At 36.7% G+C, this 288,358-nt stretch overlaps 2 protein-coding genes and 3 long non-coding RNA genes across 6 annotated transcripts; 3 read left to right on the top strand and 2 right to left on the bottom strand.

The window, feature by feature from the left end:
- Window positions 1–12,457: 12,457 nt before the first annotated feature.
- Window positions 12,458–45,280, top strand: LOC143690244 (uncharacterized). Of its 2 annotated transcripts, none has more exons than XR_013179056.1 (3): window positions 12,458–12,547; window positions 19,834–20,062; window positions 44,945–45,280. It is a non-coding gene; the product is annotated as an uncharacterized LOC143690244 (long non-coding RNA). The 2 variants fall into 2 exon arrangements; XR_013179057.1 differs by lacking the exon at window positions 12,458–12,547 and adding an exon at window positions 16,264–16,403.
- On the bottom strand, window positions 13,357–16,133 carry LOC143690243 (uncharacterized). The gene is made up of 2 exons (XR_013179055.1): window positions 16,052–16,133; window positions 13,357–13,512 (listed from the first exon to the last, which is right to left on the bottom strand). It is a non-coding gene; the product is annotated as an uncharacterized LOC143690243 (long non-coding RNA).
- Window positions 45,281–102,825: 57,545 nt separating the features above from the next.
- METTL25 (methyltransferase like 25) lies at window positions 102,826–237,745 on the bottom strand. The gene is made up of 12 exons (XM_077111528.1): window positions 237,433–237,745; window positions 211,519–211,683; window positions 205,445–205,551; window positions 194,072–194,659; window positions 190,631–190,778; window positions 158,124–158,218; window positions 148,141–148,170; window positions 142,247–142,320; window positions 126,250–126,343; window positions 107,854–107,928; window positions 107,231–107,302; window positions 102,826–103,110 (listed from the first exon to the last, which is right to left on the bottom strand). The coding sequence occupies exons 1-12, from the start codon at window positions 237,680–237,682 to the stop codon at window positions 103,018–103,020; spliced, it is 1,791 nt and encodes a 596-aa protein (XP_076967643.1). The 5' UTR covers window positions 237,683–237,745; the 3' UTR covers window positions 102,826–103,017.
- On the top strand, window positions 181,967–220,873 carry LOC143642758 (uncharacterized). The gene is made up of 3 exons (XR_013155848.1): window positions 181,967–182,515; window positions 208,145–208,194; window positions 220,723–220,873. It is a non-coding gene; the product is annotated as an uncharacterized LOC143642758 (long non-coding RNA).
- CCDC59 (coiled-coil domain containing 59) lies at window positions 237,468–245,013 on the top strand. The gene is made up of 4 exons (XM_077111529.1): window positions 237,468–238,014; window positions 238,955–239,264; window positions 241,556–241,655; window positions 243,087–245,013. Exons 1-4 carry the CDS (start codon window positions 237,807–237,809, stop codon window positions 243,246–243,248), a joined length of 780 nt encoding a protein of 259 aa, XP_076967644.1. The 5' UTR covers window positions 237,468–237,806; the 3' UTR covers window positions 243,249–245,013.
- The last annotated feature ends 43,345 nt before the right edge of the window (window positions 245,014–288,358 follow it).

Raw genomic sequence — 288,358 nt, 5'->3', positions numbered from 1 at the left:
TTATAAATGATGGACTGTAGTTGATAGTACATGTGTAAAAATGTTCTTTCATGAATTATAACTAATGTACCACACTAATACAGAGTGTTAATAATAGGGTACTATGTGGAAAAAATATATAGCTAATGCAAACTATGAACTATAGCTAATAATGCAATTTTAATATCCTTTCACTAATTGTAACAGGGGTACCCTACTATTTCAAAGTGTCAACAATAGGGGTATATGGGAATGCTGCAATTTTTACATGATTTTTCTGTAAACCTACAACTTTGCAAATTAAAAAAAATAATAGAAAAAAGAATACTGAAAACATAAAATTTGCAGACAGAATTAGACACTAAAAGGGAATATATTTTATTATGGATATATATATTAATTTATAATACCACACAGATTGTTAAAAATATCCTCCTTACAGTATTAACAGACTTAAAATTTTTAAATGTAATTGCATTATTTCAACAGAAGGCATAATCTGAATTTAGTACCATGAATGATATAACTGATATTATGTGGTATTTTCTACTTAATAAGTTACAAGTCACCTAATGAATGTAAAACAGGGAGAGAAGACAAAAAGATTAATGGGACTCCTAAATCATGGCTTAGACAGGGGCATTATTTAACTGGTTACAATTCTGTCAAATAAAAGATTGCCCCAGCAATTATAAAAATCAACAAATTATTTAGAAATTATTAGTTATATGACAAGTGATTTGTGTTATGGGTTATTGTATTTATCACTTCATAATATTTATTTAAAGAATACAATGTAATTTAAAATATTGATTTACTTATTAATTTACACTACAATAGAAATTGTTAAATATTTTGAACATCATCCCTGTCCCTTTAGGGGACATTTATTTTCTTTATCTACAAATCATTTATCTTATTTTTTTAAGAGGCTCAGAACTTGGGTAGAGAAAGAGGGTACTTTCATTTTTCCATATTCCAGCCATTAGGTAGCAGAAAGGCAAAAGGATATACCCCAAATATTATAGCCTCCAATGTCTGGGCAGCCCATCTACTCTCCCACTCACCTTTGGTCAGTCACATGGGAGAAATACAGTCAGAGGGAGTCAAAGCAAGAAACCCAAAGTGGGAAGAGAGAGAAATGGTCTGGCCTTACCCCAGAAGAGTAAATTCTCACTGTGTGATCTCTCTGTAAAAGGAGAGGGACTCCTACAAAATAGAATGCTGAGACACTGAGTCTAGCTCCATGGTCTAATGAAATTTTTTTGAACCTGGCTCTATTAGTGTTCTATTGTTGCTGTAACAAATTACCACAAACTTAGCAGCTTAAAATGGCACTCACTTTTTAGCTCACTTTTCTGTAGGTCATAAATCAGGGTGGACCTATTCAAGTTCTCCCCTCAAGAACAAAACCAAGGTGTGGGCTCCACCCAGCGGTGGAGCACTTAAGTGGTGGCTCAGGGAGAAGAATTGAGTCCAGCCTCTTACAGATTGTTGGCAGAATTCAGTTGCCTGTGGTTGTAGGACTGAGGTCCCCATTTCTTTGCTGGCATCAGCTGGAGGACACACACTGCCAGTCTGGACTAAAAGGGACAGATTGAAGGAGGTCTCAAAGGAAGATCCATGGAAGTTAATGTCTAAAGCTAAGAAATCTTGGGCCAGTAGAGCAGATACCTCATGCACATGGAAAGGATGACTTTGCCCAGGAAGCAGAGGATGGGCCTTCTGCTTCAATATTCAGGAGTGTTTTGGTGCTGCAGGCCATGGAGAGGGTTGAGCACTGGGGATTGACAGGAGCCAGGCTGCCACCCCATTGTTCTGGGGGTGGTGGTGGTGGTTGAGCATGTGCCCTGGAGATGGTGGAGATCCTGGGTGCTATCACAAGGCTTGGAGATGGTGGAGGTGAGAGAAAGGTGGTCCCCTCACACCCTCCAATGTTACAACTCTCACCCCAGGCTTTGGAGAGACAGGGATGCCCTTAGAGAGGAGGGGATTACCAGAGGATGAAACATTATTCTATAAATAAATCCCAGATTTTGAAATCTAATGGAGTTTGCCCTACAGATTTTGGGAACTCTTTTGGTCTGGTGAGCCCTGTTTACCTTTTAGTTTCTCCCTATGGTAATGGAAACATGTATCCTATGATGGTCCCTCCTTTGTATATTGGCAGCAGATTATTTGTTCTGGGTTTCACAGGACCATAGCCCAAAGAAAATTTTACCTTAAGATAGACCATGCCTGCAACTGACTTTGATGAGATTTTGTACAGTGTCTGACTTTGTATTGCATTTGTATTGTTACTGAAATCATTCAAGTGTTTTGTGGCATTATGATGGAATGAATGTATTTTGTATATGGAAGGAATATGTCTTTTTGGGGTCTAGATGGCAGGATGTGTTGGTTTGAGGTTGTTAGTTCCTCTAGAAAAGTCATGCCCCTTTCCTAATCCAAACTTGTGGGTCCAGACCTATTGTTCAGGGTGGAATCTTTTATTAGATTTTTTTTCCAGGCTGACCCACTGAGTTCTGGGTGTGGTTTGATTAGATTGTTTCCATGCAGATGTGACACACCCAAAATTGGATGTGACATTTTGACTAGATGGAGATGTAACTCTGCCCATTCCAGGCAGGTTTTGATTATGGAATCATTTAAAGGGGAAACATTTTTGAGAAACCTCAGATGCAGACACTTGGAGAACAGTTTCTTGAGAGCTGATACAGACAGAGACATTTGGAGATGTAGAAAGAAAATGCCCTTGGGGAAGCTGTTTGAAACCAGAAGCCAAAGGACCAGCAGAAGCCAGCAACATGCCTTTTCAGCTGGCAGAGTTGTTTTGGACCCATCAAGGATTTTCTTGAGTCAAGGTATCTTTCACTGGATATCTTAGTTTGGACATTTTTGTGGCCTTAGAACTGTGAACTTGTAACTTAATACATTCTCTTTTTAAAAGCCATCCCATTTCTGGCATATTTCATTCTGGCAGCATTTAACAAACTAACACACATATCTGTCAGTCCTGACTTATCTGCTCTGGGGCAAAACTCTGGGTTTCATCTTTTAGTTTAGCATCTCATGGAAAGGCACATGGCAATGTCTAATGGGCTCTAATTCCTGTCTAGTTTCTGTCAGCTCTCTCAACTTCTGGTATCTCCTGGGGCTTCTGCATTTCCAAAACATCTGTGTTTAAGCTTTCTCCATATTGTTTCCCTGTGTTGGCTCTTTTAAGGACTCCAGTAAACTAATCATGACCCACCTTGGATGGGTGGAGTCATATCTCCATCTAATCAAAAGGTCACACCCACAGTTGGTTGTGCACATCTCCATGGAAACAACCTAATGAAAAGGTCCCATCCTACAATATTGAATCAGGATTAGAAGAACAAGCCTTTTCTGGAGCATATAGCAGTTTCAAACCGGCACGGAGTTGACTGATTTATTCTAATAAAGATGCTGACCTATCTCAGGTAATTCAAGGATATGGATAGAGTGTTGGGCTTCAGGGACAACTGAAACCAGGCATATGTACACTATCAAGATCACTGTTAAACATTTTCCATACCATTGCTCACAGCTCTATTTCCTATATCTCTTATCTCATCCTATTATGCCTTTGTTTCATTATTCCTTCTCTCTTTCTTTCTACTAGTCAGTTATCTCTGTGTTTTAGCCATGTGGCAGAAAATATGGACACTGAAAAGTCATAAGATTCATAATTTATGACCAAGGCACTCAAAGATAGTAGTATCATAGCAGTTCCTATGATGTCCATGGGGATGGATTTAGATAAGAGATAATAAGCAGAACAATAGTGCTGGGTAGAGAACCCTAAGATTGTCCACTGTATTACCATAGTAACAGACCCTGTTCAGGGCTCACCCTTGAAATAGCTTCCCAGGCAGATGCTCAGTGTATCTCCACTCAGTCTATCTCTTGGTATCTTTCTAGTCCACTCTTTATTCTGACTTCTAGCCACCACTGTCAATGCAGGTCAAAGTCATTTTGCAAGAATCATATGATTAGATTGGTGTCTTCCTCTGAAAGCAGGACTGTGACCACATTTTAGGGCAGAAGCATCCTTTCATCCTTCTTTCAGGGTTGGTACCACAGAAAGATTCTTTTTGAAGGTAAGTTAAACTCTCCCTAGCCCGAGGACATTCAGATGATCTATTTCAAAACTCTTATAACTTCAGTCAATTTGTTGAAAAATGGATTCTACAAAATATGAAGGGTTCTTTTTCAAAATCATTTCAATGACTAGGGATACTCCTGAGCTTTATTCCCAACCAAGATGACAGAAAAATGCTTACTGTACAGAATGGTGCAACTAAAGTCCCTCTACAAAAGTGATGTATTATTCCAATTACATGACAAAGCTGGCCATGCCTTCTTTGCTTGGCCAGCAAACACTGCAGGGGCGCCATGTTGGATTCTGTCAAATAAGATTGAAATTAGAGTTCCCACAATCCCAAAACTGTTTTTGAAAATTTATATATCAGCTGAATCTTCTAGAAATCAATTTGTGTGTAATGACACAAAATACATCTTGGTTTTATCATAAAACTATTTATCTGTCGCAGTTTTGTTTGTAAAGCACATCTGTAACTGAAACACTTGCTAACCAATTCATAAAAGTTCCTGTTCAAAAGCTAAGGCATTTTCCAATTTTTGGATTCCAACATTTCTGTATAAACTTGACTTTCAAATCATGGAAACCACGAGCAAATTGAAGAATAAAATCATGTCATGATGCAGAATGAAATTTTCATTTTAATTTCCAAAATAGAACTCTTGCCATCCCCTTTTATGTGGGCCTTCATCATAACTAATATCTATTTTATTTGCTCTCTGATACTTAGGTGACTAGATCAGTGCTCTTTCAACTACTCCATTCCCATTGCTTTAGCACAGTTAATTCATCTTTAAGAATGGAGTCCTCATTGTTGAGAGGACAGTGATCTCTTCCAGGGCTGATATTCTAATGTGCATATATAAAACCTTAACACTTAATGTGTTGTCTGACGTATACCTTAAGACCAATGAACCCTGGGTGAATACATGCATTAATGAATGACAAATACCCTCTTGAGATCATTGTTTACTTCAATTGTAACGTATTTGTAATCCTTGAAAATAATAATAATAATAATTATATATTATTATGATAATATAATATAAAATACTAAAAAAGTTTTCCTCAAATGAAGAAAGAGAAAATAGAAATATGGAATACTGAATTTGGTGTCATTTGCAGTGTCATTTAATGTGTGCTTCTTTATATACTTCCTATAAAACTGGTTGTTAGACCTAAAGGCTCAAGAGGAATTCAGGTTTAAAAAATCTGGTTTTCTTTTTGCAATAATATTTCATTGATGGTTCTATGTTATTCCTATTGCATCATTTAAAAAGGGGCATTAGGTCTGGTTGCTCCACTTTTAGAGATGTGAAAACTAATCAGTGGGTTCAAGGAATGTCCGTTTAATCCATTTATTATAAAGTTCTCTATCATCCTTTAACCTAATGGTTTTAGCAGTCACTGATAATCTTTCACCAGATATATTATTTCACTAAAGTTTGGAAAATGTTGACTTTCCTAAGATTATTATTCTTTCTGAATGTATCTGTTCTACTGTAAAGATATTTTCCATATGAACTACTTATTACCTTGAAATATAGTTTTTATGGGAAAGGCAAACTAAACACTTTATTTCATTTATTTACCAATTTTCAGAATAATAAACTGCTACCCTAATAAATTACAAGTTGCATTTATTTTACTATCAATGAAGAATTCATAGATTTTTACACATTTGGCCTGTTTGTTTGTTTTTTTTTAACTTGTACACAAATATTTATAGTAGCCTTATTTATAATAGCCAAAAAGTGAAAACAACCCAAATGTATGCCAACTGATGGTTGGATAAATAAAATATGTTATATTCACATAATGGAATATTTGGCAATAAAAAAAATGAAGTGTGATACATGCTACACCAAAGATGAACTTTTTTTTTTCTATGCTATATGGTGGGGCGGGGGGGGTGTGTGTGTCACATTTCATTCTTTTTTTTTTTTAACATTTGTTCCCTCTATAATTTATTTTTTTCCATATGCTCTACTCGTCTGTTGACAAGGTAGATAAAAGGAGCATCCGACACAAGGTTTTCACAATCACACAGTCACATTGTGAAAGCTATATCATTATTCAATCATCATCAAGAAACATGGCTACTGGAACACAGCTCTACCTTTTCAGGCAGTTCCCTCCAGCTTCTCCACTACATCTTGAATAACAAGGTGATATCTACTTAACGCGTAAGAATGACCTCGAAGATAACCTCTCGACTCTGGAATCTCTCAGCTATTGACACTTTGTCTCATTTCACTCTTCCCCATTTTAGTCAAGAAGGTTTTCTCAATCCCTTGATGCTGAGTCTTAGCTCATTCTAGGATTTCTGTCCCACGTTGCCAGGAAGGTCCACACCCCTGTTTTATACAGTGCAGTCATAATCCTTTTTGGTACTCATTTTTTCCACTTTAGGCCAGTGAGAATGCTTTCAAGTTGGCTCCTGAAAACTTTTGATATGACCCCAGTAGTCTTGGATATCTCTTTGCTTTTAGTGCATATTTTCTATCCTAAATATGGAATGAGTTAGCTCTCTGAGGATCTCTGGATCCTTCTAGTAAGATATCACATTCAGAGACCACTGTCTGTGCAGTAGGATTGCTCATTGATAGTATGCTGCCATCGTTTCTAGGCCTTTTCAGTAGCAAAAGTTAGGAAATAAGTTGTGTGGGGTTTTTTGTTGTTACTTTCAGCAAAGGTAAAATAAATAAACTATGCTGTTATAACCAATTTAAACAAAAATTACATGATTTTCTTTTTTTTATGAGTTGCTAAAGGATTTCATAAGATTATAAACACTGTAGCTTTGTAACCTTAAAAGAAGAAAAGAAGGAGAGAAGAAAGTGAGTGAGCAAAAGAATGAAAGAAAGAAGGTAAGAAAGATGGAGAGGAAGGAAGGAAGGAAGGGAGGGAGGGAAGGAGGGAGGGGGAGGGATGATTTTCTTAATTTAATTGATTTTGTAATTACTCTGTCTTAAGCTTTACAAATCTTGGTTCCTAAATACATAAGTGCAATTGTTTATTTGCTTTATCCTCCAACATAAAATTAGCAGTTTCAATACAAAATTATCAACATTATTATGAAAAATCTAAATAACAATGCACTGCAATGTCTTTTATGATTCTCTTTTGTCCTTTGTATGAATCACACTAAGAATGTAAAGTCATATTACTGTGTTTTAAAGTTACTCAAAATAATTCTTCTCAATGTTCTATTCACTTCACATATTTTCATCACCAATATTTCAAATCTCTATTTTGAAGGTGAGGATATGAGTGTCTCTAACTTTTCTTCCATCTCTTCAAATTGCTATCTTAGACTTATTTCTAAAGGTTATAATTTCACTAGTAATGAGTAATCTGAGAAGGAAATCTAGAAAAAATTCCATTTACTATAGCAACCAAAAGAATCAAATATCTAGGAATAAATTTAAGTAAGAAATAAATTTAACCAAGGATTTGAAGGATTTATACTTGGAAAATTACAAACATTGTTAAAAGAAATCAAAGCTCTAAATAGAATGACATGCTGTGTTCATGGATTGGAAGCTTGAATATTATTAAGATATCAATTCCAATAAAAGGAATCTAGATTCAATGCAACCTCAATCAAAATTCCAATCGATTTCTTTGCAGAGATGGAAAAGCCAATCATCATATTTATAAGGAAGGTAAGAGACTTCCCTATAAATATTTCAAAACCATGTTGAAAATGAAGAACAAAGATGGAAGACTCACATCCTTGATTTTAAAACTTATTACAAAGCTATAGTAATCAAAACAGCACGGTACTGGCACCACGGCAAATGTATAGACAAATGGAACTAAATTAAAAGTTCAAAAATAAACCTGCACATCTATGGTCAATTGATTTTTGACAAGAGTGCCAAGTACACTCAGTGGAGAAAGAATAGTCTCTTCAATAAATGGTTCTGGGAAAACTTGATATCCATATGCAAAAGATAGAAGATGGAGCCCTTCCTCACACCACATACAAAAATTAAGCCAAAATAGATCAAAGACCAAAATATAAGAACCAAAATTCCTGGAAGGAAACATATGGAAGCATCTATAAGACTTCATATTAGGCAATAAGTTTCTTAGACAATACACCAAAAGTGCAAGGAACAAAAGAAAAAAATAGATAGCTGGGACTTCATTAAATTGTATTTGCTAAGGGTTTGATATATAGAATTTATAAAGAAATCCTAAAACATGACAATAAGAAGAAAATAACCCAATTAAAAAATGGGCAAAAGACTTGAATAGACGTTTCTCAAAAGAAAATATACAAGATGACCATAAAGTATATGAAATGATGCTCAACATCATTAGCCATTGGGGGAATGCAAGTCAAAACCACAATGAGATACCATGTCACACCAACTAGAATGACTATCATTAAAGAAATGAAAAATAACAGGTGTTGCAGATGATTTGGAGAAATAGGAATACTTTTCACTGTTGGTGGAAATGTAAAATAGTGAAGTCACTGTAGAAAACACTTTGGTATGTCCTCAGGAAGTTAAGTATAGAGTTATTCTTATGACCTGGTTATCCCACCTTTAGGTATTATTTTGGTTTGCTAATGCTGCCAGAATGCAATATACCAGGAATGGGTTGGCTTTTACAAAAGGAATTTATTTTATTACAAATTTACAATGTCCAAATTAAAGCATCCAGAGGAAGACACCTTGACTTTGAAGAAAGGCTGATCATATCTGGGGTTTCTCTGTCACATGGGAAGGCATACGGCAACATCTGCAGTCCTTCTCTCCTGGCTTCTGGGTTCAAATGCTCTCTCAGCTCCTTTTGCATCTCCAGATGTCTGCTCTCAGTGTCAGCTCTCCAAGCATCTCCAAGGATCTGTATCTCAGCTTCCTTCAAAATGTTTTTCTTTTATTAAGCCTACCTTGAATGGGCAGGGTCACTTGCATGGAAACAACCTAATCGAAAGGTCCCACCCAGTAATAAGTCTGCCTCCACAAGACTGGTATATAACAGCTTCAATCCAGCACAGGTATATAAGTGCTGGATAAGTGATAGCAGGGATTTGAACATGTATTTTCTTTTTTTTAAAGTTGTTGTTTTATTTATTTTTCTTCTGCCATTTTTTAAAATTTTTAACTTTTTTTTATTGTAAAGTATAACATATATACAAAGCAAAGAAATAAGAAAGCAATAGTTTCCAAAGCACTCTTCAACAAGTAGTTACAGGACAGATCCCAGAGTTTGTCATGGGCTACCATACAATCCTCTCCTATTTTTCCTTCTAGCTGTTCCAGAATATAGGAGGCTAAGGGGCTTAAATATTTTTTATCATCACAATTGACCTTTTTTCCTTCTATTTTTGTGAAAAATAACATACACACAAAAAGCTATAAATTTCAAAGCACAGCACCATAATTAGTTGTAGAACATATTTCAGTTTGACATGGGTTACAATTCCACAATTTTAGCTTTTTTTCACAATCACATAGTCACATTGCAAAAGCTATATCATTATAGATTCATCTTCTAGAAACATGGTTACTGGAAAACAGCTCTACAGTTTCAGGGACTTTCCTCTATCCTCTCTAATACATCTTAAATTAAGAAGGGGATATTTATAAAATGCGTAAGAATAACCTCCAGTATAACCTCTCGACTCTGTTTGAAGTCTCTCAGCCACTGACACTCTATTTTGTCTCATTTCTCTTTTTCCCCTTTCAGTCAAGAAGGTTTTCTCAATCCCTTGATGCTGAGGCCCAGCTCATTCTAGGATTTCTGTCCCACGTTGCCAGGGAGGTTTACACTCTGGGAGTCATGTCCCACATAGAGAGAGGGAGGGCAGTAAGTTTGCTTGCCGTGTTGGCTGAGAGAGAGACAGGCCACATCTGAGCAACAAAAGAGGTTCTCTGGGGTGACTCTTAGGCCTAATTAAGTAGGTGTGGTCTATCCTTTGTGTGGGTAAGTTTCATATGAACCAACCCCAAGATTGAGGACTCAGCCTATTGATTTGGTTGCCCCCACTCTTTGTGAGCATATCAGGAATTCTTCATGTGGGGAAGCTGAATTTTCCCCCTGTCTACCCATTCCCCCAAGGGGACTTTGCAAATACTGCTTTATTTACTGTTCAAATCACTCTGGGATTTATCAGGTGATCACTCTGAACAAACCTACAAAATCTCATGCCCTATTTAAGGTTCCATATATTTTCACACTGATGTTCATAGCAGTAGTATTCATATTTTCCAAAAGATGGAATCAACCCAATTTCCATCAACCTATGAATGGATACACAAAATGTGGTGGATATATATATATTGTAATATTATTCAGCCATAAAAAGTAATGAGGTTCTGATGCATGTGATAACATGCGTAAACCCTAAAGACACATGTTGAGTGAAATAAGCCAGACCCAAAAGGACAAATATTATATGTTTTCACTGATATGAAATAATTAGTATAAGGAAATTCATAGAACCAGAAACTATAATATAGTTTATCAGGAGCTGGGGTGAGGGTAGGAAATGAGGAGCTGTATTTAATTGGCATAGAATTTCTGTTTGGGATGATGGAAAGTTTTATTAATAGATGGTGGTAACAGTAGGACCACATTGTGCATATAATTAACACGACTGAATTATATACTTAATGTGATTAAAAGAGGGAAATTTTAGGTTGTATATATGTAACCAGAACAAAATTTTTAAAAAGAACCATAGAGCTGTACAACACTAAGAGTGAATTCTACTGTAAATTATGGACTGCAGGTAACAATACAATTATAATAATATTGCTTCATCAATTGTAACAAAGGTACACACTAATGCAATGTTAAAAATAGGTAAAACTCTGTGTGTGTATATGGAGTGGTTTATGTGAACTCTACATTTTCTGCATGAGTTTTCTATAAACCTATAGCTACTCTAATAAAAAATAAATTCAAAAACACAAATACATGCATGTAGGCTAAAGCAAAAATAATGTTCTTCATTCATCCATTAATTCAAGAAATATTTCTTTGTGATAAGCCCTATAAATGCATGGCATTCCGAAATAAAGTGCATGTTCTTATTTTCAAAGGGCTCATTTTAATCAGGAGTGCATGTATTTTCTGAACAAATACTCTGGTAATTTCTCAGTCACGATATACTTTTCTGGTGCTGTAATTTTTGTCAGAACTGTCCTCAGAGCCTCCGCTATCATTTGTAGAAGCTGCATAACCTGAAGGCTGGCCTTTGAAACTGCCAGAAGAGTCACAATATCCTTTTCTTTATCTAACTGGTTATTTAAAACTTCTCTCTCTGCCATGGCTGAGAAATGGCTGTTCATAACAAAGGCTGGAAAAGATGCCAAAGGTAAAATAACCTTTTTCTCTTGATCTTTTTTTTCAAGTTACTAAGCTGCTGCATCCATTATCTCAGTGCTTCTAACCACCCAGGGAGGAAGCAGAGCGCGTGTCACTCCTTCACTGAGCGTGTGAAGAAACAGAAGCCCAGGGAGATAAACTATCTGGCTCAAGGGTTATAAATGCAAAATTAGGTCAAAAATCCCAATTGCATCTTCTGGACCATTTTTCCAGTGACATTTTAATACAGCTAGAAGGACCAGTTGAGAGACAGAAAAAGCAATGTAATAATCTCACTTTGCCTTCTGTTTTTAGCTCTACCTATGGAGTCAGCTGTGCCCTGTGTTCAGAGAACAATTTTGAACCTCAGAATTGTAAGGAGAATGAAGCAACTAGGTTCAGGGAGCAGGAATGAGGTGGCAGCAGGGATCCAGGCAGCTCAGTCTTCTTACTGCTGCTGCTCTAATATCTTTCTATCCCAATTTATTAGTGCCTGAGTCCTTTCTCTTGGGTCCCACTCTCTCTATGTCTAGCTGTCCAGCTCTATCTATCTGCATCCCTGACATTTGCTTCCATGTCACTTAATTGCTGTTCATTTAGATGTTCACTGACTGTTACCGCCACTCTGCCTGACGAACAGTAGGTACTTAATAAAAATGTGTTAGACCAGTATATGAATGAATAGATGTATGCCCCTAATCTGGAATTTTCTTCTGTCTTGTTTATAAAACTTCACTTATGCCATTTTCTTCATCTCTTAATGGCTTCCTTAATTTATTATCTCATATACTGATGTGTGTATATTCCTAGAAGTATAATAGTAGGTAGGGGTTTTTGGTTGTAAGCAAAGGAAATTATACCTGCTGTGCTAAAGAATAAATAAAAATATTTTAATGAAATAGATAAATTTGTGTGAATAACATAATGATTCCAGAAATGAAGGAAGAGTAAAAGAATCAGGTTCACTAGGAGCAGGAAGGAGGTGGTCCCTGGAATCCAAGTAACTGAATTTAACTGACAGCCTTGTCCGCGTGCCGCTGCTGTGGTAATTCAGCTCCATTTAGTTCTCAGTCCTTGGGTTGGTATGTCCAGGATGCAAAGTCCCAGAGAGTAAGTGTGATTCATCTAGCATTTGATCATACACTGTGGCCCTATCTGGAAGAATACCTTGGACAAAAGTCCCCTGAGATAGCAGACAATTCTTTTTCCCCAAAGAATTCACACCACTGTGACCAAATAAGGGGAAATGGATTGTAATCATCCACTTCACAGAGTATACTTTGCAAGAGCAATGACCTGAAATTAGGAAACCTAAGTTCAGATTTCAACATTTCTACCATTCAGCTGTGTGAATGCAGCATGTTATTTCATTTGCTGGAGTTCAACTTCATTTACAGAATAAGGAGCTTGGGTTAGAAAATACCTAATGCGTTTGTTCCTTGTTTGCCCTAAAACTGTGTTTGTCTAATTTCAGGAGGTTATCCCTGGGTGAATAAGTCCAAGCTATCAAGTTTATTTGTTATTGGTCTTATAGACTGTGATGATTTCCCCTGCTTCTATTCAGATGCATCTTTGATTACCTACCCGTTCTTGTGCCATACACCCTCTCATCCCTGGCTCACCATTCTATGCTGACCCCAATATACCTCCTTAGTCATGGATTTCCTGTGTTCAGTTCATTCTATTCTGGCATATAGTATTATATATCTCCTCAATACTGTCTGAAGACTGATTTCCTAATTTCTTTTTCACCAACAAACAATACAGAAGCTATTTGCTTATTTTTTCCTCTAGAACTTAATCAAATTGACAGCAATGTTTTCAAGCTTATTTTTCCCACCGTTAATTAAACTCTTTAAAAACTCTTTTCATTGAATAAAAAGTTGAGACACCCTTTTTCTCATCCTCTTTGCACCTGGTTCATCTTGATACCAACAGTAATTTATTCTTTAATGCATTCAACATTTATGTGGGCTGAGGTTGAATTGGTTGTATGGATTGCCACTGAGCAAAATATATTCTTACTCCTTTATCTTCATATACTATTCATTTTGTCGTGGGCACTGACTCGGTCTCTGTTACAAAAGAAAAGATATGGAAGGTAATATCCTTACCCTGTAAGATCTTACACCTTAAGATTTTCTAGAAGAAATGAAACTTAAAGCTCCCTAAAGTACAAAGCTAAATATTATGAATATCTGAGACAGTAGCAACGTAGTGCTGCCAAGTATAAAGAGAGAAATGATTGCTACTCAGGTTTATGGGATAAGGGAGCATTTGAACTGAGATCCAAGTAAAGAGAGAACTGATTTGTTTACTTCCACTCTTGCATCCCAATAATTTATTCCCCAAAGAGGAATGTCTACCAACATGTTAATCAAATAACCTGTTAATGATTCTTTTGCATATGATATTCTGATGAATTCTCAAAGTGCTTGGAATAAAATCCCCATCTTTACAGTGGCTTACAAGACCTACTTCACCTGGTTTTTTCATCTATCATTCTTATCTCAAATATTATTTTCCAGCCAAGCTGACCTTGTAAGCCTTGTATACAGCAAAAGACATTGGCTAAAGGACATTTGTCCTTGCTGTTTTTTGCCCAGATCTCTCTGTCCCAGATATTTATATGACCAGCATCTTTGTGTGTGTGATTTAGTTCTCACCCTAAATATCACAGTTTCAGTAAGCCTTCCATGACCCCAATCTGAATTAATGCAACTCCAATTCTATTACATCACTGCTTCTTTCAAACTATGTGAAAGTTTTTCCCTTATTTATTTGTTCACCTTTAAAATTTTTGCCTTCCCCAAACCAGAATTTTATTAGCAGCCTTTAATATGTGGGAGCATAATTCTTAGTAATGTTTAACTTTACCTAATCCTGAATTTATTAATCTTAGGACTTGATTACACAATTGTTTAAAAATTCCTCCAAATAATCCTCTACGTAATTTAATAAATCAAAATTTGTGAATTTAGCAAAGTAAATTATTCCAAATATGTAAATATTGTTTGTTAAAAAAACACTTCTAAGCACTTTACATTTTAGGTTATTAACAACATTTTAAATCCTTTTAAAACAATAAACAATGCAATAATTAGGGCTATAATAATCTTTATCAGATCTTTATAATATATATATATCACTTTAGACTAACCAGGTTTTGGAATATGGGATATGAAGAGTTTAATTCTTGGTTGGGACATGCCCCTGATGGAGCCATCTAAGGTAATTCTGGGCTGCTGATTATGAGTAAATTTCTTTATATAGTAAAATTCTACTCATTACATCATGTGACTTTTGTTTGCCTCTTTATAAAAGTTTAATTTTTCAAGACTTGATAGCTTTCTGAGAAATGAGATGTTCTTTAAAACTTTACTCTACTCATTGTCCTGTCATTTTGATGTATTAATGTGGTTTACTAGGACTCATTAAAATCTTATGTACTAATCTTATTAGTATTTTATTATAATTAGTTGGACCATCAAGAATTGTCAACTGCTAGGAGACGAAAGACTGTGTCTACATAGTTAACTCTACTCTTTTGTACATTTGATGAATTCATCATTTTAGGACACACTGTTGAACCTTCCTTTTACTTAGTTATTGGGTTGACTACTGAAGCTGAATTAACTGTAGATACCTTTTAATCTGATTAATTATATGTGTTGATTTCTTTTCTTGCTACTAATCTACTTTTGCTAAGATAATTTGGCTTTCTTATTATGTATTCTGCACTGATCAAAGAAAGTACATACCTAAACTTTATAAATATATATTTAATTAACATTTTATGTATGGGCACTTTCTCATATATTAAAGAAATAAAATATTAAACATATTCTATTGTATTCACTTTTTGTGTGTATTGTAATATCTTTGCATAACTAAATGTACACTTTTCTTATTTGAGCATTATTAGGAACTTACAGACATTCTTACACTCAACCTATTTAGTTAACTATTGTAATTATTATAGTCAATCTTATTTTAATGCTCAAAATGTATACATTCGGCCAATAAGGGCCCTGTAACTTGTCTAAGTTCATATCATCACTTCTGTTAACATTTTAAAAAGCCTCCTTGAGACTTAGCAACAACCCGTCTGGAATTTCTATTTCCTCATCTATAAAATAAGAAGCAAGAAATAGATGCTCCGGGTCCATACTGTCTTTTTTTCCCCTGCCCTATATTTTGGAATCATCTACCTTTCCAGGAGTACTGATTGTATGTGTGTATGTCTGTGTATGTGTATGTAGCATGAAGACCAAAATCTGGATGTCAGGTGATTATAATGAGAGTTAGGCTACTAGTAATAATTACAAAGTTGGAATTTATACATTTTGAAGTTCAAGAACTTAACACTGATTTTGCATTGAACGTGTCACATAGCTGCACCTTTATTATTTTATGGTTTGTGGTAGTGACCCTCCTATTTCCGACTACATCGGCAATGTGAGGTGCAAAAGGACAAAGGCCTTGCAATATGTAATATAATAAAATATATAGGAACTAGGATAGCAAAGCCTAAAACACATGGACAATATCTACCAGTAAAATAAACCTAGGTTAACTGTAAACCCTCAAATATGGAAAGAGAGTTCAAATTACCACTAAGAAGAAGAATCTCATGGTGTCAGCAATGATGTGAGAGAGCAGGAAGTCAAAGGTCCTGATGGCCATGAGAGCTGACGAATGCCCAAATCACCCACAGGCACTCACTGGTCATAGTATCAGGGCATTGTGAGGTTAGCAGATGGGGGTATGTGTGTATGGGGAAGCTTTGCAAAATTCCCAGAAAGAGCTAAGGGATCATGGTAAGCATGATGGTCAGGAGACGTCTGAGCTTTCTGAACTACCAATACTAACCAGCTAAAGTTCTCTTTCCAGGATCAAATTCTGCTCTGTGTAAAAAGTACTGTGAATAGAACTCCATTAGGAACAAAGGAAAGAAAAGGCTTGGGTAAATATTTGGGAAAATGAACCACAGTTAGCAGGTCTCAGGAAAATATCTGCTTTTGTTTTTTTAATGCTTTTTGAAAATAATAGAAGGAGAGTTAGAAACATGAAACTAGGAAAACTGTCTTGATTTGCCCTCCCTTTATAATACAGGCAAAATCATAACATATTCAAATAATAAACAAAAATTATGATCAAATTTGATGAAATTTATAATAATAATAATAATAAAGAGAAGAACAACATTCTTATAGTCAATGAAGTCATGCCAGAAAGAAATCTGCATAGAAATAGATGAAATCTGCAACCATATTTTCAAAGTTAGATATAAGGACTTAAGAAAATGTTAGTAGCTATGAAACAACATAAATCACAATTGTAAAATTCAGAAATGAGATCATTGTGGAAATGGATAGCAAGATCTGAAATTTGCGCTCATAAGACATAGAAAATGATGAATAAGACAAAAAGTCATTTCAGAATTAAAAAATAAATCAGGAAGAACCCAAGAGGGACTCAATAAGCAGATAATTTTTTTAAGAGAAATAAAAAGTAAAAAGCAGAAAGTATTAAAGAGTATTTGAGAGACAATGATAGTTAAATCTAACAGCAAAGTAAACCCAACATACACATAAAAAGGGATCCTTAAGACAAAAACTAAAGAAATAGGTGAAAACAAATACAAGAAAATGAAAATCAAGACAACGTCTCAGAAATAAAAGATGGCCATATTGAAAGGAAACACTATTCCAGCTTATAAAATAGCTAGTGCCTTTCTGAGCTTGTTCCTTTCTTGTAATATGTTGCTCAATGTAGTCAATGGCAACTGATTCGTGCTGCTAACATTGTCTTTCAACCCCTCTCCCAAGGGCTTCACTTCTAATAGGTAAATTATCTGCCTCCTAATTTTTTGCCTGTGACAAGTTTATCATATTTTTGGTTCAGCATGACATAGAAATTTTTTTTTCCACTGACTACCACCAATCCCTAACGCCAAATGCCATATTTTTGTTATTGTAGAACTGTAATTCTGGTACCAATCCTGCGTTAGTCAAGATAGATTGGGTCATGCTGTGGTAACACACACTCCCATAATTTCAGTGATTTAATAAGGCTTATTTCTCATACTATGTCCTTTTACAAGTTGGCCGGAGGCTCTGCTTCATGGTTTTCTTATTCGCAGACCCAGACCACCCTCCGGATCATTGTCAGTAGCCAAGAAAAAGGGAAAGTGATAGAGAACCTTGGATCAGTAATTAACTGTCAACCAAGAAGTCACCCATGTCCTTTCTGATAACTCATTCATAACAACTAGAAACATGGCCCTGCCTAAGCACAAAGGGATCAGGAAAGTATTTGCATCCTGAGTCTGAAAGGCAGATGAACAGAAGTAATTAACAAACAGCATTAATTTTCAACACAAATGAGAACAATTGTTATTTTTTTTTTAACATGGCCAGGCACTAGGAAACGAACCCAGGTCTCCGGCATGGTGGTGAGAACTCTACCACTGAGCCGCCATCGCACCACCCAACAATTGCTATTTTACACCTAACAATATACTTTAGAATTTTTCCTATCAGCACATATTTATATTACTTTTCATAGCTACATACTAATCCATTGTACGGCTAGGCCTTAATTTATTTAGCCTTTTTGCCACTAAAAGAATATTTAGGTTGTTTTGGTATAAATATTACTCTATTGAATATTTTTTGTGCATAAATATCTTTCCATATATGGCAGTGTATCTTTAATATACGGGAAAGAAAAAAGCTGCCCTTGACACCTGGAAACTGGCCTGACTCTTAAGAGCAGGCCTCAGTGTTGGTCAAACATGGCCTGACACTCAGAGCTAGGTCACGTTGTTCTCCTGGGGGATATAAGCAATGTGGCAGAGCACCAACATCAGACAGGGTCTCTTGGTTCATGATAAAATGAGATAAAGGAAGACAACCTCATAATTTTGTCAAATCAGAGACAAAAACAAAGGCACTGAACAAACCACACAATACTAAGCATGCTTTCTTCCCCTTATTAGAGCCAACTGATCTAACTCTTTCTAGAGTGTTAGTTCATTCAGGTCTGCCCTCCCCATAGATAAGATTAATAGAAATACACAATCAGAATAATTTCTGGCTCTTAATAAAATAATAACTCAATCCAGAGCAAAGCCCTGCTTCCTTGCACCTTCCCCCAAATCATCCGAAATCCAGTTCTATAATAAGGTGTTAGAAAAGGCACCTTCCTGACATATTTCTTTCACAGTTCTCCAAGGTATGCATTCTTTGTTGCTGTAATAAGTAATAATTCCAATTAGTTCAAGTACAGTTGTGTCTTGATGGTCTTAGGCTGGAAGGCTTTGGCACATGCAATCCTTGAAATCAAATTACTTGGACAGAAGATTGTATAGTTTAATTTTGTGAGATTTGCTGATTGTCTTTCAAAGAAATTTCACCAATTTATACTCCCAACAGTGTTGAATGAGAATATTTGTTACCCCATACTTTTGCCACACTCCATAACATCAAACTTTTTATCTTTGTTAATCTTATGTATGAAAAATATCACCCACTTCTTTTGATTTGCATTTCTTTAACTATAATGGAAATTAAGCCTTTTAAAATATTTTAAGCCATTTTTCTTCATAACTTTTGTGGTTTCCTATTGGGTTTGTTTATGTTTCTTTTTTATTTATGAGAGCTCTTTAAACATTAAGCTTATTATTTCCTTGTGTGTCATATCTGTTGCAAATATGTTACCAGTTTGTTATCTGTTTACATTTAATAAGATTATGTTATTGTAGAAATGTGGAATTTTAAGGTCTATGTAGTCAAATTTATCCCAGTACTCCTTTCTGATTTGTGGCCTTTACATTTTGACTAGAAAGGTTTTACTCACTTTAAGATCATAAAAATAAAAATTCTCCCATGTTTTCCTTTACTTTTACAATGGATATTTTCTGTTCCTATACTTGATATGCCTGTAGCACTTGCCCTTATTGCCCACACCTTCTTCATAGAAATTTTCACATTTATTGGCACCATATTTTCTTTGTTTTTCCCTACCAACTTGGTGTCTTCTTTTTATTTTTCAGTTTCTTAGTAGTTTTCCCCTACTTTGGTAGATATCTATTGCTTATAGCTCTGAGTTCATTTCCCCTTTTTTTTATGGCAGTGAAACCTAAAGAATTTGTTGTGAACTTACCCTCTCCTAGTCTCAGCTATGTTTCATTTGGTGGCATTGTTGCAGGGAATCTCTGAATGGCTTAAGTTAAATGGTGATTTCATTTCCTGGCCATACTAGTCCAAGATAGAGTCTATAAACACTTTGGAGCTAGTGAGATCCAAGGAGACACTTTATGTGCTCTGTTTGGAAAGAGAGATTTACTCTCTCTTCTGCAGGAGTAAAGAACTCCTTTCTTCCCTTAGTAGGTATAGTTTAGAGATATGAAGTCTGGAACCACAGCAACCATTTTTCAACTATAATAGACAAACTTATCTACTGAATACTATGCCTGAGTATTTTTGACTGAGCATAAAGAAAACTCCTTGGAAGGCTGAGAAAAGGAATGGAGAGAAATGATGTTGACATCTCTTGAACTGCCAGATACAGCCCTGCCTGAACTCAGACCTCCATCTGGACTTTCTACTTACATAAACAGTAAGTACTCCCTTCTTTTAAAAAGCCAATTTGAGTAGAATTTTTTGTCACTTGCAACCAAAAGATTCCTGACATTCTTTTTTCTATCCATTATCTGTTCATGTTCCTAACAGTTCAGACTTCTAATTTCATTTCACTCCAAGTTAGATGCACATCTGGTTGACTATGGGCAGGTTCTGGTTCATGACTACTTTCTTTTTGGTCTACACAGAATAGACCTACAGAATGTAATTTTCCCTTTAATTAGAATTCATTACCAATATTTAAAATTGGAAAAAAGTTCTCATAACCATGCGGATTTAAGAGAAGGTTTTATAACACTAGATCTACAATTCCAACAATTGGCTAGAACTCAACAGCAACTGCTCTATGTAAATGAGTAGTATTGGCTCCAGCTTTCCACAGTTCCCACACTTCTACTAACTACTGTGTTAGTCAGGGTTCTCTAGGGAAACAACCAACAGGAGATATCTTTAAATAGTATGAGATTTTATAAAAGTGTCTCACATAACTGTGCACACGCACAAGTCCAAATTCCGTAGGGCAGGCTGCAGGCTTGCACTCCAATGAAGATCTTCAATGAAATCTTCAGGAAAGGCTGGCTAGCTGAAGCAGAAATGAAAGTTCTCTTTTCTGACTGCTGAAACTATCACCTTAAAAGCCATCAACTGATTAGATTAAGCATCCCTCATTGTGAGAGACAGTCCCCTTAACCGATTGCAGGTGTAATCATCTGCAGATGCAATCAACATACTGATGATTCAAGTCCACAAAATGTCCTTGCAGCAACAGATAGGCCAGTGCTTGCTTGACTAGCAACGGGTCACCTCACCTGGCCAAGCTGACACATGAACCTAACCATCACAATTACCTTACACCAGGCATGCTTTCCTTGATTATTTGCCTGTCTGGTTTCCCTAGGCTTTTGTGATCCCTCGTCTTTTTTGGTGAGCATGGTAGAAAGGCTGATGGGAGGGGGAGAGGGTCCAGATTTGTTTCAATGTGGAACATGAGATGATGACCCCTAGAGGATATTTTAGTGCTTCAGACTAATTTCTATCTTTTCAAAGTATTCAGTGAATTGCTGTTCCTACAGGGAGTCCTGCATTTAAAAAAAATCAGGGCGTTGAAAATCAAAGTTTTAAAAAAATTGAGAAGTTATTATGTTTCCAACAACTGTAAAATGCAAAGGCAATTAAAATAAGAAGCATAAAGTTATTTTCTTCTGCTTAATTTGATACCTTATATATGCATAAAACCCATCTCATGATTGAATGAAACTTTAATGAATGTGCTAATGGTGGCATAACGCTTAAACTTAAGAAGATCTAAAAATATCACACCATTCTTATCACCAACATGTTCTACTTTATACAAATCCAGCTTGACTGAGTTTAAATGACACTTAGTGGCACACTTTGTAAAAGCTATACTAACAAGCAAATGTATCTGCAAGATGTTATCAGCCCCTCCATGCAAGAGAATGAAATCAGTCCTTGGCCAGTAACATAACTGGGGGTATTGTTTCCCTCGTCAAGTCAAAGGGAACAGGGATATTTTCTAAGAGAGCCCAAATTCTTTCCTGCCAATGACGAGGCACTCTGACTCCTGGTGGATTATAGCAAGCAGCTGTTACAGTGAAATTATACAGATAAGAGCTTTCTTTTTTAAAATAAAAATCTGTTACTCTTAAAACTTTGTTTTTGCATGATACAGGACTTTGAATAGTATGTAGTCTTGGTTTTCTTTATAACCGTACTCTAATATTATCACATATAAAAATGTACTTTGCTAAATACTGCATAAATATTTTATTAATGTCATTTATGTATTATTTTCTTTGAAGAAAGATGTGTTTATTTCTTTCTTTGTATTAAGATTCAAGTTAAAGACCTATAAATTTTGTGATGGTTTGGAGGCTGTATGTACTCCAGAAAAGATCATGTCCTTTTAATCCCTTCCTGTGGGTGTAAACCTATTGTGGGTGGGACCTTTTGATTAGGTTATTTCAGTCGAGATGTGGATGAGTGTTAATCCTCTATATGGAGTCCTTTATAAGAGGATAAATGACAGAAAACACAGAAAAAAAAAGCCCCAGAGAAGTTCAGAGAGAGGGTGTTCTAGTTTGCTATCTGCCGAAATGCAATATACCAGAAACAGAATGGCTTTTAAAAAGGGGAATTTAATGAGTTGCTAGTTTACAGTTCCAAGGCTGAGAAAATGTCCCAATTAAAACAAGTCTATAGAAATGTCCAATCAAAGGCACCCATGGAAAGGTACCTTGGTTCAAGAAGGCTGATGAAGTTCAGGGTTTCTCTCTTAAGTGAGAAGGCACATGGCGAATACAGTCAGAGCTTCTCTCTCAGCTGGAAGGGGACATGGTGAGCACGGTCAGGGTTTGTCTCTCATCTGAAGGGTACATAATGAACATGGCATCATCTGCTAGCTTTCTCTCCTGGCTTCTGGTTTCATGAAGCTCCCTGGGAGGCGTTTTTCTTCTTCAACTGCAAAGGTCGCTGGCTCATGGACTCTCTGCTTTGTGGAGCTGCAGCATTCTCTGTTCTCTCTCTGAATCTCCCATTCTCCAAAATGTTTCCTCTTTTATAGGACTCCAGTAAAGCAATCAAGACCCACCCAAATGGGTGGAGACATGTCATTTCCTAATCCAGTTTAACAACTACTCTTGACTAAATCACATCATCCAGGGAGATGATCTGATTACAGTTTCAAACATAGAGTATTGAATAGGGATTATTTTACCTTTATGAAATGGGATTTTGATCAAAACATGGCTTTTCTAGGGGGAATATATCCTTTCAAACAAGCACAGAAGGACACAGAAGCTGAGAGAAACAGAAGCTAGAAGACAGAAACATGCAGAAGCTTGGATAAGAAGCCACTGAAGCCAGAAGATGGAAGGAAGCAATAAAACCTGGGAGAGAAGGATCAGCAGAGGTTGCCATGTACCTTGTTACCTGAGAGAGGAGGCTGAGCTCTCTGGTAGCTGATCTTCACAGAAGGTATTGGCCTATTGATAGCTTAATTTGGACATATTCATGGCCCTAGAACTATAAAATTGTAAGCTAATAAATCCCCATTGTGAAAAGCCACCCTGTTTCTGATTTATTGCATCTTGTCAGTTTTAGCAAACCAAAACAATATTTTCCGTGTAAAAAATCGAATCCTATCATTGGTGAGTTGGGAATTGATGAAAAGGAAAAGAGAAATCAAAGTCTACCAAACCACGGGAAAAGCTGCTGAGTGTTTATAATGTGTCAAGCATAGTACTAAAAACTCTATACCTTTCTCATGGAGTCTTCATAACATATCTTCACAAAACGCATTTTAATTGCTCAAGATGTCCAGAAGGGTTTGAAATGTTCTTCTCTTATAGGGGCAAGTGGTTTCTCTCACAGGGCTCCAGGCCCAAACATCAATAGGAAGATACAAAGAATGTTCAAGTAGGAGGTACATTTACTCACTAGATTAAATAGCATCCAGTAACATGTGACTTTCTCTAGTATTTTCCTTTAGTTTCTCCTTTTGTCAAGTGTTATGTAAATACTTAAACCCAGATGAACCTTCCTAATCTATATACTGCCTTTGTGCAAATTAGATAAAGGCTCCTCTGGGCAGGCTGGGCACGGGCAGGGAGCAGGAGCTGCATTTCAGTTCACTATGTCAGGAGGCCTCATGTGGAACACAAAATGTAACACCATTTCTTATGTCTGTGGCTGAGGAAAATTAAATGAAAAGTGAAAATAATCCAACAAAGTCAGAGCAGCAGCCTCCAGCATCATTGTGCTAGTGGCATAAATATCTGTTCCGGCCCTCAAAAAGAAGCTGAACCACAGGATCAGCCTGTGAGGTCCAGTGACCCCTCTTCAGGTAGAGATTATTTTTCGTTTGATAGATTTGTAAATTCCAAATTTACTTTTTTTCTGATTTTAATATTTTTATTGTAAAAACTTAACATACAAGCACTCTTGACATACAGACACTCCATACATGGTGTACAATCAGGAGCTCACAATGTTACACATGGTTGTGTATCGTTTTTTTAAACATTTGCATCACGCCAGCAAAAGAAAGAAAAAAGAAAATAGAAAAAACTCATACATACCATAACCCTTATCCCTCCCTCTCATTGACCACTAGTATTTCAATCTACTCAACTTATTCTAACCTTTGTTCCCCCTATTATTTATTTTTTACCCATAAATAAGAAATGGATAATTTTTTTTTTTTTTTTTTTTTTTTTTTTGCATGGGCAGACACCAGGAATCAAACAAACCTGAGTCTCTGGTATGGCAGGCAAGTACTCTGTCTGCTGAGCCACCATGGCCCACCCGATCCATATTTTTTACTCATCTGTCTATACCATAGATAAAAGGAATATCAGACACAAGGCTTCATAATCGCACAGTCACATTGTAAAAACTATATCATTATAAAATTATCTTCAAGAAACAAACCTCCTGGAACACAGCTGTACAGTTTCAGGTACCCCTCTAGCCACTCCAATATACACAAACTAAAAAAGGATATCTATATAATGCATAAGAATAACCTCCAGGATAACAACTCTGTTCAAAATCTCTCACCCATTGAAACTTTATTTTGTCTCATTTCTCTCTTCTCCCTTTTGATTGAGAAGGTTTCCTCAATCCCTTGATGCTGGGTCTCAGTGCATCCCAGGATTTCTGTCCCATGTTGCTGGGGAGATTTACACCCCTGGGAGTCATGTCCCACGTAGGGGCCGAGGGAGTGCAGTGAGTTCACTTGACATTTCAGCATAGAGAGAGAGAGAGACCACATTTGAACAACCAAAGAGATTCTCTGGGAGTGACTCTTAGGCGGCCGTTTCTTTTATACTCATTTGTTAAATCCTATCTTTTCTGTCATACTCCTCCTTCTCTTTAAATGACATATATATATATATATATATATGCGCGCAATGAATTTCAAAATATATCACAACAAGTAGTTGTAGAATAGATTTTAGAGTTAGGTATAGGTTACAATCCCATGATTTTAGATTTTTATTTCTAGCTACACTAAGGTACTGGAGACTAAATGAAATATCAGTTTAATGATTTAGCACACATATTCATTTGTTAAACCTGATCTTCTCTGTATAATTCTACCATCACCTTTGATCTTTCTCCCACTCCTTAAGGGTATTTGGGCTATGCCCATTCTAACTTTTTCATGTTGGAAGGGACTGCCAATAATATGAGAAGGGGGGATGGAACTAGTTGATGTTCTGGAGAGGCTGGCTTCTCTAGGTTTCAGGACTTATCTCTTCCAGGAACGCATCTGAATGTTGTACGTTTCTGGAAAGTTACCCTAGTGCATGGAACCTTTGTAAAATCTTATGTATAGCCCTAAATATTCTTTAGGATTGGCAGGAATAGTTTTTATTGGGGTTTGGCAAGTTATAGGTGGTGATATCTAACTAAAGCATATATAAGAGTGACCTCTAGTGTAGCCTCTCGAATCTATTTGAACCCTCTCAGCCACTGATACACTATTTGTTACACCTCTTTTCCTTCTCTTAGTCATGATGGCATTGTTGATCCCACAGTTCCAGAGCCAGGCTCATCCCTAGGAGTCATTTCCCATGCCACCAGGGAGACTTTTACCCCATGGAGGTCAAGTCCCACACAGGGGTGGAGGGCAATGGTTTCACTTGCAGAGTTGGGCTTAGAGAGAGAGAGTAACAAAAGAGATCCTCCAGAGGTGACTCTTAGGCATACATATAGGTAGGCTAAGCTTCTCTGCCACATACATAAGCTTCACAAGAGCAAACCTGAAGATTCAGTGTTTGGCCAATTGTTTTGAACGTCCCTATTTGACACAGTATTAGAGGTTTCCCTGGTAGTAAAGTTTAAATAGTTCCTTGTTTTTTCTCTTATTTCCTCAAGGGAATTTGCTAATACTTTACTTTTCAACTTTTTAAATCATATAATATAGCATATAAAGTAAAGAGAAAAAAGCAGTAGTTTTAAAAGCACTCTTCAACAAATAGTTACAGGACAGATCCCAGAGTTTGTCATGGGCTACCAGAAAAATAGATTACTCATTCGGGTAAACAACTCATTTAGATAAAAGTTTAGCTGTCAAGTCTCCTTTAAAACCCTCACCTTGCTGTGTCCACCAGTTTTAAACAGTTACGTCACAAACTTTGTCCAATCCCAATAAATTTCCTACCAGGAAAGACTATGTTAAGCTACTTGAGCTCAGACCCCAAATCCTATAACTATGTTTTTCTGACCCCTTCCACACCCTTTAAGATGGTACTAAGACTATGTCAAGATGATGTTCACCCTTACTGCAGTAAGTCTACTAATTTTAGGTTTGCCTGGTCAACAAGTTTTTATGGAAGTCTTTCTTGGGAATCAATAATCAACATCTTAAGAAAGGGAATGATCATAACTACTTCCAGGTTGATTATAAAGACTAGAATATGTATACATAAAAGTGAAGAGTAGAATGTCTGATACATGCTAGGGACTCCTTAAATGGTAGTCATTAGTATTTGTAGGAGATTAAATTTTGTACCCCAGTTAAAACCTGTTCTTAATCTTAATTCACATGCCTGTGGGTATGAACCCATTGAAAATAAGACTTGACAAAGATGTTATTTTTAGTTAAGATTTGACCAACTGAGTTAGGGTAAGTCTTAATCCATATTACTGGAGACCTTATTAAAAGAACCTGGAAGTCACAGAAGCCAGAAAGAAGAAGGTATTGCCATGTGATGGGGGGTTGGGATACAAGCCAAGGAGCCCCAAGAATTGGCAGCAGCCAGTGCCAGAGTGCCACAGACGAGGAGAAATCAAGCCTTGCCAACCTCTTGATTTTGGACTTCTTCTAGCCTCAAAAACGTGAACCAGTAAATTCCTGCTGTTTAAACCAACCCATTGTGTGGTATCTATCATAGCAGACTGACAAACTAAGGCATTATTATAGGTAAGTTTCAAAAAGATCGTATTTAAAAAAATCTGAGACTAACGAAGGAATCTCTCCCAAATATAAGGATTGTATTTCTGAAAATCTCTATGGTAGAATCAAGGGGATTAGGACCTTAAAACACTAATAAAAGAAAAGTGGAATTTTGAGAGATTGCATGAGAATATATGAAGGTCTTTAAATATGCTTATTTATAGTTACCAAAATAAAATAATGATAAGATATAATACATACACTAAATTGAGCGTAACACTTGAATTTGCAGGTTCTATATACAATTCATTTCTAATTACTACTCCCAGCTGCCTAGAAGAAAAAACAGATTTTCTTTATCACAGTTTCAAGGAGGTAATATTTACTATATGTAGTTGAATGTAGCATGCATTATACTAATATTCATATCTCATTGAACATCTAAATATGGTAAGCACTTTACATATTGTCTCTAATTCTTCCTAGAAATCATATGAGAAAGTTTTATAAATCACATTTTAAAGGTTAAAAGGCTAAGTGCTTTTCCCAGTACCATAAACAAGTAAGTAGATTACCTAGGATTTGAACTCTTATCTGTCTAGCTTCATAAATCATACCTTTTCTACTATGCTTAGCCTCTTTTCAGTGTTAAGAAATATGAACAAATTATATATATTCCCCAATAACCACCCCCCCCCCCAACTTCCATTCCAACATCTCCTATGGCTGGGTATTTATCCAAATGTTCAACATCTTCCTACCTTTTTAAACGTTTAAGAAAAAATACCTAACTTTTACCCCTTAGATGAGGACTTGGAGTAGCAGTAATAAATACATCTTTGCAGGTAAGGAACATGTATTCATGTAGTAAAATTTAAGGGGCATATATTTCAGTGTTCTCTGTAAACAACAGAAATCACCTCTTGATAATTTGCAAAAAGAAATTTCTTCAAAAGGTATTAGGTAGCTCATAGGATTAAAGATGAAGCCGAAGAATCAAGTATTAAAATTCCCTGAGCAGAGAGGACCACTGGCCTGGTTTGAATTATATCTCCATACCTTGATAACCCTAACCAGACTTCATGACAAGGAGTGGCAATTCCCTAAAGAAAAAACAACATGTTGCTCTAAAAAGAAAGGGGGTATATATGCTTAAGAAAAGAAATTCCAAATAAAGATATTTCCACACCAAAGGGAAATTGTGGCTGGGGAGGTACACATACATAGGTAAGTATAATAGGGACATTTAAAAAAAGCCCTCACTTTTATGCACACACAACAAAATGAAAAGAAGAATTAACAATCTTCAGTTGATCAATGGAGGAACCTAGTTAGATAAATGAAATGCTGACTCATTAAAATATAACAAAAACTTGAACTGGTTCATCTAATTTTTCCTCTCTTCTTTAAGATATAAAATAGCATCATCGATAATAGTAAGAAAATGGAGATAGCTTCACATGTCCCTTAATAAATATACAATCTACAGAAAACCAAGGTGCTTGTTATGAAAATGCAACTTTACAATATAACTGCCTGTTCTCATTTCCACCTGGATTATCTCCCCTAAACTCGCCATGTTGGATTTATTACAAACATGTCCCAATTTCAACACCTTCCTAAGTCAAACTCCTTTGAGATATGACTTTCTAGTTCCTTCCATTAAAATTTGAAGTCTGTTTACTCAGCCTTCATCTCTGGGATAGCCTTGTGTGCTGATCTGAACCAGAAAATGCCATGTTCTTTTAGTCCATTCTTGCGAGGGCAGACCTATTGTGGTCAGGACCTATGATTAAGTGGTTTCAATTGAGACACGACCCACCGAATTCAAGGTGTGTCTTAATCCTCTACTGAAGTCTTTTATGAGGATAAAAGACAGAAAAAGCAGAGTGAGCTTAGAGAGAGAAACCCTAGAGAGAGGACTCATGGAGGGAGAAAAGTCATGGGAGCAAGCAAGGAAATGAAAAGAGCCAGAACCTGAAACAAAACTCAGGAGGGATGGATCGGCAGACACCAGTCATGTGCCTTCCCATGTGACAGAGGAACCCCAGATGCCATCAGCCTATTTTGAGAGAAAGTATCATCCTGTTGATGACTTAGTTGAGACATTTTCATGGCCTTAGAACTGTAAATTTATAAACTTATAAATCCCTATTGTAAAAGCCAGTCCATTTTTGGTATGTTGTTTTCTGGCCGCTTTAGCAAAGTGAAACATCTTGTGACTAACTAGTTAAAGAAATGAAGCATATAGAATGGTCGCCTTCTGTGCTGGAGACCCAGGTTCAATTCCTGGACCATGCACTGCCCTCCTCAAAAAAAATGAAGCATAAGTGAGAGAGTTCCAGTTTATGAGTCTAGTCCTTAAGGGGCCCTGTGCACTTCTCTTGCTCTCCTGGGTACCTGCCACTACCATCAGAAAAAGTCCAGTTGGCCTGTTAGAGGGAAGTGAGAGAAACTTGCAGGTGAGCAGAGTTGTCTCTACTGAGACCATCCTAGAACAGTCAGCCACCAGCTGGCCTTCAAACCCGGTTGAGATTAGCTGAGGCAGGTCAGCAGGACAAACCAATTAACCAATATACTCATAAGTAAAAGTCAATGTCTATTGTTGTATATTCCACTGAGGTGTTGTGGCTATTTTTATACAGCATTTTTGTGGCAATGGGTAACTGATTTGACCTCCTGCTGTATTAAAGCAGTGAAAGTAAGGAATCAGAAGCCTACTCTGGTTCTTGCCCACATATTTCCCATACATTTACTCTTGCCAATTGCTATACATAAATAAGTAATGTGAATTGAATTATATCTCACCATCAGTTTTCATTAAACATTCAGAGGAATACAAGTAAGCCAGAGTACGTGAATTTTGTGATACCAACTTGTGCTGGCTTGAAAGGATTTATGTACCCTAGAAAAGCCATGTTTTAACCCTAATCAATTTTGTGGGAGCAGCCATTTCTTTTAATACCTGTTCAATAAAGTAGGTTGGAAACTTCATTAGGTTATCTTCATGGAGCTATGACTTGCCCACTTGTGGGTGTTAACCTTTCATTAGAGGGAGATGTGATGCCACCCATTCCAGGTGGGTCTTGATTAGTTTGGTACTACCCTTTAAAAGAGGAAGCATTTTTGGAGAAAGCAGCAGAACAATGAGAGAGCCACGAGAGCCACAGAGCCAGCACAGCCAGCGCAGCCAGAGACCTTTGGAGATGAAGAAGGGAAATGCCCCTGGGGTTGCTTCATGAAACAAACACCCAGGAAAGGAAGCTAACAGACTCTGCCATGTTTGCCCTGTGCCCTTCCAGTTGAGAGAGAAACCCAGAACGTCATGGGCCTTCTTGAACCAAGGTAGCTTTCCCTGGATGCCTTAGATTGGACATTTCTATAGCTTTGCTTTAGTTGGGACATTTTCACAGCCTTGGAACTGTAAACTTGCAACTTATTAAATTTCCTATTTTAAAAGCCATTCCATTTCTGGTATATCGCATCCCACCAGCTAGCAAATTAGAACAACAACTTTCCTATAAAACATGCAACCATAGCCTGAATTCACTTCATGACTGTCATCCTTCCTATTCACTTTGTATTTCCTAGAACCAGACACAGTGTCTAATTAAAAAAAAAAAGCTCATTAGTAATTACTTAAAAAAAATGTAACTATGAGCAAATTTTTTTTAAAGAGACTCATTAAGAAAAAAAGACTTGTGTATATGTTAAGTATAAAACTGTTCCTTTCTAACCCAGATAAGCACGTCAAAAGTATTTCTTCAAACTGGGAATTGCTTTTCCTGAAAATCAAGCAACCATATGAAGTATATAAGTTGGAATCAGGGGTGAAAATCAACATCTCAAATTTTTGAAGTGCTATTTATTAATATATACTGCATGCTAATAATACACAAGTGTATTTTATGCTTCATATTTATAGATCCTGAACTCACCTTTTTTATGGATCTTCATTTGCAGAAGCTACTCAGAGCTTCTTTCTATGATAGTATCAAATTGCATCCTCACCTATAGCTCTTTACTTTTTAAATTTGGTTCTCGTGGCTATTTCTGTCATGGCTCTCTTGTTGTTCTCCTACTTTCTACAAAAATGCTCCCTCTTTTAAAGGATTACAGTAAACGAATCAAGACCCACCTGGAATGGGTGGAGTCACATCTCCCTCTAATGAATGCTTTAGTTTCCTAGGCTGTTTTAAAGCAGATTCCATGAAATCGATTGGCTTAAACAATGGGAATTTATCAGCTAACAGTTTGAGAAAATGCCCAAATCAAGGCATTATCAAGGCAATGCTTTCTCCCCAAAGATTGGCTGCCTGTGATCCTTGGCTTCTCTGACACAAGGCAAGGCACATGGTGATAGCTGCTGGGCTCGCCCAGGTTTCATTGATTTCAGCTTATTGCTTCCATGAATTTCTTTCTTTGTCTTGCTTCTGTTTATAAGGGAATTCAGTAAAAGGATTAAAATCAATTCTGAACGAAGTGGGTCACACCTTAACTGAAGTAGGCTCATCAAATGGTCCCATTTACAGTGGGTTTACACCCACAGGAATGCACTAAATTAGGAACATGTTTTTCTGCGGGTATGTACAACTTCAAACCACCACATCGAAAATTTTGAGTTTCTTCCTTTCCCAAATTGCTTTTCCTTACACCAGTCTTTTCTGTAAAGCCTCCAAGGGAATTTAAAAAAATTATTGTGGTAAGCTTATACTCTATAACCCTTTTTTCCTCATTTGTCCCAATAAGATCTTTTTGAGATTTTCTCCTCCCTTGTTAGATCTTGACTAGAATCATGTATTGCATTTAACCCTTATTGTCTTTTTAGTTGTTCTTTCTCTCTTTTTTATTTGCTGGAACATAAGCACAACATAAGCTTTTCCATTTCAGCCACTCCTGAGCATACATTCGGTGGTATTAATCATATTCACAATGTTGAAGCCCCCTCATCATCTTCTATTACTCAAACTTTCCCCTCCACCAAACAGAAACACTAAACCCATTATGCGTTAACCCCCCAGTCTCCGTACCCTGCACTCCTTGCAGCCTGTATTCTAATTTCTGTCTCTAGGAATTTTCATTTCTCCAATATTTTCTTTGTAGTTCCCATGGCACTTAAATTTTATTAACATTCCTTTCTACCATGAAATATAATATATACAAAAAGACAATAAATTTCCAAGTACATTTTAACAAGAAGTTATAGAACAGATTTTAAAGTTTGATATGGGTTTCAGTTCCACCATTTTTCATTTTTTCTTCTAGCTGCTCTAAGACACTGGAGACCAAGAGAAACATCAATATAATGATTCAGTAGTCATAATCATGTTAAATTCTATCTTCTCTTTTTATTTCTTTTTTTTGTGTGAGAAATTACATATATACAAAAAAGCAATAAACTTCAAAGCACATCACAATAATTAATTGTAGAACAGATTTCAAAGTTTGGTATGGGCTACAGTCCCATAATTTCAGGTTTTTACTTCTAGCTGTTCTAAGGTACTGGAGACTAAAATAAATATCAATATAAGGACCCAGGAGTCATACTCATTTGATAAAACCTACTTTCTCTGTATAAATCCACCATCATCTTTTATCTTTTCCCCACTCTTTAGGGGCATTTGGGCTTTGCCCATTCTAACTTCCTCATGCTGGAAGGGGCTGTCAATAATATGGGATAGGAGGATGGAGCTAGTTGATGTTCTGGACAGGCTGGCCTCTATGCATTTCAGAACTTATCTGGTCCAGGGACCCATCTGGAGGTTGTAGTTTTCTGGAAAGTTACCCTAGTGCATGGAATCTTTGTAGAATCTTATATAATGCTCTAGATAGTCTTTAGGATTGGCAGGAATGGTTTTGGTTGGGGTTTAGCAAGTTATGATAGGTAGCAATGTCTAACTGAAGCAAGCATAAGAGTTACCTCCAGAGTCACCTCTTGACTCTACTTGAACTCTCTCAGTCACTGACACTTTATTTGTTATACTTCTTTCCCCCCTTTTGGTTAGAATGGCATTGTTGATCCCATGGTGCCAGGGCCAGGCTCATCCTTGGGAGTCATCTCCCATGCTACCAGAGAGACTTTCACCTCTGGATGTCATGCTCCACATAGGGGGAAGGGCAATGGCTTCACTTGCAGAGTTGGGTCTAAAGAGAGAAAGGCCACATTGAGCAACAAAAGATGTCCTCTAGACACGACTCTTAAGCATATCTATAGGTAGGCTAAGCTTCTCTGATACATCCATAAGCTTCAAAAGAACAAGCCTGAAGATCAAGAGCTTGGCCTATTGATTTGGGTGACCCTAATATTTGACACAATATCTGGGGTTTTCCTGGTGGTAAAGTTTAACAATTCCATGTATTTTCTCCCATCCTTCAAGGGACTTTGCCAATACTTTAATTATCTGCTTAATATGCTCAAGGATGTATATTAAGGCCCTCACTCTTATTCTGGGCTCCCTGTGTTTGGATTGTTTAAATGGGCTATACAGATAGGTTCAGTTAGATTCTGTGCTACAGAAAATTTAGGTTTTGGACAAAATAGACCTCTCTCCCTTTAGTCTCAAAGAATAGGCAAAGTTCTAAAACACAGACAATGTTTTTGTTATCCCTGTGTTCTTAATTATCTTTATCCAGACCTGATTGGCTTTATTCTTATCTTTAAATACCAGGCTATACATAAATAAAACAGCCTCTCAAAATCCAGGAATAACAATTACTGCTGTGAACTAGATGTGACTGCAGTAAGAGCTTACATTCTAGGCCCCAGTTTTCTTATAAATGCTTTCTAAATGAGCTCATACAATATTTGGTATTTTGTTTCTGGCCTATTTTGCCTCATCAAATGTCCCACAGGCTCATTCACAATGTTGCATGCCTCACAATTGCATTCCTTTTTGTAGCAGCACAATGGTCGATCATATACCCTATTGTTCACCAATCTGCTCCTCAGTCAGTGCATCATTAAACCACCTCCATCTACTGGGTCTCATGCACAACGTCCAAAGTCCAAATGTCCATCAACACTTTCAATTGTAGGTAATTTCATTGTTCCCAAGAGAAAGATAACCAATAAACACACCCTCACCAAATAGAAAATCCAAACCTCCCCCTAACTCTTGTCCCTCCGCCCCATTATGTACCCCTGGTATCGCTTCAGTACTGTTGATGTTTTCCTGTTAAACATAGCCCATAGCATGCAATAGCAGTTTTCTCCCTATACCCTGAAATTATACATTCTTTGTACAAGTTTCATACCTTTGCAGTAGTTCATGCAAGAACTTATTTATATTGTAGTGTTAATTGGTGGTATACATGAGTCTGTATAATACCTTACAATCGTGATCACCTTCAATATGGTAATATTACTTATAGACCCACTAGTGAATCACCTATACTTCTATCTACTCCCTAACAATTAAGTTCAACCTTATTACCTAACCGTTCACCTATCTCAGGCTTCTGTATTCTCTAAATCCTCTATATGCTGTATTATAAGCCTCTGATTTTACCTTTACCTGGTTATGAAAGTGGAATCATACAGTATCTATCCTTTTGTGTCTGGCTGATTTCACTCAGCATTATGTCTTCAAGGCTCATCCATCTTGTCTTGGGTTTCAAGATGTCATTTAATCTTACTGTTACATAATCTTCCATCATATGTACATACCACATTTTGTTAATCCACTCATCTGTTGACAGGCACTTGGATTGTTTCCATCTTTTGGTGATTGTGAGTAATGTTGCTATGAACTTTGGTTTGCAAATCTCTGTTTCTGTCACTGCTTTCAGCTCTTCTGAGTATATATCAAGTAGTGGTATCACTGGGTCATAGGGTAACTTGAAATTTAGTTTTCTAAGGTACGCCCATACTGTCTTCATAGAGGCTGTGCCATTATACATTCCCACCAGCAGTGCACAATTGTCCCAATTTTTCCACAATCTCTCCAACATTTGTAGTTTCCTGTTTGTTTAAAAGCAACCATTCTTATAGGTGTGAAATGGTATCTTATTGTAGTCTTGATCTGCATTTCCATGGCACTTAAATTTAACATCCCAAATCTATAACAACCTCATTTGCTTAGATACCAACCTAACTTCAATAATAGACACAAACTATTGTCTTATAGCTCTGTCTCCCCACCTTTAAGTCGTTCTTGTCACAAATTACACATTTATACATTATAAGTCCCAAACTACTCATTTATCATTTCATTTTATACCTTGGCCTTTTAGGCCCTGTGGGAACTAAAAAAGTGAAGTCACAAATCAAGAATACAATAATACTGGCATTTATATTAACTCTTCTCATTACTATTACCAGAGATCTTTATTTCTTCATGCATCTTCGATCTCTTGTCTATTGTTCTTTCTTTTCAACCTGCAAAATTCTCTTTAGCATCTCTTGTTGTGGTGAAGTACTCCCTCAGCTTTTATTTATTCTACGAATGTCCCTCTCCCTCATTTTTTTTTTTTTTTTTTTTTTTTTTTTAAAGGAAAGACAGAGAGAAGGAAGGAAGGATAGAAGGAAGGAAGGAAGGAAGAAAGGGAAACATCTTTAAACATTTTCTTGTTTTATTGTATTTTGTTTTTCCGTTTTTTGTTACATGGGCTGGGGCCGGGAATCGAACCGAGGTCCTCCGGCATAGCAGGCAAGCACTTTGCCCGCTGAGCCACCGCGGCCCGCCCTCCCTCATTTTTGACACACAATTTTTCTACAGAGAATGTGTTGGAAATTTTTAACTTTCATTATTTAAATATATCCTTCCACTGTCTTTTTGCCTGTATGGTTTCTGATGAGAAATTGGTTAATCTTATTGAGGCTTTCAAGGACATGACATGTTGATTTTCTCCTGCGGCTTTCAACAGAATTCTGTCTTTACTCTTGGCATTTGACAGTTTGATTATAATATTCCATAGCATGGATCTATTTGGGTTTATCCTGTTTGGAATTTGTTGAGTGTCTAGGATTTATATATTCATGTCTTCTGCTAAATTTGGGAAGTTATCAGTCATTATTTCTTTGAATATTATTTCTGGAACTCTCTCAATGCATGTATTGTTATGCTTGATGGTGTCCCACAGGTTGCTTTGGCTCAGTTCACTTTTTTTCATACTGTCTACCTTCTCCTCAGACGAGATGATTTAATTGTCTTGTCTTAAAGTTTATTGCTTCTTTCTTCTACCAGCTCAACACTGCTTTTTGAACCCCTCTAAAGAATTTTTAACTTCCATTACTGTGCTCTTTAGCTATTTGGTACCCTTTCATAATTTCCATTTCTCTTGATATTCTCTTTGTAGTTATATATTGTTTTCCTTATTTCCTTTCGTTCTCTGTCCATGTTTTCTGTTAGTTATCTAAGCACAATTTAGGACCATTTTTAAAAAGTCTTTGATATGTGCCAGGTCTTTTTCTCCTCATTTATGGTTTCTCTGATATATTAAGTTTCTCCTTTATGCCATCATTTCCTATTTCCTTGTGTGCCTTGTAATCTTTTGTTGAAACCTGGAATTTTGATATTTTAAGGTATCATCATTGGAATTTAGACCTAAGGCCTTTGTTCCTTAAGTTTGTACCCAGCTGGTGTTATGACAGAGCTGTCTTTGAATGTCAGGAGCTAACCAAAAAAAAAAAAAAAAGAAGAAAACACGTTTCCCATTCTCTTCAGGTTGACGTTTGTGAGTATGTACTCCTTCAGGATTTACCCATACAATGAGTTTAGAGAATAACTAAAGACCAAAACATAGAGGCCACCCTGATCCTTTCTGTGCATATATCTTGTACTGGGTATGCACCTGTGGCCCTAGGAATTCCCCTGTTTACATAGAGAGGAATGTTCTCTCTTCCCAAGGAAACAGTTTCCTCATGCTCCCAGGCACTGCACTGTATTTTCTATGGCCAGCAAAATCTTGTCGGGGTAGCCATGCCTTGACCGCTATCCCATGGTGTTGGGTGAGCTGTCTTCTGCACACAGGGCACCGTAGATGGTGTCCTGGTTCAGTGCCTCAGGCCATCCCAGGAGGGACTGGGCCAGGCATCCATGCTCCCAGTATGTGCCCAGGGTTACTCTTCTCTGTCTAGAACCAGAACCAAGGATCTGCCCTGGAGTTGTGGGCTGGTTTCACACTGAATTTTGTTAATTCACATTTTGATAATAGAGTTATTTTTTCCCCTCTTATATGGTTCAGAGCAGGCAGAGTAGTTGCAAAATACATCTTTTCCCTAAAACGGTAAAGAAATAAGGGACTATGCCAGGTGGGGTATGAGGATAAAAGGCTGTGAGATTGAAATATAACATATAAGTGTCTTCTGGCTTAAGAGAGAATAATGTGATCTTCTAAGGACACATTGGTATTTGTCGTTTAAGATATAAATCCGCCTCATGAATGCCCAAATGGAATTTTGGGAGTGCGATGATAATGAAAAAGTGATATGCCCATTTCATGTTGAAAAGGAGTTTTTGGATTGCTTAAGACTTGCTTTGAGACACTTGCTATTGAAAAGACTAGAATTATGGGATGGTAAAGAATATTTTTAGAGAAGGCCCAAAACAGGAAAAGGACAAAAGAACGTAATATCTACGTTCATTCAGAGAAAGTAGAATCTGGAGAAGAGATTGAGAGCTGGACATAAAAGCTGAGATCCAAAACAGGAAACAAAGAGAAAAGATTTCTTTCAATGTCTGAACCATGGGATAGTGGCAAAGATGGTGAAGTTTGTGGATAAGTTTTAGAGGCAGAGAAGGGAAGAGAGTTAAAGTTATGTTTATAACCTTATCTGGACATGACCAGGCTCCTGCAACCCCCACAGGCAGGCTAATTAGACTTTACCTGGATCCAGAACAAGAATTAGAAGGTGAATGGACTATCCAAAATCTTGTAACTGCACTTGCAGACTAAGGGGGTGGGAGTGGGGTGGAAGTGGTGCAGATACATAGATTGTGAAATGATTTAATTATACATAAAGAAACATGACATCAGCCAGCCTTTGGTCTTGAGCAACCCTCTGGATGTAGTTTTATCCCTTATAAAGTGAAAATGTTTCACAAGCTCTTCCCTTAGTTTCCAGCTCTTAGATTTTAGGGATCTGACAATCGTGCAAAAATCTGGCTGCATTTAATCTACAGACAAGTGTTTCTCAAGATGGTAGGGGTACATTTGGCCCCCAGGGATATTTGGCAGTATCTGGAGATATTTTTAACTGTCACAACTGGGGATGCTGCTAAATATTCTACAATGAACATGACAGCCTCCACAATAAATGATTATCCAGTACAAAATGTCAGTAGTGCTGAGGGTATAAAACTCTGCTGTATGTCAAAATTCCTTTGCATCAAATTCTTGTTTACTCATCATGCTAAGTGAAAGAAGCCTGTCACAAAAGACCGCATATAGCATGATTCCATTTATATGAAATGCCCAGAATAGACAAATTTATACAGACAGAAAATAGATTGGTTTTGTCTGTGACTGGGGATTGGGGAAAATAAGGAGTGACTGCTAATATGTATGGGCTTCTTTTGGCGGTGTTGAAATGTTCTAAAATTAATTGTGATGATGGTTGCAGAAGTCTGTGCATATACATACACTGTGTAATTGTATCCTTTAAATGATTGAATTGTTTGGTGTTATGAGAAAGAAAAAATATCTTATTTACTGATCAGTTCTACAACTCTTCCAAGTAGAAAATATGGGTACAAGCAGGTATTACAGAAAATAGGCAAACCCTGGGACTAGAGATTTCTGAAAGAGGAAACCTTAACCTTGAAACCATCCACTAATGAAGGAAGAGTGTCATGAAGATACTTATCATAGAACAGCAATGGAAAAATAGTTGTTGTGCTTTAATTCTCTAATGAAGGCCTATTAAGCAATGGAAGTAGATATGGGGAGTCAGGAGACATGAATTCCAGTGTGTTTGGACTTACTTGGTTATTAACCAGTTATAATTGAAACAAGTTATCCAGTCACTGCAATTAGGTCATCAATAATACAGAATTAATATCTGTTTGGCCTTCCATTAGAGTTTTTATGAAAATCAAATGAATGGGGATTTGAAAGTGATTTTAAGAAGTTAAAAGTACTATAGAAATATAGAATGTCATTCATTTTTATGTTCTGACACTATTTAAAGCATTTTCTCTACCTAAATCTTCTGTATAATAAATTGAACTCAATAAAAATTTGAGTTCCAATTAAGGGAAAGTGTAGTATTAGACACTATGCAAACTGTAGATGAAAAACAAGTTTCCTTTCACTAGGGGTTGATTATCTAGTTTATGAGGTGTATCAGTTAGTTATCCATTACTGTAATAATGCTGCATAACAAACAATTACAAAAACTTCACTGCAATAAAACAGTAAGCATTTATTGTCCATGCATTGAAGATCAGGTGGGGTTAGCCTGATGGTTCTGCCTTGATTTCATTCACTCTTATATCTAGGTGTTGGCTGTTAACTAATCTAGGATGTCTTGATTGTGACAACTGTCTCTGCTTCATCCTTCTATAAGCAAGCCTTATGCATATTCTTACGGTGATGATAAAGTGCAGGAGACAAGTCAAATCCAACTGTACAAATGTTTTTCAAGTTTCTGCTTACATTTTGCTGCTAACATACCACTGGTCAAGCAAGTAACATAGCTGATCCTAGAGTCAAAGAGTGGGACACACCAATTTATCCTCAGAGAGTGGACACTGCAAAGTCACATGGAAAAGGCTGTGCATACAGCAAGTAGTAAACAGTTGGGGAAATGGCATAATCTATTCTAGGGAACAAATGTGAACACTGGATTATGAGATATCACATCCAGACTTGGTGGAGAGGATTATGCATCATCCAGTGTTGAATGGAGTTACTGGGTGTAATTGTGTTGATTCCCTTGTAGAGGTAATGAGTTTCTTAAATGCAAGAAGGACATACTCAAATGTTTAGTGGTCAAAGGAGGAGCAGTGGAAAAGACAGCTAACTGTGCATCAAAGTCTGGCTTCCTTTTCTCTCTGAATCTATGTGGTGTTACATGACTAGCTTTCAACAATGTAATATGAAGGGATAAAAATGAGTTCATTATTTCAAGGAGGTGGTTAAGAAGTAGGTGTGCCTCCCCCAATCTTTCTTTCACCTTCTGCTACATAGAGACAAAGGACTTCAAAGACAGGAGTTGGCAGAGAGCTGGGTCCCTGGATCTCCCTTTAGAGGAGAGTCACTCACCAACCACCACCACCAGCAGAGAGTATTACATGAGTTGAAATCAGTTTCTACCGTGTGAAGCCAATCAAAATTTTAGACTTATTTGTCACATCAGCTAGCACTATCCCAACCAGTAAAGATAATTTTAGTAATACTCATCAATTTGAAAAAAAAAGCAAACTAAGAATTAAAAATGGTCTTAGAAGTTTCATACAACTCCCTCAAACTTGGCAATTTAAATCTCTAATATAGTCTCACCAAGTGATTCTCCAATCATTCGACTACTTCCACTGATGGCAAACTCACGAACTTATGAAGCAATCTACATCTGTTTATGAGAATTTAATTTATTGGAAATGTCTTCCCTGGTGTGACTTGCATATCCCTATCTGTCTACCCATTTGACTGTTAGAATCACCAAGAAGAAGCTTATTTCCCCTTTTAAAGGGCAGATATTTTATTATTTGAAGACACCTATAAATTTTATTTTCATTCTTTTTTTTTCTTCTCAGTTCAATCAGTCTTTAAACAAAATAAATTAAGATATGAACTTTCACTGGGAAACCCAGCAGTAATTATTATAAGTTATAGCTTCAATGTGCTTTGCAAACTGTAATAACCATAAGGCCCTCTAACACTACTACGGGTCAACTTTTACTGTGTAGTTGAAAAAACTAATATGTTAAAAAAAAATAAAATGTACTATACAAAATGAAAGACATAGAACAAGTCAGGGTAAAGACAAACATTTAAGATTTTAAGAGTCTGAAATCCATCATGGTAGAGACTACAAGAGACTACAAAGCCATTTTACAAATTTAAGGATTTTAATATGTTGGGATAGTAACATATTTTCTTCCCAATGCTTGGACAGAAAGGATTCATATTAAGTCAACTAGAAGAATTTTTATGTAACTTCTAAGAAATTCTGTTTTTTGAAATTCTATAACACCAACATCTTGAGTTCATTATTTTTATTTATATTTTTTCTTTGACTTGAATATTAGTTTAATAATACAAAACTTCCAAGATGAAAGCTTCGTACTGAAAATTTCTGACCTCTTTATGTATTTTCACTAACCAACAAATGTTCAGGATTTTTTTCCACCTCTGAAGTGCTAGAATGAGGTAGATGGTGACCTCTACTGGTCATCAAATAATGTAGTTGACTTCACCTTGACAATTTTGGGCAAACAACAGCTGCTTCTCTATATTGCACAGAGTGAATTTATCCGGATGAATTAAAAAATAAATGTTAAAGAAAAATAACAGATTCCTGCTGGTTTTTAATACAGTTTTGAGTCCTATATTTAATAATTTCTTTAGTTCAAGAAATGTGTTTTAGGTTTTACCTCCCATCTGTGTTTTATTTATTTTCTGAGACTAAAAGCATAGTTGCTATAGGGAGTCAGTAGAATGCATATTGCAGATTTCAAAAGCAATGCTTGATAGGCTTTTACTTGTTACAAAAATAATGCAAGCTTGTTGTTAAAAAAGATTAACTGTGAAAGTCTATATGTCAGCATTGCCCCTAGTCCCACTTTTCAGCATTCAGATTAATTTACCATCAAAAAATGAATTTTGGTGTGTGGATCACCTAGTTTGGGTTTTTTGTCTTAGTTTAGATGATAGAATTCAACGTATTGGCTATTAGAGTAATAGGGAAAAGAGGCAAAAAGAAATACTTTCCTAACATGCCATTAAAGAATATATTGCTCAAGAAAATTGCCTGCTGGTGTCCAGAAGGAAGACAACCAGTTCTTTCTCTTAATGCTAATATTAATTTGTAAACAGATGGGGAAAAGAGCGAAGTGTGCTGGAATGTAGGGATCCCAAATCTAAGTTTTCAACATTTAGTACAAGGTAAGAGTCCAATATTCAGACTCATCTTTCATACTCAACCAGCATCGTAAAATTGTTTTCTCTTTCTTAATAAGCCAAATCCCATTACATATACGCAACATCAAAAATCACTGAATACAAGGATTCTTAAGTCTCTATGTATCGGCTATTTATTACCAGACATTTATCATAAGACAATGCCAAAAAATAAAAGGAATCTTACTAGATTCCTGGAGTTTTTGGTTTGATTTAACCTATAAAAAAGTATCTGAAAAATTTCTTATTCTGGATGAAAAATGGAAACCTGCTATTAACATAATTCTATGCAAGTAAATTAGAAGTTTTACTCAAGTTTGAAGATATGTAAATAGCTATGAAGCAAATTATTCAAGGATGGGGTTAAATCCTAGCTATATCAAGTTCTTGAAAACTGGAAGGAAAAAATAAATTATACTGCAAGGAATTTATTAAATGGCTGGAGAATAAAATACCATTCTCCAATAAATGTAAATAGTCACTAGAAATTTTAATTATTTTATTCTAATGACAAGTATTTGCTATCTAGTTGGATGTTGGAAGTTTTAAAATTAGATTGCAATGATTGCTTAGAGTATAGAACAAGCTCATGTTTACGAAGTGAATCAGGCTAGTGGTCTGTAGTTGAAGGACTATGGACCAACTCTGGTTTGCCACAATATTTTCACTGGTTCATGGTTAAATGAGAACAATAAGGTAAAAGGAGATGATTTTTCATGAAGCAAAGAACATTCAATTTAAGAATTGAACTTTCTTCTGGAAACATTTGTGCTGCTAATGATCTTTTAAATGAAATGATAGTAATAATGGAATAAAACAAAATTTAATAAAATTAATGAAATTAAATTAAAATGGTCTTATTTGGCAAAATAAAAAGTTGGCAATGCTAAGGTTTCCCTCTCCCAATGGTTTTGAAAGTTTGCATGTCTTTGGAATCCCAAGGCCTGCAGTTTCTGTTTATTCACTACTCTGCTTTCTTAATTCTTTCAAGACAGTCATCTCACCCTAACATCTCAGGGATGAAATTTCTGAACCGCGCTTCCTTGGGCCAGAGTGAGTGCAGCACATACCAAATTCTCTATTTGACAGGTCCTAAGTAACAAGTAATTTACCATAATTCCAAAATAGTCCTAGAAGCTCTGCATTTTGTGGAAGGGATTTTTTCCCTTATGTTTTTCAAGAAACCCTTGTGAAATCCAAGTGTATATCAGAGAGATTTATCTTTCAGAATTGGGAAGATATGTTTTGCCAGTCATAAATGAACTGTAATCCCCAAAGACTCAAGTTTAATTCAAAAATATTCTCTCCAGAGCTGCTAAATTTGGCAACCCACACTCTCTCCTCCATATGCTATCCTTAGAGGACTCTGCACACGTTGTCCATAATGGTTTCTGCTTAGGATGTCTGGAAAAGTAGATATTATGGTCACAGAAGGGCCATTAAAGGGAATTTGAAAGCAGATCCATTAAGTTGAAACATTCAATTGTAAGAGTCTTCAAGTTGGATGGACTTTACTAATTGATATTCAAGGAAAAACTCCATCTGCCTGCTGCTTATATCATAATCTCTAAATACTCATGATTATATCATGTACCAACCTGGGTTGGTATTCTCCCCAGAAAGGCAAATCTTACCAGAATGCAGTATGCATAAAAAGTGCAGCAGATAAATAATGAATTGTCACTCAATGAGGACCTCATTTTCATTCTTTTCTGTTACTCAGTCCCTTCACTGTTTCAAATAGACATCTTTCCCCCATTAATTACATCAGCTCTATTTTGTTATGTCTTGTTGGAAAAGAGGAAAGAAAGTTTCCATTATTTCTCTTCTAGACTGTGGAATGCAGCAGCTGTTGTGTTTTGCAAACATTGATTCCTATCTTAGAATCTCTGGTCAGTTTTCTAGTAGATTTAAAAATACTTTTCTCCATTGCTGTGCTAGTTTTTCCCTGAGTATGTGAGTTGTGCTTCTTTTCTCTCTCTGCTCATCTTTTGTGGTCTTACCCTTTTTACCCCACCTGTCTCTCATTTTCAAGCCTAATAGTTCTCAAGAGCAACAAAAATATCCCAAAGGCTTTGCAGCTTGGCCCTGTCTCAGCAATACAAAGTTAGTTTTGTGAGGTCTTTTTTTTTTTTTATTCTAAATTTGCTTTCCTTCTGCTTAAATGATTTTCAGGAAGCAATCTTCCCTCTGCCGTGTTTGCTGGCTGTTCTATTGTCAGGCAGCACCTATGCAGACCTTGTTTTTGTGGTATTGGCTAAAGATGAACGTGCAGTTTTATCCAGTGTAGCTGCCCTACATGGCTGGCAGTCTTAGGAAAAAGCATACTCATAAGATTCCTATAATCTGGACAGTGCTTTGGGAGTTCTAAAATTTCTTACCCATTCATCATCTCATCTGACACTCACAAAGACCCTGCAAAGCAAACAGGCTAGCAGTTATAATTCCCATTTTACAGACAAGGAAAATATGGCCCTATAAGGAACTATATGACTGGCCTAGCGAACTCTGAGGACTAGTAAAGAGTGGACAGGAACCAGAAGGCCAGGCTCTGTTTTCAGCATTTCCCCCCCAGTGTTTTTCTTGGGTCTCTTTTTCTTCATTTGTGAAATGGAAACAATACTTATCTAGAGTCGTTATTGATAGCTAGATAAATAAAAAGTGCTCAATATACTCCTATAGCTGTTTTTATACATTTCCTGTAGCTGGAAAATGCTTAGTATAGTCTTCAGAAGTTAAAAAAAAAACCCTGTTTGGTATAATCACTTCACTCAAGTGGTCTTGAATTACTTTAACTATAAAAAGCCCTTGTTGAAATGGTTTGCCATTGGTCTAATCTCAATAAAAAGAAGGCTTACTCTCTTTTCCCAGAAACCCTCCCTTGTTCTGCTTGCTGGAATGAAGCATCACATTATCAGCACCTTCCTCCTCTTGAAGGCCAAGATCCAATGCCTGAATAGTCAACAAAGAAAGAACTCAACCAGATAACAGGGTATGCTGGCCAAGCAAAATGAAGCAAGCGGCTGTTACTCAATTTCAGTGACTCCTGTGACTTTTACCTATTTTTAATTTTTTTTCCTGCTTTCTTCTGGACCTTTGCCATTTCTTTGTCTGTTTGGAGTAATAAAAGCCCAAACCATCCTTCTCACTCCGAACTGATCTTGGAAACCTTTTCTTCTGGTTCCTTGATGATGCATTTTCAATAAACTCCCCTTCTCACAAAAATCAAGAGTCTTGTTTCTCTGTTTGACACAGGATCAAGCGGGCCTCACTAGGACCATGTTTTCTGTTGGTGGCATTATGATGAAATAATAAAATAATTTGAGTAAACAATTTGAATAGCTCCTGGTTCTGCATATCTGCTTAAGAAATGTTTCATGATTCTTTGTCATATAAATAAAGATACAGTGGTAGAATATCATACAAATGGAGCTGCTATTTTTCTGCACATACAAGGATATAACAGTCTACAAATGAGAGCTTCTCAGTAGCCACTGACTAAAATATAGTGATTGCAAATCCACGCTTGGCTCTAGCTGTGCAGTAGCAACAACCCATCTCTTTCTACTGATGTGTGAATATGAAACATACAGCCTGCATCTTCCATACAATGAACTCAACCAATCCAAACATGGCATTTATTCATGTCTTACAGTTTAACAAGGCATATGATCATGATCTGGGCAAATCACTTAATCTTTCTGTGCCTCAGTTTTCCAAGCTGTAAAACATGGTTATTAAGACCTATTAAATAAATTTGTGGAGAGAACTAAACGATTATAATAGGGATGCTTAATTGGAATTTTCGATGGAGGCACAAAGATATCATTGATAACAGAACTCCAAAATGCAAATTTACAAAGAAATTACTCAGGAGTATTTGTCCTCATGAGCTCCTTAATTAGAGGTCCGTTGGCCGGAAGAAATACATAAAAGGTCCGAAGAGTGGGGATTTGTCAAGACACTTTCCTAGTGAGAGTTGCACTTTGACCTGCCGACCCCCCCCCCCCCCGCCCCCGCACGGACAGTGAGATAGGGTGTGGTAGAGATGCCCCACCAAGCTAGGTCAGATGAGAGGCACTTTACTGGGACCTCTCACACAGCCTGATAGGTGTTCCTGGGCCCCCGCCTCATGCCTGAGAACGTGAAAGCACTCCATGGTGGTACAGAAAGGTAGCTGCCCCTGGGAAGTAACTACACCTGCCCTGGTCGCGTGAACCCTGTGGACCAGACATACTAACTGGCCGTGATGTCAACCTGGGTTTGTTTTTAACGGAATGCTATTCAAATTGTTGTTGGAGATTCCCAGGAGGAAGTCCCCAGTGATCAAAAGTTGTCCATGAGTGAACTCGTCGGCGTAGATCAACTGCCCATGCCAGGGCACTTGCAGCCAGCTTGCAAAAATGCCTGTTGGTGAAAATTTTTCCTCTGTCTCCTCCCTCTCCATCCATGAGCCTCCCTCACCCTGCTCTCCCAATGCAAACAGCCTAACAGAAGCAGGCTCCTGACATCTGGGATGCTGAGACAGGGGAGCTTTGGCTTTCAATTAAGTTCAGAATTTTTATTATAATGCAACAATGTGTGCTTTTATTTATAAATTCAGGTTGTGTTTGTGGTTTAAAGGATGTAGGATTATTTGTGTGCAGCTAGTGAAGTCATAGGCTGGCCCAAGACTCATCCAAACAGGGAAAGGAATAGCCCCACTGAGCAGGGCTAAAGGGAGAGGGCGAGACAAAAATAAAGTTATTTTGTAATTATATCCCATGGCTTCTGACTGAGATCAATTAAGTACAGAACCTTGACTACAGTATGTTCTCAAAAACTATTAGTTTTTTTTTCCCCTTTTCTTCACTCTGCAGGCATAGTTTACCTGTGAATTTAAAAACTTGAATTATAAAAAAAAATTAAAACGTTTTGCGTTTAAAATCTCTCACCCAGTATTGGATAATTAGATAGTCATCAAGTTTCTGCTTGATTACTTCCCTTAATAAAGAACTCATTACCTTATGAAACTGAGTATTGGAAAGCTACAGTTGTTAGAAAGTTCTTTCTTATACCAAAACTAATTTCTTCTTCATAGAATTTCTGTACATTCGTACATACTTTATCCCCTCATGAAATCAGATCACATTCAGTTGAAATTTTATGGTTTTAAGTTTTTTTTCTCTTCCAAATAACATTAGAAGACAGTCAAATTTTCCCCTAATCTCTGTTTTCACCTAAACGCTTCTTTTTCCTTCAACCACTTTTCATAAAATGCAGCCCACTTATCATCTTCATCTCCTTCCTCTGCAGGTTTTCTGGTTTGTCATTTCCTCCTTCCCCTGAGGTGAGCACCTGGTCCAGGTGTAACGCAGATAGCAGAGCTCATTTAGCAGAGATGGAGCATGCTATTAGGCATGTAGTCAGTTCAAACACCTGAAGTTTTTTACAGGTGATGCCCGCAAATCTGATCTTCCCTATTCTGTACTTGTACAGTTGGTTACTAATAAGCTGAAGAAAATTTTACCTTTGTTAGGTTTCATTTTATTGGTTTTACTCTTATGTGCCAGGTTTTCACAAGTATTTGGAGCCCATCTTTGGACTCAAAAAGATTGATATATTTTTTTCTCTCTCACAGCTTTTGTTATTTGAAGTCTGTAAGTATCTTTTGAAATCCTCACTTAAATCGCTGAAAAAAAGAACTAAACAAGACAATTATTCTTCAGTGAACATCCTTGGATATGTAAATCCTTGTGCACATTGAGTGAATTTCACCAGGATATTTACCCCAGAATGAAATTACTGGGTGACAAATTATGTGCAATTTTGCTTTTTATTAGATTCTGATAAATTGCACATTCTTTAGATAAGCAATATGCCAAAAATCTGGTTGGTATGTGTGTAAAATGAACCAGGGCATGCACACAACCATGGGACCCAGTGTCTAGAGCTGGGGAGCAAGCTGCAGGGGCCAGGTCCCATGGCAGCAGATCAGTGTGTCCTCACCGGACTGGTTTGGAGCATGATTTTGGCTCTGGTCTGAGGTTTAAAATAAGGTCAGAATTATTTTCTATTGTTCTCTTAGGGGTAAGCACAACTTCTTTCTTATGGTATTTCAATTCTCATTTTCATTACCCTCACCAACACCCCACCCTGCCCCTGGTTTCAGAGCAAGATCACATCTCTGGTAATGCATTTTCAGAGATGATTGGGCACTTGTGACAACTGAATGAATGACTGCTGTACCAAATGAGATTCACTCAGTTCTGCAAACTCCATGTTCCTGCTTCTCAAGGAAATTCAACAAGATAGCACTTTTGAAAAACAAAGTTTGAAAGCCTTTTTTGCCAGCTATATATATTTTCCTTCCCTTCTGTCTTGTTTTGCTCTTAGTTTTATTTAGATTTTGTTTCTACACAAAAGAGAAATACACAAATAAGATATTATGGCCAGTACTAAAATGAACAAATTTAACAGCGATCAATACTTGGAGAGGAGAAACCTGCAAATGCATGAAAAATAGCCTATGGTTCTTTTCCTGTTGGAACTGAATGCAGCATCCAAGGCATATATATGATAACTTGGAAAAACGAAGTAACAATGCCTTTTTGCTTGTCTGCAGGCTTTAAGCTCCATTCTGAGATCTTTAACTTGCTTTGAATATTTGTGCTGTAATCCATTATTTGCAGATCTTATAATTTGCTTTTCAAAGAATAATTATACTTTTTTTTTACTTATTCATTCTTAGTGGGATGAATTATGTCATTTTTAGTACACAGTTGCATTTTAGAATGAGTATTTCTTTTAACTTTTTTAAATGGTATAATATAACATATATATGAAGCAAAGAATGAAAAAAGCAAAGTCTACAAAGGACTCTTCAACAAATAGTTACAGGACAGATCCCAGAGTATGTCATGGGCTACATACCATCCTCTCAGATTTTTCCTTCTAGTTGCTCCAGAATATAGAAGGCTAGGAGGAATACATTTTTTTTATCATCACAATCAACTTTTTTCTTCTTTTTTTTGTGGGAAAAAAAACATGTTAAAAAAGCAATAAATTTCAAAGCACATTGCAGCAATTTGTTGTAGAACAGATTTCAGAGTTTGGTATGGGTTACAATTCTACAATTTTAGGTTTTTACTTCTAGGTACTCTAAGATACTGGAGACTGAAAGAAATATCAATATAATGACTCAGCTATCATACTCATCTCTTAAACCCTACATTCTTTGTATAACTCCACTATCACCTATGATCTTTCACCCACTTTTTAGGGATATTTGGGCTATGCCCATTCTAACATTTTCATGTTGGAAGGGGCTGTCAATAATATGGGATAGGGAGATGGAATTAGCTGATTTTCTGGAGAGGCTGGGTCCTCTAAGTTTCAGGACTTATCTGGTCCAGGGATGCATTTGGAGGTTGTCGGTTTCTAGAAAGTTGCTCTAGTGCATGAAACCCTTATGGAATCTTATATATTGCCCTAGGCATTCTTTAGGATTGACTGGAATGGTCCTGATTGGGGTTTGGCAAGTTATGATAGGTAGTAAGGTCTAACTGAAGCTTGCATAAGAGCAAACTCGAGAGTAGCCTCTTGAGTCTATTTGAACTCTATCTGCCACTGATACTTTATTAGTTACACTTCTTTTCCCCCTTTTGGTCAGGACGGAATTATTGATTCTGCAGTGGCAGGGCCAGACTCATCTCTGGGAGTCACCTCCTATGCTGCCAGGGAGACTGTCACCCCTGGATATCATATCCCATGTGGTGGTTGGGGGGTGGGTAGCAATGATTTCACTTGCAGAGTTGGGATTACAGAGCATGAGGTCACATCTGAGCAACAAAAGAGGTCCTCCAGAAGTAACTCTTAGGCGCACCTATAGGTAGGCTAAGCTTCTCCATTACCTACATAAGCTTCATAAGAGTAAACCTCAAGATCAAGGGCTTGGCCTATTGATTTGGGTGTCCCTAAAGTGTGACACAGTATCAGGGGATTCCCTGATGGTAAAGTTTAATAGTTCCATATTTTTCTTCCATCCCTCAAGGGACTTTGCCAATACTTTTTGATTATCTGCTTAATATACTCTAAGATGTATCCAGGCATTGCATTAAGCTATAGAGGATTAAAGGACCTCTTTCTTACTCTGGGCTCCCTGTGTCTCAATTGTTCAAATGAGCAATACAGATAGGTTGTTAGATTATGTGCTATGGAAAATTTAGGTTCCAGACCAAATAAACCTTTCTTTGGTCTCAAAGAGTGTGTGTGGTTCTAAAATATATACAATGTCTTTCTTACCCCTGTGTTCTGAATTTAGAATAAGTATTTTACATAAACATCAGAAAAGTGGTGAAATTAAGAGTCTTGCATCAGTTTCCAATAACTTCCACCTGAAAAGACTGAATCTCTGAAATAGGTTAACAAATAAAAAAGAAAATTATCTCAGATGAAAGCCCCGGAGAAGGGTATCTAAACAGAATATAATGAGAATTCCTCTGATGTCAGTAGTTTTTACAAGCTCCCGGGTCATTCTGGTGTGCAACCACAGTTGAGAATCAGTGGCTACTAGAACATTTGTGGCTCTGTGGTTGACATACATTGGTTTTCCCTGCCTGAAATTCCTTCCCTTCTCTTCTGGTGATGGCCTCCTGGTTTCTTTTTAGAGAGTGTTTCAATTTGCTAAAGTTGCTGGAATACAATATAACAGAAATAGGTTGGCTTTTACAATCGGGGTTTATTGTTAACAAATTTACATTTCTATGGCCATGAAAATGTCCAAATTAAGACATCAGGAGGAAGATACCTTCTCTGAGGAAAGGCTGCTGGCATCTGGGGTTCCTCTGTCACATGGGAAGTCACATGGCTGGCATATACTGGTCTTTCGCTCCTGGTTCCATTGCTTTTGGCTCCTGGTTCCAGTGGCCTCTCTGAGTGTCCTTGGGTCCTCTTTTAGCATCTCTGGGGAGTTTCTCTCTAAACTTTTTCTCTCTTGTTATTTTTACCTTTTAACCTCTCATAAAGGGCTCTAGTAAAGGGTTAAAATGCACCTCAAATTGAGTGGTTCACAATTGAAACAACCTAACCAAAAAGTCCCACCCACAATATTTTAATTAATATTAAAATTTAATTAATATTTAATCCAATGCATTTACAATGAATGGATTAAAAGAACATGGTCTTTTCTGGGGTACCTAGCTCCAAACTATGGTTGCTTTCAGGTTCTGGCTCTTTCAGCTTCTGTGGGTCCTAGCTTGCATCTCCTGGGGCCTTTCTCTCTGTGTTCTCTGGGTGTTTCTCTCTCTCTGGGCTTTTATTTTCTTGTATCCCTCATAAAGAACTTCAGTAAAAAGGATTAAGACCCACGTTAAATTGGGTGGATCACATCTCAATTGAAATAACCTGATCAAAAAGTCCCACTCACAATAGGTCATCACCCACAAGAATGGATTAAAAAGAACATGACCTTTTCTGGGGTACATTTGAGCTTCAAACCAGCACAGGGAGCCACCCCCCACCTATATTTAACTTATGGTTCGAAGGGGCTGAATCAAGGCCGCTGGCTCCAGGGATAGATAAGTGACCCGAGTTTAGCCAATTATTACATTCGTCACTCCGGCTGTAGTGATTAGCTCAGGGATAGTTATCTGACCCAAGTTAAGCCAGTAAAGCTTAATGCCAGCCCTGTTATTAACACAAAAATAAAAAAATGTAAAGAGTAGATTTAATTAATTTAGGTCAAAATGAAGCATATTCTCTTTTGTAAACTGGTACTTATTATACTTACCTATCACAAATTGTTTCTTGCTCTGTGAAGTGCATGAAGATGTCTCCAAACCCATTTGTCAACCTTATATAGTTTTTCAAAGAGTGGTCCCAGGAGCCATGTATGTTGAGATCTTGTGGGTGTTCGCAGGACAGTTTCTGTGGCCCTATCATGTACAGATTCTGCTTCAGTGGGTTTGGAATGGGGCTCAGGTAGCTGTACTTTTTTCAACCCCAAATTCCCTAGTTGGTTCTGATATGCTCTAAAGTCGAAGAATCACTGTCTGGTGAAATATACTTTCATTTTCATGTCTGTTCCTGTCCTTCAGTAGTTCTTATAAACTTTCAGCATAGATGAGAATGCATATAAGTAACTGCATAATGATATTTAAAGACTCATCAGATTTCAATGTGGCATTTTATCTGAAATAAATATTGTATCCAGTCACCAAGTCACCAACAAGAAAGGAAATTATAGAATTTTCTGAATAAACAAACATGCAAGTGTGTTAAATATATCTAAATACCCTGCGTGGGCATAAGAATATATGAAAACACACATTTGTTAAACAAATTAGCCTCTGAAAAATTTCCTTATTATACAAAAGTATTTTAAGGCACTCAAAATTGTGTTTTGATTCATAATTCTGTCCCCAAATTTTTGTGTGTCTTTAGAGAAAGTAATTTAAATTCTTAAGACCTTAGTTTCTCATTTGCAAAATGGGGATAATAATGAGTTTTTTAAATACTGAACCCAGTACTTGGCATATGTGGCATGGCCAAGTTATGCTTATGTCCTTCTGTGCCAATTTGAAAGGATTATGAACCCTAGAAAAGTCATGCTTTAATCCTGACCCATTTTGTGGAGGCAGCTGTTTCTTTTAATCCCTATTAAGCACTGTAGGTCAAGAACTTGATTAGATTATCTCCACAGAGACATGACATACCCAATTGTGAGTATTTATCTTTGATTAGAGGTAGATGTAACTCTACCCTTTCCAGGTGGGTCTTGATTAGTTTACTGGAACCCTTTAAATGAGGAAACATTTTGGAAAAATATTGGCAGCCATGAGAACCACAAGAGCCCAGGCAGCCAGAGACCTTTGGAGATGAAGAAGGAAAATGCCCTTGGGGAAGCTTCATGAAACAAGAAGTCTGGAGAAGGCTAGCAGACATCGTTATGTTCACCATGTGCCTTTCCAGTTGAAAGAGAAACCCTGAATGTCATCAGCCTTCTTGAACCAAGTTATATTTTACTGGATGCCTTAGATTAGACATTTCTATATCCTTGCTTTAATTTGGATAATTACATGGCTTTAGAACTGTATACTTGCAACTTAATAAATTCTCCTTTTTAAAAGGCATTCTGTTTCTGGCATATCACACTCTGGTAGCCAGAAAACTAGAAAACTTTCCTTTTCAAATACTGCAGTATATATAATAGGAATAAATCATAGTAGGTATATTAGTTTGGTAAAGCTGCTGGAATGCAAAATACCAGAAATGGAACAGCTTTTATAAGGGAATTTATTACATTGCAAGTTTTCAGTTCTAAGGCCAGAAAAATGTCTAAACTAAGACATGTAGGAAAAGATACTTTCACTCAAGAATGTCTGATGTCTGTCACATAGGAAGGTATGTAGCTGGCATCTGCTGGTCCATGTTCTGATTCCACTGCTTCCAGCTTCTGATACCAGTGGTTTCCTCTTTAAGTGTCCATGGGCCTTCACTTAGCTCCTCCAGGACACAGCTCTGAGTTCTGGCTTCTTAACATCTCATGGGAAGGCACATGGCAATGTCTGCTGGGCTCTGCCCATGTCTAGTCCTCTATTTTCTCTGTCAGCACTCCAAGCATCTCCAAGCATCCATGTCTCTGTCAGCTCTGAAGCAACTGTTCTCCAAGTGTCTGCATCTGAGTTTTCTCCAAAATGTTTCCCCTTTTAAAGGACTCTAGTAAACTAATCAACACCCAACTTGAATGGGTGGAGTTACATGTCCATCTAATCAAAAGCCACACCCACAATTGGGTGTGTCACATGTCCATGGGAACAATCCAATCAGATTTTCCCACCTTAACCAATAGGTCTCGACCCCCAAAATTGGATCAGGATTAAAGCATGGCTTTTCTGGGGTACACAATGGCTTGAAACTGGCACAGTGGGTTTTATTTAAAGTATCTTAGAGTATAGCTTTGGACACTAAACATTTATATGAAATCAAGCATTATCCTGTCCAGAAGTATTATTTATTCTTGGGAGGTGGAAAGAACATTGGAATAGGAGTCAAGAGAGCTAGATTTTAGTTCTATTTTTCATAGTAAATGGCTGTATAACCATAGGCAAGTTACTTACATTTTCTGGGTCTTTGTTTTTTCATTAGCAGAGTGAAATAAATTGGATGTCACAGATTTACAGCCCCTGGAAAAGATGTTTTTACAGGCCTGCTTAGTTCACTAGAATAATGTTTAAAAATTGAATTTGAATATGCTTATTTGGGGCATGGGCTACTCACACGACATAGAACCCATTGCTTTCTGTTGCGTACAATCTTCCTGCTACATGCATTTGTGATTCCTGCTGGCATGAACTAGATCAGGGGTCAACCAAATTAGCTCCTCCGTGTGTTTTTTTTAAGGTGCACAACCTAAGAATGGATTTTACAGTTTCAAAATTCAAATGAATAATATTTAAATTTTTGAATTATATTTGAATATAATTAAATGAGTAATATTTCAAGATGTGAAAATTACATGAAATTTAAATTTTAATGTCCATAAATAAAGTGTCACTGGAACACAGCCATGATTATTCATTACATATTGTCTATCTATGGCTGATTTTGTGCTGCAACAGTAAAGTTGAGTAGTAGCAACAGGGACCATATGGCCACAAAGCCAAAATATTTACAGTATTTATAAAACTTTGTCAACTCCTGGACAGATGATCTAGAGGGTCTTTGTCTTCACGGAATATATTTTATTCACCAAGTTATTTGCCTCCTTCAATATGCAAATACACTGCCAAATCCTATAGCTGGGGCAGACCTCAGTAACTTACAAATTAAGAGGCAAAGTGTTTTGGTTTGCTAAAGCTGCCAGAACATAATATACCAGTAATGAGCTGGCTTTTAACAGTGAGAATTTATTAGCTTACAGATTTACAGTTCTAAGGCCATGAAAATCTCCCAATTTAGGCATCAATAGGACAATACCTTCTCAGAAGACCAGTTACCAGCAAGTTTGGGCTCCTCTGACAGATGGCAAGGCCCATGATGAAGTCTGCTGGTCCTTCTCTCCCAGGTTTTGTTGTCTCAGCTTCTGCTTCTCCTTCTGTGACTTTTCCTTTAAACTTCTCTGGGCATTACTCTGAATTTCATTTCTTAATTTTATCTCAAACTTCTGTATGTGTTTTAACCTCTTACAAAGGATTCCAGTAAGGGGATTAAGAACCACCTTGAATGAGGTGAGTCACATCTCAATTGAAGGCGCCTAATCAAAAGGTCCCATCTATAATAGATCTGCACCCACAGGAGTGGACTAAAAGAACACTGCCCTTTTTGGGGTATATGATAGCTTCAAACCACCAAACAAAGTAAGCAACATACAATAATTCATCCATTAGCACAACCAGAAATTTAATAACAAATTCAATAGCTAACACTTACATGGTGCATTATATGTGTCAGGCACTCTTTTCAGTGCTTTCTACACATTAGCTCATGCAGTCCTCACAACAACTCTAGGATGTAGATTAGATGTTTATCCTCCCTTTACAATTGAGGAAACTAAAGGATAGAGAGTTTATGCAACTTGCCTAAGGTAATACAAGTAGTAGAGTGGGAATTTGAACTGATACAGTCAAGCCACAGACTCTGTGCTTGAAACCATTAAGTAATGTCAACAAGCAATGAGGTAAAAGTAATTTGAAGCTAAAAAAATCACTATATCTGAATATACCTTAATAATGGGCAAAATGTTTGAGGGGAATGTAGGGACATTACAGAGGAAACTGTGTATCTATGAGGGGGAATATATGGGAACTTCTGTACTTCCTGTGCAAGTTTCCTGTAAACCTAAAACTGCTCTAAAAAAATAAAGTCTATTTAGTAACAAATGGACACAAATGCTGAATCATTAAATTGATACCTCTTTTCGTCCCCAGTATCTTAGAGAAGCTAGAAGTAAGAGCCTAAAATTATGGAATTGTAACCCATACCAAACTCTGAAATATGTTCTACATCTAATGGTGGTTCTGTGTGTTAAAATTTATTGCTTTTTTGTATATATGTTATTTGTCACAAAAAAAGGAATGAAAAAAGTTGATTGGATGCTAAAAAAATACTTAAGGCTTCTTGCCTCCTATATTCTGGAACAGCTAGGAGGAAAATTCTGAGAGGACCGTATGGTAGCCCATGACATACTCTGGGATCTGTCCTGTAACTACTTGTTGAAGAGTGCTTTGAAAACCATTGTTTTTTTATTTCTTTGCTTCATATATATATATATATATATATATATATATATATATATATATATATATATATATATATATAATACTATACAATAAAAAAGTTAAAAGAAAAAGAAAAAAAAGACTATTCAAAATGCAAAAAAGAAAGAAAGAAATAGGCTCGTAGATGATAAGGACCGAAAACTACAGCAGCACTATAGTTGAACACTATGTTATCTCAGTTCCAATCTGAAAGTCAGGGCAGTGGGACACTATCCTCTGAAGAACATCAGGGTAACTTATTACAAGGTGAAATAGCTTCAGGATCAGTCCGTAGCATGAGTGAGTGAAGGAGATGAGTGTAAGTTGCATTGAGCCTTCTCAGAGCACAGTCTCTTTTCCTACTTTGGATAGCATCAAGGAAACAGTTCAGCTTCTTTACCATTAGAAAGTGGCTGCATAAGGAGTGATAATAACTGGTGGTTGCAGGGTTAGGAAACCATCAGGTGTGGTAGGGAATGCATATAACTGGAGTGGGCATGGCTCATCTAAAAAGGGTCTGCTATTCATCTTCAGTTTATTATTATTGACATGTAGAAATGAGGGCAATTTGGATATTTACAGTGCAATCTCCTTCGATTTAAATTTCAGTAATTAATTCAAATATTAAAAAGAAACAAACTCACTGTCTGTACCCAAACAAAATAAGACTACAGGCCACGAGTTTGTGACCCATGCTTTGGCAATTTTCTCTTTAGGATAAATCTTCTTAATTCCAAACCTTTCCATATGGATTTCTGTGCCCAGACCTTTAATCAGACCCAAGGCTGCCCTCTTGAATTGGTGCCAGGCTCTACAGTCATATTTAGTTGCCAAGAGTTGCAAAGGTACTTTGAGGAGTTGGAGTCCTACCTGGCACAGAGTCGTGCTATGATCAAGCCTAATGTTCTCCTTATGTACGCCATAAGAAATGTCTGCTTTATATTAGCAAATAATCTTTACAGAGTCCAGTAGCATTGATAAGTGCTTTCCCTTAACTGAAAAGTCTATTTTTCAAAGCTTTCCCTGGTATATCTTGATGGTTTTAATGGACCCATAATCCACTCCCTTATTTAATCTTCACTCACATAATGCTTATTTCATTAAATATAATGCCTCATGCATATTGACTAATTGCCCCAGAATAAAATACTTTTTTTAAAATTTGAAAGTGCTTTGAAGCAGAGGGCAAAACTAGGGAAAGAACAAAACAGGAAAATGCTAGTTGTTTAGTTGAAGTGGAAAAAGTAATGTTTGGATTACTATAAACTCAAGAGATAAATTGTTGTAATAAAAAACTAAAAAAACATTCGTCACTCTGACAAACTGAAATTCTATTTAAAATGTTCACACATTTTACTAAAAATCTACCTAAAGAAATTTCAGAACCTATAGGAAATGATTTTTTTAATAAAATAGTATTTAAAAATATTTTCCATGAGAATGTATTCAGAGACACAGTGCTTTAAATGGAATTTCAAAATCAATCAAAATTTACTGCTCTAATTTGACATTTATGGGTTCTGGTTAGAGTTTGTGGACTCTACACAAAGTAAACATTATTTCAAATATTTTCAGTTATTCTAATATGTAGTGTCATAAATAAGGGACAAATGTTCAGAGGACTGTGTAAGAGTATGGAGTGTGAAAAATATGGCTTCTCAAAAGCAGTTCTCAAAGAAATCTTGTTTCAGTAAATGCTGATGTAGATGCAGAAAGCAGGAAAACAAACTAAGGAAATGCACAATTTTACAAAACATAAATTTTTTAAAAAATCACAATATGCTAAATACAATGCAGTATCCTGAATTGGATCCTGGAGCATAAAAAGGATATTAGTGCAAAAACCACTGAAATCCAAATAAAATCCTTAGCGGAATTAATAGTAATGTACCAATGTGGGTTTCTTAGTTTGGACAAATTTAACATTACAGGAATCTGGGCCAGGGATACATGCAAACTAAATCTTTGCAACTTTTCAGTAAATCTAAAATTATTCCAAACCACAGTTTCATTTGAAACTACACAAAGAATTTTTTTTAAGAGTATTAATCTTTGCCCTTAAACCACCCAGCCAAATAGGATAGGCTGATAAAATGCACATGCAATTAAGTGTCATTTGTGTATGCATGTGTGTGGTATAAATTTATGTAAGGTGGATATATGTGTAGATGTGAATATAGTTAATATATTTAGATCCTTACTTCATTTGACAACCCTGCTGCTCAGCATTTAAAAGGACAGACATGAGGGTGAGAAATGAGTTCCTGAATACTCCATTTACAAAATTGCATCTATATAGTTCTGTTCTAAACAGGATTGCCTAAACAATGATAATAAGTAGTTGCATGTATACCTATTTTTTATTTTTAGAATTCCTTTCTTTATAGCTTAAAAAAAAAGATCAGATGCGAGTGGACAACTTCCAACTGTGTTCTTGTGATGGTGGTTGTTTTTTCTTTAACAGTTTTATGCCTCTTTGAGATGTACATATAATGTCACATGGTAGAGTATCTTCAAATATATACCAATGTAAATAATTATAGACCAATGTAAATAATTACAGTTTTTTCCCCAAACTTAGATTAATTTCTATACCTTCAACAGAGAGATTGCATTGTGATGCCTTCCTTTTGCAATATAGAACAGAAGTACAGAAGAGGTAGAGTGGACATAGGCCAGTATGTGAAAGTTATGTTAATAGGTTCCCTTTCTGGCAGGATGTAGTAGGTCATGGCCAGCCAAATTTTCACTGCAACAACTAGAACTAGGCAAGTAAACTACAGGAAAGCATATTTTACAATGGTGGAAACGTTGAAATGCAAGTAGTCACTGGATTTGTACCAATCGACATTTTAATATGGTGAGAATCCTTAAGAATCTGGATTAGTATACAGGGATCCATGCAGAAACTAGGATGGAGTGAATCCTGACAGCCTGATACTCCTACTCTATCACCCCACTGATACGAATAGCAGATTTGTTCCTTTTCCACCTCTACACCAGTACCAATTCCTATATCAATGTTTCTAGCAAATGAAATCCTCAGAAAAGTACCTCCAAATTCAGTGGTGATGGTGTTGTTTGAGCAAGGCAGAGCCAAGCTCATTAGTGTAGTCCAAAAGGAATCCCAGGTTGGGGAAGCACAGGAAGAACTTATCTACAGACTTACCATGAGAAGGTTAGAAGTTCCATGTGTCACCCAGAGAACATAAACCAGTTATCACATCCCCATGGCTCCTCACCCAGACAATATCAAGACCTGATTCCTGATTCCTTCAACCTTATGAATTAAATGGGGGTATAATTTTTTTCTCCCAATAATGATTGTTCTATTTTGATAGCTGCTGGAATGCAATACACCAGAAACAGAACGGCTTTTAAAAGGGGATTTATTAATTTGCAACTCCACAGTTCTAAGGCCATGAAAATGTCCCAGCTAAAGCAAGGCCAGAGAAATGTCCAATCTAAGGCATCTAGGCAAAGACAGCTTGGCTCACGAAAGCCAATGACATTCAGGGTTTCTCTGTCAACTGGAAAGGCACACCGTGAACATGGCAGCATCTGCTAGCTTTCTCTCCCGGCTTCTTATTTCATGAAGCTCCCCCAGGTATATTCCTTCCTCCTCTCCAAATGTCTCTGGTTGTGTGGTCTCTGTGGCTCTTTCCAAAATGGTTCCTTCTTAAAGGGCTCTGGTAAGCAACCCCACCTTGAATGGGTGGAAACACACCTCACGAGTCACATCTCCATGGATAATTTAAAAACTCCCACCCAGCAATACTGAATGAAGATTAAAGGACATGACTTTTCTGGAGTCCACAAATTCAAACTAGCACAATGATGAACTAAGGACAAGTGCTTAGAAGGAGTCAGAATCTTTAATTTATACAAAATCTCCTGTTTTAGTTTCCTAGGCTGCTCAAATAAATACCAAGAAATGGGTCAGGCTAATTGATGGGAATTTATTCACTTATGGGTAGTGGCTGGGAAAGGTACAAATCAAGGCATCATTGAGGTGGTGTTCTCTTCCCAAAGACTGTAGCATTCTGGAGCTGGCTGCTGGTGATCTTTGGTCCTTAGTGTGTCACATGGCAAGGCACATGGTGGCCTCTCCAGCTCTCTCTGTTCTCTTCTGAGTGCATTACATTTTAGACTCTTGTTTCAGTACCTTTTTCTTTGTGTGTCTGAATATCACTGTGCTTATAAAGGACTCCAGAAATAGGACTAAAGCCCATTTGACTGAGGTGGGCCACACTTTAATCAAAGAAACTTCATCTAAAGGTTCTACTTACAATTGGTTCATACCCACAGAAATACACTTAAGAACATGTTTGTTTGTTTTTTTTTCTGGGATACACGGAAATTCAAACCACCACAGCTACTAAAGAATAACAGCAGTAGCACTGTGCTACAAATTGTGCAAAGGTATTAGAAAGAAAATCTATGCTGCAGCTACTTACTCGGAAGTGGAATCTTTTCTTGATGGATCTAGTCATTAATTTATTTTTTAAAACTCCACTATTCTTGACATTATTTCAACATGTATTGTTCTGAGAAGCCATGAAAGGAATGGCAAATCCTAATTTCTTGAGACACTTAATTTGTCACCATAAAAGAATAATGTAAATCTGAGTCAGCAGAAGGAGAGGCCTGTTATTTCCGGTGAAATTGAAGAATTAAAACTGAATGTCATGACTTGGGGAAATATTTTATTCCCTTTATTTCATCCTTATCACAATGCAAAATCAACCATATTTAACAATTTGGGGTTGATTTATTTCAACAAAGCAGACATATTGCACATGATTTAAAATCTAGACCAGTTCGGTTTTAATTTGGTCTGTCATTCAGTGTACAATGGCCACCGTTCACACAAATCTCACTTTCTCATGCTCAGTAATAAAATATTTGGATTTATAAAAAGTTCCCAATGCCACCAACTAAACAAGATGGCATTTAAATGAACTGCAACGTGAAGTAAAGGCCTCAGAAAATCAAATAATATAATCTTGTGGAAGACTGACAGTATATAGAAAGATTGTATAATATATATTTTAATTTTGTCTTGCTTTGCTGATTACATTCTTATAAATGAAAAGAAGCCAGGCACTCTAAAAGTTTGTCAGAAAAAGTAGGCTAGTTTTATATGCCTCACGGTATTTTCTTTAATGAGGTTTTCCATTTAAGTTTTGATAAAAGCAATTATATAGGAAATTGGAGTCATTGTAGAAGTTCATTTGCGGTGAGTTTTTCTGGTTACAAGGAAATAGTTATTTACTTCCATCCTTATGAAAGATCTCAGGTAGAAGATAGTAAAGAAAACCCCAAAGTCATCAAATTTTTTTGACTCATAATTTTTATTATTAGATGTCTATTATTTCTCACAAAATAGGTGGGTGGTATATTAGAATTTCATGTTTGACCATAAATCCATTTAAATATTTTATAAATTCATTAGCTTTTACAGTGCTTTTTTCACATGGGTCAGCTAGAAAATCTACAAAAAAGATTTCATTTTTAGAAAATTAACATTAGTTGCAGATAATTTTTAGAATCAAGGTAAAGATAAGCACAAACATATATTTCCCCATTTAAGAACATTGTTCATATATGTCTCATTGTAATCAGCATTTCTAGGCTCTGATATAGAAAATAAACCTAAATTTTGCATTAGGTTTGCACATGCAAATGCATATGCAATTTTTTAATATACATTTTTAGTTACAGATAGATTCCAGTTAGATAGACCTGAGTCCTAATCTTCACTTTATCAGTTATTAACTATGACAATAACTATGAAATAATTGTGACAAGTTATTTAGCCTCTATCTACATCTCAGTTTACTAAAAAAAGGAGAACGGAATAACAAAAAGTGTATGAAGAATTCAGCCTCAGCTCTCATCTGCTTGCAGTTGATGATGTGGGTTAGTAGTAGTGGCAGTGGTGATGGTAGAGTTAGCAGGTAACACTGGAGCTGTCAGAGGTAGAGGTAAACAAAGGGCATTTCAGGCTTGAATCACAGCATGAGATGGGTAGGAACTGGCTGTGACCATGGAGAGGAAAGGTGCCTAGTTTTCCCAAAGTGTATGGTATGTGCTGCAAGTTCTGAAGCCAAGAGAAGTTGGAGACCATTAGAGAAGTACAAATCCCAAAGAAGTGATTGACTGTAGGTACAGCTATGAATTGTATTAGGTACTATTTTGTACTGTTTCCTGTCCCCACTTCTTGCTTCATTTGTTTTCTTTTCCTTGACCTTCAAAAAAAAAGTGTAAGTTTACATCATAGGAGAGAAATATCTTCTTTAAGTGCTGCTTCTTTCTTGGGTTGCCATCCTATAGATGGTGTTTATAAGTTAATGATTTTTGTCCTTATTGATTGTGAAAGCTCTGAAATTAGGGAGTTCCCACAGTGAAATGCAGGGTCTTGTGAATGGAAAACCCTAAACAAAATGTTTACTAATTGGACTGCTAGTCTTCTAGATAGATTAGATTCCCCCGTTACTTCCTTTCATAACACTCTGTACATTTTCTTCATTGCATTTGTCAGATTATAATACTTGATTAATTATTGTAATGTAATTATTGAAATATCTTTCCTGTTAGGTTCTGAACTCTGTGAAGTCTGGGACTATGTTTTCTTGCTCACTGGGCTACACTTGATATTTAGCCCAGTACCTAAAACATAGATGTGCTCAGTTAGGATGTACTTAATGGACTGTGATCCAGACCAGGGGTGGGTAATCTATGGCTCAAATCCAGTCAGCCACCTACTTTTATGATGCTTCAATTAAGAATGATTTTTTCATTTTAAAATGGATCTATTTTAAATGGTTACATAAGTACTTAAAAATCAGCCTCAATTTTGCCTGTAGGCGCATAAGTTCTAAAATAATTACTATCCAGTTTTCTGATCACAATCTAGATCAGGGCTAGCCAAGAGAATTATTACAATGATGGGATTTTTTTTATCTGTTTTGTCCAATAGGATAGCCACAAACCGCATGTGGCTATTGAGCACATGAAATTTGTCTAGTGTGATAGATAAACTGAATTCTAAATTTTCTTTAATTTGAATAATTCCATTTGGCTAGTAGATATTAATTACACAGCACCAGATCTAGACACACAAAGGAATATGCATCATGTAACCACTGTACGCAGTTAACTGGAGATCAACTACATCCAAGAAAGAAAAAAAAAAAGAAAACTATGTGCTAATTTTGAAGTTCATTGGCCTTTCTAGAAAAATATATAATAAACAAACTAAATTTTCAGCAACTGGTTTATTAAAAGAACTAATGTTATGACAATACTTTCAAAAGGCCTAATATTTTCAAAAGACCTAATGATAAAACTTAATTTGTTTAATTTGATAGTTATATAGGGAATTATTTAAAAGAAGCAGTGGTTCTTAATTCTATGAATTGTAGATTGGAAAATAAACTAGAAAATAAACTATTTTTGGATAAGGCAGATAATGTTCTATTAAAAATAAAATTTAAAATCGCCTTTATGAAGATTTTAAATCTTTTCTTTGCATTATTGAACAAAATATCACTTATTTGCAAAAAATTCTTGAGCTATATAGCGTTCTATTAAAGCAAATGTTCTATCCTGCTGTAGGAAAACATTATAAACGAATCAAAACAGCAATATAATCTGGTAGCATCCTCAAATACTTAGCATTAAAGCGGATATTAAAGTGAACTGAGAAGTAAAGATTCAAATTTTAAAGTGAAGTTTACAACACCCACATTCACAGATGATTTCAAATCTTTAAGTTGAGAGGGACTAAAAGGAATTCTGAAGTATGTGCTATTTGGTATTAAATTGTTTGGTGCTATTTCTTATAACACTTAGAGTAAGTGAAACATTTTTAAAATTGTAGTTCATTTCCTTTTCTTGCTCACTTTGTTTCTGACATGTCTATGTATGAAATAATATCTCCCTGAGTAAAACTACTTTGGCTGCACTCTTTTATTTCAAATGATTTTATCATTAGGGAAAAATTTAAAATCAGGGTGGACAAATACTCCCTTAATGCTTTTCCTGGCTAGCAAGTGATTTTTCAAACCAATCCAACTTCCAACTAGCATGCAAACTCAGAAAGATGCTGAGCCAATGTATCTGTTCCTATCCTCTCTGTATTTAGAGCATGCAATAATCTTTTTTTGGAGGGGTGGGTACTGTGATTGAATTCTCTGAAAGGACGATTTTGCTCCAGTACAAAATATCACTTACAATTTCTCTCTGATAAAACCTTAAGATTTTTCTAAAAGTCATGTTTATTGACATATAATTTCTAAACCATAATATTCTGTCTTTTTAATACAGTTCAATGATTTTGACACATATACTAGTTGTATATCCACCACAATCAAGACATATAACATTTTCATCATCCCTCATGCTCTTCACTCATAATCCTCAGGGAATCAGTGATCTGTTTTCTTTCTCTGCAGTTTTGATTTTTCCAGAATGTCATACAAATAGAATGATATAGTATATAGTCTATTGTGTCTGGTTTATTTCACTTAGCCATTTAGTGAAATGATTTTGAGATTCATTCATCTTGATGCGAGTATCAGTAGTTCATTCCTTTTTATTGCTGAGAAGTATTCCATTATATGAATATATCACAATATGCTTAACCACTTTCCTGTTGATGGAATTTTGGCTATTATAGATAAAGCAACAAGTAATATTTGCTGTTTGGACATACGTTTTCATTTCTTTTTGATAAATATCTATGAATGGAATTATTGGCTCATATGGTGAGTATATGTTTAACTTCATAACAATTTGCCAAGTTGTTTTCCAAAGTGGTTGTATTATTTACATTCCCATAAGTAATGCATGAGAGCTCCAGTTGCTCTCAACATATCCTCTCAAGGGTTGTTATTATCAGTCTTTTAAATTTTAGCCATTCTAATCCGTGTGTAGTAGTATCTCCTTGTGCTTTTAATTTACATTTCCTTGATGACTAATGATGTTGAACATCTTTACATGTGATTGTCTTCATTGTTGAAATGTCTGTTCAAATCTTTTGCCTTTCTTTTTACTAAGTTCTTGTCTTCTTTTTATTTATATATTGTGTATACAAGTTATTTAATGAATACATACTTTGCAAATACAGCCTATCAGTCTATGATGTCTTGGTCTCCCTAAGCTGCTACCACAAGTGCCACACAATGTGTTGGTTGGCTTAAGCAACAGGAATTTATTGGTTTAGGATTGAGGCTAGAAGAGTCCCAAATCAAGATTTTAAGCAAGGCTTTCTTTCTCCCCAAAGACTGTGGCATTCTGTTCCTGACTTGCTGGTAATACTTGCAGTTTCCTGGCTTGCCTCCTGTTATATGGCAGTGTCCTCTCCTTTCTTTTCTGGGTTCTGCTGACATCTTGCTTCTTGCTCCTACCTGTGACTTTTTTTTTTTAATGTTGTATGGTGTGCTCACATTTCATTCCATTTCCATGTGAGTATCCCGTTATTGCAGCACCATTTATTGAATTTTTGTTTGTGTGTTTTGTTGGCTTGTTTGTTGGCTGGCTGGGAAGTGCATGGGCCAGGAATCGAACCCAGTCTCCCACATGGTAGGCAAGAATCCTACCACTGAACTACCCTCACACCCCCAATATGTGACTTTTGTTTTTAGAAAGCCTCCAGATTAAGGTCCATCTCAGTCCAATTGGCTATAATTTGAGTAAAAAGAGCATCTTCAAAAGGTCCTATTTACAATAGGTTCACATCAACAGGAATGTGGATTAAGATTAAGAAGGTATATTTTTTCTGGGGTATATAAGTCACTCTATCACATATGGCTTGCCTTTTCATTTTCCTAACAATATCTTTGGAAGAGCAGGCATTTCTAATTTTGAAATTCAATCCATCAATTTTTTTTTTGCCTATCATCCATGCTTTCTTGTGTCCAAAGAAATCTTTCCTATCCAAACATCACAAAGATTTTTCCCCTGTATTTTCTATTGGAAGTTTTTAGTTTTCACTTTTACATTTAGGTATAAAATCTATTTCAAGTTATTTTCATATAAAGTTTGGTTGGGTGATTGAGTTTCTTTATTTTTCCTACTTTTTTTTGTGCATGTGAATATCCAACTGTTCGCTGAATTTGTTGAAATAATATTCTTTCCTCATTTAATTGCTTTGGCACCCTTGTCAAAAATCAACTGACTAAATATATGTAGATATGTTGGTTTCAAGCTGTATGTACCCCCCAAAAAACATGTTTTTATATCTAATTCAAATAAAATTTTCTGTTTTGAGAGGCAAATGCTCTTTTTCTCAGCTCCTATTTTCCCAGAAGCTGGAAGAAGGTGCAGAGTCCTTGGCCAAAGGAGCTTCTCCTTCCAGGGGCCCATCCCTGTTTTCTGTGCTTTTGCTCAGCCCACCTCAGCCCCCAGGTCTCCTCACTCCTGGATTGGAGGGTGATGCATGGGTGTGCATGCAGCCAATGGTGCAAATGGTAGGGACACCTGGGTACAGACTCACCGCAGTAAATTCTTCTTCAGCTCCTTTGCTGATGTGGACAGGTCCAGCCAGCGAGCTCCTCTCACACCCTTGATAAAGTGAGTTGTTTATTACCTCCTCAACAGAGATCAGTACTCAGTGACATTCCTATATAAACTGTCCCCAAAGCATTTCCTCAAGCCAAGCAGCAGCAGCAGCTAATTAGGGAATAATGGACTCTTTAGCATTGTTATCAGCCTTGACAGAGCCTTGCCTGCTGCCTCTCTGCCAGGGTACTCAGGACTGATGCTCTGGGAAGGGCTCCATTTTCACTTTATCAGTACCTAAATGAGGCAAATTCTATCCTCACATTATGCAGTCTTCTCACTAAAATAGGTATGTGAATAAAAAAATCTTTATTTCCAAGGATTTTTTTGTGTAATTTAAGAAATTGTGTCCTTTCAGTCACTCATCCTTACAGGAAACAGGCTGCCTATCTTTGAGGGGTTTCTGCTTAAATTGCTGTGGCTCTATTACCCTTTCAGAGGAAGAGGGAAGCGCACTTCCCTTCTTGCCCTCTGTAAGAAGTTGTTTGTTTTTGGACTTTGGGTTGGCATTTTTAATGATGGCTATAAAATTGCATGACCTCACCTGATTTTTATTCTTTTCTCTTTGAGTTTGGGCTAGTTTTATTTTTCCCCCCATGGAGGATCAGTGTATCCATTTCCTTCCTTCTTTCCAAAGCATGTTCTGAATGTTTTCACTGCTAGGCAAAGGACAAACATAAAAATGATACATTTTCTTCCCTTCCAGGATGAATAGGGATAGACATAAGTTTTAAAACTAAGTACAGAGAGTAATATCAATGTTCTCATAGTCATCTGTACACGGGAAAGTTAGGACATAAAAAAAATGACAGTAATATAAATTTGGCAACAGTATCATAAATATGGAAGGACAACATAGGAAAGTGCTGACAGGAAGAGAAAGGGAAGTTAGCCTTTCTGGAAGTGGGAAAAGGACGAGCTAAGTGCAGATGGAGACAACAACTGGAGATGTGAGAGTCAGAAAGTCTGGATAGTTTGAAACCTGAGGTTATATGGGGTGTAGCAAAAGATTACGATGAAGAAGCAACCAGGAGAAGAGTCATATGAGATCTGAATGCAATGCTGAAAGAGTCTGGACTTCTGTGACAACATGGGAAGGCCATAGACGGGGAGGAGACTGAAGCCAGGGAAACCAGGAGGGCAATCATGAGGAACTGAATTTAGGCACTAGCAGTGAGTTTGGAGAGGAGAGGAAAGGGAAGAGAATTTAACTGTCCAAATGGGTCTGAAGAAGAGAAGTCTAGAAGTTTCATTTACTGAAAAGGAGTACTTGAGGAAAAACAGGTTTGAAAGGAAAGTTCAGTTTTAAACATATTGATTTTTGAGGGGCTAGAGGAAATTTCACCAGGCAGATAGATAGAGTTCAGGAGAGAGCTCTAGCCAGGAAATTAAGATTTGGGCATCATTAGCATACAGGCAGTTACTGGAGCCATGGCTGTGCCCCTTGAGAAAGTGTAAACATTGAAAAAGGCCTAAGGACAGAGCCCTTGATGGAGAAGAGTAATATTTAAAGGACAAAGAGAGAGAGTCTGAAGAAAGGTTGGCAGGGAACTGATAGTGGGAGGAGAAAAACAAATAGAACCATGACTCTTCTGCTTCCTCAATAGAGTCTCCCTCACCTTCTCTTAGAGAAAAGGGGGCTATTGAAGGAAAACATGGAGATGCAACAGAAAAGTTGTCTGTAGTTGACGTGGCAGTTGGGAGGTTAGTGCCCCCTGCATGTCTGTATATTGAATGGGCTTTCTGTTCCTCTCTGTGTCTGCTTCATCTCTTCTCTCTCACTATCTCTTTCTCTGCCTATTCACGGTTGCTGACTCCTCATAACTTTAGCATCACATGGTTAAACATTTTCTCTCTAATTTCTACATACCCTGAACTTTCAATTCCCATTTCTCTGTATTTTCTACTTCAGATTCCTGAGACAGAGACTTTGACTAGGTCTAACACTTCTTTTTGAGACATGTTACGTCAAGGACCTAAGTTGCCTTGAGCTAATGCTCACTCCTACTCATATCACCTGTGGTTCTGCGAATCTTGGGTATAAAACACCCCTTTGACAGGAGATATGGGCAAGGGGAACAAAAAGTGTGGTCAGGTTTAATGGCTGATAACTGTAGTTTAAGAAAGTTTATTAAGAAAGTTTAAGGAAGAGATTCCTTAACAATGCCAGACACTGCAGTATGGTCAAGAAAGTGTCCTCTGATTTTGACAATATGGATGCCAGCTGGGTTTCTTGCAAGTTGCTGGGATGGTGGGAGAGAACATCATTGCTATGATTTGGCAGTGAATGAGAGATGGAAGTAGAGACATAAAATTGTGGTTATCTTCAATTGGCATCTTTACCATGAACTTTATAGTATAAAGGAAAGGAGGAACGGGGTAGGAGGTGATAAAGGAGGACACAAAGTCTGGTAATTGCCTTGATTTTCTGCTAAAACATGTTTTTTTATTTTAGATGTTTGAGCTTGTTCTGTAGTGGAGAGGAGGGTCTGGGCTTATGAGACAGATGACAGAAATAGCCTTAGAAAAAGTAGGAGGGTCTCTTTAAATGAGACTGTGGGGAAGGAGGGAAGGAGAAGTAGATGTGAGTACTTTGTAGGAAAGATAAGAGGTTGGCAAAGGGCACTGAAGTCAACAATGTAAAGTCTTCCCCTCCTTCATCCTCTTCCTTTCTCTTCCTATTCTAGGTTTCCTGCTGATCCTGAGTTCACACCAAAGTGATCTCATAGGAAAGTCAAATGCACATTAACTGTCCTAGTCTTTTTAATCTGAGCAGGTTTTATCCTGTCAGTGCAGCTCACCAGGTAAAGCTAGGCTTCTGGCAGACTCACCTCACAGCATAACCATCCATGATGTTGACCTATGCACAGAGTTTTTAGCCAGATTTGTATTCTGAGGCAGTCGACCAGCTTGTAGACTGCCCTCAACTAGATATGGTTGTGGTATCATGAGTGACTTAAAAGAGACATCAAAAACCATCTACTCTAATTCAATCTTTTTATAAATAGGGAAACTGAGATCTGGAGAGGTGAAGTAACTTGTCCAGAGTCACATATTTTGTGTCAAAACCAGGGATAGAACACAAGCTTCTCAACTCTAGTTTTGATGTTGTTATTTTTTAAGTATAGTAATTTCTCCCACTTTCTTAATCTCCTGCTACCAAAAACAAATAATTATACCAAAAGACCTGCCTCTGAGTTAGACCAACAAGCCAGTGTGCTAATCTAACCCAAGCTCCATTCTACCTGTAGCCGTCCTAGCTATAGCCACCATGGTATAAAACCTTTCATAAATGGGTAATCAGCATATAGGCTCCAAAGCAATTCTTATCTAACATAGATCTTTATACACTTTAATGTTTTTTAAATCAAATATCATAAGTAATTGCTACCATTTTGTAGGTATGGAGTTCTTCTCTGTTCCTAGGTGGAAAAAAATCAGAGCACTGGTCTTGGAGTCAGAAAGCATGAGTCGCCTTGGACAAATCGCGTACAATTCTTTGAATGCCACTGTAGAGTGAGAATATTTTATTTACAATGTTATACGTATATCAAAATGCCACTGATACTTAGAGAAAGGAAAAAATAAGCCTACCAGGATCAATCAGGGGAGGTTTCTCAGAGAAAGTGACATTTGAGGTGGGTCTTAAAACACGAGTAGCGCTCACCAGGTAAGAAGGGAAAGAAAAGAGCCTGACTTGGTCTAACCATGCAACATCTATTATCTTGGCTAGGTGATTATAATGCCCTCTATCACAGAGATAAAAAGCAGCTGTCAGAGGTCTTTCAGGACCTCTATTTGAATCACCAGAAACTTTAAAGTGCCATACCTCTGTCTTGTCATCGTTCTTAAATGGATAAAAGTCTTGATTAAATAACATACATATACCCCCCCCCGAGTAAACCCTTGGCCCTTTGTTGTTTTTGAATTTTCAGCTTCAGTAAATGGCAGCACTGCACAGCTCACCATCCAATTTGTAAACTTGAGTGGGCTATCATAGACTTCACTCTCTCCCTCACCTACAACATCCAACTGGTAACCAAATCATAATAATTTTACCTCTTTGACTACATTCATTATTTTTTTCTTCTTCATTTCTATATCCTCTGCCTCATTTTTGGCATTATCACTTCTCATTTAGAGTTCTGAAAAAAGGATCCTAACTGCTGTTCCAGTCTCCAGCTTGGTTTTACTCCAATCCATCCTGTACCCTGAAATCAGACTTTTTTTCTAAAATAGAAATATAATCACATCATCCTCTCTCTTAAACCCTCTCAAAGGATCCTAATTTCTAAGACAATATGTAACTCTAGCATGGCATTCAAAGTCCTCTCTTCTAATCCATGGCATTCTAGGACTCTATCAGCCTCTCTGGTTTTATCCCCAAATAACCACATTGATCTCCTTTCAGGCCCCTATTGGTGTCATGCTTTTGTAAGGAATAGTTGCTGCTAATCCTACTTGAGAGATTACTATATTCAAGGATCTGTATTAATTAATATATTCCTTCTTATAACCCTATATGATCGGTTACTGTTTGACCCACGGTTGAAAGATAGGGAAACTGATGTATAAGTAAACTGATGAAGGTTGCACAGCTAGTAAGGAAAAAAGTGGGATTTGAATTTTATCAAGTACCTTCAGAGTCCATACTCTTAACCACTGTCTCTTCTTCTGGAAGGCCCTTGTTTCTTCACTTAGTTTACCTTATACTTACTCCTCTTCTACTTGATCTAGCTTTTACTTCCAGTACGACTCCGAAAAATCTCTCACAAACTATATCAACGATGAACTCCAAAGGAACATTTTCAGTTTTCTTCTTACGTGATCTCTCAAAGGCATTTGGTCATTGGTTACTCTATAGGTATTGAAACATTTCCTTCCTTGGTTCAGGTGATGATATCCTTTTGGTCCTTATGCTTTATCTCTGGAAGTTCTTTCTTAGTCTCTGTTGTTCATCCTTCTCCACCCACCCGTCATATTGATGTGATTGAAAGTCAGTCCTAGTTCCTCCATTCTTCTCTCCCCATGCTTTTCCTTCTGAGGGATTCAATTCCCATCTAAGTGTTGATACCTTTTAAATTTGTATCTCCAACCTAGACCTCTCCTTTGTGCCACAGAGCCTTATGATCAGTGCCCCTTTTACATCACTTGAATACCTCTAAACTCAATATATCCAAACGAAATTTGCATTTTTCCTCCCAAATATTGTCCTTTGTGTACCGTGGCACCACCTCCCATCTAGTCAACCAATCTAGAAACTGTTAGAGCTTGTTGACCAAATACCACCAGGAACAGCCATGCAATCCAAGTTAGATTTGTTAGCTTATGCAGGAGGGGAGGAGAATGCACTCCAGAAGAACCATGGATTATTGCAGAAGCTTCCTATAGGATTTGAACTTGTATTGGATAATCATAGGGTGGAATTAAATGGGGGGTAGTTCTGGATTGGTTGCTATTAAGAAATTGGGGCAAGTAAATGACTTGTCTTGATTTTTATCCAGGAGGCAGGGGGATAAAACATGTCTAGAGTTACTGCTAAAGAAGTAACAATCTCTCATTTTAGTCAGGAAGATTGGCCTTGTTTGTCTTGCTCCAGACATTACTGAGTGGCACTGTAAGAATATTGTCTATAACTGCTATTGGTTTTGACTGTTAGTATATTCAACTTTAAATTGGGTAATTTTTGGAAAAGTGGTTTTAATTTTCAACTTTAATTTTCCAATGTAAAAAAATAAATGAATACCTATCATTACTTTAGCCAGGACATTCAAAGTCAAATTATTTATGATTCTAGCTGTTCATATATTTTCCTCATTTTCATGAGTAACATTTCAGATTTATGTCTAAGAAATGCCGAATATTATTCTACCCATTTGCAAAAACAGTTCCATTTGATTGGCAGGTTATGAGAGTGTCCCCTTAGGACCTACCCATTTAGAGATAGAACATTTAAAACAAAACATCATCAGTTGCTTGAAGTCTGTAGTGTTACATTTCCACTATATCTTGCTTTTCTCAAGAGGAAACTGAAAAAGTGGAAGAAAGCCTACCAGTCAAAGGAGATGCTCAATTAATAAAGGGATAAAGTAAGTATCTGTAATGGTTAAGTGGATAGACTCTGGAATCAGATGCCTAGATTTGGATCTTGACTTTACCATTTAATAATTTTCTCTACCTATTCCCACTTAGCTCAACTTCTCTATATCTCAATTTCTGTGTCAGTTAAGTGGAAGAAATAAGATAATTCCTTCCTTTTAGGATTCTTGTGAGGATTAAATAAGTTAATAAATATTAAGTACTTAGAACAGTATCTAGCACAGAGTAGGTACACTATAAATAGTTGGCATTATTATTATAATCCATCATGTCATATGGAATTTTAGAAACCTTTTAAAAATTGAGTAGCTGCCAAGGATACTCTGAATGAATAGTATATACATATAAAAGAAATATAAAATTGTCACCTCTAAAATTTTTTTTAATAGTTCTGGCTACTCAAGAAGACTTCTTTAGAGAGAATAGCTCAGATGCCAGCACATTTGAGAATAGTGAGTCTGAGATTGTGTTAACATATTGGAATCTTCCATGAAGACTGGGATGGTGAAACAGTAACTTGAATTAAACTTTCAAAACTGTCAAAGAAATTGATGATACATCTTTGCATGCCAGGAAGGAGCTTTTTGCAACATCATTGGAGTAAATAAAGAGGCTAATAAAAATGGAACTTCTGGGGGGATTCCATGAAATCTAAAAATGAAGTGTCTCCATTCTTCTCTTCCTGACAAGCTGGCCATTTTGATAATTTAACTACTAACTAATACATGTAAAGGAAGAAATTTTTGTTTGTTTGACATCTGTTAAACTGGGCTTCTGCATGTGTCCATATTTTTACTTAAACTATTTACTTTTAGCATTTACTAAATTAGAAGTTTTTTGGAAGGGAAGAGATAATGGTATACAATACAGATTAAATTATAGGCTATTTTGTTTAATCATTGGGGTGCATAGAAAATACCATGTATATATTTGATGACTGGTCATTTGTGCATTTATTTTGGTATATTTTTATTAAGTTTACTGACACATTTCTGCAGAAGACTTTAGTTATTTGAATTATTTTTGTCAAGTCATAGGTAGATTGTTTGCCAATGGTTCCTGTATTTTACATACTTATATCCAGGTAGGAGAATATTCAATATTTGCAGTTCATTGCCCAGACATTGACTGATTCTGTGTTTAAAAACCCATGATTTTCCAATCTGTCAGCTTTTATGAGAAAACAACTAAATTCAAGGTTCCCATACATTTGTTTAAAACTGGGAAATTTGGCCTGGAAGTTTCCAAGAGGCTGGAGAAAATTAGAGTTTCAAAGTATAAAGTATCAAATACATTTATTAAAATTATCAGCTGTTAGCAACCTGAGAATATATACTTAGAGAGTAAATAATTACAGAAAAAAAAAAACGCCTTATGCTCAAAGGCATTCACAGAGAGATGCCTGAGGTAAGATATCTGAAGCAACCTAAGAATCTAACAACAAAAGAGAGGTAACCAATATATCTCATTATGACAAACTTTTATAAAGTCAATAAAAATGATCATCATGAAGGCAGTGCAGAATCATGGAGAAATATTTATTATATAACATTAATTAAAAGAGGCTGAATTTAAAACAGTATCTCACTGTAAAGCAAATATAAACAATGAATACATTTGGATCAAGTTATCCAGTTGGTGGTGGGAATATAAGTAATTATTTTTTTTTCATTTTTAAAAACAAAAACAGAAAAAATAAAGTTTTAAATGGCATGACCATGTTATTCAAGAGCCGATTTCCTTGCACATTTTTCATAGATTTATAAAAATGACAGCTTGTATTTAAGGCAATTTGAGCTTTATCCCAGGAACCTGATTGTGTTTGCCTCAACAGATACATTGTATCTTGATTTTCTTAATAAATTCTGTGCAATCTCCAGTGCCAACTGGTTTGCTATCTTTATTAACATGAAAATATCCTAAGGGCAGAAAGAAAGCATAATTAGAAATAAATAGGAAAAGCACAGCATATGGTATGGAGAGGTCATCAAAAGATATGAAGGTCTTTTGAAAAGTTACATTTTTAAAAATTTCCACCACTTTCTTAGAAGTTAGGTTTTTATGGTAAATATGTAGATAATACAGAATATTGTCATATTCTTGAGTTTTACTTTAAAAATGAACATTTCACTTTATAGTTAAAGGACACAGTTATAATCAACTGTGAGGAATGTAGTAAAACATAGTTCAAAATCAAAATTTATTAACAAACCATCTTGGAGTTAAGCCTGTTGAAGGATATCAGCAAAGGTTGAGGGGTTTAATCTTAAAGACAGACGTCTTGAGCATGAATCAAGACGTGGGTCCATTTAGGGCAAGGCTGTAGGTGCTTTGGGGATCTGTGTGATTCAACCTTGGAATGCAGTAGACCCTACAGAGCTTGGCAGGGTCTCCTGTGTTCTTAGGCATAAAACAATTTCAGAGGAACCACTTCAAGCACTTGGGGATCTAGGTAAGCCCTTGGGGGGATCTTCTAAAAATGCTAATTCTAACTGACTATGTCTGGGGTAGGGCCCGAGAATCTGCAATTGTTACAAGCCTCCAAGTTGTGCTGATGTTGCCGGTTCCTACACAGCACTTTTTAAAAAATTAATCTCTATTTAGGTATAGGTATACCATAAATTTGCCATTTTAATCATTTTTAAGTGTACAATTCAGTGGCATTAATTAATGTTGTGTTACCATCACCTCCATCCATCAGCAAAACTTTTTAATCTTCCCCAACAGAAATTCTGGACTCATTAAGCAATAACTCCCCATTTCCCCTCCCCCAGTGCCAGATAACCTCCAATCTACTTTCTGCTTGGATTGTATTTTTGAGTAGTAAGACTAACTAAGCTCATTTTACTGAGGAAGGAAGTGGTGTAGGGAGTTCCCTGCTAAGTCTTTTTTGCCATCTTATTTCTATAACTGGAGACTAAGCTTTGAACAGGGAAGCATGCCACTGGTGTGGACATCAATGAAAAGCGACATGCTGTACATTGGAAAATTTTCTTACAATTTTACTTATCACTTTAATGTTCAGAAATATCAGTATTGATGACCAAGAAATACACCCTAAAACTCTAATATAGAAGACTTAGGCATTGATATGCCCACCAGCTTTTTGGAATACTATTGCCTTAATATAACAATGTTTGGGCATCTTTTAGCCAGCTGTTTTTGAAAATATACTTTGGTATTTTCAGATTTCATTTATAAATAAATCTCTTTATGAATCCTCTGTGATTCTTTTGATGGCCTTTCCATTTATGATATGCAAAATGCCAAAGGATTTAGTATTTAATATTTAGCAATTATGTTAAGGTTTATTTTCATTAATTATCATAAGATTTATTTTAAAATTAAAGTTAGTAACTTACATAGGAACCTTGGTTTCCACCGACCTTCCTAAACGCATATATAATTCCACAAGGCAACTATGATCAGTGGCTGAGTCAGTGGCTGAGTAAAATGGCTTTATTTACATGACTAAACAAAACTCCAGGAGATTTAGTTCAAATTCTCATAATAAAAAAAGTTAAGGAGATTTTAGTTGAATTTATCCTTGTTTCATTAATCTTAAAGGTAGAAGCAGTTCTATTCACAGCAACAATTTTAATGAAATCCTTTCTCCTCCAAGCACATTACCAATAATCTCATTAACAAAACTGGATGTTACAATGGAACTAAAATAAAATATGAAATAGAAGGATTTAAAACCTGTTTATCCTCAAGATATACAACAGTATTTGTGATTGTGAGAAAACTTATATAAGAAAATAACTTACCTTGAGAAAACTTTCAGTTCTTATACTCTAACCATTGACTCTTAAAACCTTTTAAATCATGTTTTAGTACAGTATAACCTGCTTTTATGGAATGCTTTCTAGAACTCCCTAAACTTAGTGAAAGCTGGTAATGTGAATTCAAATGTAGACTATTAAAGGTATCGTTTGCATATGTAGAAAGATAAGTTCAACATTATATACATGAAAAGTGAACCCTCCTTTGCCTTCAATATTTTTTAGTTCTGTCCTTTTAGTGCAAAAAGCACTAATACTTTATCTTCCATTATGATTTAAAAATGTGTCCCTAATGCCTTTATTCCCAAGTTTATCTGAACAAGTTACATTGTCTACTAAAAGAACAAATATTCTGAAACCACCAGAACACTAGAAATGTAGTTTGTTATACTCAAATGGTATCTGGAGTTGTTTAATTTTTCCCTTGAAACATGTTTTTTGAGCACACGTTACTTGATGGAAAATCACCACCCAGATCAAGTCTTTTTCTTAAAAAAATTGCAGTAATATTAGAAGACTGTGGATCCTTCTCCAAAGGGCAGCTAACTCGGAATATGTGTGCATTTAGCTCAACACGATTAGCTGATGCACACCAAATCACATGTGGACCAAGCAGAAACATGGTGACTTTTAGGTTACAATTTACATAACCACACAATTTTTTCCCTAAAATTTGTATTTAATTATAACTGCCTTAGTACAACTTAAAAGCTTTCTCTTCCGTGAGACTTGATACATGCTTTTTTTATTCTGTGCTGAAATGTGTTAACTCTCTTATGCTGGATTGTACACTGGAAAATTCTAATAAAAACAGTAAAATTTAAAGAAAGGTTATCCACTGACAGAACATCTGCAAACTTAATGAGGCAATACATTGAGATAAATATATCAACTAATAAATTCCCATACATGCAGCCAGTAGCATCACTGGCCAAATGTAAATCATCTGTGGAGGTTTGGGGAGCGTCAATTCCTTTGGTCACAGGTTAACCAGAGCACACATTTTATACAGCAGAATAAATGCTAAACAGTCCTCTATGAAAATAAGTCATTCTACTGAATATATACAAAAACAATCAAAAAGAAAGTATAATTACTCCAGAGAATGTGACAGATGTGAACAGTTCTAGATAATGATAAAGAACTGATAAAGGACTATGTGTTTATGTAAAGGCTTTCTTTTTCTCCTCCTACATGTCATTATCTAAGTCTAAACTCTTCCATATCCTATCAAATGGGTTTCAATGACTATATTATAAGGTCTGGAAGATCAGGAACTATCATGGCTTTAAAACTCTTTCTCCAACCTTCAGTGTCTAGTGGAGTCTTAGTTATGTAGTAGTTAATGAAAAGATAATTGTTATCAATTATATGCAACACCCACAGAGTACTTTTATTGAGATGTAAGGAATTAATGTAGGGATTAATCTACATTATATAACAATGTAGGGATTCATTTTAACAGATATATAATTATTTTCTTTTTCTTCCTGAGGCAGTTTTGCATTTCTTTGAGAAATATATCCATTTCATTCAAATTTATTGGCATTAAGTTGTTCATAATTTATTAGTCTTCTACTTTTTGAAGGAACTAGAGTAATGTTTCCTTTTCTGATCTTGATAATAGTTATTTGAAAGATCATTTCTTCTTTCTTTTAAAATGATCAGTCTTGCTAGAATTGCATAATTTTATTAGCATTATCCAAGAACCGATTTTTGCATATGATAATCATCAATGTGTGTTTGTTATTTCTTGTCCTGACTACTAACCTTTTGATTTTCAATCTACTTTCTTTTATAACGGATATTTTCAAAGCTATGTATTTTCCTAATAACGTGATTTTAACTCACACACAGGTTTTGATGTGTAATATTTTCAATTACACATCAATTGAATATTATTCAATTTACAATATTTTCTGACTTCTACTGAGATTTCTTCTTTGACCTGTTATTTAGATATTTAATTCTTAAACTCAAAGTATGTGGAGATTTTCTACTTATCATTAAAACAACTTTTTTTTAGCTAAAATACATGAGGTCAGACTATACTCTTTATTTCAATTCTTTGAATTTTGTTGAAATTTGCTTTAAAAGCCCAACACATGGTCAATCTTGCAAAAGATCCATATGGGCTTGAAAAGATTATGTACTCTGCAGGGGCTGGGTATAATTAGTTTAATTTATATTATTGTTTAAATCTACTTTTACCAATTTTGTTCTTAGCTTTCACCATCAGATACTACGTGATCATGAAAAGTCTCCTATCCTGGTTATATATTTATCTATTTTTCCTGGTAATTATGTTAAGGAAAGTTTGATCATTATGAAGAATTTCTCTTATCTTAAAGAATACTTTTGCATGATACTAATTAAAAAATAATTCATGTCTATTTTTCCTGGTATTGATACAGTTATACTAACCTTGTTTTGATGAGTATTGGCAAATACATCTTTTTCCTTCCTATTACTTTCCAACACTTTATATTTTAGATGTATCTCTTCTGAAAAGCATTTATTGGATTTTATTTTTCTAATAAGCCAATCTTCATTTTTTAATTGAAGCATTTAATCCATTTAAATATAATGGAATTACTAATATTTCTGGATTTAAGTTGACTAACCTATTATTTGCTTTCTATATGTCTTACCTGTTCTCTATTTCCTTTTCTCTCTTTTATGCCTTTTTTGAGAGAAAGAGAATCAGTATCACCCTTAGACTTTGGAAATCAGGGCTCCTGTTCTGGGTCCTGCAACTCAGGAGTCCCCATGTCTCAAGGCACCCTGCCATCTGTAATGTTTTTAAAGTCCCTCTCTGGTACCAGGGACCATGTGTGCTGACTGTACTCTCCAGGTAGGGCAGCCCAAGACCAGACATCTAGTTGAGCCCACACATGGTGTAGATGATAGAAGAATGGCCCAAAGGGGAGGGTCACTCTCCTACCATCAATTTCATATGTGGTCTCAACCAGATGTCACAAAGAATTATGAGACTCATTCCTATATGGTCAACTTGGGACCCATGGCTGGGCCATAATTCCAGGAGGACAACCAAGTAGGCAGATTGCTCTTGCTGGCTGGTTCTATATATTTTCCCAGGAGGCACTGAAAGATTGGGCTCCCCGGATGGTGCTGACAGGCTAATTTTGGGAGAGTCACATTGTTTATATAGACAGGAGTCCTGCAAACACAGTTACCCAAGACTCTGCCTACTCTAGGTGTGGCAGTGGTAAAGACCTTCTTAGAACACTTCAATTCCATTTACTACCTTGTCCTGTGTGTGCCTGGTAGTTGATTATTTTAATTCTATATATTCTAACATATACATTATTGCTTTTTTAAAACATTTTTTTGTGAAAGATAACATATATACAATTAATTAAATTCATTAATTAAAATACATTAATTCATGTAAAATTCTTGGAACAGTATTTAAGCAAAAGTCAATGTTTTCTAATATATGAACACAGACATCCATCAGACGCTGCGTTATTCATTGAGAAACCTTCACACACATACACTCCATACATGGTACACAATCAATGGCTCATATTATCATCACATAGCTGTATATTCATCACCATGATCATTTTTAGAACATTTGAATCACCCCAGAAAAAGAAATAAAAAAAGGAAAAAGAAAACTCACAAATCCTATACCCCATACCCTTCCTTCTCCTTGATGGCCAGTATTTTTCCCATTTTTTACTCCTTATCACCCCCCATTATTTATTATCCTTATTTTTTTTACTCATCTGTCCATACCATGGATAAAAGGAGCATCAGACAAAAGGTTTTCACAATCACACAGTCACATTGTATAACCGATATAATTATATAATTGCTTTCAGGAATTAAGGCTACTAAGATGACAGTATAGTGAGGTATGGAAGTTAATTCATCCTCCAGAATAGCTAGTAAATAGCCATGAATAGTACAGAACAACTGCTGGGGAAAAATCAGTGACTGGACACATAGCATACACAAGTTTGGAATGGGTGAAATGGCTGAGAACCCACACAGAACGATAAGTCCCCCAAGCCTCAAAGGCCAGCACTCCTCCCCCGTAAGCACACCAGGCTGAGTCCCAATGGGGAAAGGAAACTTTAGTAGCAAGGGCTTAGTTCACTCAAACTCCAATTGTGGACTTAATTAACAGATTATGACTGCTGAAAACAGACCCCCAGCACAAATAAATCTGGATTAGGCACTAAAGGAACTAGGAGATTTCATCCCAGCAGAGAGAGGGTAGGCTGATGGTAAACAAAGAGGCTTTCTGAGTTGGACAACACAAAATACTGGAAAAGGACTGGATCCCAAGAAAAGTGGGCCCATAGAGCCTGGAGATACATATCTTACTCGGGGTCTGGCTCTGAAAAGCATTTTTTTTTTTTTACTTCTACACAGCTCCTTAGATACAACTGCAAGCATTTCCAGGTTCCAGCACTGCCCCAGGCAAGGATGGAACTAAGGATGTCTGAGAGACAAAGTAACTAGTCAGGTGAAAGGGAATAATTCCCTAAAGGGCATATTCTCCCCAAGACAAGTGGGCATGACCCAATTCAAGTGAAATCCCTCCTTGAAGGAATTCAAGTCCCAGTGGCTAGAAAACAGAAGCAATCAAAGCCCACCTACTACCTCACCTCTGTCTCAACCACACTACTGGTAGGGACACTCTGCTGAAATTAAAGGCACTGCATCACTTTAAGCTGGTGGGAAGCTACAGACAGACATGTGCCATATGCCAGGCAGATTAGGAAATGCAGAATCTAGAGGTATCATAAGAAAGTTTGACAATCTACTGGGTCTCACTTTCAGGGAAAACTGATGCTGAATACTCTTTCCTTCTGAGTCATGGGCCTGACTGGTCTGGGAAAATCTGACTGGGGTTTATAATACCCAAAGAGACTCACCTCAAAAAAAGGCTCCATATAAGCAGTGCAAGAAACAGAAAAACAAGAACTGAAAAATTCTGATCAGTTAAACAGAAACAATGCTAGAGGTCTAGAATAAGTTGAACTGAATGTCAAAGAACAGATAGAGAACAAAGCCATCCAGCAAGAAAACCCTTGGAAAAAGAGTGAAAACATCATCCAGAATAAACTAATTAAGGAAATCAAATGCCTAGATGCCAACTGTTATTGTTTGCTAGCTGCCAGAATGCAACACACCAGAGACAGATAGTAAAAGGGGATTTATTTTATTAGTTCTTCAGAGGAAAGGCAGCTAACTTTCAACTGAGGTTCTTTCTTACATGGGAAGGCAAAGGGTGATCTCTGCTGGCCTTCTCTCCAGGCCTCTGGGTTCCAACAACTTTCCCTGGGTGATTTCTTTCTGCATCTCCAAAGGCCTGGGCTGAGCTGTGAGTTCTGAGATGAGGTATGCTGAGCAGCTTGTGCTGTGCTACCTTGAGTCTCTCATTTAAGCACCAGCCAATTAAATCAAACATCATTCATTGCAGCAGGCATACCTCCTAGCCAACTGCAGACATAATCAGCAACAGATGAGGTTCACATGCCATTGGCTCATGTCTACAGCAATAGAACTAGGCACCTTCACCTAGCCAAGCTGATACCTGAATCTAAATACCACACCAGCCAAAAATAATAAGTCATGCTAGGAAAATAGAAGATATGCCCCAGTCAAAGGAACAAACTAACAGTTCAAATGAGATACAGGAGTTGAAACAACTAATTCAGGATATTTGAACAGACATGCAAGATCTAGAAAAAATCAAATCAATGAGTTATGGGAGGATATAAAAAAGACATTGGGCAAACATAAAGGAGAACCTGAAGGTTTGAAAAAGAATTTCAGGACTTATGGGAATGAAAGGCACAATAGAAGAGATGAAAAAAAAAATAATGGAAACCTACAACAATAGATTTGAAGAGGCACAAGAAAGGACTAGTGAGATAGAGGGCTGGACATCTAAAATCCAACATACAAAAGAAAATATAGGGAAAAAATGGAAAAATATGAACAGGGTCTCAGGGAATTGAATGACAACACAAAGCACATGAATATATGTATTGCGGGTATTCCAGAAGGAGAAAGGAAAAGGAGAAGAAAGACTAATGGAGGAAATAATCACTGAAAATTTCCCATCTCTTATGAAAGACATAAAATTACACATCCAAGAAGTGTAGCATACCCCAAACAGAATAGATCCAAACAGGGATACACCAAGACACTTACTAGTTGGAGTGTCAAATGCCAAAGACAAAGAGAGAATTTTGAAAGCAGTAAGAGAAAGGAAATCCATCAATACAAGGGAAACATGATAAAAATATGTGTGGATTTCTCAGCAGAACCCATGGAGGCAAGAAGGTAGTGTATAATATATATAAGATCCTAAAAGAGAAAAACTGCCAACCATGAATTCTATATCCAGAAAAACTGCCCTTCAGAAATGAGGGGGAGATTAAAATATCTTCAGACAAACAATCACTGAGAGAATTTGAGACTAAGAGACAAGCTCTACAAGATATACTAAAGGGAGCACCACAGGCAGAAAGGAAAAGCCAGAAGAGAGGGATCTGTAGAAGAGTGTAGAAATGAAGATAATCAGTAAAGGCAGAAAGAGCAAAACAATTAGATAAGATATATAAAATCCAAAGGACAAAATGTCAGAAGTACTGCCTTTACAGTAATAATATTAAATATTAATGGATTAAACTCCCCAATCAAAAGTCATAGATGGGTAGAATGGATTAAAAAACAGGACCCATCTATATGCTGCTAACAGGAGACTCAATTTAGACCTAAGGACAAAAATAGGTTGAAAGTGAAAAAAAGTTGCAAAAAAGATATTTCACACAAACAATAACAAAAAAAGAGAGCAGGAATAGCTATACTAATATCCAATAAATTAGACTTCAAATGTAAAACAATTAAAAGAGACAAAGAAGGACACTATGTATTAATAAAAGGAACAAGTGATCAAGAAGACAGCAATCATAAATATTTATGCACCATGCCAGAGTGGTCCAAAACACATAAGGCAAACACTGACAACACTGAAGGGAGAAGAGGACATATGTACCATAATAATTGGAGACTTCAACATCTAGACAGAGGATCAATAAGGAAACAGAGATCTTGAATAGTATGATAACCTAGACTTAACAGAGATTTATAGAACACTACACCTCACAACAGCAGGATACACATTTTCCTCAAGTGCTCATGGATTTTTCAAAGATAGAACATATGCTGGGTCACAAAGTAAGTCTCAATAAATTTAAAAGGATTGAAATCATACAAAACACTTTCTCAAATGAAGTTGGAAATCAGTAACAGGCAGAGGAATGGAAAATTCACAAATATATGGAGGCTAAACAACACACTCTTAAACAACCAATGGGTCAAAGAAGAATTTACAAGAACAATCAATAAATATCTTGAGGCAAATGAAAATGAAAACACAACATATAAAAATTTATTGGATGCAGTAAAGGCAGTTGTCTTAAATGCCTATATTTAAAAAGAAGAAAGAGCAAAAATGGAGAGATTAAATGTTCACTTGGAAGAACTAGAGATAGAACAGCAAACCAACCCTAAAGCAGACAAAGATAAGAAAAATTGGAGAGTAGAAATAATGAAATTTAGAATATGAAAACGATCGAGAAAATCAATCAAACCAGAAATTGGTTCTTTGAGAAAATCAATAAAGTCAATGGACCCTTAGCTAGGCTGACAATAAAAAAATAAAATAAAAGGAGAGGAGGTAATGAGAGACTACCATAAGCAACTATATGTTAATAAACTAGACAATGTATATGAAATGGACAACTTTCTAGAAAGGCATGGACAACAAACATTGACTTGAGAAGAAATAGATGACCTCAACAAACCAATCACAAGTTAAGAGATTGAATTAGTCATAAAGAAGCTTCCAGCAAAGAAATATGTAGGACCAAATGGTTTCACAGGTGAATTCTACCAAGCATTCAAGAAAGAATTAGTACCAATCCTGCTTAAATTCTTTTTTTTTTTTTTTTTACAAAGAACCTAAGTTATGGATTTATTAAGGCTTTGCACATTCAAATTCGTTGTGACACTTAGGTTTAATAAACAAGTTTATTTGTAAATTTAGCCAACACACATAATTGACCTATAAACTTCAATAGAATAAGATAAATTTTAAAACCACTTTGAAGGCCATTTCTATAAAAGTAATTTTCCCAGGACGGTATACTAGATGTAACCTAACCTGACATCTTAATTTGCAAAAGTTCAATAAGCTGGAGCTGTTTGCCCTTCTCCCACAGCAAGTTTACTCTAAGGGCTACTATAATACAAACAACACAAGGAAAAGAACTTCAGTACTGTTTCCTCTTGGTAGAGGTAAAAAACTCAACCTAGTTATGAGACCAACCACGACACAATGAAAAGCTTTTGTTCATTGAAAAGCTAACTAGTTCAGATTTTTAGTAACAGATGATGCTGGTGTGAAAAACTTGTCTCAAGTCTTTACAAATACATTACTCATTAGTGTCTGCATTATCAGCAAGAGGGTTAGTTAACATGTGGTAGAATGAAGAATTTTGCAAGGTATAATGTGGCATAGGATTTCCTACTATGAAATCAAGTGCAGTTCAGTTAGGAGAAAACCAACTGGACCCTAAAATTACATACATCTTAATAACAGGACTCCCCACCACATGTGAATGTAAAACATTTAATTTTAAAATGCTGAAAGCTACAATATAAAAAATAGTTATTATAAACGCACATAGTGTATTCTATAGTAGCCAGATTTACTCTTTTTTTTTTTTTTTAAGAAAACTGTAAGTTACACTGTGGTTAAGACTTGTATCTTCACCTTTGAAAAAGCCCACATTCTATCATAGTAATGTATGGTCAGACCTAACAGGCCCAATTGTTAAACACTTGGATCAATTCATAACCAGTTTTATTGCAAAAGGACCCTGTACACATTTAGTACCTTAACAGTTACCCAACAAGTCATGCATCATGAGAAGCAAGAAACATCACACACCCCTTCTGTATATTAGCAACTTGTCACTCCTGAGCAACAACTCCCACATCACTGAGGTCTGTGGACAGTCACTGTGCATTCATCTTGAGTGAAAGACAGAATGACTTAAGTACAAATGCAACATATTATAAATAATTTCTTACAAAAAAAGTCACAAATTAAACCAAAGTACTTTACAGAATTTACATCAAAACCCTATATAAACTGCTTTCCCTTAAACGCTCTCTACCCGTATCAGGTGAGCCAACTGGATGTCTTTGGGCATGATGAGACTCTCTCGGTGTGGATGGCAAACAGACTGGTATCTCCAAATAAACCCAACAACCTCTTGAAGTGTGCCAATGGCCACGCTCTGAAACCTCAAGATAGTTTTGAAATCATGAGCGATTTTCCTCACCAAACCCTGGAAAGGCAGCTTGTAGATCAGAAGCTCAGTCAACTTCTGGTAACAATGAATCTGTCAAAGTGCAACACTTCTGGGCCTGTAATGATGTTTTTTTAATACCCTGGTAGAGGGGGCACTTTTCTCAGCAGCCCTGGTGGCCAGCTGTTTGAGGGGGGCTTTCCCACAGTGGATTTATGAACAATCTGCTTGGATAAGGCCATTTTCCTCTACCCAAAGCCAAGGTCTGAGACCAATTCTTTCACCAATGTGTGCTTCAGCTACTCCAACAAAGAACTGAAGCCAACAAACAAAGCTAATCCAATGAGTGACCAAACTTATCTGCGTCCCTGCTCAGACTCTTCAAGAAAATTGAAGAGGGATAAAAGCTACATAACTCATTCTATGAGACCAGCATTATCCTAATACCAAATCCAGATAAAGGTACTACAAGAAAGGAAAATTAGAGACCATTCTATTTAATGAATATAGATGCCAAAATTCTTAAGAAAATACTCACAAATCAAATCCAGCAGCATTAAAAGAATTATACACCATGGCCAAGTGGGATTTATTCCAGGTATGCAAGGATGGTTCAACACCAAGAAAATCAATTAATGCAATATACCATATCAATAAGTCAATGCATAAGAACCATATGAACATCTTAATTGGTGCAGAAAAGACATTTGACAAAATTCAACATCCTGTCCTTGATGAAAATACTTTAAAGCATAGGAATAGAAGGGAACTTCCTCAACATGATAAAGGGAATATATGAAAAACCCACAGCTAACATCATCATCAATGGGGAAAGACTGAAAGCTTTCCCTCTAAGATTGGGAACAAAACAAGGTTGCTCACTGTAACCACTGTTATTCAACATTGTGCTGGAAGTTTTAGCTAGAACAGCTCGAGAAGAAAAAGACTAAAAAGCATCCAAATTGGAAAGGAAGAAGTAAAACTCTCACTATTTGCAGATGACATGATATTATATGCCGAAAATCCTGAAAAATCCACAGCAAAACTACTAAAGCTAATAAATGAGTATAGCAAAGTGGCAGAGTAAAAGATCAACACCTCATAATCAGTAGTGTTTCTATTCACTAGTGACAAGTCATCTGAGGAGGAAATCAAGAAAAAAAATTCCATTTACAATTGCAACCAAAAGAATAAAATATTTAGGAATAAATACAAAACATCTATACACAGAAAACTACAAAAATCTCCTAAAAAAGATCACAGAAGACCTAAATAAATGAAAGGGTATACTGTGTTCATGGATTGGAAGAGTAAATATAGTTAAAAAAAAAAAAGCCATGTCCTTTAATCTTCATTTAATATTACTGGGTGGGATCTTTCTGATTGCTTCCATGGAGATGTGAACTACCCAATTGTGGGTGGTAACTTTTGATGGGATGGTTTCCATGGAGATGTGTTTCCACCCATACAACATCAGATTGCTTACTGCAGTTCTTTAAGAGGGAACCATTTTGTAAAAAGCTGAGAGCCACCAGAACCACAGGGTCAACAGAATGGACAGAGCTCAGGGGAAGCCACTGAAGAAGCCTCGAGAGAAAGCTAGCGGATATCGCCATGTCCCTTTCCAGCTGAGAGAGAAACCCGGAACTTCATCGGCCCTTTTATTTGTAATTAAGGTATCTTTCTGTTGATGCCTTAATTTGAACATTTTCACAGTCTTAGAACTGTAAACTTGTAACTTAATAAATTCCCCTTTTAAAAGCCATTCTAGTTCTGGTATATTACAATCCAGCAGCTTACTAACTAGAACAGACTTGTATGTATGTGGAGATTTTTCAAGAAAAATATTTTTTAAAAAATTAAAAATGGAAAAGAATAAAGGCTACTGAAACACAGCCCAACGGTTTCAGGTCTTTCCTCTAGCCACTCCAATACACCATAAACTAAAAAGGAATATATAATGTGTATGAATAACCTCCAGGATAACCTCTTGATTATGTTTGAAATCTCTCAGCCACTGAGACTTTATTTTCTGTCATTTCTCTTTTCCCCCTTTTGGTCAAAAAGGCTTTCTCAATTCAATGATGCCTGTTCCTGGCTCATCCCAGGAGTGCTGTCCCATGTTGCTAGGGAGATTTACATCCCTGGGAGGCCTGTCCCATGTTGGGGGGAAGGCAGCGAGTTCACCGGGTGAGCTGGCTTAGAGAGAGGCCAAAATCTGATTAAAAGAGTTTCTCTGGAGGCAACTCTTAGGCCCAATTATAAGTAGGCTTAAGTTCTCCTTTGCAGGAATAAATTTCATAGGGGTACACCCCGAGATTGGGGGCTCAGCCTATTGATTTGGTTGTCCCCACTGCTTGAAAATATCAGGGATTCCCCAAATGGGGAAGTTGAATATTTCTCCTTTCTCCCCAGTCTCCCCAGGGGACTTTACAAATACTTTTTTATTCTCTGACAAAATTACTCTGGGATATATAGGGGTATCACATAATTTAACTTGTATGGTCAGTTTAGTTGAACACCATAAGTACGTGGAATCTTGAATAGGGCATCAGATCTTGTTGGATTGTACAGGTTAGTATGAATTCCCCCAGATTTTGAACGGATATTCCAAAAATCCATTTGTAAGTTATTTCATTAGAATTTAGAGCTCCCTTTTTTCCTCTACAAAGTCAATATTATAGCTAAGTTCCAATTTCTGTCACTCAAGGAAATTTAACACACATAGCTATTACTTTCATATTGCCCATTAAATATCAGGAATTCAGTATTTTACATTGAGAACTGCAACCATCTGCACCAACATGACAGAACTACTGGGTCTAAGTACTGACACCACCTGTGTCAACATGATTTATTTGTTACAGGAGAACTTTGCCCAGGAAAGATAATTCTTATATGCTAATTTATCTCAGACAAACAATCTGTTCATCTTGGCAAAGAACCCACTTATCAAGTAACAATTTACTTAGGAAGACATGCTTCAAGATGTGCATTGAACTCCACCTTTTGAGAATTCTCAATACTGTCAAGATACTGTCCTGTGTTACTGCAGTAAGTTCTAATAAGCTTAGTTTTGCTCTATTAACAAGTTGTCTAGTTGTAGCTTGGGGAGTTCAATATATATTAACTCATTTAATCCTCATAACCTTATGCAGTAACCTCTGTTCTTATGTCCTTTTTATAGAGATGAAAACTGAAGCACATGGAACAGGCGACTTTCTGAAGGATGCAAGAATCTAATCGCTGTGGTAATATTACTGAGTCTATCTTCCTCGTAAGTCAATAGATCTGAAGTAAAACTCTGAAGATTCTTAAGTTCTTCTCAGCCCTGAGCCCCAATCCTGGAGGCTGAGAACAAGGAGGGTAGGGGTTCAGGGAAGGCTCTGTATGACCAACTTATAGCAGTTTCCACAACAGTGGCCTGGGAGGGTCTCACTGAAGATAAGAGACCATACTCAAAACTTTTTTTTTTAGATTTTAAATTTCAAATTTTATCATAGCAGGGTCTTGAGTTCTGTTTTTACTTTTTAATATTAATTTTTTTTTAGATTTTAGAACAGTTTTAGATTTACAGAACTATTGCAAAAATATTACGAAGTTCTCCATATTCCATAGCCAGTTTCTGCTATTAATACCTTACATCTTACATTAGTATAATACATTGGTCACAATTAATTAAGCAATATTGACACATTATTATTAACTAAAGTCCACACTTTATACATATTTCTTCAGTTTTCTATTCCAAGATAAGTAAGGATTACATTTAGTCATACTTTTTCTCTGTTCTAGTTTGCTAGCTGCTGGAATGCGATATACCAGAAACCAAATGGCTTTTAAAAAGGGGAACTTATTAAGTTTCAAGTTTACAGTTCTAAGCCTATGAAAATACACAAATTAAAGCAATGGTATAGAAATGTCCAATCTAAGGCATCCAGGGAAAGATACCTTGGTTCAAGAAGGCCGACGATGTTCAGGGTTTCTCTCAACTGGAAAGGTGCATGGCGAACATGGTGTCTGTTAGCTTTCTCTCTAGGCTTCTTGCTCCCCCGGAGGTTTCATTTCCAAAGGTCTCCAGCTGCATGGGCTCTGTGGCTCCTTGGCTCTGTCCAAAATGTTTCCTCTTTTAAAGGATTCCAGTAAACTAATCAAGACCCACCTGGAATGGGTGGAGTCACATCTCCCTCTAATCAAAGGTTAATACCCACAATTGAGTGTGTCACGGCTCCATGGAGATAATCTAATCAAGTTCCCAAACCTACAGTGCTGAATAGGGATTAAAAGAAACAGCTGTCTCCACAAGATGGGTCAGGATTAAAACATGGCTTTTCCAGGTTACATAATCCTTTCAAACTGGCATAGATTCTTAGACTTCTTTTGATTGTGACTGTTTCTCAGACTTTCCTTGCTCTTGATGATCTTTGTAGTTTTGAGGAGAACTGAGACCATGCTTTTCTTTTTTTTTTTCTTCGCATGGGCAGGCACCAGAAATTGAAGCCAGGTCTCCGGCATGGCAAGTGAGAACTCTGCCTGCTAAATCACTGTAGCTTATCCTGAGATCACATGTTTTTATTCTATTGTTATCAATTTAAGATTCAGCAATTTTTCTCTGTTTTAGCACAAGAAAGTGGGATGATACTAACACATCTCACACAAAAAAATTCACAATTTAGTTTAAATATACTTTTACCTTTGATTTCATTAGTATGTGAATCTTTTAAAATGACTGATGAATAAGAAAATTTGTATTTTTAATTAGCTACTACATTATTTGCTTATCCTATTAACTGTATGATTCACTTTGACTCAGGTGCTTTAGTGACTTCAGTGGCAGATGATTACCTTTAGAATTAAAGTTTTAAATCCCAATGACACAGAAAAATCTAATATGATCTAGAGCCTTGACTTTCAAGCTTCATCCAGTGGGAAGAAATGGATTTTGAAATCAGGCTAAAAAAAAAAAAAGAATTTTAGCCTTGCCATTTAATGGTTGTGTGACCTTGGGTAAGATGTTTTACCTGAGTCTTATTTTCTGAATAATATAGTGCCATTCTCTCAGATTGTTATGAGGACCTTATAAATGATTAGCCTGGAATATAGTAAGTACTCAATAAACACCAGCTGTGATTAACATTAAGGCTTATCATTCTATGATCACCTTCATTAAAGCCCAATGAAACAATTTACATGTCCCAGAACATGCCCAACCTTTGGACATAGCTAGAATGTCCTCCTCCTTGCTCCCAGGTTAACTCCTACTGCTTAAAGAGTCTACTACAGGGTCACCACTTTTTAGAAATACTTCTTTATTAGCTAAGACTCATGTGCTCTTTCTTGTGAATTCATTGAATCTCTGTTATAGGACTTATCAGCTCATGTTGTAATTATCAATTTTAATATTTGATTTCCTTACTGGACTGTGAGCCCTTTGAGGAGAGGGACTAATCTTACTTGCTTCCATATTCCCAGTGCTTAACATAATCTTTGGCACAGGTAGGTTTTAATAAATGTTTATAAAATGAATACCAAATGAGGCAATATAAGGGTAGCTCAGTGTTAGAATTCTCACCCACAATGCAGAAAACCTGGGTTTGATTCCTGGAGGTTGCACTTGCCAAAAAAGAAAAAAAAAACAACCAAATGAAACTCAGTTTTACAGATGAGGCTCTGAGATGTTGAGGGGCTTCCTTTAGCTCACCCAGAAAATAGAATTGGTGCTCACGTCAATTCACCACATTCTTTAGCTAAAATGTAAACTAGTTCTCAAACAGCAGTTTTTTATGACATGGGAGTCTACAAACATTACAATAGGGATACATTTATATAAATCTGAAGTCCTGCTAAAATACTCTACTTCTTTGTTTTTTGCTGAAATGCTATCTTGTCAGTGTGATCATACAGTTTGTCTCATGCTGACTAGAAGCTTGAGTCATGCATTTGTTTATGATTAATAAAATGCAAAACATTAATTGATAAATGCAATTTCTGAAACTCTTTTAAAATTGGGGAGGAGACTATAGTTTCCATGGGGATAAAACAATTGTTAATTTTACCTCTCTGTACTAAACAGTGCTTTACACATATGTTCTAGTTTGCTAGCTGCCAGAATGCGATATACAAGAAACAGAATGGCTTTTAAAAAGGGGAATTAAATAAGTTACAAGTTTACAGTTCTAAGGCCATGAGAACATCCTAATTAATGCAAGTCTATTAAAAAGTCCAATCAAAGGCAAACAGGGAAAGCTACCTTGGTTTAAAAAGGCCAACGATGTTCAGCGTATCTCACTCAGCTGAAAGGGCAAACATGGGGTGTCTGCTAGCTTTCTCTTCAATTTTCTTGTTTCAGGAGGATCCCCAGGAGGTGTTGTCCTTCTTCATCTTCAGAGGTCGCTGGATGGTGAACTCTCTGCTTCTTGTGGCTATGTTGTTCTGAAGCTTTTTCCAAAATGTTTCCTCTTTTAAAAGATTTCAGTTAAGTAACCAAGACGCACCTGGAATGGGTGGACGTGTTTCCACCTAATCAAGTTTAATACCCGCACGTGATTGAGTCACATCTCCATGGAGCTAGTCATTAAAGTTTCCAATATATAGTACTGAATAGGGATTAGAAGAAATGGCTGTCTTTACAAAATGGAATTAGGCTTAAAAGATAGCATCTCTAGGGTACATAAATTCTTTCAAACCAGCACAACATGTAAAGTTTGCTTTTTCTTTATCACAATGAGAAATTAATGTTATATAAATAGTTGGGCACCAGGGAAGGCAATTAAAATTTTACATGGAAAGTAAAATTATGAAAGGAAAGAAAGTAGACTGGAGTGGTTTCCTGCTCCTTCTGAGGTAGCTATTCATACAGTAAACAGTATGAGGAAATGAAAAACAGCATACTTAATACAAAAGGACAATTTAGCAAGATGTAATGCAATAGCTAAAATGGAACCAGAGGAGGATTCTCAGGTAATCAATATGAATATGAGAAATTAACGTGTAGTGTGTCGTTCTTTTCTTTCTTTTTAATATTTTTATTATTAGCAATGAACAAACATAAACATTCTTGACATACAAATATTCTTGACATACAAACATTCTTGACTTGGTTACAATCAATGGCTCATAATATTGTCACATAGTTGTGTATTCATCCCACCATGATAATTTTTTTAACATTTCCATCTCTTCAGCAAAAGAAAGAAAAAAGAAAATACTCATCCATACCATACCCCTTACCCCTCCCTCTCATTCACCAGTATTTCAATCTACTCAATTTATTTTAACCTTTATTCCTCTTATTGTTTGTTTATTTCTTATCCATATTTTTTATTCATCTGTCTCTACCATAGAGAAAAGGAGCCTCAGATACAAGGTTTTCACAATCGCACACTGTGAAAGCTATATCATTATACAATCATTTTCAACAAACATGGCTACTGGAACACAGCTCTACAGTTTCAGGCACTTCCCTCTAGCCACTCTAATACACCATAAACTACAAAGGGGATATTTATATAATGCATAAGAATAACCTCCAGGATAAACTCTTGACTCTGTTTGAAATCTCTTAGCCACTGACAATTTATTTTGTCTCATTTCTCTTCCCCCTTTCAGTCGAGGTTTTCTCAATTCCTTGATGCTGAATCCCAGCTCATTCTAGGATTTCTGTCTATGTTGCCAGGGAGATTTACACTCTGAGAGTCATGCCCCTCATAGAGAGGGGGAAGGCAGTGAGTTCTCTTGCCACTTTGAGAGAGAGAGAGGCCACATCTGAGCAACAAAAGAGGTTCTCTGGGGGTGACTCTTAGGCCTAATTTTAAGTAGGCTTAGCCTATCCTTTGCAGGGATAAGTTTCATAGGGATAAATCCCATGATTGGCCTATTGATTTGGTTGCTCACACTGCTTGCGAGAATATCAGGAATTCTCCAAATGGGGAAGTTGAATTTTTCCTCCTTTCTCCCCATTTCCCCTTGGGGACTTTGCAAGTACTTCTTTATTCACTGTTCAAATCACTCTGGGATTTATCAGGGCATCAAACTAACTTGGACAAACCTACAAAATCTCATGCCCTAGTCAAAGTTCTATGTACTTATGGTGTTGAATTATACTGTCCATATATGTTAAATTAGGAAATGCACTAGTCAAAATACAAATTTTGTACCGAATAAACATTTCTTGCTTTTGTCTCATACAGAAGTTGAAGTTTTAAAATATGAGTGATCATCTATTTTCAACACCCCGCAATACTGACATTCCTTTGTTCTTCCTCATGCAAAAACATATTTTAATTTTTACATTTAGTTACTATCATTGTACACTCTAGGCATTCCTAGATTATACCATCTCAGTCTTTATCGTCTATCTTTCCCTCTGTTTTCATATGTGCCCCAGCCCTCCTTCTTCCATCATTCTCATATTCAGCTTCATTCAGTATACTTACATTATTGTGCTGCAATCAGGTAGTATTGTGCTATCCATTTCTGAATTTTTACCATCATTCCTGTTGAATAGTCTGTATCCCTTCAGCTCCAATTGCCCGATCTCTACCCCATTTCTAACTCCAGATAACCTCTGTTCTTAACTAAAATTCTCAAAGTTCACTCATTAATGTTAGTTCATACAGTGAGACCATACAGTATTTGTCCTTTTGTTTCTGCCTAATTTCACTCAGCATAACATCCTTAAGGTCCATCCATGTTGTTACATGCTTCATGACTTTATTCTGTCTTATAGCTGTGTAATATTCCTTTGTATGTATATACACAGCTTGTTTAGCCACTCATCTGTTGATGGACATTTGGGCTGTTTCCATCTCTTGGCAATTGTAAATAATGCTGCTATAAACAGTGGTGTAAAAATGTCGATTTGTGTCCTTGCCCTCATGTCCTCTGAATAGATACCTAGTAATGGGATTGTTGGATCATATGGCAATTCTATACTTAGCTTCCAAACTATATACCAAACTGCCTTCCACAGTGGTTGTACCATTTTACATTCCCACCAAAAGTGTGACTCTTTCTCCACATCCTCTCCAGCACTTTTTTTTTTTAAATAATGGCCATTCTAGTGGGTGTGAGATGGTATCTCATTGTGGTTTCGATTTGCATTTCCCTAATAACCAGGGAAGTTGGGCATCTTTTCATGTGCCTTTTAGCCATTTGTATTTCCTCTTCTGAGAAGTGCCTGTTCATGCTTTTTGCCCATTTTAAAAATGGGTTCTTGTCTTTTTGTGGTTGATTTGAACAATCACTTTAATATTCTGGATACTAGACCCTTATCTGATACATCATTTCAAATATTATCTCCCATCAGGTAGCTGCCTTTTTACTTTCTTGACAGAGTTCTTTGATGCACAAAAGTGTTTAATTATAAGGAGATTCTATTTATCTATTTCTTTCTTTAAAGCTCGTGCTTTGGGTGTAAGATCTAAGAGAATGCCTCCTATTACAAGTTTTGTAAGGTATTTCCCTACATTTTTTTTTCTAAAAGTTTTATCATTTTAGCTCTAATGTTAGGTCTTTGATCCATTTTGAGTTAATTTTTGTATAAGGTGTGAGATATGGATCCCCTTTCACAATCTTGCATATGGAAATCTAGTTGTCCAAGCATCATTTTTTGAAGAGACTATTCTGTTCCAGGTGAGTTGGCTTGACTGCCTTATCAAAGATCAATTGTCCATAGATGAGAGGGTCTAGATCTGAACACTCATTCAATTCCATTGGTCAGTATATATATCTTTATGCCAGTACCATGCTGTTCTGACCACTATAGCTTTGTATTATGCCTTAAAGCCAGGTAGTGTGAGATGTCTGACTTCATTTTGTTTCCTCAAGATATATTTAGGTATTCGGGGCATCCTGCCCTTCCAAATAAATTTGGTTATTTGTTTTCTATTTCTGCAGAGTAAGTTTTTGGGATTTTAATTGGCATTGCATTGATTCTATAAATCAATTTAGGTAGAATTGACATCTTAACTATATTTAGTCTCCTAATTCATGAATATGGTGTGCCGTTTCATTTATTAAGGTCTTCTGTGATTTCTTTAAGCAGTTTCTTGTAGTTTTTTTCATTTAGGACCTTTGTATCCTTAGCTAAATTTATTCCTAAATATTTTATTCTTTTGGTTGCAATTGTAAATGGCATTTTTTTCTTGATTTCCCCCTCAGATTGCCCATTACTACTGTATAGAAACACTACAAATTTTTGAGTGTTGATCTTGTAACCCATCACTTTGCTGTACTCATTTATTAGCTCTAGTAGTTTTACTGTGAATTTTTCCAGGTTTTTGACATATAGTATCATATCTCTGCAAATATGCAGAGATATGATACTATAAAAAAAAAGTGAGATATTTACTTTTTTCTTTCCAATTTTGATGCCTTGTATTTCTTTTTCTTGTCTAATTGCTCTGGCTAGAACTTCCGACACAATGTTCAATAACAATGGTGACAGTGGACATCTTTGTCTTGTTTCTGATCTTAGGGGGAAACCTTTCAGTCTTTTCCTGTTGAGGATGATGTTAGCTGTGGGTATTTCATATATTCCCTTTATCATGTTGAGGAAGATCCCTTCTATTCCTATTCTTTGATATGTTTTCATCAAGAAAGAATGTTGAATTTTTGTCAAATGCTTTTTTTTCTGCATCAATCTTACATTAATTGATTTTCTTATGTTGAATCATCCTTGCATACTTGGAATAAATCCCACTTGTTCATGCTGTATAATTCTTTTAATCTGCTGCTGGATTCGCTTTGCAAGAATTTTTTGAGGATTTTTGCACCTATATTCATTAAAGAGATTGGACTGTAATTTTCTTTTCTTGTAGTATCTTTGTCTGGCTTTGGAATGAGGGTGATGTTGGCTTCATAGAATAAGTTAGGTAGCGTTCCCTCCTCTTCAAGTTTTTTGAAGAGTTTGAGCAGTATTGGCACTAATTCTTTCTTGAATGCTTGGTAGAATTCACATGTGAAGTCATCTGATCCTGGATTTTTCTTTTTTGGGAGCTTCTTGATGAATGATTCAATTTCTTTACTTTTGATTGGTTTGCTGAAATTGTCTATTTCTTTTTGAGTCAATGTTGGCTGTTCATGCCTTTCTAGGAAGTTGTCCATTTCATCTACATTGTCTAGTTTAATAGCATAAAGTTGTTCATAGTATCCTCTCATTTCCTCCTTTATTTCTGCAGGATCAGTGGTTATGTCTCCTCTTTCACTTCTGATTTTATTTATTTGCATCCTCTCTATTTTTCTTTTTGTCAACCTTGCTAAGGTTCCATCAATTTTACTGATTTTCTGAAAGAATCAACTTCTGGTTTTGTTGATCTTCTTGATTGTTTTCATGTTCTCAATTTCATTTATTTCTGCTCTAATCTTCATTTGTTCTTTCCTTTTGCTTGCTTTGGGGTTAGTTTAATGTTTTTTTCTTGAGTTCTTCCAAGTGAACATTTTATCCCTCGATTTTTGCTCTTTCTTCTTTCTTTTTTTTTTACATGGGCAGGCACCGGGAATCAAACCCAGGTCCTCTGGCATGGCAGGCAAGCATTCTTGCCTGCTGAGCCACCGTGGCCTGCCCATCTTCTTTCTTGATACAGGCATTTAAGGCAATAAATTTCCCTCTTAGCACTGCCTTTGCTGCATCCTATTTATTTATTTATTTATTTATTTATTTAGGCATGGGCAAGCTCTGGTTATCTAAGCTGGGTCTCTGGCATGATAAGCAAGAATTCTGCCACTGAGCCACCATTGCACCACCCAGTATCCCACAAATTTTTTATACGTTGTGTTTTCATTTTCATTTGCATTGAGATACTCACTGACTTCTCTTGTAATTTCTTCCTTGACCCACTGGTTGTTTAAGCATATGTTGTTTAGCCTCCACATATTTGTGAATTTTCTGGCCCTCTGCCTGTTATTGATTTCCAACTTCATTCCTTTATAATCTGAGAAAGTGTTTTGTATGATTTTAATCTTTTAAAATTTATTGAGATTTGTGACCCAGCATATGGTCTATCCTTGAGAATGATCCATATGCATTTGAGAAAAAGTTGTATCCTGCTGTTGTGGGGTGTAACATTCTATAAATATCTGTTAAATCTATTTCCTTTATCATATTATTCAAATTCTCTGTTTCTTTATTGATCCTCAGTCTAGATGGTCTATCCATTGACGAGATCAGGGAACTGAAGTCTCCAACTATTATGACAGATGTGTCTGTTTCTCCTTTCAGTGTTTGCCTCATGTATTTTGGAGCACTCTGGCTTGGTGCATAAATATTTATGATTTTTATGTCTTCTTGTTGAATTTTTCCTTTTATTAATACATAGTGTCCTTCTTTGTCTCTTTTAATTGTTTATATTTGAAGTCTAATTTGTCAGATATGAATATGGCTACTTCTGCTCTTCTGTGATTGTTGTTTGCATGAAATATCTTTTCCCAATGTTTCACCTTCAACCTGTGTTTGTCCTTGGGTCTAGAATGCATCTCCTGTATACAGCTTACAATAGGGTCCTGCTTTTTAATCCATTCTGCCAGTCTATGTATTTTGATTGGGGAGTTTAAGCCATTAACATTTAGTGTTATTACTGTAAGGGCAGTACTTTCTTCTACCATTTTGTCTTTTGGATTTTATATCATATCTAATATTTTTTCTCTTTTTATCTTAGATGATAGTCTTCATTTCTGCACTCTTCTCCGCATCTCTCTCTCCTGTCCTCTGGTGCTCCGTTTAGTAGTTCTTGCAGAGCCAGTCGCTTGGTCACAAATTCTCTCAGTGATTTTTTGTCTGAAAATGTTTTCATTTCCCCCTCATTTTTGAAGGACAATTTTGCTGGATATAGACTTCTTGGTTGGCAGTTTTCTCTTTTAGATTCTTAAATATGTTATACCATTGTCTTCTTGCCTCCATGGTTTCTGTGGAGAAATCTACACATAATCTTATTGGGCTTCCCTTGTATGTGGTGGACTGCTTTCCTGTTGCTGTTTTCAAAATCCTCTCTTTCTCTTTGACATCTGATATTCTGAGTAGTAAGTGCCTTGAAGTATGTCTATTTGGATCTATTGTGTTTGGGGTATGCTGTAGTTCTTGGATCTGTAATTTTATGTCTTTCATAAGAGATGGGAAATTTTCAGTGATAATTTCCTCCATTAGTCTGTCTCCTCCTTTTTTTCTTATCTTCTCTTTCTGGCACATCCACAATGTATATATTCATGTGCTTCATGTTGTCATTCAATTCCCTGAGTCCCTGCTCATATTTTTCCATTCTTTCCTATTTTCTTTTGCTTATCAGATTTCAGATGTTCCATTCTCCAGCTCACTAGTCCTTTCTTCTGCCTCTTCAAATCTGTTGTAGGTTTCCATTGCTTTTTTCCATCTCTTCTACTGTGCCTTTAATTCCCATAAGTTCTGTGATTTGTTTTTTTAGACTTTTGATTTCTTCTTTTTGTTTGCTCATTGCTTTCTTTATATCCTCCCTCAACTTGATTTGATTTTTGATGAGATTTTCCATGTTTGTTCAAACATCCTGAATTAGTGTTTCAACTGCTATATCTTATGTGAATTGTTGGTTTGTTCCTTTAACTGGGCCACATCTTCAATTTTCCTAGTATGACTTGTTATTTTTTGCTGATGTCTAGGCAGTTGATTTCCTTAATTAGTTTATTCTGGAGATTCTTTTCACTCTTTTACCTAGGATTTTCTTGCTGGATGGCTTTGTTCTCTATCTGTTCTTTGACATTCAGTTCAGCTTATTCTAGACCTCTAGCATAGGTTTTTTTAATGGATCAGAATTTTTCAGTTCTTGTTTTGTTTCTTGCTCTGCCTATATGGGGCCTTATTTATTTATTTTTTCTTAGGAGGGTCTGCTTAGATATTACAGACCTCATCAGATTTTCCCAGATCAGACTGGCCTCCTCTCAGGGGGAAAGAGATGCCTGCATCAATTTTCCCTGAGGGTGAGACCCTGCAGGTTGACAGACTTTTCTATGATACCTTTAGACTCTGTTTTTCCTAACCTGCCCAGTATGTGGTGCTTGTCTGCTTGCAGCTTCCCACCAGCATAAACTGATATGGTAACTTTTTAACTTCAGCAGACTCTCCCTGCTGGGGGCATGGTCGAGACAAAGAAGAGGTTGTAGGCTGGCTTTAATTGCTTTGGTTTTCCAGTCCCTGGGGTCTGAACTCTGCAAGAGAGTTTCCACCTGAGTTGGGCCCCACCCCTCTCCTGGAGAAGGTACAGTCTCCAGGGAAATAATTCCTTTCACCTGATCAGTCTCTTTGTCTCCCAGACAAGCTTAATTCCACCCTTGCCTTGGGTAGTTGGAGCCTGAGAAGCCTTGCAGTTTTATCTAATGAGATGTTAAGTAGTAGAAACAAAGCAAAAAAAAAAAAAAAAGAACTTTTCAGAGCAGGACCCCCATTCCTCCAGGTTTGTTAATCAAGAGCTTAAGTTAGTATGTTGCTGTATGTATCTCCAGGTTCAGGTTCTATGTGCCCCCCCCACACCTTTTAGGGACCAGCTCTTTTCAATTAGTTTGTGCTGTATGATCAAAAAAAAAACCTTTTTTTTTTTTCCAGTCACCCCTGCCTCCCTCTGTGCTGAGGGCAAAAATTTCTAGTATCTTTAGCTCTTATTCGAGGTTTATCTGAGCTGTAGGCCTATTTTCAGTAATTAGTTAATTAATTCTGCAGGAGCTTGGTTGAGCTAAGCCCCTGTTGCTAGTAAAGTCTCTTTCCTTTCCCCTTTGGGAACCAGTCCATGGGAGAGGGGACCGCTTGGGGGACTTACTGTGTAGGGTCTCAGCTTGTCCAGACTGGTGTACATTGAATGTCCAGTCACTGATTGGCCCCAGCAGTTGTTCTGTACTGTTCCTGGCTATTTATTACTTGCTCTGGAGGACGACCTTTCTTTTTGTTTTTAATCACTGTTACTGGCTGCTAAAACCATTAAGAGAAAAGTTGATGGGTAACTTTACACTGTATAAATTAAGGTCACAATATCTGAAACCACTGATTCATCTTGTTATCACCAAATGTAGTGATATGCCTTGTGTGATGCAGCAGGTCACACATAACACTAAGTATGAAGTAATTTTGCCAAAGGTCAAACAAATGCACAACAACTCAAATATAATAAAGCTTCTAGAGCTAATTATTAGTTTACAGGAAATATTTGGGATAGACAGATGTATTAAATGGCACGCTGATAGCACAATTACATAAATCTGGAATTGAAAATTTTGTAGGATAAGTGACCTGGTTTCTTAAAAAAATTTTTACATGAAATAAAAGGGGGGGATTGTTTTATATTAAAATAAACTAAAGAGATAAATCAGCCAAATATAAATATGTGAACCCTTGCCTGGATTCTGAATTGACAAACAGATATAGAAGACTTTGAGTCAATCATGGAAATTTGAATGAGGACAAGTAATAGATATTACAACAGAAAAATTCTGAACTTTTATATACCAAAGTATTTACATGAAATGATAAATTGTCTGGAACTTGCTTTATAGTACTCCAACATAGGTGGGTGTGGGTGGAGAGTGTGCATTTGTGTGCCCATGTATGTACACAAGATTGGTAAAATGCTAATAATTGAAGCTTGTGATAAATACATGGGGATTCATTATACTCTACTGTCCATTTCTGGATATGTGTTAAATTTTCCAGTAAAAAGTTTTAAAAATGGCTTATATTTCCAGTATTGCACTAGCTATAAAAAGTACCTGATCATTTACATATAGAATGGCAGTAAGCTCAATATCATAACCCAAAGCAATATGATTATTCTTCTCATTTGTGGATAGACTCCAAATTTGCAAAGCAATTATGCTTTCTGCTTGGGAGAATTTTATGTAGTTTTTCTAGCTGAGAATCAAAGAGGCTTTATTCCAGCTGTCCAACCCTTCTGTGTGCATAAGAAACCCCAAGCTTTCTGCTATTGAATCACACTAGGAAGAGTGTTGGCCTTCTCCCATTCACTCTAGATTTACTCAGATTTTTTTTTTTTACACAGCTCAAGGTAATTCCATTAAATGCCAACTCATTATTTTAGTAAAAACAGCCACAAGAATCCTTAACGTGAATATCTCACTTATAAGATGCACATTCCTGAAGTCTCCCTCCAAAGCAGAAGAATTCTTAAAGGCCATAGAATATTCTATGTAACTTAGCTTGTGACAGAGTGCAAAATGTGCTTTCTATTAGTCACTTTTTATCTGGCCTGGTTCTTGAGCATTGCTTCTCTTTGTGGATTTTTCCCAGTTGGTAACATAAAATCCTTCCAAAATGTGGAGGAAAATGCAAATGACCTTCCATCTACACCTACATCTTTTCATTTGTTTTTAAGTCATCAAAAGTCAAAATGTGATGTAGCGGGTGGGCCGCGGTGGCTCAGCGGGCAAAGTGCTTGCCTGCTATGCCGGAGGACCTCGGTTCGATTCCCGGCCCCAGCCCATGTAACAAAAACGGAGAAACAGAATACAATAAAACAAGAAAATGTTTAAAAATGTTTCCCTTTCTTCCTTCCTTCCTTCCTTCTATCCTTCCTTCCTTCTCTCTGTCTTTAAAAAAAAAAAAAAAAAAAAAAATGTGATGTAGCATATAGCTAATATTGAACTAGAAACAAGACACATTATAATGCCCTACTGACATACTAACTCAGGAAAGCAGACCAACTCTTTTATACAATTTTTTTATTGGTTCTCATTTTATTAATGTATGCTTTGACAATGGAAAAATGGACTGGCATTTTGTTGTTAGCCATTATTTTATTATTTAAAATATATATAATTTTCAAATAGTTACATAATGAAATTGATGCTTAGAAAAGAGGTATTACCAACAGATTCCACCTATTGATGGGATACATCCAATAACTTGCTTCAAGTTGAAATCATTGCTGCTTTTTTAGAGCAATAATAGCATAACATCTGGGAGATTTCACAGGGTCAAACAACTTCACAAGTGCAGACCATGCAATGTCTTCCTGAAAATGATAAATTATTTAGATATATAAGAGTTTGTTAAAGAAAAAAGGAGAGGTGAAAGAGTCAGACTATATATTGTAATATACAGGCATACCTCAGAGATATTGCAGGTTTGGTTCCAAACTATAGCAATATAGTGAAAATTACAAATAAAGTCACATGAAGTTTTAAATTTCCCTGTGCATATAAAAGTTGTTTATACTGTACTGTAGTCGATTAACTATGTAATAGCATTATGTCTAAAAAAAAAACTATGTCTATACCTTATTTACAAAATTCTTTATTACTAAAAAATGCTAACCATCATCTGAGCTTCCAGCGAGCTGTAATCTTTTTGCTACCTTAATGTTAATGGCTACTGACTGATCAGGGTGTTGGTTGGTGAAGGCTGAAGTGGCTATGGCAATTTCCTAAAATAAGTTTACCATATCAATTGATTCTTCCTTTCATGAAAGATTTCTCTGTAGTATGTGATGCTGTTTAATAGCATTTCACCACAGTAGAAGGTCATTCAAAATGGAGTCAATTATTTCAAAGCTGGCTGCTACTGTATCAACTAATTTTATGTACTACTCTAACTCCTTTGCTATCATTTCAACAACGTTCACCCAGCATCTTCACCAGGAGACGATTCCAACTCAAGAAACCACTTTTTTTTTACTGATTTCATAAGAGCAACTCTCATTTATTGAAGTTTTACATGAAATTGCAGTAATTTAGTCATGTCTCCAGGCTCCACTTCTAATTCTAGTTCTCTTGCTATTTTCACAACATTTGCAACTACTTCCTCCAATGAAGTTTTGAGCCATTCAAAGTCATCCATGAGGACTGGAACTAATTTCTTCTGAACTCCTATTACTGTTGATATTTTGACTTCCTCTCATGACTCATGAGTGTTCTTAATGGCATCTAGAATGGTGAATCCTTTCCAGAAGGTCCTAAACTTACTTTGCCCAGACCTATCAGTGGAATCACTACCTATGGCAGCTATAGCCTTAAAACATGTATTTCTTCAATAAGACTTACAGTTAAAATTACTCCTTGATCCATGAGCTGCAGAATGGATGTTATGTTAGCAGGCATGAAAACAACATTCATCTCATATATCTCCATCAGAGCTCTTGGGTGAACAGGTGCATTGTCAATGAGCAGTAATATTTTGAAAGGATTCTTTTTTTCTGATCAATAGATCTCAGCAGTGGGCTTCAAATATTCAGTACGCCATGCTGTAAACAGCTGTACTATCATGCAGGCTTCACTGTTCCATATAAAGAACACAGCCAGAGTAGTTTAGCATAATTCTTAAGAGCCCTCGGATTTTCAAAATGGTAAATGAGCAATGGCTTCAACTTGAAATCACCAATGGCATTCACCTCTAAAAAGAGAGTCAGCCTATTCTTTAAAACTTTGAAGCAAGGCACTGACATCTCCTTTCTAGGCATGAAAGTTCTAGATGGCATCTTCTTCCAACATAAGGCTGTTGCACCTATAGAGAAAATCTGTTGTGTAGTGTAGCTACCTTCATCAATTATCTTAGCTTAATCTTCTGGATAGCTTGCTGCTTCACCTTATAGTTTTATGTTTTGGGGCCAGCTTGTTTCCTTAAACTTCATGAACCAACTTCTGCTGGCTTTAGACTTTTCTTTTGTAATTTCCTCATGTCTCTCAGCCTTCATGCAATTGAAGAGAGTTAGGACATTTCTCTGGATTAGGTTTAGGCTTGAGGGAATGTTATGGCTGGTTTGATCTTCTATTCAGACCACTAAAACTTTCTCCATATTAGCAATGGGGATGTTTTGCTTTCTTTTCATTTATGTGTTCACTGGAGCAGCACTTTTAATTTCCTTCAAGAACTTTTTCCCTCGCATTCACAACTTGCTTAACTGGCACAAGAGGCCTAGCTTTCATGCCATCTGGACTTCTGATATACCTTCCTCACTAAGCTTCATCATTTCTAGCTTTTGATTTAAAGTGAGATATGTGTAACTCTTCCTTTCACATAAACACTTGGAGGCGATTGTAGGGTTATTAATTGGCCTAATTTCAATACTGTTGAATTTTAGGGAATAGGGAGGCCCAGGGAGAGAGAGAGAGGCAGGAGAAGAGCTGGTTGGTAGAGCAGTCAGTACACACACAACTTTTACCGATTAAATTTGTTGTCTTATATGGGCATGGTGGCACCCCAAAACAATTACAACAATAACATCAAAGATCACAGACCACCATAGCTGATACAATAATGAAAAAGTTTGAAATACTGTGAGAATTAACAAAACGTGACCCAGAGACATGAAGTGAGCACAGACTGTTGGAAAAATGGTGCCGAAAGACTTGCTTGATACAGGGTTGCCACAGACCTTCAATATGTGAAAAAACGGAATATTTGTGAAGTGCAATAAAGCGAAGCGCAATAAAATGAGGTATGCCTGTAAACTACAGAAATAACAAACCGTGTAAAACTATTCTTTCTGGAATAAAATGAACTTTTACTGCAAAAATGAAAAAGCTAAAAGTTATTTACACATTTCTTAGATCTTTCTACCTGATATTTCCCTTCATCAAATGACATGGGGAGGGGTTTCTTTCAGAAGTTATCAAAGGAAAGACAGATGGTGGAATGGGCATTCTCAAATACTGCTAGAGGATATATAAATTAGTATAACCATTATGGAAATATATCTCAAAACTGTTGATAAAGGGGTATATCCTTTATTTAGCAGTTTCACCTTCAGGAATTCATGCTGAGGAAATAAAGATGTATACAAAGAGTGAACTACAGTGAGGTTATTCATTCCTTTGATTGTGAAAAACTAAAAATGGCCAACAACAATTGGGTATCAGTTAAACAATTATATGATGGACATTATTTATTTTCTGCAGCATATTTAATGAGATGGGAAAATTCTAAAATATATCCCATAAAACAAATAACTTGGATGTAAATTGCTTTTATATATTAGAAAGAAGCACTAAAAGTACACAAAAAATTGAGTAGTTAATACTGAAAGGTGGGATTGTGGTTACTTTTAATTTTCTTCTTTTATACTTTTTCTTTACTTTGGAAATTTTCTACTATAAATATGTATTATTTATAATAATAAACATTTTAAATTCTAAAATTAACATTTAAATGATTATCATCACTTCATTACCAATCTATTAATTTTCTTGCATACCATTTCCTGTCAATTGTACTTAGGTCAATAATCTGAGTTGAAAAGGAAAACAAGTATCCCTTTGGTAAAACCGGCCTGATTCTGTCACCTACCAACTAGGGAATCAAAGCTCTTCAATAATGTTGAGTAAGTTGGCAGCTAGGGAAAATAAACAACTATTAAAACATTAAAAAATTTCCTTTCATGAAAATACCAATTATAATAGAAGCAAACATTTATTATAATCTATTTGTTGGATTATAAATAAAATAAACTTGATAAATTATAAGTAAAATAAAATTGATAAATTGAAGGATTTATAGCAGATACTTAAGGCTGTACCCACTAATGTGTTTAATTTTAAAAGGTCATAAAACTTGATCTTGACCACAGCTCAGAGGAGAAAATGTGAAAAATATTTTCCCTAAAGATAACAAAAAAGACAATATTTTTGTCATTTAAACAAAGATAAAATAACTAATGTTTATTGTGAAAAAACAAGCAATCTTCATTGGTCAGAAAGAAGTTTCTATACTGCAGTGTGCACATGTCTAAAGATCTGAAAGTGAATTCTAAGGCAAAGTCCTACAAAATGAAGTATATATATATATATATATATATATATACATCTTTTATATTGAATCTTTATTAATTTTAGCTGTACACTATCTCATCACATATGGCATTTTGTATTTGCTATCTGCTGAAGAGTAATTATCACGCAAGTAAAAGAATAAACTATTTTAGCAGCTTTGCTGAAAACCTATTTTAGCAGCTTTGCTGAAAACATCTGCTATACATATGTTTACGTATTTAAAAAGAGATGGAGTGAATACTTAGACTGAAAATATAATAAGAAAAATTATCTTTCTACTTTTGTGTGAAAGAAAATTAGAGATAAATGAATCAATATTTCTGGATTTAAAAAATATTTGTTATACATTTTAATAATAAAATCATTTACCTGTTCTTTCAGGTAGCAAAGTCGATCCAGAAGAATCAATGCCTCTATACAAGGAGCTAGAACAACTTTCAACTAAAAGAAAGAATAAGATGGGATAGCAGCCACTTAAAAAAACAGATTATTTCCTTAACACTCATATTTTAAAAAAATGTATCTAGAAAACTTTATATAGGTGTAAATCTCCAGTAATCAGTGTACATTTTCAGAAAATGAATACTGCAGAGATCCAAATGTTTTTTTAAAAATAGGAATGTCCTTTAAATTACTTTGAAGTTTAATCTAACAAGCAATTATACATGTGATAGAAAGGTTTTAAATGGGCACCAGGAATGAAATTCATTAAAAGGAGTGCTTGTGAAATAACTGCATCGAGACCACTGTGTTCAAAGAACTCCGAAACTTCTTGCAGGGCACTTATAACACACTTTAAGAGAAATCTACCATGTCTGCTCTTTATTACATTAGTGACACCTAATATAGTTCTAAAATAGGAAATGATCCAAATAGGTTTTTACATTAAGGGAATAACAACATAGATTGATTGGCCCCATAATACAATTTAATAGAGTCATATTCAAGTCTAGCAAAATATCCAATTTAATATGTTTAATTCTGAGATTTACCATATTAAAAGCTTCCAGCTCATTCATTCTAGGCTTGTATTTCTCATAGTAGTCCATTATAATTTTTTCTGGCATCTTCAAGACAAAAAACAACAATAATAAATTCAATAGTTAAAAATAAGCATATTTTCTTAATCAATATTCTTAAAGTAAAATAGACATTAAAACAATTTAAAATAATCTCAGGTGTCTGAAGAGTTCTAAGGATATTCATGAAGCAAGTCAAATAACTGAATTCTTTTACGTAAATCTTCTGCAATGATAAAGGTTTTTCAAAATATAAATAACATGACTAGCAACATCCTATTAATCATATTTCAATACATAGTGATAAAACATTTACTTTCACTTGCTACTATTCTTGGGGCATATAATAGGATAACTACTGAATAAAATTAAAATCTAAAACTATATATCCGACAGAATAATTTAAGGGGAACATAACACAATAATGACATATGATCATTTTTAAGGTAATGTCCTTTTCCACCCATTTAACAAATTTACCAAAAAGCACTTTGTGATGTTTTCCTAAAACATATGTTGTCCATTGCATGCTGGACCCTTGTGGTTAGCAAGTGATTTTCTAGTGTACTTACGTGTTTCTGCTCCTGTAAATTGAGCTTTATACTTATTGAGTGAATTGTGTTTGTTTCTAAACTTACATCAGTTAAATTATTGTAATGATAAAATAAATATTATATAATCAATGAAATATGAATGCAAAAGGAAAAGCTGTTGTCATAAATTGAACGCCTTTGTCAAAGGTGTGGTAAAGAAAAGTAGCCAGAAGAAATTGCTGTCAAATTACATGTGGTCACATGGTAGCATTCCATACATACTGTTTTACTTTTTCTGTTTTTAAACTTAAATAAGATTTAAAAATTCATAGTGTACATTTGGTCACAATTTTTATTAGCTTGGAGCTAAAATTTTTGTGGTTAATGTTTTTTTGGAATGTGTTCAATTCTTTCTTTTTTTTCTCCCCTTTAGTACTGAATTATGCAGATTACCCTTTTCCCTTTTAAAAAAAAAATGTTCAACTTTGAGTTGAATGAACGCCCCTGGACCAAATTCTTGCAGTAGAGTGTATTAGGCGGGTTCCAAGCCTGCACTTCAAGTCAACAAAAATTCTCATCATTCAAACTGTGTGTTCATGCGTGAATTACAGCCTTTAGGTTTTACTTCTCTCCTGATATCAGAGATCAGTAGCTGTAACACAACTCACAACTCAATTTTTTCTCCATCCTGCCTCACCAGCATACTGCTTCCTACAAACATGGTTTTTCAATGTGATTCTTTGTGTTCTTTAATATTCTCTGTTTCTTTGTGACAAACTGGGAAGCACAATCCTGGACATCAGTTGTATTTGTTCCAGATCAGGAATGGCTGACTTTGATTTTGCTCCTCAGGATATGTTACTTTACAGAAGTGTGTTCTGTTGATTTTGTCTGAGAGTTGTAACACTGGAAATTTTCTCTTTGCATCTTCTAGCATCCCACTTTAACCTTCATTATATTTCATAATACACATGGTTAGCATTTGAAATGTTCTCTGATTTTATCAAAGAGAAAGTCTGTGCTTCTGTTCTCATTCTAATTATTGCTTTTGTGTGACTTTGGAGAGACAAAAGTGAGATCATCTTTTTTCTCCTAGTTAAAAAAATGGAAGTCTACTGATAAACTTTAAGTGAACCTAAGCTGGAAACTGTGGACTGTGCATTGTGGGTATGCTAGATGCGCTAATACCAAGTTAGGACTCCAAATAGTGAAATGGTGTGCGAACAGGTTTGCATAAACAGTGGTCTGGCTCTTATACCAAAAATTTGATGAATAAAAGTATATGTATGGTTTTAAGTGAAAATTCAATGTTTAATGTATGATTCCATGCTTTAATCAACTTTTTAAATCAAATACTCACTTACCATTCTCATCAGATTAGATCACAGAGCTTAGATGAAAATTTTAAAAGCACTGATTCATTTTTTTTTTGTATGCTGTGTGGCGTGGTCACATTTCATTCTTTTTTCCATGTGAGTATCCTATTATTGCCGCACCATTTGTTGAATTTTTTTTTTTTTTTTTTTTTTTTGCGGGGGTGGGGGAGTGCATGGACTGGATATCACACCCGGGTCTCCGACATGGCAGGCCAGAATTCTACCACTGAACTACCCTTCACCCCCTATGCCATTTAATTTTAACATCAATCTGAAGATACTTATACTCATGATTTCATGTTATAGATGAAGTTATTACATACTAAAACCAGTGAGAGCCTAGGCAGGCCAACTTGAGAAAAAGGAAGGTATCAAAACAGAGGCACTGCCCAGTCCAGATTATACTTAAGCAAGAAAATAAATAGAAACTTACAAGTTGAAAATGCACACTGAATGGTATCTGGGAGTATCTTTTCAGGTGCTCTTTAGCCATTTGTATTTTCTCTTTGGAAAAATGTCTATTCAACTCTTTTGGATTGCTAAAGTTTTTATAATTGAGTTGTAGGATTTCTTTATATATTCTGGATATTAAACCTTTATCAAATATATGGTTTCCAAACATTTTCTCCCATTGAGTAGACTACCTTTTCACTTTCTTTACAGTCCCGTGAAGCACAAAAGTATTCAATTTTGAGGACGTCCCATTTGTCCATATGTTCTTTGATTGTTCATGTTTTGGGTGTAAACTCTAAGAAACTATCACCTACCACAAGATCTTCAAGATCTTCCCTACATTTTCTACCAGTAGATTTTCTACCTGAATGTTATATTTAGGTTTTTGATCCATTTTGAGTAAATTTTTGTATATGGTGTGAGATAGGGGTTCTCTTACATTCTTTTGAGTATGAATATCCAGTTCTCCCAGCAGCATTTGTTGAAGAGATTATTCTGTCCCATTTGAGTGGATTTGGCAGCCTTGTCAAAAGTAAATTGACCAGAGATGTGAGGGTTTCTGAACTCTTAATTTGACCCCATTGGTCAATATATCTATTTTTATGTCACTGTAGCTTTGTAATATGCATTAAAATCAGGAAGTATGAGTCCTCCCACTTCATTCTTCTTTTTTGAGATATTTTTGGCAATGCAGGGCCCTGTACCCTTCCATGTAAATTTGATAATTGGCTTTTTCATTTCTGCAAAGTCGGCCACTGAAATTTTTTTGTGTGTGTGTGAGTGTGGGGATTTCTTCTTTTTTTTTTTATTAATTAACGGAAAAAAAGAAATTAACCCAACATTTAGAAATCATACCATTCTACATATGCAATCAGTAATTCTTAACATCATCACATAGATGCATGATCATCGTTTCTTAGTACATTTGCATCGGTTTAGAAGAACTAGCAACACAACAGAAAAAGATATAGAATGTTAATATAGAGAAAAGAAATAAAAGTAATAATAATAGTAAAAAAAAAAAACAAAAAAAACACCTATAGCTCAGATGCAGCTTCATTCAGTGTTTTAACATGATTACTTTACAATTAGGTATTATTGTGCTGTCCATTTTTGAGTTTTTGTATCTAGTCCTGTTGCACAGTCTGTATCCCTTCAGCTCCAATTACCCATTATCTTACCCTGTTTCTAAATCCTGCTGGACTCTGTTACCAATGACATATTCCAAGTTTATTCTCGAATGTCCGTTCACATCAGTGGGACCATACAGTATTTGTCCTTTAGTTTTTGGCTAGACTCACTCAGGATAATGTTCTCTAGGTCCATCCATGTTATTACATGCTTCATAAGTTTATCCTGTCTTAAAGCTGCATAGTATTCCATCGTATGTATATACCACAGTTCGTTTAGCCACTCGTCTGTTGATGGAGATTTTGGCTGTTTCTATCTCTTTGCAATTGTAAATAATGCTGCTATAAACATTGGTGTGCAAATGTCCGTTTGTGTCTTTGCCCTTGAGTCCTTTGAGTAGATACCTAGCAATGGTATTGCTGGGTCATATGGCAATATTCTCTATTTTGAGGAACCGCCAAACTGCCTTCCACAGTGGTTGCACCATTTGACATTCCCACCAACAGTGGATAAGTGTGCCTCTTTCTCCGCATCCTCTCCAGCACTTGTCATTTTCTGTTTTGTTGATAATGGCCATTCTGGTGGGTGTGAGATGATATCTCATTGTGGTTTTGATTTGCATTTCTCTAATGGCCAGGGACATTGAGCATCTCTTCATGTGCCTCTTGGCCATCCGTATTTCCTCTTCTGGTAGGTGTCTGTTCAAGTCTTTTTCCCATTTTGTAATAGGATTGGCTGTCTTTTTGTTGTTGAGTTGAACAATCTCTTTATAAATTCTGGATACTAGACCTTTATCTGATATGTCATTTCCAAATATTATCTCCCATTGTGTAGGCTGTCTTTCTACTTTCTTGATGAAGTTCTTTGATGCACAAAAGTGTTTAATTTTGAGGAGCTCCAATTTATTTATTTCCTTCTTCAGTGCTCTTGCTTTAGGTTTAAGGTCCATAAAACCACCTCCAATTGTAAGTTTCATAAGATATCTCCCTACATTTTCCTCTAACTGTTTTATGGTCTTCGACCCAATGTTTAGATCTTTGATCCATTTTGAGTTAACTTTTGTATAGGGTGTGAGAGATGGGTCTTCTTTCATTCTTTTGCATATGGATATCCAGTTCTCTAGGCACCATTTATTGAAGAGACTGTTCTGTCCCAGGTGAGTTGGCTTGACTGCCTTATCAAAGATCAACTGTCCATAGATGAGAGGGTCTATATCTGAGCACTCTATTCAATTCCATTGGTCGATATATCTATCTTTATGCCAATACCATGCTGTTTTGACCACTGTGGCTTCATAATATGCCTTAAAGTCAGGTAGCGCGAGACCTCCAGCTTCGTTTTTTTTCCTCAAGATGTTTTTAGCAATTCGGGGCACCCTGCCCTTCCAGATAAATTTGCTTATTGGTTTTTCTATTTCTGAAAAATAAGTTGTTGGGATTTTGATTGGTATTGCATTGAATCTGTAAATCAATTTAGGTAGGATTGACATCTTAACTATATTTAGTCTTCCAATCCATGAACACGGTAAGCCCTTCCATCTATTTAGGTCTTCTGTGATATCTTTTACCAGTTTTTTATAGTTCTCTTTATATAGGTTTTTTGTCTCTTTAGTTAAATTTATTCGTAGGTATTTTATTCTTTAATTGCAATTGTAAATGGGATTCGTTTCTTGATTTCCCCCTCCGCTTGTTCATTACTAGTGTATAGAAACACTACAGATTTTTGAATGCTGATCTTGTAACCTGCTACTTTGCTGTACTCATTTATTAGCTCTAGTAGTTTTGTTGTGGATTTTTCCGGGTTTTCGACGTATAGTATCATATCGTCTGCAAACAGTGATAGTTTTACTTCTTCGTTTCCAATTTTGATGCCTTGTATTTCTTTTTCTTGTCTAATTGCTCTGGCTAGAACCTCCAACACAATGTTGAATAATAGTGGTGATAGTGGACATCCTTGTCTTGTTCCTGATCTTAGGGGGAAAGTTTTCAATTTTTCCCCATTGAGGATGATATTAGCTGTGGGTTTTTCATATATTCCCTCTATCATTTTAAGGAAGTTCCCTTGTATTCCTATCTTTTGAGGTGTTTTCAACAGGAAAGGATGTTGAATCTTGTCAAATGCCTTCTCTGCATCAATTGAGATGATCATGTGATTTTTCTGCTTTGATTTGTTGATATGGTGTATTACATTAATTGATTTTCTTATGTTGAACCATCCTTGCATACCTGGGATGAATCCTACTTGGTCATGATGTATAATTCTTTTAATGTGTTGTTGGATACCATTTGCTAGAATTTTATTGAGGATTTTTGCATCTATATTCATTAGAGAGATTGGTCTGTAGTTTTCTTTTTTTGTAATATCTTTGCCTGGTTTTGGTATGAGGGTGATGTTGGATTCATAGACTGAATTAGGTAGTTTTCCCTCCACTTCAATTTTTTTTGAAGAGTTTGAGGAGAGTTGGTACTAATTCTTTCTGGAATGTTTGATAGAATTCACATGTGAAGCCGTCAGGTCTTGGACTTTTCTTTTTAGGAAGCTTTTGAATGACTAATTCAATTTCTTTACTTGTGATTGTTTTATTGAGGTCATCTATTTCTTCTTGAGTCAAAGTTGGTTGTTCATGTCTTTCCAGGAACCCATCCATTTCATCTATATTGTCGTATTTATTAGCGTAAAGTTGTTCATAGTATCCTGTTATTACCTCCTTTATTTCTGTGAGGTCAGTAGTTATGTCTCCTCTTCCATTTCTGATCTTATTTATTTGCATCCTTTCTCTTCTTCTTTTTGTCAATCTTGCTAAGGGCCCATCAATCTTATTGATTTTCTCATAGAACCAACTTCTGCTCTTATTGATCTTCTCTATTGTTTTCAATTTCATTTATTTCTGCTCTGATCTTTGTTATTTCTTTCCTTTTGCTTGCTTTGGGCTTAGTTTGCTGTTCTTTCTCCAGTTCTTCCAAGTGGACAGTTAATTCCTGCATTTTTGCCTTTTCTTCTTTTCTGATATAGGCATTTAGGGCAATAAATTTTCCTCTTAGCACTGCCTTTGCTGCGTCACATAAGTTTTGATATGTTGTGTTTTCATTTTCATTCACCTTGAGGTATTTACTAATTTCTCTTGCAATTTCTTCTTTGACCCACTTGTTGTTTAAGAGTGTGTTGTTGAGCCTCCATGTATTTGAATTTTCTGGCACTCCGCCTATTTTTGATTTCCAACTTCATTCCTTTATGATCCGAGAAAGTGCTGTGTATGATTTCAATCTTTTTAAATTTTTAAGACTTGCTTTGTGACTCAGCATATGGTCTATCTTTGAGAATGATCCATGAGCACTTGAGAAAAAGGTGTATCCTGCTGTTGTGAGATGTAATGTCCTATAAATGTCTCTTAAGTCTAGCTCATTTATAGTAATATTCAGATTCCCTATTTCTTTATTGATCCTCTGTCTAGATGTTCTGTCCATTGATTAGAGTGGTGAATTGAAGTCTCCAACTATTATGGTATATGAGTCTATTTCCCTTTTCAGTGTTTGCAGTGTATTCCTCACATATTTTGGGGCATTCTGGTTCGGTGGGTAAATATTTATGATTGTTATGTCTTCTTGTTTAAATGTTCCTTTTATTAGTATATAGTGTCCTTCTTTGTCTCTTTTAACTGTTTTACATTTGAAGTCTAATTTGTTGGATATTAGTATAGCCACTCCTGCTCTTTTCTGGTTGTTATTTGCATGAAATATCTTTTCCCAACCTTTCACTTTCAACCTATGTTTATCTTTGGGTCTAAGATGTGTTTCCTGTAGACAGCATATAGAAGGATCCTGTTTTTTAATCCATTCTGCCAGTCTATGTCTTTTGATTGGGGAATTCAGTCCTTTAACATTTAGTGTTATTACTGTTTGGGTAATACTTTCCTCTACCATTTTGCCTTTTGTATTATATATATCATATCTGATTTTCCTTCTTTCTACACTCTTCTCCACACCTCTCTCTTCTGTCTTTTCATATCTGACTCTAGTGCTTCCTTTAGTATTTCTTGCAGAGCTGGTCTCTTGGTCAGAAATTCTCTCAGTGACTTTTTGTCTGAGAATGTTTTAATTTCTCCCTCATTTTTGAAGGACAATTTTGCTGGATATAGGAGTCTTGATTGGCAGTTTTTCTCTTTTAGTAATTTAAATATATCATCCCACTGTCTTCTAGCTTCCATGGTTTCTGCTGAGAAATCTACGCATAGTCTTATTGGGTTTCCCTTGTATGTGATGGATTGTTTTTCTCTTGCTGCTTTCAAGATCCTCTCTTTCTCTTTGACCTCTGACATTCTAACTAGTAATTGTCTTGGAGAACGCCTATTTGGGTCTAATCTCTTTGGGGTGTGCTGCACTTCTTGGATCTGTAATTGTAGTTCTTTCATAAGAGTTGGGAAATTTTCAGTGATAATTTCTTCCATTAGTTTTTCTCCTCCTTTTCCCTTCTCTTCTCCTCCTGGGACACCCACAACACGTATATTTGTGCGGTTCATATTGTCCTTGAGTTCCCTGATACCCTGTTCAAATTTTTCCATTCTTTTCCTGATAGTTTCTGTTTCTTTTTGGAATTCAGTTGTTCCATCCTCCAAATCACTAATTCTATCTTCTGTCTCTTTAAATCTATCATTGTAGGTATCCATTGTTTTTTCCATCTTTTCTACTTTATCCTTCACTTCCATAAGTTCTGTGATTTGTTTTTTCAGTTTTTCTATTTCTTCTTTTTGTTCAGCCCATGTCTTCTTCATGTCCTCCCTCAATTTATCGATTTCGTTTTTGAAGAGGTTTTCCATTTCTGTTAGTATATTCAGCATTAGTTGTCTCAGCTCCTGTATCTCATTTGAACTATTGGTTTGTTCCTTTGATTGGGCCATATTTTCAATTTTCTGAGCGTGATCCCTTATCTTCTGCTGGCGTCTGGGCATTTAGTCAGATTTCCCTGGGTGTTGGACCCAACAGGTTGAAAGATTTTTCTGTGAAATCTCTGGGTTCTGTTTTTCTTATCCTGCCCAGTAGGTGGCGCTCGTGGCACACGTTTGTGTGCGGGTCTCACCAGTAAAAGGTGCTGTGGATCCTTTAACTTTGGAAAACTCTCGCCGTGGGGGCGGTTCACCAGCCGAAGCAGCTTGGAAGAGTGCCAGCCGGCCCAGGGGTCCGAACGTGAGGAGGGTCGCCGGCTACCACAGCCCGGGAGAGCGCCCGTCCGAATTTCCTAGTCGGACCGGGGCGCCAAGCGTGGCGGAAGGGCGCCAGCTGCTGCAGCCTGGGAGAGTGCACCGTTCCCAGCCGGACCGGGGAGTCACGTGTTTGGAAGGGACCCCCCCGGTCACCGTTCTCCGCAGTCTGGGGATTTCCGATCCAATTCTCTCAGTTGGTCCGGGGGACCTCGCGTGGTGGGGGCGCCAGCTGCCGCGGCTTGAGGGGACCGCCTGCCCAATTCTGCTAGCTGGCCCGGGAAGAAGGAAGGGAGGGACTCTGGCCGCTTGCCACCCCGCCCGGGAAAGTCCGCGCCCCTCGGCGATCTCACTGGAGCTGGTTCTCCCAGCCAGTCAGCCATTCCAGGATGGGGTACGCTGTCTTTTTTATCTTTGTCGTGGCTCCAGGACCTGCTCTGCACCGTTTCTACTCCCCTAGTAGCTGTTCTGGAGGAGGAAAGGTGAGGATGGCAAGGCTGTCGAGGACGGTGGCAGAGGAGCCGGTGAAGGCGGAAGAGGGCATGGTGGTGGTTGGGGAGCCGCTGGAGTAGGAGGAGAAAGAGAAGGATAAGATGGTGGATGGAGCGTTGCTGGAGCAGAAGGGGAAAGAGAAGGGCAAGATGGCGGCGGGAGCGCCGCCGGCGGAGAAAGAGGAAGAGGAAGGCTAGATGGCGGCAGGAGCGCTGGCGGAGAAGGGGAAAGAGGAGGGCCAGATAGCGGTGGGAGCACCTCTGGTGGAGAAACGGGAAGAGGAGGGCTGGATGGTGGCGGGAGCGCCGCCGGCAGAGAAGGGGGAAGAGGAGGGCTAGATGGCGGCAGGAGCACCACCAGAGAAAGAGGAAGAGGAGGGCTGGATGGCGGCGGGAGCGCCGGCGGAGAAAGAGGGAGAGGAGGGCTAGATGGGTCGGGAGCGCCGGCGGAGAAAGAGGGAGAGGAGGGCTGGATGGCGGCGGGAGCGCCGCTGGCAGAGAAGGGGGAAGAGGAGGGCTAGATGGCGGCGGGAGCGCTGGCGGAGAAAAAGGGCGAGGAGGGTTGGATGGTGGCAGGAGGCGGGCAACTGATTTTTAAGAAGCTGCCACTTGTTGCCTTTGAGTTGGCCACTGAAATTTTGATTGGGATTGGATTGAATCTATAAATCAATTTGGATAGAACTGAAATCTTAACAATATTTATTCTTCCAACCCATGAAATGGAATGCCCTTCCATTTATGGAAGTCTTCTTTGATTTCTATTCCTAGATATCCGATTCTTTTAGTTGCTATTGAATATGGAATTTTTTTCTTGTTTTCTCCTCATCCTCAGGTTTCCCATTACTAGCATATAGAAACACTACTGATTTTTGCATGTTGATCTTGCTGTACTCATTTATTAGCTCTAATTACTTTGTGGTAGGTTTTTCAGGACTTTTTATATGTAAGATCATGTCAGCTGCAAATAGTGAAAGTTCTTCCTTTCTGATTGTGATGTCTTTACTTTCTTTTTGTTGCCTAACTGCTCTAGTTAGAAATTCTAGCACAATGCCGAATAACAGTGGTGACAGAGGACATCCTTGTCTTGTTCCAGATTTTAAATGGAAGGTTTTCGGTCTTTCCCCATTGAGTACAATGTTAGCTGTGGGTTTATCAAATATGTCCTTTATCATGTTGAGGAAATTTTCCTCTATAACTATTTTTCAAAGTTTTTTTAGTCAAGAATGGATGTACCCAGTGCCTACCCATGCAAAAAAAAAAAAAAAAAGGACATTATATTTTGTTAAATGCCTTTTCAGTGTCAATTAAGATGATCATGTGGTTTTTCCCCTTCAGTTTGTTAGTGTGGTATATTACATTGGTTTTCTTATGTTGAACCACCCTTGTGTACCTGTAATAAAACTCACTAGATCGTGGTGTATTATTTCTTTTAATGTGCTGTTGGATTCAATCTGCAAGTATTTTGTTGAGGATTTTTGCATCTACATTCATGAAAATATTGTTGTGTAATTTTTTTTCTCATAGTATCTTTATCTGTTTTTGGTATTAGAATGATATTGGCATCAATGAATGAGTTAGGTAATGTGTTTCCTTCACTTCAATTTTTTTGAAGAGTTTGAGCAGTACTGGTATTAATTCCTCTTGGAATGACTGGTAGAATTCCCCTGTGAAACCATCTTGCCCTGGGCTTTCTTTGTTGGGAGTTTTTTGATGATTGATTCAATCTCTCACTCATAATTGGTCAGGTGAGGTCATCTGGTTCTTGTAGACTTAGTGAAGGTTTTTTGTGAGTTTCTAGGAATTTATCCATTTCATCTAAGTTGTCCAATTTATCAGCATACAGTTGTTTATAATATGCTCTTATGATCTTAATTTTTGTGGAGTGAATAGTAATACACTCCCATTTCTGATTTTATTTATTTGTATTTCTCTCTTTTTTCTTTGCCAGGGTTTGTCAATTTTATTGATTTTTTTAAAGAACCAATTTTTTGTTTTGTTGATTCTCTATTTTTTTTAATTCTTAATTTCATTTATTTCTGTTCGAATCTTTATTTCCTTCCACTTGCTTTGGGATTAGTTTGATGTTCTTTTTTTTTTTTCCACTAGGTGTGTAGTTACATCTTTGATTTTAGTTCTTCTTTCTTTTTAATGTAAGTGTTAAGTGCTATAAATTTCCCTCAGCACTGACTTTGCTGCATCTTAAAATTTCTGAAATGTATTCTCATTTACATTTGTCATGGGATATTTACTGATTTCTCTTGCAGTTTCTTCTTTGACCCACTGATTGTTTAAGTAAGTGTGTTGTTTAACCTCCATGTACTTATAAATATTCCAGTTCTCTGCCTATTATTCATTTCCACCTTCATTCCATTATGTTCAGAGAAAGTGGCTTGCATACTTTCAAACTTTTTAAATTTATTGAGACTTATTTTGTGATTCAACCACCCATCTATCTATCTTCTGAACATTTTAAATCAGACTGCACACACCACACTCTTCAACACAATACTTCCCTGTAAATTTCCTACAAAAAAAGGATATTCATTTATGTTATCACATTAAGTAAAATTATCAAATTCAATAAATTTAACATTGATGTAAAATAGTCTATTTTCCATTTTTTCTTATGTACCAAAATGACCTTTTGAGCTTTTTCTCCTCCATTCTTAGGTCCCATCAAGTATCATGTATTGCATTTAACTGACATTATCTCTTTAGTTTCTCTTTTTAAATCATGGAAACATATACAACATAACTATTCCCATCCAACCCTCTCACAGGCTTACCATTCAATGGGATTAATCACATTCAGTATGTTGCAGTCCTTCACCACCATCCATTAGAACTCTTTTTTCACCCCAAACAGAAACCCTATACTCATCTTGCATTAACTTCCCATTGCACTTAAACTTAACATCCTAAATCTATAACATTCTCATTTGCTTTGTTGCTAACTTAACTTCAATAGTATACGCACACTAAGTTCTTATACCCCTCCAACCTCTAATCGTTATGTAGCTCTTATAACAGATTACATGTTTATATATTATGAGTACCTCAAATCTTATAAGTAGTAAAAAGTAGAGTTACAAACCCAAAATTTACAATAGTATTAGAGTTTATATTTACTCATGCATTTTCTTTACTGGAGATCTTTATTCCTTCATGTGGCTTCAATTTATTGTCTATTGTTATTCCTTCCAAACTGCAGAACTCCCTTTAAAGCATTTATTGCAGGGTCAGTCTAATGGTGATGAGTCCTTCAGCTTTTGTTTATCTGGAAACATCTTAATTTCTCCCTCATTTTTGAAAGACAGTTTTGCTGGTTATAGAATTCTTGGTTGGGAATTTTTTGCTTTTTTTTTTTTTTTTAGCAATTTAAGCAATTGCTTTCTTTGTTTCTGATGATAAATCAAAATTTAATCTTATTGAGGATCCTTTGAATGTGACATTGCTTCCCTCTTGTGGCTTTCAGAAGTCTATCTTTGGCATTCACTAGTTTGAATATAACAGGGTACAGTGTGGGTCTATCTTGGTTTATCCTGTTTAGGGTTCATTGAGCATCGTGGATATGTATTTTCAGGTCTTTTGTTAAATTTGGGAAGTTTTCAGCCATTATTTCTTTGAGTATTCTCTCTGCTTCTTTCTCTCTTTCTACTCCTTCTGTGATTCCCACAATTCACATATTGGTATTCCTAATGGTGTCCCACAGGTTTCTTAGACTCTGTTCACTTTCTTTCATTCTTCTTTGTTTTTGCCCCTCAGACATGATTTCAATTGCCATATTTTTCAGTTCACTGATTCTTTTTTCTACCAGCTCCAATCTGCCGTTAAACTCCTCTAAGAAATTTTAAATTTCTGTTACTGTGAACTTCAGTTATATTTGTTCCTTCTCATAATTTCCATCTCTTTATTGACATTTCTCTTTGTGTTCCTCTATCATTTTCTTTATTTTCTTTAGTTCTTTGTCCATGTTTTCCTTTAGGTCTTTGTGCATATTTAGAACCATTTATTTTAAAGTCTTTGTCTGGAATGTCCCAAGTCTGATCCTCTTCATTGATAGTTTCTAATGTATCTTCTTCTCTGCCTGCACATTGCTTTCTGCCTCTTTGTATGTTCTATAATCTTTTAACCTGGACATTTTGATATTTTAATGTGTTACTTCTGGAATTTAGACTCTGAAGCATCTATTCCTTAAGCCTGCATCCAGCTAATGTTATGACAGAGTTTTCCTTGAATGCCAGAACCTAACAAAGAAACAAAGAAGATGCAGCAAAAGAAAACAACTTTCCTATTGCATTATTTGGGTTTGTTCTCCACAAAAACAGATGTTAAGATTTATTAAAGGAATTGATTCCCTCAACTATGAGGATGGGGAAATCTGAAATTCATAGGGAAGGCCAAGTTGAGAACTCTGATGAAGGTTTCTGTTAAGTTTTGCAGGAGAAGCTGGCTGACTAAAGTAAAGATGGGAAGTCTTCCTTTTGACTGCTGAAATAATCAAGACTTCAGTTAATAGCATCAGACTTCTCTCATTGTTAGATGCAATCTCCTCTATATCTCCTTAGTTGATAATAGATGCAATTAGCCATAGATGCAATCAACTTATAGATGACTTAAACTCATGAATTTTCCTCACAGTAACAATCAGGTCAGTGCTTGCTTGACCAAATAACTGGACACCTAGCCAAGGTGACACATGAACTTAATTATCACACCAGTCTTTGCAGATTGATGTATGTGAGTGATCTCCCACAGAGCTTAGCCATACAGAGTTTAGAGAATAGCTCCAGGCCAAAGTGAAAGGGTTTCCCTGGTCTTTTCGATGTATGTGTCTTGTCTTGGGTGTGCATTTCTGGCCCTAGGAATTTGTGTGTTTCCCTAGGAAATAGTTTCCTCTTGGTCTAGGGCACTACACTGTATGTCTTACAACCCAAAACCTTTCCCTCTAGGCAGTCATCTGACTGTTTTTCCACAGCCTTCTGTAGGAGATCTTTGCGTGCTGCTTACTAAACGCAGGGTAAATTCTTGGACAGTGAATCTCTCAGCAACTACCAAAAAGACTGAGCTTGACATCCTTCCTCCTGGTATATGCATGAGTGCTACTCTGTTCCATCTGGAACTGGGACCAGGTGTAAGCTGTCTGTGGGTTGAGTCAAATGAGCTGGCGAGGGTAACATAAGATCCTATGACATTTAGGTAGTGATTTTCTTGACTCAGCACTTGTCCTGTTACTGCAGTTCTTTTGCTGGCTTCTGGAGCTTTGAAAAATATGTTTCTGCCAGTTCTTACTGGTTGCTCAAAGCTTCTGTAGGAGTACAGGGCCCTGAAGCTTCTCTCTCTACCACCTTGATGGGACAGACCAGCACTTTTCTTTTTAAACTCTTCAGGTGATTACGATAAGCAGCCAAGTTTAAGGATTCATTCATTGCCCACTCTTAACTATCAAATTTAAATATTTGGTGGGAATAAAACTTTCCTCAATGCTACACACTGAAAAAGAACACAATACTCTAGAATTCTAGTTTTGTTCTTTCTTCAACCAAAAAAAAAAAAAAAACCTGTTGAGAAAGAAAACAACTAAAATTCAATTGTATTATAACTATTTTCTTATTCCAAAAAGTTTTATTATTTTCTGCTTTTCCCTAAAGTAACCTCATCACCTCAGCTACCTTCCTTGTATATCAAATCCCCATTTGTTTTGTCTTCATGTTACTTCTCAATATCTGAAATTACCTCCTTCATTTAATTATTTGTATATGTGTACTCCCCTCTGGAATATAAGCTCTTTTTATTTTCCTCTTCTTATGAGAGGAAACACTTCAATCCATTCTTTGTCTAGAAAGCAACAGATGTTAAAATCCTATGGATGTGAGTGTGTGTGCCTATGTGAATTTAGTATATGCATGGTGGGAAAAGACAGAAAAGCAGAAAATTAATATCAATTGACAAAGGAAAATAATATGCTGTGGATCATGAGGAAATCCTGAAATCTTAAAGAGGATTTTGGAGGTTTTCTAAAATTTGGTGAGATGACAAGGTGGGGGATTGTAGTTAAAGCCAAAGGACACCTGATCTTTTTAAAAAGCTTTTTAGGTCTAGGCAAAGCTCATTACTTAGCTTTTGTTTTATATTATACATTTTAAAGTTTTATTTTAATGTTTTACAAAAAAGTAATTGAACTTTATGAGACTTTTACTAACAGTTCATTCTAAGAAATCCACCTATTAGAAACAGTACACTTGGTGATACATGGTAGTTAATATGTTGTTTTCAGTGGTATGGAGTCAGGCTTAATTACATTGTAGAATAAACAGACCTATATTTTATGCAGGGTTGAAACAATATCAGTCTTATGGGGTTAGAGCTGCACAAGATGAAAGATCAAGAAGACCATTTTGAATTAAAAAATTTTAAAAATATAAGAAACTACAGAATACTGTAATCACCACTCCCTCTTTCATCTTTCCATGTTTCTTGGTATATCATGTAAAACAGCATTTTTTCAAAAATATGGGGTTTTATAATGGGAATGTTAGATGATTGCAAATGTAACCACTAAGATGGCAAACTCTCAAAGACAGTGGTTCTCAACCGGTGGGGGTGATTATTGCCTTCCTCCCCATGATATTTGGCAATGGAGACTTTTTGAAAATTGTTATGACTGGGGGCTACTACTGACATCTAGTGGATAGAAGCCAATGATGGTGCTAAACATACTACAATGCAAAAAAAAAAATTATTCAAATGTCAACACTGCCAAATTTGAGAAACACTGCTATAAGATACTTTACTGCTATGAGGTTACTTTAGGGAAAAGCAGAAAGTAATAAAACTTTTTGGAATAAGAAAATAGTTGTAATAAAATTGAATTTTAGTTGTTTTCTTTCTCATCAGGTTTTTTTTTTTTTGGGTTGAAGAAAGAGAATAAAACTAGAATTCTAGAGTACTGTGTTCTTTTTCAGTGTGTATCATTGAGGAAAGTCTTTCACAATTGACTATAGGATATATTCCCCTAGATTAATCTTTCAAGTTGTGGATGACCCACTAACATACCTAATACATGCAGCTGTGATTTCCTTTAGAATGATGATTTGTCTGGGAAGTTTCTTTGTTTAGTTCCACATTTAAAAGTGATTTCTTGGGACTAAGAACTTATTCAGAACATGTTAGGATACTTTCTAGGAAGTTCACTTGTGTATGGTTTTTTGAATATGAACAAATGCACTTTAAAATAGCAGAAACAAATCAATGCATTCATCACAAATCCAATTATATATAAAAGTTTGGTACAAAATGATTACGAATTTACTCAAAGATCTTCTAAGTATTTTGTTATATTTAATATTTTACTTAGAATGGTTTTATACTTTTCAGTAGATAAATTTCGGTAGCTTAATTTCATTTAAAACATAAAACTATACAAATCTCTTTTCATTGTACTTTTGACAAAAAGTTTCATTTTAGTACTGATACTTCATGATATAGGAGTAAAAGTAAAATAACAGGTTATTTATTTGTATTGGTCCTGAAACTTAACTCTGATTTTAAAAGCTTTTCCTAATACCAACCCTTCTGCATAAAAGTTACTACTGCCTAAATGCTTCTTGCTTAACAGTAAAACAAAAAACATATACTTCAATTTATTTTCTTCCTTTTACCAGTTCATCCTTTTAAGCACCTTACATTCTTCTTCATTCTCCTTTTCCCATCTTTTCCAGCTTGGGTTCCCTATTTCTCTTTTTTTCCTAACATATTCTTTTCTGCATATATATATATATTTTTTTTGTTTGTTTGTTTGTTTGTTTTTTGTTTTTTGTTTTTCCATGGGCAGGCATCGGGAATCAAACCTGGGTCTCCTGTATGGCAGGCCAGAACTCTGCCTGCTGAGTCACCATGGCCTGCCATCTACATATTTGCTTTCAATAAGTTTAAAAAGTATATCAGAAAATAAGTGGAACACATTGTCTTTACAACTAATAAAGGTAATCATTTTATTTAAGACTTTCCTTTCACATGATACTTTTCTACATTAGTCTTTTCTTTTGTTTAAATTTCACTTCTCAGTAGAGAGGTAGTGAAGAATTAAGGTTCTGATGTTAGTTGAATCTATGTTCAATTACAGTTGTACTACTTGCTAACTCTGGGAAAATGACTACCTTTTCTGAATCCCTCTCTCTTGATCATTAAATTAGGAATAGTGATAGTACCCACCATAAGTATGTTTTTTTTTTTTGGGTGCATGGTCAAGGAATTGAACCCAGGTCTTCCACGTGGAAGTAAGCATTCTGCCACTGAACTACCCCATAAGTGTTTTTGTGAAGAGTAAATGAGATAATGTTGTGATGCTTTATTATGATATCTATCATGTAGTTAGTGCCTAATTATTATTAGCCATCACTGATATTCTTATTAGTTATATACTGATAAGTACATTAAGAAACACTTATTATGGTTATTATTAAAGACTAATCTGTGAAGACAAACTAAGAGGGGGGAAAATAACATTCCTCCTGGATTTTACTGTTAGTTTTCTTCCAGAGGATGATCAACTTCTAGTTTAAGTAAGATTTCAGTTCTTTATTCATGAAACTAATGCTTAGGTCTTTGTTTTTGACGTTAAATGCAAGATGGGAAATTAAGACACATATTAAAACCTCAGTTAAGACTAAGTGGGAGGAAGACCAGTCTGAATTATTAAAAAAATAAGAAAAGAAAGAAAATAACTAGGATAACCATTTCTGTGCTAATTTGTTTATATATGACAAGAAGCATCTTCATTTTAGTGACTAAATAAAAAGATTTATGAAAAACATATTAGTTTTGTCACCTAGCTCTACAAGCTTTAAATAAATACATTTCAAAATTAAAACCCTTCTTGCTTGCTTTACTTCTAATTCCCATTTGTACTGTTATCTTACTTTATAACAATTTTGATTTGAGAATTGGCATGTTTTTACCTGAATAAACTTTAAATGGGAATCCCTATGGAGATATATGACAGCAAATTATCTACATTGACAGGAAAGGAAAACTGAAATTTAAGGTAATAGAGGTTTAGATTCAATATAGCTTAGACAGATGACACAAATGGGGGAAAAGGTTAGGGCAAATTATTTTGTTCTATTTCAATTAATTACCACAGAGACATTCCGTATTTAAAAAAAAATCATGGGTATTCTTATACTGACCTTGGACTCATCTAATTCAAGCTTCTTTAGAGACTTTCTGACATAATCCAGAAAGGAAGAGGACTTGGAATACATTTTACCAACATGTTGATCACTGTAAAATAAAATTGAATCATTTAGTTCTCCCACTTTAAATTAAAGATGGTTTTAAATTCAGTCACGATATTTTCAAATATTTGGTGGATATGACACAAATATGATTTTAAAATATAATCTGGAACATTTTTAAAGTTCCATATTATAAAGTGTTCAAAATATGCTTCTAAGAATTCTTTCAACATACACAGTGGAAGACAATAATATGAGAAAGCAGGTTTCAAACTTACCGTATTAAAAACCTCATTTTTTCATGGAACTATAGGTATTTCAAAAGTTGCCATTCTGCTATGAAACACATTTTATTTTACTGGTTGAACATCACAGTGCACATTTCATTCTAATGCCTGCTAATAATGGCAATAATTTAACAGCTATACAAAGAGAACTTCTTTAATGCCAGCTACTGATCAAGTATCATATGCTGAACTGGGTCTGATGTGGCCTCATTTATATTCTGAAGGTTTTCACTATAGTTTAAACAAAGCATCACAAGATGGTTTTGAACTTAATACATTGCTAGATTATCTCATTTTATAATTTTGGTGGTTGTTTAGGTGAAAACAAGGGAATAAAAAAAATCACCACCTCTAAGTTACCAAAAATAATGAATAAAACCTCATTTACTTTTTTTTTCTTTTCTTCCTCATTTACTTTTAGCAGTATAAACAGTCTCATGATTAATTAGACATGAAGCTCTTCTTCCTTTGAAATATACCTAAAGTACATTCCTTCAGCTCTATTTCAAGAAGACCACTTCCAACTCTACTTATTACTACCTCAGGTCCTGATTATCGCAATGCTATATCCCTGCTTAAACATTCAATACCTCTCCGATATCTGGGAATAAATTTGAAACTCCTTAGCTAAGCAATCAAGGCCCACAATATTCTAGCTATAACCACATTTTCCCAACCTCAAATCCTACTAAATTTCAGAATTCGGTTTTCTCTAATTAGATAAGTCTACTCATGGTTTCAGGCTGTCCCTTCATATTTCAGCTTTGGTGCTTTTGCTCATGTAGTCATTTCCTGATGGGCTGTAAGTCTCCTCATTATCTCCTTAGCTTAAAGAAATGGAGCCATCCTTTAAGACCACGCTTAAATTTTGTATTATTTTTTTGTGACATAAGCTTTGAATTTCTAGTTTTGAATTTCTATAGCTTGTTTCTCTCATCTACTCATTTGCTTTTTAACCACTGCCTTAAATTAACAGTTATTTGATTGGTGCAGTTTCCAAGAAACAGAAACTGTATTTTTATAGGTTTTCTATCATTCTCAGATTGTACACATAGCAAATGTATTTTATGTATAACAGATGTCAGATAACAGATATATATCTTATGTATCACAGAATATTAAATTAACTGTGCAGCCTGAAAAGGATGCTATTTAATATTAATTTCTTTCCATTTTATTTATTAACTTCTTGCTAGAGCCTAGAAAGGATTTTTAAGTCTTGATTTTTTTTTTCCTTTGTTAACTGGAAAGAGGCAAGCAATGAACTCTTTCCCATGAACCAGTGATTCTGGTTCTTATTTTATACTATTAATCACTACCTTATGGAGTTGCTCAAGAGAGAAAGCACAGCACAGCAGATAAGAGTCTGGCTTCTAGTCAGACTGGTTATACCACCTACTAGCTTCTTATCTATAAACATGGGATATTAACAGTACTATTTCACAGAGTCGCTGTGATGATTTAATTAGATTACACATGTGATGTGTGCAGAACCCCACCATGATGTGAGCTGCTATTTTTGTTACCATTAGTATCACTGCTATTATCATCACTATTATTGCTATTATCATTAATGAAACTATACTCTGGATTCTTTTTGATTATAAAGTTAAAAGAACTAGAGTAGGATGCTCACAAAGTGCTAGATACTATAATGAAGAATATACAATAAGTGGTACTTACTTGCTTCATAAATTTTGTATTTTAGGCTGTTTGAAAATAAGAGAAACATTTTCAATTTTTATCTGCCCTTGTCTTACTTTCCTTTTCAGAATTCACTTCCTATTACTGTTGTAAAATCTTAGCATGGTTATTATAAGTTTTTTTTATTTAAAATTCTTTGTTAATCTGTACTATTTTAGATCTGTTTTTAGCAATAAAAATTCAAAAAGATAAATACCACTGAAACAGAAGTAGAAGGGTGATTATCTGATCATGTTACTTCTTTTTAAACTCCTCAAGAGCATCCCATGACTCTTAGGCTTAAGATCTAAATCCTTTACATTTGTTTGATCTGATCCTTCTTCTATCTCTCCAAACGTTCTATACTACACTGCCTCTTCAGTCACAATGGTTTTCTTTCAATTTCTTGACCACACTGTGCTTTTGCATATGAACACTATTCTTGGAACACTGTACTCTCAGTCCTTTTGCCTAGGGAACCCCAAAAGCCTCCTTTAAGATCTCAGTTCAAACACTGCTTCTTAAAGGAAGTCTTCTTCAGCCTTCTAGATCAAACTGAATTACTGCCATGGAACAATCTTTCTTTGTTTGTTTCTCTTACTTATTCTTGTTTGTTTCTCTGATTGTCTGTCTCTCCCTTGCTATTTTAAGCAATGGATTCCAAAGGGGTTGAATATACTCCAAGGGAAAGAGAATATTACAACCTTTATTTCTAGTTATTCATCTCTTCTAATTTTAATTTATGCCAGTTTTAAGTAATTGAATATTCATACTTCATAGAGGTGTGAAATTTAAAAATATGTTTGAGACCACTATTCTGAGTGGCTGAAGAATTATTATTATTTTATTCTTGACTATATCCCCAGTGTCTAGCATAGTACCTCACATAGAGCAGGATTTCAATAAATGGTTAAATAAATCATCTCTCAGTTTGTAGCAACAAAAGCATCTAGTTAGGCCACAATAATGCAATATATTGTGGTATATATGTTGCAGGTCCCATTATTATCTCCATTTTAGTGATGGTGAAACTAAAGTACAGAGAAGTTAAATAAGCTGCCCAAAGTTTGAATCCTAGAAGTCTAACTTCAGAATTTATTCAATATTGCCTCCAGCATAGTACTTCAATAGGATTCAATATTGTTGAATTGCAGATAAATGATGGCCATCTCTGCGCTAGAGGCAAACAGAAGTAAGCAGGTTTTATGACATGCTAGGAGTGTATATGTGTAAAGATTCTAACAGAAAAGCTAAGCAGGCCCTCCAGCTGTATTCAAGGAAGAGGAGTTTTAGTGCTTTAGTGCAACTGTGGCAAGGTAAACAATTCCAATAATTTAAAAAATTACATGAGGGACACACATGTGGTAGGAGGAGCTTTGTTCTCCCCAAGTCATTACTATTAGACTTACTATCTAATCTATCAGCGGTTGTGCCAGTCAGAAGTATTCAGACCTTTCTAAATGGTACTCCTATTAATTATAATATTCATTTGGTCATTCTGCAAATATTTATTGAACTACTGGCATATGCACAATAGTGTAGTCATTAACATAGGTTTTGAATTCAAGACTAAAATTGGTTTGAATCCTCACTTTATCACTTATTAACCACTTTACACCTCTCTTTGTCTCTCCTTGCCCATTAGTAGAATAGTGTCAATAAATCTCATAAGGCTGAAGATGAAATAAGTGATTCTATCTCAGTGCTTGATTCAGTGTCTGATGAACATTCAATAAGTAGCGGTTATTTTTCTAATATTGTGCTGGGTCTCTAGGGGTAAAGTCATTCACAGTTTATAAAAGAAGACCTTTCACAGTGAAAAGAAGATGGATGAACAAATATGTTATAATACAATGTGATAAATACGGGATGGTACAGCTAAACACTTGATAAGATAAGAGAGTTGGGGGTGCTTAGACTACCTTATGGAAGCCTTCTTGGAGGAGGCCTCAAGTTTCAAAATATCTTACTTTCCAAGAGTAATGTAAGTAGTAATATTAAGAAAACAAACATAAATACTAACACAGTAAAATGAGGCTAATAAGCAAAATTTGAAAATAGGTTACAATTTGGTTTTAAACTGTGCTCTGTGGAATCTCAGGACTCCAAGGAGGTAGTTTATGGGTTTATGATTTTCCATGGAAAATAAAGTATAACTGCATAAAAAACAAGTAACTTTCAAAAGTCCACTGAATTCATTTGGTTCACGAAGATTGTACTGAAAAGACCGCTACTGCTAAAGCAGCCTGGGAAAAAAACTGGTTTTATTCTGTCATTCGTATGAGAAAAGAGGGATGTATCAATGATTCAGTATAAGAAAAGAAGTATGTTTTTCAAAAACAGAAATGCCCGACTTAAATATTATTACCAAAGTAATACATTATTAATACAACCAAACAGGATTTTAGAGCATTTAGAAGTTAAAGGTTACTTTTTCAGGAGGACATGTCACCAATCTCTGGGTGTCTTAAAAAAAATCTTGTTAAAAAACAAACCAAAAAAACCCAATCTCATTAAAAACAACATCTGCAAAGACATTATGATGAAGGAATTACAGTTTTAAGACTAAGCACAACAATTCTATAAAGAAATGAAAGAAAAAGAATCAGATCCAAGAATCTCAAGGCTTACTACTATACCCAAAACAAAAAGGCAGAATAGGATTATTTACAAATGCAAATACAGTACATTTCATATGGCATATGGCCGGTTCAATTCCTCAGTAATATCAGTGTTTTGTGTGAGAAAGCTTGTTAATCTCCAGAGTTTCATCAGAGTATCATTTATGGCATTATGGTCTTTGTAAATGCCTTATGAGTTGAATAGTCTTTTAAACATTAAATGTCAACTCCATTTTTATAATGTAACACCGCAGCCTTAGAGTCTGACTCAGACAATTATATACTGGGACATCATAGATTCACTAGAATCCTGGTTTTTGTCTGAAGTGTGTCAACATAAACAGAAATCCTTCTGTTCTGTTCATTAGTTAATATAACTGTTTTTCTGTCAAAAAATGCATAAGATCAGGGATTTGAATACCATCTCTTTCTACCTCCTCTTCTGTATCTTCAACTTCTTACTCAATGGGCCTTTATTCTCATCATATGAAAATACTCAAGTTTCTCCTTCTGATCTGAAAAAAGTAAACCAACCTATCAACCAAAACAAAACAGAACAAAAAAACCCCATGGGGTTTAGTAACATGGAGTCATTAGTGTCCTTGAAAAGGGTGGTCAGATGGAATGATGGAAATAAAATGTGATTGGAATGCATTCAAGAGAAAATGTGAAATAAATGACAGCACTTACAAAAGAGTTTTGCTATAAAGGATAGAACAGAATTAGGGCAGTAGTTGGAGGGGAAAATGGGGTTGAAGGATGATTTTTTAGAATCTATGCTCTTAATCACTATGATAAATCATTTTACCCAATAAAATGGTTTTTCCATGAAGGAGCTCACACACACACACAAAAAAATAGAGGAGTGTTTTAGTTTCCTAGGCTGCTTAAAGCATATACCATGAAATGGGTTGACTTTAACAATGGGAACTTATTAGTTTATAGTTTAAGCCCATGAGAATGTTCACATCAACGTATCATTAAGGTGATGCTTTCTTCCTGAAGCATCAGGCTGTCAATGATCCTTGGCTCCTATGCCAAATGGCAAGGCACATGGTCTCTTCTTTCTCTTCTAGATTTTGTTGCTTTCATCTTTTTGCTTCTATGACTCTCTCTTTCTGTATTTATTACACTTATAAAGGACTCCAGTATATTCCACTTATAAAGGACTCCACATCGTGAATGATGTGGGTCATACCCTAACTGAAGTAACCTCATCAAAAGGCCCTTCTTAAAATCTGTTCACATTCATAGGAATTGATTAGATTTAAGAACATACTTTTCTGGGGTACATACCACTCCAAATCACCAAAAGTAACAAACACAACTAACTGTATGATAAGGTTCGATTAAGAGCACTAGCTCACAGGCTAAGTACTACAGGAGTAAAGAAGATGGTGTAAAGGAGAATAGAAAGATACCAGAGATATCTTCTAAACTGGATTTTAAAGAATGGCCAATATTTTCTGTGCCAGAGGTCATGGAGGAAAGAGTGACAGAAATAGGGAGAAAAATTCAAGGTAGTAAGAACAGGCCTAAGGAAGCATACAAGGTATAAAAATAATTGTCTGCTATGTTAGAGAATGATGAATAATCTGATTGCTGGCATAGTGTACATAGGCTACTATTTGGTATATAGAGGAGGAAGAAAGGAGTGATGGATTAGGCTAAAAATATAATAATGATAAACTAGAAATGACCTTGAATGATACAAGGGTATTTCAGTTTTTTAGTAAAAAAGAGAAATTATCAAAGTATTTGAAGTTAGAGAATGACATGACTTTTCTGAAGGATAACTGTTAGGAATTGAAGGACAGATTAAAAGGAGACTCTGTCTGAAAAAGCATGTTGAGCATGCTAAAAGGAATTAGTATTCTTTCTTTTAATAAAAGTGAATGCACCAATCTAATTAAAATTTGTACTCAAGTGAATCTCATGTCACCCATATGCTTTTCAAAAATACAAATGTAAGGATAGTACTTGTAGCACTTTCTAAGAAGCACATTAGTGTATTTTAGGAAAAGCTGAAGCAGACATTTATAAATACATACAATATAAGAAGTCCTCAAATCATCAAATGCTTATGAAAAATTTTTTGTGCCTTCTATAAGCTAATACACACTGAATGACTAAAAGAACAGCAACATAAGAATGAGGTCACTGAAAATGGTGACTGCTTACATAGTTTACTTTTTCTCATAGATTTGTACAAATTCTTTATACATGTTAGATATTAACATTTTCAGTTATAGTTATTGAAATCATTTTCTGCAAAGACCACTTTTCACTCTTTTTATTATATTTTCACAAAACAGAAATTATAATATTATTGTGGCTAGATTTTCAATCTTTTAAGATTTGGAGGTTTGTACTTAGTTTAATAAGTCCTTTTCTACCCCAAGGTCATAAAGATGTTTTTCAATATTATCTCCTACAAGGATTATAATATTACCTTTCATAGATAACCTTTAATTCACCATGAATTGATTTTTGTGTTTGGTGTAAGGAAGGATGAATTTTATATGTAGACAGTTAATGTTCCCCAAGATGTCCAATGATATATTAGGTAACATGGCAAGGAAGAATTAAGGTTGTAGATAGAATTGATTATCAGGTGAAAAAATGGTAAGATATCTTGGATTATGCAGATGGGCCTTGTTCTAGTTTCTAGCTGCCGGAACACACACCAGAACAGATTGGCTTTTAATAAAAGGGGATTTATTTCGTTAGTTCTTCGAGGAAAGGCAGCTAAACCTCAACCGAGGTTCTTTCTTACTTGAGAAGGCACAGGTGATCTCTGCTGGCCTTCTCTCCAGGCCTCTGGGTTCCAACAACTTTTCCTGGGGTGATTTCTTTCTGCATCTCCAAAGGCCTGGGCTGAACTGCAAGTGCTGAGATGAGGCATGCTGAGCTGCTTAGGCTGTGCTACGTTGCACTCTCTCATTCAAGCACCAGCCAATTAAATCAAACATCATTCATCACAGCAGGCATGCCTCTTAGCTGACTGCAGATGTAATGAGCAACAGATGAGGTTCACGTACCATTGGCTCAAGTCCACAGCAACAGAACTAGGTACCTTCACCTGGCCAAGCTGAAACCTGACTCTAACTACCACAGGCCCAATGTAATCACAAGGATCCTTTAAAGTGGAAGAAGGAAGCAGAAAAGGAAGTTGGAGTAAGAGAGATCTGTAGTTGCTACAAAGCTGGCTTTGAAGATGGAAGAAGGGACTATGGGTCAAAGAACACAAACAGATCCTAGAAGGTGGAAAAGACAAAGAAATGGTTTCGCCACTAGAGCCTCCAGAAGCTGAGCCCTGATGACACCTTGATTTTAGCCCAGGAAAACCAATTTCAGACTTCTGATTTCTATAACTCCGAGATAACAAATTTCTCTTTTAGGCTGTTAGGCTTTTTTTTTTTTTTTTTACATGGGCAGGCACCAGGAATCGAACCCGGGTCCTTGGGCATGGCAGGCAAGCATTCTTACCTGCTGAGCCACCGTGACCCACCCAGCTGTTAAGCTTTTGATAATTTGTTACAGTAGCAATAGGAAACTAATACACTGCATAAATAGCCACTGTGTTAGCAGTATATATAATGGTTAGTCCTTCATCACCAATGATCAACAATGATTTATCAAGATTTGTTCTGTACTCTAGTTCCACTGGTGATTTGACAGCTGCATAAATCACACAAATAAGTGCTGTTATCTGATGAAATTTTCCAATCTTGTTTTTCTAGTTTAGTAGTGTATCAATTTTTCTTGGCTTCTATATAAAGTTTGGAACAGCATATAATTTCAATACATACACATTAATAACCTTTTGGGATGTTCATTAATGTATTTTAATTGAAATGATACAGCAATAATTTTGTGGAGACTGACATCTTTGCAATATTCAGTCTTCCTATCCATGAAAAAGGTATACCTGTCCATTTATGTAGGAGTTTTTTTAAATATTTTTAAAGTTTTATCATTTTTTCCATGAAAGTCTGTGTTTTAGTTCCCTTGGCTGCTCAAGAAAATGACAAGTAGTGTCATCATTTAACTGTTTTCCCCCACTAGATTGTGAGTTTGTGGTAGGCGGGGACCCTGAGGCATCCCTAGGATCTTGTATGGTGACTGGTTCATAGGAGGTTATCAATAAATGAATCAGTGAGAGGCTGCACAAGTATATGGATAGCTGTTTTAGTTTCCTTGGTTGCTCAAGCAAATACCCATGAAATAGGTTGGCTTAAACAAGGGGAATTTATTAGCTCATGGTTTTGAGGCTAGGAAAAAGCCCTAATCAAGGCATCAACAAAGTGATGCTTTCTTCCTGAAGGCTGTGGTATTCTGGGACTAGCTGCCACTGAGCCTTGGTCCTGGGCTCCTGTCACATGGCAACGCACATCACCTCTCCTGGCCTCACTCTTCTCTTCTGGTTCCACAGACCTTCAGTTTCTTGCTTCCTTTGGCTTTCTCTGTGTTTGAATTTTATTCCACTTATAAAGGACTGCAGTAATTGGATTAAAACCCATCCTGACTGAATTGGGCCAAACCTTAACTAAATTAATCTCATCAAAAGGTCCTACTTACAATGGATTCACACACACAGGAATGGATTAAGTTTAAAAACATGTTTTATCAGGTATATCACTTCAAACAATCACTGTCTGATACTTTCTTTGTTAGATTTATTCCTAACTATCTTATATTTTTACTGAAAATATAAACAGCATTTTAATATTGCATTTTCTAATAACTGTTGAGTAAAGAAATATTTTTGAGTATTTAACCACCTTTCCAAGGTCTCCTGATTTATACATTACTTTGAATGTTTTTTGTAGTCCATCATAACAGCAGCAAATACTGATAGCTTTGCTTTTCTCCTTCTAATCCTCATACTATCTATATTTTTCTAGTCTTACAGAGCTAAGGGCTTTTGGTATAAATGCTGATTTTTATATGATAGTGGTAGGCATCCTTGTTTTGTTCCTGATCATAAAAAGAGTACTTTTAATGTACTCCATTTAGCAAGGCATTTGATGTAGGTTGTGAGGCACATATACATTTTCAGGTTCAGGAGGTTCTCTTCTGTTTCTACTTTGCCAAGACTGATTTTATTTTTAATTAGGAGATAATGTTAAATTTTGTGGTTTCCATGTATTCTGTTTTTTCTTCCTCATCCATCTCTTCTTTGTTTGGTCTATTTAATTTTAATTTCTTTTTTCCATCCACCTATCTGCAAGTTAGAAATCATACTTTAAAAATGATAGCCCTATAATTTTAAACAATTATTTTAACAACAGTAAGTTTAAATCAGTATTTTTACTATGCATTCAAACAATGCAAGGGTCATAGGTACTCTGATCAATTCCTCCTATGTATTGATATATTTTGCAGAATTTTAGTTATATTTTTCAAAGATTTCATAAATTACCCAGTATTTCCATAGTTTTATAATGCTAATGCTTGCCTAGATTTGCCAATATATTTACCAATTTCTGTGCTCATCATTCTTTCTTGTATCAATCCTTCCATCTCATTGATGATCAATTTCCTTCTTCTTGGAGTACATTTTTTCCACCTTTGTGTGGGTCTGTGGATGTTAAATTCTTGCAATCTTTATTGATTTAAAAATATAACTCTTGCTCTTACTCTTTATTGGTATACAAATCTTAGGTGACTATTTTATTTAATTAGGAGATCAGCACAGTTATTCCATTGTCTTTTGGTTTCTATTTTTGCTGTTGGAAAGTCAGCTAATTGTTAACTGGGAATAATCTGTCCCCATTGCTCTCACCTTTTTGTAGCTTTTAATGTTTACTTTCTATCCCTGGTGGTCTGCATAACAAGTTTAGATAGGGATTTCTACTCATTTATTCTGCTTGAGATTGGTTGGGGTTCTTGAATCTGTAGATTGGTGTCTTTGATCAATTCTGAAACATTCTCAACAATCACCACTTTAAATATGGTCTTCCCCTCCCTTTGATCTACTTTTTCCCATTTAGATCTCCAATGAGATGCATGTTAAACATTTTTACTCTCAACTTTTTCTTATATTCCACATTTTTAGTCTGCTTTACTTTCCAGTTAATTTCTTTGGCCCCATCTTCTATTCATCTATTCTCCCCTTAGCACTGTCTGCTGAGTTTTGAATTTCAATCATCCTTTTCACTTTATTCAAGGGCCTTTGGTTCTTTTCCAAATATGTTTTTCCTTCTCACCTTTAAACATATTAAACTTAATAAATTTTAATTGTATATAATAACATTTATTTGTATTTTACATTTAGGTGATCTGAATTTGTTGTTGGTTTTACTGCTAACTTGTTTATGGAATCTTTTTCCAAGAGTGTTTTGAGGTCTTTGTCCATGAGGTCATGCTATGAATTTTACTTTTGGGAATACTTTGAGAACTATACTGACAGCATGTTCCTTGGGAGGTTTTTGTGTTTCTTTCTGCTAGGTGTCTGAGCCACTATGGATCTGGAGTTCTTTAAAAATGGATTATTATATTAAAGTTTCTCAGATTACACAGGTGGTATGACTTTTTGTAAGAACTCTCATGAGGAAAACTTATGGTTATAAATTCTTATTAAAAAATTCTCCTCTATCCCCAAGTTGGTGTTTAAATAATTAAGTTTCCTTATGACTTCCTTCTGTAGAAGGGTTTTATTTCTAGTTTACCCTTAGGCAAGGTTCTAGGCTTTTGATGTAACATCTTTATATGGTAATCTCTTATTAGATACCTCATTTTGAGAGGTAGAATTTATTTCCTCTCCCCTAAACCTGTGTAGTTATGAAAAGAGAAATGAACATCTATCAGGATTCAACAGATGACCATGGGGAAAAAGCAGGCTTCGAGTTAGGTTTTTTTTCCCTGCTGAATTTTCCCTCAATTTTGGCTTTTGAAGGTTCTTTGCTTTCTTTCAACTCTGTACTGCATCTAAAAAAGTTACTGCTATTTTATTTTGCAGTTCATTTTTAGGATATCTTATCCATCATTATGCTAGAAATAGAATACTCTGTTGATATTTTAAGTCAGAACTTTCCTTTTAGCTAATCCATTTACCATAAGTCCAAAATAAATCATATATAACTACTGGGTAGTAATTATATAATTTGGGGCTCTTCAGGTTTAATTCCCAAGTAATTAAATCATGAAACTAGCATTTTCTAGGAATAGTATAAAGACAAAGGAAGTAGGAATATAGCTTCCATAAGCACTTAAGATTGAATCCTGTTTAATACTACTTAGTCAACTACAGAGTACCCTCTTAATTAGTACTATCTAAAGAAGAGCTCTTTCATTTCCAAAGCATGTGAACTTTTAAGGTGGGCTCACTGCCAAAACAACTGAGATATTCCAGGGACTACAGGGTCATGTGGTTAAACCCATTCCTCTGTTACAAGGTCAGGTATCTCCACATACATCTTTCTAGGTTACTCCATTAGGTTTCTTTTTCCTCCTGAGTACTCACCAACCAGGTCAGCTAAGACTACATATCTCAATTATTTTTCTTTCTGTTTTTGAAAACTTTAACTCCAAAATATTTTTGTTGTTGTTGTTGTTGTTGTTATTAAATAATTCATCAATCTCCCCATACATTCACTTGGTATTTTAAAATGAACTAATAACAAATATAAAGCAGTATAACATAAAATACCATTTTTGAATAATTTACCTAATTAAAAAGTAAGAAACATAGTACTGCTCAAAGGTGCCAAAATCAATTTATCACAGACATAGACACGCTGTCCATTCTCATCTTTTGTTTGTAGTCTTCATTTAGCTTTTTTCACTCAGTCCAATTCTCTGGAGATTCATCCAGGTTGTCACATGTATCAACTGTTCATTCCTTTTTATTGCTGAGTGGTATTCTATGGTGTGGATTACCACAGTTTAACTATTTAGCCATTAAAGGGCATTTGGATTTTTTCCAGTTTGGGCTATTATTAATAAAGCTGCTATAAACATTCATGTAAAAATTTTGTAGGAACATAAGTCAGCCTTTGTTGAGGTTAAGGTAGTAAGAGTGGGGCTCCTTGTTACTGCTGAGAGTTCTGGTTTTCCACATGGGTTCCACTGACATTATGGTAGGCATGGGTTTATTGTTACTGGGTGATGGTAAAAGTCCTGACTCTCCACTAGGCCTTTGATACCAAAGAAGTGGGGAAGTGGGCAAGTGGGGATGCTTTATTATAGCGAGGACAGGGTGGAAGAAAGCAGGCTTTCCTTTGGTCTCCACTGACACAGCAGTGGTAGGAGGCAGGGGTATTTGTTACCATTTGGTGGATATAAAAGCCCCAGTTCTTTATGTTTTTATGGCATTACTCCATAGGAGGAGTAATGGGTAGGGAGGGGGTCACAGTTTTTACAGTGTCTTTTTGACTGCAGTATAGCAATTTTAGCTAATGGTTTTTCTGTTTTGCTAGGCTGTTCTCCTTTCTTGGTCCTTTACCTAGACAGAGCAGGCTTTTGTCAGGGTTTTTTTTTTTTTTTCGGTCTGTGCCTGCTGTTTTTCTAGCTGCTGGCTTTCTCAGCTCCAATTAGGGGATATTTGAGGCAAAAAGAAGATGCAGTAACTCATTATCCTGACATTCCTTGGGCCAGGAGATGCCAAGCAAGTTTGCCTTTTTCTCTTTCAGGGTCTTCTTATACTCCTTTTATACACAATGTCCAGGGTTTTTAGGTGTAGTTTGCAGGAAGAACAGAGAAAAGTACATCTGCTCCATTTCTTCTCTTAAGTAGAAGTCACTCAATCCTAGTTATTCTTTAGTCTTTTTTCTGGATCTTGATCAGTGTGCTTCTATTGATTACAGTTTATCTTGGTTTTGGGTCCTGCTCTCCTGTTTCATCATATGGCTGGTTATTTTGAATTGATTACTAGATATTCCATATAACAAATCATAGTGATAACTTAAGTCCTAGATTTATATTATCTTTTTCCAGAAGGGATTTGCGTCTGCAGGAAGTCAGGGAAAGCAGTACTTTTGAATATTTACTTTAATCATAACTTGAGATGATTCCAAGCAGGAATTTAGTTCATCTTAGGGCTGTTCTATTTCCAATTCACTCTCACTTTTACCGTGTGAACCCCTGAGGGCCTAACTCAAAGTAAGAGTAGTTCACCTGGTCTACTTATCCTGAGTGCAAATCCTAGGCAAGCCATGAACTCTGCTTTTCTCACTGGAACTGTGATTCTATTGGAAGCTCTGCTCACCTTCTCTAACCCTTCTATCAACTGGAAGATAGCTGCCTATTCAAGAATTGGCAGATACCTCAAGGAAAAACACAGCCCTAATGGCTGGGTTCACATCTCTTGATTTCCAGTTTCTCCTAGATATTTGCCCTATAATTATTCCTTAGCAAGTACTCTGATGTCCTCAAACCAATTAAAAACAAATACTCATATGCGTGTGCACATGTGCAAACATATACATACACACAAACACCCCTACCTTCAGTGTAAAGGGGGGTGGTACTAATAATCTAGTTTGCTATTATTAAAAGTGGATTTTTAATATTTTCTTTAGCAATTAATTTTTGCAGATGTTATCCTAATTAGAATAGGAAATGTTCCTTGCAGAAATCATATTCTATACAACTTTCATCCACAGAACCTAGTATGTTACCTGTCACATAAAAAATAATTGCTGGATTAAAAAACATAAAATGTGTAAGTCATAATAGCTAATTAGAATGTGTGAGCTGATGGCGTGAGGATAATCAAATGTGATTTGAAGATTTTTAGAACATTATAATATTGTCATGCTTTTCCCAGGAACAAGAAAGTCATGAAAAGAAAGGAGGAACAGGATTGGTGGGAAGATGATACTGTGTTTTGGATATGCCTAAATTTGATGTACACGAGAGGTACTTAAGTGGAGTTGTTGAAATGAAAATGGGAAATATAGACTTGGGCTTCTAAAAAGTGTTGTTGGAGCCAGATACTTGATTCAAGAGTGATTTGTGATGAGGGTCATTGCCAAGATAAAGAAAAGAATATAGACAGACAGGAGATAAGTATGCCTAGATACACTTAGAGGATAGAGTAAGAGTAAGAACCCTTAAAGAAAACAGATGAGTGCTCAATTTAGAGGCTAGAATAAGAGTAAGAACCCTTAAAGAAAACAGATGAGTGCTCAATGGGAGAAGGAAAGAAAGTTAGAAGAATGAAATTTAATGGAAGATAATAAGGAAGAGAGTTTAGAGAAAAAAACAATTATCAACATGGTCATACGTCAATGAGTGCTCAATGAGGAACTGGAATAAAAAGAAGTCTTATAGGAAATATCATTTATTTAGAAATAGCAAAGAAAGACAAGAGTGTGGAGGGTTGGGGAGTGTTTAGATTTCAAGTCAGAGGAAAGGTTTAGGAAATAATGGGGACTATTTTAAGAGGTCATAAGAGAATAATAAACAAACTGATGAACAGATTTGAAAGATTAAAATAATGCTTATAGTTAATATTTTGTGTGGACATGGAATCTTCTCAGTTTTATTACTTTCTTTAGCAAAGTTAGCATCTTGGAACTAGGTTTTTTTGGAGAACATAAGGAATTCACTTTTAGATATTTCCAAGATTGGTAAATACATAGGAAAGGGAATGGAGATTGGGACACAAATTTGAGTTTTTGCATGGATAAAAACCAGTTGTATGAAGTAATTTCTATCAGAACAAAAAGAATTTTTTTTCTTTATAGAGGAACAATAAGGTAATCTAAAAAATTCTTCTATCTCTGTTAATAGTGTTTATCAGCTATTGAGAACCTGAAAACCATCCTTTTGTAATCTGAAGAATAATCTCATTATACCAAATGGTTATCAGAATTGCAAATTATCAAGTGAAACAGCAAGGATGGTAAATGTATGCTTAAGCGCAGCAGTTATTAAAGCAATATGGTAGAAAAATTCTTCCATTCCTTGACGGTCTGTACAATCAGAGCATTATTTGGGGAAAACCAGAAACAAAACAAAACATATGCAGGGCTACTGGCCTATTGATGAGACCTGAATGACCACAATGGTTGTTTATGACCCTTGTCTGTTCTAATTAGTAAGTATTCATGCTGTACGGATATTCACCGAGTTACTTATAACATTTTAAAACTACTGAAATTTTAAAGTACATTTTATATATATATTACTTTATCTTCAGATTTTAGGAAAAGAAGGAATGATTAGAGGCCCCAGATGAATGATGATTATCCTAGGATATGGTTACTACTTCTTTGTAAGATACTGACATTACGCTCAAATTTAAGGTTATTCTACCAATAATAGTGGCCTCACATAAATTCGGTTGAAAACTAAAGTCACTTCACTTAATATGCAAATAGTTTTCTTATTAAAATAAAATCCTCATACCATTTGGTGATGCCATAACACTCTTTAATAATATCCTGAAGGACAGCACGATAGAACAGTGATTCAGTAGAGAGCTGAAAAAAAGGTAGAAATTCTATAAGCATAAGAAACAAATTCAAAAACAGAAATTAAACCAATACCAGAGTGTCTGGAGCATAAATGGCTGTTAGAAATTTGATGTCATGCTAAACATAAAGGATAATCTTACAATACTTCCAGTCTAACATTACAGTATTATCCTGAAGCAAATTCCCACTGAGGAAGTAATTCTCCAAGAACACAGAAGAAACCATGAAAGAAATGGTAATGAATGAGAAAGAGAAGACATGATCAATGAAAATAAGTTAATGCCCCAAATGGAATACTTAACAATTCAAAATGTAGAAATAAACTTTCAATACCAGCCAAGTTAGCTCTGGAGCCTGTAAAAGAGCAGAATCAAGCGTAATATTTGTAAAAGAGAAGCAAATGTAGCGTGGTACTAATGGTGGTGGAAAATAGATAATATCAACTAGGAATCACCCCCAGAAAGAGAGGTTACCACCCTAGGTTATAAAATACTGAAAATGAGTCTGAGGACTGAAAGATCACACCAATGGTACAGCAAGTTCAAAAGAAGGGACTTGGAGAGCACATAGGATCAGAGATGGCAATGCTTTACTTCTGAGGAGAGAGAGGTGGTAGGTATTCTATGAAGGTTCAGTTGTGAAAAGAAAGAAGGAATACGTGCTGGTTTGAAAGTATTATGTATCCCCAGAAAAGCCAAGTTTTAATCCTGATCCAATCTTATAGGCCATTTTTTTAAAATCCTGATTCAATACTGTAGGTTGGAACATTTGATTAGATTATCTCCACCAAGGTATGTAATGCCCAATTGTGGGTGATCTTTTGATTAGATGGAGATGTGACTCCCCATTTTAGTGGGTCTTGATTAGTTTACTAGAGTCTTTAAAAGGGGAGAGATTTTGGAGAAACCTCAGAAATGATAGAGCCAACAGAAACTTCAGAGCAGAGCCGACACAGATGCTGACGCATGTAGAACAAAGACACAGATGTTTGGAGATGCCTGGAACCCCGCAGATGCATTGAGATGTTAAGCAAGCCAGAATCTGGAGAGGGCCAAGGGGAGCCAAGAGATGAAAGCCAGCCCTCAAAAAAGAAAAGTGAGGAACCCCCACAGGAACAGAGGCTGAAAACAATGGAGCCTAGGAGCAAGAGACCAGCAGATACCAGCTACGTGAATTTCTAGCTGATAGAGGGGTTCCAGAGCCTTTCTTGAATTAAGGTAACTTTCCCTGGATGCCTTAATTTGGACATTTTTATAGGCTTAGAACTCTAAGTTAGTAGTAATTTATTAAATTCCCCTTTTTAAAAGCTGTTCCAGTTAGGTATATTGGCAGCCTACAAACTAATACAGAATGGCTAAAGACAAGGGCCTCATTGTAACATCATAATCTCAAAGAAAAAGAAAGTAAAAAAAAGAGCACTTCACTGAAGCAATAGAAGAGGAATTTTTGAACTAAGAAACAACAAAGTTACCAAAACCCCATCCCTGTTCCCACAGAATGTCTTGATATTGATGGTGCAGAAAAAGCTAACACAAATAAATGTCAGCAACAACAATCTAGCTTCCATGCCAAGTTATTACTGAAAAAAAAAAAAAGGAAAATGAGCACCCGCTGAAACATTTTGGCACCCTCATAATAAAAATAAAGAAAAGGAAAAACGAAGAGCATAACTATATCACTCAGTCTCCAGTGTGAATTAAATATGATTAAACAAACAATTACATTCATTAACAAACATTGTCAGTAGAAAATAAAAAACTCAAATTATAAATGTACAAATAACCATAAATTATAAAATAAAAGTTGACAACCTAGAAAGGAAAGTAATGGAAAAGTATAAAAATCATTTGAAAATTGTAGCTAAATGACAAGATGACCAAGAGTGAGGACATATAACTAAAAGTAGAGTTGGGGACACAGAGTATAGAAATGGAAACAAATGAAATGAATAAAGTGAAGCCAAAAAAAAAATAGCTCCTTTGTCTAATGAAAAGGAAAATGGGTGAATCTGAGTCTGCTAGCCTATCCAGGGACCTGCAGCCTGAAACAGTACTACTCTGCCAAGCACAGCCTAGATCAGCTAATCCCCAGCCATGCAGCCTGAAGCAGAGAAATCTAGCCAACTCACAGATTCATGAGAATAAATGCCTGTTATTTTAAGTCACACTGAGATTTGTATGATTAAACCAATATTGGTCCCAATCACTTTAGGAAGATAACTAACAACAGTATTGATTATAGAATGAGTGATGGTGGAAGGGGATTACTTTAGCATCGAAAGCAATAATTAAGGTGAGAAGATGAATTGTTGAATTAGGATAGTGGAGACAAAGAGAGGGATAACGATTAAGAGATACTTAGAAGGTAGAATATTAGACTTGGTAACTGAATAGATATTGGCATTGAAGGAAACATAGGCATCTAGGATAATTCAAATTTTCCTGGTTTAGGAAAGTGGATGGTGATGGTATTTACTAATTATAGGGAATACAAGCAGAAGGGCACATCTGAGGCAAAATTCACTGAATTTAATAGGCTGAATTCCGGACACTGGGGTTGATAAGATATGAAGTGTTTGGAAATATGGATCTAGCACTCAGGAATGAAGTTTATAGTCTTACAGGTTATAAGAAGATAAAAGAGCAAAATATAAAATCCAGGGAAACATGAACATTTAAAAGTGGAGGGCCAGGTAAAGGAGCTAGCAGATGAGACTGAATAAAAATAGGCATATAGAAAGAAGGATAAACAGTATACTGACCACCAAGAAAGGAGGGAGGTCAACAATACTGAATGCTCTTAAGAAGTCAAGATAAAAAATAAAAGCTGCCCAATGTTTGGTAAAGTTTTTAAGATAGAGTTCTGTGAAATGTGCATGTCCAGAGAGCCATTCTTTTATTACTTCTATTATCTCTCAGAGTCTGAGACTCTTACTTTCATCCATTTACAACTACAAAAATATGATTGGATTCAGACAGTGTTTAGCACAAAATGAAATTTGCCTTGGGCTCAACATCACTTTAAGGATGGTCCTTCCTATGAGGGGTATACTCAGGCAGAAAACCTATTCCACTGCCCCCTCCCCAACCTAATACCAAATTCCTACATTGCAGCTCCAAGTGCTGGGATTTCAGGGAACCTGAAGATGGGGGATAAGGGTAGAACATCATTTCTAGGATCTTTATCTAATGGCATTCCTCTCTAAGTCACTGAAGATTGTCTGAGTTATAGCCTTTTGATAGAGTACCTTGAAAGAACACAAATTATATCTCCTTTGGAAGATGGGATGAGGGGACCAGGGGATTCTAGTAGAAAATGGCGATAGGAATACCATAGTCCCCAACTCAACTCCTAAAATAACTGCTGAAAGCAGACAAGTACACTTGAAATGCATAGCTTTTAAAAGATACAATTCTTATATAAAATTTTAAAAGTTGAAAAAAACTCTCTTTCCAAATGCAACTCTTTCACTTGAGACAGAAACTTCTGATTTCTAAACTTTCTACTTCTTGAAAATTGCTTCAAAACATTTCATCCAGAATTCCTCATCTCTGGATATATTTACCTTTTGACATTTTCTCATCTTGAATAACTTTTCTATATCATCAAAATATCTACTTTATTATTTGTTCCTTATTTCCTTGAAACTCCCTTCACTTATCTAAAAATATGCTGAAATCCCTTTTCATATATTAACACCTACTCTCATAGTGCTCTGTTGAAATTCTAGGCATTTGGGAAATTAACTATATTGGGAAATATTAGTGATAGTAGTAAAAATGGCTTATAGAGTTCTTTTGTTTGATTAGCTATAACAAATGGGAACTTTAATTTTATATGAACACCAGTTCCTAAAACAGTTGAAACTTTTCTTCTCTATGTCTTTGAGAAAAGTTATAAAAAGGTACCAAAATAATTTGGAAAGAAAATGTATATTTACATAATTAATGAAAATGATTGTATAAAGATGACAAAATGGTCAAGAAATACATTGTAAGCAAGAAAACATACAGACATGGAAAGCACAGAGAAATTTTTCCTAAGTTGTCCTGAGCTTTACAGTAGTTTCATAAGAGAACGGGAAGAGAATTATAAAGTGCCTTCAACTGCTCATTACTGGAATAAATAGGACTATCTATCCTGGTAAATAAGTAGGGATAAGTGGGAAAGGAGGCAACATATTTTCAGAAGTCTGTGCCTGTTTATTCCAGGAATAAACTGGACATGGCTCAGAGTTTATTCTCCTTTCTTTGCAAGCAATAAATCAACTTAATACTTTAATGCATTTTAAAAATGAGAGGGAGCAGAAAGTGTTTGTATACCCTTTGAGCATATGTATAGACAAACATTTTACACATCTAGTGGAAAAAGCATTAAGCTGAAGTCCAGACTCTGCAGTTAATTAAGGGAGCTAGAGCATACTATGAAACATCTGCTGTATATCATTTTCCCATATAAATGAGCACTTGGGAAATTGAAAACACCATACAAATGCCTCTGGGGCATTATTATAATCAAAGGCTCTTTTACTTTCAGCCCTCTAGGTAATCACTAAGGTGATGGTAGTGTACTAGTTGAGTGCTTAGGCTCCAGAGTCAGATACAGATTCAAATCTCGGCATTGGCTACTTTATGGTTTCCTCAAGTATATCATGGGATAATAAGAGTACCAACCTCATAGTATTATATATATAATACCTTAATGTATAAGAAGAACTTTAAATTGTACTTGGCATATGGTAAGCTCTGTGTTAATTTTGGCTATTATTTTCATGTCACAATTACTATTGGTAACAGCAAAAACAGTTGGCATTTATTGAGCACTTACTAGATGCTTACACATTGTTTTAAGCATTTTACACATTGATTCATTCATTCAATCTTCACAACAATCCTACAAGGAAGGTACTATTATTACTCCTATTATAATTGCTATTATTACTCTTATTTTAGAGATAAAAAAATTAAGCTATAGAGAAATTATGACGTGTTCAAGGACTCTTCAGTTAGTAGTGAAATGAGGATGCAAACCAGCAGTCTGAGACTGAAGCCTACACAATATACTCTAAAGTTTAATATCTTCAAAAGAATCAGTTTTTATCTAATTTTTTGTATAGTGAACACATTAAAAAAAAAACATGCAAAGAGTGCAGCCCAGAATAGGTACGCAGTAAATGTTACTTGTTATTACTACTATTTTTTAAAATTCAAATTGACATGTTAATGTGACCTGAAAATAAGCAAAAGACAGCCTTCTAAAATTTTTGTCCAGCAAGAAAAATTTGATAAAAGCTTAAAATAAAAACTCTTAAAAAAAGTTCCCAAATTACAAGGTGCCAGATAATGCAATTATATGGTTTTCTTGGGGATATATTTTACTTTTGTTTATAAATGAAAACCCACTTGGCTGTTGCAACTACAACTAATCAAGACCATAAAGAAGCTATCAGTCAACTGAAATACATGTTTTGGACTATGTTTAAATAATAAACCAAATGTTATACCTTGTTTGTCTTTGGTGAACTACTCAAAAAAGCTGATGTGAGTGATAGCATTCTTTAGAAATATTATACACTAACTTTTTAGTATAATATGAAGAAATGAGAGGTTAATATAACAATATAATGTGGAAATTTTTCTAAAAGTTCAGTTTGCTTTTTCTGAAAGTTCGCTTCTCTTTTAAAGTAAATTTATAGGAAATGTGAAATTATGCAGAGGTGATAGGAAGAGGTTTCAAGTTCATCAGGAGGTCAAGTATGAATAGTATTTTTCAAACAGATAAACTAACCTGTTTATCAGTTGGATTATAGTAGACACTCTTACTTACCCCTTGGCCTACTGCAACCCGCTCCAGTGCCTTTAAAAGAGAAAAAAACAAGACAGACTGCTCATATAATTTACTCTTATCTTATAAGACATATAAACACACTGTATAAGGGTTTGTTAAAAATCGACATTTAAAAAGATTAATTAAGTGACAGCATGTAAGTTTATATATGTAAATGTGTTAATATCATAAAGGAATTTTAACTGGTTTGCTTGTATTATTTGAGACTGATTTATAATGGATGTATGCATTTATACACAAACACCTTCCCCTCCTCCAATTATATGCATTCTTCGGTTTTTAGAAGGAATTAGAAGTCAGGAAAGAAATGAGATATTCTTGGCTCACTTTTAGTGTAGCTAAAACAAGTGAATGAATGCAAAGCTATTAATATGCATATATATAGACACAGACATATACTAATTGCTAACATATTTTTCCAATGTTTTATAAAGACATAATTTCATCTTTAGTAAAAATGAACAAAGTATAGTTGAAAGCATAGTTTAGAAAACTAATTTATATGATAAAGTACCAGGAAGAAGAGAAAGTAATAAATAATAAATAATAAATATTTTTACAATTTTATATGTAGCTGGCTTTCACAACTTAAGATACACAGCATTTTAAATAAAGTATTTCTTATATATTTCTAATAAATATCTATAATCTAACATATGAAAGATTTTTTTAATTATTTAAATATGGAATAGGGTCTTTTGAAGTGTTAACATTTTATACAATTTTATAATTAAATTAGATTTAAAAATTCAACTGAAATTTTACTTTTAAATGTTTAACTATGAAATATTTCAAAAATACAGAAAAGTAATAAAATAGGATACTTAGTTGAATCAGATTTCTAGGTCTTAATAAATAAAACTTTTTATAAACAGCTGAATCAAGTACTTCTTAAATTGAAAGACAATTTACAGACTATTTTGGTTAAGTGTAATTTCTATAGACGAACAAGGTCACTGACAAGGTAAAGTCATGCCTCAAGTCACATATCTAGATTATGGCTGAGCAGGTACTAAACACCTGTTCTTTGAATTCTGGTTCTTCTCAAGCAATACACCAGGTAGATCTAGTGGGGAAAAATAAGAGTTCATATGTTCTGTTCTAGAGAAAAATTTGGAGGAAAATGTAATTTTCCCTTTTTTTGAAAGATAACTTTACTGAGCAGCTAGAGGCATAGGTGAATACAATATAAGCGATAATAACTGCTTAATATTTTCATTGATTTTAACAGTTCAGGGCCCAAAACAGATTTGTTATTGAAAATAGCACTGGATTTTCATTTATAGTACTAGGCATGCTAATATTAGAGGCAATTTTCTTTATGGCTTTTTTTAAAGGGCTGAATTGAATAAAGAATAAAAAGATTTTTGATAATATACTATTTGGTGTCAAAAATATATCATAGGAGGGGGGCCAAGATGGCGGCTTAGTAAGGTACGTGCGTCTTAGTTCCTCCTCCAGAGCAACTGCTAGGAGACCAGAAACAGTGCAGAACAGCTCCCGGGGCCACGGCAGGGAATGGACACACAGCGTACCCCAGTCTAGACTGGCTAGACCGACTGCGAGACTCTGCTGCAGTGAGATCCCCAAGCGGCGCGCGCTTCCCCAGTCCGCAGCGGCTGGTGGCCGGAGCTCCTCCCTCCCTCCTTCCCGGGCCGGCTGAGAGTCTCGGAGAGGCAAGTTTTCCAAGCCATGGTGGCCGGTGCCCCTCTTTCGCAGGTGGCTTCCCGGACCAGCTACAAGTCTCGGATCAGCGGGTTCCCCAAGACGTGGCGGCCGGCAACCGGCGCCCCTACCCCGCGGGCGGCTACCCGGTCCGGGGGCGGGTCTCGGATCGGCGAGTTCCCCAGGCTGCGGCGGCCAGCGACAAGTGCCCCTCCCCCACAGGCGGCTTCCCGGTCCAGTGGTGAGTTCCCCAGGCTGTGGTGGCCTGCGACCGGCGCCCTTCCCCCATAGGTGGCTGCCCAGAGGGAGAGGAGGGAGTCTCCGACAGTGGCAGGGACTGGGTCCAACCAAACACCAATAGTGGCATTAATAACGGAGCCACAACATCTTTTGCTGGTGGGACCGCAGACAGACAAGCGACACCTACTGGGCAGGATAAAAAAAACAGAGTCCAGAGACTTCACAGTAAAATCTTTCAACCTGCTGGGTCTCAAACTCAGGGAAATCTGATTAAATGTCCAGACGCCAGCAAAAAATAACAAATCACACCAGGAAAACTGAAGATATGGCCCAGTCAAAGGAACAAACCAGTAGCTCAAATGAGATACAGGAGCTGAGACAACTAATTCTGAATATACGAACAGAAATGGAAAACCTCTTCAAAAACCAAATCAATAAATTGAGGGAGGACATGAAGAAGGCAAGGGATGAACAAAAAGAAGAAATGGAAAGTCTGAAAAAACAAATCACAGAACTTATGGGAATGAAAGATACAGTAGAAGAAATGAAAAAAAACAATGGAAACCTACAATGGTAGATTTCAAGAGACAGCGGTTAGAATTAGTGAACTGGAGGATAGAACATCTGAAATCCAAAAGGAAACAGAAACTATCAGGAAAAGAATGGAAAAATTTGAGCAGGGGTTCAGGGAATTGAATGATAATATGAAGCGCACAAATATATGTGTTGTGGGTGTCCCAGAAGGAGAAGAGAAGGGAAAAGGAGGAGAAAAACTAATGGAAGAAATTATCACTGAAAATTTCCCAACTCTTATGAAAGAACTACAATTACAGATCCAAGAAGTGCAGCGCACCCCAAAGAGAATAGATCCAAATAGGCGTTCTCCAAGACACTTACTAGTTAGAATGTCAGAGGTCAAAGAGAAAGAGAGGATCTTGAAAGCAGCAAGAGAAAAACAATCCATCACATACAAGGGAAACCCAATAAGACTATGTGTAGATTTCTCAGCAGAAACCATGGAGGCAAGAATACAGTGGGATGATATATTTAAATTACTAAAAGAGAAAAACGGCCAATCAAGAATTCTATATCCAGCAAAATTGTCCTTCAAAAATGAGGGAGAAATTAAAACATTTTCAGATAAAAAGTCACTGAGAGAATTTGTGACTAAGAGACCAGCTCTGCAAGAAATATTAAAGGAAGCACTAGAGTCAGATATGAAAAGACAGAAGAGAGAGGTGTGGAGAAGAGTGTAGAAAGAAGGAAAATTAGATATGATATATATAATACAAAAGGGAAAATGGTAGAGGAAAGTATTACCCAAACAGTAGTAACACTAAATGTTAATGGACTGAATTCCCCAATCAAAAGACATAGACTGGCAGAATGGATTAAAAAACAGGATCCTTCTATATGCTGTCTACAGGAAACACATCTTAGACCCAAAGATAAACATAGGTTGAAAGTGAAAGGTTGGGAAAAGATATTTCATGCAAATAAAAAAACAACCAGAAAAGAGCAGGAGTAGCTATACTAATATCCAACAAATTAGACTTCAAATGTAAAACAGTTAAAAGAGACAAAGAAGGATACTATCTACTAATAAAAGGAACAATTAAACAAGAAAACATAACAATCATAAATATTTACGCACTGAACCAGAATGCCCCAAAATACGTGAGGAATACACTACAAATACTGAAAAGGGAAATAGACACATCTACAATAATAGTTGGAGACTTCAATTCCCCACTCTAATCAATGGACAGAACATCTAGAGAGAGGATCAATAAAGAAATAGAGAATTTGAATATTACTATAAATGAGCTAGACTTAACAGACATTTATAGGACATTACACCCCACAACAGCAGGATACACCTTTTTCTCAAGTGCTCATGGATCATCCTCAAAGATAGACCATATGCTGGGTCACAAAGCAAGTCTCAACAAATTCAAAAAGACTGAAATACTACACAACACTTTCTCAGATCGTAAAGGAATGAAGTCAGAAATCAATAATAGGCAGAGTGCCAGAAAATTCACAAATACATGGAGGCTCAACAACACACTCTTAAACAACCAGTGGGTCAAGGAAGAAATTACAAGAGAAATTAGTAAATATTTCGAGGTGAATGAAAATGGGAACACAACATATCTAAACCTATGGGACACAGCAAAGGCAGTGCTAAGAGGGAAATTTATTGCCCTAAATGCCTATATCAAAAAAGAGGAAAGGACAAAAATTCGGGAATTAATTAATGTCCACTTGGAAGAACTGGAGAAAGAACAGCAAACTAACCCCAAAGCAAGCAAAAGGAAAGAAATAACAAAGATTAGAGCAGAAATAAACGAAATTGAGAACATGAAAACAATACAGAAAATCAATAAGACCAGAATTTGGTTCTATGAGAAAATCAACAAGATTGATGGGCTCTTAGCAAGATTGACAAAAAGAATAGAGAGGATGCAAATAAATAGTATCAGAAATGGAAGAGGAGACATAACCACTGACCTCACAGAAATAAAGGAGGTATGAACAGGATACTATGAACAACTCTATGCTAATAAATACAACAATGTAGATGAAATGGACAAGTTCCTAGAAAGGCATGAACAACCAACTTTGACTCAAGAAGAAATAGATGACCTCAACAAACCAATCACAAGTAAAGAAATTGAATCAGTCGTTTAAAAGCTTCCCAAAAAGAAAAGTCCAGGACCAGATGGCTTCACATGTGAATTCTACCAAACATTTCAGAAAGAATTAGTACCAACCCTGCTCAAACTCTTCAAAAAAATTGAAGTGGAGGGAAAGCTACCTAATTCATTCTATGAAGCCAACATCACCCTCATACCAAAACCAGGCAAAGATATTACAAAAAAAGAAAACTACAGACCAATCTCTCTAAGGAATATAGATGCAAAAATCCTCAACAAAATTCTAGCAAATCGAATCCAGCAACACATTAAAAGAATTATACATCATGACCAAGTAGGATTCATCCCAGGTATGCAAGGATGCTTCAACATAAGAAAATCAATTAATGTAATACACCACATCAACAAATCAAAGCAGAAAAATCACATGATCATCTCAATTGATGCAGAGAAGGCATTTGACAAGATTCAACATCCTTTCCTGCTGAAAACACTTCAAAGGAGAGGAATACAAGGGAACCTCCTTAAAATGATAGAGGGAATATATGAAAAACCCACAGCTAATATCATCCTCAATGGGGAAAAATTGAAAACTTTCCCCCTAAGATCAGGAACAAGACAAGGATGTCCATTATCACAACTGTTATTCAACATCATGTTGGAGGTTCTAGCCAGAGCAATTAGACAAGAAAAAGAAATACAAGGCATCAAAATTGGAAAGGAAGAAGTAAAACTATCACTGTTTGCAGATGATATGATACTATATGTTGAAAACCCTGAAAAATCCACAGCAAAACTACTAGAGCTAATAAATGAGTACAGCAAAGTGGCAGGTTACAAGATCAACATTCAAAAATCTGTAGTGTTTCTATACACTAGCAATGAACAAGCTGAGGGGGAAATCAAGAAACAAATTCCATTTACAATTGCAACTAAAAGAATAAAATACCTAGGAATAAATTTAACTAAAGAGACAAAAAAACTTATATAAAGAAAACTACAAAAAACTGCTAAAAGAAATCACAGAAGACCTAAATAGATGGAAGGGCATACCGTGTTCATGGATTGGAAGACTAAATATAGTTAAGATGTCAATTCTACCTAAATTGATTTACAGATTCAATGCAATACCAATCAAAATCCCAACAACTTATTTTTCAGAAATAGAAAAACCGATAAGCAAATTTATCTGGAAGGGCAGGGTGCCCCGAATTGCTAAAAGTATCTTGAGGAAAAAAAACGAAGCTGGAAGTCTCACGCTGCCTGACTTTAAGGCATATTATGAAGCCACAGTGGTCAAAACAGCATGGTACTAGCATAAAGATAGATATATCGACCAATGGAATCGAATAGAGTGCTCAGATATAGACCCTCTCATTTATGGACATTTGATCTTTGATAAGGCAGTCAAGCCAACTCACCTGGGACAGAACAGTCTCTTCAATAAATGGTGCCTAGAGAACTGGATATCCATATGCAAAAGAATGAAAGAAGACCCATATCTCACACCCTATACAAAAGTTAACTCATAATGGATCAAAGATCTAAACATTAGGTCTAAGACCATAAAACAGTTAGAGGTAAATGTAGAGAGATCTCTTATGAATCTTACAATTGGAGGCGGTATTATGGACCTTACACCTAAAGCAAGAGCACTGAAGAAAGAAAGAAATAAATGGGAGCTCCTCAAAATTAAACACTTTTGTGCATCAAAGAACTTCATCAAGAAAGTAGAAAGACAGCCTACACAATGGGAGACAATATTTGGAAACGACATATCAGATAAAGGTCTAGTATCCAGAATTTATAAAGCGATTGTCCAACTCAACAACAAAAAGACAGCCAACCCAATTACAAAATGGGAAAAAGACTTGAACAGATGCCTCTCAGAAGAAGAAATACAAATGGCCAAAAGGCACATGAAGAGATGCTCAATGTCCCTGGCCATTAGAGAAATGCAAATCAAAACCACAATGAGATATCATCTCACACCCACCAGAATGGCCATTATCAACAAAACAGAAAATGACAAGTGCTGGAAAGGATGTGGAGAAAGAGGCACACCTATCCACTGTTGGTGGGAATGTCAAATGGTGTAACCACTGTGGAAGGCAGTTTGGCGGTTCCTCAAAAAGCTGAATATAGAATTGCCATACGACCCAGCAATACCATTGCTGGGTATCTACTCAGAGGACTTAAGGGCAAAGACACAAACGGACATTTGCACACCAATGTTTATAGCAGCATTATTTACAATTGCAAAGAGATGAAACAGCCAAAATGTCCATCAACAGACGAGTGGTTAAACAAACTGTGGTATATACATACGATGGAATATTATACAGCTTTAAGACAGAATAAACTTATGGAGCATGTAATAACATGGATGGACCTAGAGAACATTATGCTGAGTGAGACTAGCCAAAAACTAAAGGACAAATACTGTATGGTCCCACTGATGTGAACCGACATTAGAAAATAAACTTGGAATATGTCATTGGTAACAGAGACCATCAGGAGATAGAAATAGGGTAAGATAATGGGTAATTGGAGCTGAAAGGATACAGACTGTGCAACAAGACTGGATACAAAAACTCAGAAATGGACAGCACAATACTACCTAATTGTAATGTAATTATGTTAAAACACTGAATGAAGCTGCATCTGAGGTATAGTTTTTTTTTCTTCTTCTTTTTTTCTTTTTTCTTTTTTTCTATTATCGTTTTATTTTTTTCTGTTGTCTTTCTTTTTCTAAATTGATGCAAATGTACTAAGAAATGATGAATATGCATCTATGTGATGATATTAAGAATTACTGATTGTATATGTAGAATGGAATGATTTCTAAATGTTGTGTTAGTTAATTTTTTTAATTAATAAAAAATAAAAATAATTTTAAAAATTAAAAAAAATATATATCATACATGACTACCTTTGGTATGTGTTCTGGTTGAGTTTACTTCTGGAAATACAAATGATACATTTTGATTACACAGTAAAAGATAATCATGTAGGTAATAAGCTTCTTGCAAACATTAATATTATTCTTGACCAAACAAAGATAATGAAGAAAATACACCAACTGTTCATTTCATACTAATCTAAAATATGTTTGCAATTTTATGAGTCTTAAAGTATGCTGACCAGATTGCATTAATTTTGTTAACATTTTATTTCTGGTTAGCACCCTAACAATTTATCTGAAAACATCACCAGTAAGGTATTTATTATTTCATCTCTTAAGCTTTGAGTATTTGTAGAAAAGGTGAGTGGAACAAAAGGCCATAAAACAAGAATGAGACAAAGAAATGTTCTTCAGATTTTCCAAATTATTTTAGCATCAATAAAAAGGGAAAATGAGCAGGGGCTGGAATTAAGGACAGAAGGATTCTATGGGATGCTAGCATTGGTTAAAAACTGTTCTTAACTGCAGCAAAGTTTGTGAAATATTTGTGGAATTTGTTTTTCAAAACCTCTTTTCTTTGGTTCTTTGAACATTTATTTTTACAGCAGAAATTTCTGTTCATATACATAATATATATTTTTAATACTCCAAAGGATATTAAGAATTAGTTTATGTTATTTTATTTTGGATAATCTCCATTTCCTTTCCTCCAAATTATTGTGTGTGTGTGTGTGTGTGTGTGTGTGTGTGTGTGTGTGTGTGTTTCTCTCTACTTATCATGTTAGACTTCCTTCAGACATAAAAATAATTCTAGCTGGTTGTTGATTCTTAAAATGGGGTCACCGGGCGGGCCGCGGTGGCTCAGCGGGCAAAAGTGCTTGCCTGCCGTGCCGGAGGACCCCGGTTCGATTCCCGGCCCCAGCCCATGTAAAAAACAAACAAACAAACGAAATATAATAAAACAAGAAAATGTTTAAAAAATGTTTCCCTTTCTTCCTCCCTTCCTTCCTTCCATCCTTCCTTCCTTCTCTGTCTTTCCTTCCTTTCCTCCCTCTCTCTTTAAAAAAAAAAAAAAAAAAAAAAAAAAAAAAAAAAAAATGGGGTCACCATAAACTTGATTAGAAACAATGTTCTTATGAATAAGGACTATTAATTGCAGGCCTTACCGAAGATGGCAGGTCTATCCTGTTTCATTGTGAAATCCCTTATGTCAATATCTTTACTCTTAAGATAGGCAGATTTCCTAAAAAAATACTATTTCAATTTTTTACCTGGAGAGTAGAAGTCTGGCCAGCATTCTGGGAGCAAATTCATTTCAAGAATAGCCTTTCATTCTAATGAGACCCTAAACAGGTATCATTTATAGATACTATGGAAGAATAAGATAAATTCCCAGAAAAATATTCTATGTGGATCCAGACAAGGAAATTACTATTTGAGCATAAATAGATTTTTAAGACAATTTCTGGATACATAAACTAGAACAAAGACACACTATTAATATTTTTATTATGGTACCATATATATAAAACATTAAATTAAATGTTATTTAACCATTTTAAGTATATAATTCAGTAGTATTACCTAATTTTACCATGTTGTGCCTCCATCACCACCATTTTTTTCAAAAGTTTCTCGTCACCCAAAACAGAAACCCTATATCCAGAAAACGGGTAACAGCCTATTCCCTTACCTTCTAATCTATTTTTTATAAATTTGCTTATTTGTCTCTTTGTGCTTGGCTTATTTCATTCACCATATTTTCAAGATTCATCCACGTTGTAGCATGTACCATAACTTTATTCCTTTTATGGATAAATAATCCATTTATGTTTTTGTTTATACTGCTATATAACTAATCTAGAAATAATGGCCCTACAAGAATTAATTTTACTTTGTGGTTGAACATTAAACACAGTTTTTAATCAACTATATTTTCAGTTTCTGATGACTAGGACCACTTATTTAACTTTCATCAGTGCCTTTGTAAAGCAATATAGTATAATGGGCTGTGTTCTAGGTAAGGACAATAGCTAAATCAGGCATAATGAAGGTTTCATTTAACTAGATATTACTTCACATCCCAGGTAGCTTAATAATATTTTTCCCATTAGGGAAATTATTTCCCTAATTATTATTAGGGAAATTATTTTCCAAATTAGGAGACCAGATTATTTGCTACAAATGCACCTATACCACAGAGCTGTAGATAAAGTGTTGAACTAGTTCTGTGTTTAAGACTTGGTAGTTGATATATTTTATATAATAATAAAAGTAGTATTTGCTATGTATAACTATAAAATTGTTACCATACTGCATGTAGAATAATGCTGGAAGAGCAAGTCATTTATTTATCATAATTGGTGGTGGCCAAAAGCATTAATGATGAATTCCTGGAAAATTTGGCAATTAATATTTGATATTTAACAAAAATAATAAAAATCTGCAACATCTGGATAAAGCTTTTAGTTCAAGAAAAAAGATAATCATACCAAACATGCTGACATTCTGGCATTACGACCACAGCACCATTTCTCTTTCTTTAAGTAGTGGCACATTGGAAATCCCCACTTTTCTTGACCATATTCTGCAAATGAGGAAAAAAATATGCATTATTTAAGTAAATGCCACCTTATTCAGTTAAAGTAAATAATCTATTGTGAAAGTATTTTAGTCACTGAGAGAGTCAAACAGTAGTTAAACATGGGAACAGCGATATTTAAAAGTTCATTCCAGTTTGTTAACTGAAAGATATTAATGTTATGAAAATGGTATTTGCTTAACAACAGCAGTTTTGTGTTTAAGCTTCTGATACCATCCAATTTGCCAAAACTATTTCTTTAAGATTTAGCAAAAATAATTTAAAATGGAAATACTCTTCATATTCAATACTGCTTTAGGAGATAAGAAATGACATACTGCAAATTTATTGCTGACCTGACTTACTAAAAAAATGAAGTTACCTATGGTAGTTGGTAATTTATTACAGAACAAAATCAAAATTAATTCCTAACACTATTGAAAGATCAAATTTTTTATTTAGCCAATATGTTCCCTCTTCAGAAAAAGAACAGCTGTACAGACTCTGATTTCTTCATTATATTAAAAGGTTATGACATTTTAAACAGTGATACAATTTGGCTCTAATGCATTTATGATTCAAGTGATAACAAAAATCAATATTCACTGCTTAATAACATATCTACAGCCCAACTCACTTATAGAGTTAGTTACACATGCAACTTACTGATGTTCAAAGCACTTACGTATTATTAATAATACAGGGTTTTCAAAAAAGAAAACAAACCAAGTTTCTATTTCAAATTAAAACCTGGAAAATGAAAGCTTAAATTTCATCAAAACTGTGACAAAAGAAAATCGAGATAAACTTATTAGGCTAAAAAGTAAAATGGAACTTAAAACACAAGGACAATCTGACTTTCGGGAGGATGGCAGAATAGGATAGTTTGAGTTCACTTATGCTCCAAAGAACAGCAAGAGAAGTGACAGAAAAATGACCCGGACAGCAATTCCAAGGTGCAAGTGACCTAAGAGGGTCTTCTACACTACACGGGAAGGTCCTGAATGAAAAAGCAGAGGAACTGAGATGTAGAGAACCTGAGACTATCCAGCTAGTGCAAATAGCCTAACATACTTCTTTCCTAACGGAGGCTGGCAGCCCTCAGTAGTGCATGGACAGGGAGGTGGACACTAGGAAGTAAGCCAAGCTGTCCACGTTGAACACGCCACACTCACACATGCCGCATCCCCTCCCATGGACCCACACATCCTCTCCCCACCCACACCGGGCATGCACACACCTGTGCCCCACCTGCCCCTGCATCCATGTACCCAAACCCTGCACCCACAACCCCTGCATCCCGCTCTCCCAGACACGCGCACACCCATACCCCAACACAACCCCCATCCCCTCTGCAAACAGGTGCTCTTGTGTGCATCTGTGCCCCACCTCCTGCCCCTGAGACCCAAGCCCCAAGTCCTGGGCCCCAAGCCCCAGTCCTCTCCTGCACATGTGTGCACCTATCGACCATGCCCCTCTGTCTTGACCCCCACTCCCAATGTCCCCTCCCCGCACCCCAACCTCTGTGTCCTGATGCCACGACCGCTATGCTCCAGGAGCTCCCACACACCCACGCCATGCCCTCCAGCTCCCCACTTCCCTGCACACTGTCTCCCCATGTCCTGTGCACCCACACAGCCCTCACGATCTGCCTCCCACTGAACTCTGTCCCTGTCCTTGAAGTGTGCCAGAGCTGCACCCTGGCCCTATGACCCCACATTAGCCCCCGACAACCCAACACCCCGCATTCCATGCTCCCGGGCACCAGTGTAGCACGCTCACCCCATGCCCAGTCCGGCGCTGTGTGCTGCCACGGTGCCGCTGTATCCCAACCCACACCTACATCCTGCCCTATGCCCGTCCCACAAATACAAATACGTAGATTACAGAGGGAAATCATCTTCCAAAGTAACCCTATCAAGATAATTAAATGCCTCAAAGGAAATAGAAAATCACAAGGTATTTGAAGATACAGGAAGACATGGCCCAGCCTATTGACCAAATTAAAACACTGGAGGAGACACAGACATTGGAGCAACTACATCATACAACTGTACTAAATAAATTCAATGAATTGGCTAATGACATAAAGGAGATCAAGAAGACACTAAGAAAAGCATAAATAAGAATTTGAAAAAACAAATAGAAAAATAGCAGATATCACAAAGATAAAAGACACTGTAGAGAAATAAGAAATATATTAAAGACACACAAGAGCAGATTTGAGGAGGAAGAAGAAAGAATAAATGAACTACAGGACAGGACAATTGATTTCAAATGCACAAAAGAACAAGTAGCAAAAAAAAAAAATGGAAAATTTTGAATTGAATCTCAGGAAATCATGGACACAAAGTGTATAAATGTAAGAATCATCGGGGTCCCAGAAAGAGAAAAGAGCTAGGAAGATTAGTTGAGGAGACACAGGGGAGAATCTTCCCTATTCTTGTAACATGCATAAATATGCATAAATATTCTTATGCAAATCAAAGAAGTCCAACAAATCCCAAATAGCATAAATCCAAATAGGCCTACTCTAAGACACATACTAATCAGTCTGTCAAATGTTGACGAGAAGCAGAAGATGCTGAAAGTGGCAAGAGAAAGCAATCTACTATATACAAGGGAAACCATATAAGACAGTTCAGACTACTCAACGGGCACCATGAAAGCAAGAAGGCAATGATATAATATATTTAAGATCCTGAGAGAGAAAGAATTCCAGCCACGAATTCTGTACCCAGTCAAATTGTTCTTCAAAAATGAGGGAGAGAATGGAAGCCGCGGTCGCCTGAGAGGCGGGTGCGCTGCTGCTGCTGCAGTTGGTGCTGCCACTGCGGACCGTGCGACGGGCCATTCAGCCGCGTCGGCCGCGGCCCGGGACCTCCCATCTGGGTCTAGCCGCTATGCTAGCCGAGAGGCCGAGGCGGGGACCTCAAGACAGCTACTAGGGGAGTAGAAACGATACAGAACAGCTCCCGGAGCCACGACAAAGATCAAAAAGACAGCGTACCCCAACCTGGAACGGCTGACTGACTGGGAGAACCTGCTCCGGTGAGATCGCCGAGGGGCGCGGACTTCCCCGGGCGGGGCGGCAAGTGGCCGGAGTCCCTCCCCTCCTCCTTCCCGGGCCAGCTGGCAATATTGGGCAGGCGGTCCCCTCAAGCCGTGGCGGCTGGCGCCCCCACCACGCGCGGCCCCCCGGACCAACTGAGAGAATTGGATCAGAAATCCCCAGGCCGCGGAGAACGGTGACCGGGGGGGTCCCTTCCAAACACGTGACTCCCCGGTTCAGCTGGGAATGGTGCACTCTCCCGGGCCACGGCGGCTGGCGGCGCCCCGGGCCGACTAGGAAATTCGGACGGGCGCTCTCCCGATTGCGGCAGCCGGCGACCCTCCCCGTGTTCAGACTCCCGGGCTGGCTGGCACTCTTCCAAGTCGCTTCGGCTGGCGAACCTCCCCCACGGTGAGAGTTTTCCAAAGTTAAAGGACCCACAGCACCTTTTACTGGTGGGACCCGCAGACAAACGTGTGCCACAAGCGCCAACTACTGGGCAGGATAAGAAAAACAGAACCCAGAGATTTCACAGAACAATCTTTCAACCTGTTGGGTCCAACACCCAGGGAAATCTGACTAAATGCCCAGACGCCAGCAGAAGATAAAGGATCACGCTCAGAAAATTGGAAATATGGCCCAGTCAAAGGAACAAACCAATAGTTCAAATGAGATATAGGAGCTGAGACAACTAATGCTGAATATACGAAGAGAAATGGAAAACCTTTTCAAAAACGAAATTGATAAATTGAGGGAGGACATGAACAAGACATGGGCTGAACAAAAAGAAGAAATAGAAAAACTGAAAAACAAATCACAGAACTTACGGAAGTGAAGGATAGAGTAGAAAAGATGGAAAAAACAATGGATACCTACAATGATAGATTTAAAGACACAGAAGATAGAATTAGTGATTTGGAGGATGGAACATCTTAATTACAAAAAGAAACAGAAACTATCAGGAAAAGAATGGAAAAATTCAAACAGGGTATCAGGGAACTCAAGGACAATATGAACCGCATAAATATACGTGTTGTGGGTGTCCCAGAAGGAGAAGAGAAGGGAAAAGGAGGAGGAAAAACTAATGGAAGAAATTATCACTGAAACTTTCCCAACTCTTATGAAAGAATTACAATTACAGATCCGAGAAGTGCAGCGCACCCCAAAGAGAATAGATTCAAATAGGCGTTCTCAAAGACACTTACCAGTTAGAGTGTCAGAGGTCAAAGAGAGAGGATTTTGAAAGCAGCAAGAGGAAAACAATCCATCACATACAAGGGAAACCCAATAAGACTATGTGTAGATTTCTCAGCAGAAACCATGGAAGCTAGAAGACAGTGGGATGATATATTTAAATTACTAAAAGAGAAAAACTACCAACCAAGAATTCTATATCCAGCAAAATTGTCCTTCAAAAATGAGGGAGAAATTAAAACATTCTCAGACAAAAAGTCACTGAGAGAATTTGTGACCAAGAGACCACCTCTGCAAGAAATACTAAAGGGAGCACTAGAGTCAGATACAAAAAGACAGAAGAGAGAGGTATGGAGAAGAGTGTAGAAAGAAGGAAAGTCAGATATGATATATATAATACAAAAGGCAAAATGGTAGAGGAAAATATTATCCAAACAGTAATAACACTAAATGTTAATGGACTGAATTCCCCAATCAAAAGACATAGACTGGCAGAATGGATTAAAAAACAGGATCCTTCTATATGCTGTCTACAGGAAACACATCTTAGACCCAAAGATAAACACAGGTTGAAAGTGAAAGGTTGGGAAAAGATATTTCATGCAAATAACAACCAGAAAAGAGCAGGAGTGGCTATACTAATATTCAACAAATTAGACTTCAAATGTAAAACAGTTAAAAGAGACAAAGAAGGACACTATATACTAATAAAAGGAACAATTAAACAAGAAGATATAACAATCATAAATATTTACCCACCGAACCAGAATGCCCCAAAATACGTGAGGAATACACTGTAAACACTGAAAAGGGAAACAGACACAAACACCATAATAGTTGGAGACTTCAATTCACCACTCTCATCAATGGACAGAACATCTAGACAGAGGATCAACAAAGAAATAGAGAATCTGAATATTACAATAAATGAGGTAGACTCAACAGACATTTATAGGACATTACATCCCACAACAGCAGGATACACCTTCTTCTCAAGTGCTCATGGATCATTCTCAAAGATAGACCATATGCTGGGTCACAAAGCAAGTCTTAACAAATTTAAAAAGATTGAAATCATACACAACACTTTCTCGGATCATAAAGGAATGAAGTCAGAAATCAATAATAGGCGGAGTGCCAGAAAATTCACAAATACGTGGAGGCTCAACAACACACTCTTAAACAATAAGTGGGTCAAAGAAGAAATTGCAAGAGAAATTAGTAAATACCTCGAGGCGAATGAAAATGAAAACACAACATATCAAAACTTATGGGACGCAGCAAAGGCAGTGCTAAGAGGGAAATTTATTGCCCTAAATGCCTATATCAGAAAAGAAGAAAAGACAAAAACGTAGGAATTAACTGTCCACTTGGAAGAACTGGAGAAATAACAGCAAACTAACCCCAAAGCAAGCAAAAGGAAAGAAATAAAAAAGATTAGAGCAGAAATAAATGAAACTGAAAACATGAAAACAATAGAGAAAATCAATAAGACTAGAAGTTGGTTCTATGAGAAACTCAATAAGATTGATGGGCCCTTAGCAAGATTGACAAGAAGAAGAAGAGAGAGGATGCAAATAAATAAGATCAGAAATGGAAGAGGAGACATAACTACTGACCTCACAGAAATAAAGGAGGTAATAACAGGATACTATGAACAACTTTACGCTAATAAATACAACAATTTAGAGCAAATGGATGGGTTCCTGGAAAGACATGAACAACCAACTTTGACTCAAGAAGAAATAGATGACCTCAACAAACCAATCACAAGTAAAGAGATTGAATTAGTCATTCAAAAGCTTCCTAAAAAGAAAAGTCCAGGACCAGACGGCTTCACATGTGAATTCTATCAAACATTCCAGAAAGAATTAGTACCAACTCCCCTCAAACTCTTCAAAAAAATCGAAGTGGAGGGAAAACTACCTAATTCATTCTATGACGCCAACATCACCCTCATACCAAAACCAGGCAAAGATATTACAAAAAAAGAAAACTACAGACCAATCTCTCTAAGGAATATAGATGCAAAAATCCTCAACAAAATTCTAGCAAATCGAATCCAGCAACACATTAAAAGAATTATACATCATGACCAAGTAGGATTCATCCCAGGTATGCAAGGATGGTTCAACATAAGAAAATCAATTAATGTAATACACCATATCAGCAAATCAAAGCAGAAAAACACATGATCTTCTCAATCGATGCAGAGAAGGCATTTGACAAGATTCAACTTCCTTTCCTGTTGAAAACACTTCAAAGGATAGGAATACAAGGGAACCTCCTTAAAATGATAGAGGGAATATATGAAAAACCCACAGCTAATATCATCCTCAATGGGGAAAATTTGAAAACTTTCCCCCTAAGATCAGGAACAAGACAAGGATGTCCATTATCACCACTGTTATTCAACATCGTGTTGGAGGTTCTAGCCAGAGCAATTAGACAAGAAAAAGAAATACAAGGCATCAAAATTGGAAAGGAAGAAGTAAAACTATCACTGTTTGCAGACGATATGATACTATACGTCGAAAACCCGGAAAAATCCACAACAAAACTACTAGAGCTAATAAATGAGTACAGCAAAGTAGCAGGTTACAAGATCAACATTCAAAAATCTGTAGCATTTCTACACACTAGCAATGAACAAGCGGAGGGGGAAATCAAGAAACGAATCCCATTTACAATTGCAACTAAAAGAATAAAATACCTAGGAATAAATTTAACTAAAGAGACAAAAAACCTATATAAAGAAAACTACAAAAAACTGCTAAAAGAAATCACAGAAGACCTAAAGAGATGGAAGGGCATACCGTGTTCATGGATTGGAAGACTAAATATAGTTAAGATGTCGATCCTACCTAAATTGATCTACAGATTCAATGCAATACCAATCAAAATCCCAACAACTTATATTTCAGAAATAGAAAAACCAATAAGCAAATTCATCTGGAAGGGCAGGGTGCCCCGAATTGCTAAAAACATCTTGAGGAAAAAAAATGAAGCTGGAGGTCTCGCGCTGCCGGACTTTAAGGCATATTATGAAGTCACGGTGGTCAAAACAGCATGGTATTGGCATAAAGATAGATATATCGACCAATGGAATCAAATAGAGTGCTCAGATATAGACCCTCTCATCTATGCACATTTGATCTTTGATAAGGCAGTCAAGCCAACTCACCTGGGACAGAACAGTCTCTTCAATAAATGGTGCCTAGAGAACTGGATATCCATATGCAAAAGAATGAAAGAAGACCCATCTCTCACACCCTATACAAAAGTTAACTCAAAATGGATCAAAGATCTAAACATTAGGTCTAAGACCATAAAACAGTTAGAGGAAAATGTAGGGAGATATCTTATGAAAATTACAATTGGAGGCGGTTTTATGGACCTTAAACCTAAAGCAAGAGCACTGAAGAAGGAAATAAATAAATGGGAGCTCCTCAAAATTAAACACTTTTGTGCATCAAAGAACTTCATCAAGAAAGTAGAAAGACAGCCTATACAATGGGAGGCAATATTTGGAAACGACATATCAGAAAAAGGTCTAGTATCCAGAATTTATAAAGAGATTGTTCAACTCAACAACAAAAAGACAGCCAACCCAATTACAAAATGGGAAAAAGACTTGAACAGACACCTACCAGAAGAGGAAATACAAATGGCCAAAAGGCACATGAAGAGATGCTCAATGTCCCTGGCCATTAGAGAAATGCAAATCAAAACCACAATGAGATATCATCTCACACCCACCAGAATGGCCATTATCAACAAAACAGAAAATGACAAGTGCTGGAGAGGATGCGGAGAAAGAAGCACACTTATCCACTGTTGGTGGGAATGTCAAATGGTGCAACCACTGCGGAAGGCAGTTTGGCGGTTCCTCAAAAAGCTGAATATAGAATTGCCATACGACCCAGAAATACCATTGCTGGGTATCTACTCAAAGGACTTAAGGGCAAAGACACAAACGGACATTTGCACACCAATGTTTATAGCAGCGTTATTTACAGTTGCAAAGAGATGGAAACAGCCAAAATGTCCATCAACAGAAGAGTGGCTAAACAAACTGTGGTATATACATAGGATGGAATATTATGCAGCTTTAAGACAGAATAAACTTATGGAGCATGTAATAACATGGATGGACCTAGAGAACATTATGCTGAGTGAGTCCAGCCAAAAACTAAAGGACAAATACTGTATGGTCCCACTGATGTGAACCGACATTCAAGAATAAACTTGGGGGCGGGCCGCGGTGGCTCAGCGGGCAAGAGTGCTTGCCTGCCATGCCGGAGGACCCCGGTTCGATTCCCGGCCCCAGCCCATGTAAAAAAAACAAACAAACAAAACAAAATATAATAAAAAATAAGAAAATGTTTAAAGATGTTTCCCTTTCTTCCTCCCTTCCTTCCTTCCATCCTTCCTTCCTTCTCTGTCTTTCCTTCCCTTCCTCCCTTTCTCTTTAAAAAAAAAAAAAAAAAAAAAAAAAAAAAAAAAGAATAAACTTGGAATATGTCATTGGCAAGAGTCCAGCAGGAGTTAGAAACAGGGTAAGATAACGGGTAATTGGAGCTGAAGGGATACAGACTGTGCAACAGGACTAGATACAAAAACTCAAAAATGGACAGCACAATAATTCTTAATTGTAAAGTAATCATGTTAAAACACTGAATGAAGCTGCATCTGAGCTATAGGTTTTTTTTTTTACTATTATTATTACTTTATTTTTTTTCTCTATATTAACATTCTATATCTTTTTCTGTTGTGCTGCTAGTTCTTCTAAACCGATGCAAATGTACTAAGAAACGATGATCATGCATCTATGTGATGATGTTAAGAATTACTGATTGCATATGTAGAATGGTATGATTTCTAAATGTTGGGTTAATTTCTTTTTTTCCGTTAATTAATAAAAAAAAAGTGAGGGAGAGATTAAAATTTAGACACACAAACAAATGCTGAGAAAATTAGTTAATAAAAGATTGGCTCTTCAAGAAATACTAAAGGGAGTCCTGTCAGCTGAATGAAAAAGGACAGGAGAGGCGGCTCTGGAGGAGGGCACTGAATTGAAGAGTACAGTAAGGTTAACTTAAAGAATAAAAGGAGAAAGAGGGAAAAGAATATATAGATATGACAAATAAAATCCTAAGGATAAGACAGTAGATTCAAGAAATGCCTTTACAGTAATGAACGTTAATGGACTAATTCACCAATTAAAAGACATTGCCAGATGGATTAAGAAATCTGATTCATCTGTACGCTGTTCACAGAAGACTCATCTTAGACCCAAAGATACAAAAAGATTATAAGTAAAAGGTTGGAAAAAGATGTTCCATGTAAGCTGTAACCAAAAGAAAGCAGGAGTAGCTATACATATCAGACAAAATAGATTTTATATGTAAAGAAGTCAAAAAAGACACTACATATTAAGAAAAGGCACAATTTACCAAGAAGAAATAACAATCATAAATGTTTATGTTCCCAATCAAAGACCTCCACAGTATATGAGACAAACTTTGGCAAAACTGAAGGGAATGATAAAGACATTTCAACAATAATAGTGGTAGACTTCAATACATCACTCTCCTCCATAGACAGAACAATCAGACAGAGGATCAACAAAGAAAGAGAGAACTTAAACTCATCCTCAAGACTTAGTAATAGGAGATAGCTTCCTAAACTTTACACCCAAAGCATGAGCAATAAAAGAAAAAAAATAGATAAATGGGAATACCTCAAAAATCAAATGTTTTTGTGCCTCAAAAGACTATCAAAAAGGTAAAGAGGTGGCCAACTCAATAGGAGAAAATATTTGGAAATCACATATCTGATAAAGGTTTGATATCCTGTATACATAAAGAAATCGTACAACTCAACAACAAAAGAGCAAACAATTCCATTATAAAATAGGCTACAGAGATGAATAGACATTTTTCCAAAGAGCAAATACAGATGGCTAAAGCACATGAAGATATGCTCATCTTCATTAACTATAAGGGAAATGCAGATCAGGACTACATGAATAAGAGGGAGGGGTAAGGGGTATAGGACGCATGCGTTTTTTTCTTTTTTCTCAGTATTTCTTTTTCTGGAATGATACAAATGTTCTAAAAATGATCATGGTGATTGTCATGGTTAGGGACAAGTGTCAACTTGGCCAAGTTGTGGTAGCTGTTTATCTGATTGGGCAAGTACTGGCCTGTCTGTTGCAATGAGAACATTTCATAGGATTAGGTCATGATCATGTCAGCTGCATCCACAGCTGATTCCATTTGTAATCAGCCAAGGGGAGTGTCTCCTACAATTAGTGATGCTAAATCTAATCATGGGAAGCCTTTTAAGGAGGACTCAGAGGAGACTGGCCCCATTCCTGCTTTGGCTGGTGAGCCTCTCCTGCGGAGTTCATCCAGACCCTCCATCAGAGTCATCGGCTTCACAGCTTGCCCTGTGGATTTTGGACTCTGCGTTCCTGCAGTCACATGAGACACTTTTATAAATTTTATATTTGCAAGTGTTTCCTGTTGGTTCTGTTTCTCTAGAGAACCCTAACTAATACAGTGATGAATAAATATGTGGTGATATTGTGAGCCACTGATTGTACACTATGTATGGACTGTATGTGTGTGAAGATTTGCCAATAAACATATAAAAAAATTTAAAAAGTAAAAAAAAAAGACTACAATGAGATACTACCCCACATCTATAAGAATGGCTTATTAAACAGGAAAATACGAATGTTGGAGAGGATGTACAGAAATTGGGACATTTCTGCACTGCTGGTGGGAACATATAATGGTACAGCCACTATGGAAGACAGTTTGGCTGTATTAGTAAACTAAATACTGAGTTCCCCTATGACTTACCTGACAATACTCAGAAGAGTTGAAAGCAGTGGCAGAAACAAGACATTTGCACACACTGATGTTCAAAGTCGCATTATTTTTTTTTTATGCTGTATGGTTGAGATCACATTTCATTCTTTTACCATGTGGCTATCCTGTTACTGCAGCACCATTTGTTGAATTTTTTGGGGGGGTAGTGCATAGGATGGGAATTGAACCCTGGTCTACTGTATGGCAGGCAAGAATTCTACCCCTGAACTACTTTCGCACCCCTCATGGCAGCATTATTTCCAGCCAAAAGATGGAAACAATGTAAGTGTCCATCAACAGGTGAGAGGATAAACAATATGTGGTATATACATATGATGAAACATCGTGCAGAAGTAAGATGAACTGATGTCCCGAAGCATACAACAATGTGAATGAACCTTGAGGATATAATGCTGAGTGAAATAAGCCAGACACAAAAGACAGAAACTGTTTGATTTCACTTTTATGATCTTCGTAAGGTAAAATCAGAGACTTATAAAACAGAACATAGGGGACCTAGAGACACATGGAAGCTAAAGAATGGTGAATGGTTAGCTAAAGAGGTTGAACTTATATGTAAGGGAATGGACAGAAGTGAAAACAGTTCATTAGTGGGTTTAAAAGCCATGTATCCCACCAATTAACACTACAAATATAAATAAGTTCTTACATGAACTACTTCAAAGGTATGAATCTTCTACAAAGATTTTATAATATTGGGGTATAGGGAGAACATTACTATTGCATGATATGGACTACATTTAACAGGAAGACACTACCAGTACCAGAGAAATACCAGGGGTAAATAACTGGAGGGGAGGAATAAGAGTTAAGGGATAGTTTGGATTTTCTATTTGGTAAGGATGTGTTTATTTGTTATTTCTCTCTTGAGAGCAATGAAAATTGTCTAAAATTGATAGTGCTGATGATTATACCACTAAGTGAAATTAATATGAGACATGGGCTTTTGACTTTGGACATTATACATGATGCCCAATGGATGCAGGTGGCTGAAGGATATATTGACTGGGAAGTAGAATGGCAAACTATGGTGTGCACATATAATCAAATATTGTGCTACTACAGAAAGGAAGGAAGTCGTGAGGCATGCAATGATGTGAATGAACCTGGTGGTCATTATGTGATATAAAACAAGCCAGAAACGAAAGAGCAAATGTTGTATGGTCTCATTTAGAAAACACTTATAAGAAAATTGGGGCCTAGATTGCAAACTTTTATAGCAATTAAATTTATCCTGGAGCTGTAATTGTTATTTCAAGATTCTGAGAAGCTGTGCTATATATGTATAACCTGGTAGTTCCTGGAACTGGGTAGTGTGTGACACCTAAGACTCAGAGTAGTTCTGCAGATCTGAAAGCACTGCCACATACAACAACTATTAAAGAAATTGAAAAAGAGATCAGGCTTCAGTTAGAGATAAGACCGAAGCCGATTAGATCAGGACTAAGGTAAATCAGAATACAGGGGTAAGGAGAACATTGTCTGCATTTTAGAAATTCACCTACTCTATGACCCCAAAAGAAGAGAGGTTTATTTTGTCCAAAACTTGTATTTTCTGTAGCACATAATCTAACACAATCTGTCTGGATAGATTATTTAAAGAGCCCAAAGCACGGAGCCCAGAATGGGAATTAGGGTTTGTAATTCTGTACAGTTTAATGTAATGCCTGGATACATCCCAGAGTATGTTGAGCAGATAATTAAAAAGTATTGGCAAAGTACCCTGAGCGATGGGTGAAAAAATATGGACCTATTAAACGTTACCACTGGAGAAACCCCTGATACTTTCTCAAACATTACGGATTCCCAAGTCAATAGGCCAAGCCCTTGCTCTTGAGGCTGGCTCTTGCGAATTTACTTATGGAGTGGAGAAGCTGGGTCTACCTATAGTTATGACTAAGAGTTACTTCCAGGAACCTCCTCTGTAGCTCAGATGTGGTCTCTCTCTCTCTCTAAGCCTGACTCTGCAAGTAAAATTATTACCCTCCCCACTATGTGGGACATGACATCCAGGGGTGAAAGTCTCCCTGGCAACATGGGATATGATTCCCCGGAATGAGCCTGGCCCTGCCACTGTGGGATCAACAATGAAGAATTGTAATAAATAAAGTGTTAGTTGCTGAGAAAGTTCAAATAGAGTTGAGAGACTACTCTGAAGGCTAGTATTACACAAGCTTCAGCTAGATACTGCTATTTACCATAGTTTGCCAAACCCCAACCAAAACCATTCCTGCCAACCCTAAAGAACACCTAAGCCTATATCTGAGATTCTACAAAGGTCCCATGCATTATGACTACTTTCCAGGAACGACAACCTCCTGACGGGTTCCTAGGCCAGATAAATGCTGAAACTCAGAAAGGGGCAGCCTCTTCAGACCATCATGGAGTTCATCTACCTATCCCATATTATCAACAGCCCTTTCCAACATGAAAAAGTTACAATGTGCATAGCCCAAATATCTCTAAAGATTGGGAGAAAGATCAAAGGAGAAGGTGGAGTAATAATAGAGAAGACAGGATTTAACAAATGAGTATGACTGCTGAATCATTATATTGATATTTCTTTTAGTCTCCGGTATCTTGGAGTGCTTAGAATGAAAACCTAAAATTGTGGAACAGTAAGCTATGCCAAATTCTGAAATTGTTCCAATGTGCTTTGAAATTATTTTTTTGTTTAGATGTTATTTTTCACCATAAAATAGAAAAAAACCCACAAAAACAGGAAAACTCTAAATATACTCTGTACTATGAAGGGTCAAAAAATTTTTTTTTTGTTTTGCATGCTGTATGGCCGGGGCCACATTTCATTCTTTTACTATGTGAGTACCCCCTTATTGTACCACCATTTGTTGAAGTTTTTGTTTGTTTGTTTTGGTGGGGGGAGTACATATGCCAGAATCAAACCCAGGTCACCCACATGACAGGTGGGAATTCTACCACTGAATTACCCTTGCACCCCCTCAAATAACTTTTTTATTAAAACTGAAAAGGTTTAAATTTCAAACATCATAATCCAGTGAAAGAAGTTTCTTTCAGGTATTAATTTAAGATTATAACAGATATTTAAGCTCTTTGAGGGAAAATTAAAACCCCCACTGATAATCAGATGGAAAATATGGACTCTCTTACCCCAGGATAGAAATATCAGTGTTAGTATTTATAAAGTGTGCTTAATTTGTGAGAGGCGCTATTATAGGTATTTTATATGAATAGCTTTAGTCTGCTTTCCCCCCAGAAATTCTATAGTCAGTGTCCTATTACTATACTGTGTTTCAGAAAAAGAAACTGAGATACAAACAGGTTAAATAAATTGCCTAGGTTACAAATCTACTACATAGGAGAGCTGGAATTTAAATCTAGGTAGTCAGACACTGGAGCTCATGCTCTTAACCCCTGAACTATGTAAATGCACATTCACAACTTCCCTTCCAATGGCACAGAACTCACGGAGTTCTTGAAGCCTATTCCCAGGTCTAGGGACTCTGGGCTAGTACTACTATTTCAAAAATGACTTTAAATAGCCAATTTGAGTTTTATTGAGTGCAAAATTGAAGGTTTTAAGATTTAGCTGAGACATGATTATTACTAAATGAAAGGGTACTATAAGAATTGTATTTTTGGTCCGCCGGCCCGCCGCGCGGCGCCCACGCCCCACAGCAGCCGGCCCGCCCGCCCTCCTCTCCCCTCTTTGTCCGCCCGCCCGCCGTGGGGTGCCCACGCCCCGCAGCAGCTGACCCGCCTGCCCTCCTCTCCCCTCTTTGTCCTCCTGCTCCAGCGGCTCTCCAACCACCACGGTGCCCTCTTCCGCCTTCACCGGCTCCTCCGCCACCAGCCTCGACAGCCTTGCCACCCTCACCTTTCTTCCTCCAGAACATCTACTGGGGGAGTGGAGAAAATACAGAGCAGCTCCGGGAGCCACGACGGAGATCAAAGGGACAGCGTACCCCATCCTGGAACAGCTGACTGTTTGGGAGAACCAGCTCCGGTGAGATCACCGAGGGACGCGGGCTTTTCTGGGCGGGACAGCAAGCGGCCGGAGTCCCTCCCTTCCTCCTTCTCAGGCCAGCTGGCAGAACTGGGCAGGCGGGCCCCTTGGGCCGCGGCGGCTGGTGTCCCCACCACGCGAGGCCCCCCGGACCAACTGAGAGAGTTGGGTCGGAAATCCCCAGACTGCGGAGAACGGTGACCAGGGGGTCCCTTCCAAACACGTGACTCCCCGGTCCGGCTGGGAACAGTGCACTCTCCCGGGCTGCGACAGCTGGCGCCCTTCCGCCACGCTTGGTGCCCCGGGCCGACTAGGAAATTCGGTTGGGCGCTCTCACGTGCTGTGGCGGCCGGCGACCCTCCCCGCGTTCGGAACCCCGGGCCGGCAGGCACTCTTCCAAGACGCTTCGGCGGCTGAACCTCCCCTACTGCGAGAGTTTTCCAGAGTTAAAGGACCCACAACAACATTTACTGGTGGATCCCGTAGACAAACGTGTGCCACGAGCGCCACCTACTGGGCAGGATAAGAAAAACAGAACCCAGAGATTTCACAGAAAAATCTTTCAACCTGTGGGGTCAAACACTCAGGGAAATCTGACTAGATGCCCAGACGCCAACAGAAGATAACGGATCACGCTCAGAAAATTGAAAATATGGCCCAGTCAAAGGAACAAACCAATAGTTCAAATGAGATACAGGAGCTGAAACAACAAATGCTGAATATACGAACAGAAATGGAAAACCTCTTCAAAAACGAAATCGATAAATTCAGGGAGGACATGAAGAAGACATGGGCTGATCAAAAAGAAGAAATAGAAAAACTGAAAAAACAAATCACAGAGCTTATGGAAGTGAAGGATAAAGTAGAAAAGATGGAAAAAACAATGGGTACCTACAATGATAGATTTAAAGAGACAGAAGATAGAATTAGTGATTTGGAGGATGGAACATCTTAATTACAAAAAGAAACAGAAACTATCAGGAAAAGAATGGAAAAATTCAAACAGGGTATCAGGGAACTCAAGGACAATATGAACCGCACAAATATACGTGTTGTGGGTGTCCCAGAAGGAGAAGAGAAGGGAAAAGGAGGAGAAAAACTAATGGAAGAAATTATCACTGAAAATTTACCAAATCTTATGAAAGACCTAAAATTACAGATCTAAGAAGTGCAGTGCACCCCAAAAAGATTAGACCCAAATAGGAGTTCCCCAAGACACTTATTAGTTAGAATGTCAGAGGTCAAGAGAAAGAGAGGACCTTGAAAGCAGTGAGAGAGAAGCAATCCATCACGTACAAGGGAAACCCAATAAGACTACGTGTAGATTTCTCAGCAGAAACCATGGAAGCTAGAAGACAGTGGGATGATATATTTAAGTTACTAAAAGAGAAAAACTGCCAATCAAGACTCCTATATCCAGCAAAATTGTCCTTCAAAAATGAGGGAGAAATTAAAACATTCTCAGACAAAAAGTCACTGAGAGAATTTGTGACCAAGAGACCAGCTCTGCAAGAAATACTAAAGGGAGCACTAGAGTCAGATACAAAAAGACAGAAGAGAGAGGCATGGAGAAGAGTGTAGAAAGAAGGAAAATCAGATATGATATATATAATACAAAAGGCAAAATGGTAGAGGAAAATATTATCCAATCATTAATAACTCTAAATGTTAATGGACTGAATTCCCCAATCAAAAGACATAGACTGGCAGAATGGATTAAAAAACAGGATCCTTCTATATGCTGTCTACAGGAAACACATCTTAGACCCAAAGATAAACACAGGTTGAAAGTGAAAGGTTGGGAAAAGATATTTCATGCAAATAACAACCAGAAAAGAGCAGGAGTGGCTATACTAATATCCAACAAATTAGACTTCAAATGTAAAACAGTTAAAAGAGACAAAGCAGGACATTATATACTAATAAAAGGAACAATTAAGCAAGAAGACATAACAATCATAAATATTTACACACCGAACCAGAATGCCCCAAAATACATGAGGAATACACTGCAAACACTGAAAAGGGAAACAGACACAAATACCATAATAGTTGGAGACTTCAACTCATCACTCTCATCAATGGACAGAACATCTAGACAGAGGATCAATAAAGAAATAGAGAATCTGAATATTACTATAAATGAGCTAGACTTAACAGACATTTATAGGATATTACATCCCACAACAGCAGGATACACCTTCTTCTCAAGTGCTCATGGATCATTCTCAAAGATAGACCATATGCTGGGTCACAAAGCAAGTCTTAACAAATTTAAAAAGATTGAAATCAAACACAACACTTTCTTGGATCATAAAGGAATGAAGTTGGAAATCAATAATAGGTGGAGTGCCAAAAAATTCACAAATACATGGAGGCTCAACAACACACTCTTAAACAATAAGTGGGTCAAAGAAGAAATTGCAAGAGAAATTAGTAAATACCTCGAGGTGAATGAAAATGAAAACACAACATATAAAAACTTATGGGACACAGCAAAGGCAGTGCTAAGAGGGAAATTTATTGCCCTAAATGCCTATATCAGAAAAGAAGAAAAGGCAAAAATGTAGGAATTAACTGTCCACTTGGAAGAACTGGAGAAAGAACAGCAAACTAACCCCAAAGCAAGCAAAAGGAAAGAAATAAAAAAGATTAGAGCAGAAATAAATGAAACTGAAAACATGAAAACAATAGAGAAAATCAATAAGACCAGAAGTTGGTTCTATGAGAAACTCAATAAGATTGATGGGCCCTTAGCAAGATTGACAAAAAGAAGAAGAGAGAGGATGCAAATAAATAAGATCAGAAATGGAAGAGGAGACATAACTACTGACCTCACAGAAATAAAGGAGGTAATAACAGGATACTATGAACAACTTTACGCTAATAAATACAACAATTTAGAGCAAATGGATGGGTTCCTGGAAAGACATGAACAACCAACTTTGACTCAAGAAGAAATAGATGACCTCAACAAACCAATCACAAGTAAAGAGATTGAATTAGTCATTCAAAAGCTTCCTAAAAAGAAAAGTCCAGGACCAGACGGCTTCACATGTGAATTCTATCAAACATTCCAGAAAGAATTAGTACCAACTCTCCTCAAACTCTTCAAAAAAATCGAAGTGGAGGGAAAACTACCTAATTCATTCTATGACGCCAACATCACCCTCATACCAAAACCAGGCAAAGATATTACAAAAAAAGAAAACTACAGACCAATCTCTCTAATGAATATAGATGCAAAAATCCTCAATAAAATTCTAGCAAATCGTATCCAACAACACATTAAAAGAATTATACATCATGACCAAGTAGGATTCATCCCAGGTATGCAAGGATGGTTCAACATAAGAAAATCAATTAATGTAATACACAACATCAACAAATCAAAGCAGAAAAATCACATGATCAACTCAATTGATGCAGAGAAGGCATTTGACAAGATTCAACATCCTTTCCTGTTGAAAACACTTCAAAAGATAGGAATACAAGGGACCTTCCTTAAAATGATAGAGGGAATATATGAAAAACCCACAGCTAATATCAACCTCAATGGGGAAAAATTGAAAACCTTCCCGCTAAGATCAGGAACAAGACAAGGATGTCCACTATCACCACTATTATTCAACATTGTCTTGGAAGTTCTAGCCAAAGCAATTAGACAAGAAAAAGAAATACAAGGCATCAAAATTGGAAAGGAAGAAGTAAAACTATCACTGTTTGCAGACGATATGATAATATACATCGAAAACCCGGAAAAATCCACAACAAAACTACTAGAGCTAATAAATGAGTACAGCAAAGCAGCAGGCTACAAGATCAACATTCAAAAATCTGTAGCTTTTCTATACACTAGTAATGAACAAGCTGAGGGGGAAATCAAGAAACGAATCCCATTTACCATCGCAACTAAAAGAATAAAATACCTAGGAATAAATTTAACCAAAGAGACAAAAAACCTATATAAAAAAAACTACAAAAAACTGCTAAAAGAAATTACAGAAGACCTAAATAGATGGAAGGGCATACCGTGTTCATGGATTGGAAGACTAAATATAATTAAGATGTCAATCCTACCTAAACTGATCTACAGATTCAATGCAATACCAATCAAAATCCCAACAACTTATTTTCAGAATTAGAAAAACCAATAAGCAAATTTATCTGGAAGGGCAGGTTGCCCCAAATTGCTAAAAACATCTTGAGGAAAAAAAACGAAGCTGGAGGTCTCGTGATGCCGGACTTTAAGGCATATCATGAAGCCACAGTGGTCAAAACAGCATGGTATTGGCATAAAGTTAGATATATCGACCAATGGAATCAAATAGAGTGCTCAGATATAGACCCTCTCATCTATGGACATTTGATCTTTGATAAGGCAGTCAAGCCAATTCACCTGGGACAGAACAGTCTCTTCAATAAATGGTGACTAGAGAACTGGATATCCATATGTAAAAGAATGAAAGAAGACCCGCATCTCACACCTTATACAAAAGTTAACTCAAAATGGATCAAAGATCTAAACATTAGGTCTAAGACCATAAAACAGTTAGAGGAAAATGTAGGGAGATATCTTATGAAAATTACAATTGGAGGTGGTTTTATGGACCTTAAACCTAAAGCAAGAGCACTGAAGAAGGAAATAAATAAATGGGAGCTCCTCAAAATTAAACACTTTTGTGCATCAAAGAACTTCATCAAGAAAGTAGAAAGACAGCCTACACAATGGGAGATAATATTTGGAAATGACATATCACATAAAGGTCTAGTATCCAGAATATATAAAGAGATTGTTTAACTCAACAACAAAAAGACAGCCAACCCAATTACAAAATGGGAAAAAGACTTGAACAGACACCTACCAGAAGAGGAAATACGGATGGCTAAGAGGCACATGAAGAGATGCTCAATGTCCCTGGCCATTAGAGAAATGCAAATCAAAACCACAATGAGATATCATCTCACACCCACCAGAATGGCCATTATCAACAAAACAGAAAATGAGAGGTGCTGGAGAGGATGCGGAGAAAGAGGCACACTTATCCACTGTTGGTGGGAATGTCAAATGGTGCAACCACTGTGGAAGGCAGTTTGGTGGTTCCTCAAAAAGCTGAATATAGAATAGCCATATGACCCAGAAATACCATTGCTAGGTATCTACTCAAAGGACTTAAGGGCAAAGACACAAACGGACATTTGCACACCAATGTTCATAGCAGCATTATTTACAGTTGCAAAGAGATGGAAACAGCCAAAATGTCCATCAACAGAAGAATGGCTAAATAAACTGTGGTATATACATACGATGGAATATTATGCAGCTTTAAGACAAGATAAACTTATGAAGCATGTAATAACATGGATGGACCTAGAGAATATTATGCTGAGTGAGTCCAGCCAAAAACTAAAGGACAAATACTGTATGGTCCCACTGATGTGAACGGACATTTGAGAATAAACTTGAAATATGTCATTGGTAACGGAGTTCAGCAGGAGTTAGAAACAGGGTAAGATAATGGGTAATTGGAGCTGAAGGGATACAGACTGTGCAACAGGACTAGATACAAAAACTCAAAACTGGACAGCACAATAATACCTAATTGTAAAGTAATCATGTTAAAACACTGAATGAAGCTGCATCTGAGCTATAGGGTTTTTTTGTTTTTTGTTTTTTACTATTATTACTACTTTTATTTCTTTTCTCTATATTAACATTTTATATCTTTTTCTGTTGTGTTGCTAGTTCCTCTAAACCGATGCAAATGTACTAAGAAACGATGATCGTGCATCTATGTGATGATGTTAAGACTTACTGAGTGCATATGTAGAACGGTATGATTTCTAAATGTTGTGTTAATTTCTTTTTTTTTTCTTTCTTTCCGTTAATAAAAAAAAAAAAAAAGAATTGTATTTTTTTTTTCCTTATAACCAGAAGGAGGAATACCCAGATCACATCATAAAGAGTAGGGGGCTAGAGAAATGGAGGTTTGTTATTTTAATCAGAGTGGTGAGGAAAAGTACTAATCACTAAAACAGCTAGTTTCCCTTCCAAATCCATTCTCTCCTTTTTTCTTATAGTAGCAGGGCACTCAGTTTTTAGGTGGGCCTTCTGCTGCTCAAATTGAAGACTAATTCCTCAACTCCCTAACTCCCTTGTAGCTCCAAGTATAGCTATGAGATTAGGTCTTGGCCATTAGGAAAAGCGCAGAAGTATGTGCAAACTCTAGGTCCTATGCTTAAAGGGAGGAGGACACGTTCTTTCTCCAACACCTCCAGCCCGTTAACTCATCCTTCTGTCTGGAATATGGTTGTGGCGGCAAGCCAACTTGAACCATGCACACAAGAACAGGAGAGCCTAGCTGGAGCAACAAAAACAAAAGGATCCTGACTTCCTGGAAGACTGTGGTACATAGTTGTCATACCGGCCCTGATCATCTACTGCTGGACTGAAACAGAACTATTTCTCTGTCTTGTTAAAGTTATTGTTACGTTGGGTCTGAATCTATTTTTTATCTAAATCCTTATTTTAATGTTTCCCAAGCTCTTTGTAGATCATCAACCAGAATATGGCAACAGTTTTACATCACACTGGGATAGATAATGATGACTGTGGTCAGAGGCAATGAAGGAATGAAGGAATCCTACTAAATGAAGGAATCAATATTTCAGAAACATCCATAAAATATCCATGATACACAAGGTGAACAGCTTTGTCCTAATTAACATAGAAGTCTTCTTTGAGAATGTGATATTTGAGCAGAGACTTAAATCAAATAAGGGAGGAGACCATGAGTTCAGTAGGGGAAGACTTCGTTTAAAAAAACAAACACAAAGACAATTGTGCTTCCATAATTAATTGATCTTCAAAAACATAATATTAGATCTTCCTATTTAAAATATTTAACTTGCCCATGATTTCCCATGTTTTTCTAATATCCCAACAAAATACCTACCAAAACAAAACAAAACAAACTTGTAACACTGGGAATGAGGGGATGAAAGTCAACTTATTGCAAAACGTGGAAAGAATCCCAGTACAAAAACAACGGATTTGAAATGAAAGGAACCATCATTGCCCTGCAATTCACTTCGTGCTGCCAGGACTAAAGCGCCTACTTGCCTGAAAATACGTAGAAAGCTCCTCCCCCACTAATATTCTGAAGAAAATTTTGACTGAAAAAAAATGACTACTTATATTAAATTGAAAAGGATACAGTTATTCTGGAAAATACATTACACTGGAAGGTGAATAGTATTTCCAGAAAAAAAAATTAATATAAGAAACCCACAAAGTTACTCCCAAATTCTTGACCCACAGAAATTGTGAGAGATAATAATTATTTTAGTTTTAAGCCATTAAATGTTCATTATATAACAAATACAGTCTAGGAGTAGCAATGAGGAGAAAGGAAGTTAATTACCTCACATAAGGGATGTGGGACAGAAAAACCTACTACTCATTGAGGGGCATGGAAAGTGTGCATCCTTAGGAAAGAGTTAAGTTTTGATTAGAGAAGAAATAAAGGAACTTTCAGAGAGGAGGTTGGGGATATAGGCAATTTCAGTAATGATTATGGATTCCAGAGGATGCAGGAAAAGGATTTTGGAATTGGGAAGAGATGGAAAATGTAGTTAGAACAAAGGACATATAGAGATAAATGGGGATTATATTCCTAGAAATAAGAGATGCACTGTGAAACCTGGATTTCTGGTGGTGACTGATAACAGAAATAAAAATCTGAACAGATTGGTTCTGAGGCTCCCTAGGTAGAGAGTAGTGAAGCTGTGAGTGGTAGGGGAAAGACAGCGTCAGAAATTTTTCCAGGGGAATAGAGCTCTGGGTTTCCCAATGGATTTCTGCTAATAAAGGGAGAATGTAGTCAGAAACATACAGCATTCCTGGAATTCCTCTAATTCCACATGATATAGCCTAGAAGACAGAAGAAAGCAGTCATGTGCTGCTGACATCGGGCTGATAATAGAGAAATGGAGACCAGTATAGTTGGCTTTATTTCAAGCATGTTCCCTAACTTCTGCTGTTGAAGATGATAAGGTTAGAGGAGGGTTCTTGTCTTCTTTGGAATTCATAAAGTTACTATTCACTACCATACGGAGGCCTACAGAAGGATATACTTAATCTGCATGTAAGAGGCCTCCAAAACTCACACACTACAAAGTGTTAAAGCAGGCAAATGGACTGTCTTACTCGATGCACACAGCATCCTGAATCCCTATCTAAAACATTTAGGAACTTTTTAATGGGAAAATCAAGTGAGGCACTTCTAATGGCTGCTAACCAGATATCACTTCATCAAGGTAAGTGGTAAAAAAACGTTAATGCAACTGAAAGAAGGCAAATGATATAAGGACTGAAAAAATTCACTGAATTTGGCAATTATGAAGTCACAGGTGATGAGGTAATATGAAAGCACCTCATACAAGCAGATGGTCAACACTTGTTAGTTTCAATTTTTCTTTCCTTCCCTAATGTGGAAATAGAAGGAAAGGAAAATATACCTAACATACACACACCACATATAGGTATTCTTTCACCATTACCTACTGCTGTACTTGAATGGATATCCCATGTAAACATATATTTAAAATACACAAATGTCAGAGTTGTCTTATAGAGTATTTCTATTCTTCTTATATATAGTATAGTCTCCAGGACAGAATGGACTTTGACCTCACTTATTTTTGTCATATCAAACAACAGCCCCTCTATACAGGCTTGAATGCATACTGGTTGAACCCCAAAATGACACCCAATAATTGTGTTGAGAGAACAGGAATAAGTAGGAGAGAGAAAATAATATTATAAAGACTGCTCCATTCACTGCTACAATAAGAGAAGAAGAATGAGACCATGCTAACAATACAAAGACAGAGCAGCAAAATGATTCCAGGTTGAGATGGGATACAATCTGGCATGGGGATAGAACCTGAGCAATTTAATTTCCTGAAGAATCACACCACAGAGTCAGAAAGAATCAGGAGACAGACACAGCTGCCTAAAGTAGAAGAAGTGGCTGGTGAGCCATCAAATGAATTCAATTTTAGCTTCTGGTTCTAATACCACTTGCCTCGGATACGGTTGCATGGTTGCCATGGAGAAATTCTGATGGAGAAGCAACAGAAACACCATGAGCAGGCATCCTTAAGGGGTAAGGTCAACATGGTAGAGCCATGGGGAATATCTGGAAAGTATTCTATTTGGAATGTGGAGAATGTGTGGAAATGAAATTCTTCATGAGTCATTCATCACTGTGCTTTCTTCTATAGGTGCAGCCCACTTACTTTCTGGGAAAATGCCTGCTCCAAATGTTTGCATGATACAATAAATTCAAAGGTCTCCAGACCAGTTAGTAGTTTTGCATGATCTTGGGCCTTCTCTCTATCTATTTCCTCATTTGCAAAATAGAAAAGAATCTCAAAAGTTTTCTTGCTGGAAACTATAATCCAACATATCTTGCAATGTAAGCACATTGAGGGAAGATTTTGTTTTGTTCACTGTTGACTCTATAGCACTATAGACTCTATAGTCACATAGATGGTGCTCAGTAAATATTTGATGACACATCATATATTTAATATCTAATTTAAAAATAAACTGTGCTCCAAAAAAGTGTTATAAACCATGTATCTGAAATATTAAACATTTTAAAAAATAGAATATGATACGATTTTCTTTGTGCAATATATATCTATAGTCAAACTGATCTTTAAAATTGCTTAACCTGGGGTGCACAGGTGGTTCAGTGGTAGAATGCTCGTCTTTCATGCGGGAGATCCAGGTTCGATTTTCAGACCATACACCAAAAAAATAAAAGTGAAAATTGCTTTTCACTGCAGAGTCACCCAGCTCAGTTGATGGTCACTCCACCTTTCTAGTTGTCCAGGCCAAAAGCCTTGATGTCATCCTTGACTGGTCTCACACCCTATACACAATGTCAAAAATCTTTAAAAATATATATCCTAAATCCAATCACTTCCTGCTTCCTTTACTAGCACCATGTTAACTGGAACCAACATCATCTGGATTGTTACAGTAACCTCTGACTTTTAACCTTGCTTCCATGAGATGCTGGCCTTTATAGAATACACCGCTACTTCCCTGTACCCTCTGGTTGCTGTTTGGGTTTGGCAAATGGGGAAGCCACGCAGGAAATAGGGGAGAAAGAGGTAAGGGAGAGCAGGGTATTTATATTCCTGGCTCCCTCACTGAGAGGTAGGCTTGCAGTAACTCTGTTCCATGACCAAGGACATTTCTAAGCCAGCCAGCCCTTAAATAATTCTCTTTTCATGTTCAAGTTATGTACACCTAGAAGTGGGGTCATCGATAATTTTATACTTAACTTTCTGAGGAATTGCCAAACTGTCTTCAATAGAAGCTACATCATTTTACATCCCCACCAACAATGAATGAGGGTTCCTATTTCTCCACATCCTCTCCAATACTTGTTACTTTCTGTTTTGTAACAGTAGCTATTCTAGTGGGTGTGAAATGTTATCTCATAGTGGTTTTGACTTGCATTTCCCTAACAGCTAAAATGATGTTGAGCATCTTTTCAAATAGTTTTTGGCCAATACTTTATTATTCAATTACTTTATTATTTTCATGATAGAGTCCTTTGATGAGCAAAAGTTCTTTAATTTTGATGAGGTTCCATTTGTCTATTTTGTTGTTGTTGTTGCTTGTGCTCTGGATACAAAGTCTAAGAACCCATTGCCTAATCCAAGATTCTGAAGATGCTCCCTTATGTCCCTTATAGAAGTTTCATACTTCTGGCTTTAATATTCAGGACTCTGATCCATTTTAAGTTAGTTTATGTGTATTAGGTGAGGTAGGAGGTCCACCTTTTTTCTTTTGTGTATGGACATCCAGTTTTCCCAGCACTATTTATTGAACAGACTATTCTTTCCCAATAGAGTGAAATTGATGCCCCTGTCAAAAATCAGCTAGCCATTAATGTGAAGTTTGATTTCAGAACACTCAATTCAATTCCATTAGTCTTTATGTCTGTCCACGTGTCAGTACCATGCTGTTTTGACTACTATGGCTTTGTTATAAGTCTTAAGATTGGAAATTGTAAGCTCCCCAACTATGTACACTGCCATGTGAAAGAAAAGTCCAGAAACAAGAATCACTGTCAGCCAGTTCCAGAATACCACAGTGTTAGGGAAGAAAGCATTGCCTTGCAGGGGCCTTGATTTGGACTTCTCCAGCCTCAAACCATGAGCTAATAAACTGCCACTGTAAAAGCCAACCCTTTGCATGATATTTACTTGAGTAACCAGGGAAACTAAAACAGTATATTAGCTATATTTTTGAATAATATGCTCTAATTGTTTCTCTTCAACCTCCACACATCTTTTCAGGTGAAGTGTTTCTAAATTTAAAACAATGGAACCAAGTGTTAATCATCAAAAACAGTAAGGATTGTGTCTGATGCCCCTTTTATCTACCTTGTCAACAGACAAGTAGAACATATGGAATAAAAATAAATAATAGGGGGAACAAATGTTAAAATAAATTTAGTTTGAAATGCTAATGATCAATGAAACGGAGGGGTAAGGGGTATAGTATGTATAATTATTTTTTTCTGTTTTCGTTTTATTTCTTTTTCTGAATTGATGCAAATGTTCTAAGAAATGATCATGATGATGAATATGCAACTATGTGATGATATTGTGAATTACTGATTATATATGTTGAACGGAAGGATCATATGTTAGGAATGTTTGTGTATCCTTGTCATATTTTTTTAAAAATTTTAAAAATTAATTAAAAAAATTAAAAAAAAAAAAAAAGCAGTGAGGATGCCTACCTAAGTGCCTAGCCTCTTCCCCTAAAGTTTCTACTAGTGGTGTAAATTGAGCAACAATCAACACCAGGATAGAAAGCATACACCCTTAATAAGTTTCTTTTTGATACAGAAATGGCAGGACCAGATCAAAAAACACTACCAAAAAGGGGCCTGCAGTGTTTGTCTGGTTAAAAAAACAAAAGTAAATGGAAGAATGTACAGATGAATTACCTTAACACCTATAACACATTAAGGCTGGATGTAATCATATAGGTAGGCTGTGGGCTTTCAAAGGTTACATCATTATATCTGACTAGACGTATCTGCAATGTTTGGATTGTACCAACATTACTACATCACTAGAAGAGTCCTAGTAGGGGGCAAGGAGGAGGTAGTAAAGGAGGAGACCAAGCACAAATATGAACCCTGACAAGGGTTGCATCTAGTAGGAGCTCATATTAAAGTAAGGGAAGAAGTTCTGCTTTAGTTTCTTTGGCAACTCAAGCAAATATCATGAAATGGGTCAGGTTAAACAATGGGAATTTATTAGCTAATGATTTTGAGGTTATGAAAAATGCCCATATAAGCATATAATCAAGGTGATGTTTTCTCCCCAAAGACTGTGGCATTCCAGTACTGGCTGCTAGCTATACTTGGTCCTTAGCTTGTCAAATGGCAAAGCACATGGCAGCATCTCCTGGTCTCTCCCTTCCCTTCTGGGTTCCACTGATCAATTCTGGCTGTTCCCTTTGTGGATTTCTCTCTCTGAATTTCATTTTGCCTATAAAGGACTCCACTAACAGAATTAAAACTCATCCTGATAGAGGTAGGCCACACCACTTTAACTGAAGGAACTTCATAAAAGGTCCTACTTACAAAGGGTTCACACCCCACAAGAACAGATTAAATTTAAGAATATGTTTTTTATGGGGTATACAGCACTCCAAACAACAAGCTCTATAAAATCATCTGATGCGATTTTGTCAAGTCCCAGTTCTTTCTTTATTTTTCCTGTAATCCTAAAACTCTAAAATGATCAGATAAACTTGCAGTAAAATTAAAAATACCTTTCATCCTTCAAACTGGACATGAAAGGCTCAATCACCACTAATAACTTCCAACAGAATACATTTAAGCAAGAATAGAGATACCTCTGTTAGGGTGAACAAACACATACAGATAACAAAGTCCATAGGCAGACAAAGAAGTGATGTTCCTGTCTTGTGTTCATTTCTTTTTCCCTTAGAGAAGTTGTGGGTTCACAGTATAAACATGCATTAAATACAGCGTTCCCATATACCAACTTATTATTAATGCCCTGCATTAGTGTAGTTGTCCTCATTTTTAAGAGCAAAGAAAAAATTCCCAGAAAGCCACTAGCAGACATGCCCCTCATCACTGAATGGTAAGAATTGTGTTTCATATCCACCTGCTTATTCTTTCATTTCCTGACAGGCAAAACTTCCAATCCTATGTTCACTTTAGGTATTTACCAGGAAAGCAAGAATAAGCTATTTCTATTTGCTTTTCACACAAAAGCCTAGCAATGTTTTACCAGATAATTGAAGTTTCTCACTGATAGGATACTTTTGACAGGAAAAGCATTCCATGAATTGATTGCGTGTACAGGGAGGGAAAATTAGTTTGTAGGTACTAGCAATTGTTCTCAAAAACCCTCCACACTTCCATTAGCTTCTTGTCTGAATCTTGGGGCCCAGAATATCCTAACAACCCATAGTGAACAAGGACAACTTCTAGTCTAGAGAAAAGAATGTGAAATTGACTTTAACAAGATAGGGTTCAAAACTCAATGCTTGAGACTTTGTTAACTGGGAGGCTTCCATTTCCAGAGGAGAAATATTTAGATCTGTATTGTTCAGCTACTTTTCCCAGAAGACTTAAAGATTATTTTATGAGTTACTGAATGCTAAAAAAACAAACTAAATGAACCAAGAAGAGATTGTGGGGAAATGGGTTATAGGGTAAACTAAAATTAGAAAATGGAGTTCTCAATCACTCCAAAAATTGCCCTTTCTACCCACTGAAAAAAACATTAACATTAGTATTGTTTCTGTAAAAGATGTAAGGAGGAATAAGAGAAAAGATAGTTACAGAAAGTAACAGTGACTGTGAAAAGCAAAGAGAAAGAAACTTAATTTTAAATATTTTATCACCCCATGTCTTTATTCTGGCTACACTACCCTTCCCATTGTTTTGTCTAACTTCTACCAATCTTTCAAATCATAGCTTGTGCATTGCCACACGCCACATTGAGAACACACCCTCAACCTCCAGAGACGGAGTTACACACTATTGTGCTATAAAATAACACAGATACACCATTTATGTGTATACATGTTCTAGGGCACTTACTATACTATTTTGAAACCAACGTTTGAAGATAAGAAAACAAAGAAAAAATAAAATATAGCATAGGAACTACCTTAGAATTATTAAAAAGAACGAGGTAACTTTCTCTGTGCTGATATGGAAAATATAACGAATGTTAAAAGTTAGGTAACAGTTTGTAGATTTGCATCTCAAAAAATATAAGAATACAGAATATAGTGTGTACATGTATTTTTTTCTTGCAAGATACACAAGAAATAATATGGTGTAGGGGACTCTATTTTCATTTTGATCTTTCTATCTTATTTGTATTTACTATACTCAACGAATTTTTACAAAAAAAATTTTTTAAGTTACTAACAGGAATTATCTGGCTCCTGGAATTACAATTATTTTTTTAAGTCCCTTGAGAATGAAGATGACACACATACATACATTTTTGTATCACCACTGTTTAGCACAGTATGGAACATATCTGGCATTCAATGAGTATTTGTTTAATTGAACTGAACTCTGCTTGTCACCTATTTGAGTTTCTCACCTCTTTTCCAAAATAATGACTTTCTGAGCCTCAACCCCAACTCCTTTTATTATATGCAAAGAGTCAAGCACAGAGCCTTGCAAATGTTTGAGTCAATGCGCTTAGTTATGAAGATATCAAGGTGAATAAAACTCGGTGTTTAGATTCAAAAGTTTCATTAATCTATGAAATCTTCTCATGGCAGGAAAAAAGTGGGAGTGACTGAAGATGTGGACACACAAATCTTCCTCTTCCCTTCAGGCTCCTCATAGCCTTCTTTTTTTTTTTTTTAACATGGGCAGGCATCAGGAATCGAACCCAGGTCCTGTGGCATGGCAGGTGAGCGTTCTTGCCTGCTGAGCCACTGTGGCCTGCCCTACTCTTTTTTTTTTTTTTTTTTTAAGCCTCTCTTTTTAACATGCCCTGTTCAAATGCATTTCGCCCTTCAGTTAGAATGCATGGACAATAAATGCTAACAATTTACTGTAATATTTGTTAGAAAAGGTAACTAAAGAGTGATATAAAATGGATTGCCAAAGGAGTAATTAGTCCATCTCTTAATTTTTTCTACTCTTGCAAATGGCTTCTGCTAAACTCTTTAAAAACAGAATTGAAGAATCAGATAGATAAAAAATGTAAAAGTAACACTTTCTGACTGCCATAAAATGACAGTCACAAAAGTCTGAATCTTTTGAGATATTTGACAAAAACCAGAAAAAATAAAATTACCCATAAGCCAGTTACATTACAAATTTATTAGAAAATAAACATCCATAACCAGCAGAACAAGCTGGGGGAACCACACCAGAGGCAGTCATGTGGGATTATGGAGAAAAGGGTGTGGCAGAGGGTAAAATTTTCTACATTGCCAAAAAGAAAAGATGCCATCTTTTGTGGGGAAATACTGAGAATAGGTCTGAGACCTGATGGTACAGAGCAATGGCTAATTAAGGGGACCATACATGGCAGTCTTAAGAACGTACCACTTACGAGGAGAGGGAGGCTCCTTGGAATAGGAAGACAGCTTTTGAGCATGATGATGAAGTGAAAGAAGGGAACGGGCAGCCGAAATTAAAGATCTTATAAAGCAGGACAGTGTCCTTGAAACCCGACCTCCCCAACTCTCCCAGACGGAGCCAATTACTAAAGAAAGCACATTTCTACCTGCAGAACAGGATGCTGTTAAACCAAATAATCCATCTCCAAATCAATCTTCTCCATAGAATCTTATGCTATTGCTGATCCAGAAAAATAACTCTTATTTAAAATGTTAAAAGCTTTAAAAGTGTGACTGCATTAAAGCCCACCCCCCCCCCCCCACCTCAGGAAAGAAGTAAAAAAATATATAATAAATACTTGGGTATACAGTCTATTATAAATCATTTTTTCTATTTATAGGTCCACTTCTTTCCCAATTATTATCTTGAAAATTTCTATACTAAGAGGAGAATTAGAAATAATAGCATGACAAATATTCATATATATTCTTCATCTTGATTCAACTATTTTTAACTTTCTTCCAATTTGCCATATTTCTCTCACTCTCTCTCTCTATTCACATCTTTAATTCTACGCAATTTTCCTTAAAGATACTTTATAAAACCCTGACATAAAATAATTCAAATTCAAAACCTTTGCCAATTCTAAGGATGGCCTCTGTTTCACCCAGGCTCATTTTAATTGAGCTATACAATTATACAATTATAATTTTATAATTATAATTTTTATCTGTTGGACATGAATAAATGAAATATAACCAAATGTCATATTCAACTGGGTTTTAAAACTGAAAAAAGAGCAAGAATACCATCAACATGCACACAACTTTTTGACCTGAGAATTCTTAGCAAGGGACATTAGACATTGATAAGAACTTCATTAAATGAATATAAAAGAGAACTGCCAATATTAATAGAACAGACATCAAGCTAGTCTGAACCAGCGTTTTAAAACCATGTTTTAAAAGGAATTAGAAATATAAAATGAATCAAGGTGATGTATGTCAAACGGCTATGGGGAGCTCTGACCCCTGCAGCAGAACTCTGCACTTTGCTCCTAAGGTACTTACTGAGTTCAGGGTACACAGTTTGAAAACTACTCTTTTAATGGAAATCACAGTTTCGCAACTTTTAAGAATTCTACTATTTTGATTCTTCAAAATCTATTAAGCACCTTGTTTTTTGAGAAATATCAATATTCCTTCAGAAATGGAGAAGGCTCTGAAATGAAGGCAAATCTTGCAAACTCCATACTCATGACAAAATCATTTAGCTTTACTTTCTTAGTAAATGTGCATCTCACAAGTAGTTTGAAACAAGTTCTCTGAAAGGTATATTATGCAAAATTTTCAAATATCTGCAGTTTTTAGCTTTAGTTAAGGCCATTTCATGACCAAAGGAACTATAATAAAATACTTCAGTTGCTAGTGCATTAAATTTCAAAACTATAATTTTAAAATTGCAAGAAAATCATACGTTGCCTTAAAGGTTAATTTAAAATGAATATAGTGGCAAAAAAAGAAAGAAAGAAAGAGAGGGAGAGACAAAGAGCAGTCATTATGTTCAAATAAAATAAAAGTTACGACACACACGAGAGCATTATACCTTTATGCTGATTTTCAAACTCTTCAGATAAGAGATGGTAGCAACAACCCACACTGCAAACTCCCTTGATTTCAGACTTGGAAGTAAATATTCGCAGAGTATTTGAAGCAAGATCACCACAAGTATGCAGACCTACCATCAAACAATCCTTTAAAGATGAGAAGAAAAAACAAATTTTGGCAATTAAAATGAGGGTTAAAAATAATTCAGTTGAAGCTTATAAACATTCATGAGAATACCTGGATACAAATTCTCCCTAGAAAGTATTGTATATTTTAAGTTTTCATAATGAATAATTACTTCCTTTTTGGGTAAAATGATTTCTATCACTACCAACATACTTTTGAGTTATTTTTTTCTAATAGGCTTGGTCACTTACCCATTTATATTATCTCTGACCCCTTTACAATTAATAGTTGCTTAATAACTCATCAAAGTAAAAGTTGGATCTCAAATGTAGCACACTTTATTAGGACAAACATGTGATCTGAGACACATTTCTACCATACTTTGACCATGTTATTCAAATTTTTTATTGATTTCACTTTTTGCACATTATGTTCTATACAATTCAGAAACTTGATAAAGCAATATTGTAAAAAACAAATATAAGGGTGGGCCATGGTGCAGCAGGCAGTTCTCACCTGCCATGCTGGAGAACCGGGTTTGATTCCCGGTGCCCGCCTATGCAAAAAACAAAAAAAAAAACAAACAATTATACGTGGAAGTGCTAAGTTTGCATTTCTACTCCAACATCAGAAAGAGTACTTAGTTCATTTGTTGCATATGATACACAATATTAAATTCAACATAAAATTTTTGCTCCAAATCATATAGTGGGAATGTTTTACAAAAATTTTCCCATGAAATGTTTCTTATTAGCCAAACCCTAAAAATGTATACATGCATAAACATGTGCGCGCACACACCCTACACATATACACATGCAGTAGGTATATGCATACACCACTAAATCTTGATCAACGTGTCAATCATTTCAAAGTTGAATTTAATGTAATACCTTTCTGTCTCTGACATCACTTATAGAAATTTAAAGAAGCAGCAAAAAGGAAGTTTTACACAGGAAATTTGATTCATATGAGAATCATAAACTTTTACAATCTGGAACTAAAAGAGTTGTAGAAATCTACCATTATAACTCTCTCATTTCACAAATAATAATATTAAGCCCAGATAGTGCAAAGGTCACATTATTAGTGTACAATCTATATGAATACAGGTATGGTTATTTTTAATTCAGTTTTTTAAACTAGACCATTATGCTTCTCAAAGTTTTAATTCACCTAAAAAATGAATTTCTTTACCATACCAATTAAAATTAATTTTAGAGGTATAAATAAAATATTGAAGATATATTTATTTTTAAAATATTAAATTAATTACTGTTGAAATAATTGAATATATAATAGTATAATTGTTGAGGGCACAAGTTTGGAAAATTCACAACCTTGGTTTAAATTCCAGTTTAGCTCCTTGGGTGATTTAGGCAAGTTTCTTTTTAGTTTTCACTTGGTTACTTTGCTAATCTGTAAAATAGTGATAATAATAGTATCTCACTTCAATAGGTTGTTACAAGGCTTAAATAAATTAGTATCCATATATGACATAAACTGCCATTAAATTGACATGCCATAAGACATGAATTAGTAAATACTTTCTAGTCTTTTTCTTATTAAAATTATGAATTCCAAATAATAGCTATATTAATTTGTGATTGAAGTATATTTTTATAACTATCTTCAGAACAAAAAAATTGCTTCACTTAGATATCATTTAAATTATTTTATAAAAAATTTATTTAGCTCATATAATCTAGACATAAAGTCAAACCTCTTTGAAGAAAAAAACTGGTGGCTGTAAATGGCTTTGACCTGATAAAATACTCAGGGGGTATCAACCACCATTATCTTCAAAGCACATTTTTTAGAGAGTTGTACAACTATTTTGCTTCTTAGGCGTTATGCTATAAATAAAAAAAGAATTCAGAAAGGAAAGTTTTATTGCTAATTAAGAGTAGAACCACAGAGCTCTAAATCTCTCTTTATGCTTAGCTTAGCTTTCTCTAAAGATAACAGAAGAATATTTAATTTCATTCTTTACTATACTCATCATATAGGATTACTTAATAATATTGGTGGGAGCAGACTAGAAGATATAAATATCTAATCATTTTATTCTAATACTAAAAGATTCAAGTACCGTGTGTTTGGGGATGTGGGAGGTGTTGGTTAATTTTGGATATTGAATTGATGATTCATTATGGGACTAAAGAATTTTTATACCTTATCTTATATTAGACAGAGTCTTATATTAGACACAGTCTCATAAGAGTGTGCAAATAGTTTTGATCATATATCTCTAACAAGAATTTCAATTACCTGAAAATATCACAAAAGCACTAAAAATTAATATTTTTGAAGTCAGGTTAAAGCATTGGGGTTGTTTAACTCTGAGAAAAAGTTAAGATAGAACCTAACTAGTGTTTTCATATATAAGAATAAAAACAACCAATGAGGATTAACCAGTTTCCCTTAACTAGTATGATCCAAAAATATCTTGGAAAAATAAAATTCTCCACTTTAAAAATTAAAAAAGATTGATTAACTATTAATAAGAATTTGGATTTATAAAGAACTCCAGTATGTTTGTTTATTCATTTCCTTGGGGAAGAATTTCTGAAAAATTTAATAAGGGTAGAATATTGCAACTCTAAAATTTTCTTTGTACGGAAAATTAGTTAGGCTAAGTAAGCTCTAAAAGCTCCTTCTACAATACTGTTTAATATACAATGTGGTCTTTATTTTAAAAATACAGTCTTTCAATTATAAAATTTGACATATTTATAATTCAGAAAAAGTTGAAGCCTTAAAAAAATACCTAGAAGCCATTATTTTTTTTACATGGTCAGGCACCGGGAATCGAACCCGGGTCCTTGGGCATGGCAGGCAAGCACTCTTACCTGCTGAGCCACCGTGGCCCGCCCAAAGCCATTATTCTTGTTCAAGGAAACTGCATATTTGGTTTTACCAAAGTGTACAGTAAACAAACATAATTTACCCTAGACTCCTCTTTACTTCAAATTTAAATTAAAAAAATAAAATTTTAGAGTTTTTTAGATTGAAATTTTAATAATCTCTTCGCTGCATAGTGAGGACCCTGCTTACTTACTAGCTTTTTTGCTAGTATTTCTGTCTGGTTTTGGAGGCCTCAAATGAGTGAAAGTTACTCTATTTTAGAACGTCTTTTGAGCAGATTTTCATAGCCAGGAGAATCATGAAAATCCAGTTATGATTTCATTTTCATAGTCTTAGATTCATGTGATCAGAGGAGATAAGCAGGTTATGTAAACTACTATTACAAGTTATGTCTTACAGAACTTTTAAAAATTATATTTAAAAATTAATTCCAAAGTAAAATCACCTCTAGATCTTGAATAATGTCATGTAGTTCAGAATCAGCAGTGATAAAAGAGGTTAATGGTGAATATATACTTGATTCACTTGACTGTGATGTTGTTTTTCCTCTCTCTTTATTTACTTCAGAAATTTCTCTGGTTGGTATTTGGGATGAACAAGTAGGTTCTATAGTATTAATAGGCAAAACGTCTTTAAGAGAAATGCCATTTCCAAGACCCAATTTGTCTTCATGCTGTGGCTGAGTATGTAGGTTTTTCATCTGCTTTCCGATGTTAAAAATTACAGGGTCCAAAAACTGAGAGGTAAAAATGTTCTCTTGATTTATGAGACTATTGCTACATTCTTTCTCAATATCTACTTTGTATTTAATTTCATTCTGTACTTTCCTTTCTTTAGCCATTTTTAATGCCAGTCCACTGACATTTAATCTTGAGCGAGTATTATAGACTCTCCAATGTTTCTTAAGTTTCCTGTTTCTCTCCTCAGCTCCACGTGTATTGATATTTGAGGAATCAATTCCATAAACGTTTAAGCCATACTTCAAGGACAAAAAGGAGCTTAGGTAGCCTTTCCCAGATCCCAAGTCAATAACCTAAAGTAAGAAAAACAGAAGGAATTAGAACAATTTTAGTCAGATGGTAAAGCCTACATTACCTATACATTTTTAAAAAGCAAGTAAACAAATGGATTGAAAAATACAAACTGTTATGCTTGTTTTCATTTTAATTTTTTGATTCCTATTAAAAGCCACTCACTTTCACCATTTTTATCTAACAACTTACTGGAGATTGTAGCCAGTACTACAAGTTAAGAAAAAGAAGTAAAAGGTATATGTTTTAGAAGGGAAGACATAAAACTGTCTTTAGTCACAGATGACTTGATTGTATCTGGAGAAAATTCTGGGGAATACAAAAAGGTTAATAGAATTAGAAGGTGACTATAGCAGTTTCTCAGGATACAAGGTCAAAAAACCACGAATGAACAATTATAGCACAGATAATATAGTAGCAAAGAATAATTAGAAAATAAAAAATTTAGCCCAATTACAAAAACATACAAATTAAACACTCAGGGAAAAAATTTAAAAAAATATGTACAAGACCTACACTTTGAAAATTCTAAAACATTGCATAGAACATTTTTTTAAATATCAATAAAAATATATTTCACACTCATGTAATAGCAGATTCAATTTTGTTAAGATCACAATTCTGTCTAAATTAACTACAGATTCAATATAATACAATCAAAATCACAGTAGGGCTTTTTGAAGAAATTGACAAGCAGATACTACAATTTAAGTGAAAAGGCAAAGTACTTAGAACAACCAAAATAATTTTCAAAAAGAAGGCTGGAGGATTTACACTGATTACAGAATTAATATAAAGTCACAGTAATCAAAACAGTGTAGTATTGGTATGAAGGCAGAATATAAATCAATGGAAAAGAACACAGTCCAGACAGAGTCACTGATTTTTGACAAAAGGGCCAAATTAAATGGAGAAAATAGTATTTTCAACAAATGGTGCTGGTATAACTGGATATGTGTATAGAAAAAAATGAACTTTAACTCTCACATGCTAAACACAGAAATTAATTCAAAGTGGATCACAGGTCTAAATGTATGAGTAAAATTATTCATCTTCTAGAAGAAAATAAATGAGCAAAACTTTGTGAAACTGAGGCAACCAAAGATTGCTGATGTAGGCAATAAAAGGCATGAACCAAAAAAAAATTTATAAAATGGACTTCACTAAAATTAAAACTTTTGCCAATCAAAACACATAGTTCAAAAATGAAAAGAAATTTTGCAAAACATATACCTGAGAAAAGGCCCATATCCAGAAAATATGAAAGTGCTTACAACTCAGTAATAAAAAGACAAGCAACCCAATTAAAAATTAGGCAAAAGATGTCAATACACACTTTACAAAATGAATAATTCAAATTGCCAATAGAATAGACTCTACTCAAAAAGACTACAAATACCAAGTATTGGTGAGGACATGAAGAAACTGGAACATTCATACACTACTGATGAAAATGTAAAATGGTATAGCCACTTTGGAAAACAGTGCAGCAGTTTGCTATAAAGTTAACCTACACTTATAATGTGATCCGGCAATCCCACTCATAGCTCTTTACTCAAAAGAAATGAAAACATGCGTACACAAAGTCTCGCATATGAATATTCATAACCACCTTATTCACAATAGCCAAAAAAGGGAATAACTCAAACAGTCATCATTTAGTAAATATAAATAGTAATATATTCATACTATGGGATACTATTCAGCAGTAAAAAGTAACAAAGTATACATACACACAATATTGATTACTCTTAAAAATTATGTGCTAAGTAAAAGAAATTAAACACAAAAGTCTATATCCTATATCATTCTATTTATATGATGTTCTAGAAAAGTCAAAACTATAAGCAAATTAGTAGAATTTGCTCCCTGGAACTAAGGGAGCAAAGTAATCTGTAAAAGGGCATGAGGAAGCTTTTTAGAATGGTGGCAATAACCTATACCTTGATTGTGGTGGTGGTTACACAACCGCATATATACCAAAATTCATCATACTGTACACCTAGAATTGGTGAATTTTATCATGTAATTTGAACTCAATGAAGCTAAAGGAGATAAGGAAAATTTTAAAACTACAAAGATTATTATTGTCATGTCATTCTACAGGAAATCTATAGATAATTACAGAATTAGTATCATAACAAAATCATTATCTACTTTTATAGCTATCCTTTATTGCTAAAATCAATTAAACCATGATGTAACTATTAACCCCTCAAGGAAACATTTCTATATTTGAAGTAATGCATATCATTAATAACATCTTCATAATTTCAGGGTCTTGCCAGTTCATAGGTAAGATCAGTTCATAGGTATGACTGCAGTAAATAATGCCCACTAACTAAAGTGACTGGCTCATAAATAATTCCCACACTTCTATTTTATGTTAATCTTTGGGCTAGATATTGTGGGAAATACAGAAGTAATATGTATATATATTCTTGACTTTACAGGGTTTACAATCTAACTGAAGAAGTCATACTCATACTCATGAATACAAAAGCTATACAGTAGAAGCTCTATTAGTCACTTTCCCTTTATTTGAATCTCCAGAGAAAGCAAAGCCCTCCATTCCTCTATAAAACATACTCACTGATGCTGATAGCAAGCTTAATACTAGTACCCAGTGGGATGCTTGCTTACCAAAAAGTAATTGAATTTGTTCCAGAATCTATTTATGACAAATCCACCTGTGAATCAGGAAAATTCTGGCTGTAAGTAACAGAACTAAATTTTAAACAATGAAGAAAATTTATTATCTCATGTAATAAGAAATCTGGCAGTAGGGTAGTTGAGACATTCGGAGATTCAACCACGTATGGCCATTGGGTTTAGAGTTAATTGGTATATGGTGTATCGTGAAAACACAGCCTAGGTAGAATAGAGACTTGCAGCAAATGACCACTTTATTATACACACCACACAAAGGGTCCAAAAGAGCAAAGAAAGAAATTCTATTATGGCTAGACTCCTAGAAAGGCCAACTGCTCAGGTAAGGGTTGCTAGCATGGCATGCCCTGCTTTGCATCAGTGATGAGGGACAGTTGTGTTCCCTAAGTGTTGGGTTTTATACACTGGCTGGGAGTGGCGGGTGGGGGTTGGCTGTCAATGCACCAAAACCATGCATTAAACGATCTTTGTGTGCAGACAAGCATCTGCAGCAGGCTGAGATTTAACATCTCCCCAGAGTACTTGTAGTCTCTTGAGAAATGGAAACATACTGAACACTGCAGGCAAAGAAGCAAAAATAGAAACATACCAGAAATCTTAACACAAAGAAGCAAAAATGGAAACTTACCAAACAGCTGCATGTAAATAAGCAAGAGATGGTAAGGCTGTGAAATGGCCACTGAGTGCGTCTGTGATTCCCCAGCTCTGGGCCAGCTTATTTGGAATTCTGGTTGCAACATGGGTGTAGAAATGCCAACAAATTATGCCTCCACAAGATAACATCTAAAGCCCTTTTCAATAATGGGACAAACTTTTCTAGAAAAGTCTGCCAGCAGACTTCCTATTATATCTGTTGATCCAAGTTGGCTTTTTAATAATATATGTAGTGCTAGCAATAGAAATGAAAAATGTGCAATTATGGGTAGCACTTGCAGGAATCCACAAGATGTACAACTTCGTGCTTTCAAATAATCTGGTCCAAAGAACAAAAACCCCATCAGATTGATGTCCAACCTGTTACCCTATTATAGCCTATTCCTTGCTGAATTATCTGCTCTAGGCTTTAGGTATGAAGACAGAGGAGTCTCCAGTCCAATACTTAGGGGGAGTATCTCCTTCATTTCCATATTCAGTTTAGATGACCTTCCCATAGCAGTTATTTATTTATTTATTTTTTGCATGGGCAGGCACTGGGAATCGAACCCAGGTCTCTGGCATGGCAGGTGAGAATTCTGCCACTGAGCCACTGTTGCACTGCCAATAGTTACATTTTAAAATAATATTAGTGAGGTACTCTACTTCATATAGAACCACTGTATATTGTTGACTTGACTTAGAGATCTAACTATCTTAGCCTAATGACTCTCAAATTTATAACTCCAGTTTGGAATTCTTCCATAAACTTCAAGCTCATATATCCAATGATCTAATGAACATTTTCACTTGGCTATCTAACAAACACCTCAAATTTAAGATGCATAAAGAAATGAGCTCTTGATATTCTCTGTAAAACCTGCCCCTCCTATATCTTCTTCATTATAGTTAATGGTATCTCCCTACTTCCTTTCTTTCTCTCATACCCTATATCAATTGTGAGGAAATTCTATTGGCTTTTTCTTCAAAACACATCCATAAAATAATCACTTACCGATGCTACTTCATACTTACTGCACTCTAAAACTGGCTAACTGTGATAGCCTCTTCAATGATCTCCTGGCTTCCACCTCTACCTGCTTCAGTCCATTCACAAAAGAGTAAAACAAAGTCTGATCATGCCACTATTCTGAGGAAAACTCATTGCCTCTCTGATCTTATTTCCTGCTAATAAACCCCTCTTTTTACTAAGTTCTTTGTCTCAGCTCTGGAAGCTCCTACTTAGGTAGTAGCTAATTTCTAAAAGGAACCAACTTGAATATCTATACTATTGTAAAGAATGTGAAGATGGTTGAGATAATTGTTTTATAACACTCTTCAACACAGTAGCCAGAGTGATCTAGCAGCTCTTACTGGCTTCCCATCATATTCAGAATAAGAGCTCAAATCATCACAATGTTATGACTCTGAAACCATATAACCTGCCCTCTCTCCCCTGCCCAACCTCAGTTCCTAACTACTCTCCCCTTGCTCACTCCACTGGAGCCAATATTGCTTCTTGAGTATTTCTTCAACACCCCAGGCATATTACCATGTCAGGGATATTAAACACGTTACTCCTTCTACCTGAAGTTTTTCCCCAGATATTCTAATGGGTAGCTCTCTTACCTCCTGAAGAAGGTCTTACCTCAAATAGTAACTTTTCAGTGAAACTTATTTGCCCCCTCCCCCTGATCAAAAATTTTAATCCTCATCCCTGAAGTAGCGACATTCTTTCCTTTTCAAAATTTATTGTCTTTAGCATAGATCATCATAACAGACACAACACAATAAAATATACTTATAATTTTGTTTGCAGTCTCTCTCTCCTCAGAATATAAATGCCATGAGAGCAAAGATATTTTTTGTTTGTTTTGTCTACTACTGTATCCTCAGTATATAAAACAGTTCCTGACATACATTAAAAGCTAAAGAAATATTTGTTAAATGAACAGATGAACAAATTTTAGAAATAAAAATTAAGAAGCCTTGGTAATGTGACTGAGAAAGGCAAAGGAATTTTTTTGGATGTAGGGCAGCAATATGATTTAGGCAGATGATTTCTGTTTTTCTTCTCAAGTTTTTTATGGTCTCTGGTAAAGTTAATTATTTCAGAAGCTTTCCATCTATCCCCAAGAAATCTGCATTTATTAAATATACATTTAAAAGAAAAGTAGTACATAATACATTTAAGCCTAAATATTATGAGAATCAAACATTATTTGCTATAAAGTGATTTCAAGAGAAAGACCTCACATTTTCAATTGCTGAGGACAATCTGATTCGGACTAATCTGCACCTTACCAAAAGTCATATATATTTAGGTCATTTCATTCACTAAGAACAATCTCTCTTTCTATGAAAAAAGTGCCCTTAAAGCAGGTGTAACAGGACACATTAAGCCATTTCAAAAATATTTTCTCTGCACCTTAGAAATAAATCTGCTTTATTATTTTAAGGTAATTTGTTATTATCCAATATTTCATATAAACAAATAATAAATGCAGCCTATAGGTAAAGTTATAAAGCACAACGATAAAGCAAACACCTCTTGCTTTAGTTTTAATTATTCCAGAGGCAAAGCCTGTGGCAACAATTTAAGAATAAGTGATTTTGGAGGTGAAAGAAACACTGGTAAAGTAGAAAAGAGAAAGAGGAGGGAAAGCAGCCCAGTAATAGGTATGTTATGAAGTAAGATACCACTGTAGGTTTTAATCACACTTTGGTAAGACTTTGTGTAGAAACACATACCTCAGAATTATCCCACCTGAAGTGTCAGGGAGTTGATTATTTTTATATCAGTGTGCATCAATCATTGATTTAAGGTTGGGCAAAGGGAGGAATTAATTCCCAGAATTTGTACAGAGATAGTGCTTGCTTCCGTAACCAAAGAAAACCCATGGAAAATATAGATACTGCCAGGCAGAAATTAGGCCTGCATGCCATGAAAAGGTTAAGGTCTGAGAGTATTTGATTTAGGTACTCAACAGCTCTACCATACCCCAGAATTCATCAACCATTTTAAGAACTAGAAAATTAGTATTTCTACTGCATATCATTGTGTTCTTCCATATCCCATCTCTTTGCTTCCCCTACTAGAGATAATAGTATTATTCTCAAATTTATATTTATTGTTTATGATTCCCTTGCTTCTTTTCTTCAATGGCTTTTTAGCAAATATATCTTTTCCATTAATAATCTACCATTATTTTACTTAAGAGCTTCTAAAAATGCTACCATAAAATATGTACTCTTCGGTAATGTGCTCAGTTTTCCCACTCAATTTTATGTCTATAAAATTTATCCACACTATAGATACAGTAGAAGTTGTTAACTTTTACTATGATTTATGTTCCAATATGTAAATACACCACAGTTCAATTATCCAGTCTCCTATGGATGGAAATTAAGTTTTTTTTTAGGTTTCTGCTAATAGAGACATCCTTGTACAAACTTCCTGACATTGGTATGCATAGATTTCACTAGGAGAGAGCATACAGCCTAGAAGTTGAATTGATGAGTTGAAGTTTATGTTATTATTCACATTTACAAAATAGTGACGGATTCTATTTCAAGGTCATTATACCTATGTACATGCAAACCAAAATGGGATAAGAATGTCCCTGCATCACAACCTTGAGTGACATTCAGTTTTGTCACACTAAATGTATGCCAAACACATAGTATAAAATAGTATCCTACTGTGGTTTTTATCTGTATCTATTTGGAAAAATCTCAGCCATTGTTTCTTTAAATATTTTTCCATTCCTTCCCTTTTCTCCTTCTGGTAAATTGAAGAGATGTGTAACAGATCCTCTCACTCTACTCTCATATGTCTTAACTACTCTCAAATTTTACATTTTTCTGTCCTGTATCACAAATAATTTTCATAGCTATCTCCTCTAGCTCAGCAATTCCTTCTTCTATTGGGTCTAATCTGCATTCAACTAATACATTGAATTTTTGTTTTATTTAGTTATATTGTTTTTATAATTAGTTATATTATTAGGCTCTAAAAGTTCTGTTTGAGACTTCTGCTTTCAGCCATTTTGGAATAGCTGGAATAGGAGAATGCTGAACTTATTCTCCTCCCACCATAATCAAGTAGAAAAACGAACAAAATATATTAGGAAATGGTTTTGTAGTTTGGACAGCAAGCTATTTAGGAATGTGGTCCCTAATTAAAGGGAAACAAATGAGGTGAACTCTATGATTTACTCATTGTTCAGCCTTTACGCACTTTCCAGATCACAGATAAGAATTTGCAAAGAATATGATGGCTGGAATTTAAATAGCAGAAGGATGGGCCCTGTGTAGATAAAGAATTCCAGAACTATGCGGAAAAGACTCCTTTGGGTCTGCTGCTGAATGTTACTATGTGCATGTATAAGGTAAACCTCCATGAGACCAGGAAAATAGCCACCAGGGAGCAGTGAGCTGAACGGTTCCCAGAGCTAACACAAGATTATGAAAAGCTCAATTTCTGATGAGCCAAATTGGAGGGTCCTCATTGAACAGCCAGGTCTTAAAGCAGAGACCTTAACTATAGGACTACACTAGTCCTACAATAAAGACTACACTAAACCCAATAAAAAATAAATCTATAAAACACCCTTGCAAGCGTTAAGCTGATCCATAAGTAACTTCACTGGACAACAATACAAAGTATGACATTCTTTAAGATAATACAATAAAATCCAACAATCATCAGTAAAAAATAATGCCTTTCAACCAATAAAAAATGATTATGCATGTGAAGAAGGAGGAAAATATGACCCGAAACAGTAGGAAAAAACATGTCAATAGAAACAGATTCAGAATGACAAAGTTGATGTAGTTAGCAAAGATATTAAACTTAGATTTTAATTTTATATAAATGCTCAAGGATTTAAAGGAAAATATAAATATAATAAGACAACCAATGGAAGCTATAAAAAGTAGGAATTCTTGAGAAAATATACATAGTACTAGGAATAGACAATTTTACTGGATATGATAAATAGCCAATGTGGAAACTAGATAATGTGATAAATAGCCAATGTGGAAAATAGATAATGTGGAAACAAAAAAAGCAGTGAACTTAAATTCCTTGTAACAGAAAATGAATAGAAATGAAAAGCATGAATAGAATATGAACCAGAAAGAGAATAAATGACTGAATAAATAATAATGAATAAAGACTCAGTGACCTGTAGAACAATATTAAACAATCTAATATACACGTAATTGGAGTCTCACATGGAGTTGAAGTGAAGTAGATATTGCAGAAAATATATCTGAAGAAATAAGGGCTCAAGTTTTTCTTAAAATTTGATGAAAATTATAAATTTGTTGATCCAAGATAGTCAATAAACTCAAGGCAAGGTAGACAATACAGAATACCATAACAACGAACATTATCATCAAATTGCTAAAAACCTAAGAACAATCTCCATTCCTGTGAAAAAGGACCCCCAAAACAGATCTAACAGGACACATTAAACTATTTCAAAAGTATTTTCTCTGCACCTTGGAAATAAATCTGCTTTATTATTTTAAAGTCATTTGTTATTATGCAATATTTCATACAAATAAAAGAAAAAATGTAATATATATACAAAATGATGAAGCCAGTGATAAAGCAAACACCCCTTGTCTTAATTTCAGTTATTCCAGAGGCAGATGCTGTGACAACAATTTAAGAACAAATGATTTGGTAGGTGAAAAAAATTCTGCTTAAACAGTAATAACACAAACACCATTGTTTTATTTTTTAATGAAAATTTAAAAAGCTTTAAAATAAAGCCCACAGGAATCCTTATTGAAAATGTTTCATAAAGTATACATAATGTCTTTATACTACGCTCTCCTATATTTCTTCTGCTTTCCTCAGTTTTTCAACATGCATCACTGATATCCCCTTCCTTGTAAGCTCCATCCTACCTAGGTCCTTTATCGCAACTAAGGTTGGGAGCATATCAGTAATATCAATTCAGGCATATAATTGGACTTAAGACTTAGGCACCCTCACGCACGTGGGATTTGTTGGCTCCCACACTGCTTTTGCAATCACCATGGTGTAGATTATTCCCAGGAACTGGAATATCAGCTGTAACCCTAAACTGAGTCACATATCTCTGGTTCCTCTTCCTGTATATTCCCAAACTAAATAACCGGGCTTATGACTTGGTTTTTATTTATTTATTTGTTTTTGCATGGGTGGGCACTGGGAAGCAAACCCAGGTCTCCAGTATGGCAGGCGAGAACTCTACCTGCTGAGCCACCGTGGCCCGCCCATGACTTGGTTTTCATACAAAATCTGAGTCCAGTTCTTGTGGTCTCTGTTGCTCTGATTCATGTAGACCTATCTTTCACTCTGGACTAGACATTTATCCCATTCTCCCACCATACATGAACAAACCCTCTATCTAGCATACCTTACCACCAATTATCTGGCTGTTAGGACTCTGTCCTCTCTAGCGGGCCTTCTATTATTAAATTGCCTGTTCTTGCTATGCCCCTTTTAACATTCACTAACCTGCCCATTTGTTTCTCTACAATCCATTATCACTGTCATTACTCTTAAAGGACACTAATAGGCATCATTTCAGAATCAACTGAAGAATTTTCATAAACTTAGCATTTACCCCCAATATCCTCATCAAGCAGGACAATGGGGGTAGTGTTTATTCCTTCTACTCCAGCTGATTATCACAGCCAAGGAGAGCCTGATAGATACTGCTCAGTTATGACACTGGAGAAAATGTTGAGAACTTTGCTTCTACCCCCTAACCTAGAAATCTATGTTGCCATAAAAGTGGCTCTTCATGCATAGTCTCAAACTCTCACAGTCTAGAAGAATTTATGGAGAAGATTCTAATACCTATTATAAACTACAGGAAGGAAAAGACTCCATTATCCCTACCATTCCCTTCATAGGAATAAGAAAAATAACTTACTATTTTTTTAGGTCAATGTGGCCACTGATTTTTTTTTTTAACATCTATTTTCCAAAAAGCAACTTTTCAAAACACAAGTGAATGGTGATTATGACACAATGGAAGAATCCATGCCCTAAATACAAAGTTTCTTTGTGTTATTTATTGAGGCAAGTGTCCCATACCACAATTTTATAACCCAGATGCTGAGAATTCTTGGTGACAAACAAGTTCGAGTAATGTCATCTGTTTGAGTAATGTCATCTTCATAATGCAGTCTCAAGTTGCAGTTATAACATATCAAATAGAATAACCCTTAACTTCCATCCACTCTAAAAAGAGTGAAAATTGTAGTGAAATATTGATAGTCATATTTTCTTTTTTTACTATAAATCTGTTAGAATTACAGTATACCAAGAAATGAGAGTAGATGTTTAAAGGATCTGACATTTCAGCTATTATTTATAACATTTAAAAGGCTATATAGTAATAGTAGAAAATAAAATTTGAATGAAACAAAAAAATGGAAATATTTTAATACCTGAAAATATAGGGAAATATTCTTACCTGCTTTATTCCATAGAAATCAGCAATACTGCTGATCAGCTCTGACATTGCCTGAACTTCATGAGATTTTTTGATATTCATAAATTCATCTGGATTCACATTTTCACCTGACCAAAATTTAAACAAAGTTACAATACTGCTATTAAAGATCCAAATCTAATTTGAAGACTCAGTTGATGTTCACGCTTTGTGTAATTAAATATGAAAATAGCAGAGACTCTATGGTGACATCTGGATGATAGATCTGTTAGTTTAGCTGCTATGAATCAAACCTGAATTCATAAAATAAAAAATACTACCCATAGTACAATGGCATTATCAAAATGTTCCTTGATGCAAAAAAACAATTAACCATAAAGGAAAAGATTGATAAACTGAATTATTAAATAAATTGTCTTTATTAGAAGACACTGTTAAGAGAGTGAAAAGGCAAGTCACAAAATGGGAGAAAATATTTACAATGAACACATACAGGACTTGTATACAAGAACAAAAGAAAACAAAACAAAAATAAACTACAAATCAATAAGAAAAAGACCACCTGATAGAAAAATGGGCAAAAGAGCTGAATAGGCTTCAGTAACTGTGCCCTCCAGCCCTTACCCATATATGAATAATTAAATTTAGATTTAAATTAAGTTAAATCAACTAAAATAAAACATTAAGTTCCTACACTGCACTAGACACATCTGTAGTACTTAGCAGCCATGCGGCAAGTTTTCACTGTACTGGGCAGCATAACTATAGAACATTTTAGCATTGCAGAACATTCCCTAGGACAGAACAGTATACGCTATATACTACAGAGACTATTGAAATGGCCCAACATTTTTAGCCATTAGCAGTTTACAAATTAAAAATCAGATGAGGTAATATTAAATATGCACCAGAATGGCTAAAATGAAAGACTGGCTATACAAAGTGTTGATGAAGATGTGGAGCAAGGGGACGTTTTAAACACTGCCAAGTGGGAGGATAAACCAATACATCCTCATTAACATGTTTTCCAGTATTTCCTAAGTCCATACATATGCAAACTCTATGACTCCAAGCAGTTCCACTACTAGGAACATAACAACAAAATATATGCATAGGTAAACTGAGACATTTACAAGAATGTTCATAGCGGCATTATTCCTAATAGCCCAAACCTAAAAACTCAAATATTTATCAATGGAAGAAGGGAAAATTTGTGATATGTTCTTAGAATGGAATACCACAGCAATGAGAAAAAACCACCTTTTGCTAACTGTGGTATCAGGGATGAATCTGTAAAGCAAACAAGGCAAAAAAGAATATGTACTATAAAAATTTGAAAACAGGCAAAACTTCTCAGTGTCAACAAGAATGCTAATAATGATTATTCTATTTAGTATGGGAGTAGTGATGGGGAGGAGGTAAGAGGGGAGCTTTTTGGTATGCTAGTAATGCTCTATTTCTTGATCTGAGGGGGGTGGTTTCATGGGTGTTTTGATTTTGAGATAACGTGTTATGAAGATTCATGTAAAATATTTCTTGAATAAAGACTCTAAAATATTTTCTACATTAATTTAAATATTAATGTCCCAAATATATTTCCTGAACATGGGCAATGAATTAAATTTCAAATGAGGAAACAATCATATAATCAGCCTGCTGTGAGCTGTGCTATGCATTATAGGACTTGCAGCATCAATGGCTTCTTTCCACTAGATACCTCCCAAGTCATGGCAAAAATATCTCCTGAAATTGGCAAATGTCCTCTTAGGGGAAAATAACCTCCAGCTGAAAACAAATATATAGCATCTGGTATGATAAAAACATTATTTATAAATTTATGCTCAAGAACTTTGATTAGACTCCTTTTCAACCATCATTATCTGATGCATAAAGAGGTAAGATAAATTTCATTCCATTCTCGAGTAGGCATCATTATGGCAATTACTTGTTAAAACTGTTTTTACATTTGTATTACAGAATGTGCCACATATAGGGTAATTCCTCTCTATGTTACATTAATTCTAAATTCAAAAATCCATGCCTTTCCACGTCTCTTGCCCTTTTTAGATATCAACTGGGAGCTTCTTTACTGAAAATAAAACATAAAACCAAAAGTAGTGAGATAATAAGCATTAGAGACAAAAGACAAACAGTCATGTCACAGTCAACTATTTTATACTAATATATAATACTTTAATATGTATATATTCATTCCTAAGTCACCCATTAGAACACTTTATTTGTCCTAATAAATTAAATATTTAAAGGTAAAAATATGCATTTTCGAACAGTCAACTATTTTATACTAATATATAATACTTTCATATGTATATATTCATTCCTAAGTCACCCATTAGAACACTTTATTTGTCCTAATAAATTAAATATTTAAAGGTAAAAATATGCATTTTCAAAGGAAATACATGAATCTGTATGCCTAAGAAAATTTTGACTAAAACTACTAAATTTTCTGAATAAGAAAATACGCTTTCCCTTATACTAAAACCCATATAATTTATGTAATAGTTAAAAGAAAACAGAGTATATAAATTTGTCTGTTTAGTTAATTATTTCTCAAGTAAAGTATCTAAGTGATATTTCTACCTTTGCCTGAAAATATCTTCCATTCACCTTCACATATGAATGATGATATAGCTGGGTACGGTGTTCTACACTGCTTATTATTCTCAGTACTAAAAGATCTTTATCATTGCCTTACAGTATTTACTGTAGCTGATGAGAGGTCTACTGTCCATTTGTATTCCTTTCAGGTAAGCTATCTTTTATTGCTCTGGTTGTTTTTAAAATTATCTCTTTTGAATTCTCCACTTCAGTACAATTTTGGATTTATTCAATTTGTTTTGTATAGGACTTTCTTTAACCTATGGATTTTTTTAAAAAATTCTTAGCCTTTACATTTTCAACATATTGATTCTCCTCCATGTGCCTTTTCAGATATTTGCTAGACCTTCTCACAATATTTTCTGTGTGTGCTGGTTTCCTATTGCTGATGTAACAACTTCCCACATGTTTAGTGGATTAAACAACACAAATGTATTATGTTATAATTCTGGAATTCAGCAATCCAAAATGGGTTCATGGGGCTAAGATCAAGGTGTCAAAAGGGCTACATTCCTCTATGGAGGTTTTAGGGGAGAATCTATCTTCTTGCCTTTTCCAACTTCTAAAGACTGCTTGTATTTCTTGATTGTGGATCTGTCTATATTCAGAGGCAGCAATGGTCAGTCAAATCTTCTCATATCACATCATGGTGACTGATTCTTCTGCCCACCTCTTTCATCTTTTCGGGATCCTTGTGATTCCACTGGCCCACTGGAAAAATCCAAGGATAACCTTCCTATTTTAAGGTCAGTTGATAAGCAACCATAATTCCACATGAAACCTCAATTCTCCCTTGGTATGTAACATAATATATTCACAGGTTCCAGGGATTAGGATGTGGACATCTTTGGGGAACTATTATTTAGCCTATGGACAGCATGTTTCTTCCCCTCTACCACCTCCTAATAGCTGTTTATTAGCAGAGTACTAGGAAGAATCAAAGAAGTAATGTACAAAGATGATATGAACTATGCTTTTAGATGAGAGGCAGAAGTAATGGACAAGACAGACTGGAGCTCTGAATGGATGGCTTTTTTTCTATGAATGAGTTGAAGAAGGGAAGGGAATTTGGGAAGATACATATAAAATACAAGACTGGATGGGAATGAAGATTGACTTGCTGTCTAAGGCCTTAGCTTCACCACCAAAGAGGGTATTTTCCTTATCAGATAAAATTCTTATACAGAACTTGCCTGACTCACGTCATCTGGGCAACTTCCAGTACTTTCTTCCTGTTCCAAACTTTGAAAAGAAGACCTCAGAACAAGCATAGGCCATGGAAGAGGACTGGAACTGATGGCTTCCAGTGAGAAATGTAAGAGGGGAAGCCAGGGTTGAGGTATTTTCAGGATAAGGCTGGGATGGTGATGGGAAAACAGGGATGGGGGGATTTGCAGCACAGGGCTGGGATGGTTGTTATGGCATGAGAGTCTTCTCTGCATTTAAGAACATCAGGGTCCAGGTTTAACCCAAGGTGACCATAGTGGAATACCAGGTTTCAAGAAGATCTTTCCAAAAGAAACTGTGGTCACTCAGGATCTTGTATATGGCATGCAGCAGCTTCTTGATGACATACTGAAGGTACTTTAGGACATGGTCTCCATCACAGAGGTTTGGCTTCCAAAATGGCATCATTTGGAAATTCTGTTGGCAGATACTAACATAGCAAGTCAGTATGCTAACATGCAAGAGGATGGGAAATGTACCATCTCAACATTCACCTATCACTAGCATGCACCCCTACTTGGCTAATCAATTCTCTCTCTTGTACTGTGCATACCTCATAGTCCATCCCAACCCACCACCCAAGAATAGTGGTCTTGCTGTTTATTCCTGCAGGAATACAATACCCTTGACCACTCTGACGCCCATTATGCCATCCCTGGACTTTATATACGGGGGAAGGGGAATCTTTGTTTGCCTCATGGTAAAATATCTTATGGATATTTTGAACAGAAGTTCATTCAATTACTGCCAGTCAACAGCAGCTGGGAAAAGTGCTGACTTCTTCAGTGTTTTGGGTGCCAATGGACTACAGCCCTCTTCGCAATGCTGCCAATGAAATAATTTGCAGCCAGAAGGCCCTTGACAAGAGCCATGATTAATCAAATAGCCCCATCTCTTTTGATCCATGTCCTTATGAAATAATATTACTTAAAATTATTAGAGAAATAGAAGAGATAAAAGACGAAATGCAAATGATAAGGAATAGTTCTCAAAGAGGAAAAGGTACCTTTAAAATGGAAAATGTTGGTGGACACACCTTTACGATGTGAACAAACTTAGCATCACCAAGACTTCTTCTGAAATAATGAACTAAAAAGGACACAATATCACTTAAGCAGAATTTCTATAAAAGTGTACACCTGGTGGTGCAAAGGTGGTTCAGTGGTAGAATTCTTGCTGGCCAAGTGGGAGACCCGGGTTCAATTGGCGGCCCACTCACTTCCCGAAACAAACAAACAAGCAAGCAAACGAACAAAAAACCCCAAACAAACAAAAATTCAAAAAATGGTGCTGCAATAGGGGAAAAAGAATGAAATGTGACCTTCTCCATACAGCATACAAAAAAAGTACACCTGTATCTAAACATGGGAAAATAATAGGACAAATCTGGCCTATATACATCAAAAGTATCTGTGTCAGGAAAAACAAAGAAAGGCTGAGGAACTATTCCAAATTAACAGAATTAATGTCATTTGTGAGCTTAGTTTGAACATATACATACAGTCATATACTAGCACATATACTAGCATGGTCATGATATCTGTAAATTCTTTTCAAAGGATTCAGAAGAGAAAAGTGTATGCATGTGTGCAAGAGAAAAAAAACAACAAATGTGACAAAATGTTAACAACTGGTGAAATGTACACAGGGTTCATCATACTATTCTTGCAGTTTTTTAATAGCTATGGAACTTTCCAAAATAAAAAGATAGGGAAAAAATGATAATCAATTGAAATAATGTATATAAAAGAGCTCTGCGGATGATAAAACATAATACCAAAGAGGATCTGAGATTAGTTACTATTAATATTAAAGGTGATTCTTCATCACAGCCCTGAGTAGTAACCTCTTTCACATAAGACTCCTAATCTCTGCCTTTTAAATGGAGTGTTTAGTCTATTTATATTTAATTTAATACTGATATGGGAGCAAAAATGAAGGTAAGGATTTTGAAATTTACAGTAGCCCACTGCAATCTTTGTTCAGGGGCAGGAATTTTCTGAGAAAGAGTCGCCACAAGCTAACGTAAGAAAAAATGTGGAGATCCATAACTAAATTGTTCTGCTTAATACAGTGCATGAGACTACCTATTTATTTAGGCACAAGTTGATCTACCAGGGTTCATGATATAAGATCTAACAATTAATTAAAAATATGTTGGGGAGATACACATAGATGGATAATATATTGCTTCTAAGTCCTCTCCCCCCACCCCACCATATATACATACACATAAAAGCACATACCAGTTCTCTTTTTTTGATTTCCTTGAAGGGCTATAAGTAACTGTTCAAAAGGAGTGCATATTTCCAAGCTTTGTACAGAATAATATTTTGCAGCCAGAGCAAAGTCTTCCACACTCACCAACTTCTTAGAAGTCTCACAAAATATTTTGGGAAAATTAGTAATATCTGAAAAAATCAGGATAGAAAGAAAAATGTTATCAATAATTAAATAATAGCTATTTTGTGAGAGTTTGAAAAACAAATTAAAAACATTAGATTTCAAAACAAAATATATTATTTTCATTTTGGTTTGCATTTTGGTAATATCTCTCCAGTGATTCCATTTTTATTTGTTATTTAGATGATCAGCAATTTACAGGACCCTGTTTTCTTTAAATATTGTATTCAATTAAATTTTCAACTCTAAATATAAAATTTAGCCTTTCTTTTTGTTGTTCCAAGAGTCAAAAGATAATAATAATAACTTACTAAACAGTAATGTGGTCATTAAATTTATAAATTATCCTGGCTTACCTACAACTGTAAATTTCTTGCAAAACAGTTCCTGCCTCATTTGGACCAGGCAGAACTACTGTGTGTTGAGGTGCATTCAAAGCACTGTCAAAATGAGTTCTAAAACTAACCAGTTTATAAAAAGATAAAAAAGCTCATTTTCTTCTGCTGGTCAGTTTTAAACTAGGTATTTGTGGTAGTTAGATTCAAGTGTCAACTTGGCTAGGTAAATGTGCCTAGTTCTATTGCTGTGGACATGAACCAATGGCATGTGAACCTCATCTGTTGTTGATTACATCTGCAGTCAGCTAGGAGGCATGCCTGCTGCGATGAATGATATCTGATTTAATTGGTTGGTGCTTAAATGAGAGACTGAACATAGCACAGCCCAAGCAGCTCAGCATACCTCATTTCAGCATACCTCATCTCACCACTCGCAGCTCAGCCCAGGCCTTTGGAGATGCAGAAAGGAAAGATGCACCCTGGGGAAAGATGCTGGAACCCAGAGGCCTGGAGAGAAGGCCAGCAGAGATCACCCTGTGCTTTTCCATGTAAGAAAGAACCTCAGTTAAAACTTAGCTGCCTTTCCTCTGAAGAACTATACATCAACTAAATAAATCCCTTTTTATTGAAAGCCAATCCATCTCTGGTGTGTTGCATTCCAGCAGCGAGCAAACTAGAACTATATTATATAAATTTAGTATAATTGTTGTTAATTTCCAAATGCTCCTTCATTTAGAATGATGGCTAACTGTCTTACTGCTCACAAACATCTGGTGCCCCTCTCTGTGTGAAGATCATGCACTTCTATTGAGGCCAAAAGGTGTAGCCACATCTTGCAAACTCAAAATGAACCACTTTCAGCTAGAATGTTTAAGAGCATCAGAAGCTTCAGCTTCAACTTTCTTTATTTTCCAAGCTCTGTAATTGCAGAAGCTTGTTTTAAGATGGAACCTCCCAATCTTGAGTCCCTGAATGACAAAGACAGCACTCCTAGCAACCTACAACGGGCATGCAGCACATATGGAAAATAAACTTTGTTATTTTTAGTCACTAAGTGTTTAGGCTTATTATTACAGCATAATCCTGTCCATTCTAACAAATACACAAAAGCAGCCTGATAGATTTGCTTTTCATTTGCTCAATCTCTTCTTTTTATGGACATTTTTAAGGCAAGTTAATTTATTTACCAGGGTTAAAAAAAAAAAAGGCAGTCTAATTTGTTGGTAGTTGTTCAGGAAAGTCTAAGTGGAGGAGTATAATTAAGTCCCTTTCTTAAAAATTATTTTTAATAATTAAGAAAACTCACATCTAGTGGTTAAATCAAATAAGTAAAATGTTCAACATGTGAAATCATGACTCACTAAGAAAAATCACACTATATCCTATGAAGTCTACTCTAGCAAAATTGATCCTCCACAGTTATTTATGAATTTATAAAAATCCACCTAACACAAAACACGAAATTGCCTGACCAAACCTAAAAGCAAGATAACTAACAAAGATTGGCAGAATTCCAAATTAAAACTACATATTAAAGCTAATATCTATTAAATTGGTGGTGGTAATGTTTGCCAAATCCATAATCAGAATAAAATAATATGAGAAGTATAACTTCCATTTTTGAATCAACTAGATAAAAATTTAAAATAGAAAATGCTGTGGTGAATTTATTTAAGATATATTTTGTGTATTACACAAAGTTCTTTGGACATTTTACAAACTGAACTTAATAATGCAGCCAAAAGTAATAAAATCCACATCTAAACAGTAAGCCATGATACAGACGGGAAAGCTCAGTCAACTATTAAGTAAGACTCAGGTTTAAGGGACATCTCAACATCCCCAGGTCTCAGAAAAGCAATTTCTTAGAGTATGATAGAATAAGAGTATTAAATCTCAATGTGCAGAGGGACTATTATAGTAGTCAGTTATTGGACAATGTTGCCAACAGAAAGAAATGTGGTGTTTCTGTTGGAAAAGCAAAGGTTCCAATCAACTTAACTATCCTAACCAAAAATAGCTGAAAAAACTCCAATTCAACCGAATTAAATGTTATTATTTTGGTTTTAATTATAAGCCTCCCAATATTTTCTGAAATGTAGCAGTCCAAATCACAAAGTTTGTATTTCATCTGGGCTAAACAGTTTGTTCCTTTTTTTTTTTAAAAAAAGATACAGTTTAAAAAAAGATACTATTCTGATTCTGTCCAATAGTTTATGTCATTTAGGGCTGAACTAGTTAGCTCAGTTACTCTAGAATGCCATAAAAAAATCTATTTAAACTACAGAAACATAGCTGCTATTCCTTCTTTGTTTTCAAGTGACGCAGCCTGTAATTGTCATTATATTCTATTTTTAAAGGTAACAGAGAGGGAGGTTCAATGATCTTGTCTTAACTTTCATTTCTGAAACAGTCCATGAGAAAAGTTATGTGGCAATGGTAACAGTATATTTAGTCGTCATAGTACTCCCCTAGGTACTTGTATAATAAAGTTGGATTTTGCAAATGGCAAAAACATCATTCACTTATATTTAGTTAATTCTAAATTAGCTAACTTTTCCCCCAGGGAAAGCTTTGTTTTGCAATTTGCTAACAATTACACATGCATATCAAGTAGCATGATTATTTTGCCAATATCTCCCTCTACTGGAAGTACCTGTCCTGCTTTATAACATGCTTGTTTTATTTTCTCTTATTTTTTGTCCACCCTCTAATACCGTTCTCAGAAGTTTCTTTTTTGGGCTTGAGAGCATAGGGGGTGGGAGACGGGCAGGGGGAAGTTATTTTCTATAAATCTGAGATGAGATTATCTCTGTATCTATTTTTATACCCAAGATTAATGCACAAGCGAAAGACAGGAAAATCATGTATACATATGGTGGGTTACAAAACTTTCAAGGTAGAGAAATGCACAATAAAATTTCAAAACTAACAAAAACAATGACAATATTTAAATTGAATAAATAAAAATAAAATTTCAAAAATAAATACCTGTTATTTTACTTGAATGTTATATAGCATTTAACAAAGACTACTGTCAGGTTCCCAATAATTCATCATTATTACTGCTAACACTGACAGTACTATAAGGCCAGGCACTGTGCTAAACACTTTTTATTTAACATGACAGTGTTACAAGCTAATTAGATAGTGCTCTTATTCCCATTTACAGAGGAAGAAACTGAGACTCTGGGAGGCTGTTACTTATCCGGATTAGTACAGACATTAAATACCAAGGCATGTGAACTAAAGCAGTCTGACTTTAGACCCTGCTCTTAATTCCCACCTTTAATTAGTATATCACAGAAGTAAATACAGTGACAACAAATAAAATCAGGCAAGACAGCAGTTAAAAGCATTAGGCAGACCTGGCTGTCAGCATCAGGTCTGGCAAAAATCCCCTCTGGAAAAGAGTAATACATGGTAAATCTTAACATATTTCACATTTGTTTTATCTTCTTAATATGTCCACTTTCTTCACTTGCATCAATACCCTGCTTTCCACCAGAAGTGATCTTAAAGTTTCAAGACATCAAAAAGTAATTCAATGAATGCACAACCATATGATGGTACTGTGAGCTACTAATTGTACATTTTGGATGGACAATATGGCGTGTGCATATATCTCAAGTAATTCTTACATATAAAACAACTGACAAGTCTCTTAAAAGGGAATAAAGATGTTTTATGATAATATTTTCTTGTGAATCTATTTCTAGAAACAAAATAATCCTACTGCTTCATGCTCAGTTGTAAACCAACAGTATCTTGCATACAGCAGGCACTCAGTTAAAAGGGAATGAATGAATGAATGCATGAATGGAAACAATCCTGCAATATATTTACAAGTGTAGCATCACCAACTATACAGGGATGGCATCACCAGCTACACAGGGACATACAGAAATTCTCCTAGATTTAGTAATCACTGAGGCCACTAACAGAACTTCAACAGCACAGCTGAGTCTTTTGGAGAAGCATAATCTTCATCCAAACCCTAATGTTTACAATCTGAGGGTGAGCTAAGAGATTTTAGAATGTTTAGAAATGTGATATAAGATAAAAGACAACTATGTGCTAAATTCTGAGGTTTAATTGTGTCACAGGGGCTAGGGAATGATTACTATTGCTCATTTTCACACAGCCTAGAACTGTCACATTGCCCAGCATTTCTTCAGAAAATTCAACAGTGCACTCTTAATAATGATCCTCACAAGGGCATAGAATCATTTTGTATTCATTTCTATATGAATGTCCTACAGATGTCTCCAATTCAGAAGGTTCAAAACTGAACTGTATGTTTTCATGTTGCTGAAACCTTTTCCTTTTCCTATTTCTCATCTGGTTTAATAGTGTCATCACTCACCCAGTACTGAAGTTAAAAGCTTTTCATGATCTTAAATGTTTCTTGTGCCCTCCATCTGCCTATCCAGCCACTCATCAATCCCTACCATCAAATTGTCTTCTACTTAGAGCCCTCCCACTGTTACATTACTGCTGTGGTTGAGCGTCTATTAACTCTAACCAGTGCTATTACAATAGCTCCATAGTTGATTTTTTCCTTATCGAAACTTCCAAAGCACCAATGCACAATAAATATTGGTTGAGTTGAAATGAACAAATTTTCTAAAATGAAAATTTACTTATACTCAATGCAAATTTAATTATGCATTTTTAAGGCTTTGACTCCTTTTAGGCTTCAATCTTTTTTATACTTGTGGAGTTTGACCAAAAGTTAAAGTCTGTCTTATTGAACTTTGGAAATAAAAGGTGGGAGGAATTAAATTTTTTGAAGGTTTGAGTACATTCATAATTCAACAATCTACCTAAGAAAAAAAATAGAATATCAACTATTATTTTGTAAAAGAAATCAATTTATATTACCCAATTATGTACTAGGAAACTTCTATGCCAGCTTAATTTATGGTTGCATATGAAATGAAGAAATAAATTATTTCAACATGTAAAGCATGCTTTTGGAAAGAATAAAATATAATTAACAAAGAATTCACATGCATGCCCTTACTGTGCCAATGTTAAATCACATTGAATGTATAAAGTAATTTAACCATTCCAAAAGCATTTTCACAAGAAAGCTATTTATAAAGGTGACATTAAATACATAAATAGGAAAATCTAACCACAGTATTTTAACTCTAACAGACTTTTCATAGTTTAATTGAACAGAAAAGAAAATATTATAAAGAGAAGCAGAAATTGAGCTTTGGCTTGCTAAATAAAAAACTCAATTAAAAAATTAACAATTCCGATAATGCTTACTATGTGCAAGGTACTAATTGAACCTGAATACAGTTAAAACTTGAAATTCGTTTATGGAATGATATCTTACACTTACATAGCATGGTGTCAACAAATGTTCAATCTTCAGGTACACTTCTACTGAGAAACACATGATATGAGCTTCCCTTATATAGGCCCTTGTATTTGTTTTTCCCTCTGCCTGAGACCAACTTTCCCCAGAAGGTTTCATGGCCCACCCTCTTACTTCCTTTAGAATTTCACTCAAATGTCATAACTTCAGTGAAACCTTCCCTGACAATTGTATTTAAAATTCGATCCCCACTCAACTCATATCCCCCTCCAATCCTTTATCAAAAAAAAGCTTTTTACAACACTTGTAACCACCTGACATAGCATGTAAGATCAAAGGTTTTTATTCACTGCTGTATCCCCAGAACCTAGAACGATGTCAGGTACATAATAGTTACTCAATGGATGAATGAGTAAAATGATGAGCAAGCATGTATATGAGAGATAAAGTAGGCTTTGAATTTGGGTTCTCAGATTGTTTGTTCCTATGGCCATGAGCAATCTACATACTTGCTTTAAAACTCAAGTTCTTTATATATAAAATGGGAGAAAACACTTACTTTATAATATAGTTTTAAGGAATATACACATATCGATATACATATAACATACATGCACCATGTAGACGCACAAAGATACGTGTATTTATATAATTATATACATAAATATTTCTAACACAGAGCCTAGAACATAGTAGGCAATCCCCAAACCATGAAGCTTCAAACAAGTAACTGAGTTTCCTAATAGCTGGGGCTTTGTTGGAATATGGGATGGAAAACTCTAAATATTTAGGCTAAGAACACTATTAAGTCTACTGGGAAAAGAATTTAAACCAAAGTTCAATATGGATACTCAGTTTATAAATGTGAAGCCACTAGGGGGAAGAGCACTGGACTCTGGAATTTGGGTGTAAGACTTCTATCATTAAATGAAGGCACAACTAGGAATGGGTGAACTGCAGCTTGAGAAAAAGATGAAATTCAAGAGTCAACACAGGGGTAACACATTCTAGCTGGGATTAAAGCAAGAATTACTCAGTGTTTGGGAGTCCAGTGATTGGCATTGGGGCACCATGCCCAAATATCAACTTTAAAGTACGGGAGAGAACTTTAGAACCAATGATACTTCTTACTGAATTTGATGTGAAACTTGAGAGATATGTTATCATCTTGACTATGCCTTAAAGAATTTAGAGGAGAGTTTCAAATTTGCTTTTTATTTTAATTTTCTATTCTCTTAAGTCTTTATTTTCAGAAATTAACCAAAACTGAGCGTAGATTCCTAGAAATTCAGTAACTTTGATCTCCATGTAAAATTAGTATTTAAGAATAAATTAAATATTTGTCAATACTTTCTGAATAATAAATTTAAATTTAATATATCAAATATGATTTTGTTAGTAAAATACAAAATAAATTCCAGATTGTAAAGCTTTAAAAAGTGATGTTATAATTGCAAAGGATACATTCAAATGAAGATATTACAGTACAGGAAGTGCTTTGAAATCAATTTCCCGCCCCTCTCTTCTTAATTCCAAAGACATCTCATTTTCTACCTCAGGTGTCATTTCTGATACTACTGTCAGTTCCACTGCCTCACAGTGCCTCAACAATGACACTACTTTAATAACTGACACTGTCATTCAAAACTCAATCTCTGACTCTCACATGGACATCTCTTTCTCCATCTGTTTCCTACTGATTGTGTCCAGATTTCCTCTGCTTATAAGGATACCTATCATATCAGATTAAGTGCCACACTAAGCCAGTTTGGTCTCATTTTAACTAATAACATCTTCAAAGATTTTATTTACAAAGGAGTTCACATTCACAGGACCAGGGCTTAAGACATGAAGATGTCTTTTCTAAGAGGACATGATTCAAACCATAACAGTGTCTTTGGAAGGATGATTCCTAACAGTTTAATAGCCTAGCCTCTAGAATTGGGCAGCAATACATTTTTTCCTGACCTCATTTTCAACTATTTAAGAATTTATGAATATATTGCTCCTTTTTCCTCACTGTCCCCAAATATGCTTTACAGTTTTCTATTTCCACCCTTTTGCTTACTCTGGCTTCAAATTCCCTACTTAGCCATATTAAATACAATAAGTGGCACTTGCTATATAATAGACATCAGAATTCACAGACTGGAAAGTAAAAAAAAGAAACAAATCATTCCAACACAATGTGTTAAGTGCTGTATTAAAGACACAAATAAAATAATACACAAATGACTAATATTGCCTTGTTCTTAATTCAGTTTAATTTGACCTGGGCTTTGAAAGGTGATGATCAATAAGTGGATATTTATTAAATAGATGGAGGTGGGGGATTTCCAGGTAAAGAAGGTAGCATGGACAAAATTGGGGATGGTTAAGTATAAGGTTTACTGTTAGAGAAGGAATGATGAGAAAAATGCCAATAATACTATGTCACTCTCTCCTACTTCCTCCCTTCAACATTGGTAAAAGGCACGTCTTAAAAATTGAGAACTGACATCAAATTATTTTACTCATTGATTCTTGGAAAATATGCTTACCCTAGCTGAACTCAATACTACTTACAACTACTCTTTATACTCAGTACCCACAAGGACATTAATCAGACCTTCTCAGTTCTGCTGACAGAAATAAGATAACAGAATAGGATCAAGAATACCCTGCAGCCCACTGAATCAATGACTTCCTCCTCAAAAGACAAGAGTTTGAAAGAGTCACAAAGATTGTATACAAGAGCTTGTATCTAAATCTAATCACTAAAGATAGAACAAGACAACACGGGATTAAGACACTTGCCTGTGCCTTCCTCACAAATCCATGTCATTGCTGACATGACAAGAATTTATCATGCAGACATTACTTCAGTTTCTGACCCTTATCTCCCTTCCTTTGCCTATAAAAATCCTAATTCACATCCCCACTTCAAGCTGGTTTTGTGAAGATTCCTCTAGTTCCTTGCCAGTGCACTTGCAATAAAATCACCTTCTTGCTGAAACACATGTTTCTCCCTTGTACAGCTGGATAGGGCGGGTTCTTTTATTGGAAACAGCCATGCCTGTAGTATGACCACCTTTAAATAAAAGATTGGGGTCAGATCATGTAAGGTTGTTTGATCATTTATTAATTTGGCTGGCCCAATAATGACTGGTCATAGGCTCTTTCACATCAAAATCCAGGTTGGCTCAGCCCTTAAACATGACTGTAATTTTAACAGCAGGGGATAATAAAGCCTGTATATAAAAACCTTAAATCACCACATTTTTATAGGATATGAGAACTAGTAGTGACCCAGATATCATTTAGCTAAGTGATTCATAACTATTTTGGTTCTCAGTTCCTTTTGAGAATGTGAAGTAAACTGTTGAATTCACTTTCAGGACATACAAATGAACTAACTGAAGCCCACAAACCGAAGACAATAATCTATGGTCCCTTTAGGGGCTGGGCAGATGATTTCAACTAGTGAAGAAAGCTAGAAGAGGATACACCTACCTTAAAAGAGCTATTTGCTACACAAATAAATGTAAATGCAACAAGATGGCCAGGTCTTTCAATTTTTCAAGAGAAGCTGCAATTCCAGATATTTTTATGTATAAAATCTATCAATTTTGAAATATTGGCTCAAAAATTGTAAATGCTATAGTGGTGATACAAAACATATTTATAAGCCAAGTGACCTGTTCATCTATTTTCTGCCACAGACGAACACCTAGTAGTTACTTACTGAATGAGAAAGTAGGCTTACAGTTAAATATCTTGTGCAAGATAACATAGCTCATCAGAGTTCAAAATGGGTTAGAAACAGGCTTTCTGATTGTGAATCTAGTCTGCCTGTTTCTGAGGGATGCAGAATAGGGAGAAGATTTCCAGTTGTTAAATGGCTACTCATTTATGTGGTAGGTTTTTAATATATATTTCACTTACTTTCATAAAAGGTTTTTAGGTAAGAATTATGATTCCAATTTTTCAAAGAGGAAAAATGAGGCTCAAAAGATTAACTAACACAGAATTTTACAGCACTTAAATGCCAGGCTTCAAAAACTAGATGTGACTGGCACCAAAGTCCATTTTCTTTCCATGCTGCTTCCTATTGGCTTATCTTAATAGCCAAGATTCCAGCTGGAAAGGTGAGAGTAGATAAGGCCAGAAATTGAAAAACTCTATAGGAAATGGACACCTATTGATGGTTTTTGAGAAGACTAATGACAAGAGCAGAATTATGATCCTGGAAGATATATCTGAGTGGAGTTTCAACAAGAACAAGAGTTTGGAAGTTACTGGTGAAATGGTGTTGCAGGATTCAAAAGGGAGGGCTGCTAAACTACTCACTGTGGAAATGGGAAAGAGGAGAGATAAGCCAAAGGGAAGAGGAATTGGCAGATTATGAGCATGGGTAACAGGAAGGATGATGATGCCATTTATAGAGAAGGTCTTCAGCTACTGAGGTGATGAGGTAAAGCAGAAAAGGCAGCTCAAGTAGGCATCAAACCACATAGGCGAGTTTTTACCAGGGAAGGAATCTAAATCATGAAGAGAGGTGATCATAATTGCAAACTTCTAGTAAAAGGGTAATGATTCTAGTAAAAGGGTAATAAAAAGGTAATTAAAATGGTAGGTTTTAACATATATATTAACAAAATTTTAAACAAATAGGAACAAGATATTTTTTTAATTGTCTAAACATAGGATAACATCAGTATAATTTAAGTAGATAAAAAATGTCATAATGAGCAAAATCTCCATGAATTTTGTTTTACTTCTAATAATCAGAGGAGAGGGATGGTTGTAAGGGGAATATTAATAAAAATTAGAATATAAATTCCAGTTCTAAATAGTCTCATCTAAAAGAAGCACCCTGAAAGTACTTTCTAGATCTCAATAGACGAAGTATGAGACCTGGTCTCATACTTATGATCTCTGGTTCTCAAAGGTATGTTTGTATTGCTACTCTCCCTTACTCATGATCACAGTAGCTCCCTAGGAATAGAACTAACAATAGCCACTATTGTGGCTCTGTGGCTCTGTGATGTTATTTTCATAATTAAAGTCTTCTAAAAAGAACCAGAAATACAGAAAAAGGGAAAATGGAGTTCAGTAATATACTGAAAGAAAGTGAATGAATAAAAGTTAAACATAACATAATGACCCAGGCCACTTTAATTATTTCTCTGTTTTCATTTTCTATTTTCAACATGCTTTTTGGCTTCATGTATTTCAAAAGAAATGTGAGTGTAAGTTCAATATACCACAATCACCACCACCACCACCACCACAAACTACTTGGGAGAGTGCTAGGGATTGAATTATGTCACCAACGAAAGGTATATTCAGGTCCCAACCCCTGGTCCTATGGGTGTGAGGTCTATAGGACTTTGAAGATATTATTAGTTAAGTTGTACCCAAACTGAATGCGGGTGGCCTTAATAAAAATGGTTGAAGTCCTTGTAAGCAAAAGAAATTGGACACAGAAGGAGAAGCCGCAGGGAGCAGACAGAGGTGGAAGTCAACGAAACTTGGAAGAGAAAGGAGAAGACAGCCCACAAGTGCACTGTCATGTGACAGAAAAGTCAAAACAAAGAACTACTGGCAGCCATCCTCAAAATGCCACTGATTTCATGGAGAAATCTTCATCTTGCTGAAACCGTGGTTCTGGGTTTCTCCTAGCCTTGAAACCTTGAGCCGATGAATTCCCACTGTTTACACCAATATATGGTGTGGTATTTGTTTTAGCAGCTAGGAAATGAACAAGGACAGATGGCCAAGAAGAAATTTAATATCTTAATATGAAATAAAAATAATTTTAAGGAAAGCTAGATAAAACAACAATTTTACCATAGACATGCACTATTATTCAATTAAAACGAAAGTAAATTGAAGAGTGCATGTGGAGGGGGCCAAGATGGCGGCTTAGTAAGGTACGTGCGTCTTAGTTCCTCCTCCTCCAAAGCAACTACTAGGTGAACTGAAACAGTGCAGAACAGCTCCCGGGGCTACGGCAGGGAATGGACACACAGCGTACCCCAGTCTGGACTGGCTAGTCTGACTGCGAGACTCGGCTGCGGTGAGATCCCTGAGTGGCGCACGATTCCCGAGCAGCGGCAGCTGCAGCGGCCGGAGCTACTCCCTCCCTCCTTCCCGGGCCGGCTGAGAGTCTCGGAGAGGCAAGTTTCCCAAGCCGAGGCGGCCGGCGCCCCTCTTTTGCGGGCGGCTTCGAGTCTCGGCTTCGAATCCGCGGCTACGAGTCTCGGATCAGAGGGTTATCCAAGCCGCGGTGGCCCCCCCCCCCGTGGGCGGCTTCCTGGTTCCATGGGGAATTCCCCAGGCCACGGCGGCTGGTGACTGACACCCCTCCCCCACGGGCGACTTCCTGGTCCGGTGGCGAATTCCCTGGGCCCGCTGCGGCCGGCGACCAGTCACAGGGTCCCCTCAAGCCGCGGCGGCTGACGCCCCCACCACGCGCGGCCCCTGAACCAACGGAGAGAATTGGATCGAAAATCCCCAGGCCGCGGAGATCAGTGACCAGGGGGATCCATTCCAAACATGTGAGACAAACGTGTGCCACGAGCGCCACCTACTGGGCAGGATAAGAAAAGCAGAACCCAGAGATTTCACAGAAAAATCTTACAACCTTGTTGGGTCCGACACCCAGGGAAATCTGACTAAATGCCCAGACGCCAGCAGCAGAAGATAACGGTCCACGCTCAGAAAATTGAGAATATGGCCCAATCAAAGGAACAAAACAATAGTTCAAATGAGATACAAGAGCTGAGACAACCAATGCTGAATATACGAACAGAAATGGAAAACCTCTTCAAAAATGAAATCGATAAATTGAGGGAGGACATGAAGAGGACATGCGCTGAACATAAAGAAGAAATAGAAAAACTGAAAAAACAAATCACAGAACTTATGGAAGTGAAGGATAAAGTAGAAAAGATGGAAAAAAAAATGGATACCTACAATGATAGATTTAAAGAAACAGAAGATAGAATTAGTGATTTGGAGGATGGAACATCTGAATTCCAAAAAGAAACAGAAATGAACAGGGTATCAGGGAACTCAAGGACAATATGAACCGCACAAATATACGTGTTGTGGGTGTCCCAGAAGGAGAAGAGAAGGGAAAAGGAGGAGAAAAACTAATGGAAGAAATTATCACTGAAAATTTCCCAACTCTTATGAAAGACCTAAAATTACAGATCCAAGAAGTGCAGCGCACCCCAAAGAGATTAGACCCAAATAGGCGTTCTCCAAGACACTTACTAGTTAGAATGTCAGAGGTCAAAGAGAAAGAGAGGATCTTGAAAGCAGCAAGAGAAAAACAATCCATCACATACAAGGGAAACCGAATAAGACTATGTGTAGATTTCTCAGCAGAAACCATGGAAGCTAGAAGACAGTGGGATGATATATTTAAATTACTAAAAGAGAAAAACTGCCAACCAAGACTCCTATATCCAGCAAAATTATCCCTCAAAAATGAGGGAGAAATTAAAACATTCTCAGACAAAAAGTCACTGAGAGAATTTGTGACCAAGAGACCAGCTCTGCAAGAAATACTAAAGGGAGCACTAGAGTCAGATACAAAAAGACAGAAGAGAGAGGTATGGAGAAGAGTGTAGAAAGAAGGAAAATCAGATATGATATATATAATACAAAAGGCAAAATGTTAGAGGAAAATATTATCCAAACAGTAATAACACTAAATGTCAATGGACTGAATTCCCTAATCAAAAGACATAGATTGGCAGAATGGATTAAAAAACAGGATCCTTCTATATGCTGTCTACAGGAAACATATCTTAGACCCAAAGATAAACATAGGTTGAAAGTGAAAGGTTGGGAAAAGATATTTCATGCAAATAACAACCAGAAAAGAGCAGGAGTGGCTATACTAATATCCAACAAATTAGACTTCAAATGTAAAACAGTTAAAAGAGACAAAGAAGGACACTATATACTAATAAAAGGAACAATTAAACAAGAAGACATAACAATCATAAATATTTACGCACCAAACCAGAATGCCCCAAAATACGTGAGGAATACACTGCAAACACTGAAAAGGGAAATAGACTCATATACCATAATAGTTGGAGACTTCAATTCACCACTCTCATCAATGGACAGAACATCTAGACAGAGGATCAATAAAGAAATAGAGAATCTGAATATTACTATAAATGAGCTAGACTTAACAGACATTTATAGGACATTACATCCCACAACAGCAGGATACACCTTCTTCTCAAGTGCTCATGGATCATTCTCAAAGATAGACCATATGCTGGGTCACAAAGCAAGTCTTAACAAATTTAAAAAGATTGAAATCATACACAACACTTTCTCGGATCATAAAGGAATGAAGTTGGAAATCAATAATAGGCGGAGTGCCAGAAAATTCACAAATACGTGGAGGCTCAACAACACACTCCTAAACAACGAGTGGGTCAAAGAAGAAATTGCTAGAGAAATTAGCAAATACCTCGAGGTGAATGAAAATGAAAACACAACATATCAAAACCTAGGGACGCAGTAAAGGCAGTGCTAAGAGGAAAATTTATTGCCCTAAATGCCTATATCAGAAAAGAAGAAAAGGCAAAAATGCAGGAATTAACTGTCCACTTGGAAGAACTGGAGAAAGAACAGCAAACTAATCCCAAAGCAAGCAAAAGGAAAGAAATACAAAGATTAGAGCAGAAATAAATGAAATTGAAAACATGAAAACAATAGAGAAAATCAATAAGGCCAGAAGTTGGTTCTATGAGAAAATCAATAAGATTGATGGGCCCTTAGCAAGATTGACAAGAAGAAGAAGAGAGAGGATGCAAATAAATAAGATCAGAAATGGAAGAGGAGACATAACTACTGACCTCACAGAAATAAAGGAGGTATGAACAGGATACTATGAACAACTTTACGCTAATAAATACAACAACTTAGAGGAAATGGACGGGTTCCTGGAAAGACATGAACAACCAACTTTGACTCAAGAAGAAATAGATGACCTCAACAAACCAATCACAAGTAAAGAAATTGAATCAGTCATTCAAAAGCTTCCTAAAAAGAAAAGTCCAGGACCAGATGGCTTCACATCTGAATTCTATCAAACATTCCAGAAAGAATTAGTACGAACTCTCCTCAAACTCTTCAAAAAAATCGAAGTGGAGGGAAAACTACCTAATTCATTCTATGACGCCAACATCACCCTCATACCAAAACCAGGCAAAGATATTACAAAAAAAGAAAACTACAGACCAATCTCTCTAATGAATATAGATGCAAAAATCCTCAATAAAATTCTAGCAAAGCGTATCCAACAACACATTAAAAGAATTATACATCATGACCAAGTAGGATTCATCCCAGGTATGCAAGGATGGTTCAACATAAGAAAATCAATTAATGTAATACACCATATCAACAAATCAAAGCAGAAAAATCACATGATCATCTCAATTGATGCAGAGAAGGCATTTGACAAGATTCAACATCCTTTCCTGTTGAAAACACTTCAAAGGAGAGGAATACAAGGGAACTTCCTTAAAATGATAGAGGGAATATATGAAAAATCCACAGCTAATATCATCCTCAATGGGGAAAAATTGAAAACTTTCCCCCTAAGATCAGGAACAAGATAAGGATGTCCACTATCACCACTATTATTCAACATTGTGTTGGAGGTTCTAGCCAGAGCAATTAGACAAGAAAAAGAAATACAAGGCATCAAAATTGGAAAGGAAGAAGTAAAGCTATCACTGTTTGCAGACGATATAATACTATACGTCGAAAACCCGGAAAAATCCACAACAAAACTACTAGAGCTAATAAATGAGTACAGCAAAGTAGCAGGTTACAAGATCAACATTCAGAAATCTGTAGCATTTCTATACACTAGCAATGAACAAGCAGAGGGGGAAATCAAGAAACGAATCCCATTTACAATTGCAACTAAAAGAATAAAATACCTAGGAATAAATTTAACTAAAGAGACAAAAAATCTATATAAAGAAAACTACAAAAAACTGCTAAAAGAAATCACAGAAGACCTAAATAGATGGAAGGGCATACCGTGTTCATGGATTGGAAGACTAAATATAGTTAAGATGTCAATCCTACCTAAATTGATTTACAGATTCAATGCAATACCAATCAAAATCCCAACAACTTATTTTTCAGAAATAGAAAAACCAATAAGCAAATTTATCTGGAAGGGCAGTGTGCCCCGAATTGCTAACAACATCTTGAGGAAAAAAAATGAAGTTGGAGGTCTTGCACTGCCTGACTTTAAGGCATATTATGAAGCCACAGTGATCAAAACAGCATGGTATTGGCATAAAGATATATATATCGACCAATGGAATCGAATAGAGTGCTCGGATATAGACCCTCTCATCTACGGACATTTGATCTTTGATAAGGCAGTCAAGCCAACTCACCTGGGACAGAACAGTCTCTTCAATAAATGGTGCCTAGAGAACTGGATATCCATATGCAAAAGAATGAAAGAAGACCCATATCTCACACCCTACACAAAAGTTAACTCAAAATGGATCAAAGATCTAAACATTAGGTCTAAGACCATAAAACAGTTAGAGGAAAATGTTGGGAGATATCTTATGGATCTTACAACTGGAGGCGGTTTTATGGACCTTAAACCTAAAGCAAGAGCACTGAAGAAGGAAATAAATAAATGGGAACTCCTCAAAATTAAACACTTTTGTGCATCAAAGAACTTCATCAAGAAAGTAGAAAGACAGCCTACACAATGAGAATCAATATTTGGAAACGACATATCAGATAAAGGTCTAGTATCCAGAATTTATAATGAGATTGTTCAACTCAACAACAAAAAGACAGCCAACCCAATTACAAAATGGGAAAAAGACTTGAATAGACACCTCTCAGAGGAGGAAATACAAATGGCCAAAAGGCACATGAAGAGATGCTCAATGTCCCTGGCCATTAGAGAAATGCAAATCAAAACCACAATGAGATATCATCTCACACCCACCAGAATGGCCATTATCAACAAAACAGAAAATGACAAGTGCTGGAGAGGATGCGGTGAAAGAGGCACACTTATCCACTGTTGGTGGGAATGTCAAATGGTGCAACCACTGTGGAAGGCAGTTTGGCGGTTCCTCAAAAAGCTGAATATAGAATTGCCATACGACCCAGCAATACCATTGCTGGGAATCTACTCAAAGGAATTAAGGGCAAAAACTCAAACGGACATTTGCACACCAATGTTTATAGCAGCGTTATTTACAATTGCAAAGAGATGGAAACAGCCAAAATGTCCATCAACAGACGAGTGGCTAAACAAACTGTGGTATATACATACGATGGAATATTATGCAGCTTTAAGGCAGGATAAACTTATGAAGCATGTAATAACATGGATGGACCTAGAGAACATTATGCTGAGTGAGTCTAGCCAAAAACTAAAAGACAAATACTGTATGGTCCCAATGATGTGAATCGACACTTGAGAATAAACTTGGAATATGGCATTGGTAACAGAGTTCAGCAGGAGTTAGAAACAGGGTAAGATAATGGGTAATTGGAGCTGATGGGATACAGACTGTGCAATAGGACTAGATACAAAAACTCAAAAATGGACAGCACAATAATACCTAATTGTAAAATCATGTTAAAACACTGAATGAAGCTGCATCCGAGCTATAGGTTTTTGTTTTGTTTTGTTCTTACTATTATTACTTTTATTTTTTTTCTCTATATTAACATTCTATATCTTTTTCGGTTGTATTGCTAGTTCTTCTAAACCGATGCAAATGTACTAAGAAACGATAATCATGCTTCTATGTGATGATGTTAAGAATTACTGATTGCATATGTAGAATGGTATGATTTCTAAAAAAAAAAAAAAAAAAAAAAAAATGGACAGCACAATACTACCTAATTGTAATGTAATTATGTTAAAACACTGAATGAAGCTGCATCTGAGCTATAGTTTTTTTTCTTATATATTTTTGTATTTTTATTTTTATTTTTTCTCTATATTATCATTTTATTTCTTTTTCTGTTGTCTTGCTATTTCTTTTTCTAAATCGATGCATATGTACTAAGAAATGATGATCATACATCTATGTGATGATATTAAGAATTACTGATTGCATATGTAGAATGGGATGATTCCTAAATGTTGTGTTAGCTAATTTTTTTTAATTAATAAAAAAACAAAAAAAACGATAGTAAATTAATTACATTGCTGTTCATCAAAAGGTTATAATTCTATAAACCTTTTCTCAGCAATCTCATTATAAAGATCATGTGAATGATGATGACAAGAATTAGGCAAAACAGCAAAATGGCCTCAATAAACTGAAAGAAAGAGAGTCAAAAGTCAAAAGAGAGACTCTGAAGGATCAGACACAGCTTTAGATGAAAGCAAGGACAAACTCTGATCCACAGTATGAAGGTACAGAAACTGGATTTTCTGAGACTTGATTAGGTTTTCAAAGTCATAAGAAATTGACTTTGAAATACAAACTTCTTAATTTACATTGATATATATATATACTTACAACAAAACTCACACTGTTATAGGATATAGAATACAATCTCCTAATTTTAGAACTATAATTAGAATAAGTCAAGTTATATATTTTTAAAGAAAATTTTAATCAAGCTTCATAGTTGGTTGAATTGCCCCTATAGTCTAGACCTATTTCTGTTTCATAAAATATTTTGACTATCCTAACTCAGAATATCTTATCTCTCTTGCTTTTTGGAAGAATTTTCTAAACTATATAAAGATAAGTTAGTTTCTGAAGACCAATAGATAACTCAGTTGAGAATGTTACAGATTTATATATGTAGTTATTATTTCCTAAAAATACATAGCCTGGTCTCCTTAAAGAGATTATAGCATGAACTTAATTTCCAAAATGTGACATAGGAGACATGTTTATCCTATCAGAAATACAGTTAGAAGTTATATCTTATGGTTTTCTTCTGCAGATGATTAATCTTATCTATGTTATAACTTTTAGAAAGTGTACATTTTCAGATAGAAAAATAGCTACTGATTTTGATCTCCCCAAAGTAAAGTTCAAAAACCCACTATTTGGTTCAAATTATATGTAAACAGTGATCATAAACATAACATAAGCAGGAATAATAGATGTCAGGTTCAGTATATTTGCAAGGAGTCTCTTCAATAACATTCCTTAAAAATTTACACTTCAAAAGTTCTTTTAAGAATTATTTACTTTGCTCACCTATATGACAGAAACTGCACAAGGTGCTGGGACTATAACAATGAAAAAGATGTAGACCGTATCCATGTTTTTAGAGAGTTTATAAAGTCAATAGTCAATAACAACACATGACATGTGCTAAAATGGAAGAGGATACAGACTGCTATAGGAATACACACATTTCTTAGAGATTCTGACAATTTATTTTCCCCAAGAAAGACCTAATGAACATCATCACCACATTATCATTATCACCACTACCACCATCACCATCATCACTTATTACCTTCAATTTATTGAACCCAAGTTATATTCTCAGGTCCATGTCGGGTGGCATATATACATCATATTTAATCTTTACTACAACTCTTTGAGATGGGTAATACTACCCTCACTTTTGAGAATGGAAAAAATAAAAAAAGCATTCACGACAGACAGATGTCAGCTCATAGCTAGCCTGTCACTAATAGGCAGGCCATGGACTTCCCTATTGAACAAGAAAAATTTCACAGTATGCCAATATCAGACCAGATCTGTAACCATCACAATTCTATAATCATGTCTTATCACACATAAAAACAAGAACATTGAGCAAAAACACAAAAATGATTGAAGATCCCCCTTTTCCTGCTAACAGGAATGACTGTTGCTTCTTTACCAATTACAGCACTACCTCCTTCATATCTCTTGCCTCCTATATAAAAAATTTAAGATACATAAACATATAATAATGTGTTAGCCTCAAAGATGTCCCCCCAATAAGTGTCTCCTCCTAGTAACCACATCTTTGCGTAGTCCCAACCCATACTGCATAAGGCTGACCTGTTTAACTAAAGTGAAAGAGTCCAACTTCAAAATCTAGGTCATAAAAGACAATCCAGCTTTTGATTTGGCTCTCTAGGATTCTGAGAAAAGTTTCCTTGTCATGACAACATGCAAGAAACCCCATGGTGAAGTTCACATGGTATTCCAGTTTGAAACTGTTTTGGTACCCCAGAAAAAAGCCATGTTTTTTAATCCTAATTCAATTTTGTAGGGTGGGATCTTTTGATTAAGTTGTTTTCATGGAGACATGAGCCACCCAAGTGTGGGTAGGACTTTTTGATTAGGTGGTTTCCATGGAGATGCATCTCTACCCATTCAAGGCAGGGTTGCTTACTGGAGTTCTCTAAGACGGAACCATTCTGCAAAAAGCAGAAAGAGCTGGCACAGAGACATAGATTTGGAGATGCAGAAAGAAAACGCCCCGGGGAGGCTGTTAGAAATGAGAAGTTGGGCAAGAAAGCTAGTTGACAATGCCATGTGCCTTCCCAGCTGACAGAAACCCTGAACATCACTGGCCTTTTCTTGAGTCAAGGTATCTTTCTCTGGATGCCTTCGTTTGGACATCATCATGGCCTTAGAACTGTAAACTTGCAACTTAATAAATTCCCTTTTTAAAGAAATTCCATTTCTGCTGTATTGCATTCTGGCAGCTTTAGGACACCGATACACATGGTAAGAAACTAAGACCTCTGGCCAACAACCAGCACCAACTAGCCACCTATGTGAGTGAGACATCATGGAAATGAATCCTCCAGCCTTTATCAAGCCTTCCAGTGACCGCAATCCCAGCCAACAACCTCACTGCAACTTCACGAGAACCTAAGTCACATTCACCCAGCTAATCTGATCCTGAATTCCTGGCCCAGAGAAACTGTGTAAGAGAACAGTTTACTGCAGTTTTAAACCACTTTTATAAAGCAATAGATAATATATAACATTAATTATGTGTCAATGACTATGTACTTTTTAAGTTAAAAGAAGCATAAGGTAGGCATTATAATTCGACATTCATTGTTGTCCTTTAATTCTTGAATTATACTTTCTTTTAACTCTTTAAACATATTATAATAGCAGCTTAAATTCAACATGAGACCAATCAGAATCAGTTTCTATTGTTTCAGTTTTTCCTGCACACGGGTCTTACTTTCTCTTTAATTCTTTGAGCATAGCTGCTTAAATTGAACATCAAGGCCGAGTTGGAATCAGTTTCCTGATTAAGCGTCACATTTCCCTTCTTTGCACATCTAGCAATTTTTGGTTGGAAAGCAGAATTGTGGATAATATGTTACAATGAATCCATTTTGTTTTTCTAAAGATTATTGTTTTTTGTTGTTGCTTTTATAACTTCTTTAGTAAGAAGTTAACTTGCCTGAACTCAAACTGTGAAATGTTATCTTCCCTTCAGTGCACAGCAGCTAATGTTTCTCTTCAATTGTTGCCTTATTAGTCTGCCCAGTAAGGATTTGCCTGTGCCTGAGACTGCTTTAGCAGTCAAAGATTTGGGTAAATTTTATAGTCAGATTTGGCGGCTCAGTCTCTTTGTGGTTCCCTTGTTTCCAGAGCTCCCCAACCTAAATTTCCAGTTGCTACCAGTACTCAATTCTGCCCTTTGATAGTCAATCCATTTTTGCCTTCCAAGCTATATGCATTTTGGGTAACACATTCTATCAAAAGCACAGCAAACTTGCAAATCTCACTAAAAGCTCTGACTTTCAAGGGTTTGCCCCAATCCCATCCCAAGTCTTTGTCAGGGTTTCTGCTGGGCTCTTTAGATTCCCCCATGCATGTCTAATTTAAAGATCACCCAGGGATTTAGGCATGGCTTAGACTCAAATTTAGATCTCAGCCCTTTTGTAGCTCTTCCAGTTTCAGAAGTACTGTCATACCTCCACTTGCTCTGATCAATGATCTGTGCCAACAACATCTTCAGCTGATAAGAATATGATTTTCCATGCCAGATCTAAGGGGCTGGATGCACCCCCAGCAAGAAATTCATAACCCCCAATTTTTACCCCTCAGTAGCAGTCTTTCAACAGCAAACTCATGTTCCTGTCTGCTTTTTGTCATTATACAGTGCCTTTAATTCCACAGCCAGAATGAACAATTCTAGACAACTTTTAATAACTGCTACCTTCAAGAGGAACTGCCTGAATTCTTCTAGTGGCTACTACCTGAAGCCTCTGGACTATTTCAGTAGCCTTCTATCCTGTTTCCCTGCTTCCATCCTCCCTTTCCTACCAGGTCTTCTCTATACAGAAGCCAAAATCATCCCTTTGAAACATAAATCACATTATATCACACTTCTACAAAAATACTCAAAGAGCTTCCATTACACCCAGAGTAAAACACACGTCCTTACTATGACCTATAAGCCCTATGTGAAGTTGCCACCTCTCTAACCTCATCTCTTATTAACACACCAAGATTCCAACAGACCAAGTGTGCTACAATTTTGGCAACTATTGTTTACTTGGCCTGAAACATTCCTACCTCAGAGAGGTATATCTAGCTCCCTCACTTTCTTCAGGTCTCTGCTCAAATTTTAACTTGTTCGAGAAAACTTACCACATTACCCTATCTGAACTAGCATTCCTCACCACCTCTCCACACCCACACTACATATAAACCCTCATTCTTCACTTCACGTCCTTGTCTTGCCTTTCTTTTCTGTATTCACCACCACCTGGTACTATTTTTTTCAAAGTATATATTTACTATGCATCTATTCTCACTAGAATGCAAGTTCCATGAGGCAGGGACTTTGTTGTGTTCAGTGCCATAATCTTAAGAGCTAGAACAGCACCTGAAAGATAGAAGGCTTTAAATATTTAGTGAAATGAATGAATACATTAAGTGCTATTTGTTAGATTTTATTCTTAATCATTTCTATATATTAACTCATTTAACTTTTATAGTACCCTGAGGTAAGCACTAATTGTCATCATTTTATAGGTGAGGAACTGAAGTAAAAAGGGTTGAACCAACTTGCCCAAGTTAAAACAGTTCATACATACATAACAGAGGCAGGATTTTAACCCAGGTAGTCTGCTTACATACCCATAATTTATGTCCTTGAATGCCTAGTTATTTTCAATATCTTTCCATTTTATTTTGGAGAATTAAAAAAAATTCTCTAGTTCTTTTTAGATAAACAAAGGAAAAGAAGCTTTTGGGACTCTGACTGAGCCAGAAAATCATCTGGCAAAGGAAATCTCTAATGGCTACTCAGACGAGTCTTAGAAACAACTTTGTCACATAAAACACCAACTTTCTGTGCCAAACATCTGTTCGTGTTCTTTCATAACACTGTATATTAACTCACAGCAGCTCTGGCAATTGTGTTTACTTATAACCCCTGTAACCCCTACTAAAGAACTAGCAGAAAGCCACACTGCCTGTGAGTCCCTGATGGAACTCCATTCCAGTCTCCTTGCATGCTCCCACCTCAGGGCTTTTACACTCCCCTGTGTCCACTATCTGGAATGCTGTCCCTCCAGATATCCTTGTGGCTTATTTCCCCCTTAGATCTTTTTTACAAAGTCATCTCAATGATGTCTTGCTAGAACAATCTATTTAAAATTGGCAAACATACTCTCTCCACCTCGCACCTCCCTCTATCACTTCCTCCCTTATCTACTTTAATATTCCCTATGGTACTTAAAAAAAATACCTATCTTTCCCTTCTAGAATGTAAGTGAGATGAAGGTAGGGATTTTTGCTTTACCTGTTATTTCCCTAGCTCCTAGAAAAGTGCCTGGCACATAGCAGATTCACAGTAAATACTGGCTGATTCATGTAATACTAAAAGCTGCTGATCATTTGCAAAAATGAGTATTTTGTATAAAAAAGTTCGAAGGCCAGAGACATTTCAAAGATGAACAATCTCATCTAGATTCCAATACTGTTGGTGAGAAACAAAACTGATCGCAAGGTTTTCCCAAAAGATGTTAATAACAATCTAGTGTCATCCGTTCCTTCATTCATTTCTTCAACAAATATTTATTAACTACCTATTCTAATCAAATATTGTTCTAGGCAGTAGGGATACAGAAGTAAACAAAATAATTCTTATATTCTTGAAAGGGAAAAGAGTAAAAAAATAAACAAGGAATGCAATCATGTCAAAAATAATGATTTTGATAATAAAAGGACTGGGCAATTCATTCTCAAATAATTCAGAATAGATTTCTATCATGGTGACGAAAAGTTCAGACTCTGGAGTTAAATGACCAAGGTTTGAATCATTTAACAAAGCTCAGAAGGTCCAAAGTAGAGTCACTCATGCTAACCTCCGTGTCAGTACACCAGAACTCAGCTCAGCGCTCCCAAATGCTGAAACTTGAGATGAATCAATTTTAAAGCAATAATTCATCCTGCCCTTTATAATTTTAACTAGCCAGCAACATCCCATATTAGGGTAAAAGCCTCTTAACAACCAACAAGAATTCCCTGTGCTATGTTTCCTTGTTCTGCTTATACAACCCCCACACGTTTCTTTGTTTGTGGAACTCCTTCCCAGCTCATTGGACTTGGGGTTGCCCAGTGCGATTTGCTAAGTAAAACTCTCTGAGAACTTGACTAAGTTAATTGTCTGGTAATTTTATTTAACAGAATCATCCATTACAAGCTGTGTCCCTGACAATTTAACTCATTAAGTGATAATTTTACAAATTGGTGATAACAGAATCCATCTTGTATGGCTGATGCAAAGATTAAATCAGAAAATATGCTTAATAACACTTAGTACAATGCCCGGTACATAGTAAATTATAAATTAATAAATTAATATTATTATTATTATTATTATTATTAGGATATGTATGGCAATCTAATTCTGCCATCTGGTACAAAGACCACACTAAACTCATATGAAAGTCTCGTGCTTTATACTTAACACACACTTGTGTAGGTGTGTGCGTTTTGGTAAACTACTGTGAGTTACTAATTAATTCACTCATTCAGCAGTCATTGAGAACTTAATGTATGTCAGGTATTTTACCAAGTGTTGGGTATATACATCAGTTGACAGGACCAACGTGGTCCCTGCTCTTCTTGACTGTGAGTAAAGCTGCATAAGTACAGGGTATTATAAGAACAAATTTAAGAGGTGCCAAACTTTCCAACAATAAACAAGGACTTCAAGTCAACCAATCTTTACTCAATGCTATTCTAGGCGACCCTCTAGTGGTGCTTTCAGAGAATGCCCAATGAATACAATTCACTAGCGAGGCAAGCTGGGTTAGCCGGAAGCAGTCAGAGAATAACCCCAGGAGCCTGTTTAGTGTCCTTCATCATACCTCCAAAATATATTCCCCTACTAGTAAATTCTTCAAATAACTACCAGAATATCATTAGCATCATTCTAAAATCTAAATCAGATTAGGTCATCGTATTGCCTAAATGGCTCCAACCGTTTTCATCACACTTAAAATCCCAAACTCCTTCGAAGGCCTAGATGAAAGGTCTGCATGATCCAGCCAGCCTTCCTCCCTACCGCCCGGCGGCTTCCTCTCACTTAGCTCCAGCTTTCTTCCCCAACCTCCACCAGCCCTGCCCTTTCATGCCTCCGGGCCTCCTCTGCCTTTCCCGGGGGCAGAATCGCTCCCAGCAGCTTACTGACACCTCCTCCTCCTGACCATCTAAAGTTAAAGCAGCCTCCCCACACACAATCACGTTTTACAGTTTTATTTTCTTCTTGGCCATTATCATCATGTCTTATTTAGTTCATTAACCGTTGATTCCTCTTCGGCTGTATTACCACATAGATTCTATAAACCCTGTGAGAGCCTGTTTCATTTTTCCCCCTAAACAATTACTGTTGAATTACTAAATGAACTCCCATACCTGGTTTCCTGAGTATTTACAGATATACACAAACATATGGGGGCTAGAACGACATCCAGGAAGGGCGCCCCGAAGGTACACGGTCCCTGGACCCCAACCCTTAACCAACCTGAAGACCCCTGGGCGTTCCATTAGGGGACGCGCCCCGAGGGGCGGGGCCTTGTCCGCTTCCCCGCCCACCTCGCAGCTCACCCGATCTCCCCTCTATTTCCACCAGGGGGCGCGCCTCCGCGTCCGTCTCCATCGCCGACCTCTTCAGCACAGACAGCACGATCGCCGGCGACAAGTCGACCAACTGCTCCCACAAGGACTCCGTGTAGAAGTCCACCGTATGCGCGTTGGAAATTGGCAGGGCGTCCCTCAGAAATCGTAGGAGGCCCTGCAGCTTGGCACGCAGCGTAGGCAAGTCCGGGGTCTCCGGGAGAGAGCATAAAGCCGCCATGACGCTCACCCTCCCGGGCTGTAGGTGGCGCACACGTGGCTGTGAGGCGATATGGTACAGGCTGGAGAAGTCGAGCTCCGAGTCAGGCTGTAGCTGAACCCAGTGCTTCGATTGCTTCTGCTTGATGACGCATTTGGACAGCGACGGTTGTGGTTTCTGGGAAAGTGAGTGGTCTGTAATGGCGCCAGTGAGGCCGGCAGCAAGGAGGGAAGCTGAGAGTTTTGGATCACGTTACGAAGGAGTTTCTCCGGTTGGGTTCGGGAATAAGAACGTGAAACAGAAGAAGTGGCATCCTAACCATCTGAAGGTCCACGCTGGGAGTGTCCGCGAGGGTACGTAAGAAGGCAGCCTCTTTAAAGGCTTCAGATTTGCAAAGAGTAAAGCACGGAAGGATTTAGGAACCAGACCTGTCCCTATTTGGGAAGATCGAAAAGTGTTGTTAAAATTCAATGTTTAAATATCTTTCCCGGACTTGACCACTTTTGGATCAAAGTCTTTCCCTCTACCTTTTACCCTGTGAAAGTGAAACCGTAAGCGGAGAGCGTCCACGGTCTACTTGGGTATGTGTTATGTATAGGCATTTGTGCGTGTATTGGGATGAATGACGAGGTAGCCAGAAACACGCTGACCCGAAACCCTTGATGTACAAATACTCCGGCAGCATTCCACTCTACTTACTGTTCCTTTCCTTTTGTTCCTGTTTGTCCTTTTGACCTGCTATCTGTAAGTTCCGTCAAGTCCCGTTTGAAATGTTTAGAATAGTAAATAAATTCGGTGTTCTGATAATTGTTCAGGAGGTTACATATCACCTTTTTTCTTTTGTGTTGAAGTGTTTTCAAAAATAGTATATAACAGTAATTTTCTCTGAAGTAAAATGATAAATTTGAAATTTTCTTCTATTTTTAAGTATTTGTTAAAACCCGGATTAAGTATTTTAAACGAGTTGAGAATTTGTTTTGATTTGTGAATATGATACTGAAGTTGTGCAGCAGCCCAGATTGGTAAATTTTCCTTCTTTGAGATTCTTCTTAGTTGGGTGTCTGCATTGACTATAGTTAGCCTGGTCTTTTTGCAAAGGGACAACATGCTGTTTAATCCTTAAATTTAATCACCTTAGATTTGTTTCATGTGGTAATTTTTAAAGCAAAACAAAGTAACTCTACCATCTGAATGTGTTGATGTAAAAAGTGTTTCATTTTTTAAATTATTGGTTACACTTTATGCAACTTGTTTTCTGTGAAAGTTACTTATGACTGACATTCCTCAATATAGGGCAAGGCTTTGCATTTCGAAGAAAACTGAAGATTCAACAAAATTACAAGAAGTTACTGTGGAAGACAAAAAAGGCTCAAACCTCACAAGAATCCCAGTTCACAGATCGATATCCAGATCATCTGAAACATCTCTATTTGGCTGAAGAGGAAAGACTTAGAAAGCAACTTAAAAAAGTTGACCAAACTTCCTCTGAAAAACAAGTTGACCAACCTTTGCCAGGACAATGTAGCATTGATCTGGCTTTATCTGAAGAACAATGTAACATTGACCAGCCTCTACCAGTCACCCAAAGTAGCAAAACAGTAAAGTATGTTTTCTTTCTTTTGAAATCTTTTACTTTAAATGTAGGTACTGTTTTATTAAAGAGTTTGTGGCATAAATCTATGTAAGAATTGGAATTTTTCTTATTTTAAACATTTTAGAAGTCACAGTTATTAGGTAAAAATATTTTCAGGGAGACTCTTTTAGCTGAAATTACTAAATTAGGTGGTTTAATTTAATTGAAGAAATAATGGAATAGGAATTAAGAGATATGGATTTGCGATTTCTGTCTCTCAAGTACCATTAACTTCCTTGGACCACAGTTTTAAAATTATTTAAAAACTAATTTTTGAGGAGTATTATAGTGTAGTAGTTAATGGTGTGGATTCTGAAGCCAGACTTAACATGTTGGTGCCTCAGCACTCTTCTCTGAAATGGGGACAACATTAACTGTGTAATTCAGCACCACAGTGTTACATTACCCAGAATGGATCATGCAGATAGACTTTGGCATACCTGACTTATCACATGATATTATTGTGAAAACTAAATAAATTAATTTACATAAGATGCTTTATAAAAGTGTGTGGTACATGGTGTTACATGAGTGTTAGCTACCACTACTATTAATCCGTATTTTCTTCAGAAGATAAGTATGTGTGTGCAATTATAAAACAAATAGCACAGCCTCAGAACCTTTTTGGTTTTGAAGACACCAACTTTTTTATCTCTGCACTTATCACAAGTGAAAAAGCAATGTTAAAATCTAAAATTGCAAAGAAGCCGGGTGTTATATGGAATCAAATTTTTTACTTCACTGAAATTCTATCCTTTAAACTTGTTAGCTGTTTGTGCTAAAAATAACAGGAAATAGGAACCCAGGAAAAAGTATAGTTGGAGATAAAGGCAGAGACATGAAAAGTATTTCAATAGACTTGTCCATCATATTATTGAATATTGAATATAAAGCTCAGGCAAAAAATTAGCCTGGTGATAACTGATGTTACAAGAGTTAAGTTGTAAGACACGATAAGATGGCAAAAATCATTTTTAGTTATTATGAGGTAAAAGCAGGTAAATGCTGTCATTGAAGAACTTAAATAGAACAGTCAGAAATAGGGAAAGACAGTGAAAACTAAATCAGCAGAGGAAGCTTTTCAAAAGTAGAGATTGGTCAGTTGTCAACTACTATAAAGTCCAAGGATAATAGGACTAAAATCATGTCTTTGTGGACTAGACTAGGACTAAAATCAGGTCTTTGTGGGCTAGGCTATTATTGGTGACTTTGACAGAGGATTTTCAGTAGAATGATGAGGGGCGGTCCCTGATACATATATGTGGAGCTGAAACCATGATCATGGACATGACTGCCCAAAGAGAATATGGAAACTCTCTATACATCTTGTATCCTTACACCTTGGGGTAAAACTTTGGGTGTGTCTTCATACTTTTTTGGGAAAAACTTTGGGTGAGAAAGAGAAAGAGGCTCTAACTTTATTAAGTCTCAAACTATGAATGAGCAGTTAAAAAGGAACAGGAGGGAAGAATGTCATCAAAACTAAGGGAAAGGGGTTTTCAAAAGTAGTGAGTGGTCAATTCAATGAAGACTGAAAAGTGCTCATTAACATCGTAATCATATTTGGTCATCATGATCTTGGTGAGGGCAGAAAATTGAATATGAAAGGAAAGGAAATGAGAGACTGGTAGGTAAAAGGGGACTATAGAATCATGATTGGTAATGTGTACTTTAAAAAGGGAACTATTAAAACATAATTGTGTAATTATGGAATTGGTGTGGTGAAAAAGGAAAGGGACTATTACTGGATCAGGTATCCTGAAGAAATGGACAGAATCTGGACCAAAGTGATTGGATTAGCCTTGACAGGGTGTACCACCTTCAGAAAGATGAAGATGGAACAATTTTAAATGATGACTAAGTCCATGGTGTTGTTATTGACTGAATAGATAAAATGGGTTAGAAAGGATGTGGTCAAAACACTTTGAGATTGAAGTTTATGTACATTCATTCAATTTCCTAATGTCATTCAATTTAATGCCTTTTCCAATGTCGTTCATTTATTTATTTTTTTAAGTGTCTTTGAAAATTTTCTGTTTTTCCTGGTTGAAGTAATGCTATTGAATTAATCGACAATCTGAAAGCTGTAGCTGTATTTTTAAAATCTTATTACTTGTATATTTTACTAATAAGTTAATGTACTTCTTTCTTCCCCCCTCAAATAATTTGCGTCACTGAGATTTTTGTTCCATGCTTGACAAAATTATGGTTATATTGTTTTTAGCCCTTGTGACTTACTTGTCTTAATTTATTTTATAAAGTTCCATTGCTACTTCAAAGAAAAATAAAAAGAAAACATCAAATCAAAAAGCACAAGAAGAGTATGAACAGGTACAAGCTAAGCGTGCTGCTAAGAAACAAGTAAGTTCTACTTTTAAAATGTATTTAGATCCATTTTTCCATATGTGTACTAAGTGTATATATAAACTGTATTTCTGAGTGCCAGACACATAGTATGCCCTCAGTAAATATTTGTTGAATGAATGAATTGTCTGAGCAGAATGAGAGATGTAACATATTCAGATTCCTTGATTTATATTGTATCAGAGAGGTGTTACTAGTAGATCAGAAATGGGATTCCTTTATGTTGAGCTAAGGCTTCGTAATCATCAAAGTTGACATTTTCTTAGCCCTTGCAGATTTCAAATGTTAAAATAACAGCCAGCATCATTACCCATTAGAAATCAAAATTATTAAGAACTTTAATTAAAGTTCTTTAATTTAATATTTATAAATAATTTAATTAAGAATTAATTAAGTAAAGACTCATAATTGAAAGTAAGAATATTAAGGCTTTTTTCACTATATGCTTTATAAATAAATAAAGTACTCTACGATATGAGAATATAATTTTAAGTGATATAGTTTAGTATAATGAGGAATTGGACAGAATTTGAATTTAAAAGATCTCTAAGTGAAATTCAGCTCTCAGCTAACTCTACCAGTGATTTGGAACTTTGGGCAAGATTCTTTCGGTAGTGGTAAGCATCAGTTCCTCATTTGTAAGGTGAAGATAATTTAAGAACTTTTGTTTAGCTTTTGTATTTAATTTTAATAAAAATGTTACAGTACAGTTTGAATAGAAGCTTTTCAGATCTATCTATAACTTTGAATTTTTATTTTTTTATATTCAAAGCAAATTTGATTCTTTATGTTAGTAAATCAAAGAAGTATGCTAATTATTAAATGCACAAAATCATAATGCCTAGCACAATATTTTGCACATACATAGTCATCAATAAATGGTTCTTGATTTAAACCTCTAAATTGCTCAGATGATATATTAAAAGGAATTCCAGATACAGCTTTCTGGAAATGGAGATTTCAGCATTAATGGAACATTGGAAGATAAGCTTATTATTCCCTTTTAACTCTTTCACAGTATAAGACTTCAACCCCCACCCCTCCCCCACATGCACACCACCTGATCTATAAGATTGAGTAATAACCAACTGAGGAAGAAACAAGATGCTATGGATATACTTTAGTGATGAAATCAGTACATAAATATATGCCTTCTCTGTTCTGTGATATAATTTTATTTGCACACAAATAGTTAAGACTATTTAATAACTTTACATTTTTTATTCCATGTTGCAGTGTGCCTTATAGTGTGAAGGCATAAGAGGGTGCACAACTTCAATAATGGGAAATAATTAATATTTTGCAAAATATAAGAAGCAAGCCTTAAACTATTTGTGTGGTGAAGTATGTTAAAAACAGCTTTTGAAATACATCAGCTATTTGTTAGTAAAAAAAATTACTAATTACTAATGGAATATGTTATTTCAGGAATTTGAAAGAAGAAAACAAGAGAGAGAAGAAGCTCACAGGCTCTACAAAAAGAAGAAAATGGAAATGTTCAAAATATTGAGCAAAAAGACTAAAAAGGGTCAACCAAATTTGAATTTACAAATGGAGTATCTTCTTCAAAAAATACAAGAAAAAAATTAAATAAGACATTTCATCCTTAATCAAGGGTTAAAATATCTGCTGTCTGTCTATTGGGTTCCTTTAATTTAATGCATTGGTTTTTAGTTTCCTAGCTGCTAAAACAGATACTTCACGTTGGGTTGGTTTAACAACAGGAATTAATTGGCTCACAGTTTCAGAAGCTAGAAGACTTGCTTCTTCCCAGAGTTGGCATCTTCTGGCTGGCAAACTTGGGGACTCCTTGGCTTTTCCATCATGCGGTAGTGCACATGGTGGCATCTTCTTTCTCTTCTGAGTTCCATTAACTTCCAACTTGTGGCAACTCCCTGTGGCTTCTCTTTCTGTCTCGAAATTCCTTTACATTTAAGAACTTCAGCAATACTGAAGTAAGGTTCGCTTTCATTCAGTTTGGGCATACCTTAACTAATAACGTCTTCAAAGGCCCTATTTACAAATGGTTCACATGCACCAGACCAGGGGTTAGGACCTAAATGTGCCATTTGTGGGGGGCATGATTCAGTTTCCAGTAGCCTCCTAATAATTGAATAATTTTCTCAACATAAATTGAATTGCTAAGTAAACTAAAATGTCACAAATATATTCTTATAAAAGAAATTTTTCTGTATAAGCTCTACATAATATGATTTCTTTCTTATTTGCCTCTAAAGAAAGATTGATGTGAGGAACTGAAAGAACCATCTGTTTCTTTCAGGCTCAAATGGTCAAATATGTAATATTTTGTATCAGGAAATTTGTCTGAAATAAAATGTTTGAAAGTTAGGGAACAGATTTCAATGATGCATTTCCATGAAATGTTTCAATTTAGTAATCCGCTATTAATTGTTTTAAATTCATTTTAATGATAAGGAAGTCAAAGACTTCCCTTGGGCTTTGTATATCTGTTTTTATTTTGGATTGAGTACATGTTGCAGGGAATATACATGTAAAGAAGATTTTACTCAGAACTAGGTGCTGAAACTACCTTCCCCCACCTTGTAAGGATGTGGCCTTCCTGAAGTAGTTTGGTTTGAGAACTTCAGCTGATATCCCATTCCCTTGAATGGAAGCACATAGTTTATTTGTCAAAGAGCTTTTAAATGGCTATGGAAATGCAGCAATGTCATAGCAAGAATTACGTTTTCCATATCCTGTAGGATCCTATAAACTAAGAACATTGTCACTAGAACCTGTTACTCCACATGGTACCCTTGTGAGCCAAGAGGAGCTACTGTGATGCTTCTGCTCCTGCCCTGTGTTGGCCACTTGGATTCATTGCAAAATGAGAACAGCTTTACTATAGTCATTACAAGCTAAAGGACTACAATAAGGGTGATATTTATAACTCATACCACGTAAAATTTTATAATGGCAACAAATGCTGCCTGAAATTAAATTAAGGTTTTAGAAAGCCCTTGCATATTAACTGATTCAGTCTGCATTTACAAATGCAATTGGATAGGGTGATGCGATGGTGGCTCAGTGGCAGAGTCCTTGCCTGCCATAACAGAGACCTGGATTTGGTTCCCCGTGCCTGTCTTGTTAAAAAAAATAAAGACAGTTGGATTGAGCTACAGTACACACAATGAACCCTAAGTTAAACCATGAACTTTAATAGTACAGTTATAAAAATAGTCTATCATCAGTTCTAACAAATATTCTATACTAATGCAAGGTGTTGGTGGCAGGATGGTATATGGGAATCCTGTATTTTATACATGATTATTCCATAAACCCAAACTTTGGTTAAAAATAACGAAATACCATTTCCCAGACCATGCATCCCCCCCCCCCCAAAAAAAAAATGCAATAGGAGCTGGTAAGGACCCACTATACCTATTAAAGAATAATTCTTTAATGTGTAGAAAACAATTCTGAGATATGCAATACATTAGGTTGCATTTAAAATAAGCAGTCTAGAATGCCTTAATTTGAACACCTTGGTGAAGGTGGTACACCATGAAGCAGAGCATAGTATTTTAGTGGATTTTTTTTTTTTTTTTTGCATAGGCAGGCTGTGTGGGATGGATTATTTTTGTAATTGTTTCATTTATGTACTTTTTTTACTTCTAGACATTATCTAGTCAGGACAACATAAGGAAAGAGTTTCAGTTAAATCCTTTGAGAGATGAGTAAAAATAAATTCTTATTAGCAACATTTTCTTGTTGAACAGCCACAATATGCAAAGTCCACATCAAGTTGTTGAAAAATAGAATTCCTTTCTCAAGAATCCTCTAGGGATCTAAATGCCAAATAGGCAGGTTACATCGTAGGGTAAAATGTACTCAATGACGATCAAGTACAAATGAAAAGATCAGATTTAAATGTGCAAGATAATCAGGGATCTTCTTGCAATGTATGTTTAAGGGCCCTACCTCCAGAGATTTGGATAGTGTAGACGAGTTCAGTAATGGTCATTTTAGTCAGCAATCCTCATGAATCTGATGTGGTTGGTACTTGGAGGAGCATGATATGCAAAGCATTAGACCTCAGCCTCAGAGAAGAGAGGTTTCTTGTTGAAGAAATGAGGGAAAATCATAAATAAGATGCTGTGATAGATTGGATCATATACCCTAATTTAAATATTTCCTTAGATCAAGCTGCATTTCTGTGGGTGTGAACCTATTGTTAATAAGACCTCTTGCAGATGGCTATTTTTACTTAAGGTTTGACTCAACTCAGTGAAAGTGGGTTTTAGTCTTATTTCTGGTGGCTTTAAAGAGAAACCCACAGAAAGGAGGCAGAAGCAAGGAGCTGGAAGCAGAGAATCAGTGGGTACCCAAAAAGAAGGAGAGGACACTGCTGTGTGATGGAAAAGCCAAAGACCCTAAGCATTCCAAGTGCTAGAACTCTACTAATCCCAGGAGGAAGAAAAGCCTTATAGCCTCCAAAATGATGAGACAATAAATTCCTGTTATTTAAGCTACCTCATTGTAGGGTATATGTCATAGCAGCCTGTCAAACTAAGACATGACATTTGAGAAGAACCTTTAAAGTTGAGGAAAGTTGCAAAGTGCAGAATGCTTGGAATGAATTTAAAAGTCTAAGAAAAAAAATTACGAAAAGGTGTGTGTATTAATATCACTATTGTTGGCAGATAACACTTGCCATCCAATCTTGATGTTTCCATATTGAGGAGGCACCATCACCCAAACACTTGCCGTCTGTCTCACTTGGCCTCCCCAGGGGAGATGGAGAGGCTTATCTAAATGGTGTTTGAAAATAGAATCTGCACATAAATAGCCAGGCTTTTCTCTTAAGAATTGGCCTGCCTGCAGAGAGCATGTACTTTATATATATAACATATATTTTTTTCTTGAGAAATTCACTCACATAAAGTCCATGTTACATACAATCAATGACTCACAATATCATCACATAGTTGTGTATTCTTCACCATGATCATATATAGAACATTTGCATCACTTCGGAAAAAGAAACAAAAAGAAAAGGAAAAAAAACTCATAACATTCCATACCCTATACTCCTCCCTCTCATTGACCCACAGTATTTCAGTCTACCTAATTTTTACCCTTTCTCTCCCTCTATTATTCATTTATTTTTTATCCTTTTTTTTTCCATTTAACTCATCTGTCCACACCCTGAATAAAAGCAGCATCAGACACACGGTTTTCACAATCATACAGTCACATTGTAAAAGCTATATACTTACATATTTTTCTTCAAGAGTGAAGGCTACTGGAACAAAGTTCAGCAGTTTCAGGTACTTCCCTCTAGGCACTCCAATATGCCATGAACTGAAAAGGGATATCTATATAGTACACAAAAATAGCCTCCAGGATAACCTCTCAACTCTTTGAAATCTCAGCCACTGAGGTTTTATTTTGTCTCATTGCTCTCCCCCATTTTGGTCAAGAAGACTTTCTCATACAATAATGTCAGGTTTCGATTCACCACTGGAAGACCTATTCCACCTTACCAGGGAGATTTGCACCCCTGGGAGTCATGTCCCAAGTAGTGTGGAGGGCAGTGAGTTCACATGCCAAGTTGGCCTGGAGAGGGCGCATCTGAGTGACAAAAGAGGCTGTTTGGGGATGACTCTTAGGCATAATTATCAGTAGGCTTAGCCTCTTCTTTGCAGGAATAAGCTTAATAGGCATGATCCCCAAGATTGAGGGCTCAGCCTATTAAATTGGTTGTCCCCACTTGCTTGTGAGAATAACAGGAATTCCCCAGATGGGGCAGTAAATATTTCCTCCTTTCTCCCCAGTCCCCTAAGGGGACTTTGCAAATACTATTTTTATTCTCTACCCAAATTACTCTGACACGTGTCAGGGCATCACACTAACCTGGACAAGCCAAGAAGGTCTTGTGCCCTATTCAAGTTTCCATGTGATTATGGTGTTCAAGTAAACTGACCATACAACTTAAATTAGATAATGTGCTACCGAAACTATAAATTTTGTACCAAATAAACATCTCTCCTTTTGATCTTGCACAGAGGTTGAAGTATGAAAATATGGACCATATCATCCTTTACCCAGTATTCTGATTAATCTTAGTCCTACCCACATCAGCTTCATCCATATCTCTACATGTGATAAGGCCTAAGGGTACAATGACTAAGGAGTGAAAAGAGGAACATGTGGTGTTTACATACAACTGGGTGGCTGCAAGAAGGAATGAAGTTGTGAGGCCTGCAACTAGGTGAATGAGCCTTAAGGACAGTATGTGAAATGGCAGAGACAAAAAGACAGATATTATCATGTCTCACTCATGCAGACTAACTAGAATATTCAAACTCAGAGAATTGAAGTCGAGGGCCTATTGTAAAGGGTCCTAGATTGTAAGCTTTTACATAGTCACATATATTCAGATGCTGTAATTGATATTTCTAAATTCTGAGGTACAGAGCTATTTGTGTGTATATAACCTGTTTGATCCCAGAAACTCCTGGTATTTATGTGACACCTGAGACTCAGTTAGAGCTCTGAAGCTGTGAAAGTCAGAAGTACCCCATACAGGAACTGTTTAAAAAGTTGAGAAAGTGATGAGGCATCAAACAGAGATATGAATGAAGCCAATGAAATAGACTAAGATATATCAGAAGACTGAGCACTGCATTTCCTAACTTGTATGGCCAGTTTAGTTGAACACCTTAAGTACACATAGAATCTTGAATAAGGTGTGAGATTTTGTTGGTTTGTCCAGGTTAGTGTGACGCCTCAATAAATCCCAGAGTAATTTGGGCAGTGAACAAAGAAGTATTTGCAAAGTTCCCTTGTGGGGATGGGGAGAAAGGAAGAAATATTCAACTTCCCCACTTGGAGAATTTCTGATATTCTCACACACAGTGGGGACAACCAAATCAATAGGCTGAGCCCCCAATCTTGGGGTTTGGTCCTATGAAACTTATTCCTGCAAAGGACTGGCTAAGCTTACTTAAAACTAGGCCTGAGAGTTACCCCCAGAGAAACTTTTTTGTGGCTCAGATGTGGCTACTCTTTCTAAACAACTCAACAGGTGAACTCACTGTCCTCCCTCCTCCATGGAACATGACTCTCAGGGATATAAATCTCTCTGGCAATATGGGACAGATACCCCAGGATAAGCCAGGACCCAGCATTAAGAGATTGAGAAAGCATTCTTGACCTAAAGGGGAAGAGAGAAATGAGACAAAAGTTTCAGTGGTTGAGAAATCTCAGTCAAGAGGTTATCCTGGATGTTATTCTTTTGCATTATATACATATGCCTTTTTAGTTTATGGTGTAGTGGAGTGAACTGTAGAGCTGTTTTTCAGTAGCCTTGTTTCTTGAAGATGATTGTATAATGATATAGCTTTTACAATGTGACTGTGTGACTGTGAAAATCTTGTGTTCTAATGATCCTTTTTTCCTAGGATATGGATAGATGAGTAAAAATATGGATAAAAAATTGGGGGGGGCAAAGGTTAAAGTAAACTGGGTAGATGGAAATACTAGTGGTCAATGAGAAGGAGGGATAAGGGGTATGGGATGTATGAGTTCTTTTTTTTTCTTTTTATTTCTTTTTCTGGAGTGATGCAAATGTTCAAAAAACGATCATGTTGATAAATACACAACTATGTGATATGTGAGCCATTAATTGTACACCAAGTATGGAATGCTTGCATGTTAAGGATGTTTGTATGTTAAAATTTATCAATAAAAATATTTTTTGTTGATATTGGCTATAAACCATAACTTTCATTGATTGTACCTTTTCCTGTATACTACCCATTTTCAACCCTTTGCAATGTTAACAATCATTTGTTCTCTCCCATGCAAAACTATTTTATATTTGTACATTTAATCCCATCATTGTCCCCTTTATCCTCTATCTTTCCTTCTGGTTTCATACTTGTCCACAGCCCTTCTCCCTCAACCATACTCATGTTCAGCTTCATTCAGTGTATGTATATTACTGTACTACTATGAAGTAGTATTGTGCTATCCATTTCTGAATTTTTACAATCAGTTCTGTTGTACATTCTGTATTCCATCAGCACCAAATGCCCAGTCTCAATCTTCTATTTCCTGATAACCTTTGTTCTTAATCTTAACTCTCAAAGTTCATTCATTAACATTAGTTCATATTAGTGAGACTTTGTTTTTGTCCTTTTGTTTCTGTCTAATTTCACTCAGCATAATGTCCCTAATGTTCGTCCACATTGACATGCTTCATAGCTTTATTCTGTCTTATAGCTACATAGTATTCTATTGTATGTATACACCACAGCTTGTTTCGCCATTTTTTCTTTGATGGACATTTCGGCTGTTTCCATCCCTTGGCAGTCATAATGCTGCTATAAACATCAGTGTGCAAATGTCCGTTTGCATCCTTACCTTCGTTCCTCTGGATATATACCTAGAAATGGAATTGCCAGATCATATGGCAAATCTATACTTAGCTTCCTGAAGAACTGCCAAACTCCCTTCCAGAGCAGTTGTACCATTTTACATTCCCACCAACTGTGGATAATGTGCCTCTTTTTCGGCATCCTCTCCAACACTTGTCATTTTCTTTCTTTTTTTTTTTTTATAATGGCCATTTTAGTGAGTGTAAGATGATATCTCATTTTGGTTTTGATTTGCATTTCCCTAATAGCCAGTGAAGTTGAACATATTTTCATGTGCATTTTAGCTTTTGTATTTCCTCTTCTGAAAACTGTCTGTTCATCTTTTTGCCCATTTTTAAATTGGGTTGTTTGTCTTTTTTTGTTATTGATTTGAAGAATCTCTATATATTTTGAATACTAAATACTTATTTGATATGTGCTTTCCAAATATTTTCTCTCATTACATAGGCTGTCTTTTAATTTTCCTAACAAAGTTCTTTGATGCAGAAAAGTGTAGAATTTTGAAGAGATCCTATTTATCTATTTCTTTTTTCAAGGCTCATACTTTGGGTTTAATGTTTAGGAAACCACCTTCTATTATCAGATTGATAAGATATTTCCCTACATTTTCATCTTAAAGTTTTATGGTCTTAGTGTTAATGTTTAGGTCTTTGATCCATTTTGAGTTAATTTTTGTATAGGGTGTGAGATGTGGATCTTTTTTCATTCTTTTGCATATGGATATCCAGTTCTCTAATCACCATTTATTGATGAGGCTTCTCTGTCCCAGCTGGGTTGGCTTGACAGCCTTATCAAAGATCAATTGGCCATAGAAAAGAGGGTCTATTTCTGAAAACTTAATTCAGTTTCACTGATCAATCTATCTTTATGCCAGTACCATGCTGTTTTGACCACTGTAGCTTTGTAATATGTTTTAAAGTCAGGCAGTGTGAGAGTTCCCATTTCATTTTTCAAAGATATATTTAGCTATTCATGACACCCTCCCTTCCAAATAAATTTGATTATTGATTTTTCTATTTCTGCAAAGTAAGTTGCTGTGATTTTAACTGGTATTGCAGTGACTCTATAAATCAACTTGGGTAGAATTCACATCTTAACTGTACTTAGTCTTCCAGTCTGTGAACACAGTATGCCTTTCCATTTATTTAGGTCTTCCATGATTTTTTTTTTATTTTAGCAATTTCTTATAGTTTTCTGTGTATAGGTCTTTTGTTTCCTTAGTTAAATTTATTCCTCAATATTTTATTCTTTTGGTTGCTATTGTAAATAAAATTTATTTCTTGATTTCCTCCTCAGTTTGTTCATCATTAGTGTATAGAACATTATCAATTTGGAGGTGTTGATCTTGTACCCTGCCACTTTGTTGTACTAATTTTTTAGCTCTGGTAGTTTTGCTGTTGAATTTTTGGGATTTTTGACATGTAGTATCACATCATCACAACACAAACAGTGAGAGTTTTACTTCTTCCTTTCCAATTTGAATGTCTTTTGTTTCTTTTTCTTGTCTAATTGTTCTGGCTAGAATTTCCAGCACAATGCTGAATTATAATTGTGACAGTGGGCATCCTTGTCTTGTTCCTGATCTTAGAGGGAATGCTTTTAGTCTTTCCCCATTGAGAATGATGTTGGCTGTGGATTTTTTATATATTCCCTTTATCATATTGAGAAAGTCTCCTTCTAATCCTAACCTTTGATAGGATTAATTAGTGTCTTGAGTATGTGTATATGGAAGTATTCTGTTTGGGGTATGCTGTACTTTTTGGCTGTGTAATTTTTATGTCTTTCATAAGTAATGGGTAATTTTCAGTGATTATTTCCTACATTAGTCTTTCTCCTCCTTTTCCCTTCTCTTGCCCTTCTGGGACACCCACAACAAATAAATTCATGCACTTCATGTTTTCATTCAGGTCCCTGAGACCCTGCTCATATTTTTCCATTCTTTTCCCTAAATTTTCTTTTGTGTGTCAGTTTCAGATGTTCAGTCCTCTATTTCACTAATCCTTTCTTCTGCCTCTTCAAATCTATTGTACGTTTCCATTGTTTTTTGTTTTTTGTTTTTGGCATGGGCAGGCACCAGGAATTGAACCTGGGTCTCTGATATGGCATGTGAGAACTCTGCCTGCTGAGCCACGATGGCCCACCTCCCATTGTTTTTCAATCTCTTCCATTGTGCTTTTCATTCCCATAAGTTCTGCAATTTGTTTTTTCAGTCTTTCAAATTCTGCTTTATGTTTGCCCAGTGTCTTCCTTTTATCCTCCCTCAACTCATTGATTTGATTTTTGATGGTATTTTGCATGTTTATTTGAACATCCTTAATTAATTGTTTCACCAACTATATCTCACTTGAAGTGCTGGATTTTTCCTTTGACTGGGCCATATCTTTGATTTTCCTAAAGTGACCCATTTTTTTCTGGCATCTAGGCATTTGACTTCTTTAATTTGTTTATTCTGGAGGTTCTTTTCAGTCTTTTACCTAAGGCTTCCTTAGTGGGTGGCTTTGTTCTCTATCTGTTCCTTGACGCTCAGTTCAACTTATTCTAGACCCCTAACATAGGTTCTGTTTAACTGATCATAATTTCTCAGTTTTTTTTTTCTGTTTGTTTTCCTGCCTTTATGGATCCTTTTTTTTTTCCTTCAGGAACGTCTCCTCAGACATTGTAGACTCCAGTCAGGTTATTCCAGACAACCAAGCCCAGCCCAGGGCTCCGGAGGAGAGAGGAGCCATATCAGTTTTACTCAAGGGTGAGACCTAGCAGGTTGTCAGACATTCCTATGAAGCCTCTAGACTCTCTGCTTTTCCTATCTTGCCCAGCTTGTAGTGCTTGTCTGCCCACAGTTTCCCACCAGCTTAAAGTGATGCAATGCCTTTAATTTCAGCAAACTCTCCCTTCCAGGGGCATGGTTGAGGCAGAGGTGAGATAATAAGTGGGCTTTGATTTCTGTTTTCCAGTACTGGGCATGAATTCCTTAAAGGAGGGCTTCCACTTGAACTGGGGCCCATCCCCCTTTTCTTGGGGAAGATACACCCTTTAGGGAATTAATATCTTTCATTTGACTAGTTACTTTGTCTCTAAGACATGCTTTAGTTTTGCCCTTGCCTGGAGCAGTGCTGGAGCCTGAGAGTGATCACTCTATCTAATGAGGTGTTTAAGAAATGAAAAAAATAAAAAAATTCTTTTTCAGAGCCAGACCCCCATTCCTCAAATTTGCCAATCAAGAGCTTGAGTTGGTAGTACATAGTCTATGCATCTCCAGGTTCTGTGTGACCCCTTTTCTTGGGGTCCAGCTCTTTTCCAGTATTTTATGCTGTCCAACTCAAAAAGCCTCTGTGGTTTTTTTTTTTTTTTTTTTCCATCAGCCCCACCATCTCTCTGCAGGGGCAAAACCTCCTAGTACCTTTAGTGCTTAGCCCGCGTTTATCTGTGCTGAGAGCCTCTTTTCAGTAGTCAAAATTTGTTATTTAATTCCACACTTGGAGCTCAGTTGAGCTAGGTAGACCCTTGTTGCCACTAAAGTCTGTTTCCTTTTCCCTTGGGAAATAAGCCTACCATGCCCATGGGGAAGCAGCACCAGGTCCTGTGTGGGATCTCAGCCATTCTACTCAGTCCAGACTGGTGTATACTGTGTGTCTGGTCACTGATGATCCCCCAGAAGTTGTTCTGTACTGTTTCCAGCTATTTACTAGCTGCTCTGGAGGAGATACTAAATTCAACACCTCATTAGGGTGCCATCTTGCCCCACCTCAAGAGAGTGTGTTATTTTGATTACTCTTTCTGTGCTGTGAATTATACAGGACAGACTCTATTGGTGAAGGTAAGAATGGGGGATGGAGGCAGGACTGAGGAGATATTCTAGTTTGCTAGCTGCTGGAATGCAATACACCAGAAACAGAACAGTTTTTAAGAAGGGGAGTTTAATTGGTTGCAAATTAACAGTTTTTTAGGCCATGGAAATGTGCCAATTGAAACAAGTCTGTAGAAATGTCCAATCTAAGGCATCCAAGGAAAGATACCTTGATTCAAGAAGGCCAATGAAGTTCAGGGTTTCTCTCTGAGCAAAGAAGCAGAGTGATACATGGAGGCAAAAAGACTTCAGAGAAAACACAGAATGTGGGAGTGGGGCTCTCCCAAATGCTGGTCTCCTGGATGGCAAGCACCAACCAAGCGAGACTTAAACAATTTACAAAGACACTGGCATGTTCAGGCAGCCTCAAGGTGCAGGTGACTGCAGTTTGACCTTGAACTACATTTCATATTCATGTATAAGCAGCAGGAGCCTCATCAGAGGCTGTGGAGATCCTAGAAAGCAACCTCATCTGTAGCAGGGATTTAATGATAGAAAAATGATATTCATAGAAATATATGACTTTATTAGTATTTGCTGTTTTTACAAGTTAGATGACTTGTATGCAATATAAAGTTCTAGAGAAGTTCAACATTTAAATTGTTCATGCCAGTCATTGAAATGCAGTGCAAAGGAGAAAATTTCAATATAAAGGTATTTTGTATATATACTGGATGAAAAAAGATCAGACCCTCAAGTAAGAAATGGTGATTGGAGTGCAACTACTGCAAATTTTATACTTCACAAGATAACAAGTGTCTCAACTGCTACTCTATGAGAGAGAAGATACAGTGTGCATACTATAAGCACAGTAATAAATTTAACCTCATGCTGAGAAATTTCTCCTATATAGTTTAAATGTGCAGGTCATGAACACTGGACAATTAAGAAAATTACTGGCATTCTGGTGAAACTAAAAGGCTTTCTTCAGCTATCCTCTTTCTTCCAGATTCATAAATTTCTGCTATAGTCTTTGGCAATAATAAATACTGGGTTCTGGCAGCATAATTTTGTCCAGGAAAACTGCTTTTTAAATTTGTTGGATGTGAGGCCAGAGCTGTGATTATCTTCGGTATTCTATTAACTTTTGGAGCCCTTTCAAAAATTGAGGAACACTATAGAATTGATCTGGAATTAACTTCTGAGGACCTGAATGAGTCATATTCATTCCCTTGGAAGACACCCAGGCTGCAGATGCCGAAGGAGCACACCTAGGTATTAAGAACATTTCTGGCTGTGAGTGAGCAGAATGAAAAACGGGGAAGGACCTTCATTTCATTGTACTTTTACCTCAAAGGGCAAGTTAATTTGGTTCTGTGCTTTGAGTTTTTGGGTAAATTAATTTAAAAAGTAATTTAATATTTAGACTTTCTTTTCCTCTCAGAATTTGATAAGGGGAACTATTTCTATTAGAGTATGGGGCATCAATATTTTTCTCAAATTTTATCATTCCCATTGAGATCACCTGATTGAATCACCCAGGGAGCCTATAGACAGATCTATATCAGAGAAGCACATCTCATGGGATTAGAGACCCTGTTTTTAGTCTGTCCTTTTTTTTTTTTTAAACATTTGATTGAATTATATTTGGGAAGTTATAAACCTACAATTTGGTGAATTTTCACGTTTGTGTACACTCATAAAAACATCACCGCAATCATAGTTCCATCACCATCACTGCGGTTTGGCCCAACCGCTAAGCTATCGGGGAACCTCTACTCCTCAGCTTCTCACTGCCTGCTAGACGACGCTGCTGCACGCAGAAAAGGGGTGCGCGCAGGAGACCTCGCTGCGGGTCTAAAGGACTGGAGGCCGAGTCAATTAAGGCATGAAGCGAGGTAGCTTGATTGTTGGTAGACGCTTATGCCAGGGCCGCCAGAAGCTAAAGACCACGAGGCTTGACGAGCCCTGGATTATATACAGTTTGAGGAGAGGTGGAGTTAGGGCGTGGCCTCCAGGGGAGGGTAGCCAATCACACAGGGAGGACGGATGAGTGACTGTGACCATAGAGATGCTGTTCCTGAGTGTACCCGTAGCAGAGGATGTTGGGTAGGTGGAGGACTAAGGAGAAGGCCAATACGGTTAGAGAGACAAGGCTGCATCATCACTAGTCGCCGGTGAGGTCTGTAATTTAGAGGTCTAGAAGAACCGGACGTGCCAAAATGGCGAGGGAGGGAGAGAAAGAGACTAAGCCACCAGGCCAAGAATAAAATTATGCCACAATTCCTCTCTTTTTCTTTTTTTAAAGAACACACTTGTGTGACAAGTGGCGGGCATGAACCTTTGCTGGGAGAGGCAGTGATAAGATTCCCCTTGTGTGCAAGGCTCAGGGTTTCAGGGGAAGGGTATGTGCTGAGCCGACCCTTATGCAAATCTCATGTGCCCCAGAAGAGCCAGAGGAGGTCTGTTAGAGTGACCCTCTTCTGCGATTCTTGCGTCGCACCCAGCGGTGCCCATCTGGTGGACCCAGATGCACGTACTCTGGTAACATGCAGCCCCCGTGGGGGAGTGTGAGGAATGTGGGCAGGCGATGACTGTTATAGCCTAAGGGAAGCAGGAGAGACCGGTCCTCATCTGTCCCCAGCTCGAGGGTGATCAGTCTTCAGGCGAGGCTAGGCCTGCGAGTCAAACCTGGGCTTGTCTGCGTTCCTCCATAGAACAGTCCGGGCGAGAAGGCTGAGCATAACAGCAGCCAAAACTGGGCCTCAGCTCGAGACCGGCGACAGAGGATGAGCAGCCTAGAAACGAGAAATGTTGAGGAGTAGTGCTATAAGTTGCGAGGGCGAGCAACGCTAGCTAACTATACCTGTCCTTGCTGCCGGTTGTCTGCATAAGAGAAAGGGTTTAGAGTTGCTAGAGCAAGAAGTTTTTAGGTATGTGGTGAAGTTTTAGTCTCGCAAGGTGAGACGGGGCATAGAATGGTTAGCCGGGATAGGAGTAACACAGATTTTAGTGAAGGGGTACCATCCATTGTAAACAGAGGAGGCAAATTCAAAAGGAGCTTTTACATCTAGAGCAAATAAGTCTCTTTGCTGTTGTACATTGAACACAGCGCTATGCGTCAGATGGTTGATATTTTCTTGCGTCTCCAAAGCTTGAGAGGTCGTTTGGGTCACGTTGAGGAGGGTCTCTGCAGTGACAGAGGCTTGAGTGAAGGTCACGGCGGCAACAGTACCAGCTGCCGGCGGCGATGGGCTACGTGTCGCGCTGGGCAAGTTGTTACTGGATTAAAAGGAGAACTTATTTTATGCAATCACGGGGGGGCTCAAACGCGCTCCCCTTTTCCTCAAAATCATCGGCTGACTGGTAGATAACTCTTGACAAAACCTGTACTAGGATGCAAAACTGTGAGTTGTTGAAAATACTAGTACTGACACAGGGTGTTAGACCCGTGCTACATGCCCATTTAAGTCCTGGTGAAGGAATTAGGTAGGTGTTTCCTGAGGAATTGAACTCATTGGATGCATTTCTACTACAAAGTCCCTGGAAGCCTGCCGGTGGCGTGCCAATGCAAGTGCCCCTACCCGATACTTCCAACAGGGAATCGGGTACACTCGCATGTATTGCTCGTGCAGACACTTTTCCCAGGTTTGTTTGGATCTGACTGCCTGACAGAGCTTGTGAGGAGGGTATTTGTTGGAGACCTCCCCGTGGAAGCCAAGCATTAGCACCTGCATGTCGGTATTAAATTGTAGCAGCCAGGTAAACTGCTTGTCCTCAATAGGCCAGATTAGTACATCTGGAGGCCTCCCTACCAGCTGAACTGCTGCTTTGATTAGGTCTTGGGCTAAGGTTATCCACAGCTTTACCTGTGGGCAGATTTTACGGAGTTTACTTTTGGCTGGATGAATCCACATTAGGGGATCATCTTGCCAAAGAACGCCCGATGGTGAATGGTAAGTGTCTAGGATCATGGCTATTAGTGACTGATTAGGTTGATATCTACCCAGGTTACTGGAGGCAAAACATTCATTGAAAAGGTGTAAGGCTAGTTTCGTCTGCCATGTGAGCTTAATATGTTGATTAATGGCCTCGACTGTCTTGTTGCTAGTTTTTAACAATGAGAACAGTGGTTCCAACTGTTGGGTTGTTACGGGGAGGGCCGACCTGACCCAATTTATTTGCCCGCAAAGCTGTTGTAACTCATGCAATCGTAGGCGTTCCGGAATTTCAAATGAAAATTTAGTAGGTGCAACCTTTTGACCAATGGTATAGCCCAAGAATGTGTAGGGAGGAGTGGTTTGGACTTTATTGGGCTGGACAGTTAGCCCCAAACTTTGGAGATTAGCGATTAGCAACGACAAGACAGTCTGCAATTGTTCCTGAGTATCCGCTCCTACAAGCACATCGTCCATATAATGGAGAATAGTGGCTTGCAAGCGGAGAGGCTGCACAGCAATATTCACATATGCCTGACAAATGGCTGGGCTATTTCGCATGCCTTGTGGTAGAACCTTCCATTGATAACGCTGTGCTGACCCCATGTGGTTAGTAACTGGCACTGTGAAAGCAAACTTTTCTTTGTCCCTGTCATGCAACGGAATAGAAAAGAAACAGTCTTTTATATCTATGGTGGCTATCTGCAGATGTTTAGCAAGAGCTGCAGGGTGAGGCATGCCAGGCTGAGGGGACCCCATAGGTCGGATATGCTTGTTAATTTCCCTGAGGTCATGAAGAAGTCTAAATTTGGTACCTCCCTTTTTACTGATGATAAAAACTGGAGAATTGTAAGGACTACGTGATGGCTCTATGTGTCCTGTGACTAATTGCTCTTGCACTAGCTGCTCTAGTATTGTTAACTTGTGGGACGGAAGCGGCCACTGCTCCACCCAGATAGGCTCCTCTGTGTCCCATTGAAGAGGAGTGGGTGCTGGAGGTGTAACGCGAGCAGTGGCGCAAACTATTGGGGGGGCTGCGAGGTAGTATCGGTCCCTACATCTGCGGGGATGGCTCGCCCCCAGAGGGCCTGGCCGATGGTGGTTGAGAAACATTCTTGAGGGGGCTGCGTGGTAATATATGCCCCTGAGGCTGCTAGAATGTCTCGCCCCCATAAGATCTGGTCAATGGTGTTTAGAAACAACGGCCTGAAGACACATCGGTGGCCTTCTTCATCCTCCCATGTAAGGGGAATGGCGGCTCTCGCCGAGGGGGCAGAGCCCGTGGCACCGATTACTGCGGGCCCTGAGGTAGTTGGGCACAAATTCTTCCATTTTGCAGGAAGGCATGAAATTTCTGCTCCCGAGTCCACCGTACCTAGAAGCCAATCAGCTCCGATTTTTAGTTTACGGGTGGGTTTGTTCGGGGTTATAAGAATGGTCCACATTATGGTTTGGGGGTGTTCCTGCTGACACCCCGGGTCTCTTGGGGACGGGGCTGAGACCTGCCCCTTTGGAAGTTTAAAGGTGGGTTAGGTGCATGGCAATTGCGTGCCCAGTGATAACCATTGTTACACTTTGGGCAAGGGGTTTTGGGCTTTCTCTCTTGCCAGCATTTTCCTTCCGGTGGCTTGGCCCCCGTGTCTCTCGGGTCAGGTTGCTTAGGACACTCCCGAGCAAAATGTCCAGACTCACCGTACCGGTAACATTCATTAGTAGCTTTAAGTGCGAGTGCTAGGGAGTCAGCAAGATCTCTTGCGGAAGGGTTAATGTTGGAACAAGCAAGTACCCAATCAGAGATGGACTTCTCTCTAACGCCTGCCAGCGCTTGTCTGAAGATGGGACGGGCTCCCTCAAATATAAGTTCCTTAGCCAGTGCATCCTGCCCCTGATGATCATATATTTTGTTTCTGCAAGCCTCTTGCACCCTAGAGACAAAGGAGGCGAAATCCTCGTCTATTTTCTGAATTAACTTGGTAATTTGTTCTGGTCTGGAGGCTGAACAATTACAGAAGGCCCGCATGGCTACTTCTCGTAACTGAACCCAAAACCCATACGGGGCAGCGGCATAGACCGCTGGGTCGAAGTACCGACCACTCCCGAGGAAAGACTCGAGAGGGATGCCGAGGCCCGGGGGCCCTCCTGGGTAATCTATTTGTCGAGCAGCCCGCTCGGCCTCTGAGTTGAAGTGCGCCTTCCAATCAACATACTGGCCTGGGGTGAAAATAGCTCTGGCTAGAGTTGTCCAATCGTGAGGTGTATTAAGCTGCGTGGACATTTCCTCTAGCAGGTGGGTCGCGTATGGACTCGCAAACCCGTCTTCCTTGACCGCTTTGCGCAGTTGCTTGATTGCCTCTGCACTGTGAGGATACCAAGCAAGTGGGCGCTGCTGCGTCGGCTGGAGATTCATAGGGAAGCATCCAACCATGGGCGGCGGGAGGGGCCGCTGGGGCTCAGCAGGCCATGCCGCTGCAGCGGACTGAACAGGTGGGCTACCAGGCCAGACTGGGCCGGCGGCCGGGGCCCCGGAGTCACAAAATGATGGACGGGTCTCACAAAACGGCGGAGGAGGGGCATAAGATGGCGGACCAGGCTCCTCCCCTGTGAGAGGAGGGGTCGGGGGAGTGTCGTTCTGCTTTTTTAACTCCGGAGGAGGCGGAAGTGGGTTGGGAGGGAGTGAGTTACGAGATGGCTCCTGGCCACTCCCTTTCGGGAGGGTGGGGTAGAGGTTCTTCCTGTGGCTTTGCTCTTTACTCGAGGAAGAAGCCGGAAGGCCGCCATTTGTATCCCTCGGGGGATCTACCTCTAGCCGATTATTAAGCTGATCGAGCAGCGACTCGGCGACCGAGTCTGACTCAGAATCGGAGCCGTCAGCCTCCGCGGCCCTCGCTCGGGCCAGGCGGCCGTCTGTCGGTGGCGAGGAGCCCTGAAGGCAGGAGCGAATGGCAAGGAGAGTGGGGAGCAACCCCGGAGGGAAACGCTTACCCTCGTGCTCCATTTTGTCCATTACTCTCGCAATTAGCTGATCGTAAGTGTCTATACTCCACAGGTGGCAAGTCACTAGCCACAGGTTAAAAGGAAGCAGGAGATCCCAATAAACCTGCAGCTGCTTAACAGAGACTTTACAATTATGAGCGTCTAAAAGTGCCGCTAGGGCACGGACCTGTGGTGCCTGCTGCCGAGTAATTCTGCTACCCATGTTCACCAAAATTTAGGGAGACAACTAGCCACTCCGATCAGGGCCTAGGACTTCCTTGGGAGTTTATTTGGGTGGCTAGTGCCGAGGGCGCTTACCTTGGACGAGGTCCTAGGGTGCTGTGGGAGTTCGCCAGGTGAGGAGAGAGGGGTCCCTGTTCGGGCGCCACTTGCGGTTTGGCCCAACCGCTAAACTATCGGGGACCCTCTACTCCTCAGCTTCTCACTGCTTGCTAGACGACACTGCCGTACGCAGAAAAGGGGCTCGAGCTGGGGGTCTGGGTCCAAGGGGCGCGCGCAGGAGACCTCGCTGCGGGTCTAAAGGACTGGAGGCCGAGTCAATTAAGGCATGAAGCGAGGTAGCTTGATTGTTGGTAGACGCTTATGCCAGGGCCGCCAGAAGCTAAAGACCACGAGGCTTGACGAGCCCTGGATTATATACAGTTTGAGGAGAGGTGGAGTTAGGGCGTGGCCTCCAGGGGAGGGTAGCCAATCACACAGGGAGGACGGATGAGTGACTGTGACCATAGAGATGCTGTTACCCGTAGCAGAGGATGTTGGGTAGGTGGAGGACTAAGGAGAAGGCCAATAGGGTTAGAGAGACAAGGCTGCATCATCACTAGTCGCCGGTGAGGCCTGTAATTTAGAGGTCTAGAAGAACCGGACGTGCCAAAATGGCGAGGGAGGGAGAGAAAGAGACTAAGCCACCAGGCCAAGAATAAAATTATGCCACACATCACCTCCACATATTCCTCACAGCACTTTATAATCAATCTTCTCTCTCTCCTGACCCCAAAACTAGTCCCAGGTAATCACGGATCTGCTTTCCATCATTATAGATTTATTTTCATTTTCAAAAAGTTTGCACAAGTGGAATCCTATAGTGTGCTCTTTTTTGGTCTGGCTCCTGTTAGTCAGTATAATTATTTTGAGATTCATCCGTAATTTGTTGTATCTATCAATAGTTTATTTCCCTCTTGTTGCTAACTATTCCCTTGTATAGTCCTTTCACCTGTGATGAACATTTGTGGTTTTTTTCCAGTTTGGGGTGCTTACAAATAAAGTCCCATTCATGTACAGGTGTTTGTATGGACATATGTTTTTATATCTCTTAGGTAAATACCTAGGAATGGAATGGCTGAGAAACTTTGTAGCTGTATATTTAATAATGTGACATCTGTAGTGAGATTGGGCACTGGAAAAGTGACTACCCTTACAGATATTTAAAAGTTATTGCCTTTAAAAGATGACAAAGGAGCCTAGGATTTCAAATTAGGAATCCATCAATGACACACCTACAAGGGCCTGGGTAGCACTCCCATTGTATCCACTGTGTTATATCCAGCTACAAGGCTAGAACCCCAGGCTGCCAATGCTACACTTTCTACCTTAAATCTCATCACTTTATCCCAGCCTATTCCTCAGGGTACTAATAAAATAACTGGGGAGGGTGTCTCCAGTGAATATGATAAACTGTCATCTTACCATTCTTGCAATCTTTACTGAGTTAAATTGTGAGCCTCTATTCCAGCTAATTTATTAAATGAGACTTGCTCTGAAAAGGCATTATGAATTGAAGATTTGACTAAAGACACCACATTTTACCAACCCAAATTATAATAGTACCCTTGCTTGGGGCTGCCTCTCTTGATGCACTTTTAGATCAGATTACTTCTATTCTTTGGACTAAACATTCTACTCACAGGAGTGAATGAATAACTTGGAACTGATCTACTAAAGTCCAAATTGATCTTTATATAACCCTGCCAATGTCATCCTAATATCCATTCAAACCTGAATAAATCTCCGGAACAAAACCTAACATTGAGTGTTTATTGGAATAAGGTCAGCCACACTTCAATCCTTTCAATAGACCCATATAGCCAATGAAGTGGATTGAAATGTGGCTCTCAAAAGGTATATCCACCCAGAACCTCAGAATATTCTTATTTGGAATAAGACTGTCAGCAGGTGCAACTAAGGTAAAACTCTTGAGATAAGATAATCCTGAATTAGGGTGAGCTCTAAATCCAATGAGTAGTGTCCTCATAAGAGACAGAAAAGGAGAAGACCCTGAGACACAAAGAGAAGGCCATGTGAAGATGGAGGCAGAGATTGGAGTTATGAAGCTACAAAATGAGGAATGCCAAGGCTTGCCAGCAGCTACCAGAAGCTGGAGCGAGACATAGCATGTTATCTTTCTCAGGACCTCCAACAGGAAGCTACCCTACTGACATTTTAATTTTGGAATTCTGGCTTTCAAAACTGAGAAAACACATTTCTGTTGTTTTAAGCTGCCAATTTTATGGTAATATGTTATGGCAGCCCTTGGAAACTAATACAGCCATTGAGAAGCCTGAAGGGAAAGGCTACCCATTTGTTCAAGACCTCAAGGTAATCAATAGACTCGGGATCCTTAGATTGTTAGTAGTTTCCAATATGAATATGTTCCTGTCCCCCATTTTCTTGAAAAGTAAACATGTCAGTAGTAGACTTATGTGCAGCCTTCTTTAGTAGACAATTAGATAAAAAACAATTAACATTTGTTTGCTTTTTTTTGTAGGAAAATTAACAGCATATCTGGATGGTTATACCTCATGGATTTAGAGAACCCTCCTCATATTGCTTTCAATCTAAGTAATGATCTTGAGATTTTGATTTTTATTTGTGTCCATTTTTCACAATATGCAGCTGATTTATTGCTATACCCTTTTATCTAAGTAGTTCATAGGAAGACTCCAAATATCTCTTTAAAAGATCAGCTGAAAGGGATAAGACATCTTCTAAAGAGAATTTTTTACTTTGGCAAGAAACTGTACAAATTATTTAATGCCTTCCATCAGAATAAAGACGGTTCCATTTTACCCAAGGCCCAAAATAAAAGATAATTAAAATTTGGGGGATTGATTGGTTACTATAAGCAATAGATATATCTAATTTAAAAAGAAAATCTCAGCCATTTCATGAGCTTACTAAAATGTAATTGCTGAGCCTCTCCCATGGGATATAAAGGTGGAAGAAACTTTCTCCTCTTTGAAAGCCTCTACTCAATATCCTAAACTTTAGGAACCCTAAATTATGCAAAACCCTTCTCTCTCATTCTTAAAAAACAAAAGGATTCATTAGGAGTATTAAAAAGTAGTTCACAACAAAAGCCTGTTTGCTGCCTCTTCAGCATATCCCTTGATTTGGTAAGTAAAGCATACTCTACATACTTGCAAGAGGTGGAAGCAGCTGCCAAACTGGTTCAAGCTTTGCTAATATTTGCATTTCACTATGGGTTGCACATCCTATGCAATCCTTGTTACTTCTTGGCAACCCTAAACATTTTTCTCAATTAGCCACTTTTCCACTTAAGAAATCCTTTTACTATCTCTTTAGCACATCACTGTTTAAAATAGTTTCAATCTTACTCATGCAACTGCATTCCCTCTTCAAGATGAATGGAATCATGTTACTAGAGCAATAACATAAGAGTTAGGCATACTTAAGGTTATAAGGTCTGATCTTACACACTGTGTTTTGATTTGCTAAAGCTTCTGAAATGTGATGTACCAGAAATGGATTGGCTTTTACAACAGGATTTATTAGGTTACAAATTTACAGTTCTACCGCCATGAAAATATCCCTAATTAAGGCATCAACAAAATGGTACCCGACTCTGAAGAAAGGCCATTGGTATCTGGAACACCTGTGTCATCTGGGAAGGAATGTGGCTAGTGTCTGCTATGCTTGTTCCTGATTCATTGTTTTCAGCTTCTGATTCCAGTGGCTTTCTCTCTGTGTCCTGTGGGTTTTCTTTTAGCATCTCTAGAGTATTTCTCTCTCTAAGCATCTGTGGGTCCTCTCTTAGCCTCTCTGAGGCAAACTCTGGATTTAATCTCTTAGTTCAGCACCTCAAGGGGGCATCTTCTGTATCCAAGCATCTGTACTTTCTCCATAATGTCTTCTTATTAAAAGACATGGATTAAGACCCACCTTGAAAGGTCAGGGTCACATCTCCAGAGAAACATCCTAATTAAAAGGTCACACCCAACAATAGGTCTGCCCCCATAAGATTGGATTAAAAGAACATGGCTTTTCTGGAATACATAAAAGTTTCAAACCAGCACAGACACCCTTTTAGTTCATTGTGATTCAATATAGTTTACAGATGGTTCTTATTTTTCAAATGCAAAGGCAAACCCTTGTGTTGTGTCCATTGAAACTGCAACCATTGAAGCAGCTCCATTACATAATGTTTCATCTCCCCAGGCAGCTGAATTAATAGCTCTGATTCAACCCTGTGCTGTGGCAAAAGGTATAAGATAAAAAGAAAGAAGATGTACTTTTAGAATTGTTCATGGTTTTAGAATGTTATGAAAGTAGAAAGGGTTTTGGTATTTTAACTAGTAATGGGAAACGTAACAATGACTTAGTGAAAGCCATTCATAAACCACAAGGAGATCATTTTTTTAAGACAGATGCTTAAAAGGCAAAAGGCAAGAGCAAATGTTTTGCAATACTACATGCTAAATAAGCCCCTTTTACCGTCCCAGCTACATATGAAGATTCTAAGTGGAAATATTTTTCACCAAACCTTCAAAAGCAAAATTGTTGTAATTTAAGCCAGCTGTGATGAACTTACAGCACTCAGCTCAACTTTCTGTGAGACAAAGTTGGTTATCACAGGATGCCCTCCTTATAAAGACAGATTCTGGTGAGTTTAGGATCAGTACCTAATCCATACAATGGGCCAGGTCAAATTATTCTATGATTGTTCACATTGTAGTTGTGAAAATCTAGTTTTTGTATGAAATAAATAATGCTGGGGAACAAGCACAACCCAGATAAATCTGCAAAGGTGAGACGTGGTTCAGTATTTCTCCTCAAGACCCTTTGAGCATTTACAAATTTATTTTATACAACTACCCAAATCTTTAGCCTATATATATATACATTATTTATCTGTTGGTAAAATTTCCAGGTAGATAGAAACTTTTCATCACTGGAGGACTGGAGGGTTAACATTGTTACAGTCGATACATGCTATTAGACTTTGAATTTACAAATGGAGGGCTTCATTTCATGGAACCACCATAGAAGAACTCTGTAAGATCCTTCCATTAACCCATAAATGTCACTGTCTGTTTCAGCCTCAGTCTTAAGGAACAGTAGGAAGAAGAGTAATGGAGACACCAAAGCTGATGCAGTCCAAATTTTTATAAACAACTTGATCTGTTTTAAACTTTGCCGTTACTATTGATAATCATGCAATCCTCTCTTCAGAGCTTACAGATATATCATCATTACAAGGTACCCTATGCAATTGTGAATAATTCCACTGATAAACTATTTCTGTTCCTTTCCATGCACATCTGCCAAAATACTGTCAGGGACTAACCTGACTTATGCATCTTATGCCCATCAGGGATGAACCTCCTCTCCACAAGTAGTAACTTCTAAGGCTTTGCATGACCTCTAGCCCAGTAAGTGTGTCTTCTAGAAGATATAGCAATGCAAAAATGCTTTAGAACATTGCTGGAATGACCATTTCTGTTCCTTCTGTGGGTTCATATTTCGTGGTGCAAATGAGCTACCAACTTCCACTCCCATGAAACCTTTAAATTGCAGCTAAGCCAAAAAAGTCTCCAGAAGTATAAAACCCCAAGAGGCAGTCACCCTGTTTAAGAACTCTGAACCAAGGGTGTGACTGTGGATATAAACAGCCTGTGCCTGATATGAGAAAGTAAGACTCAGCAAAATGATTTTCTTAAATTTTTTTCTCTCTTTAAAATTATTTTTCTTATATTCTTCTGATGACTTCGCACAAATACTATGAGATCATTTTCTTCTCTTAGAATAGTTGAGCTTAACCATATCTTGGTATTTTCAAAATACGTGGTTACAGTTAGCTTGTAGCATTTGCAGTAGTATTTAGTGCACAAAATGCTGTGCATGAGGGACTTTCCTTTTTTTCTTTTTTCTCATGGACAGGCACTGGGAATCAAACCCAGGTCTCCCCCATGGCAGGTGGAAATTCTGCCACTGAGCTACCATAGCATTGTCCACTTTCCTTTTTATATAGAGAATATCTCCATGCTATCAGTCCCATGTGATTCCATTTCACAGGATCTGTGATTATTCTAGTACTCATAAGGCTGAACATAACCTACATTGTTTCCTAAACACCTACCTTTGATTCTCTATAGTGGTCCAATTTAACTTATAATAAACTACACAGATCATGGGATCTGAGTGGGAACAGACTTTACTATGACTCAATTTTAGAGGCTAAAAACAATAATTTAGGATGGTTATCACAAGCAACAAATCTCACTTATGGCAGTGTTTAGATGTGAAAAATAACACGTAAATGATAGGGGAAAAGAAAACAAAAGGTCTTTACTGCATGTTTCCTAAGAATTGATTTTTGGGTAACTTCTTCCCTCCTATAGGGGATTTGTAGAACTAGAACTTGGTGATGTTACCCACTAATTGAATAGGGTCATTTATTTAGTCTACCCTTTGTTGACCTTCCAGATCATACAGGATCCGTTAGAGATGCCAAAGCAATGTCCCATCCATAAATAAAATATCATAATTGGCTGGAAGGATTGGTTGGTTTAAGGAAAATTTCTACTTTGGTTGTGTTTATAGTAATATAGTGCAGTTGTATAGGTGTTCTAGTTTGTTAGCTGCTGGAATGCAATATACCAGAAATAGAATGGCTTTTTAAAAAGGAGAATTTAATAAGTTGCCAGTTTATAGTTCTAAGGCCAAGGAAATGTCCCAATTAAAACAAGTCTATAGAAATATCCAATCTAAGGCATCCAGGTAAAATACCTTGGTTCAAGAAGGCTTGATGAAGTTCAGGGTTTCTCTCTCAGTTGGAAGGGCACATGGCAAACACAGTCAGAGTTTCTCTCTCATCTGGAAAGGCACATGGCGAACATGGCATCACCCGCCAGCTTCTTCTCCTGGCTTCCTGTTTCAGGAAGCTCCCCAGGAGGCATTTTCCTTCTTCATCTTCAAAGGTTGCTGGCCAGTGGACTCTGCTTCTTGTGGCTGTGTCATTCTGCTCGGCTCTCTCTGAATCTCTTTCATTCTCCAAAATGTTTCCTCTTTTTTAGTTTTTAATGTTTCCAGAAACTTTCAAGACCCACCCAAATGGGTGGAAACATGTCATCACCTAATCCAGTTTAACAATCACTCTTGATTAAATCACGTCTCCAGGGAGATGATCTGATTACAATTTCAAACATACAGTATTGAATAGGGATTATTCTGCCTTTATGAAATGGGATTTAGATTAAAACATGGCTTTTCTAGGGGACATACATCCTTTGAAACCAGCACAATAGGTTTCAGAAAATTATGATGTCAACTGAACAGTTCTGTGACTGAACTTTTGATGTGCAATGACATTCAAATGATGGTTCTATGCCAGAGTAGACCAAAAACCTTTTGGCCAAACCCTCTTCTCTAGTATAGAGGAATAACCCCAAGAAGGGATTGATGAACTTTGACCTCTCAAGCACATCACCCATCAAGCTATGGCAGCTGGATGTAGTAATCCCAAATTGGGGAACTGACATACAAAGCAAAAGTGCTTAGATGCTGTAATCCTAAAATGGGCACCAAACACACCAACCACTGCTTTCTTCACTCAGATATAGCCAGCCAATGGATATTCCTGAGAGACTTAGATTTCCTAAAATGGAGCAGAGATGGTTTGTAATCTTTTGATTATAGAAGACCCAGTCCAGTTCTCCCCTAAACATCTTTTTTTTTTTAGTACTTACAATATTTAGTCTTTCTATCATTTAAATAAAAAAAATAGAGAACCTAGTAGAAGAAGCTGGCTGGGTTAAAAAAAGTTGACATTTTGATTTACATCTGAGTAGACTTCAAATTAACTGTTCACAGCAGTGGAGAAAATCAAGTGGATCTTAAATGCTATCCATTCTCTCTCCTGCCATCCTTAAGAAAAGGTCTTTTGGAAAAATTCTGCTTGAATTAATTATCATGGCAATCGGCTTTGAAGGTTACTTTTTGTGCTTTTAAATGTAGCTTAAAATCAGAATTCTTTTAGAAAGCCTTAACATTTTATGTGATTTGCATTTTATGCCTGACTGCTGAGAGGGCAGTTGGATTTTTTCTTTTGTCCTACTCTCTATAAAATTTGATGTAATGCCAATGTATCATCTTGAATTGTAAGCATTCTGGGTGGGCCACGGTGGCTCAGCAGGTAAGAGTGTTTGCCTGCCATGCCCGAGGACCCGGGTTCGATTCCCGGTGCCTGCCCATGTTAAAAAAACAAAAATTGTAAGCATTCACTCTTATTTCCCTTAGTAAAAAATAACAAACTACAGCTAACTTCATCCACTACATTCCTCATCTCAAACACCTTTTCCAGGGAAATTTATTTTGGATATACTTTATTAACAGATTAATAAAAAAATCTGTTTTGAGAATTGAATCAAAGCAAAGAGGCTTACCAATTACAAGAACCCATAGCTACCTTTTTAAAAAGTTTTAATTTGTATTCTTAAATAAGAATAAATGTAGTTTACAATTCTGAACATTCATGTATACTTTGTGTTGTTTACCAACAACTCTAAAAGCTATGTACACAGGACTCTACTGTATGGGGTGTATACTTTATCAGCAACTCTAAGGGCTATCCACATTCTTTAATTTGATAAGAATATTTCTGTACTAGTGGCTTAATAAGTGGTCCATCCTCATGCGTCATCCCTACAATCATTTTGTGTACACAGATATTAGCAGTAATGGAATACATACTGTTTTAGACATCAGAAACCACTAACCTAGTACGAAAGGAGAGAATTGCTGTTTGCTCTTGATTCAAATGCTTTCTCAGTTGGCAACATTCTGCTGTTTTCAAAATTATTGAAACCAGGAAACATTAATAACTTAGGTAGAGTACGATAGAGACAAATAAGCTTGAATTATTAAATTACACATTTACAATTTGATTAAGGATGGAATCTATGTTTAGAGTTGTGATTGCAAAGTTATTTTTCATTTGCCACTTTTTAAAAAGTTATTAAAGAATTTGAAAACTAGCTTAAATCATCTATTTTGGGACATAATGCAGATGACAAACTTGAGTTTGGCTTCTGATCCTGGGAAACTAGGACATACTACTTCAGGATTAGACACTGAAATATTAATCAGTACTACTTTTAAGATCTCCATTAGATTCTTGGTTTTCAAAACTGCAGGTCAGGGATTGTAAATCTGAAGAATACATACATCTTAAGGTAATTTCCATGGGTAAGTTGATTATTTCATGCAAAGCATTTAGACTAGTAACAGGAAAATAATAAGTGTTCAACATGTGTTAGGTACTGCTATTATTATGTGCCTCATTTTTCCTTTGATATTTTACACATCAATTTAATCATATTGCTTGCAATGAAATATGATCAGTTAGCCAAAGTAGAGAATTTGAATTTTCTTTTTCAAAGAGCAGTGGGAACTTTACTGGTTTGAACCTATTATGCACCATAGAGAAGCCATGTTTTAACCTGATTCAATCTTGTGGGGCAGCCATTTCTTTTCATCCTGATTTAATACTCTAGGGAGGAAACTTTTGATTAGTTTATCTCCACAGAGATGCAACACACTCAAATGTGGGTGTGACCTTTTGAATAGATGGAGATCTGAGTCCACCCGTTCCAGGTGGCGCTTGACTCTACCCAAGTATTTACTGGAGTCTTTTAAAAGAGGAGATATTTTGGAGAGAGAGATTAGAGCAGAGCTGATGTAAACATTTGGAGAGAGAGACAGGAATAGCTCTAGTGCTAAACACGGACTCACAGGCATAGCTAGAACCAGAAGAGAAGAAATCTCCGACCTTGGCAGAATCTAAACTAAGAGATGAAACCCAGAATTTTGTCCCAGAGCAGCTATGTGAATGTCCACAGACCTTTAGAGAGGACACCACTGGCATCAGAAGCTGGAAGCAATGGATTCGGGAACAAGGACCAGCAGATGCCAGCCACGTGCCTTCCCAGATCACCCTGTCTTGAACCAATCTTTCTCTGAATGCCTTAATTAGGACATATTTATGGCCTTACAACTCTAAACTTATTAGATTCCCTTTTTAAAAGCCATTCCATTTCTGGTATATTGCATTCTGGCAACTTAACAAATTAAAGCAAGGGTCCGTAAAGAAAATCTTAATTCCCCTTGAGTGATTGATGTCTTACTGTAGATAGTTCCCAATTTTCAAATTACCCACTCACTTTTCTTCATGGTTAAAAACTTTTTAAACATGTTTGTTATTTAAAAGGTAAAATTTTAAGTATATAATATGAATTAAACTTTATTTCCTCCAAATTGAATTGCAGAGATTTTCTTTAAATAGGCAAATGTTAATACCAATTGTAAAATAAAACTGGAATTTCACTTGAAATTTCATTTTCAAATATAGACTTCTAAACATATTTTAATATTAGTATAAGCTAAATTCTCTAATTTTGGAATATTGGAGCCACTTTTTAAAATATTGGACAAACACATTAAGTTTTTCCACTCGTAACAAATCAGATATTGCCACATGAACTATCAGGTAGGTATTTTGAAGCCAATCAATAGTAAATAGTTATTTGAGGCATGAAAGTGATCTACATTAATTAGAGGAAACAATAGATACTGAGATTCTGCTAATCTGCAACTGTACATATGTAGAAATAAATTAATATCACTTTATTATTATTATTATTTGACACTATGCTGAGATTTATGAATATTATCTCATTTAATTGCCAATGAACCCTATGATTAGTTGAACAATAATAATAATAAATAGTAACATTAATGTTTTCCAATACTGTCTTAAAACTTACATATGCAATATATCATTTAATCCCCTTAACAATATATTGTAAGGGGTTAAGTTCATGTGTCAACTTGGCTAGGTTATGGTGTCTAGTTGTTTGATACAGTAAGAATGGCCTGATTGTTACTGTGAAGATATTTCATAGATTTAAATCATCAGTAAGTTTATTGCATCTATGGCTGATTACATCTACAGTGAACAAAAGAGATTGCTTTCAGCAATGAGAAACCTCATGCAATCAGTTGAAGGCCTTACAGAAGAAGTGATGATTTCAACAGTGAGGAGAAAGAATTTCTATTTCTACATTGAGCAGCCAGCCTCTCCTGGGGAATTCTTCCGAGCTCCTAGCTTGTGGCCTGTCCTAAAAAATTCACACCTTGCCCATACCCACAGTTGTGTGAGCCCAAATCATCTAACAAATCTCATAAAATTTACATTATACACATATATATATTACATTACATATAATATTACATTACATATATATGTAAATATATAGAAAGAAAGAGATAGATATAGATATATATATCCTGTTGGTTTTGTTTCCCTGGAAAACCCTGAATAATAAAGACAACCTTGTAATAAGCACAGTTATTGCCATTTTACAATTGATGATATTTATCATTCCTTTGTCCCTTAGTCATATTTACAAAATTGATTACATGCTAACCAGGCTTCATACGTAGAATAGTATTCACCCAGATTAATTTACTTAAAATTTGTTCTTGATGTTGAACTCTCAAAATTAGTACCCCTTGTTTATTCAAACATCTTGTTTCTAAATAGGAATGATATTCATTAACTATTTGGGGAAGTTTCGTTTAGTCCAGTGACTCATTTTACAATTAGAAAAACAAAGAAAATATGCGAAAGTTATCAAATTAATGTTTCCAAAGAAATTCTAGCTAAAAAGTAACATTCTTACTTGCCCTTTCTTATCTTCCAGAATCCAAGGCATATACAAAAGGGGTCTTTCAACTCTCTGGCAACCAAGAGATTTTTGCACAGTATTAATTGTGCCAATGAATAAGCTCAGTGGAAGCTACTATAAAATTATCTGCATATATACATTATATTTTTCTAATTTTTAGAGTAATGGATAAAAATGTAAAGTTTTTTAAAAGAAAAATCAGTTATGCAAAGTTATGAAATATTAATGTGTTGAAACACAATTTCCCAATATAGTGCTTTATATTCCAACTACTATTTCATAAACATCTTTTTATACAATTAAATAATATTCTTTACATTCTTAATAATAGGTGAATAATATTTTATTTCATTATAAATTTGAGCTATAGTCTTTAATTCAAATTGCTGTCTTTTAGATTGTGACTTTCTAAAATAACAATGAAATCTGTGTTCATAAGTGTTTAAACATTTTTCTAATGAGCCTTCCTTCACAAATTGTTTTATATACAAACACCCATAAAAAAATTCATACCACATTTTATATTAAACTAAACAGTTGGGAAGTTTTAGCATATTAATTTTCACCATAAAGAATAAGAGGTAGATGCAGCAAAGTATTCTTTGGGCTTTAAAAAAAACCCTATTGGATAATGCCAATAATCATTTTCAGTGGGAAGGAAATGTAGAAAGATAAGTATTCATAGCTTTCAGTTCTGAAAGAGTGAAAATATGATTCTTTTCCCAACCCCTTCTTACATAGCTTTATTGAAAATAATAATAGTTAGATTAACATAAAGCTACAAAAATTCCCACCATTTTTAAAGAAAGGCTCTTTTTTCCCCCTAATTAATTTGAAATGGTAGTTGCACAAATGGGAGGCAGCAAAAATATCACTTCTTGGAATTGGCTTTAGGCTCCAAAAAACTGTGGAGTGAAATGATTACCATATTCCTTTTCAACAACACCCTGATAAACTGTAGTATATTTTTAGCAACTTTCAATTCTCTAAGCCTTCCTCACATCCCTATCCTTCAGAAAGGAAACCTACCTTCCGTCAATTTTTTTTAAGGAGATTAGTATTAAATCTCAAGGTGACATTTAAAAAATTTAAAGTGCCGTATGCCTTAAAAACACATGTGCTCACATAGGGAAGCCAAATTGGGGAAAGCAAAAATGTAGGGCTCATGGGCAGAAGTTTTGGAAAGAATGGGGATCTGGGCCATGTATTTCTTAATTTTGCTTTTTCCCCACTCTGTTTAAATAAAGAACCATTAATAATATAGTGATTAATGTCAGAATAGTAGGAAAAATCTGGCTACACTCATGACTTTAAGTGGTCCTTTTCCTGGAATACATGGCATTTGTTCTTTCTTTCTAATGGGTATTTCCTCTTTGAACCAAAGTGAGACAAATGTTAAAGGCTTTTCTGGCCTAGAAATTAGAAGAGAAAAAAATGGGAAAATTACTTTTCCACCCAGCCTCTAGTCTTGTTTCATAAATTTCTTATTCTATACTGCTTCATAAAGACTCACGATTCCAAAGTCTGTTTGGGCAACTGAAAAGTATTTGACATAGCAAGATTGTGTTGATTATCTTTCACTGGGGATTATTCCTCAAAGAATCTAGCTTGTATTTATTTATTTATTTATTTATTTATTTTGACATATGCAGGCTCTGGGTATCGAACCCCGGTCTCCGGCATTACAGGTGAGCATTCTACCTCTGAGCTACCATTGCATCACCCAGAATCTAGCATATATTTAACTCACAAGTAACTCAACAACACACATTTTATATTAATAAATGTTACTGAAACACAGGCGGGAAACTAATGATTATGCTTTAGCCTCACATTTTATAGTTAACAAATGGCTATATAGCATAGGTGAGGAGAACTATTGCTATGTTTTACCCTGACACTCTAAAGTTCATAATGGTACTATAGTATAGGTGAAAACCTCTGGGTATGTTGGCCTTATCCATCTCATGTAATGTGTTTAGCATTTCCTCAGGGATATTGATCAAAATAAATAATCTCTGAATGGTATTGAAGCTTATAATTCCCAGTTCATAACAAAGATTGGGTTTAATGTACTGCATTTCAGTTTCTAAAGTGATATGAGAACATATAACTTGCATTCTCTGATGCCACAGCATGAGACTGCTTAAACTCTGCAGCTGGATGTTTATAGCTGGTTCTCTACTAATTTTCTTCGTAGTGCTGCAACTGGATGCGCTACCTATTAAAATTCCCATCTTTTGAACTGTCGTTGATGCATTTTCTCAAGTTTTAGAGCATTCAATTGTGGTAACACAAATAATATGGAAACATGAAAGGTTTGCTATCATCATTTTTTTCTATTACTGTAAGTTAAAAGAGAATGTACTTCTCATTATGACATAGAAGATCCTCCATGACCTAGTTCCTCTTTATTTCCCCAACTTCCTCTCCTGCTGCTTCCGCATATTTAATCTGTTATACTGAAATGCTTATTGGTGCAATAAGCATTGAATCATAATGCCATATTCATTGGGAGGATGCTACAGGGTAGTGAATATATTTTAGATATATATTTAAGAGGTAAAATGGACAGGATTTGGTAAATAAAAGTGGGATGTTGTCATGGTCAGGTTCATGTGTCAACTTGGCCAAGTGGTGTACCTGTTTGTCTGGTTGGGCAAGTGCTGGCCTGTCTGCTGCAATGAGGACATTTCATAGAATCAGATTATGATCACGTCAGCTGCACCCACAGCTGATTCCATTTGTAATCAGTCAAAGGGGAGTGTCTTCTGCAATGAGTGATGTTTAATCTAATCACTGGAAGCCTTTTAAGGAGGATTCAAAAGAGACAGGCTCTTCCTGCTTCAGCTGGTGAACCTTTCCTGTGGAGTTTGTCCAGACCCTTCATTGGAATTGTCGGCTTCAGGACTCTGCATTCCTGCGGTCACGTGAGACACTTTTATAAATTTTATATTTGTGAATGTTCCTTGTTGATTCTGTTTCTCCAGAGAACCCTAACTAATACAAGTGTAATTGATAATGACACCCAAATTTTATCTTGTGTGACAATGGTGGGGTGAGAGGCAAGGGTTTGGAAATGTTATCATTATCTGAGTTATGCATAATGTCTTATAGTTTCCCTACATTTTCCTCATACCTATGTAAATAGCTTCTTTATTAACTTACTCCAGTTTGTTTATGTCATTTTTGCCTGCAAGGACAATGAATGATAAAATAACTGATAGCAGAAATGGTACCAAGGAACAGATATTAAAATTTTGGAATTGGATTGCTTACATATTTTTGGAGTACTGAGAAGTGGGATATGGCATGATTTTTCAAATTATCACTGATACTGATATGGGATAGAATATATGTGGAGAGAAGCACACTGGAATATCAAGTGATTGTGAAACTTAATTACTATGGCAAAAATAATAATTATAAAATTTGCATTGGCATCTGGCTTCTTCTAATGACCCTAGAGAGTGTAGATATGGAAATATGCAATTGAAGATGAAAACTACTTAGTATGGATGATCAGATATTCTCAAGGGCAGTCCTGAAGGAGTCACTTATTTCTTATAGTCAGGGGGCAAATAAGGGTAATTATCAAGTCCAAGGTGTGATTGTGAGGGTTGCAGAGTTTAGCTCAAGTAAACTCTGAATCCCATTAGGCCTCTTATGCTGATGTAAATATATTGGTGGTGAAGGAATGGGATTTTAAACAATGAGGAAAGCATATTTGGACAGCATGGATGAGGCTGAGACTTTGATTTTCTTCCCAATTGACTGGTCACACATCAGAAATTATCTTTAGTTGGCTGTTCAAGAGATCTGTACTCTGCAGAAGACATCACTTGGCCTCTATGTGGCTCTGAGTTAAATGGTCAACATTTCCTGTTGTTTTTGCTCCCTCTGCTGGATGGAGACTGGCGCATTGCTTGTAGACCCATGGACCTAGGCTAAATCTTTGTCTGGTATGTCCCAGGTCTATTCCTCCTCACTGATGTGTTTTAATGCTTTCATCCTCTCCTTTGCCTGGGCATTACTTCCTATTTTCATGTATGTTTTTTGAACTTTTATTGAAACTTGGACATTTGATATTCTAATGTGTTATTGCTGGAATTTAGATTTTGAGGCATCTGATCTTTAAACATTTATCCAGGTAGTATTAAGACAGAGCTTTCCTTGATTGCCAGAAGCTTACAAAAAAAGAAAGAGAAGTCAGAAAAAGAAGAGGAGGAGGAGGAAAGGTAACACATTTCACAGTCTTTGCAGAGTGACCTGTGAGACTACTCTCCTTCAGTGCTTATCATAAAATCAGTTTAGAAATAGCTCCAGCCAAAGGATGGATCCTTTCTGTACTTGTGTTTGTCTTGGGACCACACAAGTAGCCCTAGGAATTCCCCCGTTATATTCCCCTCTTCCCTAGCAAACAGTTTCCTCAGGGTCAAGGCACTGGACTACATGCCTAAGGTCAGCAATCCCTTGCCCCAGGCAGCACAACTTGACTGTTCTACAGTATTCTGTAGAAGTGTGTGGGCTGCTTTCTACACTCCAGGCCAGTTCTGGGATGGCAAGTCCCTCAGGCCACCACCATACAGATTGGGCCAGACATATATGCTCCTGGTCTGTTCATAAGGTTATTCTTCTATGTCTGAAACCAAGACCAGGGATCCATACTGGGCTCACAGGCCTGGGCTGGTGAGGTGTGAGGGAAGGCCAGCCATGGCATCAGGATATCCTACTGCTTTCTTTGAATTTTAATCCTACTACTCTTAAATTATTCTTTTTTTTTTTTTCCTGATTCAGTGCTCACTCTGTTACTGCAGTCCTTTAATGGTTTCTGGAGCTTTGGCAAGGATGTTTCTGCCAGTGCTTGCTGGTTGTTCAAAGCTTCTGTGGGGTGATGGACCCCTGAATCATCTCACTCCTCCATCATTGTCCTAGTCTGAAACTGCTATGTATGCCAAAAAAGCCACATTCTTCTAATCCAGTCTTGTGGGGTGAACCTATTGCTGGGTGAGACCTTTTGATTAGGTTGTTTCCATGGAGATGTGATCTGCCTTTACAAGGTGGGTCTTAATCCTTTACTGGAGCCCTTTATGAGAGGATAAAAGACAGAAAAGCTGAGAGACCTTGGAGAGCTGACACAGAAAGCAGAAAGATGAAACCAAGTGACAGATGTTTGAAGATACAGAAGGAAAATGCTCTAGGAGAAACCAGGAGCTGAAAGAACCATTTGAAACTAGATGGCGGGAGAGGACAGCAGACATAGCCATGTGCCTTCTCATGTGACAGAGGAACCTGAATGCCAGCTGCCTTTCCTACAGGAAGGTATCTGATAGGTTCCTTGACCAGGAAGGAAGAGAGGAGACAAAAACTCAATTAAAAGAGCTTTATTGGGAGGCTATGTGCCGGTGGGCTGATATTTAATATGGCGACAGCCCTCAGCAGGGAAAGGGTACAGCTTATATAGGACAGTTGGTGGGAAGTAGGGAAAGGGAGGCAGTGGGTTTTCTTTGTCTAGCTTGGGAGTGGGAAGTTAGTAGTTCCCATTGGTTGGTTTTAGAAGCAGGGGGCTAAATTGGGAGTAGGCAGCTCTTCATTGGTGAGGTTTAACGTTTAAATGCCACTGTAGTCATGCAGTATTGCAACTGCAGGAGGGCAGATGTTGGGTAATCTTATCTCAAGATTACAGCTGCCAGAAGGAAAGAGGGAATGGGCTGGGGTGGGCTTAGTCGGTTTCCTGGAAATCATGGATGGGAGAAAGTTCTTGGAATAATTGCTAGGGGTTGCTCACATCATGGGAGAAGGTGTTCTGCCTAACAGTATCCTCATGTCAATGCCATAATTTGGACATTTAAATGGCCAATTCATTTCTGGCATATTGCATTCCAGCAGCTTTAGTGAACCAAAGCAATCATGAATGGAGTGGATCCATAGCTTGGGTCTTTAATGGATAGTAGATCATCACTTAAACAAATAATATAATTATTGAGTCACCTAGACAAATAAATATCTTGGGTCAATCTGTTAATCAGGGCTCCAAAAATGACATTGAAAGGATACTGCTCTCCCCTTGTGATATTCCAAAATTTTAGATAATTTTTCTTAATAGTCCTAGTTTTAGTTTGCTAGCTGCTGAAATGTGATATACCAGAAATGGAATGGCTTTTTAAAAAGGGGAATTTAATATGTTACAAGTTACAGTTCTAAGGCCATGAAATTTTCCAAATTAAAACAAATCTATAGAAATGCCCAATCTAAGGCATCTAGGGAAAGATATCTTGATTCAGGAGGGCTGATGAAGTTCAAGCTTTCTTTCTCAACTGGAAGGGCATGTGGCAAACACTGCAGCTTCTACTAGCTTCCTTTCCTGGCTTCCTGTTTCATGAAGCCCCTGGGAGGCATTTTCCTTCTTCATCTCCAAAGGTCACTGACTGGTGGACTGTTTGCTTCTCATGGCTATGCCATTCTGAAGCTTTCTCCAAAATGCTTCCTCTTTTAAAGGATTCTAGTAAACTAATCAAGACCCACCTGGAATTGGTAGAGACACATCTCCACCTAGTCAAGTTTAATACCCACACTTGATTGAGTCATATCTCCATGGAGATAATCTAAAGTTTCCAACATACAGTACTGAAAAGGGATTAGCAGAAACCATTACTCCCACATGGTTGATTAGAATTAAAACATGGCTTTTCTAGGGTATCTAGCCCTTTACAAACCAGCAGTTCCCTTTCTGTTATCATAAATAATTGCCAAAGATTATTCCTGATCACAAAAATGGATGTTCTTATTGTGTTTTGATCTGATTATTTACCTAGATAAGATGAGAGGTATTAATTAATATAAGATTCATAGAGCCTGCAGGATTAAACAAACTGAGGCTAGACAACTTCCTTTTCTATAAATGTGATAAGTAAGATACGATTTGACTCTTTAAAGTTTCCTTATTTTTTCTTTTATCTAGAGTCTAGAAATCCAAGTATAAAATTCTGTTTACACAAATTTCTTGTAGGACCTATGGATTTGGCTGAATTCTCTTCTCTTTGATAATTGCTCAAATCTTCTAAGATCCCTGGCCTGCCAAGAATTGATCTTTATTTGCACCTGTGAGGCTTGGACTCTGTAGGTAATTTATGCTACATAGGTCTTGTATACTATGAGGATATTGTGGGTATTGGTTCCATATGTGAAGTGCAATATTTATTTCTAATGGTGAGCTTCTGAGAATTATTCCCAAGTACAACACTCCATTACAATTTGTCAAGTATGTCCTGCTAAAAGGCAGAAAGGAATTTTGTCGGATCTACATAAATACATGCATTACTATAAATAGTAGGAAGATTCAGTAAAATTGTTTCTGAATTCTGAGAGGATGGTGAGAATCAAATATTTTTAAAATGTTTCATTCATTTTACACAAGCATAGTCTACTCTACTGAGGGTTACAGTAGATTAATAAGCAAGGGAAAGATTTCCTCACAGATCCATTAGGAAATATATCTCTAGAAATAACATCAACAATATTCCCTAAGAAATAACTACAATTAAATATGCCTCATTAATGCATTCAGTTCTTTGTAGCTCCTGTTCTCTGGATCTGTTTTCTTGAAATCTTCTACTTATGGACTAAAATGATTCCTGGATATCATGATTTAGTCCTACAGTCTGAAAATTGTGTAAGCATTGTCCACTTAAACTCCAAAGTCTATAACTATGTGGATATTTCTAGAAAGAGCAATACTTAAGAGTACTTGGGAGTTCTTTCAATGAAATTCTGAAAAAATCTCAGTTCCTTACAAATAGCATACAGCAGAGAAGAAAACATGAAAGGGAAGAAGAAATTATTTGATGAAAAGATTGAATGACGGCAGTTAATTTACTTTAGAAATAAAAAATACCAGGATGAGGAGAGATCAACAAATGGTGAGACATAAAACTAGATTCCCATTCATAGATGCCAGCAAGGGAGAACAATTTATTAACCCTGCACAAATCAGATTCATGTCCAAATGTTTCCAGTCTTAATGTCCAAGATACTTTGTAACTTCCCTTTTTATTTAATCCCTTTGAACATCACTTCTACTTTAACTCCAACCTGCCATCATGAACTGGCCTATTGCTACTACTGTTAAAAGAGAATAGTGTGCAAAGGACTTAAACTAGCCAAAGCATTTTGAAAAAGAAGAAAATATTTGGATTAGTTACCTTTTCTGATTTAAAAACACTACTAATTTACATTAATCAATACAGAGCAGTACTGGAATGAGAATAGACATAATGATGACTGGAATAGCATAACCCCCAGAAATAGAGCCATGCAAATATGGTCAATTATTTTCAGCATAGATGACTGTATTAGTTAGGGTTCTCTAGAGAAACAGAATCAACAAGGAACACTTGCAAATATAAAATTTATAAAAGTGTCTCACGTGACCGTGGGAACGCAGAGTCCAAAATCTGCAGGGCAGGCTGTGAAGCCGATCACTCCAATGGAGAGTCTGGACAAACTCCATAGGAGAGGCTCGCCAGCCAAAGCAGGAATGGAGCCTGTCTCTTCTGAATCCTCCTTAAAAGGCTCCCCGTGATTAGATTAAGCATCACTCATTGCAGAAGACACTCCCCTTTGGCTGATTACAAATGGAATCAGCTGTGGATGCAGCTGACGTGATCATGATCTAATTCTATGAAATATCCTCATTGCAACAGAAAGGCCAGCACTTGCCCAACCAGATAAACAGGGACCAAAACTTGGCCACGTTGACACATGAACCTGACCATCACAGTCCACTCTTTGTCAACTTGGCAGCCATATTTATCACCTTAAACCATACCCAAATTCCAAATAAAAACAATAAAACACGCATTTTTTCTTTTACCTAACAATACTCAACTGTCCTGCATATAACTGGAAACACATTAAATCTCTCCAGAATGGGGTGCAAATCCATGGGCAACATTCATTCTTAAACTTGATATATTACAACTTAAATAATATAACATGAACAAAACAGCATTACAGTCCTCGTTTCTGTAACTGATCACGTGGTTGAAGTTCATATTTATCACTACCTTCTTCCACTACCTATTCCATATTTCCTTTACCCTCAGCAAGCACTTCAGCTGGCCATGGTTCTTTGCCTGATGGGGTGACCCAAACCTTCATTCCTGAAGTTTCAGAACCATTGGTAGTCCTGCCTCGATTGCGTTGTTGCATTTTTCCATTGATTTTAATCACAGGGCATGGTAGTACTAAAAGATCCCCTAGGGGATCTCCTATATTCCAAGAAAACTCTTCTTTATCCCCATTATGTAGTTGTAGTCCTACTTTCCCCTAATAGTCAGGGTCAGTCACCCCAGACAATACTGTAATCCCCTTTTTGGCTTGTTGATCCAGTGGCATAAGTAGCCCAAAGTGACCAGGTGGCAGTCTTAACTTTCAGTTCAATGGAATCATTGTTTCTCCTGGAGGAAGCACTCCCCATTTTGGAACTAAAACCTGTAGACCAGCAGAGCTCAGGGTCACAGGGATAGGAAGGAAAACTTCTCCTAGTGGATCATTAGGGGTAATAGTGAGTGGTACCACTCCCATTTCCACCCCTTGGTTCCTGGACCCATGAATCCTGGCTGTGGGAGAAACAGCACCATAGAGTGGATGCTGATTCAGAGCGTATATAGCTTCCTGGAGAACATTACCCCAGCCTTCCAAGGTATTGCACCTACTTGGCTAATTGGCACCACAATTGAGTTTTCAAAAGGCCATTCCACCATTCTATCAATCCAGCTGCTTCTGGATGATGGGGAACATAGTAAGACCAGAGAATTCCATGAGCATGTGCACATTCCCACACTTCATTTGCTGTGAAGTATATTCCTTGATCAGAAGCAATGCTATGTAGAATACCATGACGATGGATAAGGCATTCTGTAAGGCCACGGATGGTAGTTTTGGCAGAAGCATTGCGTGCAGGGAAAGCAAACCCATATCCAGACTATGTGTCTTTTCCAGTTAGAACAAATTGCTGCCCCTTCCATTAAAGGAGTGGTTCAATGTAATCAACCTGCCACCATGTAGCTGGCTGGTCACCTCGGGGAATGGTGCCATATCGGGGGCTGGGTGTGGGTCTCTGCTGCTGACAGATTGGGCACTCAGCAGTGGCTGTAGCCAGGTCAGCCTTGATGAGTGGAAGTCCATGTTGCTGAGCCCATGCATAACCTCCATCCCTACCACCATGAACACTTTTTTCATGAGCCCATTGGGCAATGAAAGAAGTTGCTGGGGAAAGAGGCTGACTGGTATCCACAGAATGGGTCATCTTATTCACTTGATTATTAAAGTCTTCCTCTGCTGAAGTCACCCTCTGGTGTGTATTCACATGGGACACAAATATCTTCATGTTTTTAGCCCACTCAGAAAGGTCTGGCCACAGACTTCTTCCCCAGACCTCTTTGTCATCAATTTTCCAATTACGGTCTTTCCAAGTCCCTGACCATCCAGCCAAACCATTAGCAACAGCCCATGAGTCAGTATACAAACACACCTCTGGCCAGTTTTCCTTCCAAGCAAACAGAACAACCAGGTGCACTGCTTGAAGTTCTACCCATTGGGAGGATTTACCCTCACCACTGTACTTCAAGGACACCCCAGATGGGTTGTAATGTTGCAGCTGTCCACTTTCAGGTGGTACCTGCATATCTTGCTGAACCATCTGTAAACCAGGCCCGAGTTTTCCCTTCCTCAGTCGATTCACTGTAAGGAACTCCCCAAGAGGCCATAGCTCTGGTCTGGGAAAGAGAAGGTATTGTGGCAGGAGTGGTGACCATGGGCATTTGGTACACTTCTTCATGTAACTTACTTGTGCCTTCAGGACCTGCTCTGGCTCTAGCTTGTATATACCATTTCCGTTTTAAAATAGTGTACTGCTGCGCATGCCCAACTTTATGACTTTGTGAGTCAGACAACACCCAGCTCAAGATAGGCAACTCAGGTCTCATAGTTAACTTGGTGACCCATGGTTAAGCCTTCAGTCTCTACAAAGGCCCAGTAGCAGGCCAAAAGCTGTTTCTCAAAAGGAGAAACATCTGCAACAGATGGTAAGGCTTTGCTCCAAAATTGTAAGGGTCTGCATTGTGATTCTCCTATAGTGGCCTGCCACAGGGTCCAGACAGCATCTCTATTTGCCACTGACACTTCCAGCACCATTGGATCTGCTGGATCATATGTCCCAAGTGTCAGAGCAGCTTGTACAGCAGCCTGGACCTGTTGCAGAGCCTCCTCTTGTTCAGGTTCCCACTCAAAACCAGGAGCTTTTCTGGTCACTTGATAAATGGGCAGGAGTACCACACCCAAATGAGGAATATGTTGTCACCAAGATCCAAAAAAACCAACTAGGCATTGTGCCTCTTTTTGGGTCATAGGAGGGACCAGATGCAGCAACTTATCCTTCACCTTAGAAGGGATATCTCGACATGCCCCACACCACTGGGCACTTAGAAATTTCACTGAGGTGGAAGGTCCCTGGATTTTTGTTGGATTTATCTCCCATCCTCTGACATGCATATGCTTTACCAATAAGTCTAGAGTAGTTGCTACTTCTTGCTCACTAGGTCCAATCAACATGATATCATCAATATAATGGACCAGTGTGATGTCTTGTGGGAGGGAGAAATGATGAAAGTCTCTGTGGACAAGATTATGACATAGGGCCGGAGAGTTGATACACCCCTGAAGTAAGATGGTGAAAGTATATTGCTGACCTTGCCAGCTGAAAGCAAACTGTTTTTGGTGGTCCTTACTAATAGCTATTGAGAGAAAAGCATTTTCCAGATCAATAGCTGCATACCAGGTTCCAGGGGATGTATTGATTTGCTCAAGCAATGATACCACATCTGGAACAGCAACTGCAATTGGAGTTACCACCTGGTTGAGCTTATGATAATACACTGTCATCCTCCAAGACCCATCTGTTTTCTGCACAGGCCAAGTAGGAGAGTTGAATGGAGATGTGGTGGGAATCACCACCCCTGCATCCTTCAAGTCCTTAACAGTGGCAGTAATCTCTGCAATCCCTCCAGGAATCTGGTATTGCTTCTGATTTACTATTTTGCCCCATAAGAGCAGTTCTAGTGGCTTCCACTTGGCCTTTCCCACCATAACAGTTCTCACTGCACGAGTCAGAGAGCCAGTGTGGGGGTTCTGCCAGTTGCTCAGTATGTCTATGCCAATTATACATTCCAGAACTGGGGAAATAACTACAGAATGGGTCTGGGGGCCCACTGGACCCACTGTGAGACAGACCTGAGCTAAAACCCCATTGATCACTTGGCCTCCATAAGCCCTGACTCTGACTGGTGGATCAGAGTGATGTTTTGGGTCCCCTGGAATTAATGTCACTTCTGAACCAGTGTCTAATAATCCCTGCAATATCTGATCATTTCCTTTTCCCCAATGCACAGTTACCCTGGTAAAAGGCCATTGGTCTCTTTGGGGGAAGGCTTGGAGGAAGATTAACAGTATAAATTTGTGGCAGTGTAACAGGGTTCTCCCCCAATGGAACCTGGCCTCCCCTTCATTCAAGGGGCTCTGAGTCTGTAAACTGTTTCAAGTCTGGAAATAGATTAAGGGGTCATGACTCTTTGTTTTTGTAATTCAGTTAGACTTCTGTTCACTTGACTTAGAACTTTTTTGTTTATACAGCTCAAACAAGAATTTAGTAGACTGCCCATCTATTGTATTTATAGGTACGTCATGATTTACTAGCCAATGCCATAAATCTCTACGAGTCATATAATTTTGACTCCTGCTTTGAGTTTGCTGTCTATTATAATAGCCATGTCTACCCTGTCTTTGGTGATTAAGTGCTGCTACTTGGCTTCAACAAACCCGAGATCCAGTCATCCCCATTGTGTATAAGGATTACAGCTCAGTGACAACAGTTCCACAGTAATACCTGATCTACAGAGAAGTGCAACTACAGAGCTCTTCAGGGATGATGGCACTAGTCTCACAAATTTATTTCTCACTGTTCTGGTAAAAGTTGCATCCTCTGGACATTCTTGGAGTGTAAGAGCAGGCTTTGCATGATAAATCCACTCTAACATTCCAATCTCTAAACCTCTGGATCCCCTCATCTACATTATACCAGGGCAGTTCTGGCATTTCAACCTCAGGTAATGTCAGCCACCTTTTGATCCATGTTTCAACCAACCATCCAAACAAGCTGTTAATATCTTTTCTAACCTCTTGAGCTATAACATTTAATGCAGAATCTCTGCTTAGTGGGCCTACATCGGTAAATTCAGCCTGAGCCAGCCTTATATTCCTCCCACCATTATCCTACACCCTTAAAATCCATTGCCACACATATTCCCCGGATTTCTATCTATATAAATTGGGAAACTCACACAGTTCTTTTGGATTATAATGTACCTCCTCATATGTGATACTTTGTACCTCACCTTTAGGGGCCTGTTGGGACTTTGGTCTAGTTATAGGTCTGGAAGTAATGAGGGGTGGTGGGGGTGGATCATGAAAAGAATTAGAAATATCTTCCAAGCCATTTGCTTCAGGGCCTTCATTTGCAGTTTCATCTGTTGAAACAGGATTGATCACTCTAGGGCTAATCCCTTCAGGAGGAGGTTGGATGGCCAACTCCTCAAGGCAGGCTGGAGGTGGGGTGGTTATGTCCTCAGGGCAAACTATTACAGGGTTATCTAGAGAAGACTCAGTATGACCTAGGGTTTCAACTTCACCCCCGACATCATTATCAATCCGTACGTCACCATCCCATTTTTCAGGGTCCCACTCCTTTCCAATCAATGCCCTCATTTTAACGACAAACACCATGCAAGATTGAGATTTCAGTTTACATTGTAAAGTTGCTACTCTAACAAAAAGATTCTGAGTCTGATTTTCAGAGACCTCAAGTCTACGGCTACAGGAAATAAGATTTTCCTTCAGGATACTCATAGAAATGTCTACATGTGTCAGATGGCACTTAAGCTTCTCGTTTGAAACCTTAAGTCTGTTTCACTCCTTAATATAGCCAGTGTATCTAACAACACCAACCAACATCTCTATACCTCTTATTTCTGCAAAACTCTGAAAAGGTGTCAAAAACATTATCCCCCAGAGCCTGGCTTTGTATAAGTGAAGTATTAGGAGAATTTAATGGGATATTTTGACTATCTCTTTTGCCAACTCACTCCATGGATTGGGAGTGTCATTCTGATTATGGGAATCAGAGTCCTTAGTGTCTTTGAGTCCAGTCAGAGTAGAAAACCATTCATAAAAACCCGTTTTTAACATTGTGTTTCTTAAGAACCACTCCTGGTACCAAGATGTATTAGTTAGGGTTCTCTAGAGAAACAGAATCAACAGGGAACACTTGCAAATACAAAATTTATAAAAGTGTCTCACGTGACCGTGGGAATGCAGAGTCCAAAATCTGCAGGGCAGATTGTGAAGCCGATGACTCTGATGGAGCGTCTGGACAAACTCCACAGGAGAGGCTTGCCAGCTGAAGCAGGAATAGAGCCTGTCTCTTCTGAATCCTCCTTAAAAGGCTTCCAGTGATTAGATTAAGCATCACTCATTGCAGAAGACACTCTCCTTTGGCTGATTACAAATCAAATCTGCTGTGGATGCAGCTGACATGATCATGATCTAATTCTATAAAATGTCCTCATTGCAACAGACAGGCCAGCACTTGTCCAACCAGACAAGCAGTTACCACAGCTTGGCCAAGTTGACACATGAACCTGACCATGACTATGACAAAGTAACTCAATAGAAAAAGCATTTTCCTTTCAGTAAATGGTGCTGTATCAATAGGATTTCTAAATGCAAAAAAAAAAAAAAAAAAAAAAAAAAATTCCTTGACCTGTTTAAAACTTGGAATGGCCTATAGACCTAAATATAATAGCTAAAAGAATAGAATTTCTAGGAGAATATCTGTAACCTTATATCAGATAATGATTACTTAGTCATGACAACAAGAGAGCTTGATCGATAAAACAAAGCATTGATATATTTGGCTTCATCAAGATTAAAATCTTTTGTTCTTCAGAAAGCACCATTAAAGAAATGCAATGTTAGAAAGCACACCTTTCATGAGACCCAGGTTCAATTCCTGTACCATTCACCCCCCCCTGAAAAAATGCAATGAGAAGCCATATAACTTGGAGAAAGTATTTGAAAAGCATGTATCTGATAAAGAACTAATATAATTTAAAAGCAAGAAAACATACTACCTAATAAATAAAAATGGAACCAAAGATTTGAACAGACACATCATCAAAAAGATATATGGATGGCAATAAGCATAGGACAAAATGTTCAGTATCATTAGTCATTAGGGAAGTGCAAATGAAAACCGCAATGAATACTATTTCATACCTATTAGAATGGTAAAGCCCAAAATTGATAATACCAAATGTTAGTAAGGATATGGAGAAAGTAGAACCTTCCATCAAGAACTGTGAAGGGCTGAGATTTTAGCCTAAATTACTTGCAAGCTAACAAAGTTATCCTGCCATAGTTTTATAGATAATGACAGAAGACACAAGAATCCTGAGTATGAGAAGATGAAGAATAGTTTATACAA

This window comes from Tamandua tetradactyla, chromosome 7 (genome assembly GCF_023851605.1).
Source record: "Tamandua tetradactyla isolate mTamTet1 chromosome 7, mTamTet1.pri, whole genome shotgun sequence".
Classification (NCBI taxonomy): Eukaryota; Metazoa; Chordata; class Mammalia; order Pilosa; family Myrmecophagidae; genus Tamandua; species Tamandua tetradactyla.
Note: the sequence above shows the minus strand (reverse complement) of the source record. Positions and strands in the feature narration are given on the sequence as shown.

Coding starts and splice junctions, on each gene's coding strand:
- METTL25 (XM_077111528.1), bottom strand. CDS start 237,682: ATGGCGGCTTTATGCTCTCTCCCGGAGACCCCGGACTTGCCTACGCTG. Junction 190,779..194,071: donor ACATTATTCAAGATCTAGAG/GTGATTTTACTT, acceptor TCATCTTTAAAG/GATTGTTTGATGGTAGGTCT. Junction 107,303..107,853: donor AGCTGGAAGCTTTTAATATG/GTAAATCTCAGA, acceptor TCTTTCTTTTAG/TTGAAAGTTGTTCTAGCTCC.
- CCDC59 (XM_077111529.1), top strand. CDS start 237,807: ATGACGCATTTGGACAGCGACGGTTGTGGTTTCTGGGAAAGTGAGTGG. Junction 239,265..241,555: donor CAAAGTAGCAAAACAGTAAA/GTATGTTTTCTT, acceptor TATTTTATAAAG/TTCCATTGCTACTTCAAAGA. Junction 241,656..243,086: donor AGCGTGCTGCTAAGAAACAA/GTAAGTTCTACT, acceptor ATGTTATTTCAG/GAATTTGAAAGAAGAAAACA.